The 288,358-nt window shown below is 39.1% G+C and overlaps 1 protein-coding gene across 25 annotated transcripts; it reads right to left on the bottom strand.

Annotated features, from left to right (window-relative positions):
* Positions 1-85,214: 85,214 nt before the first annotated feature.
* On the bottom strand, positions 85,215-212,699 carry MBNL1 (muscleblind like splicing regulator 1). Of its 25 annotated transcripts, none has more exons than XM_075201991.1 (13): positions 212,472-212,695; positions 192,547-193,453; positions 120,773-120,943; positions 113,464-113,664; positions 111,051-111,335; positions 107,451-107,708; positions 102,829-102,882; positions 101,708-101,861; positions 97,311-97,346; positions 96,405-96,499; positions 95,313-95,402; positions 94,108-94,182; positions 85,215-91,381 (listed from the first exon to the last, which is right to left on the bottom strand). In XM_075201991.1, exons 2-12 carry the CDS (start codon positions 192,718-192,720, stop codon positions 94,126-94,128), a joined length of 1,575 nt encoding a protein of 524 aa, XP_075058092.1. In that variant the 5' UTR covers positions 192,721-193,453; positions 212,472-212,695; the 3' UTR covers positions 85,215-91,381; positions 94,108-94,125. The 25 variants fall into 25 exon arrangements, with proteins under 25 accessions (XP_075058092.1, XP_075058094.1, XP_075058095.1 ...); XM_075201993.1 differs by lacking the exon at positions 212,472-212,695 and adding an exon at positions 193,538-194,047; XM_075201994.1 differs by lacking the exon at positions 212,472-212,695 and adding an exon at positions 193,589-194,047.
* Positions 212,700-288,358: the final 75,659 nt, after the last annotated feature.

The following is a 288,358-nucleotide window of genomic DNA, read 5'->3' as shown; positions in this document are numbered from 1 at the left end:
TTCCTCACATCAAATGTATTTCTAATTCATGTTGCATACTGTACATCTAAAAAAACATTTCCAGAATATGCACATATCTCACGCAAGACGCTGAATTTTTTTTAATTCATGCACTCCTCATCACCTGCATTGACTATTGCAATTCCTTCCTTACTGGTCTTCCCAGAATGAGACTCTTACACCTAAACCCTATTTTTCATGCAGCAATTAGATTGATTTTCCTTGCAAAATTGCTCATCTACTGCTGAGCCACTCTGTCAGTCTCTACATTCGTTGCCTGTTTTTCACTGATTCCAATATAAAATACTTCTAATAACATATAAGGTCATCAACAAAACTGTACCAACATACATCTCCTCACTTGTCTCAAAATATCTCCCAACTCGACACCTTTGTTCTGTACAAGATCTGAGTCTCTCATCCACACTCATTACCTGCTCCTAATCCTGGTTACATGGCTGTGACTGGATCACTGATAAATAACTTATGGTATGAATTTATTTAAAGGAAATAGCGCATGGCGCATATTTATATAATTGCATATGCACTTATTTTTTGTATTGTATATATTCTGAGATAGGAAATCTTTATTTCTGAGACCAGGGTAGAAACTGTTTTTTCCTATTTTCACCTTACTAAAGGATATGCCTTATTTCTGATGCATATATCTGATACAATAGGTCTTTGTGGATGGAGGTCTTGTGTGTATTGGGATGTATTTTGTATGGAAGTGTCATTGTTTGGGACTTGTAAGGTTGCTAGTGGAAACCTCCAATTAGGCATATGTGGAAGGGAGTCTGATAGCAGGAAGTGCTAACGAAGTTTTGTGATGAAGTGTCATGCCTGCTCTGGCCAAAGGCCCAGCAGGGGGTCGTTACTGTGTGGCCTTTTGTCCAGAAGGAATTTCATAGATAAGCACAAATTTTGTTAGCTTTACAATGTATGTAAATCCATGTTTGTGTAAATAGGGTACATCCTGATGCTAAAAATAGCTTGTGTCTGAAATGTATAAAATGCACTAGCTTGTATTTGAAATGTGTTCTTCTGATTTCAACATTTGACCTGATCACTGGTACCACTAACCAGTGTGAGCAAATAAACATCCTGCTTCAAGACTGCTTGAAAACTTCTTCAGTATTGCTGTAATTCTGTGACCTGCAGATTAGACCCTAAATCTAATTTGTTCTCCAGCTGTCCGAGGTTTGGACCGAAGCTTTTCCAGTACCACCGCTCTGCCCGCTACCCTGCAGCCCTGGTCAATGTGATAGGCCAGAGAGGGGTCCATCCACAGCAACCCTGATCTATCGTGAGAGGTCAGGGGTACCAGCCCAGGTACACCAGCAACGAGGTAGGTCAGCTACCCAGAAGAAACTCTGTTCTGGATGCCGGTATAGGAGTCCAGTGGTGGCAGCCTTTGTAAGCCCATCCTACTGCGGCAAGAGAGCGCATTTGGGATAACAAAATGGAACAGTGGCAAAGTAAGCCCAGCCGGTTCCCAGCAACAACAGACAGGGTGACATAGGCGGTCCATCCTGTCACAATGGCTTTTTTCAGACTGCACCTAATTTGGGGAATTCTCTCCTTCTCACAATAAGACTTACCTCTTGTCTTCAAACCTTCAACGTTCTCTGAAAGGAAAGCTCCTAATATTCCTTAATCACTGTCTTAACCTTTCCAGGTTACCTGATTACCTCAACCAACCTAAATGTGTGACTGGATCATATAGCCCACTCAGCACTTTTATCTTTGCAATCTGAGCTGGACCAATATGCAATATGTAGCACTTAACCTTATGTATCCAACTCCCATTGTCCCATAGATTGTAAGCTTACGAGCAGGGCCGCCGAGAGGGGGGGGGAGCGGGTACTAATTACCCGGGCCAGGGCATGCCAGGGGGCCCGGCCCAGGCCCTCACTGTTCAGGTTTTTTTTTTTTGCTTTTTTGTTTTTTTTTTTAACTTACTTTTTTTGATTTTTTTTTGCACGGGGGGAAGTGTGGCAGTTCGGGGCTCCGCCCCTTCGTTGGTGGGGGGGGGAGCAGCGTTGTAAAAAAAAAAGTGAAAACAAAAAAAAAGATACTTACAAAATAGCGGCGCCGGCGGCCCCTCCTCCTTCCTCTCTGCTTTGTTTACACTGACTGCCGGGCGTGACGTCATCAAGTCACGCCCGGCAGTCAGTGAGGAACATGGCAGACAGGACCAAGACAGAAGACAGAAGAAAGAAGACAGAAGACAGAAGACAGAAGACAAAAGAGAAGAGAAGAGAAGAGAAGAAAACAGCTAATACTAATGTAAGTTAAAAAAAAAAAAGGCACAGTGTGAGGAACAACGGTGGGGGGAGAGAGAGGCACAGGATTGAGAAAAAGAGGGGTACAGAGAGGCACAGTATTGAGAAAAAGAGGGGTACAGAGAGGCACAGTATTGAGAAAAAGAGGGGTACGGAGAGGCACAGTAATAAGAAAAAGAGGGGTACGGAGAGACACAGTATTAAGAAAAAGAGGGGTACAGAGAGGCACAGTATTATGAAAAAGAGGGGTACAGAGAGGCACAGTATTGAGAAAAAGGGGGTACAGAGAGGCACAGTATTGAGAAAAAGAGGGGTACGGAGAGGCACAGTAATAAGAAAAAGAGGGGTACAGAGAGGCACAGTATTAAGAAAAAGGGGGTAGAGAGAGGCGCAGTATTAAGAAAAAGGGGGTAGAGAGAGGCGCAGTATTAAGAAAAAGAGGGGTACAGAGAGGCACAGCATGAGGAAAAAGGGGGAGAGAGAGGCACAGTATGAGGGAAAAAAGGGGGGGCAGCAGAAAGGCACAGAGTGATGGAGAGGGGGAACAAGATGGCACAGTGATGGAGAGCAGGGGCAGCATGGCACAGTGATGGAGTGGGGGGGTAGGATGGCACAGTGATGGAGTGGGGAGGCAGGATGGAACAGTGATGGAGTGGGGGGTAGGAGGGCACAGTGATGGAGAACAGGGGCAGCATGGCACAGTGATGAAAGAGTTTAAGATGGGGTGGTTTGGGGGCTACTGAATGTGGGGGACAATGAGGTCTCTTTATTAAATGTGCCTATGAATTATTTAATGTCAGTGATGGTTGCGGTAAATAGGTATATTTCTGAAATGTAAATACTATTAATTTATTGCTGGGGCTGTTTGTAGGGAGGGAAATAGTATTCACATTTAATAAATAAACCTATTATTTTAATATTGGGGCTGGAGGAAGGCCTAATTTTTAATCGTGGGTGCTATTGATTTAACACTGGTGCTGGCTATAATTTTCTAAAAGTACCCATTTTTTTTCCAAATAGGACCCCCAACATTCCAGGTTCCTGCCAAGCCGCAGCTAAGGAAACCTGCAGCCACAGTTGGTGAAAGTGAGAAGAACAGGTAGGAGAGAGCAGGAGAGTGTGAGAAATGTTGTGATTCTAGTGGGACAATCCCAATTTTTGGTAACACATCAATGCAAGTTTTTTTTCTGTAAGAGGGTTTCCTGGGCACGCCAAGTGATTCATAGCCATGCCCCCAATTGTATGACCACACCCACATGTGTGTGTGGTCGTACAATTGTGGTTGTGGCCATACAAATTTTTTGTGGCGAAAAAAAATAATTGGTGTTTTTTTTTTTTTTTTTAGCCGCACCAAAACATGTTGGTGCCGCAAATGTTTGCAAAAAATTTTTCATTCTCAGCTCTAAGGGGGGCCCCATGAAGTTGTTGTACCGGGGCCCTGAATTCCTCTTGGCAGCCCTGCTTACGAGCAGGGCCCTCTTTCCTCTCTGTCTGTCTGTAATGCCGAGTATTGTTTTATTACTGCTTGTTCCCAATTGTAAAGCACTACAGAATTTGTTGGCACAATATTAATAAATTATGTGTAATTGTATGTTCTTGACTGTCCTTGACCTGGCTTGCCGTATATAACCATTGCATATGCAGTTCTTTCCTCCTGTGTGTCCCATAACCCAGCAGCCAAATACCCTTCCATTTAGACATTCCATCATCACACAACTGCTATACCTTGTACGTTGTTCTCTGCCACCCATAAAATTCATATGTATTTTGGTCTCCCACATCTCACACTTGTTATATATTTTTTCTGCTCATATCTGATTGATAATATTAACCCAGAGATCTACATAATAATTATTTGCTTACTTGAAATGTGTAAAGATAAAAATATATTCGACTAAGGTGCCCTCCATTTAGCTGGTGCCAGTGGGATGCTCCATTCAATGACTCTTCTGTTCCTTTACCACCCTGGCCAATAGTAGAGAGGTGTGTAAGACCAATCACAAATTGCAATCAAGAGATTCCCACTCACCCCCCTCTCAGTAACAAACAAAATAGTTTTGCAGGTTTTATAGTCCTGGGGGTGTTGGGGCATTATAAAAAGACATATTACCTAGAATGTAGTACAACTTTAAAATACTGAATTTAAGAGAAGAAGACATACAGCATATATCTAAATAAGATATATTTTCGAAAATGTGCTTTTGAAATGTATTTGCATTGTCCTTACAAGACCTGTACTCTTTCATGTACTAGTAACCTTTCCTATCCATGCAGTTACGCTTCACTCTAGCCTGGAACACAATGAATCATTTCTCATGTGGATCTTTATAAATGTCTTTTTTAATAGACTATTAGGATCCATTAAATATATCTGCTGGGCTGCCTTGTAATATCTGCTGAAAACACAGGTGCTGGATAATTATAGACTCATCTTCACTTCATATTTAGACTATTTGTAAGGGGTTAAGTGATTAAATAAGCTATCACCTGTCAGCAGCGGCACCATTTTTTATCTTGCACGATGATGAATGGCAATATTGCCACAACCGATCTTGCATTTACTACCTGTCTTATCATGAGCACTCACTATCTGTTGTTCTTATACAGTCAGGTTGTGACAGCAATAAATTAATCAACTGGAAAACAAAGAGAAATATAATGATTAACTGTTCTCCTTGTGTCGCCCTATGTTTCATTTGTCTTATTTTTCTTGTTTTGGAAAACAAGAGTATCAACAAGAAATGATAAATAAAGTGACACACTTTGAAAGAGTACATTACAAAATGGACATTGTTTCCAAACTATATTATTTCTCAGCTGGCAGTGTTTCAAGTTATAGCAAAAAGCCAGAATAATGAAATGTCCTAAGAAATTGGAGAGAATAAAAATAGAGCTAACCGTGGTTTGTCAACAGGGTTTCATGCAGGTGAACATCTAGAAACCATTTGAAAAATGTAAGTGCTATAAGAGCTATATATATTTATAAACCAAATTGCCTTTTTACACTTTTAAATGTGGGTGCTATTGATTTAATATCAGGGATGTTTGGAGTTTTCTAAATTCCATGTACCCATTTTTATCATTTTCCAAATAGGTACCCCATCGTTCCAGGATCCAGACAAGAAGCAACTAAAAACACCAGCAGCCACAGGTGGTAAAATTGACAAGAACAGGTAGGAGAGAGCTGGAAAGTCTGCCAACTGTCCTGAATCTGGTGGGGCAATTCAGAATTTGGGTGGCTGTCTCACTTAGTTAGGATTTGGTCAACTGCAAAGACAGTTGGGAGGTATGTCCTACTTCACACTATACTGCTCATGAAGGCAGAGCTGTGTGCACCTAACAGTAGTGCACACAGTTTTGCCTGTGTATTTTTCTAAAATGTATCTAAAATGATAACTTTCCTATCTTAAGTGCCCCAGGCCCCCCAGAGCCTTTGTTCTGCTCTGGTGATACTTTAGTGGTTCTTGCATTGATTTCATTGCCTGCCTTCTGCCTTGCACTGGTCCCATTCTCAGATCACCTTGTTGAACATAGTGCCAGCCCCCATTGCATTGACAATATCACCAATCCTGCCTCCTTTGCACTTACTATATCAACAGCAAACCTTAGGAATAGCTCTCCCCTTAACTTATGCCATTGTCTGCCACCCCTGCTTGCACTGCTAAAAATATACCTTTTTTTGTGATTAAAGACCATATTATTAATAGGTGATATTAATTGATTTTTTTAATCTATGTGTTCTGCTGGGACTTTATATTCCACATATGGGTAGCACAGTGGCCAAGTGCTTAGCACTTCTGCCTCACAGCACTGGGGTCATGAGTTCGATTCCCGACCATGGCCTTATCTGTGTGGAGTTTGTATGTTCTCTCTGTGTTTGTGTGGGTTTCCTCCGGGTGCTCCGGTTTCCTCCCAAATTCCAAAAACATACTGGTAGGTTAATTGGCTGCTATCAAAATTGACCCTAGTCTCTCTCTCTTTCTCTGTCTGTGTGTGTGCATGTGTATATTAGGGAATTTAGATTGTAAGCTCCAATGGGGCAGGGACTGATGTAAAGGAGTTCTCTGTACAGCACTGCGGAATTAGTGGCGCTATATAAATAGCTGATGATGATGATATGTATTGTACATATGCTGCAGTGTCTTGTCTGTCAAAGCAGACTGTGCCTAGTCCTATATTCAACAATAGGCATTTTTCAGATCCTCTCCTTGTTGAATCCGGGCGTGCACATGTCCGATTTACATACATTTTCAAAAAATGCAATTTACATTCGTTTTGCGTGCCTTAATGAATCAGGTCCTATGTGCACTAATGTGGAACTAATAAGTAAAATAATGGTATAAATGTTTGTGTCAAGAGGCTGTTATGTTACACAATGCATTTTATAAACCAACTGGAGATGATCGGTTTACATGTGGATGTACTGCATGTATTAACTAAAGCAGTGTACAACATGAACAGAAGAAGAAATAAAACTGACATAAAATTGTGTTCAGAAATTAGATACCTGCCCAAAGAGCTTACCATCTAAACAGGCAAAGTGCCTTTAAAAAGGCAAGTGCAAACAAAGAGGGCATTTATTAAAACTACTTTATGAATAAAAGCTGTTCTGTCCTAAAGGGCAAATAGGAAGGGGTGTGGCACAGAAGCGCCCCTGCCACTTGGGATTGATGACACTATATGTTAACAGCTCAGCTCACACTGAACGCTCCATAGGCACATGACAAGGCTGTATTATGTACCCAGTCTTAGCCTGCTATTTCTCTCTACTGATTTATACAAATTGTTCTAGCTGAGAATGACAGCATGCATATCAGTCTAAGTACCCCTGGTCTAAACAAGGGGACATTTATTCTCCAGGGTTGTAGTCACTTTACCTGTGCAGCATTTTCTCCTACATTTTATGCAGACTATGTCTGAAGGCAAGATTTCAGTAGACCCATTAACTCAGGTCAAGCTGTAAAAATTCCCAACTGTTCTGCAAGATCAGAACAAAGTTAAGGTGAAGAAATTAAGTAATAAACAGTTTCTATATATTGGTCAGCATGATAGAAGAATAGAGAATAGTGAACCATGGTCCACGAGGTAATTATAGGTAAAAGAAAATAGAACAATGCCTTATGTTATAATGTAATAGAAAACAGTATTTTGACAACATAGAAGACTATGGATAAATGCTCAAATCAATGCAGCATTTACTGCACATTATGTCCAACTGTACATTTAGAAAGTAGTATATACATAAACTGTATGATATGCTTAAAAAAACATGTATTTTAACTAGTTCATTTGTGCTGTTACATAGACTTGCCTTGCATTCATCCTGTGCTCTGTAATAATTTTTACACATCTGTTGAATTTGGTGGATGAAAGTTGTAATAAATTAATTTTGCAGAGTGAGAGAAAATGCTAGTACAGTAGCATGCTAGCATTTATAGAAGGGTCAGTGGATGGTGAACTTAATATTACATCAGGTCTGATTCAGTGTGCTACCACTTACATGTCCACTTGAGAGCAGGAAGAAGAGGGAAGGATCAGCCTAGGGTGGCTTGGTCCATGGGGAGGAGCCAGTCACCAGGATGCAGTCTATTTCCAGGGATGACCAGGCCAATGCCCCAGGTCCCTAGTCATGATGTAATGCTGGCTGTAATAAGGCCAGGTACACACTGGAGGTTTTCAGTTAAGTATCAGATCAAACACCCAATAAATTACCGTTTAGCCTGATATTGCATTAGTGTGTATACTTACACGATGATTGAGAGTTGTTCCAAAGTACCTATCGTTGTTTCATTTGATTGCTCATCCTGTTTAAAAACCTTGTTCCGACCGCCTTCCGTTCCTGCAGTGTGTAGGAAATAACGACCAATTGCTCGAGCAAATGCTGATAGTTCCTCAAACAGCGACTCCCTTCTGGGCGTGTGTATGTAAATTTAAGATATCTCTACCTCTCCACCATGGTGCTTTGTCGTAATGTCAGGCAACTGGTAATAATGTGGTTTTAATGGAGAATTAATAGTAAACCTGTTTTACACGCTCCATATGACATTTATGTGTTACTGAATACAAGTGTATTTCTTTCCTGAAGTGACATGTGACATTATATTTGATTGCTTATTATTATAATATTCTTACATTTATGTGTATTGATTTTACATAATATAGACAGTAAAACCTATATGCGCATAGAACTGTATTAAAATATATATATAAAGTATATAGATGTGTGTATTGATGTATATTGCATATGTCTGCTTGCATAATTAGGCTCCTGTGTCCATCCTGTCTACAACAAAAGCACATAGCTGTGTATTGTATAGATGTATATGCATATGTCACCTTGGATAATTTAACACCTGCACCCACCTTGTGTGTCTCCTATAGACCATACATGTGTATTGAACATGTTAATTTGTTTTGCCTTAATTTCAAGTCTACAATTCTTGCTAGTGCACCACATAAACCACTCAGTTTGTATCAATAGCATTTATTTTTCTAATATATCCATAAAAATGGATGTAGAAAAAAAGGAATAACATAAATTCTCAATACAGTAAAATATTGAACGTTTAACCTGACTATTGCATTCTGACATTACTTTCTCATATACTTCTAACAATTCCAGGAATTTTTCTCCAGTTTCTTGATTTGTTTCTTGACATCATTGATGTTTGCACTTAATTCTGTAAAATATTCGTTAGCTTTTCCATCTTCTCGACCAAATCTTTCCCATAACTGGAAGGACTACAAATATTACTGCGTGTTGCATCTCTCCCTCCTTCTGGACTTCCGTCAGATATGACGATGGTATCTATATGAGGAAAGGAAACACATTTTTATTATATTGAATGAAGAAACAGAGCACAAGTTTGTTTCTACCAGAGGACAAATACCATTTGCTTACCTTGGACACTGCTTGAAATCACTTTACGTTGTGGTCCCTCTTGGGTTTTGTCATGTATGCTGCTGTGCTGGTCCATAGTATCTGTTTAGTAGGCACCATTTTTTTTTATAATGAAACAGGGTGCTCCTCATGTTGTATTAAGGTTTTACAAGGATTTATAATTATCTTCTTTACGTTACACTTTAATTTCTCCAATTTCTGTTATTTCTTGATTTATAGACACTACAGCTTCTTCCATTTTAACTTGTTCAGTAGCTACACAGCACACTTCATTGGGTATTCTTCATTTTGTAAATAGATGTAAAAGTTTTATTTATCATACTAATCATTATTTATTTCCGTAAATTACTAAGACCATTCACTAACATCTTTTAAACATTTGTAATAGCCACACCACTTGTAATACTCCTTTTTTTTATTTTTTTTCCGGTTTCCCAAAAGCCTTTTTTGTTCTTTTTTTGCTGAGTTTATTCCTTATTTGATTTAGGAGTTTTTGCATTATTACTTCTTTTTGGTGATTAAATTTTCTGTATTTTCTCTTTTGACAATTGTATTTATACTGGTCCAGCACTTTCACCATCATCTCCATTTCACTTGGGCTCATTGGCTTTGCTCTTTTGATGTCTGTTAATTGTATTTCCTCCTCTCCATCCCCCTCCACTCCTCTATCACTATTAATTTTCTCTCGCACCTGTCCGCCATCTTTCTTGTACAGACTGAATCGTCTCTAATTTTATAGATGCAGACATGGGCATTCGCAGTTGATATGGACCAATCATGGCAGGTAAAGGTACAGAATGATCAGGGCCCTCTTAAGAACCTCTTGGGCCCCCGGGCACAGCAGTGCACCGGGGCCCCTATATATACAAAAAAAAAATAAAAAATGATTATATATCCGCAATGGATGTCAGGCGGGCGTGATGACGTCACGCCCGACATGCACTGCCAGCGCGACGGAGGAGGAGACCAGGAAGGGAGCCGGATCACCAGCTGACAGCACAGTAAGTATTTTCTTCTTTTTTTGCAGGGTTTCTTTTTTTTTCTGCCTCGGGAGGGCCCCCCTGGGCTGCAGGGCCCCCGGGCACCTGCCCAGCGTGCCCAATGGGAAAGACGGCCCTGAGAATGATACATTGTGGGTGAACGCTCATTTTTGCATAATAACCTCCTGTTTTGCAGATATGTCAGAATAATTTACCCATAACTTTCCGTAGAATACGAAGGGATACTATGAACATTTTACCTGCTTTCATCGAGTATTTCTCTAATGTTCCTTGACTTGTGCGTATGTTAAATATCACAGTATATAATTTTTTTTTAACTGGAACATGTGTATGTTTTTTTTCTGGTGTGTATGTTAATCAGCTGGTATAGGTGTGTTTATTATTGATATACGTTCATGTTGCCAACCTTTGTTTTTGATTTTTTAAGTATGACAATATAAATTATTTTATTTTTTTAATAGAAAATATATTGCCATGACATCTGACCAAAATGTGGAGCTCATGGGGAACTTCACTGAGTCCTACATATCCCATAATTTTGCATTATGAACAGCTGTGAACCCCTTAATTGTTTTTATTGTATTGCACAGTGTTTATATAATCTGTATACTTTCTATTTTAATAAAATATATATCTTTTTTTTTTATTATTTTTTTTTTTAAAAAAAACAGAATATTTCTTTTACCAACCTTCATATACTGTCCACACAGAACTTGGACTATAGCACCACAGGTCTCGGGTATGATCAAACCCAGAGCTTGAAGTGAAATTTCTGTGCTGTATTTGAGATTTGCCAATGTCCTTCCTGTGGCCAAAAATCTCAGGGTAGCAACCTGTCTCTGCTCTGCAGATATGGGTCTCCATAAGCGGGTGTCAACCTTCTGGATAAGGTGGATGACAACCTGGAGCAGATCCTGGAAAGTGCCTTCATTCATCCTCAGGTAATTCCTGAAGTCATCAGGGTTGTTGTCTCATATCTCCTGCAGAAGGGGCATATGAGAAAATAAGTATCTCCTCTGGGTCCTTTGGCCCAACAAGACCAATTTTATTTCCTTCTTTCCATCCGGGTCTGTGCTTGCAGTCTTCTTGCCATAGCAAGTAGCAAAAGACAACGAGCCGGCTGTAGTTCAACAGTATCCATTATATTTTAAAAAATTGTTAATGTGCAGTATCGAGCATACGAACGTACACTATACACAAAGATGTGTTATAGAATAAATGGCAATGACACATTTCCTTTTCCTGAATCTGAGCTTGAGGGAGTTTTTGCCAGTGCCGTTCAGACCATTTACTTAAATTTATTTGGCATATCGCCGCAAGTTAGCTATATATCATTTCAGTATGTACGGAATTGCAATGATAGAACCTTCGTTCGTAGGTACAATCGTTGTAGATTGGTTGGAAAACTCTTCAGTGTGTACCTAGCCTTAGTCCTGTGGCCAATCCACCCCTGATCATTATGGATTTGAATTATGCCTGCGGCAGATGAAAAGATATGCCTCCTGACATATATATTATTATTATTATTATTATTAATTTTTATTTATAGGGCGCCACAAAGTATCCGTAGCGCCGTACAAGGACAAACAATGGCACAGTACAAGGTGAAACAACACAGTACAAGTAACAGTAAGCACTATAACTCTGGGGGCTCAGACACAGCATGAAAGAGAGGGAGGGAGGGGAAAAGTGAGTACAGGCAGGTAACTATGGCCCAAGAGGGTGGGCACGGTTGAGAGTCACTGAGGGGAGCGGAGAGAAGCGAGAGGAGTCAGAGGGCAGAGAGACTGAGAGGAGGTGAGCTGAGTAGCTGGAGAGCGCAGTTAAAAGTGATGTAAACAGAAGGTAGGAGAGCCCTGCTCAAAGGAGCGAACAATCTAAAGGGAGGGGAAGACAGACAGACACATGGATGAGACGGAGAGACAGGAGGAAGGGGGAGAAGGGAAGAAGGGATGAGAAAGAGAGGTAGCCGACCGGTGGGAGTTTAGGCATGAGACTGGAAGGCTTTAAGGAAAAGGTGGGTTTTTAATGTTCGTTTGAAAGAGGACAGATTAGGGGAAGTTCTGATGGAGCGGGGGAGCTTGTTCCAATGGAGGGGAGCGGCACGGGAGAAGTCTTGGATACGTGCGTGAGAGGAGGTAATCAGAGGGGAAGAGAGGCGACGATCGTTGGACGATCACAGTGAGCGGGAGGGAGTGTGAATAGAGATAAGGTTAGAGATGTAGGGAGCAGTGGAGTTGGCGAGGGCCTTGTAAGTCAGAGTGAGGAGCTTGAAAAGGATTCTGTAGGGGAAGGGGAGCCAGTGAAGGGCTTGGTAGAGTGGGGATACAGAGGTGGAACGGCGAGAGAGGAAAATAAGCCTAGCAGCGGCGTTAAGTACAGATCTAAGGGGAGTGAGATGAGAGAGGGGGAGGCCGATAAGGAGAAGGTTGCAGTAGTCCAAGCGGGAGATAATCAGAGAGTGGACGAGAGATTTGGTGGCATCCTGGGAGAGGAAGGGCCGAATGCGGGCAATGTTGCGAAGCTGGAAATGGCAGGATTTGGCGAGAGAGTGAATGTGAGGGGCAAAGGAGAGAGAGGAGTCGAGGATGACACCTAGGCAGCGGAGTTGGGGAACAGGGGAGATAGATGAGTTGTCAACAGTGATGGAGAGGTCAGAGGGGAAGGAGGTACGAGAGGGAGGAAAGACAATGAGTTCAGTTTTAGCAAGATTGAGTTTAAGAAATCTAGAGGACATCCAGGAGGAGATGGCAGAGAGGCATGCGGATACCCTGGAAAGAAGGGAGGGAGAGAGATCAGGAGAGGAAAGGTAGAGTTGAGTGTCATCAGCATAAAGGTGGTACTTGAGGCCGAAGGAGCTGATGAGTGCACCCAGAGAAGAGGTGTATAGTGAGAATAGTAAGGGTCCAAGGACAGAGCCCTGAGGGACCCCGACTGGGAGGGAGGAAGAAGGGGAGAGAGAATCAGAGGTGGAAACAGAGAAGGAACGGTCGGCAAGGTAAGAGGTGAACCAGGAGAGGATGGTACCGGAGAGGCCAATGGACTGAAGGGTGTGAAGCAGGAGGGGGTGGTCAACGGTGTCAAAGGCCGCTGAGAGGTCGAGGAGAATCAGGAGGGAGTAGTGGCCCATGGCTTTAGCCGAGAGGAGATCGTTCGTAACTTGAGCCAGGGCAGTTTCAGTGGAATGGAGGGGGCGGAAGCCTGATTGGAGAGGGTCAAGGAGGGAGTGTTCAGAGAGGTAGGTGGAGAGACGGTTGCAGACAAGTCTCTCGAGTATTTTGGAGGCAAATGGGAGAAGGGAAATGGGGCGGTAATTAGAGAGTGAGGTGGGGTCAAGATTGGGTTTCTTGAGAATGGGTGAGACGAGAGCATGTTTAAAGGCGGAGGGAAAGATGCCGGTGGAGAGGGACAGATTAAAGAGGTGAGCGAGGTGGGAGCAGGTGGAGGTGGAAAGGGAGCGAAGAAGGTGAGAAGGGATGGGGTCCTGGGGGCAGGTAGAAGGGGGGGAAGAAGAAATGAGAGAGTGGACGTCCTCACCCGAGGTGGGGCGGAAGGAGAGAAGGAGTTGGTGGCTGAGGGGAGAGGGGGGAGAGTGGAGGGGGGAGGAAGGGCGAGAGGGGGGGTGGCAAAAGAGTGGGTGGAGGAGGAGATTTCAAGTCTGATGGCCGCGATTTTAAAGGAGAAAAAGGAGGTGAAGTCAGTGGCAGATAAGGAGGAAGGGAGGGGGGGAGGTGGGGGAGACAGGAGAGTGTTAAAGGTAGCGAAGAGGCGGCGGGGGTTGGAGGACTGGGAGGAGATGAGGGATTTAAAGAAGGATTGCTTAGCGAGCGAGAGGGCAGAGCTGTAGGAGGAGAGGATAAACTTGAAGTGGAGGAAATCAGCAGGGGAGCGAGATTTTCTCCAGTGGCGTTCGGCAGTACGAGGAAACGGGTAAGTTTGGAGTGCCAGGGTTGGGGATTGGAGCAGCGAAGGTGCTCCAATATATACGCATCCATACTGGTCTGCAGGAGTTGAATTTGCAAGAACACTCTTACTGTACTTGGCCAACGTCAGACCACCCCCTCCCTCCCATCCCACCTTTCTAGTCATAAGGAGTCGTAAATGTCAGATACACCATATCCTGCAAACTAGTGCTTTGCATCAGGCCCAATGTGTATAAGTGTGATGCGGTCAGCTTTACCATAATATAAGGAACATTGGTTTCTTTTATCCCAGATTAAATCAAATACATAAAGATTAAAGTGTTTTTAAAGATGTCTTCATCATCATGTCTAGCTTTTTCTTCCAATGGTAACCGAGAGACATTAACTGCTGCTACAGCAGAAATCTTAAAGCAAAATCCTAGATGCCTGCAGCCTAAATCATGCCATGTATTGCTAAACATAAGTGCTTCTGTTCAAACACAAAGCATGGGTTTACTGCCTCTCAAACACTTTGTGGACTAAACCAAAGAGCCTCACATCATTTTTATTCTATAACCTACTGTATTGTAGCTTCAGTTGGAGAAATGAGAAGCGAGGTATATATATGACACGGAAACAGTAAAATATGCATCCAACAACTCATATGTGACATTTATTAAACAATCAGTGAAAAGCAAAAATATACAGAAATATGATTTCTCTGCTTTTTTTCCCTCTTTGATAGAGGCAATAACAGAAGTAAAAGCTAAAAATGTCAAGAGATAGATCAATATTTCAGCTTCACATTAATGTGTAGCCTCAAGCCTACACATAACAGGAGCATACAAAAAGTGAATTGACATTATTAAGCCTTGTCAAAGCTTTTATAAAAGATAACATTCTACACTGAAGCAGTCCCATTATAAAAGTAATACTAGTTTACGGGGAAAAACAAGAGTGATATTTACAGACAATCCAACGCTTGCAAGTGTAGAGAAATCAATGTATGTTAACATCATATATACAACTGGCTGACTCTGCATAAAGACATTGTTAGAAAGGAAGCTAATTCCAGCCTCTGAACGTTACAATATCACAAAGGCATAGCTGCCAACTGTCTCTAATTTACATGGGTAGTCCCAAGTTTTAAAGATTTGTTGCTGGATAAATTTGTTCTTCATAATCTATCTTTATTCCTCAGTATTGTTTATCTGCAAAGTATGTAACGCATTAAGCATACATATAGTAGGCCCCACCCACAGTGATGGCAGACGAGGTCACTGGTGGGGATCTGTAGGACGACGAGGCATGGGCCTTGCTGCTGTATATGTGATGATACAGGTAGCCATATCAACACGAGAAAATGGGCAGAGCTAGCCATGTAGTACGAAAGCAAGAGGGCTGGCTTTGGGAGTCTCACATGGGAGACCATTGTCTTTATAGACTTTAGTTTCCCAGCGTTTAGAGGTCAGCAGCCATTTCGGAAGCTGGGCTCCCAGGAAGGAGGATGGTGGTCCTGGGTCCCCGGTGAAAGGGGGTGATAGAAGGGGTTTAAGGTCCCAATTATGTACAAGCCACATAGAGAGGGATAGAGCTTACAGAGGTGATCCTTACCTTCAGAAATACCCCAGAAAAATGCACTAGTTTGAATGGGTGCATGGAGGCTGACGCTGTGACCAGTCTGGATAAGAAAGGGGAGAGTCTCCCCAAGCAGAAAGGAACAGTGGAGCCTTTGGAGGAGAAAATACCTGCAGAAAGGGATGGATGAAGAGAGAGAGACCCTTGGATTGGTGAATGGGCAGCAGCTGCACCAGAATATGGTGGCATAAAAGATGCCCCAATAAGAGGTGTTCGTGATGGGAGAGCCACAGGAAGCGGAGTGAATGTCTCCAGGAAAAGAGTCCCCGTATGTTAACACTCAGCATGTGGGGAATGTTTTATGATTAGAGCACTTTGGAAGTATTCCCTTAAGAGTAGTTGTCAGCACCAGAAGGATTATGATGGAAGGCCCCTGTTATTTGTGATTACTGTGGAGCAGCAGTAGGAAAGCCCCCTTAAAAAGTACCCATATACTGTGAGGGGGGGTTGCTGCATGAAGGCAGCATGGTTGATGTTGTAGAGGAGGGTCCCTGATTTAAGGGATGGAGAGTACCTGTATAGTGGGATGGGTGTGCAAGAACTTCTGGTCCATGCCTACTGTCTGCCTGTATTCATGAGTAATGTTAACTGTCTGCTGTGTAACAACCTCACCCACAACAATGGTATGTAAATTGCCAGTTTTGCCCTATTTCTACTAAGTATGAGTAGGAATACTGAAGACTCTAAGTAGCATACATGTAACATCTGCTAAAGAATTGTGCTGGAGGAGCTTGGCATTGAACAGTGAGTGTAACCGTCATGCTTATGTGCTGCTGAGAAGTTTATATTATGATTTGAACTGAGATGGACTGGCACCCTTTATTTCTTTAGATTTGCACTGCACTGCCACTAGTGGCCACTCCATACAACACATGTGGATGCCACACCCACGCCATAACAGAGCAAAAGAAGGGAGCGACAGCGAGTGGGTATAACACAACAATAGGACCCCCCAGGTAAGTGACTTCACAAATACGATCACTATTTTGTACACATGCAATATGCAATTTGCACTGTATATTTTTCACCTCTACGCTTTATACAATGTTTTGGGGAGGAGCAGGGTGGTGGTTCCATTTTTAGGAGGTGGCTGCAGAGCCTTTTTTGCCCCCTAAATTACATGAGTTTTCCAGGTCCAGTGGTGGTAAAGAGTATAAGAGATCAATTTACACTTTCACTGGAGCATTTGGTACATCAGCCACGCACACGTTATGCATATGTGCAAATCTATCAATGTAATAAAACCACTATTAAGGACACATGAAATAAAGACACGTTTTATGTCCTACACTCATGAGCTATTTAAGATTTAAAATGAGGCTAAAATTAGCAGCATTTTAAAAAAATATTAAAACTTTGTTATTACTTAAGTGGGCTTGTCCAACTGTGATAGTAAGCAGAAGGTTAGTAATGTGATTTAATATGAGTTGAAAATCACAATGCTTGTTGAATATAAATAGTTATAACAAATTAACATAAATATAAATGCAAAATAGTTTTTAAAATATAACGGAAATTAAACACAGAGGGCCAGATTCATTAAGGCGTGCAAAATTAACGTATTGTGCATTTTTAACTTCCACGTTCCATATTCAACTACAAGCGGATCTGAAGAAAAGTCTCTTGTTGAATATGGTTCTAGGTACTCTCCACTTTAACAGACTCAATGCACTGCAGGACACGCACAGTACATGTGTGGAATGTAAAGTCCCAGCAGAAAGCAGAGGGGGAAAAAATTATTGTCACCTGCTAATAATATAGTCATTAATAATATTTAATAATTTTCATTTTTCCATTAAATACATTTCTCAGGATGTTATTAATGTCTACTGTACATGAAATTCATTTTTACAGTTGTTCTTGATTGCAAACACATGTTCTAGCATACATACACAGCCTTCAACACTATCTTTTGACACTTCCACCTGACCTGTAGCTGGTGCAAGTGATATGACTGAAAAACACGTACCTTAGAAATGCCCAAAACTTAAATCAGACACTGCTGCCAGAGAGCTCGAACTTGGCACTCCCTTACTGTACATTGACTGCGTGCATACGCCCATTCCCCTGTCCGTTCCACCTATGAAATTTTAGGATCTCGCAATTGTCCTTTGTACGCAAAGATGAATTGCATACACTTGCGTTCTCTGGCATATAGCTTGTTTCTGGGAATGCACAGTGCAGTTTATCGCAAAATTCTGCACGTATCAGCATTTACATTACATATTTGATGAGGCCCAGAAACTGCAGAACTAGACTCACTTAATTTTTGGTGTAATATGTGAACTGGAGACAGGCTATAGAAACAGCCCCTTCTCACTAAAAGAGTTTTGCTAGTATGCTAATACTCTTGATGACCCTTTTTTTAGAATATTTATCATTGCCCCAAAATATACCATAATTCCCATCTGGCACATAAATTGAAATCAAACATACTTATATTGTTTTGATAGCCAACAAAGTTATATTTCTAGTAGAGATGAGCGGGCTCGGATATCTGAAATCCGAGCCCACCCGAACGTTGCCGATACGAGCCGGATCCGAGACAGATCCGGGTATTCCCGCCAATTGCTGAAACTGAGGCTCTGAGTCATAATCCCGCTGTCGGATCTCGCAATACTCGGATCCTATAAATTCCCCGCTAGTCGCCGCCATCTTCACTCGGGCATTGATCAGGGTAGAGGTAGGTTGTGTTAGGTGGTCCTCTGTCCTGCTATATCTCGTGCTGTGCTGTGCTGTGCTGTTCAGTTCTGTGCTGTGCTGTGCTGTGTTCTGCTCAGTCCAGTGGTGCTGTGTCCTGTGCTCTGTCCTTCTGAGTTCAGTGGTGCTGCTGGGTCCTGTGCTGTGTCCTGTTCAGTCCAGTGGTGCTGTGTCCTGTGCTCTGTCCTTCTGAGTTCAGTGGTGCTGCTGGGTCCTGTGCTGTGTCCTGTTCAGTCCAGTTGTGCTGTGTCCTGTGCTCTGTCCTTCTAAGGGCATTGTTATTTCCCCATTATTCCCAAATTATAAAAAAAATCAAAAAAAGTTATAAAAAAAATTACAAAAAAAGTAATTATAAAAAAAAAAAAAAAAAATATCCCAAAACAATCCTGCAGTATAAGTCCATTGGTACTGCTATATTACAAAGTTCACTGATTCAGCAGTATAAGTCCAGTGGTACTGATATATTACAAAGTTCAGTGATTCAGCAGTATAAGTCCCGTGGTACTGATATATTACAAAGTTCACTGATTCAGCAGTATAAGTCCAGTGGTACTGATATATTACAAAGTTCACTGATTCAGCAGTATAAGTCCAGTGGTACTGATATATTACAAAGCATGTAGCTCTTGTGGATGAAGCCCTTCGTACACTTTGCCAGGATCCGAGGGTGGTCAGTCTTTTAAAGTCAGAGGAATACATTCTGCCCACCGTTCTCGATCCTCTGTTTAAAGCGTATGTTGTGTCTCTGTTTCCGGCGGACACAAGTCTACAGCGGTGCAAAGACCTGCTGGTAAGGAGATTGTCCTCTGAAGAGGACCGTGACATGCCACCAGCTCCACCTTCATTTTCATCACTGTTTGTGCAGTTCCAAAAAAGAGGAACTGCCATTTCTATTGCTACCTTCTTTCTTTCTGTATTTCCTGTGTCCTGTGGTCTGTTCTGCTAAGGGCATTGTTATTTCCAAGTTATCCAAAAGTTTTAAAAAAAATATATATTTTTATAAAAAAAATTATAAAAAATTAATTAAAAAAAATAAATAAAAAAATTTCCAAAATTAATTGGAAAAAAATTATACAAAATTTTAAAAAAATCTAGCTTGTACTGCTATTTAAAAGTCTAACTATGATCATTCACTGTTGCTGTACCCAAAAATAATAGGTACTGCTATTAAAGTACAGTCCAGTGGTACTCTCCTGTGCCGCAGATAATTTGTAAAAGCTTTGCCGAGTGTGTGTAGTTATGTATCACAGGTTTTAAGAAGAGGCACAACACTGACAACCTGTTAGAGAAACTGAGGGAAATAATCTCTCTGTGGCTCACCCCACTTAGACTCTCCTGGGGATTCGAATAACTGCCATTTCTATTACTGCCTTCTTTCTTTCTATATTTAAAAGAAACTAAATAACTGCCATTTCTAGTACTACCTTCTTTCTTTCTCTATTTAAAAGATACTAAATAACTGCCATTTCTAGTATTACCTTCTTTCTTTCTCTATTTAAAAGAAACTAAATAACTGCCATTTCTAGTACTACCTTCTTTCTTTCTCTATTAAAAAAAAAAAATAACTGCCATTTCTAGTACTACCTTCTTTCTTTCTATATTTAAAAAAAAAAAATAACTGCCATTTATAATACTACCTTCTTTCTTTCTATATTTAAAAAAAAAAAATAACTGCCATTTATAGTACTACCTTCTTTCTTCTCTATTTAAAAAAATAAAAAATAACTGCCATTTCTAGTACTACCTTCTTTCTTTCTATATTTAAAATAAAAAAAAACTGTCATTTCTATTACTACATTAATTGTTTGTGCAGTCACAAAAAAGAGGAACTGCGCCCTTAACTGCTATGTTGGTTTTAGACGTCCATCCGGTGTCCGCCATCTGTTCCCTGGAATTCAAACCAGTTGAGGGTTTTTTTATTATATTGTGGCCCCGGTATCAAATTGGGTCCCGGGGCCACTCCACTACGCAGTCCAGATACTTGTTTGGTGGAATTCAGACCAGTTGATTTTTTTTTTTATTATATTGTGGGGACCACTCCGTCCACTACGCAGTCCAGATACTTGTTTGGTGGAATTCAGACCAGTTGAGGGTTTTTTTTTATTATATTGTGGGGACCACTCCACTACGCAGTCCAGATACTTGTTTGGTGGAATTGAGACCAGTTGAGGTTTTTTTTTATTATATTGTGTCCCCGGTATCAAATTGGGTACCGGGCCACTCCACTACGCAGTCCAGATACTTGTTTGGTGGAATTCAGATCAGTTGAGGGTTTTTTTATTATATTGTGGGGACCACTCCACTACGCAGTCCAGATACTTTTTTGGTGGAATTGAGAGTGATATATTGTGGCCCCGGTACCAAATTGTGTACCGGGACCACTGCACTATGCAGTCCAGAAAGCTACCTCGGTGAAACGTTTTGGACTAAAAACAATATTGTAAGGTGTGAGGTGTTCAGAATAGACTGGGAATTAGTGGAAATGATTGCTAATGAATGTTATTGAGGTTAATAATAGCGTAGGAGTGAAAATAAACCCAAAAAACTTGATTTTAACACTTTTTATGTTTTTTTCAAAATAAATCCGAATCCAAAACCTTAAATCCGAACCAAAACCTTTCGTCAGGTGTTTTGCGAAACAAATCCGAACCCAAAACCTCAAGCAAATCCGAATCCAAAACACAAAACACGAGACACCAAAAGTGGCCGGTGCACATCCCTAATTTCTAGGCCTTACTGCTACTAAAAATGGCCACATTTGACACAACTGATCAAGCAAGATGATTCGACAATGACTATAGCCAAGAGTCTTTTGAAAACAAGTTTGTATATGATTATTCTTTTGATCAATTATGTTTCTCAAAAGTAATATAAGATAAACTTTGATTGACCCAAAGCCTTGAAGCTAAGCAGTTATTTTCTACCAAGCTTCAGCCTGTCTAAATATATTTGAATATTCCTCCATTTGAAAATAGGAGTTCAAAAGGATCAACAGCAAGAGGCAAGGAAAATATAGTTTGGATTTAAACACAGTAACCCCATGGTAGACTGAACAGCAACTGAACAAGTGTCAAGAAACAGACAATTCACACACTGATTCTTTGTCTGCTTTATGACCACATAGGATTTGTTTTGGAAACATTAACATTTTATTTTTATAATTAGCATGATTAAGCAATAATCAAGACAGTCATATCATATTTTGCATAATTATACTGATTAAGCTATAATTATGACAGCCCCCATAAGTGCATCTTCTTGAATCTCATCTTGTCCAAGAAATCAAAATATGATTTTTGCATATAAATGCAATATGAAGGACAGATCCTCCCATCAGAAGATGCAAACTTGTTACGTCTGTCCATGAACTTTCTGCATGGGCAGGCTTGTTTGCAAAAAAAAAAATGGGTGCATGATATCATGAAACACACATTTCATAATGATCAAATAAGAGAGTATATTTGTTTTAACAAAACAATTCCACCCATGGATATAACAAAAAATTCACTATTTCTTGAAATATGTAACCATAACATACTTAAAATACATAATCTTATGGAAGCAAAATTGCTGGCCTGCTGTACAGAATAGCTTTTGCAATCTGTATTTGAGCTGCATTTGTATGGCTTAATTAAATGTATGTCACGGGCACTAGGAGTCTTTACCCAGGTATCACCAGATGATAGACTTACCAGAGCAGTATAGTTGGTAATATGGTACTCTGGTAGCGGGGTGATCACGGAACAGGAGACAGCAGGTGATAAGAGAATGCTCGAGGAAAGTCTATGACTAGCAGCACTGGTAATAGGTAGATAACTGTACACGAGGAACTGGATGGACAAGGAAACGTGAGGGTAGTCAGTGGTCTGCGTATAGCAAGTTGTACCACTGCTATAGTGAGGAGGAATGTCCAGGAGTAACGAGGAGGTGATGAGAGTCAGCGGTCTGCGTATAGCAAGTTGTACCGCTGTCTGGGTGAAGTAATGGAATCCAGGTGAAGGTATCCGGGGAGTCAGTGGTCTGCGTTAGCAAGTTGTACCACTGCTATGTGAAAGGATACTGGAAACTGGTGACTCAGAAAACAGGGAACAGTGGTCTGCCTCTAGCAAGTTGTACCACTGAAATATATAAGTGAGGAGGAGCACGGGGAGATCAATGCAATGCAGAGTTTACACGGACACACTGAAATATGTCCAGTTGAAAGAACAGCTAAGAGACCTGAGAAAACAAATGGGTGTGTCACTGGCCCCTGCAGACTAAGCTTTGGAATTCACAGCAAAAAGCAAGGTCATCACTGAGCTTGGAATCAGCCTCAATTCCCCAAAAATTCAAATATAGCTAGGTACCTTTGACGTAAAGTGCAGTTTACAAACACTTTGGGCAATACTGATGAAACAGCGGCAAAGTGGAAGGTTTGAGTAATACTTTGTACACATCTATCTAGACATCCATGCATATATTACTTCTGCAAGCAAAGTTGTTCTTTGTTAATAAAACTGTTGTCTTTATACCTTTCAAAAAAATTTATAAAAATCCTCCACCTTTGGATGTTGATAGTTGATAGTAGGATCAGGTGGATTTACAGCAGAGGTGTCAATAATTTTGGTCAGTACTTTTACAGTAGACCAGACCAGACCAGATATCAAAATGGAGTGCTGAGTCATTTGCATCATCCCTGGGTCTCTTGGGAAAGATAATTTGTTTCCTATCAGCAGTTGGTGAGAAAATGAAGGAGGAGACATCATCCTGTCACGTAACACTTGAGCTGTCATCTTGCTCACCAGGAACTCCTTGTATCCCTTGAGATCTGGGTCAGTTGTAAATAAAGAGAAGCCATAGCTCTTAAACCTAGGATCAAGCACAATTGCCATAATGTAGTGATCCGATTTCAAGATTTTGATAACTCTTGGATCCTGGCGAAGCACATAAAGTACTTGATCTACAAGTTCGACATACTTAGTGCAATTGCTTCATTTCATCTCCTCCTTCAGTTTCTCAAGCTAATTTTCCAAAAGCCTAATTAAGGGAATCACTTGGCTCAAGCTAGAAGTGTCTGAACTTACTTCACAGGTGACTACTTCGAATGGTTTCAGCACCTTGCACAACATGGAAAGCATTCTCCACTGCATTTGTGTAAAATGCACCCCCCCCCTTCTTTCCCAATGTTATGGCTTGTAGAGTAAGCGTGGATGGCTTTTCGCTGTTCCCATCCTCAGAAACATATACAGGGTGGAATTCCACCTTGTTAAGAGATCTTGCTTGAGTTGGTGGCATGGCAAATTAAATTGCTCTTGTAGCTGCTGAAATCTCCTACATTCTGTTGCCAAATGCCGTAAATGTCCAGATATTTTATGGGCCACAGACAGCATCTCCTGCACGTCCCTGTAATTTTTTAATGATTTTGTGCGCAAAACAGAGAAAGTAATAGAATTCACCCAGCTGTAATCCTCTCAAAATATTGGAGGCGTTATTAGAAATTACATATCCTGAGGAGAGTCCAAGCCATGTTGCAATGACATCCCTTAGTTTTTGTAACATAATGTCAGCTGTATGCTTCTGAAGTCGGTCATACACAGAGTATCCTGCCTCTGAAAAATGTGACGCACTTGGGTACATGCTGCTGCTGTTCCTGCTGGTTAAGGCGAATCACCAAACCAGTGGGCTATCACAGTCAGTTATCTTTAGTTTGCCCAGTTCTGCTTGTCCACATATTTGTGGTTAAGTGTACAGTGGGTAGAATGGCATTTTGTAGCCCAATAATTACATTTTCACCTTCTGAACCTTCTGGTAGAGGTGTAAAGGAATAGATTATGAACCTTCTGGTAGAGGTGTAGAGGAATAGTAGAGGAATAGTTTTTCTAGTAAAATGGTGTCATGATGGAATTTGGTAACGAGTACACAAGACCTCAATTACCTGTCTAAAACCAAATGCATTAATAGTGGATATTTGACACAGATCCAATACTAGCATGGCATCTGTGATCCGCTTTGCGACTGGGTGACAGCTTTCATACTTGCTTCCTCTTGAAAAGGATTGATTAACAGTCAATTGTTGTAAACTACTAGTAGTCTTCTTCGTGGTCTGCTTCTGGGATGAAGATCCATCCCCAGCAGCAGCAGCAGTGGGACTAATGCTCAAGAATTCTTCTGAAGAATCCTTGATAGTCGTGGAGTCATCTAGCCTTAGCAACTTGGATGCAGGACTAATTCTGATCGCTACTGAGGATATTGATGAGGACGGTGTTGTGGGTGTAGATTGCAGGTGCTGGGATCTAGCTGAGAGAAGGGACCTAGCTGATGTTGGACTGCGTGTTGTTATTTTTTTAGCATAAGTTTCAGATTTTCCCAACAGCTTGCCATGAACTCGCCCCAAATGGCGTAACATGGATGAGGTACCTAGATGGTTAAGGTCCCTACCTCTACTGACTGTGGCTTTATAAACACTACAAATGGCTAGACAGCTGTTGTCAGGAATTGGGTAAAAATAATTCCACACATAAGAGGTGGATTTTTTGGTGTTATGCCCAGGCATGACAATGGCCTTCTTCTTATCACGTACAAGAACTGCTTCCACTGGTGCAGAACTTACACAAACAACATCATCCTCATCAACATCCTCATTAGCGATGTTGTCAGATACACAGATACCCTCCTCATCCTGTTGTAGTTCCAAAGTGGCATCCTCTATTTGTGTATCACCGGCTACACTTGGGCTGCTCGTCCACACATCTGCAGAAATGCTGAAAGGAGGCTTCTTTATGTGTACAGTATAGCACTCGTGGATAGACTCTCCTCTGGGATTTGTGTCATTTATGAATCTGAACATACATTTTCTTCTAAGGCCTTACTGTTTTCTTCCAGCTCGGCTTTTACATGTAAAAGAATTTGGGCACCGCTTTTTGAGTCAAAATGACAAATTCTTGCTTGGTCACAAATGACCTTACAAGAAGATGCCTCAGTGACAGTTGCAGAACTAGCACTCATAGAGAAAGGCGAAGACCTGATTCTTTTCTTGCCACTGCATTTGTAGAATGGCATGTTGACAATTTGATTTTTTTCTGCAGTTAACTTTGCCTGGATTACAGGTCTTTTTTACTTTACCAAGGTTAAAGATATTTTTTTACATTTTTGTTTCACTGACTTAAAAAAAGTAGGCACTTCGACTTAACATTTAGCAGATGACGTAGTGGGATTACTATCATCATGACTGGTGCCAGCAGCTAGTTGGTGCTCTTGGTCTTCTGTGTACCGCTGTGAATCAATTTTGATAAACAGTATTATGTGACTGCAGATTTTAAAGAACAGTGACAGCCCTATTATTTCTATTTCAGCAATGACAATTAGCAATGGATCAATGCCACCCAGACTGTAGACTGGCAACAATACTGGCACCTCTCCTGTTTCTGAGACTGCCAAGAACCTACCCCATCTGTGTCTCTCTGTGAAATTGTGCCGGATCTCCATGGAGGTACTTATAGAATCGATAACTCGCGAGATCCGAAAACACAGCAATGACATGTTGCCTTGTTTTCACTTCCAAGTGCGCGTGAAAGTACAAAGCCGGCTCGGCTCGATACTCGGATCGGAGAAATTCGGATGGGCTCAGTTCTCGGAGAATCAAGCCCAAGCATCTCTAGTAGTAAGTGACCTTTGCACTCAAAATTGAATTGAATGTGGCTGCATTCTGCGGCGTATGGTCCGGTTCTGGGCTTGCACAGTGTGATTTTGCAGATTGCACGCGCAAAATAGCTGTTTATGTTCTTGATGAATCAGGCTCTTAAGGGTAAATTTATCGAGCTGCGAGTTTCCGTCGGGTTTAAAAAGTGGAGATGTTGCCTATAGCAACCAATCAAATTCTAGCTATCATTTTGTAGAATGTACTAAATAAATAACTAGAATCTGATTGGTTGCTATAGGCAACATCTTCACTTTTCAAACCCGCCGGAAACTCGCAGCTCGATAAATTTATCCCTTAGTCTGATTACAACTTATCTGTCACCGTGGAGACATGACTCTGGACTGGCTGCAGCAGTAATCCACTGGGACCACACATCCTCTTGCGTGCTGTCCCCTCTGTTTACCCAGAGCAGGAGACTCCCTCTCTGGCTAGCTTTGTATGCCCACAACAGGGGTGAACGGAGGATTGTCGGGGAGGGGGGCTTCCCCCGACCCCCAAAAAAAAAACACCCCCTGCGAGAACTGCTGTGCATGGGCAGTTCCGTTTCTTCAGTGCTGTCCTATACAGCAGCCGTGGCGCTGTCTAAGAAGCGTCTGCGGCGGTGCTGTATACACTACAGCACCGCCGCGACTGCTGTATAGGACAGTGCAGCTATAGCGGCCACTTAGTTAGCGCAGGGGGGGGTTTCTGGAGACTCAGAAACCCCCCCCTGCATGCGCCACTGCACAATAGTCCTTCTTTACAGGGCTCATGTGAAGGTTCACTGGCACAGGTCCCTTGTAAAACAGTTCCCCACAAGTTGGACACTCTCTGCAATTCTAGAAGTCTATCCAACTATTATCCGTCATGTGCAACTGTACCGCAATTAGAATGAATCATTGTAACTATAAATTAATTTTAGTGTCAAAGCCTAAAACCTAATAGTGACATGCCACGGTTTGTCTCCTGATACAATTTACAGTATCCATTTTCATACCCAAAAGATATTTATTTAGAGCTGTATCTGGTTTCAAACACAAATTTAACAATTGAAACAGGCATAGACAATCTTGTTTCCAGGGCTGTTATTATAATACAATGTTTAAAAATACATGACCAGAATAGACATTACTGACAGGATGCTGACAATCTCCTAATATAATTTATATTATGCTTGTTCATATCATATGATGTTTGGATGTGTCTGATTCTGCATTTCGTGTAGAAAGACATAGAGAAGGATCCCATTATATGCATTGATCTATAATATCGTAATACTTCACATATTTTAAAACACCCATTATTTATATTGAGCTACAATATCGTGAAGCTCCACATATTATTTTCCACTAGCTGTAACGGCATGAGATCTCCGCTAGTGGAGAATACAGCCTACTGGTGTAACGGAGAAGATGAGGCTATGGACTCTTCGTAATCTATATAGAAAAGCTGATTGAAAATTTGACAATTACTTTGCGATGTTCCTTAATCTCTAGATGTTGCTTTGTAACAATATATACACATGGGATAATCATGTAATCATAAATCATCTCTTACTATTTGGTTCTGGATTGTGTCCAAAGTACCAAAAAGTCTTGTTTTCATTAATAATGACATCCAGGCACAAGTAATAAAACATCTTTGCAGATTGAAGATTCAAATTGGATGATCACATTCTACACAAATGCTAGGAAATGCTATAACCAGATTATTAATATCTCATATACTAAATTAAACATTAATGCAAATATATAAATGCCCCATATTGAAACCAATGCAACACAGTTTAAGATGCAGAATCGAAGAAGAGGGATGGCGACTAGGAAAAATGTCAAAAGAGCCCTCAATATATTAAATGCATGGTAAATGTAGGTATAGAATTAATAAAGATATGTGCAACAGGACCATTTTAGCAGAGTTTTGGCGCTTAGGCAGTCCCCTGGCCTATTTGGAATCTTATCCCCCTGTCCTGGATATAGCACGGCTAGAAGGAAACACTAGGCCAACAATAGATTGTGTTTAAGATTTATTTGTCATGTTACAATACAATTCTCATGCACTCACAATTGCTGTAGTTTTGACACACAGTAGCACTTATGGTAGCCTTGAATCAGCAGGTATCCTGAATCCTGGATGTGCCCTGTGATTTTTTTTCAGACTCCTTGAGTGCACTCCAGGTCCGTTTTGCATAGGAATCAATGATTCTTATGCAATGCAATGCTGCGTTAGCCTGTTCAGCATATATTAATAGCTGCATGGGCACTACATTTACATATTACAGTATGTGAGTAATAGATATACTTTGGAATCACTTTCTAGTTCCTGATGTGAAGCTGATTATGATTGCAGTGTGTTCTATTAAGATTCAGATCTAATGTATTTCACTAAATTAGACTATACTTACACTTTGACAAATCACATTCATTTGTTTTGCATTTGTATGAGTACTAAAATATTTAATTATTTTCATTACATTCCTCTGATCAACTATTATTTTTCTGCCTCTTAAAACACAAAATATTTTTTTATTTGTAAAGTAAGTTTTCCATTGTGCAAATCTGAAATCCACACATATATGGCACTGTTATAACAGGCCTCTTCATTTAGCAGGTACACTTTGAAGTGGAATGAATTGATTTATGCAGCAAGCAGTTCTAGAAAAATACTGCTCATAGCTAATTTAGCTCTTGCCCGCCACAGACACTTTTTCTATGCTCTCTTTTTCTACAGTCAATGTTTGTGAGATGGTAGGGGGATCAGTATAGCTTTTAAATTTTATTTTGAATTTTGTTTCAGGAGTGCCCAAAGGCTTAAACATGATCATTTTGTCTCCCTATTAGCTAAAAGATGAAAAGCACATCTCCGATGTTTCCCAGTTAATCCATATTTATGTTTCCTAACCATAATACTGTATGTCTATCTAGGACAGAAATTCATAGTTCTCAAATTATTGCCTGTTTCCAACTTACCAATTCATTCTTTTCACTGTAAAGCTGAGTTCTAGTTTTCTTTTAAACTAATAAACCATTTGGAATACGGAAAAATGTACAACCCATTTGTCTCATCCAATTATATAAGTCCCAGCATGTTATGTAGCTTATAGATTTGCTTTTAAACACACTGACAGCTAATTTTAAAATGGCAAAATTGCAGATAATCGACAACTTGCAAAAAACGTTGTTTAATACATTTACCCCAGGACTTCTCTTGTACTTTGCTGGGGGAGCTGGTACAAATCCTATATGATTAAAGAGATGCATTTTGAGCCTTTCAGCTGCACTTCAGTAAAATAAAAAAAAGCATTTCTCGATGTTGGTAACTGATAGGACAATAGCTGATTATATTATTCTATTTACCATATCTGAGAGAGATCTAGGAAGAGTCTTTGATCAAAAGGTCTGTTAATTTATCAGACTTCCACAAAGCTTGCTGGGAAGAGTCACAGGATACATACCCAGGACTATTTTAGATTAGAGCTCTGGTTTCATTATTGCAGCAAATCCTGTGCTTATCTTTCGCAGTCCAACAAAGCACAAGTATGTTTTGCATTGTCATACTTAGCAGCAGGATAAGTACTGCCACAGATAAAAATGGAACCCACTGCCTCAGAGCTCTGGAATCAGTGGTATTCTGGAAATGTTTGTTGCTGCTTACTGTGCACAACAATTACAAAAAAGACTGTGGTGTTTGTTTAGTGCAAAGCTCTGTTTAATAGTAATAAATGATCTAGCAGTACTAGGATCTGATGCTAGCACTATATATATATACTTCTCAAGTAAAGTGGTGTTTTATATACATTCAAAGTTATGGGTGTTTTTAATGTTCTTGTTTTCAAAGAATAATGATACATATTACATATAGTTATTTAAAAGCCTATAATTAAAGTTGGGCCTTGTAAGGGCGAGAATAATTCTTAGATGTTGATTTTATGTAGGCAATAACACAAGTTCCAATACTGGGAATGCCATAATACAAATGTGAATGCTAATTGTAACTTAGAGGTCTCGTTGTAGCTAAGCAGTATATCATTTACAAAAACACTAGTTAACCACAAGAAAAACAAGAGATAGGGCTGGATTTACTAAACTGAGGGTTTGAAAAAGTGGAGATGTTTCCTATAGCAACCAGTCAGATTCTAGGGGGTAAATGTATGAATCTCCGGATTCTTCATCTCCGGCGTGTTCAGCCTCTTCAGCGCTTAAATTTAAAGCGGCGCTGCATTGTAAAGGGAAGTTTCCCTTTACAATGCAACGCCGCTTTAAATTTAAGCGCTGAGGAGGCTGAATACGCCGGAGATGAAGAATCCGGAGATTCATACATTTACCCCTAGATTTCATTTATTTAGTACATTCTACAAAATGACAGCTAGAATCTGATTGGTTGCCATAGGCAACACCTCCACCTTTTTCAAACCCGCAGTTTAGTAAATATACCCCATAAGGTTAATTAAATGTGCTGGTGTAAATTCAAAGCATTAGGCCTGATCTATTGCATGGTAAGTAGGAAGATTCTTTTTAAACACTAAAATGTGTTTGTCACTGACACTTACGGATTGTATTATCTGTATTTCAGGGGATGGGAGTGGGTGGCAGAAGTAGGACAGTTCTCAATTTGACTGTCCCCCCTTCTGTGATGTCACTAAGAGGAAATTGACTTCTCTTGGCAAACTAATGTTGGTGTATCATCATCATCATTAGCATTTATAATTCCGCAGCGCTGTGCAGAGAACATCATCCCTTGCCCCATTGGAGCTTACAGTCTAAATTCCCTAACATACACACACAGACAGAGAGAGACTAGGGTCAATTTTGATACAAGCCAATTAACCTACTAGTATGTTTTTGGATGGTGGGAGGAACCCGGAGTACGCAGAGGAAACCCACGCAAACACGGGGAGAACATACAAACTCCACACAGATAAGGCCATGGTCGGGAATAGAACTCATGACCCCAGTGCTGTGAGGCTAACGCTCGTCTCCTTGTAAAACCGTGTTTCCATGGTTACCATTTCCCCGGTGGTCTAGAAGGAAGTGGGGCAGCCTGACAATGTCCGTAATGCGCTACTGCACATGCGTGGGTCCCGATAACCGGAAGTTCGGCTTTTTGCTCCGCACTTCCAATACAGACATAGTGTCAGGAACCCCTCCAGCCAGTACAACAACACCCGGAGTCTGCTCTGACAGTCTGGTGTTCACTGGAGCCCCTAGTGGTGGGAACAGACTTGGCCACATACTACAGAGGGTCGTGTGATGTGTACCAGCTGTGGAGAACCCAGGAGCAGAGGGTATTGGCAGACAGCGAATCCAGAGAACAGGCCGAGGTCAGGGGTCACTTGCTAGATAGAATCGTCAGAAAACACGCCAGGGGTCAGGGTCACGAGCAAATCAGCAGAAATGAAGGTACGAGCCAAAAGGTCAAGGGCACAGGCAAAAAGACAAATCCAGAGTACAGGCAGGGGTCATACATGGCAAACAGAGGTCCAAAGGTTTAACACCAACAGTACAGCAGCAGGCAGCCCTCCCTGCCTTAAATACTACCAGCAGCCAATCAGAGCCTGGAGTATACACAGCCCCCTGCATATGTTTAAATTATCTTCATTAATTAGCCCGCAGGCTAGTGGGGCCGATGTGCGCATGCGTCCGGCTTTCTTTCTTTGCTGGGACGCGGCGCTGAAGAGGAAGCGTCCCACCGTTGCCTTGGCAACTGCCGGGACACGGCTGGAAGTGACATCCCGGTCGTCAAGGTGACGGCCGAGACGTCGGGGAGCCCAGGAGACGAGTCGCGGTGGCGGTGAGTCCCGCCGCGGCTCGTACCGCCGCAGCTCGTAACAGTCTTTACCTCATAGTCTCATGGTTAGGGTCCTCTATGCTTGTCTACAGACTTGGCCGCAGACTACAGAGGGTCGTGTGATGTGTACCAGCTGTGGAGAACCCAGAAGCAGAGGGTTATGACAGACAGCGTATCCAAAGAACAGGCCGAGGTCAGGGGTCACTTGCTAGATAGAATCGTCAAAAAACACGCATGGGGACGGGGTCACAAGCAAATCAGCAGTATCAGAGGTTCAAGCCAGAAGGTCAAGGGCACAGGCAAAAAGACAAGTCCAAGGTACAGGCAGGGGTCATACACGGCAAACGGAGATCCAAAGGTTAACACCAACAGCACAGCAGCAGGCAGGAACACAGAAGTCTGGAAGCTATAACTGGCAGGGAGGCTAAGCCATCCCTGCCTTAAATACAGAAATGGACCAATGAGAGCCTAGCTCTCTAATTACACTCAGGCTAGCCCCATAATTAAATAAATTAGCCCGCAGGCTTGCCTAAGTATTGCGCATGCGCCCGGCTGCCCCATAGGGCCGGGACGCGGCGCTGATCTGAAAAGCGTCCGACCGTTGCTACAGTCTGGCCCCCAGAAGTGACGTCATCATAGCGACGGCCGGTACGCAGGTAGGAGAGTCGCAGCGGCTGGGCACCGCATCGGCTCGTAACACATAGAAGAAACAAGTCGCAACATTAGTAGCTGTGTTCCACAAGTAATATAAGTCCCCCAAAAGCATAAATACAGTGACTGTATCCTATATTCTTAGTAGGAGAGTCTGCACCGCAATAGACTACAAGGCTGTGAAGTATTTACAAAGAGTCTTGTCTGCAACTGCTTCTGTATATCTCCATAAGAGTGCATCACCACCAGCATACATACAAGTGTGTACTGCATATTATCTGTATTGCCTGATTGCTGCAACTGCTGTTACTGCTGAATACTGCTGTACTACAAGCAACGTTGAGTAGCTGCATTCATCTGTTGTTATCATCTTTAAATAAACAGCAACCTGTTTAAGTTATAAAAGCGTTGGCTTAACATCCACATTAACACCGCTGACATCTTTAGTAACATCAGAATACCTTTAACTACCAATATTACCTGGATATAATTAATATAGTTATCTAAATTTTTGTCTTGCATTTTGTACAGTGCTGTCATGGGACTATTTTTGTTTAGTTCTAATGAAAGGAAAAAAAAATTATCAGGTACTTACCTTGGACAAGCTTTGCTAGCTTGCAACATTTTAAACACATACAATTAGCCAAACAGCCATACAAATAGTTTTTTTCTAATTTGTGTAAAAACAATATTTTAAACTATATATTTCAGTTATTACACTTACCAAATACCTGTAAGTTAACATCCTGTGATTTGCTTCACAATTTCATACGAGTTCATCGAACCAGCCAAAATCAGTTTCTAATCTATCCCGAATTGTTTTATTGATCTATTAGAGCTAAATGATTTACTCTAAATAAATGGTGTGACAGGATGGACCACCTATGCCACCCTGTCTTTTGTTTCTGGGAAGCGGCTAGGCTTACTTTTCCACCGTTCCCTTTCGTTATCCCAAATGCGCCCTCTTGCGACAGTAGGAGGGGCTTACACAAGCTGCCACCACTGGACTCCTTACCGGCATCCAGTACCGGGTTTCCTCTGGGTAAATGACGCTGCTAGCGTTTCTCGTTGCTGGTGTACCTGGGCTGGTAATTCCGAACCTCTTACTATGGATCCGGGTTGCTGTGAATGGATATCCCCCTGGCCTATCACATTGACCAGGGCTGCTGGGTAGCAGGCAGAGCGGTTGTACTGGAAAGCTTGGGTCCAAACCTCAGACAGCCGGCTAACGGATTAAATTTAGGGTCTAATCTGTAGATCACAGGAATACAGCAATATTGAAGATGTTTTAAAGCAGGTCTTGAAACAAGATGTTTATTTGCTCTCACTGATTAGAGGTATCAGTAATCAAGTCAGATGTTGAAATCAGAAGAACACATTACATGCTCACACAGCTCACCTTTTATACAGTACTGACATTACTCCTAGCAGAGGTAAGCCAGCTCCTTGGACCTAGCCGGCTTCCACCCATCTAGAATATTCCCTCGGATCTCAAGATGTAATCTAATTTTGCATCTAATAATTGAACTTCCATTTCAACTTGATTTCCATCAGATCTCAGGATGTAATCTAGTTTTGCATCTAACACAATTTAACTTCCACATCCCCCTTCAGATGTTCTGTCTCCATTGTTTAGAGTTCCTGTCTGTCTAACAGGACCTTCACACATCAAAAGATCTAACTAACATGGGGCCTTTCATCAGACCGTTCAGAATACATATTCACACAAAACAACAAAAAACAAAAACAAGCTAGTTTCCCACATCACAATACACAAGATGCTTTGTAAACAAAGGCTCATTGTGTCAGATATATACATCAGAAATAGGCATAGCCTATAGCAAGGTTAAACAAGAGACACATTTCTTACCCTGGTCTCAGAAATAGTGATTTCCTATCTCACAATATACACAATATCAAAAATAAGTGTACGTGCAATTATATAAATAAGTGCCCTGTGCTATTTTATTTAAATAAATTTATACCAAAAGTTATTTAATAGTGATCCAGTCACAAATGAATACAAATTCTACAATAGATTTGAATTCCTATATTTAAACTATTTTAATCACTAATCACATGCAGCATGATCTTCCTCTTAGCAAGGATGTAGTCAATTGAGGCAAGTGTCACATGTACTGTATTCAAAATATAAATGTATTTTACTACCTGCAATAACTAGAATCACACATATTCTGGTGGGGCAGCATGGTGGCACAGTGGTTAGTATTGTTGCCTCACAGCAATGAAGTCATGAGTTCAATTCCCAACAAGGACCATATCTGTGTGGATTCTGCATGTTCTCCTGTGTTTGTATGTTCCTCCCATGTTTGTGTGTATGGTCTTCCCATGTTTGTGTGTATTTTCTCCTGTGTTTGTATGTTCTTCCCATGTTTGTGTGTATTTTGTCAGAGTGCTCTGCTTTCCTCCCACACTACAAAGACATACTGGTAGGTTAATTGACTGCTGACTAAAATTGACCTTTGTGGGTGTCTGATGTGAATCACAAATATTCTCTGTGCAGCACTGCATAATATGATGGCGCTATATTAATAAATATTACTAATACTCTCAGCAGAAATACGTATAGACCAATACTGCAGAAAATAATGAAATATACTCCTGTGGTGCAGACAAACATAGTCATGTAAAATAAATGAAAAAAAGAGTGACTATAATGTATGTTGTCCATAAGTATGAAAGTAGAAAAACAAATTAGACATTCATGAAGCATGAACTTTACTGATGACTCAGACAGAGGCTTTGCAGTTGTAATGGTTTCTAAGCTGACACTGAGTCATACATCACAGCTTTGTTTCTGCAAAATTAGAAAGAGAGGATTTTATACAGAAAAGACTTCATACAAACTATGTGAGAAAGAATAGCTTTTTTATAAATATAAAATGTAGAGATAAAAGTCTCTACATAGGGTGATAGATAGACATACAGACAGACAGACAGGGGCGCACGGAGGATTGTCGGGGGGGGTTTCTCCCCGCCAACCGGAAAAAAAAAACACGTTTCGCCAGCACTGTCCTATACAGCAGCCGCGGCGCTGTCTAAGAAGCGTCTGCGGCGGTGCTGTATACAATACAGCACCGCTGCGGACGCTTCTTTGACAGCGCCGCGGCTGCTGTATAGGACAGTTGCCACTTAGTTAGCGCAGGGGGGGGGTTTCTAGAGACTCAGAAACCCCCCCCCTGCATGCGCCACTGACAGACAGACAGACAGACAGATAGACAGACAGACAGATAGACAGACAGACAGACAGACAAATAGATAGATAGATAGATAGATAGATAGATAGATAGATAGATAGATAGATAGATAGATAGATAGATAGAATGATAGATACTCTGATGACGTTCGGAATAACGAAACATGTTGTATTTTATCCTCACAATATTGTTATTTTTCAGAGTCATTTTTACTGCCAATGTGATATTTGTGGAACAGTTACACCAGCTTCAAGTGTTCCTCCTTGATAGCAACAGGGCCGGATTAACCCTAGGGCTTTCTGGGCTAAAGCTCAGGGGCCTCGGCCCGGGGCTTTTTTTTTTTTTCCTTCTGTGCCATGCCGGAGGCTTCTTCAACAAGGTGAGCAGCCCTGGTGCAGGGTTGTGGCAGGTGGCTTTTGAAGGTGACTTAATAGATGGTTGTAGTAAAATAGATGGTAAGCTCCTAATAATTGCTTTCACTGGCCATGGGCTAACACATCTTTGACACAGGGAGGTGAGCAAGGGGTAGTTATTGTGTAGACCCCACAAACTCTTCCTTCTAATCTAGGGGATTCCAAACTCCTAAAGTCTCCTGGCCAAATACAAACAGTGAGAAAAGTTGATAATTGCCTGATCCTGGCTGGTCACCTTCTTTCCTCTCGCTCCTGATTCTCTTTCAGCTTCTGTCTCACATTTCTCAGTCCTGGATCTTAGTTCTAGCTTTTGATTGGTTCTCAGACAATTATCTCATCACCCCTTCACTAAATGTCATCATGACAGTTCTGCAATGAGCTAATTAGCCTCTCATTGAAAGCCAAACCCTCTCTGGATAAGTCCCTGCCTGCTCATTTAAATATTGACCTTGTTACCCCTCCCCCTGTCCTTGAGTGCAATTACATAGCATTCAGAACTATACAGTCTGTTCCTCTTCAGATCCTGCAGAACTACAAGTTCCAGCATGGGGAGCTTGCAGTCCCAGAACAACTGGAGAGACAAAGGTTGCATGACTGTAATATAAACACATGCGTACACGTTAGTAATATGTCAGGCTGCAGATTAATACATATTAATACTTAAATCAACGATAATAGCAATATTACATACCCACTGCCAGGTAATCTGACATCATTTTAGTCAAGATGCTGATTCCGAGGTGACTCCTGGACGTTGTTCTTGGGATGTTGTTTCTAGTAAAGCATATTCCTGATCTTTTGAGTTATATCATGTGTGTGGGTTACAGATTTAAATAAATAATTCCTTATATCTGATATTACTATTATTATTGTAACATTTATTATTTTGTATTTTTATTTTTATTATATGTTATTTACCGTATTTTTGTTTTAAATAACTGAGGACATTCAAACATTTACGGGTTAAGAACTTTCCTTTTTACCATATTTATTTTAAACATGACTGGGGGGAGATCATAACAGAGAAATGACAAAATATAAAGACGTAGTAGGTATATTAAAATGAACATTTGACAAACGACTTATGTCCAATCCGATAATACTGGGCGCCTCACAGTACCCGTAGCCCAGGGGCTTATAATGTCTTAATCCAACCCTGGGTATCAACATCACAGTGGACTCAGATAAGCACTGTTTTTATGCAACCTTTTGTAAGGGTCTTTAAATTTGTTTAAAATAAGAATTGGCTATATTAAAAGATTTCACACATGGGCGCTTGTCTTCTCGATGTGTATTTCCTTTACAGATAATGAAGTGATTATAAGTGAGAGCTGAGGATTCTATCTGTAGTACATGTATCGAGCATTTGACAGATAAGCTTTATCTTTATTTAAAAAATGTAAGCTGTTTTCATTCAATAGGGTCATTGATTGTACATTAATTACTACACCATGACCACCCCTACTCCCGATGTTTTTGATCCTAGATTATTCCATTCCGGGTGTGGATGTTTAGAAGAGAGGAGCTGCTATTTGCTTTTGGACTGTACTTATTTTTTATGACTTATATTTAGGGAGTTGTTTATGAATTTAGTGTATATAATCTTTATGCTGTAAGGAAACTAAGAGATAACTCTCTCTCTCTCTCTCTCTCTCTCTCTATTTTTCTCTTAATCATTCAAAAGTAAAAATTGGTGGTACCCATTGTGCAATTTTATATTTCCCCCAGGGCCGGAACTACCACCTGGTGAACCTAGGCTGAGGTTGCAAGGTAAGTGGCACACTCCCTATAACGGAGTATGATGCCCCGCCCATGCTAGGTAAGTTGTGATAGGTGTCACCGAGGAGGGTTCGTATTGGAACCCAAGAGGGTGCACCTTGTGTACCTACAACCCATCCACTGGCCATGTATTCACCACCATTTAATTGCCAGAGGAAGTATTGAATGGGAATTCTGTGAAATGTACTGTGTGGTGTTTATCTATACTAACAGATCTCTGCAGGTTTGAAGCATCCTCTGAAATTTGGAGAGAGGGCTTTAATCCAACAACAGTGATGTTCTAGTAACTGTAAAATATAAAATAAGTGATAACATTCATAGCAAAACATAACGGGCCCGAGTCATTAAGGAGAGCAAAGCAAAAGAAAAGGAGTGACTTTGCACCTTGACAAAACCATGTTGCATTGAAAGGGCAGGTAAATTTAAAATGTGGGGACAGAGTTATATTTGGAGTAAGGCATGTCCTAGATCAACTTTAAATTTCAGTATAAACATAAACTTATCAAGTATTTGTATGCTACATGCAAAGGCAGCCAGTTATTTCTTTATTTGCAAAATAATCAACTAGTTTGCACTTTGCACCCCTTGCATTGTAACATGGTTTGTCCGGGAGTAAACTTGCAGTAAGAAGTGAAATGTGTCCAGTAAAGGCACTACCTTAGTGACCTACATTTAGCCCTTTTGTACCACACAGAGTAAGTATCTTAGGAGTATTAACATGTACAGAATTTACTGTTATTTGCTTATGTATATTGGAGTCTCTTTATCATGCCCTCTGTTTCAGACAAAATTTATTTCTTCATATCTGGATATAACTAAGCTTAGTATTTTGTAGATCATTGAGCATTGATATTAATAAAAAAAATATTGATCAATTCATTTAATAAGCTCAAAAAATGCTTGCAAATATTTGTCACCATGTCCCCTAGATACAGCACATAGCAACTGAAGATCTTCAAATAATTGTGGGTATTTTTCCGAATAATCAGACACATGAAAGCGGTAAAGCACACAGCTGCAGATTGGTTTAAAAAAAAAATAATGAAGAAAATGGAAACAAAACAGAGTTATATTAAATTATTAACTTCACGTCCTAATAGAAAACGATCCTCATTGATAAATATTCTAAATGCTTGTACACACAGGCATTGTAAAACAAGGCTAGTTAAAAGCATAGAAATACCTTGTACTTTGTCTTCACTCACAGAAAGCCATTCATTATTGTGTCTCAAAGCTTAAAGGCAGCACAGTTATGTACTTAATGAGCGTTCCCTTGTAAGCCCACTGTATTTTACTGAGCGTTTACACTTCTGAATGTTACAGGCAATGACTTTAAGAAAGCATGCTACAATCTTAACATTAATGTCCTTGTGTGTGAGGCCCGATATTGGAACTTGAAGCTTGAACCATTATAGGTCCATCTAAGGTGATTTTAAAATGTATATATTAACTTTTTGAGGGATATGTGAATTTCTGTTTTCTTTCTGATAAGTTATTGGTCTGTTTTAGCAAGTGTATCATTGGCACGGTAGCCCTGGAGGACATACTTTTGTTGGACTGCCCTCCAATAAGGGGTGCATGGGCATGTATAAGACTTTGACAGTAATGCACCAGCCCCTAGAAACAGAGTTGAATCACAACTAATTCCAGATCAAACATGTGTGGGGAAACATGGCATATTACAATGTCTGCTGCTAAAGGTTCCAGTGTAGAGGTTTGTAACCCCACGTTTGTGATATGTTTTTGAAGAATCTGCTAACAGTGGAGTCACTAGGCCTATTTGTCAGAGTTTTCTTCAACTTCACCTGAGGACAATCTTGGGGACACAGATTGGATTAACATAAGTGATTCTAGCTGGGATTTCTCTCAGGTGGAAATAAGTGAAACAGTATTATTCAGAATATGTCCAATTTAGGATCATTTTCAAATTGTGGGCAAAAACATAGACATTTTGTTCATAGTAAAAAGGACAATTCTCTCTTCTGCAAATGTTGATTGGATTGTTGGGGCAGACAGTTTATATGGCCTTGAGTGCCATGTTCTGCCTCAATTTCCCAGACATCCACTATATCAGTATGAAGAGAAGAGATTTTCTGCTGGAGCTGATTGTTAGCATGTCATAGATCAGACTTGGCTAACCTGTGGCACTCCAGGTGTTGTGAAACTACAAGCCCCAGCATGCTTTGCCAATATATAGCATCTTATTGCTGGAAGGGTATGCTGGGACTTGCAGTTTCACAACACCTGGAGTGCCATAGGTTAGCCAAGCTTACCATAGATGGTTTACATTTTCAGACAAGTCTTTTGAAATCTAAAACACACACACATATATATATATGTATATATTAGTTACATTTTTCATTTTCATAGCTCACCTTAACTGTTTCTCTGTTGATCTAATTCCATCCTCCATTTCTTTGTTAATCAATATACCAGTAGGCAGTAGCCAGAACTGTGTCATAATTATTTACAAATGCGGTTTTACCTACATCCGCAATAACAGAAAATGCATATATTGCTTTTTGATCAAATGCCTCAGAGTTTGTGTCAACATCAACCAGGGCACTTCATGAGGAAATCATATCCTTTTGACGTTCAGGTGCTACTACTAAGGGAAGAAGTGCTTGTTCTTTGTTCCATTAGCTTGCTTGTTCCATGGAGGTTGTATGTCTTGTGTCAGCATAATAATTTGCTTCTTCATTAGCCTCATTAAGGCTAAATGTATTTGTGCTAAGAATGCTCAAACTAGTAATACAGAAGCTACATCCTGGCTTTGAGTTGGCAGCACGGTGGCTAAGTTATATTCAACACGGCTGCAAGACTTATCTTCATTTCCTCTGCCTGCCTTGCCTTACACTGGCTTTTTCCCCTACAGAATCCTTTTCAAACTCCTCACCCTCATCTACAAGGCTCTCTCCAACTCAACTGCCCCATGTATCTCCAAACTCATCTCCATTCACACTCCTTCCCGATAGAGCAATGACCGTCAGCTCTCCTCCACTCTGATCACCTCATCCCACTCCAGAATCCAAGATTTCTCCCAGGCTGCCCCCCTCCACTGGAACGATCTCCCATGCTCTATCCAACTGTCCCCTAATTTGTGCTCCTTCAAACGGGCTCTTAAAACGCAACTGTTTCTCAAAGTCTACCAGTCATCCACCTACCCCTCCCTCCTTGCTTGTTCTCCTCACCTCTCTCTTCCTTGCCCTATACTCGCTCTTCTTGAGCTAGTTCCCCTTCACTGACTCCCTATTGTGCCTCCTGTCTGCCCTCCCTTTGGAATGTAAGCTCTTATGAGCAGGGCCCTCTTCCATCATGTCTCTACGCCTATTCTTCTGCTCTCACTTCACTGTAATAGCTATACCTGAGGCTTTTGGAGTCTTGGGGTAAAATTTTTCAAGCTGCAGGTTTGAAAAAGTGGAGATGTTCCCTATAGCAACCACTCAGATTCTAGCTGTCATTTTGTAGAATGTACTAAAAAAAATGATAAATAGAATCTGATGGGTTGTTATAGGCAAAATCTCCACTTTTTCAAGCCCGCAGCTTCATAACTTTACCCCTTGGTATTATTCACTTATTGTTCTGTACTATTTTACCCTGCCTGGTCTACTGTTTATATTCTATACGGCACTTTGGAAATCTTGTGGCGCCTAATAAATAAAAGATAATAATAATAATAATAATAATAATGTTGCAGCACATGGGGCTGCATGGTGGCCTAGTGGTTAGCATGTCTGCCTCACAGCACTGGGGTCATGAGTTCAATTCCCAATCATGGCCTTATCTGTGTGGAGTTTGTATGCTCTCCCCTTGTTTGTGTGGGTTTCCTCCAGGTGCTCCAGTTTCCTCCCACACTCCAAAAAAATACTAGTAGGTTAATTGGCTGCTAACAAAAATTGACCCTAGTCTCTCTTTCTGTCTGTCTGTGTGTGTGTGTATGTTAGGGAATTTAGACTGTAAGCTCCAATGGGGCAGGGACTGATGTGAATGAGTTCTCTATACAGGAATCAGTGGCGCTATATAAATAATGGTGATGATGACTTTGCTTAAATTTTAGTTCATGATTACTCTGTATTTTTACCATGCTATTTATAGTTTCTGCATGTTTAATTCATATTAATAGTTATTACTAGAGACAAAAGAGGATATATCAGAAGAGGGTTGTGAAAAAGTGAACAATTCCCGAACTAGGGGACAAAAATGAATATAGTAATTCATTTTTGTATGTATGTACTATTAATTGTGGTACACTGTGAATGGATAACACAATAAACTGTAAGAATTTCAGCTGCTATATTGCTGTTCTGAACTAAAAGCACTACTAAATTGCAGTACAGAGTGGTGATGACCAGTCCAGCAGATGCGACAAATCACAGCCTTTCCTTTATAAGATTGTGAAAGAATAGCCAAATCCCAGAGGTCAGACCAGTTCTCATATATTGATTAACAATTATGCTAGCCAGTAGCCAGTGTGCCACAAAATTAATAACCAGTGTACTAGTAACATTAATTTTCGATTGCTAAAGATTGGGTCAATTGTATGAATTTAAAATTCTGTATTTATTGCTTGTACAATGTAATGATTTAATGTGCTTATTCTAACCCACCAAAACAACATCACAGGGCAGAATTTGGTGTAAACAATATGAATGCATGGTTCTATCCTGCCTTGTGTCGACAATTCAGGCTGGTGGTGGTGTAATGGTTTGGGGAATGTTTTATTGGCACACATTAGGCCCCTTAACACCAATTCAGCATTGTTTAAATGCCACAGCCTAAATGAGTATTGTTGCTGACCTTGGCATCACTTTATGGCCACAGTCTACCCATCTTCTAATGGCTACTTGCAGCAGGATGTCAAATGTCCTATGTAAAAAGCACATGTCATCTCAACTTCCACCAATATGACAATGATTTCTGTGTACCCAAATGAACTCCACAGTCATCAGATCCCAATACAATAGAGCACCTTTGGGATGTGGTGGAACAGAGTTTTTTTTAGCATGTGTTTGCAGTTAACGAATCTGCAGCAGCTGCATGATGCTATCATATCAACAAGGACCATAATCTATAAGGAATGTTTTCAGCACCTTGTTGAATTTAATAGGCTGTTCTGGGGGCACAGGGGGGGGGGGGGGGGGTGCTAGAAAGGTGTATCTAATAAAGATTATCAACATGGTGTTCTATATATTTCCTCTCTATGTGATCACTCGGGGTACCCTACAGCTAAACTTATAACAGTATGGGACACTCTCATTTCTTGACTGGGCTGTTATACTAACATTCATCAAATAAAACATTGGAGAACACAAGTGACTTTATGTACATTCATTCAGTCATTCTTCCGGAGGCAGCAATGATATACACTATTTTCGAGTTTTAACTTTGGCAAATTGTTAAATATTATGTTACATCTTACATTAAAATGGCAGACAGTAGATTTACAAATAGTCCCGCAGGTCACTAGTGAGTATATGTTTGGCTCACTTGCCACCAGTACATAACTAGTTCATGTTGGCAGAATCAGTAATTGCCTTACATAAGCTTATGCAAACCATAGAGCTATTCTGACGCCATGCTTCCCCTTGCATAGTAGACATTCCGACAGATAGCCTGTGCTCCCAGACGTGTTATATGTGCAGGCAATGAGAGAGAAAAAAACATCATTTTGCTACACAAATATTACAATACAACAGATGTTGCCCTTGAAACAACAATGCCATTAGAACAAATTGTCGTAGCAGCAATCACATGCTAAGATATCTGCTTTTCAGCAAAAATGACACTGAAGGTCCAACCGTGAAGCATAAAGTTTAATGGCTATCAGCAATAGTTATGATTTCTTATGTTCTTTTCGTGATGTTCTTTGTGAAATAACATTGTATCTTGGTTTGCCATAATCAGATATCATGTAAACAGAAACTATGGCTCAGGATTTTTAATAAACATAACTGTATCTAAAATAAATATGTCATTGCTGCCAGTTCTCCATGAGGCTAAATATATTGTAATAATATATTAATCCCTTCTGTATTTTTTCTTAGAATAAACTAATATTACAAGCATTAATGGAAGCAGAGAGCACCTGATTACTTATTATTATAAACAGATGATAAACATGATTGAAATAAGACTGGAATTCATTGCACAGTAAAAGCACATTCTTCTTTTGAATATGTATTACTGTGCATCGTTGCAAAAATTCATAGGATGCCCTCCTTCTTGGCAGAGAATCAAGCTTCATACACTTTAAGCTGCTGTGTGTGGCAGTCTTACTCTGCCAAGTTGTACTATAAAAATTTATATATATATATGCTACAATAGCGACATCTAGTGGTAAGTGTTATTAGTGAAGGTTAAAAAAAAAGTGGGGCGTTATTTACTAGCCAAATATAAAAATGCAGTGCCTTATAGGAGGAAATAGACAGTTAGCTTTAGTTGATCTTGACAGTGGAACTAAATGTATTTTTATTTGCTATGGTTATTTTAAACATCTGCATTTTGTTAGCAAATGTCTTAGAATGTGCAGAAAATGTCAGCCAGTGTTTTATTGCCATGGACTTTTGCAGCTTTAAAGATGTGTCATATTTAATACCTTAGTTTTATAATCCCATATGTGGCATAATTTATAATGACAAACCAGACATTTATTTTCATTGTCGGAGCTGCACTGGAAAACATGACAGCATCTAAGTGGTTGTTGTGGGTTAGAGAACCTTTGTGCACCTTTTTCCTCCTCCATCTCTGTTGTCACTAATAATGTATTCAAATAAGAGAAAGGAGACATATGCGGCAAGTGATAAAGTAAGTGCATCTGTCCACTATACATTGTGACAACAGGTGTATTATACTCTCTTCTGCTACCAGAGGTAGTGCCTCCACCCACATTACTTACCCTGCTCAACCTTGTAGCACAGTGACTGACACAGTCAGTATGGCAGGGGCATAAAAAAAAAGCTACCTCTCCCTCTCCTGTCCCTACACCTAGTTGGTTGCCTAGTAACAATAACTAGCATCTAGAATTCCTTCAACGGCCTCGGACGCTGCCTTGCTCACGGCTTATTGCTTAGACACCGGCAGCCAGCACCCCCACTCTGTTCACTGATTTTTCTGTGTCTAGCTGGTTGTAGGCGGCAGCAGAAGCTGCTTATCCTTTCTATTCAGCACAGATGCAGGCTAATTAATCTATGGGAGGGCATGATTTCTGGAAGTTGTTCAACCTCTTTTTGCCTCTTTCTTCCATCTGTGCTGGTTATAGCCAAACTTTACATTTTTTACCCCCGGAGGAGGTGGCGTGGTGGGAGGGCGGAAGGGGGTGTAGTGAGGGCGGGAGGAGGCAAGATGGGATGATCACTTTGACCCCACCCCCTTGATGAAATTGACATTTTTTTCGCTGGGGACAGGGCCAAAATGACGTGATTCCTCGCAAATTGCATCATTGAGGCTCAAAGTGGGCAGGATGCTAATTGCCTGCACTCATGGGAGTCTGGGAGACCTACCTGTAATTCGTGAGTCTTCTGGATATTCTGGGAGAATAGGCAAGTATGATTATATCTCTCTCTCATCCAATGTGCATTTGTTCCTGCAATCCTGCTGTTAATTCTACTGACTGCCCGTGCTTGATCCAGACTGGTTTCTAACCCTGCCTTTTGACTGCCGCCTGTTTTCTGAATTTTCCTTACTCTGCTGCCAGCCCTGCCCCTAGCCTGTTTCATGACTCTGTCTTGAACATTGCCTCAGTACTCTTCACCAATATCCTCATTGCCCTTGTCTTTATCCTGCTCCCTGCTGGTCTCCTGCTGTGTTCCATTCACACCCACAAATACCCTAAGCTGATAAGCCCCTACTACTACGAGTCAAATCCTGGAGTATTGGTAAACACATAGCATTCTTTAAAAAAAACTGGGCTGCTAAAGGTGAAGACCTCGCAAGGAGGTTCCAGGGGTTTTATCAACTGATGTGTATTCATAGTAGAGATGGGCGGGCTCGATTCCCCGAGATCCGAACCCACCCGAACCTCGCCTATCCGAGTACGGAGCCGAGCAGGCTCGGTACTCTCCCTCCCATTCGGATTCAAAATCGAGGCAAAACGTCATTGTGACGTCGTAGGATCTCAGAGCTCGATTCTCACGATATTTGAAATGCATAAATACCCACCTCCACAGCAATCCATCGCCATTTGACAGAGGAAGAGAGGAGGGTTACGTCACAGGCTGTATTAAAGCAGGGACAGAGCAATTATTGTATACCTAATTCTTTCAATTATTATTGAAATTCTGCTAGAAATTCTATTAGCAATTGTTGGAGCAGGAAGAAAGGAGGATAGAGGAGGCATTTTTTTGAATATTTTGCACTACAAGTGCTTTGGGGTGTCTCATATTCCCCAATGTGAAAGAATAATTTTTCTGGCTGCAAAAAGTTTTATCTAGCAGCACTATCTATTGAATATTTTGCACTACAAGTGCTTTGGGCTCATTAAAATGGATTCAAAGCAGTCCACATATGAGCAGGATCAGCAAGCAGGTGCTGGCACCAGTCCTGATGGTAGTCTTCCCTGTACGTCATCTGGTAAAGCCTATGTAAAAGCACATAGTCTTTTTAAATCAGGGAAAAAAACACACCCAAAAAAAAAAAAAAGTATACTTATAAGTATAAGTTTGATGCAGACAGAAACCAAACTGCCTTTGTCCATTTCTTTTTATATTGTTCAGTCTATGCAAGCTGCTTTTTTTCTATTTAACTACAAGTGGAGGGGGGGCTCATAAACAGCCACCAAACTACCTTTGTCCATTTTGTTTTATATTGTACAGTCTCTATGCAGGCTGCTTCTTTTCTATTTAACTACAAGTGGAGGTGGGGGGCTCATAAACAGCCACCAAACTACCTTTGTCCATTTCGCTTTATATTGTACAGTCTATGCAGGCTGCTTCTTTTTTATTTAACTACAAGTGGGTGGGGGGGACTGATAAATAGCCACCAAACAACCTTTGTCCATTTCGCTTTCTATTGTACAGTCTATGCAGGCTGCTTCTTTTCTATTTAACTACAAGTGGAGGGGGGGTGGGCTATACAGACAGACTCCAAACTGCCTTTGCCCATTTCTTTTTATATTTAACTATAAGTGTAGGGTGTAATATACACCCAAAGACGATGGCTGCATTGCCAATAGGCTAAGATGGAGAGGAAATCAGGTTTGTGTGCAGAATTAAGGACGGCCTACCAGGGATTAAACTGTTTTTTTCATAATTTATTAGCTTTAGAATTACCTTACTTATCCAATAAACAGGTGGAGCACTAAATTAGGTTAATTTAGGCCCAAAAAATTGATTTCTAAACAAAATTGCAAAACAAAACCAAACAATACCAAAACCAAAACACGCAAGGTCGGTTTTGCCAAAACCAAAACCCGAAGGTAATCCAGATCCAAAACCAAAACCAAAACACGGGGGTCAGTGACCATCTCTAATTCATAGCTATAACTTCTCTCCAGTCCCATAAATCATGTGCTGATTATGCAAGCTAGAAACTATATGGTCAAAACAAATAATGTTGGGGACAATTGGCGCCCCTGCTCCTTCACAATCTAAAACTACCAGAAATTAAATCGTTCATACAAACCCTAGCTGTATGGGCAGAGTACAGCAGTCTAACCGAGTCAATGAAGCTGGGGCTGACCCCAAAATGGTACAAAACCTCCCAGTGATACAGCCAGTCTAATCATCGGATGCATCCAGGGACACCTCCACTGCCTCATCATCCATCTCATGCGTAATTTGTAGGTGTGTAGAAAACCATCTACTATTCATCGTACTGGATTTACATGGCATAAAACCTGTCTGGTCTTGGTGGATAATTTGAATTGTGACCTTATTGAGTCATGTTAATGGTGAAGTGCTGATTTAAAACCATTGTGAAAGTGTGAAATTTTGACCTCAGTTGCAATTTATAAGGTTGGGAACTTCGTTATATTAGTTGAGTTTCAGGAACTAGTGAGAGGGAGACAGAGAGCAGGAGCAGGAGAGTAAAGTGTAGTGTTCTGTATCAGGAGGTTTATGATTTATTAAGATAAATAAAGCTCCAGGTCCAGATGGCATACACCCAAGGGTCCTTATGGAGTTAAACTCGGAAATAGCTAGACCGCTATTCTTAATTTTCAGAGATTCAATCTCATCAGGCTCAGTACCAAGGGATTGGCGAATAGCAGATGTGGTGCCGTTGTTTAAAAAGGGGACGAGATCACAACCAGAGAATTATAGACCTGTAAGCCTGACATCAATAGTGGGGAAACTACTGGAAGGTATTTTAAGGGACAGTATTCAGGATTACTTGGTACGCAATAAAATTATTAGTGGGAATCAACATGGATTTGTGAGGGATAGGTCATGTCAAACTAATCTAATTAGTTTCTACGAGGAAGTTAGTGGGAACTTAGACCAAGGCAGGACAGTAGATGTGGTCTACTTAGATTTTGCAAAGGCCTTTGATACAGTGCCACACAAGAGGTTGGTTTACAAAATAAGGGAACTAGGTCTAGAAATCAAAATTTGTACTTGGATCGAAAACTGGTTAGAGAATAGGGAACAGAGAGTTGTGATAAATGGAACATTTTCTAATTGGTCAAAGGTCTTAAGTGGAGCACCTCAAAGTTCCGTGCTGGGACCACTCCTTTTTAATATATTTATTAATGACCTTGGTGATGGTTTAGAGAGTAAAGTTTCTATTTTTGCAGATGACACTAAACTCTGTAAGGTAATAAAATCAGAGCAAGATGTAGCTTCTCTACAGAGGGACTTAAATAAACTGGAGGATTGGGCGGCTAAATGGAATATGAGGTTTAACACAGATAAATGTAAGGTTATGCATTCAGGGATCAAAAACAAGAACGCAATCTATAAATTAAATTGAATTAATTTGGGAGAATCTATAATGGAAAAGGATTTGGGAGTGCTCGTAGACAGTAGACTTAGCAATAGTGCTCAATGTCAAGCAGCAGCAGCTGCAAGGGCAAACAAAGTATTGGCATGCATAAAAAGGGGCATAGATGCAAGGGAAGACAGTGTAATTTTGCCACTGTATAAATCGTTGGTAAGACCTCATCTTGAATATGCAGTACAGTTCTGGGCACCACTCTATAAAAAAGATAATTTGGAACTAGAAAGGGTTCAGAGAAGGGCGACAAAATTGATATAGGGTATGGAGTCATTAAGTTATGAGGTAAGGTTAGCCAGTTTAGGCAAGTTTACTTTAGAAAAGAGGCGTCTAAGGGGAGATATGATTACTATGTACAAATACATTAGGGGTCAATACAGAGAGCTTTCATGGGAACTTTTTACCCCAAGGACCATACACAGGACACGTGGTCATCCCCTAAGGTTAGAGGAGAGGAAATTTCACAACCAGCAAAGGAAGGGGTTCTTTACAGTAAGGGCAGTCAAGATATGGAATTCATTGCCAGGGAAGGTTGTGATGGCAGATTCAATAGATATGTTTAAGAAAGGGTTAGACAAATTTTTAGCGGAAAGGTGTATCCAGGGATACGACCGTTAATTTAAAATAAAGGATAGTAGTGGATATAGGGTAAAAATTGGATTGCAATATTGAGTCTGGGGGGATTTTCAAAATTGAAACAGATGGGCGGTTGCCTACTCTGGATTAATTTCAAATATAAGTGCAGGATCGCAGGAGATCCAAAATAGGTTGAACTTGATGGACTGGTGTCTTTTTTCAACCTCATCAACTATGTTACTATGTTACTATTTGGGATGTAGTTGAAATGTTAATTTTTCATATCCAACCCGGTTATTTAGCTCAATTTCTGAAAGTTGTCTTGTAAATTTGTATTGTCTTGTTAATAATTTGTCTCAAACTGATGTAAACTGTTATCCCAAATCATATCGTGAATTGTGAATCTAAACAAAGGACACACATACACTAAGGCTGCTTCTTTCTAAATCTTTGAGGGGATTAGGGGAATGTGTAGCTGCCTAAAAGGTGCTGCTTTAGTTTTTTCCTCTTGGTATTAATCTGTGTGAGACGAGACAAGTAGAGAGGTTCTCCTGCGTCGTCCTGGTCGGTGAAGTCCTCATACATTATCTGTTGAGAGCCTAGAGAAACTGGATTGGACGCACTGCAACGCCATTGTACCCTGCCTCCACGAAGAATTCCACTTATGGACATACCTTTAAAAGATTGAAGAGGATACCCTCACCTCAAATTCCACAATTCAGAAGATATTAAAAGTAGGGTGAAGGAGAAGATGGCAGAGGAGAGCAGCAAGTAGCAGGTGGTGGACTTATTTTGGTAATAGAGTATCCTCTCATGAGGAAGATTTAAAACAGCTTGTTACTCTGGAGATTATTGAAGGAGTAAAACCCCACAATGCGAGCAGACCTCTCTCCCAACAGCAGTCTAGTATGTAAAAGAGAATATGTACCCTTCAAACCATGTTGAAAATGATATGTACTTGTTAAATATATCAAAGTAAAATACATGTTTTACAAGTTATGTAAATCTGATGACACATGGGATATTTAAACAAGTACGTGTGTCAACACGTTTTTGTTGCTGAACCTGGGCATATTTTACATGCTTAAAAAATATGTTATCCCATGGTTCATTCTACAGCTTCATCATGAGCTTCCATCATTCTGGCATGAAGCTGATGATGATGATGTGCAAATGAGTCTATCTTTAAAAAATATATATCCTTACTGTTGTTGTGCTTGCATCTTTTCTTCCTTACTCCAAAAAAGATTAATACAAAGAAGAGCAAGTAAAATATATATTTGCCCAAACATTCATACTTGCACATATGTTTTCCTTTTCAGGACCATTACATCTGGAAGCTTGCCACAGCCCCCAGCATGAGTCTGTCGAACAGGAGCCAGCGTTTTGCACGCAGGAAGAACCAGAAATCATCCTTTATTTAGTTGAGGATATTTGCTGCCTGTGCATAGGGGACAGGCAGGAAGAATATCAGCCTTCTGAGGAACCCACAATGTCTGTCCAAGCTGCCTCTTACCCTGACATGGCTAATGTATACATGAATTGCAGAAAAAAATCATGGAAAGATATTCACATGTGCAGTAAAAGCTATTATAGGTGCAAGGGTTTGAAAATGTTAACAGTGATTGAAATATCTCTAAATAGAAATTCAAGTGCTCTCTGCTGTAATAATACAAACTTAGTATAGATGACAACAGATATGAATTCTGTAACTGTAGCGGTAGAATTACAAACTTCTCAGAAGGCCTCTTCCTATGCCCAAATTGAATGTCCACCCTAGCTCGCCCACTACTCATCCAAGGCGCGGTATGCAGACCAGGGGGTTCGATGTGCAGGAGCCAGCGCATAAATTGACGGTCAGAAAAGCAGTTAAAGACAAAATAAATGTAGTTCATGCTAATGATTCACATATGCTTATAAATGTTGTCTATATAATATTGTAATTGATAAATCTTTACTTTTATCATTGGCTGTTATCATTGTGCATTTTGGCTGCTATACACGAAGACCTCATGAAGCATTTCTGGTGATTTAAGATCCCTTCCAATGTTATTCATAACATGATCACCAGCCCAAAACATTTTTTGGACCCTAAACCGATGAAGATGAGCCAACTTTCTCCTGCTCAAAACCTGGCCTTCCAGCTGCAAACCCTCTCGCACATTGTCCAGGAACTTTCCTTGTGAGTACCAGCTCAAGAATTTGCAGCTCGGTCAGTATTAGTTGTCATTCCTTCATTGAAGTAGCCCAAGATTAATTTAGTGGACAGATTCTCTGGAGACCACAAATTGTTCAAGTGAAGCAATTATAGTGGTTTATAATCCCTTCCAATATTGTCCATAACACACTCATGATTTTCTTGTTTGCCTCTCAGACCACTTGCACATTCAGAGAGTGGAATTTTTGGTGGTTTATATATAGCTCTGCCTGTTGCAAGGTGGTCTCACTGCAATGTGTGTGTAATCTATAGCCCCCCAAGACATTAGGTGGTTTCAAAGCCAATAGAAAGCTAAATTCAGTTTGTGTCTTTGTGCCTCCTGACAGGGGAAGATATTGATGAAAGTTTGGTAAGGGCACTTAACCACCTGTGAGCACATAGATTGGAATGAGCCAGTAGCCAAAAAGCAGAGAGCACATATTAATCTTTGCAGCCCAGACACTGCATTGGAGCATGATGTTAATGTCAAACTATCTCTCACCTGCACACCTCACATTTGCACAACCTCCTAATTGGAGGGAGTCAAGGGTCAAGCGTGTACAGAGTACACGTGTTCTGCAGAACCTGTCCCATCACTGGTGCTGGTGATGTTGTTCTGAGATAATTTATTGAACACACAGTGGAAGCTAATATGTTCTTTTTAAATATTTTTACACGTTGGAGCCATAGGTTTGCTGAAATATGCATTTTACATTTTGCATTATTGAAACAAGATGAAGCAAAGAAAATGTGTTCATAATTGTTCAACAGGATGCCAAAGAATTTTCTATATTTGTTTAAATATTTAGCCAATGACTTTTTTATACTTTTTAGGTTATATGTAGAATTCTTGTTTTTATATATAAACAGGTACTAGGTTTGAACCTATCACTTGACACCATGTTATTAGGTTTGCCTTGTAACCACAAAATAGCCAATCACATTTTCTGTGTAGAGCTATATGTAACTCAGATTGCTATGACATTGAGCTCTGTACATGCACAATAAGGAATCTCAATGAGCCTTCATCTTTGTTCCTGAACAATTATTATTATTAGCTCCATGGACCAATGTGACCACATGTCATAAAGTAAGCTTCATTGCTTCTTACCCTGCTCAAAGTATCCTTGTTCTGGACAATCTGTCTTTGTGTCACTGCTGATCCATACTCTATGACATCTCATTAAAGATTATAAATATTCTTTCTGTTGAATATTTTATGTATTATTGATTGGGAGATCACAATTAGGCAGGGCTATTTTCTGTGCCATAATGAAAGCTTGAGTGGCCATTGATAAACCTGAATTTGGAGAGGGACTGACAGCTAGTTAACCTCTTTCTGATCAGATAGTGTCAGGGACACTTTTCCCAAACATTAAAAACACATAGAGCACATTGTAAAGCTGGGATTGCAGAGTGTTTAACACATGTATATGGTATGAGCCCTGAAACCAGAATAACATGTGTTGTCTGCTTTTATATTTTAAATATGTATGGACAGGAAGCTGTAATTGTCTACCATATAAATTTATATGAGTGTACTATAATACATTTTGGAAAGGGCCAAGACTTATAATCATTATTAACTTTATTTACAGGGGAGTGCAATATATTTGAACCAGGGACAACTCGAAGTACAGAGTCCCCCTGACATGATGCCAACCTGCCTCAGGCTGGTCAGCATGGTGCTGGATTCCCTAGGGAGTTGGGGGTCTGCAAAAAGTGTGTGGGCCCCCAGCCCTGTGCTGACAGCATTATGGGTCTTCCCACACCCCTGGGCAGTGAGTGTGGGGTAATAAATGGTTAATAAAATTAATGAAATGCTATTTTACATTGGTGAACTATAGGTCCCAGCAAGCTCGGGCTGTCATGAACAGTCTGCTTGTAGTACTACAAGCACCAGCATACCCATGGCTGCCAGGGTATGTTGGCACTTTGGGAACCAATCAAAAGTGCCAGCGGGCCCTGACACCCAACGCCGCTGGACATCTAGTCTTTACTATTGATGTCCCCTTTGTGTCTCTCCCATTGCAGCCCACTCAGTGTCTCTCCCATTGCATCCTCCTCTGTGTTTCTCTCATTGGCCCAATCCGTACCTCCCTCATTGCTACCCCACCCCTATAGCTGGTCTAAATTTTCACCCTTGCAGCCCCCCGCTCCCATAGGTCTTATTGCAGCCCCCACTTCACTCCCATAGGTCACATTGTACCCCTCTCCTTCCTCATAGGTCTCAATACACTTGATTATACTTCTTTTCTGAGCACTACACTGTCAAGCTACTGGAGTAGGTACTCCTAAGAGTCTGTACAGAAGGTTTAGCCTTATGCATTTAAAAATAAATGCATGAGACTAATATCTGTCTATAGCAGCGGGAGTTAGGCACCTGGTGGGGCTGAGAAAGGGGGCCCCAGGGCACATGCCCCCAGTGCCCCTCCTTTACTACAATTCTGCCAGGTACCATCTAGTAAGGACTTTTGTAGGAGTTATTTTTTATGGTAACACTGATGGAACATTTGGAGATCCTTGAGTGTATTTTGTCCCATGTCTTCTTTACTAGGGACGTTCCCAAGTCAGCTTCTCATCCTGAGATATGAGTGTTAGGGGATGGATGCTGTGGTGCAAGAACAGTATAGTAGAGAATGATCTTTCTGCCTGGCTAAGCCTAACCCCTCTGCATACACAAACTACTCGAATATCTGTCTCTGGGCCTGGCTAGTTTCAAAAGACCATTGACACTTGCTTAGGTCAGACTCAGGTCAGTTAAACAAATACACTTTGAATGGTTACATGAAATATTCACACTGTTATACATAGATTCAACATAAAATATCAATCAATCATTAGATATACTACATTTTGTCACCCTGCCTCCAAACCCCCCCCCCCTCCTCTCGGCGGCCTTGGTGATATCAGTGGGACCTGCATATAGTGATCACTGTGTATCATGTGTGTAATATTGGTGTGTGACCACGTATAGTGATTTGCGTGTATAGAGTTGTAATGATTGCAGTATTCAGATGCACATGTTATGGTGATGGCAAGTGAGGTCACCAGAAGGGCAGTGGGCCTGGACACAAGCAAAGTAAGCAGTGAGGTGATCAGCACATCACCAAAAGGGAGGAGCTTAGTAGCACAGCACAAAAATGCATAATGTCTGATATGCAGATAACATGGGGACTAGAGTTTTTTTAAAGCTCTGGTTCCCCACATCTGAGAGACAGAGCAGTGTGGAGGTGCCATCTTTGCCAGGGATCTAGGAGAGGAGGTCCAGGGCTCCTCTGGCATTTCTGAGAGTATTTGCTTGGTGGTTAGCTTTAAGAGACAATAATTATTGAAGAAAAAATGGAGAGAATCCCCAAAAAGTAAAAACTCCCAAATAGAAAGGCTCTCATATTAAACAAGAAGAGGAGACTGCTCCATCAAGACACTTTGGCAGTATCAATGCAGGGGAAGGAATCCCAATATCAGTAGTGGTGAAATATCCTCATGTTAGAGTCCCGACATAAGAGGGTAGAACCTCACAGAGAGGAGGGGTTGCTGCTTTGAGCAGTGAAGCTGCAGAGGAGGAGCTCCAATAAGAAAGCCCACTTGGAAAGTGGACCCCATACTGTGATGAGGGGTTGATGCACATGCATTGCATCTATACTGAATGATGAGAGGGAGAGCCACCTTGTCAAATGTTCTCAAGTGCAGAAGAGCAGTATGGCTATAGTGCGAAATAGAGAGACCCTACAGTGGGGGGGTTGGAGCCCTACAAACATCAGTAGTGTGGCTGCAAGAAGGAGAATCATTGGATACTGGGATGGAGAAAGGAGAAGCAGTCTAATAAACTTTTACAGCGAGGAGAGTGTGGTCACGTAGTAGAGTCCCTGAGCATGGGATGTATGGGAGTGGCAGAATCCCTGGATATTGGGATGTTATATGTAGATGTGCCTGGAGAAAGCCATCTGAAGAGGGGAACACTGACAGAAACAGTGTTGTGTCTGAAAAAGCGGGTCGTTGGTGTAGGTAATGATGTGCACATATGGACGAGAGTCCCTGAGTATTGGAAATTTCTTATAGGAGGAGAGAGTCGGACAGAAAGTCATGCAAGAATCTCTGATATCTAGCCCACTGTGTGTCTGAGAAGCTGTGACATGTCATGCCATGAAAATACTAGGGATGTGCACCGGCGACTTTTGGTGTCTCGTGTTTTGTGTTTTGTATTTTGTATTCGGATTTGCTTGAGGTTTTAGGTTCGGATTTGTTTCGCAAAACACCTGCCGAAAGGTTTTGGTTCGGATTTAAGGTTTTGGATTCGGATTTTTTTTGAAAAAAAGCATAAAAAGTTAAAAAATCAAGTTTTTGGGCTTATTTTCACTCCTACACTATTATTAACCTCAATAACATTCAATAACAATCATTTCCACTAATTTACAGTGTATTCTGAACACCTCACAATATTGTTATTAGTCCAAAACGTTGCAACGAGGTATCTTTCTGGACTGCGTAGTGGAGTGGTCCCCACAATATAATAAGAAAACCATCAACTGGTCTTAATTACACCAAAAATTGTACCTGGACTGCGTAGAGGAGTGGTCACCACAATATAATTTAAAAACCCTCAAATGGTCTGAATCCCACCAAAAATTGTACCTGGACTGCGTAGAGGAGTGGTCCCCACAATATAATAGGAAAACCGGCAATAACTGGTCTTAATTACACCAAAAATTGTATCTGGACTGCGTAGAGGACTGGTCACCACAATATAATTTAAAAACCCTCAAATGGTCTGAATCCCACCAAAAATTGTACCTGGACTGCGTAGAGGAGTGGTCCCCACAATATAATAAGAAAACCGGCATCAAATGGTCTTAATTACACCAAAAATTGTATCTGGACTGCGTAGAGGAGTGGTCCCTACAATATAACTAAAAAACCCTCCACGGGTCTGAATTCCAAAAAAAAAGTTTCTTGACTGCATAGTGGGGTGGCCCCGGTACACAATTTTTTACCGGGGCCACAATATAATTAAAAAACCCTCCACGGGTCTGAATTCTACCAAAAAAGTTTATGGACTGCATAGTGTAGTGTTCCCCACAATATTATTTAAAAATTTTGCAGCAACAGTCAATGTTGTTTAATATCTGATACACCTCTATCTGGACTGCATAGTGGAGTGGCCCCGGTACTAAATTTGGTACCGGGGCCACAATACCTCCTCCAACTTCCAAGTGTAGTATTTATAACATATAAACACTACAGTAGTTCTAGCACGTCAATACCTCTTGTTTTAAATTATGACACCAATCATTTCAGCGACAGGGCCTACCAAACAACTGTGGCTGAAATGATTGGTTTGTTTGGGCCCCCACACCAAAAAAACAATTCATCTCTCCCTGTACACACTAAACAGGCTCTACTGAGGAAAGATGTCGTCCTCATCCTCAACCTCTGATTCCTCTCCCCCTACAGTGTGTACTTCCTCCTCCTCACACATTATCAATTCGTCCCCGCTGGACTCCACAACCACAGGTCCCTCTGCACTATCTGGAGGGCAGTGCTGTACTTCATTGAGGAATTGATTATTCATTTTTATAAACATCATTTTTTCAACGTTGTGAGGAAGCAACCTCCTTCGCCGCTCACTGACCAGGTTCCCCGCTGCACTAACAACTCTTTCCGAGTACACACTGGAGGGATAACAACTCAGGTAAAATAGAGCCAGTTTGTATAGGGGCTTCCAAACTGCCTTTTTTTCCTGCCAGTAACAATAGGGACTGTCTGACATGTCTATTTGGATGGTGTCAGCAAAATATTCCTCCACCATTTTTTCAATTGTGACAGCATCCAATGCAGCGACAGTAGACATGTCTGCAATGGTTGGCAGGTCCTTCAGTCCGGACCCAGATGTTATCAGCATCCCCGCCAGCGGGTCTTTTAGGAAAACTGAGCTTTTTCCTCGCAGCCATAGATGTGGAAGAAAATGAGGGTGGAGCTGTTGGCATGTCACGGTCCTCTTCAGAGGACAATATCCTGACCAGCAGGTCTTTGCACCGCTGTAGACTTGTGTCCGCCGGAAACAGAGACACAACATATGCTTTAAACCGAGGATCGAGCACGGTGGCCAGAATGTATTTCTCTGACTTTAAAAGAGTGACCACCCTCGGATCCTGGCAAAGCGTACGAAGGGCTACATCCACAAGAGCTACATGCTTGGTGGAATCGCAATGGTTTACCAGCTCCTCCCTCACTTTCTCCAGCTGCTTCTGCAACAGCCTGATCAGGGGAATGACCTGACTCAAGCTGGTAGTGTCGGAACTGACTTCTCGTGTGGCAAGTTCAAACGGCTGGAGAACCTTGCACAACACGGAAATCAGTCTCCACTGCGCTTGACTCAGGCGCATCCCCACTCCTTTGCCTATGTTGTAGGTGGCGGTGTAGGCCTGAATGGCCTTTTGCTGCTCCTCCATCTTCTGCAGCATATAGAGGGTGGAGTTCCAGCGTGTCACAACCTCTTGTTCGAGGGTGATGGCAGGGCAGGTTCATGGTTTTTTGATGTGCCTCTAGTCTGCGGTAGGCACTGGCTGAATGCCGAAAGTGTCCAGCAATTTTGCGCGCCACCGCAAGCATCTCCTGCACACCCCTGTCACTCTTGAGGTAATGCTGCACCACCAAATTAATGGTGTGGGCAAAACATGGGACGTGCTGGAAATTGCCCATATTTAATGCCCGCACAATGTTACTGGCATTGTCTGACACCACAAATCCAAATGAGAGTCTAAGTGGGGTAAGCCACTGGGAGATAATTTCCCTCAGTTTCTCTAATATGTTGTCAGCATTGTGCCTCTTATTAAAGCCTGTAATACACAATGTTGCCTGCCTTTGCACGAGCAGCCGTTTTGTAGATGCTGCTACTGATGCAGCTGTTGCTGTTGCTGCGGAAGGGGATGCATCTACCCAGTGGGCTGTCACAGTCATATAGTCCTTCGTTTGCCCAGAACCACTTGTCCACATGTCCGTGGTTAAGTGGACAGTGGGTACGACCGCATTTTTTAGAGCACTGAGGACACTTGATCGTACTTCTCTGTACATTTTTGGTATCGCCTGCCTAGTGAAGTGGAATCTCGACGGGATTTGGTACCGGGGACACAATACCTCCATCAACCCTCTAAATACCACTCCACTGATGGCGGACACCGGGCGCACGTCTAACACCAACATAGCAGTTACAGCCGCAGTTATACGCTTTGCAATAGGGTGACTACTATCGTATTTTGTGGTCATGGCAAACGACTGTTGGACGGTCAATTGTTTTGTGAAAGACTTAGCGGTCTTACGACTTCCCCTCTGGGAAGATGACCGACTAACAGCAGCAACAGCAGCAGTGGCAGTAGTAGGCGTACCGCTGCAGGATTCCTCGGATGAATCCCGTATTGAAGAGGACTCAGTCTGGCTGCTGACTTGGGCTGCAGGACTGAATCTGATGGAGATCGTGGAGGAAGTTGACGAGGAGGGTGTTGCTGGTGTGTATCCAACTGGACCACGGGATTTAGGTGTCCCTGTACCGATGACGGTCCTAGCCCCAGTTCCTGAACTAACCACTGAACTATGAAGGTTAGTCAGGTGATGTATAAGGGAGGATGTCCCTAGGTGGGCAAGATCCTTACCCCTGCTTATTTAAGCTTTACATAAGCTACATATGGCAATACAATTGTTGTCCGGATTGGGATAGAAATAACTCCAGACCGAAGAGGTGCATTTTTTGGTATTCTGACCCGACATGACAATGGGCTTTTTAATTACATGGACATCAGTTGTTTCCCCCACTGCTGCCTCATTTACAATAACCACATCAGCATCATCATCATCAAGTTCCTCCACACCGCCATCTACATCAATAGCCTCCTCCCGAGCCACCTCTTCCCGTACAGTGATGGGAAAGTCAGGCTTGACAACCACCAACACCCTTGGACTCGCCTTGGGGATTTGTGATAATGTCTCTTTAGAAGGCAGAGTTGTTTGCTGTGTTGTTGCTGACAGCATAACTCTCTTCAATTTTTTGTAGGGGGGGAGGAGGAGGGCTTAGTTCCTTGGGTGAAGCTGAACCACTAGTCATGAACACAGCCCAGGGGCTAATCCGTTCCTTGACACTGCGTGTCTTAAATGGCATATTGGCAACTTTACGTTTCTCCACAGATGATTTTAAGTTTATCTTTTTGCTACTTTTACTTAACTTGGGCTTTTTGGATTTTACATGCCCTGTACTAGGAGATTTGGCATCGGGCTTGGAAGACGACGTTGATGGCATTTCATCGTCTATGTCATGACTAGTGGTAGCAGCTTCAGCATTAGGAGGAAGTGGGTCTTGATCTTTCCCTACTTTATCCTCCAAATTTTTGGTCTCCATTATATGTAGCACAAGATACTGCAGAATGTGTGAACTTGGTAATATTGCAGTACCAATGGACTTATACTGCTGGATTGGTTTTGCAAATTTTGTTATAATTACTTTTTTTTTTTTTTTTGTATTTTTTTTATGTTTTTTTTTATTTTTTAAAAACTTGGGAATAATGGGGAAATAACTATGCCCTTAGAAGCATAGAGCACAGGACACAGCACCACTGGACTGAACAGGACACAGCACAGGACCCAGAAGCACCACTGAACTCAGAAGGACAGAGCACAGGACACAGCACCACTGGACTGATACTGCAGAATGTGTGAACTTTGTAATATTGCAGTACCACTGGACTTTTACTGCTGAATGTGTGAACTTGGTAATATTGCAGTACCAATGGACTTATACTGCAGGATTGGTTTTGCAAATTTTGTTGTAATTAATTTTTTTTAAATTATTTTTTTGTATTTTTTTTATAACTTTTTTTAAAAAATTTTGAAAATGGGGAATAATGGGGAAATAACTATGCCCTTAGAAGGACAGAGCACATGACACAGCACCACTGGACTGAAGAGGACACAGCACAGGACCCAGCAGCACCACTGAACTTAAAATTGACAGAGCACAACACACAGCACCACTGGACTGATACTGCAGAACACAGCACAGAACTAAACAGCACAGCACGAGATCTACCAGGACAGAGGACCACCTAACACACCCTCCCTCTACCCTGATCAATGCCCGAGTGAAGATGGCGGCGACTAGCGGGGAATTTATAGGATCCGAGTATTGCGAGATCCGACAGCGGGATTATGACTCCGAGCCTCGGTTTCAGGTTTTCATTTGGTGCCAATACCCGGATCTGTCTCGGATCCGGCTCGGATCGGAAACGTTCGGGTGGGCTCAGATTCACGAAATCCGAGTGCGCTCATCTCTAGAAAATACCATACCCAAAAATACCAAAACTTGCCTTTAAAAACATCTCCATTTCAAATTTGCCCTGCAAAGTTGCCAAACACTGGTGACTTGAAAAAAAACGCAGTTTAATACATTTACACCCATGTATGCAATTTTCATTCGTATGTCTGACATTTTGTGGCTAAGTGTGCGCAAAAAGAGTGAAAAGTTTAAGTAGCAATGATATCCACTTAAGAGTATGCTGGAGCATTTGGTGCAAGCAGCTACGATTGGTGGAGGAGGAGGAGTTTGGTGAGATGTGAATTTATGTCATTGCAACAGTTAAGCTTATTGTGCAGGAAAAAATAAAGTCGTGTAAATAAAGTTTTCCTATGATTGTATCGTGAGGTGCTCCTGCACCCAACTTAATGACTTGCACTGTACCAACACTTTGCACCACCAGTGTCCACTTCACAGTCCACTTCACAGTCCACCCTGTGTTAAACACATATGTATTCGGAGGGCCGACTAGCAAACATGGTAATCAGGCCAGGCCACTACAGGGACTTAACAGATTAAATAAATAGCATAGTATGGACTGATCGGAAGAGGGAGTGAGGGGGTCAAAACAGTACCTGCCTAGGGTTTTGGCTCTGACCCCAAGCCTGGTGCTGGCCATCACATCTCAGTGCGCTTTAAATGTATCTTCATGTGGTCGCATTTACATGTTTATTTTGAATTGCACGTATTGTAAGTAATGTGCAACTCAAAATAAACACGTAAAAGAGTCATTTTTGCGGCATGCATTCTACGTGTGGATTTTCAGTAAAATTGGGTAACCTACAATGTAAAACAATATTTTCCGTTGTTTGTCAAAAGAAGTGAATCAAGATATTTGCTTTGAAGGTAAATACTGAGACAGCTACTGCATGAACCTAATTAATATGCCAATTAATCTGTCCACCTGTCAAGTTTCCTTCGTGCATCTGACTCTTCCTATACCTTGCAGTCTCTCTCATATACAGCTGCTGCTATTAGTTACTATTAGTTCTCTGATACAAATTAGCAAAATAGTCCAGATAAATTAGTTAAAGGTTAAGTTTGTGTCCTTTTTTACCACACAATAAATACAATATAAATATTAAGCCTATCATTAATAGCATGTTAATAATCTGTCAGGACATTTGTATACTCTGTAGCAGAGTGTATACAAATTACCTGCTATAGAAATCTTGTTTCTTCAGGGGTGAGGGATCATGTGTAGTCTACTTCATAACATGAAAGACTTCAGTGGGAAGTTGGCTGCTCCATTCAGTATTAGTCTCTTTTTATAACAAAGCAGAAAATAAGTGGCTGGGGACCGCAGGTGAAGGCTTGGTGGGCCTCATGATGCCGACCATTGGTCTACTGCAAAAAAAGTCTAGTAATATTGACAAGGTATGCAAATGTGAAGGTTGAGTGTTATAAAAGCTATTAAAAATATGTTGGGCCTGATTTATCAACGAACGTAAAACGGCAATTTTTTGCATACAATCCGCAAAATCACTACGCACATGCCCAGAACTGGTTCATTATCACAGAACACAGCTACGTTCAATTCTTCATTCGCAAAGGACAGATTCTACAATCTAATACTTCAGGGAGGGAACTGGGTTCGGAAGAGACGTTTGCCGTAGTCAATGTAGTCAATGTACAGTAAGAAAGTTTCAATCCAAGCTCTGGACATCTCAAAAGCAATTGTTTTTTCAGCTTTATCTTTTGCTCCAGCTACAGGTTTAGTCTAAGTGCCGTTTACTATTGATGACAGCTGAGTATGCATCTCATGTGTTTGCAATCAGAAACAGCTGTAAACATTTATTTTATGTACAGTAGACATTCATAATATACTAATAAATGTATTTCATGGAAAAAACACTTATTTAAAATGTGTTTTTTCATTATTTTTTCTTCTGTGCAATCTTTTGTGATTTTAAATTTCACATAGGTATTGTACATATCTTGCAGTGTCTTGTCTAACAGAGCACAGCATACCTACACCCGTAGTCATCACATATATATCTGTTCCTTGTTGAATTTGGGCGTACGTATACCTGATTTAGGTGTGTTCTAAAACAAGTGCACATTGGGCTCACGTGCCTCATTCAATAGACCCGTTATGTTATTACACACAATTGGATAACTGAAGGCTGGTATTGACCCAAAGGCATGTAAACACAAGGTTTTGCGTGATACTGCGAGATCCTGAATGGTGGGCCATGCAAGAGGTTACAGGGCATGGTCTAAGACTAAAAGAGGTTTTCTAAACTTAATCCTAGTCGGTTTTCTCTCTCTTGCCACTGAAAATTGTATGGGCTGCTGTAGAGGATACTTGGGTGGAAAGTGTTTTATGATAAGAGAGTTTGTGCCCACAAATACAAACACTTACATAGCAAGGGTTAAACATTATTCTGTAGATAAATCCTAGTCAATGGTATTCATTGGGGCGGGTTCTGGGTTTTTCAGATTAAAACCCTCTCTGACTGCTGTTCTACCTCATTCGTCTGCACAAAATTCCTCCCTAACACGTCTTTTGATTGTGCACTGTAGTTGATTGTTTGCTGTTTCTCGTGTTATTTACCTTTTCTCTCCCTCATACAGAGCAGGCACAGCTGGCAGGAAAGCATATCGATCAGCAACTGATGCATACGGCACTGACTGGCTGCAGGTCGCTGCCCCCTTCGAGGAAAAGGTGGCTTGTGGTCCTTTTGTGTGGAGAACCCCTTGACCTGCTTTGTGTGGGCACAATATTGTCAATCTATAGGGGGTGTAGTCACTCTGATGTCAGATTTAGCGCCAGACATTCCCAAAGGGAGTTTCTCCTTGGCTTAGTGGATTCAGGGCCATTTGGCCATCCACTCGTTTGGTTCAGTATTCAGTTGTTTTAGCTGTCTCGCAGTTTGCTTTCTGCACCATCAATTTATTAATTATAACTGAGACAAAATTTGCCAAACTTACAAATGTGTCTGAATCTTTATTTGCAATTTACAGTAGTAAGTTATAACATGTAGGAAGGTGATTGTGCAGTGGAAAGGGGGCATCAACAATATGCAGTCTATTATTTCTGCTTTTTTCTTTTTCTTGTCTAAGCATTTCACGTTACACTGTTTATTCTGCTAAATTTCCCCTACTTTCCTCCTCTCTTTTACTTTGTCCATTCAGTTCATTTTTTTTCTTTTCCCTCTCTGTCTTTTCTATTTTCTCTACCTTCTTCCTCTCCATTTGCTTTTCTGACTTCATCGTTTCGTTCATCCCCTAATCATGGTTTCAACATTATGTTCACAGGTTGTAACATTCTGTATGTCTGACTCCATTCATATCCCCTGCCGACTCAGCCTGCCAGCGGCGCATCCGTCAGCTGACTCTTGCAGTCATGTGTGCCCCTTAGTCTGCCTTTGCATGAGCCTCTACTCCTATGTTACCTTAATATGCTCCTTACCAGTGTTGTGTCATCAGCTATTCCTAATTGCCTCTCCGGCCAGCGCTGCAGCGCAAGAAATGGTGCCCCACCCCTCTCCCTCCCTGTCTCCTTACAACATACACCAGGCTCCTGCAGCCTGTCAGCTCTAATTCCTTCCCTATTTGTCATAGCACCTGTTAGTATTTGTGTCCCTTGCTCCTCAGGCAGCCAGGTCCTTTGCTGCTTACTCCCTCTGTTTTATGATTGTATGTCTGTTATGTTATATTTATCATGTAATTGCACTGTATATGCTCCTTATGTTCTGCAATCACCTGCCCTCCCCCCACCCATTTTTTTTTTGCTACATAGTCCATATGATTGTTCCTTATTGTTACGTTCCTGCGGCCCATGTTTTCTTTCCATGCCACAGTCCAGGATTCTTCCTGACCTGATTGCATGTTTCTCCCTCCCCTCTAACCACAACCTTACCCAGTTATGCCCCACCCCCCTCTCATCCCTGCCTTAGATGCCCCAGTTGCCCCACCTATACTGCCCTTGCCTTGCATGATCTTTTGCACACCCTGCAGCAACTTCACCAGCCCTACCTTCTGCTGCACCTATCATTCATGTTTCCCCATCCCCACCACTCACCCACAACTCTGGCCAGGTTGCCCCGTCTTCCCTCAATTCTGCCTTAGGCACCCCAGATGGATTGGAAGCAGGCTGGCAATGTGGGGAGCATAGTTCATATTTCTTGATTGCAGGGTCAAGTGGGCAGATAGCCCCTATGGAGCCAGGTCAGAGGAGTCGAGGGATCGGCTCGACATCTTCATTAGCCTCACTTTGGTGCATGGTCTGGAACGACGGGGAGCCTGATTCATCAAGGCACATATTCTGAGCACAATCCGCGTTTAGCATTAAACGCACATATTTCGGCTTTCGCACTCCCAAATTCATCAAGGCACTGATCTCAAGATATGTTCGCTGTTGAAATCGGCAGCAGATATGCTGTGCTCTAATATCCAAGACGCTGCAGGATACGTACAATACCCATGTGGATCATAAATTCTCCAAAGTTTTTTTTTTTTTAAAAACTATTTTTTTCCATGAAATACATATATTAGGATGTTTTTACAAAAAAAATGCAATACCAGTGAGCACACTACATTTCACTGTATACTAATTGTGCTCTGGAAAAGGTGTGACTGATTACCCTTCAAGTCTATGGACTGAGAGACTTTGATCTTTGGTATGTGAAGTACAATGCACATGGTTGTTTCATAGTTGGTTTATATGTCTAAATTTATATAAGTATTTTTTCTCTGTGGATAAACTAATATTGGATGCAATATAGATTATGTTATGGTGGAATAGTAACTTTTAAAAGGAATTATTTAACAACAGTGTTCATTTTGGAATTGATGAGTGTACCATCAATTCACCACATATAAATAGCAGTTTTAAGTTATTGAAAGTTATTTATGATCTGTGAATTTATTAATAAAGCATTGTTATAAACTTGGTGGATGATGGGAAAGCTATTTTTAATTTATTCTAATTTTATTTATTTACAATAGTGAATACTACTCCATGCGCTCCTTTGAAATTATATTTTTTTATTGTTCGTTTTCTAAATGGTGGATTTGGCTCACATCTTCTAATAGGAGCTGCAGGAGTGTTTTACATTTGTGTCATCATTGTTACTTTTTTTGAGAAATGTGTGATGGGTTTTGAGCATGGTACATCTAATTCCAGCGCCTGAGTATAACCCATTGGGTGTTTGTGTATTTGTGTAAATTTATTAGGATGTTGTTAATGTCTACTAACCATAAAATACATTTTTACAGTTGCTCCTTAATGCAAACACATGTTCTAGCAAGCATATGAGACTGTCATCACTACTGATCAGGACTTAGACTAGCCCTTTAGTAACTTTGAGACGCTCAAAGCTTGATTCGGATGTGGCTGCATGCACTTGAGTTTAGAATGTCTCTACTGTACATTGACCATGGCAAAACAACTCTTCCCCGTTTACTTTCTGAAATCGTAGGCTGTAGTAAGTGTCCTTTGCATTTGCGAATGCAGCAGAGAGGGCTGCGTTCATGGATGTATCTCCCAGTTCTTGGCATGCACAGAACGATTTTGCGTACTATACACTCAAAATCGGAAAATATGTTCCTTGATGAATGAGGCCCAGGATATGATGGAACCTCATTCCTCTGATGAGGTGGTGTGCTCTGCAAACACAGGGCTACCAAGAAAATGTTTAAAGAGAGGGTCCATACAAGAGGGTTTGCAGAGGTTTTCACCATTAAGAGCAAAACAAATGAGGCTTTGCAGACATCAAATGGGAGAGGTGGCACAGATGAAGAGGTCTACCGAAGTTATATTAATTGGTTTGGCAGACTGTAGGTTTCAGCCGGTGCTTTACAAATCAGGCCTGAGGAGCATTTGACTATTTACTTCAAGATGCAGTTTATGTACTGTTTTGGGCTCCTTTGGTGAATTGGAGGGAGGCTCCTAGTATGTATTGCATGATTTCAGGTGCATCTTTATCTGGGTGACCAGGTGGGTAGCCCCCCAGGTGCCAGGTCGGAAGAGTCTAAAGGTTGGCTAGGAGATCACCAAATGGTAAGGTGGTAGACAAGGTGGAAGACAAACATTATTGTCAACTGGTTGACTGGATGTTTAGTCATTGGGGTTCGTTTGGCTGATTCTTTAGTGAGCATGCCAGTGAGCCACATGAATGGCATGCAGTATATATGCTTCATCCAGTGTCTTTGCTCATGGGATTGGCATGCGCCAAATTGGTCTACATGTCTTGCCCTCTGATCCTGACCAGGAAATTTAAGATGTGGCTTCTGTAATGTTTCAGCACCCTCTGGTGACTTGGAGGGAGGCTTCTGGTATAAATGAGTTTCCTCTATGGCAGCTCCCCAAGCATCAATCAGTAGGAGTCAAAGGTTTAGGTCGGCACCTGCATTAAAGGATGAAGAGGTGTATGCGAGGAGGCCTACAAAAGTTATGTCAACTTGTGAAATGGTAGTTTGGTATTTTTTTGTCCTGTTATATGGAGAGCAAGACTGAGGAGCAGATGAACACCATTTAAGTGTATGACATCCAAGGGGTTGATGTGGAGGAGTCAAAGTGGATGTTCATTAACAGCAAGTTAGGATGGGTGTAGTTTCTTTTCAGAGCAAAGATGCTGGAAATTACACAACCTGGGTATATGATTTTGGATGGTCGGTCCTTGCTGAGCATGGCAGAAGGGGCCTTTGGACAGTGGACATTGTAACAAAGATTTGGAGGGCAGATTCTGGCACGCTTGTGCTGGATGCAGAGAGGGACACCCAAGGTAGGACTGTTACAGAAGAATTCGGAGAGGCAATGGATGAGGGCACATGTGTTCAGTGGTACCCTTCAGTTAAGCTGTTTTACCTGTGGTGCTGGGACTTGTTGCCAAATGGTCAGGTTGGTACCCCAAATGACAAGGAGGCACTATTTTTATACTTTGGGCTTTTTATATCTGAAGTGCCCTATGTAGGTATTTAATGTTATTTTACATTTCTTTTGGTGTCTCATCTCTTGTCATGGTTCATTATTTTCACGGTAGATTCAGGTTTGTTAGCAGCAAGGGGATATTATGTCACTGCTTGGATCCTCAACGTAATAAAAAAAGAAATTGTCACGAACACGCTCCCAGCTGCCGTGACTTTGGGGTATGAGGTCACACATGATTTCAGCCTGTAGTCTCTCTCTACCAATCACACAGGTTATAGACCTATGGAATCACCCCCAAACACAGCGCTCTCACACCCCCAGACACTTCAGGTTTGCCACCACCTATTGAATACGGGCAATAGGACCCCAATGCACTGTCCCACACTGGCACGCAGGCTTCTAGCTATTCACAGACTAGCAAGACCCACACCAGCACACAAAGGCTAATGAATTCGTTTAGAGCAATAAGGACTAAGCAATATTACATTTTCGATTTAATATACAAAAAGTACAGAGAATGAAAAAAAAACAGTTAGATAAGGATTTGACATTCAAATAAAAAATGGCAAACAGTTATAAAAACAAAAGGGATAACAGTACACTTACTTATAATCTGTATTCCTGGGGGCTAGGCAGAAAAGATGGACAGCCCTTCAATTAGATTGATTCCCCAAGAAGCTGACAGTTTGTCCCTTCAAAACATAGGTTTTTAAGCAAAATGAAATGGGATGGTCTTCACAGGGGCAGCGTTTAATGCTAATCGGGGGTTGTGGCCTGTGACACTTTTTCAATCACCAGTTACATGTTGCCTGATTTACTAACCAATTCTACTATGTGATATATTTTTTCTGTAGAGCGTTACATCGATCCAATTTTATCATTAATAAATCCCCTATGACTCTATCCATCTTTTGATATCAAACACACCTAAATACAGTGTGTTCGCAGAGCTTACACTCATTTTCTTAATTTCTCTGTGGGGCAGAATTCTTAATTTAACATATGAGCTGCCCTTCATCATAGTACTGAGCAATATATGGTTAATCACTATTTTTATTGATTTTAAAAAGCATATTTTAAAACTGAATTCTTTTTGTCTATATTACATATAGGCTATGTCAGCACTTGGCCTCTTTGAGCCAGACCACATGCTGAGCGGTACCTAAACGTCTATTCAGGTGTCACAAATAGGCTTTATCTCACCCCGGGAGCTCTTTGAAGCTGCCCCCAGGTTACACTTCTATCTTCTCACACTGGGGTGTGCAAAGCCATCAATTATATTTACATCAGACTCTCTGACTTCAGACACATTTTACACTTCAAACTTATCAATGGATTCATTTGAAATAACCTATTTACACTGTAGTTATGATTTATCCCTTATAAACAACTGCAAGCTCTCTATGTTCAGTATAAAGGCAGGTTTTTTCCGGACTGGCTGCCTCAGCTTCACAGATTATCACTATGCTGTGCTTATCCTTTTTGAAATAACAAAAATCATACATGTTACATTATGTTAAGTGGACAGTACAAAATCTTTGTGATGTCATTTACAGGGATGAGCATTTCTTTAACCATTTTAGGTGGCCTACTTGTTATAAATACAGAGGGCTCTAATGGGCTTTTATTTTTTGCCTCTCGACAAAGTAAAGGCTAGTAAGTGGGTACCTATCTAAAAGTTTTTCTGTTAGACTGATTGATTGTGTGCATTGTGAATTTGTCTTGATGCAGGGTGGCAGTGCCTTTGTCCCAGGCGAGAAATGCACGTTACTTATGTAACATTTTCATATGACTCATAGTTGTTTGGGATAATAGATAGTAGGGCAGCAGTTGACACAATAGATCTTCTTCTGAACTTCTTCTGGATAGATGCACAACAAATGTTAATCCTATAGGGCATCTAGCAGTTTGACGACTTTGGTGCCTTGAAAGAATGAACAGTTTGATGCATACTAGAGGAAAAAAGGAATAATATATATTAAAAAAACAAAGGAAAATTGGACTGATTGACTATACACTATATTGACAAAAGTATTTGACCACACCTGTTAATTATTGAATTGAGGTGTTTCAATCAGACCCGTTGCCAGAGATGTATAAAATCAAGCACCTAGCTATGCCATCTCTATTTGCAAACATTTGTGAAACAAAATGGGTCATTCTAAAGAGCTGAATGACTTCAAGCGTGGTACTGTGATAGGATGCCACCTTTGCAATAAGACGGATCGTGAAATTTCATCCGTGCTGGATATTGACCGGTCAACTGTAAGTGATATTATTAGAAAGTGGAAGCATTTAAGAACAACAGCAACTCAGCCACGAAGTGGAAGACCATGTAAATCACAGAGTGGGGTCAACGACTGCTAAAGAGCATAGTGGGGAAAAGTCGCCAACACTCTGCTGAAGAGTTCCGAACTTCCACTGCCATTAATGTAAGCACAAAATCTGTGCGGCGGAAGCTTAATGGACTTGGTTTCCATAGTTGAGCAGTTGCATGCAAGCCTCACATCACCAAAACCAATGCCAAGCATCTGATGGAGTAGTGTAAAGCATACTGACTTGACTGAAAGCGTATAGGAACAACAGCAACTCAGCCAGAAAGTGGAAGACCACGTAAAATCACAGAGCATGGTCAATGACTGCTAAGGCACATGGGGGTAAATGTATCAAAGTGCGATTTTGCAACGCCAGCGATTTTCTCGGGAGAGTTGAAACTCGCCGATGTATGAAGCTGAGATTTCATGCAAAATCGCCAGAGTTCTGCTTCTGTCAAAATCGCTATTTGCAAAATCACCAGAGATCAAACTCCCGACTGTTTGCCACTGCAGCTATACAAGTCTCCAATGTATGAAGCTGCGAGTAAGCAAACTCAGGAGAGTTTGCTTCAAAACACGCCAGATACAACACGCTGCTTGATAGCAACGTGTTGTATAAACTCATCACTGTTACACTGGCCCTGGCAGTGTTAAAATGTTAAAGAATAGATAAAAGTTGAAAAAAAAAAAAAAAGCGTGAGGTCCCCCCCGCTATTCATGCTTAATCCTAGTGCTGCCTGACTAGTGCTGGTACCGTGAAAATCAGGGAAAAATTGTGCGTGGGGTCCCCCCCAATTTTCACTTTACCAGCACTAGGCAAACCAGCCAGGGTTGGCGGCACTATAGCAGTGGGACACACGGCAGGGATCCCCCTGCCATAATGACTAACCAGCCCTAGACTGTTCAGCGCTGGGCTGGATTCCCTAGGGAGTGGGGTCCGCCGAAAAAAATGAGCGGGCCCCCCCCCTAGAAAGAACCAGCCCAGTGCTGATAGCACTAGGGCTCTTCCTACTACCCCTGGGCTGTGGGTAGTAAGGTAATAACGGCAAAAGTGAGTAAAAATAATAAACGGACGCCATTTTATTTTGTGGAACTACAAGTTTCTTTGCTTCGCCCAGAATGGGCCCCTTGTTGATTGAAGTCTTCGTTGCTTCGGCCAGGAGGGCCCCATGTTTGTAATATCCACGACACTTTAATTTTGATTGTAGAAAAATAAAAAAACTGTGGAGCCGCCGCTTACACCTCCTACCTAGTAGGAGGTCCGGTACGCAATGAACTTATGTTCATTGCGCAAGCTCTAACTACTGTATTATGTGATTTTCCCATGCAAAGAAGAGATTGGACAAGCCATCACTTTTGGAAGGTATAATTTTGCTGGGACTGGGGCAAGCAGGACTATTGGATGGTATAATTATTAAGGGACTGGGGCAAGCACGGACCTTTTGGAGAAGAAAGAAGACATCTATGGTGAGTATTTGGGGTGTTTTTATTTTTATTAAATAGATGTGGTGAAAATGAGGGTGGTTAGTGTGTTTATTGTGGGTTTTTTATTTTTAATAAATGTATGTGGTGTTTACTAGGGTGCTGTTGTTTATTTAACTTTTTTTTTTGTGGAACTACAGGTCCCAGCAAGCCAGGGATGTCAGGGCATGTTGGCACTTGTGGTTCTCCAAGTGCCAACATGCCCTGGCTGTCGTGGGTATGCTGGTGCTTGTAGTTATACAAGCAGCAGCATGGCCACACTGTTTTTGGCAACCTGGCTGGCTGGGACTTGTAGTTCCACAAAACAAAATGGCGTCTGTTTATTATTTTTACTCACTTTCACCGTTATTACTCTACTATCCACAGCCCAGAGGTAGTAGGAAGAGCCCTAGTGCTATCAGCACTGGGCTGGTTCTTTCTAGGGGGGGGGGGGCGCTCATTTTTTTCGGCGGACCCCACTCCCTAGGGAATCCAGCCCAGCGCTGAACAGTCTAGGGCTGGTTAGTCATTATGGCAGGGGTATCCCTGTTGCGTGTCCCACTGCTATAGTGCCGCCAACCCTGGCTGGTTTGCCTAGTGCTGGTAAAGTGAAAATGGGGGGGACCCCATGCAAAATTTTTCCCAGATTTTCACGGGACCAGCACTAGTCAGGCAGCACTAGGGTTAAGCATGAATAGCGGGGGGACCTCACGCTTTTTTTTTTTTTCACTTTGATATATTCTTTACAGATTTTACAGCTGCTGGAGCTCCGGCAGGTGTATGACAGGTCAGTGTAACAGTGATGTGTTTACAACTCACTCTTACAACACAGGAGAGTTTGCCAAACACAGGAGAGTTAGCTAAACTCGGGAGTGTTGACATCGCACAAAATCGCCAGAAATAACCAGCGATTTTGAACATCAGTGTCAAAATCGCAGCTTGATACATTTCAGGGTTTTTTTTCAAAACTCGCGGGTTAACTCGCGATTTGCCGCAATTTAAACACGCTGGCAAACTCGCACTTTGATACACTTACCCCATGGTGTGTAAAAGTCGCCAACGCTGTTTCCATAGCTGAAGAGTTCCGAACTTCCACTGGCATTAAGCAGAAAAACTACGGCGGACATGGCCAAGCAGCTGCATGCAAGCTTCACATCACCAAGACCAATGCCAAGCAATGTAAAGCAGACTGACTGGATGTGGAGCTGTGGAAACATGTTCTGTGGAGTGACAAATCACGCTTCTCTGTTTGGCAGTCAGATCGTCAAGTCTGGGTTTGGCGGATGCCGAGAGAACTTTACCTGCCTGACTGCATTATGCCAACTGTGAAGTTTGGTGGAGGAGGGATAAGGGTATGGGGCTGTTTTTCATGGTTTGGACTAGGCCCCTTATCGCTAGTGAAGGGCAATCTTAATGCTTCAGCATACCAAGTCATTTTGGACAATGCTATGCTTACAACTTTGTGGCAACAGTTTGGGGAAGGCCCTTTTCTATTCCAACATGACTGTGTCCCAGTACACAAAGCAAGGACTACAAAGACATGGTTTGATGAATTTGGTGTGGAAGGGCATGACTGGCCTGCACATAGCCCTGACCTCAACCCAATCGAACACCTTTGAAATGAAACAGAGATTGCGAGTCAGGCCTTCTCATTCAACACCAGGGCCTGACCTCATAAATGCTCTACAGAATGAATGGGAACAAATTTCCACAGAAACACTCCAACATCTTGTAAAAGAAGGGTGAAAGTTGTTATTGCTGCAAAAGGGGGGCCAACTCCATATTACAGTATATTGAATACAATGTCATTACAGTCCCTGTTGGTGCAATGGTCAAGCATCAAAATAGTGTACATTACACTGCATTATCTCCTAGTTCTGCTCATGCATTGGGCCATATAGTATGCCCAAATTAAGAATTTATTGGCCAATTATAAATGGTTTACTTATTTTCCTTTTTATACCAGGTTGTTCAGTTAGACAACTTTCAGCTATTACCTATGACTTGTTTATATGTGTTAGATTTTAAACATAACATCATTAATTCAGAAGCTCAGTGTGAGTCAATTATTTGTTCACCATAAATTTTAGGAAAAACACAGCAGAATTTTCATATATAATGATCTCCACTGCACTTCATGTTATAGTTTTGGTTGTCAATAATAACAGCATTGTGAAATATGCAGAAGGGAAAACCATGGATATAGAACGTAAGTCTATGTTGATTCACCAAGAAGTGATTATTTGCATATTGCTAAAATGTTTTGAAGATGGATGGATTGGAGTTAAGCGAGCTGTGGAGTAACATAGGTGGCTTTTGGATATGAATATTTTGAATGAATCCGATAGTGGGGGCTGCAGAAGGAGTATCAGATTGGTACGCGGCTTATATGTTATTGTATAGTTTTGCTAAGGCTTTATTCTGAGCTTGCAAGGTGAACATACATGGTTTAGCTTGGTAGGTTGATGATTTAATCTGGCTAGGAGAGAGAACAAAGAAGTTTATCTGATATTTTGTGCTCAAAATTATTTGGCATTGATGCTTAACTACGGGTATTCTCTGACTAATGCACGGGTACAGGGATCCTTTAATCCACTAATGGAAGATCCTAACCAATGGGAACTGTGGTACTTATTCTAGCAGGATGGGCTTTGTAACGGCAGCTGCTGGTGTTGGTTTGTTATGCCACAATAATTCTGGAGCTGGATAGGTGGCAGTTCACCTTTTCTAAAAAAAAACATAAGGGGACAGAGCAAGCTTGAATTCTTTGCCCTTGCGGGGCTGACCCATGATGTAAGTTGCTCACCACCATTGTAGGGAAATTGAGGAATTAGGCTGATTTTTCTTCGTAAACAAGGACCTGATTGGCTTGTGGTTCCTTCAAGGTTTTTTAAGTTTTTACCTCCATATGGGTCAACACTCTACATTCCCCCTGCTGTGTTTAGTGGGGCTCTAAATGTTTTTTTTATACATTATGCTGTTATTTTCAATCTGTCATACCTAAATGTTTTGGGTGATTTTCAGAATGCCAAGTAGGTATGGATAATGGGGCATTCATTCGTTTATTGGGAAACAAGATCACTTCACCTAAAAACATGGTCACTCTCGCTTACGCTGAGCGTTAAGAGCTAGAGTTTATGGGTATGCGATGATCTTTCATTCTTATAACTTTGCTCATTGCCAGAGACAAATTTGCCATGCTATCTATACCTCTAGGAGGGACTGATTTGGGGAAGCTGAATGGCATCCAGCTTATTTGAGAGATTAAGGCCCATGTCAGGATAATAATGGCATGCTGCCCTAGTGATAGGTTAATGTGGTTATACATTATTACCAGTAGAGAATGAAAGGGTCCCAATGATGGCACTCATGTTATATAATCTTTTGAAGGTTATCTTGGCCATTAGTAAATTTCTAGTAGATGGAGGAGGTGAGGTGGTCGATCATTTGTGCAGAATGGAAGGAGTGCACCTTTTGTCTCGTCCTATTTATTGCCATTGGTGGAAGAGTCTTGTTGGACTGTGAAGGGTCACGGTGGTTGGTGAGCTGCGGTTTCGGATGTGTGGAACCTGGCTTTGGCGGGAAGCATGCCAATCAGTGCCCATAGATGAAGCATTCATATGGCGGAGGAGTACTCTCCCTCAAAATATTAAAATATTGTTAATAACACATCCCTTCTAGGGGTGTTGTGTGGGACTGGCTGTGCAGACAGGCCCCAGCTCTTGAGCCAAATAAGGCAGAGTAGGGCTTTATGGCTTAGAACTGAAATGGGTGATGGGTCGCCCCATTTTTTGTGTAGCATTACCTGGTAGCTGATTGATTTATGGTTTTCTTCGCCACTAAGGAAATGTATTGAATTTAATAAATGTGTGACCTTTTTCTGACCAAGCAAAGTTCCTGTGTCGTTATTTCTTAGTTTATAAGAATGAGTTTCAGGGTACATAATGCAAGGAAACATTGGATCAACCATTAGGCGACTGAGTACCGATACATACATTCTTTAATAGAGAAATATTTCAGTGATTGGTTTAACCAGTAATAAAGCAATAAAGCCTAAGAGTTAACACTTTTCATTTATAAAAGTAATGGGAAGAATGAGAAAATGCTATGAGTCAGAAAAAAATATCTGACCTACATATCAGAACTTGTGTTTAAAGAACTACCCACTTTCCACAATGCATCTGCAGAGGCTGACAAGGGCACTGAATCGTGGTATTTGATCTCTATATTTCAAAATGTGATCTTTTATAGAAGCCATCCAACCAGCATCATGCTAGCAGAGCAATCAGAGACCATTAACTGATCTTAAACTTTGTCATCATCTTCACAACAGTATATATATATATATATATATATATATATATACATATATATATATATATATATATATATATATATATATATATATAAATACACACATATACATACATATATGCAGAAGTATATATATAGATAGATAGTTAGATAGATAGATAGATAGACAGATAGATAGATAGATAGATAGATACTGTGTTCATATATACACAGACATCATCTTCTTCACAACAGTAAATATATATATATATATATATATATATATATATATATATATGGCTATATATTTATATGTATATATAAATATATATTTGTGTGTGTATGTATATATATATGTGTATATATATATATATATATATTATATATACTGCTTAAAAAGCTACTGCCTATCAGACGCCGTCCCTGCGCCTCCTCATCACGCAGGGACGAGCGTCTACTTCCGGCCGGGCGCCCCGTTGCTAAGCAACGGGGACACTTCTCCCGGCGACGTGGTGCGCATGCGCGCCCGTCGCCGTAGCAATGGGACACGCTCTGGAGCTTCCTGACGGCGGTCAGCGCCAATGACCGCCGAATCACTGCCCACCAATGAGGAGCAGCCACTTCCTATATATATCTGGCTCTGACACCATTAGGGTGCCAGAGCAACTAGTTATCTAGCCTCCAGCGTTCCTGTATTGTATATATATCTCCATTACTCTTTGACTCCTGTTACCGACCCCATTTCATATATACATGCATATCTATATATATGTATGTATAGATATATATATATATATATATATATATATATATATATATATATATATTGTAGAAATCACCAAACAACCGACTCCTCTGTCCAGGCTTCTTAAGCAATTGCTGTTTTATTTCATCATAAAACAGCATAAATAGCATTGTGTAAACATAAAGAATCTATGGCTTCCTAACAGCTAAGTATGTTCTCAGCCCCTCCCTATTGTCCGGCTGCTTGTCAGCATCGGAAGCCTCGCCTACCAGTTCCCACAATCCTTTTATACACACACACAGCAATCACACACATGTTGTGCACCTGTGTATGTGCTCCTTTCTCCAGGTACCAGAAGGAACATTAACACATTTACCCTGGCTGTACCTTTACCTGCTGGATAGAGCCTATTGGGGTTACCTTTTCCACAATATATAAAGATATATATATATATATATATATATATATATATATATATATATATATATAAATATATATATATATATATATATATATATATATATATATATATATATATATATATATATTGTATATGTACAAGGAATTGCCCCCGTCCCATAGCTGTGCAAAGAAAAAGTTATACACTTTTGTCTTTATTATTACCTTGAGTGCCACCTCTTCATTTAGCACAGTGGTCGAAGTTGTCTGATGTAGGACGGTAAATAATACCGCCAACTTATCCCCACTGCTCATCTAACTCATCACTTGGTCATCAATTGTCACAATGAATTTGTATCCAATGTAGTAGGTGACCTATTTACATAGGCCTCAGTGTGCTTAGGTTTTTAAACACCCAGCTGCTGCTTACATAATTCAGTAAGTAATAAAGTAAACTTTGTTTAGGAACTTCCTCTCAGCAGAATGAACAAACCAGGAGTTCTATTATTTATTTCTTCATTACTCTAGACCATTATCAGCATCTATCTCAGGACAGGTTCAGGTTTTAGGGAGAGAGAGATTTCTGTATACTGGATGTTATTCTCAGTCTCTGTTCTGTGTGTTTGTGTGTCTGTGTGCATAGGTGTGTTTGTTTGTGTATCCCATGTGCGTGTATTTGTGTATATTTGTCTGTATATGTGTCCCATGTGTCTTTGTGTGACATGGCAGTGTTGAGGGAGGGACATAGAGGGGATATCACTTAATGTATTGTACTAAATAATGCTAAAAAAAATCTAAACTTAATTTAAATCTATCAAATTCCTGCAGGTCTATGCAGCTGCCAATCATTCTGTTACATTTACCATCATACTGCCACTTCTAAATTTCCACTTCAAACAATGTGTATATGTGTGTGTGTATATCCACTATATGGACAAAAGTATTCAAACGCTTGACCATTACACCAACAGGGACTGTAATGACATTGTATTCAAATACATATACTTTAATATGGAGTTGGTGCCCCTTTTGCAGCAATAACAGCTTCCACTCTTCTTGGAAGACTTCCACAAGATGTTGTAGTGTTTTGTGGAAATTTGTGCCCATTCATTCTGTAGAGCATTTATGAAGTCAGGCACTGATGTTGGACGAGAAATCCTCGCTCACAATCTCCGTTTCAGTTCATCCCAAAGGTGTTCGATGGGGTTGAGGTCAGGGCTCTGTGTGGTCCAGACAAGTTCTTCCAAACTCATCAAACCATGTCTTTGTAGTCCTTGCTTTGTGCACTGGGGCACAGTCATGCTGGAATAGAAAAGCGCCTTAACCAAACTGTTGCCACAAAATATAGCATTACATTGTCCAAAATGACTTGGTATGCTGAAGCATTAAGATTGCCCTTCACTGGAGATAAGGGGGCAAGCCCAAACCTTGAAAAACAGCCCCATACCATTTTCCCTCCTCCACCAAACTTCACAGTTGGCATAATGCAGTCAGGCAGGTAACGTTCTCTCGGCATCCGCCCACCCCAGACTCGCCCATCTGATTGCCAAACAGAGAAGCGTGATTCGTCACTCCACAGAACACGTTTCCACAGTCCAGTGTCGTAGTGCTTTACACCACTTTATCGGATGCTTGGCATTGGTCTTGGTGATGTGAAGCTTGCATGCAGTTGCTTGGCCATGAAAACCCATTTCATTAAGTTTCCACCTGAGTTTTTCTGCTTAATGTCAATGGAAGTTCGGAAATCTTCAGCTATGCAATCAGCAGAGCGTTGGCGACCTTTACGCACCATTTGCCTTAGCAGTCATTGACCCCGCTCTGTGATTTTACCTGGTCTTCCACTTTGTAGCTGAGTTGCTGTTGTTCCTATAGGCTTTAACTTTCTAATAATATCACTTACAGTTGACCGTGGAATATCCAGCAGGGATGAAATTTCATGAACCATCTTATTGCACAGGTGGCATCTTATCACAGTACCACGCTTGAAGTCACTGAGCTCTTCAGAACGACCCATTTTGTATCACAAATGTTTGCAAATGGAAACTGCATGACTAAGTGCTTGATTTTATACACCTCTGGCAATGGGTCTGATTGAAACACCTCAATTCAATAATTAACAGGTGTGGCCAAATACTTTTGTCCATATAGTGTATGTAGAGTCCTCTGCAGAATTGAAGATAGTAATTGATTCTGTTTAACTTCATTATTTACTTTTTATTAGTGGATGACCGATACGAGATCAGATACCTATCCAGCTTATACATGTCATAATACAAGACTATTGTATAAAGTTTCTCATGCATTTTAAGGTATATCCCATCTGTACCTGATGGGATATGGGTCCTGGACTCTAGTAGGCGATCGCAAAACTATGGCTTTGTAGTTATGTGCACTTATAATACTTGGAGATTATTTTACATTGTATGATTGTGGGGTTTTTCAAAGGGTAAAAATGTTTCGAATGAATATGCTTGATTTAAAAAAAAAAGAACATTTCTATCTAGTTTAGGATCAAGAACTGAACTCAAAATTACCTACAAGTATCATGTCCCTAGGTTGGCAGTGCGTGAGCTGGACCCTCAGTTTGATAAAGATGACATGCTGTGGCTCATCAGGTGCATACACATTATCAAGTGTAATAGGTTGGTTAGTTTTCCCACCTGTATGAGCTACATTCAAAATGAAATGTGAGATGATGTGACATAAGTATAGGCACTCCTCTTTTTACTTAGGGTCACTTATACTATGGGGAACCATGTAGATTTTATTTCCGGATGTGTACTTACTAGAAAGTCTGTTTCTTGATCGCTATACTCTAAATCAGATTTTATTTTCTCATGTATAGATATAGTTTGGCTATTTTTTAGGGAATATTAGCCATTTTACTTGTAATGAAATGATTTTGTCATCCATGATCTGATTCAGGACCATAAGGGGCACGTGGGAGGGGGCAAGAGCAGTTCAAATGAGATTTGCACCACGGGTGCTTTATTGACAGACTTTATGCCATCAAGGTGGGTGACAGGACCAGCTGTAGTTGAAATTATTGGGAGGGGGCATGAGTTAGCAACCTCGTCCAGGTACGTGCCCACATCTATCTTTCAACAACTGCCAATAGGAATATGTGTATTTGTGAGAAGGCGAAGGTTCTCCATTGGGGACTAATATAATTATATTGAGATTAATTATTAATATATTGTTAATATATTGAGATTTTTGAAATATTTTAAGTACTTCTAGGATTATAAGAGATACTAATAAAATAATAATAATGGGAGAGGTTAAATTGGGAGTTGCTTCACCCAGAACCAGACCCTTAGTTACCCTAAGTGGGATACCATTGTTTCAGGTTGTGGCCAGCTAGACAGTCCAGAGTCATACTAGCAGGAGAGCTTGTGGATGTGTGGGTTTGGGAAAGGACAACTTGGACAGTTCCATTATGACAGGTGCTAATCCCCATGCGAACTGAAAAGGATATAACAAAGAGTTGTCGAGGAGAGAAGCTGTCTTCTGCTTGGGGGCAGTCTATGCGTTGAAGTTTAGGCTTTTGCTAGACTGAGTATCTGGTTGTTGCTGTTGGATATCACTGAAACCCTGTAGGTCCTGTTACTTAATGAGCCTGTTATAACAGGGAGACCTAGGGCTGGAAAAGGTGAGAATATTGGAATAAGCAGCCAAGACCAAGTGACAAAAGAACTAAGGTGACTGCAGTCCTTGGGCCAGGGAGTGTTGTAAGCCTGTCTAGCATTTATTTGAATATTTTATTTTCTAGTGTGTTTGAACAATAAAAGTAGTTAACTTTCTAACTGTTGTGCTTGAGTGACCTAGAATCGCTAAAAAGTACCAGGGACCATCACATGGTACATAAAGTACCTCCGCGTGGCCTGCAGTAGAAAATCTTTGAAATCTTCAAGAAAGTGAAAAACATGTATTTTTACTAGAATAGTATTTTAATACAACTTTTGATTGCTAAGAAATTATTTCCTGTTCCCAGCATTGAAATGTTAAAGGGAAGCCATCAGAATTTTCATTACAAATGTCTTAACATAAGGTTCATTCAGACTATCTTTTATTTTGACAATGGTCGTTACTGTTATTCATTAAAGTGTCTAAGTGTTATGCAGCAATGTCACTGACAAAGTACATCCTGCTGCTAGAAGAGGAACTCAGGGCAGAATTTGGATCTATAAAACAGAAACAAACTTTTAAGTAAAATATCATTAAAATGTGAACACAGAATCCTGTGTCATGCTATCTATATATTGAACACATAAAACCTAATGCAGAATAATGCACCCATTTCTTCTCAAAACACATGATGCATTTTGATCTGATGAGAAACTGAATTAGTTATTTGCTGTTTACAGCTACTAAATCAACTATTTTCTCATAATTCCAGTGAGTCACTAGCACACTGCACTGGCTTTTATGACAGCGAGAGTTTAGAATCTTTGGCTGACATATGAACTGTGATATTAAATATAAAGACTATACTGTGGATCCTTTTCAATGTTTCCTCAGATGATTATTTAAAACTATATCAAACAAATGTCCTGTCAGAAGATGACCACTAAATTATATGTGGTTTATATTGGGCCTAGGCATACTGTGACTTATTCTAGAGTCCGTATTGTTTATGATGTTAATCCATGTTAAAGCAATATACCTAATGTACTCACTTAGCTATTCAATATATTAATGTATCATAATCTAGAGCACTGGCCTTCTAGTAATGTATATGGGAGGGCAGTTTGTAATGATTGTGTTTCCAAAGTGAGACCAGCTACCAGAGCTTTACTGAAGTATCTTTTCACTATTGGCAATGTCAAGTGGCAATGACTACTGAGCTAGCGCGTTCCCCCTTCATATTAACCTGAACAGCAATTTGCTTCTTATGAACTCTGCACATTTCTATGGAAGGTGCAACATTTAATCACTTCTGATGATACAAACTAAGGGACTCATTTAGAGTCGGACACAAAGTCCATTTCAGGCGCATCCTGCACATTTCCACTGATGGGTCATGCGCAGTAAGCAACAGTTCCCTGCAGTTCTGTCTGCTTTTCAGACGCAAGAGTACACTGCGACAGCTTGCGTCTCAGTACGAAGGAAAGGGTGGAATAGTTATGTAGGCGTGACAGTGAATAATTCAGATACTATGGGCGTCTACTCGCAAAAACTACCCGTCGGATCAAGACGCAGGCGGAACACACGTCAAAACAAGACTGAAAAAGTACAGCAGGAATTAGGTGGCGCAAGTAGTTCGCTAGCTGCAGGAACTGGTCACGGCTTGGTAAGGTATTACGAGTGGGACGCAACTGGGTTTGCATGCCATTAGTAATACCCTACCAAGCTGCGGCACACTCCCACTCCTACTCTTTCATGTCTCAGACGCACATTGCGTCCGACTCTAAATGATGCCCTAAAAGGTGTAAAACTGCCTCCTTAGGAAGAAACCAAAAATGTTCTGTATATTCATAATTCTTCTTGTATGGGCCAGTATCTCGTCTTCGTTAGCAGTCTGCTTCATCACGTCCAGTGTTTTTTTAATTTATCACAAACCAGTAAATTAGGCTCCTTGGAAAATGTTTGATTATTTCAGTAAACCTTGAAAGAAAATCCAAAGAAAGAACCATAAATGACACTCAGAAATGTTTGATTTTAGCCCCTAATTTCTTCAGCTATTGTTTAATTTACAATGCACAGTCATGATTTACATGAGCCTTATTAAATATTTACTTATGCAGTTTTCATCTGCTTTAAAATAATTAGCAGCAGTGCTGGGAAGTACTAGAGTCATTTTCATCTTTCCAGGAATAGATATTCTCTGAGGTCATTATCAATCATGATGATTTTAACATAAATCTTGGATCTTAAAATAAAATCTCGGAATACACTTTGAGCCTCCAGTGTAATAACAATGATATTTTAATCAATGTTCTGCTTGAATATAGTATTCCCCAATGAGATGCAACTGACACTACACTGATTAGATAACCATTCAATCCCCTACACACTTTTTAATGAAGCTTGAAAAAGTAATTGTAATATGGGATGAAGAAGATGCAGCTATACAAAATTTAAATATAAGTAATAAAAGTTCTCATGAACAGTGCCCATCATCGAACCTTCTCCACCTCTCCTATGCATGTGCCCTAGCATACCACACTTTAAGGGGGCTTTTTATTAGCTGCGATGTTCAGAGGAACATCACGGGTGCACTTTTTCTGTTAATATGGTACCAGAACATCGCAACCCTATGGGGGGAATCTGCAATTTTGTGGTAACGTAGAATGCCTTTGCAGCGTTCCGGAGGCACTCCACGCATAATTCAAAACCCCTCTAAATGTTACTTCCCTCCTATATTTACCATTAAGCTTCATCCCTCATGCTTGATTTGTCTATCCTGTTAACCAGTATTATCATGTTCTTCATTGCTATGTCCTTCTCTACCATGTAACATCCTGTTACCCATGTTTTTGATGTCTAATACTTGTCAAGTTATTTTATGTCTTGCTTATAACACCATGGTGTATATTTCCTAAACTGAGGGTTTGAAGTAGAGATGTTGCCTATAGCATTCAATCAGATTCTAGCTGTCATTTATTTAGTATATTCTACAAAATGACAGCTAGAATCTGATTGGTTGCTATAGGCAACATCTCCACCGCAGTATCTAATATATAAAAGCCTAGCGGTGTATGTTAGTGTGTGTGTGTGTGGAAAAAAATACCGGGTGACAGAGTGCTCAAGCTGCAGCGCCACCTGCTGGGCAGAGTTATATACTACACTGACCTACTAAATTCTTAGCATTATATAATCTGATATATAAAAGCCTAGCGGTGTGTGTTAGTGTGTGTGTGGAAAAAACTATTTTCTCAGAAAGGGCTCATCCAATTAACCTGAAATTTGGTATACTGACATTATTTGACAAAAAAATTATAATAGCGAAGTCAGTTAACTTCCATCATCCCCCCGTGGTAGGGGTAGTAAAGGCTAAATTTACGAGTTGAGGGCTCAAAATCATTTTCGTGAGGTAATTTTACCTCATGAACACACATGCTGTGTTAGTGTGTGTGTGTGTGTAGAAAAAACTACTGGGTGACAGAGTGCTCAAGCTGCAGCGCCACCTGCTGGGCGGAGTTATATACTACACTGACCTACTAAATTCTTAGCATTATCTTATATATAAAAGCCTAGCGGCGTGTGTTAGTGTGTGTGGAAAAAAACTATTTTCTCAGAAAGAGCTCATCCAATTGACCTTGATTTGACTAGAATGCATGAGTATCATGCACAGGTTAACTTGTAGTAAATATACCCCCATGATGTCATTGTCATGTTACCCTACTGAAACATCAAATCAATGGAAGCCAATGAGACAGTTACGAAAACTGCCATAAGATTTTCACAAAGAGAAGAACGTTATGCAGCATGGATGTGTTTTATTACCAAAGTAAAAATAAACTGTATATGAATTCACATTCCACACAGTATTACATGTGTATATGCACTCGGGCACATAGACCCACCATCATTATTGTCATCTAGCAATGTCTGTAGGTATGGATTCCACAGCACAAAACGTAATGCATACTGTGGAAATCAAACCCACTGATGTCAAGCTGATGAGACTGCAACAGGGGCGGGCCTGCATGTGGAATTTAGAGAAATCATTATAACTTAACAGGTAAGATTATAGACATACTGATAGAAAGTGCAATAGTACAAACACAGGAGTGTAATTGCCAAATGTAACCCTATGAGTTTTGTAACATAAATTTACATTAAAAAAGTCCAAAAATATTACTAATTCTTTAAACATTTTTTTTTTCTTCATATTAATTTGTGTCAGTTCAGTGTAAAGTGAAGATGGTCTGTGATATGTAAGTATGCAGTACTGTTACCATTTACGTCATTATAAACTATTTGCCTTTAATCTTCCTAAGACATATAAGGCTTTTATCTGTTACAGCCACGTGTGCACTTTCATATAATTCCCTTGTGTTTGCTGCCCCCAGAACGTGCTGACTCCCTCAGGTTGCCTTATTAGATGCTCTCCGCTGACCACAGTCCATAGGTTTTTCCATTAAACTTTCTTCACCTTTTTCGTTCATGTTATGACTATGAAATGGTAGACACAGAAAGCCAACTCGATAAAGATAAGTTTTATTAGGGCAAATTCACTTTATTTTCATACAACATGTTCACCTATTAGCATTAAGAATAAAATAAGCATAAAAACAATCTGCAGCCGAAGACAGAGTACATAGGTTTTAGCAACTACAAGCAAAAAAGTAAATTGGTGGTTATACAATAGCAAAATCAAGCTCATCTGTCCTTCTAGCAGATGAAGAGTTCAACAATTCAATTTAAGTGCAACTTAGGTATTCGCCAGTGTGACTTCTGGGTAACAAAATGGTCCAATAATAATAACAATAATAATAATAGTAGCAATAATCATTTTTAGCTTTGGTTTACAACATTATACTGTTTGGTGAGTGCAATTTATTAAGTACTTATATACAAATCATCTGCTAAAAGAACAAATTAAAGCAATAAAAATTAAAATAAAATCACGTTACTACTACAGCTTATGTGCGCTGTATGCTTTGCCTGCTTATGATTACTAAAGTGTACATGTTGTGGCCACACAGTGGAGGCAGCCAGTTTATGAGCTGAACCAATCTTCATGAGAATGTAACCTATCATTTCACTAACAGCACTGAGGCACATTGTGCCTCCTGCCTCTAATACATTAATATTCCTAGTGAATTGATAGGTTTAACATGGGTTCAACCCACAAAATAAACTGATTCCACTATGTGTAGGCAACAGGAGTACTTTATGTTTTGTGAAATTCAGTATTTTTTTTTGTCTTGTGAAGAATAAACTACAAAACTGTCAGAAATTGAATTGAATAGTATATACCCTAAATATTGTTTATTTCCTGTGATATTCTAAACATGCAGTTGTTTAAAGTTGAGTAATGTCTGGATTACTTGATCCATAAATCCACCTTTTTAATGGCTGAAGTATCTGCACTGTTTGTGTGATGCTGTTCAGGCAGATGTTGACCAGTGAGTCTGTATTTGTTCGATCTTATGATCTCAGAACAATGGTTTATCTGCCCAGCTAAAAAATCCTGGCAAACTACAAGCTGATCACATCAAGCAAAGCAACTTTTTAGGGGGTATGGAGTGCTAACTCTGCCACTTGCAAGCAATTTTGTTCAGCCTGTCGTTTTATGAGTCTTAACAAAACTCCTTGTAATTATAGACATTTTTATTCAAAATAAGATCTTACTATAATACATGTTTCTCTCTTTATTTTGACTATATACAGAAGTGCAAAAAGTCAACTTCTCCCTATCCTTTCCCACATGCAAAATTGCAGCATAATCAACCTTCAAGAGTATGCACACTCTTACTCATTACGTAAACTTTGAATATTTGGATTATCAACAAAAAAAGTCCCTTGATTTATTGATTATGCAGCTTATTTATAACAAGGCCTGATATTCAGGGATTTCCAAAAATATTAAAACAATATTTTAACATCTGAAATGGATACAGTAGAAAATAAACTTTACTCTAATATCTAGGAACTATTTTCTTATAACTAATTACAAACAAAATAACTCATCAAAATATTACTTAATTGTCTGCCAGGACTGTTGCCGCAGCAACAACTTAACACCTCACTTTTTAATGATTATATAATATAAGATATCCATACAAAAGATCTTTGTTCTCTTAGTGAAAACTAACAATGACTGATATTCTTACATTGCAATATTAAGTCAGTAAAATATAATTCATTTAGTTAACAATAATACAAATACTTATATGACAATACATGTAAATTCAGAACTGAGTATGGTATGAAGAAAATAAAACTACTTTTTATTCTTTTTTTTTTGTATTTTGAAAAAGTCATCAGTAAAATCTATTAAAAAAAAACAACTACAAACTAAAAACAGTATTTAACTTGCAATAGAAATAAAAACATTCTAATAAATGTATGAAATTAAAAATTACATTTTAACAAGAGAAAATTACTATTCAACAATGTAAGTAATTATCATAAAATGCAAAGTCACTTATACTTTCTTAACACAACTGAAATTACATTGGTTTGGGTTTCAACCCGTAATGTAATCTAAGGCTTTAGTAGATGCACAGTACAATCATTAAAATCAATTTCAGTCTTATACCAAAATCGTTACTTAAGGACATAACATTTTCTATACATCATGGAATTGATCGTCACATCCTCTAATTCAACCATAAGTGTCTGTGACTTTCATTGTCCTGCAGACGCTTCTGTTTATGATGGATTCCCGACTGCAGATTTTCCGCAGATTAAAAGAAATCCACTTGGTGAAATAGATGCACATCTAATGTATTATAATACTGTATTATAATATTAAAAGATTTTGACTAAGCAAAGCTTTTTCAAGCTTATAACACATGGATTTACTGCATTGAGATAATGCAAGACATAGGCTGAGGGTTATTAACTATAATAAAGTAAAATGTTTTGTATAATGTAAATACCATTTACATTCAGCATCTGCCAGTGTGATCATCTTGCTGGGTGACTTTAAACCATTCATGTAGTGGGTACAGTCCGGCTAAATCAGGGACATATATATAAATGCATCTTCCAAGGATACACTGATTTTCCTGCTTCCCTGCAGCACTGATTTTGCTTTGGTTAGCCTACGGACACATACAGCAGCCCTATATCTGCCTTAGATGCGTTGCCCTACGCCCCCCCCCACCTGAAGGTGAACCATATTTGAATGTCCATCTAGTACTAATCTAGAGAACTGATTTGAAGCGTTATTACAATGATTAGGACAGTTTTGATATATACCAAATTGACCAAAAATACAACAAATTGTGGTCTCTGGTGTTAAATTTACAGAGAGTATTGTAACACTGTTTCTCATAGTTATCACTGCCTTTACCGTCTCCAAAATACAGCCCAAAAACATTTTAATAGAAACTTCAGAATGTAAAACCTCCTGTTTTAAGGTAATAGGTTCCATTATTTGTTGGACCTTGTCAGGAGGAAGATAAACTCCCCATTGATGGGACACATTACTCTAAACTCTTACAATTGCTAGAATCAATTAACTGACATAGACGGCACTATGGAACACTCAGTCACGCCACACACCAACCCCTGTACTGTAAGTGAGAGGGCGGACACAACGCAGGGAGTCACGGGAATTATCAGAGATTTCTCCTTTTCTGAAGGTGTTGTTTAATTGATGAATCTTGACCTGCAGAAGTATTAATTAATAACCCTTTAATCAGCAAATGTATTGCAAGTTTATCTGCCAGCAATAGAACAGGTTCATCCAAATAAAAAGAAACGTTTAATATGTTTCATTCAGATATAATTTTAAAATGCACTTGATTTTAGATTCTGGTTTAGTTTTCTTCAATGGGTAAAGTCTCTGCTATGAGTTTAAAGTACTTTCCTGCAGATTGATTTCTTTCAATAACACGTTTTCACAGAGACTACAAATTGCAGTAATAATTTGTGTTATGGCATCACAGAAATTGCTCATCCTTTTATGAACACAACTGCCCAATTTTTCAACTAATACTTAATTTTCAAACACACATATGTATATATTATATATCTATTTACACAAAAGTATACAAATGTAAATTCTTTGTCTATATACTTTAGGTTAGTGCATATTGTATGTAATGTACATACTAGGTGTAAGATACTAGTATTCTTGAAAGAATACGTAACTATATATATATATTTCATAATATATGGTACATATATACAGCACAGCCCTAACTAAACATGTTTTGAATTATTTGGTGGAAGTAGCAGCTTTTTGTTACATTGTGTGCGTTTTGTGACAAAATACATTCTATACAAACCACTGTATAAATGCATTTTCAATTCTAGATGGGACTGAAAAAAAGTCACTGACAAACGTTCTTAAATCTCTTCCTAATGCACTTACTATTTGCCTCAAATCGCACCATTCTTTTTCAATGATAATTTTTGTCAGGGAAATTGTGTTTTCTAAATTAATGGATATTTAGGCACAGGATAGATGGTTGGCATTGTTAAAATATGTATATTAAGGCAATAAAAAGTGCAAATTTTAAAGGTAAACGTAAGAAGGGTGATAAGGTACAAACATGCATACACAGGACATTTTGGGACACATTTTAAGAGTGTTGAGATGGTAAATATCATTGACTTCTTAAAGTTGCATTTAGAAGTGGCTACCTAAGCAATGTCCATATATTGAACAGCACTAATTACGAAACAAGAAATCTCTTAACACAAAAATGTTAATTTAAAGAGGGAATACTTATTGTTTTGTGCGGATAACATTTAGCACAATATATGAATGTTTACTTAGTTATTGTTGAGCTGCAGGTGTTTCCACTGTAAGTTTTATCATTCGGTCTTGAAGGCCAGTAGCTTTTAACTGTGCTGCAAACAATAGGGAGTTGTAGTATTATGTTTTATTTGCTGCTAGTATCATGTACAACCTAAGCAGCCCCAGTCTGCATAAGGTAATTGTTTTAGGTATGTTACTAAAGAGACATGAGTATCAGTAGTAAAAAAGGAAAAGTACTGTAAATGATTAAAGACTTTTGTTTGGACCGCGCTCGAACAAGACATAGTACACTTTTGAAACTGAACTATCATTTTATTCATTTTCTCCTTAGGGCGTATGCAAAGGTATGTCTGAGTTTCAGACAAGCGTAAGGAATACAGCATGTGCTAAAGCATATTTCTTCCAACTCACAAGTCAGGGACCATCAAGATCTGCCATAGGTTTTGCAGTACTAGGCATAGGCAGACATTTCTACATTCACAGTGACAACGTTGCTGCAATAAACTTTCTTGTAATAAACTCACACAGTTCCTGCATTACTGTGAGCAATCGTTATAAAACCACTATAGGTAAGGAAGTGGTGTCACACCAAATCAGGGAAAATGAAAAGATTTATAGGAAAACAACGCAAAGTGCTATACAAACGTTACGCAAACATGGAAAAAACATGCAAGATTACCCTTAGAAAAACCGCTAGAGCACTGTGCACACTACCTGATCAGCAGGCGGCAATTTTACCTGAGTTTACCACTGCAAACACTATAGTTACGTTACAGATGACATGCTGCGGAGTGCTGCTCATGTCATGCCCACTTTTTGTATTTTTTTACATAATTGGGATCACTCCAGAACACAAACTGGAAAAAAAAAAATCAAATTTGATTTAAAATATTACGCTCTGCTTGATTTTTGCATTATTTCCTCTCTTAGCTGGTTTTACAAATCAATGTCAGGAACCTTTTATCAGCTATCTTAGCTTCAGCACACTGCATTACACCTGCTATGAGTTTTCTATGTAAGTCAATAAAACACAAGTAGTTAAGATCTCCCAGAAATCTACTGCTATGATATACTGTATAGAAGTTGTCTATGTTTTCTCTGGAACATTTGTTTAAAACCACATAAAAGGATGGCATTTCTAGTGATGTCACAACCTAGGTTTAGATAAGCTCATTTCTGTGAGAACTTTGGCTTTGAAAATCCTTGACTGACCCAATGCTAACACAAAAATATGGTTTCTGTAAAACAAAAACAAAAAAATAACACTGTTGAAATAATACTCTATAATGATGTACAGTCAATGGCACTTCATGGGAACACTTAGTAATATCGTACGTAAAGCCTTAATGTGCTTTAAAAACATACACAGCTGTGGTTTGCTTGGCACATTCATCTGTGTCAGATCTCTTGCCACCTCTTACAATCTATAACAAGAAAAATATTATCCTTATAAAATTACTTTGCATGCATACTCTCAGCTACATGGCAATTTTAAATACAAGGTGCACCTTTTGTTATTTGTAAACCTTGAAAAAAAAAATTAAAAAATCATAATCTTGGTCTAAAGACGTACCAACACATTTGAGATAGATGTTTACAACATAGTCTGAATTTTCAATGCGAGAATAAAACCAATACACTAGATGGACAAGTGACTGGTCCTAAGAGATGTATGTATGCAAACCACTTGCTGAAAAGACAGGATATGTTGTATACTTAGATAGTAATTTCACTTTAGCACAAATATTAATAAAATGTACAAATGATATATTGCAATGTGTGTAATGGGAATCCATGTTGATCTTGGCATTGTTCAGCATGCATTGTGGGAAACTTTGTGTTTCTTGGTTGTACTGTATGCATACTATGGCTAATGGCCTTGACCTATATTTTTCTTCAAGTCCACTGTCCTTTTCTCCTTAGTATGATCTAGAGAAAAATAAATAAATATACACAGGGTTGATGTTAACCATTTTATCAATGACATTTTTATTTTCAGTGCGTTATTTGTGGAGACCAGCTCTGTATAACCACAATACTGTACTTTAAGTACAACCTTTTGGGTTAATTTAATCCTTTCATTTCATACATAAAAATATCTGCTTTGGTAAAAAAAAAACGTGTGGAAAGAGGCAACTGGAAAACAACAAATAAACAAAACAGACACACAAGTAATTATTTTATACACAAACAGCAAACATTATTGTTGCTCAGTTTTTAGGTGCTCTACATTATAATTGAATGAAGTGGTATAATCTAAACCAAAAAATGTGGCTATATGGATAATGTGTGAATATAGCCCTGATTGAATGCTGGGGGTGATTTTAAACATACATACATGGAGATATATGATCAGGGGTGGGAACACTAAATCTCTGTTCTCCTCAGGCACCCGAAATGCTCTTCTGAGCATTAGCGTAGATCTGCGCAGTGAAGAACTTAACTGTACTTGTGCTGACATGTGTATGCAGGCAGAAGCGCTCCCACCACCATTGCACTGAGGGGCGACGTCTACTGGCCCCCGCTCATCTCCAGGCCTTGGAGCTGCTGCAACGGTGGTGGTTCCACCACTGGCACTAACACTAATAATAAATGACTTGCTGTAGACCCTACTGTGAGTCCTATTAATGGCTCCTTGAGACATTGAACGTGTCACTTTGTCTCACTGTATTCCAAGCACCAATAGTATTAGATTGTATGCTCAAATAACATAGGTAAACCGAGTTTGTGTACGCTAGTGAAAAATGATGGTACCATGTACATATATATATATATATATATGTGTGTATATATACACACACACACACACACACACACACACACACAATGTACATGAACATAAAAACTGACATGAAACTATATCCTTATATTAGATGAATAGTGATGTCATGACGTGGGAGAATGGTGATGTCACTTGCATCATATTCTCATGTTGAACGTTTTCTGTGATGGAATGTACAACTGTCAGAGAAGGTTAAACACACCTGGACAATATACAATACTCTTTACTTTGTGCCAAATTGAAAGTTGTGCATTGCAGAACATAATGTACCCCCTTACTTTAAAATTAAATAAGTTATTAGAAGGAACCTTGGAGTTCTGTGACCTGTATATCAGCGCACGATAGATGGATAGACAATCCACAATCTGTTTACAGTACAAGAGCATACATAAGTTACAAGTTACTACAATGCACTGTAGATATAACTTGATGTACTGTATTAGTGGAATGTTCCTGGATATAGAAATCAATGCGTTAATCGGTGTTCCAGAAATTGAATCAGGTCATTGACAGTTGTAACTGTAAATCCTGAATTGAATGATGTTTAAAATGAGTAGGAAGGAAGTACAGCAGCAGACTGTACTGTGATGCATGCACACAAACATTAACATGGTCACAGGTACATTAGAGAAACTATTCAGTGCTGTAACCATCAACTTTTATCATGCAACAGTTTGATGTAACCACCTGTCTTGCAATACAAGATGACAAAGTTACTATCGGCTGAGGAATTACTATTGATAAAAATATATGCTGCTATTTGTTTAATATTGAATATCATTCAGTGGACTCCTGAGCAGTCAATCAGAAGTCAGCTATATTTTATTAACTCTGTTTAGTCATTTAAAAGTCCACTTAACAACAAAAGAAGCATAGTTTTAAAATAAGGAGCTGTACATGCTATTATCAATAGACACTATCTAGCAACAGACCAGGCTGTATAACTATTTAGAACTGCACATGTACCCTCCAAACACACAATTTAGATGTGGGAAAAAAGGAGATGGAGATAGTGGTGTTAGTTTAACTTAGGAACTGATGGTGCAAGTAAGTGCTATTCGAAATTTTTCTCCACACTTTATATTATAAATATCCCACTCTTCTCTAAGGCATTAGAATGAATGAATTCATTAATTATAGTTAGAAATGCCCTTGATGTGTGGCAATCTTCTGGTTATGATGTGTGAGACATTGCAGTCAGCTATTCTAGTATTGCATTAACCAGGTATATAGTAAAAAACACAAATCATGTGTGTATGGAGAACTAGTGAGTTGGGATAAGGCAATTATCGTTTCTGCATTATGTCCCTGCACTGTTTAGATAATGAGGGGACACCTTGCCCTTACATAGAACCTACACTGTAGACGTTAACGGCTAATTCATTAAGGAACGTAGATGCCGATATATATGCCGTATTTTGTGTTAAATCGTTATGCACATGCCCAGAACTAGCCCATACGCCAGAGAATGCAGCACTGTCCAATTCATATTCGAGCACAAAGGACCCTTACTACAGCCTACAATTCCATGGGTGTAATGGGAGGGGACTGGGCGTAAGTGCTAAAAACTGTATCACAATTCTCTATGACTGTATCTGGGTTAACCTTTAAAGGAAAGATGACACAACAAAGCGTATATATAATCTTGGATAGGGTTTAAAAGGCAGAACTCATTCCAAGTCGCATTGTTCTAGAGGACAGGAATGTTATAAATAAACCCAAATTATAATATCCTTTAATTAACTGTTGAACATATGTACTTTTTGTACCTGAAAGGTTTCTAAAATGTAGTGCAATATACCTCAGAAAAATGCTGGTTATTTCAAAAACACATCGAAAGCATCTGAAATGTGAAAGCGCAGAGGTAACTTACTGAATTGGGACACGATCTCTAGAGCTGTGTAACATACTTGTGACTACTCAGATGATCTGCAGATATTATGGGTATCTGTAGATAAAACATTTTGACAATAAATTGAAAACATTTGCAGCCAGGAATCAGCCACTTCTAGAAAACACAACAAAAGCACCTAATGTCTGAATGTGAAGCAGTAAGTACATTGTGAAACTAAATGCTATAGTAGCAAACTGGTGTTAAGAATTGCTTAACAACTCTAAATAAGTGTCAGCAGCAGCACAGGATGCCAAGAGAGCGACACATTACAGAATACGTATGTAGCAGTGATTGGAAAGAGACCTTCTTTTGTTGGCATACACAAATGTCATTATTGTTTCTAAGTATGATTGCGGAACTAAGGGTCTGAAGAATAGCTACGATTTATAGAAAAGGTACTTTGAAATGTCATTGGGGTTATTTCAGTTTTCTGACAGGCTAATATTGTAGACTCAATTAAAGATTAAAGAACAACGTTTTCTATGCATACTCTGTGCATTGATTTTGTTATAACAAGGTAATACAGAATATACATCTGCTGAGGAGTTAGACATTTCTCACTTCTGCAAGTTTGTTATAAAGTGGAAATCAAAATTTTGATCAAGTTTGGTGTTAGACATCAGCTTACACTGATTTAGCATTCACAACAAACAATGCAGTAACTTTAGTCCATTTAATTAATAACAGATTTTTTTTATAAATCGTGAATCACATGTATTATCTTTGAGCTTGGCACAACAATGAACCAACCCCAAAAAGACCTGGTTAAAATAGTTGTCCACTTTTAGACAACTTCTTTTAATTTTTATTTGCCCCTCATGTAGAAAACACTAAGGAGGTGTGGGTGGGTCTCTCCAGGAGGGTCCCTACCACAGTAACTCCCCATGTTATCTATTCTACTAACAGGTACTGGACAGATTAATCCACTACAATGAATGAATGAGGTGGACAACCCTTTAAAAATTGTTTTATATAAAAATATACTAATAATAGTCACTGGTTACTGTAGATTTAACTGAATTAAATAATAATCTAAATTCAAGGGAAAATCATAGTTTTATAATATTACCCCCCACAACCGCCCAATAGTTAAGTACAGTTTTGGTCCACTTTAAATCTGGATTCCAAAAGGTGAACTTTTCAATTCAGAAGTGGGTGGGGTTCGCTAAGCTTGAGAAATTCACCTGGTCACCTCTGACTCTCATCTGGAAGGGCCATGGTTCCCGTCCAAAAGAGTAAATCAATTCCGGACTCCAGGTTGGACCCCTGCAGTTCTGTTGATTAAGGATTGATTGATTATAAAATAAAAAATTAAAAGAGGATGGAAGTTTCCTGTTAAGTCTCAAAAGCTAAAACATTTGTGAATGTGTAAGATAAGCAATACTACTCTGACACCTTTTGATTTGATAAGTGCACAAAAAGGGAAAATCAAAATCTTTTTAAAAAAGCAAGGAATTTACCAACAGGATTGACATGTAGATGTCCAAATTGGCCAATAATCACCTGTGCTGCCCCTTATGCTGAGTGGACAAATAACTGCTGGCCTCATTAGGGTGGTAGTGTGGTTGAAAGATGACCTTACACAGACCGATAGGGGCAATCTGCAGCCACATTTGCAATCATTCCCGAAAATGATCATGATAGGATCATTATGAGGGCTCAGTCATTTTTCTGGGCATATACACATTCATGTGAAAACAATTGCCTGATATTGGCTGCAATAAAGCAATGTGTATTGCCAATATAATAATATGCATAAAGTCATGTCCAAGACTGCCTAATATATTCAGCCAGGTGATAAAAGTCAACCCTACACAAAATAAACATTACCTTTATTCAACACAGTAGTTTTTATTTGATAATAGGGGTCTCAGTATTACCTATAAACACTGTCCTGAGAGCGATATTTTTGTAACTATTACCAGAGGTACCAGTTTCAGGATGTATTTATATCTAAATATTTCTGCAAGGACAGCATAGTGAATAAGCGTCTCTTTGACTCAACGTTCCACTTTCTTACAATTCTATCCTTCAAATTGTCACCACATTCTGGGTGAAATGGAGTGATTTTTTTTTTACATTCTGTTTGACTGAAAAATGTCTAACCCTTTATCAAACAACCAATTACACTGGCATTTTAGTAAAAATAGTTCACTAACTAAACGTGCTGTGGTAAACAATAAGTATGCCAACAGGAGGTAAGGTGAACACAGAGTGTTATTACAAAGCACTGATTTAGAGTTGTTCTTAAGAATTTAAGCTGTAAATTAGCAAACCTGGTTGGCTGCGGCTGTTGCAGCGAAGGGAACACTTGTGGCAGATGTTGCTGCTGCAGACACAGTAGCCGGCGCTGTACCGTGCACCATGGGAACTTTCGGAGTGAAATCATATAAGCAAACATACAGAAGAGTGTAGCAGAGTGGAAACCATAGCAAGAGGTGGCAGAACAATTTGGCACGGTATGTATTGCAGCGTGAAGCCACGTGGCGTAACATCACCAGCGAGTGGCATGCAATCAAAGTGCAAAAGCAGGTCAGCATTCCAGGGAAAAGAGGAAAAGGGTGGGATGAAAGAGAAAAAAAAAGGGAAAATGTTTGTTACCATCAAAAAAAGGTATTCATCACACACAAAGCCTATTTTTTTATTCTGAACCACTTTAAAGTGCATCTGCCACATACACATAGTGAAGGCAACATTATGGTTGAAACAATTTTCATTAAAATGCCGCCTATCTATTTACTAGGACCTTGTGACATCACTGAGTCATGTCAATTGATAAACTGAATATTGGTCCTGCCCACAAAATGACCATCGCCACTGTGGTTAGGTAGACAGGTACACTTTAAACGTTTACATTTTCTTCTAAGTCTGAATTTATTCACATGAAGAGAAAATACTTAAAACTATTTTAGAACAATATTAAAAATTACAGTGCTTTTATTTTACTTTTAAAACAAACTAACTACAGTCAAAATCCACATTAAGCAATAAATGATGTAATGTTCTAAGCAGCATCTCTCACAACACAGCCTAGTAAATGGATTAAATGGCACATTATTTGTTTTCATTAAAATTAGTGGGACAGTACTACTTAGATATATGATACTAGTAATGGATTTTGAATGCAAGAATAATAGATAATCAGGCAAGTAAAATAATTAAGAAACAAAGCTGGCACCTACCAACATTTGCAGCGGGTGTCATGCACAATATTGAGCCTGCCCATCATGCATTGCAACAGGAAGGTGGATTGAAAGGGGAAAAGAATTAAAAACAACCCATCACACATGTTATTAGGAAAAATATATTTGAACAAGAAAGAAAATTGTTGTTATGGCAACAGTGGCATAAAACAGTGAGCATACTCAAATCACAGAAGAGCACAGTGGGTGATTAGGATATTTGTGGAGCAGAGGTACAAAGGGTAAACTGGGTTACTGATCACCTCATTTGTTAGTGTTGCAATCATTAAGACAATATGTATTTAATAACAGTGACATTTACATACTGCATACCACTCAACTGTCCCAATTTCAGAGGAACAGTCCCAATTTCAGCGGAACATTTCCGATTTTAGGCCTCTGCCATGTTTGTCTCATGGGTGGAAATGTGGGAGAGAAGAAGGTATGTAATGGGTAGCCTAGCACTTATAGCCACGCCCCTTTGTGGCTTAGCCACACCCCTATTCCACTGTCGGCGGACAGACATGTTGGGAGGTATGCACTGGCTTAGGATGCAATACATGACAGAAAGGTATCCTTGTAAATTCCGCTTATTAACAATACTTTCCTATGATCTGAATTATAACGTATTAACTAGTGAATGAATCACAACCCTTCTGTCCCTTATTCCTATGCCTGCTCCAGCTGTAAGAGTAATTTAAAGTGGGAGTGATGTGATAATACATGTGGGGTAGGTCTGGTGAGCATGTGGAATAGTTCTGATGGGCATGTGGGGGAGGTCTCAGGGGCATGTGGGGGAGGTCAGATTAGTATGTGGGGGAGATGTGATGGGCATGTGGGGAGGTCTAAGGGGCATGTGGTAAGGTTGGCGGGAGCATGTGGGGAGCTCTGGGTGCATGTGTGGAGGTTTTAACGGTATGTTGGAGTCATGTGGGGAGGTCTGAGTGGCATGTGGGGGAGTTTAGGAGTACATGTGGGATCTGAGGGCTTGTGGGAGTCTCCATTTTGTGGCATATGGGGCTATTTGGAAACAAATGGAAGGTGTGAGTGGAATGTGGAGGAATTTGGAGCAAGTGAGGGGCACGTTTTTCTATTCTGATGTCCCTCCCTCAGTGCAAGTGTAGTTCACATGACTGAAAAATACCAGGAAGAGGGGAAGCGGGGCATAGGCAACATCTCTGCATGTTTTGATCAGGCAAGTGGAGACTTCGCAGACCCAGCAGATCAAAAGAACAGAGCAATTAAAAGAGCAGTTATCAGTTAAATAAAAAACTGTTTTTGTTTTGGGTGTAGTTCTTCCTTAACAAGTGACTGCAAATGATACAAAACAAACACTAGGGGCTAGATTTACTAAGCTGCGGGTTTGAAAAAGTGGGGATGTTGCCTATAGCAACCAATCAGATTCTATCTGTCATTTTGTAGAAGGTACTAAATAAATAAAAGCTAGAATCTGATTGGTTGCTATAGGCAACATCCCCACTTTTTCAAACCCGCAGCTTAGTAAATCTAGCCCTAGGTAGAGGTTTGGAAATAAAGATTACTGTGGTGGTAATTTCAATCACACAAAGTTTCAGAAAGAAATGATAGCATCATCTAGGTTGCTAATTTATAGATTTTAGCTCCTCTATTGAGTTTAGGGGTGGGAGAAGCCTGTACTGGTGCCCATATTAGGAAAAATAGAGTTTTCTGCTGAATATAGGTGTAGTGATATATAAAGCCCAGCTCCAATATTTAGTCCAAAAACGTCTACTTACAAATGTCCAAATGTCTGTGTGAATTACATGTATAAAATGATTACCTACATTACATGTAATGATTAAGTTAGATTCTTCCCTTTAAAAGCAAATGTCTCTGATGCCTGCTCTAGAAATATTCATCATGCTATTAATGCAGGGATCAAACCTGTATTTCTCCATCTGTTGACAAAGTACAAATCTAACCATTGTCATGCCACTCACTGGCTAAGTATAATAGGAATGATAGCTCACTGTGGGTGCATAATAATATATTGTATTGAACTATCATTATATTATTATATAAGTAGTAAAGAAAAGAAAATTTTGATGATGACTATTATTATAAGTTTGTAAAACATCAGAGTAACCCGCAGATCTTTATGTGTGAAGTTCATACAGGGCCTCATATCAGTTAAAAACCAATGCACACAACAACATGCAAACTTAAACAAGAAGGGGAGGAAGCTGTGTGTCTGCATTTTTCTCCAGTTATTGTACTTTATGCATATATACATAAAGTATAATATCTTGTGATAAAGGCAGAGAAACAGCTTCCTCCCTTTCTTGTTTAAGTTTGCATGTTGTTGTATACATTGGTTAAAATTGAAATGCAATTTGCTATCTGTTTATTCTCATCTAATTACTGGAAGCCCCTCCCTAATGCCAGTGGCACTCTACTATGCAACGGAGAGTAAGGAGACAGCGTCAGTACACCACAGAAAGATCCATGGTTTAACACATGGTTTGATGTTTTAATTATGCCCTCATGGAATTTATAAGAAGATAGCAGATCCGCCTTAAAACCATACTTAGCAATGACTCTAGAGAGGTTCAGGTTGCACAGTTAGGACCTCATTTAGAGTCGGACGCAAAGTCCGTTTAAGAAGTGTAGGAGTGGGAGTGTGCCGCAGCTTGGTAGGGTGACAAGCAACCCCAGTTACATCCCACTCGTAACACCCTATTGAGCTGCGAGCAGTTCCCGCAGCTAGTTAACGCTTGCGCCACCTAATTCCTGCCACACAGCTTTAGCCCTGTTTTGACGTGTGTTGCGTCTGCACCTCACAGCGACTAGGATGTATTTACATGGTCACGCCTTTACAAATCCGTGTTCCTCCCATTCTCTCATAGTGAGTCGCAAGCTGTCGCAAGTGTTAATTGCGTCCAAGATGCAGGCGGATTTGGTGCTTTCTGCACATGCGTGGTAGTGTTTTTTTGCTGGATGCGCCTAAAACGGACTTTGCGTTCGACTCTAAATGAGGTCCTTTTTGTGTAGTTAGTAATAGTGTCCGACTAGACCAGCGGCTTGTAGGCCCCAGGGTTGATTCTGGTCACCTGATGGTGCACTGAAGGGATAACTGGGCTTCTTAGACAGCCCCGAAGATATCCCTGGTTACAATTGTGTGTTGCCGGCAGCCCATTACAGCACTGTAGTGCAGAGAGTATAAGTACTGTGCAATTACTGGCTGTCTGTCAAGCTTTGCACTACAATTCTGTAGTGGACCGGTATGAATTCATGCAGGAACGTGGAAGTATTAATGGAAAAAGGAGCCAAGGCTGTGATGTTACATCAGGATATCCCAAAGAAGAATAGTAGTAGCGGAACTCAGTTGCATATGTATGTGTGCCGCTGTCTTTGACTAATATGTTTGTATGGCGGAGAGCTATGTATCTGGACAAAGGAGGGCTGGCAGAAAGGTGAATATGGAGGGCAATATAATATGTATAAATACAGCTGGAAATTCTGGATGAGGAGGATTGTATAAAATAAAGGGAAACATGGCTGGATATTGGTTAAACTACATAATTGTGAGGATTTTGAGAATAAATGGATAGACATGGGCTATTTAATATGGGTAGATATGCTGGGGCACTATATAAAATGGGTGGATATGGGGGCTAGATTATTTAGATATGCACAATGTACTTTGAAGGTATATTATATGGAATCACATGTGGGTATAGGCTAAAAGTTAGGGTGGTCAAGTATTATGGTGCGACACTGGGATTACAATATACTGCAGCTATTCAATATGCCTGGCCATAGAGAAATATTGAACACTGTATATAATATGACTAGACATGGGGGGGCACTATTTAATATGACTGGACATGAGGCATATATAATATGTCTGGACACAGTATGTGTGAATTGTAAGAGGTAATCAGTGTAGAAGGGAGGTAGCTCAAAAACAAAGCAGTTACCGTTTTCCCCTCTCTGTTCATGGCTTTCACTAAGTCAAAGAATAGATGACAATTTGCTGCATCCTTCAATATCTCTGTACTAGGTCTGGGTCTACAGTGTGTTGTTACTTGTGCTTACTTTGAGATTTACCGTAGATACTTTTTTAAAAATTAAATTATTGTACAGTATTAGGTCCATATCCATTGTTCATTTAATGCTGGAGGTGGTTGGTCTGCTATACATGTCTAGTTAGTACTGAGGCTACATAAATAATCTGTGACATCTAATGACTCAATCATACAATATCAGCACACACTGCTACAGTATGTTTTTTTTTCATTTAAGTGCTGTTATTATGCACTAGTGTCATATAATTCAGTTCTCTGTCTTACATACAACAATATGTCTATGTCAAGGTTGGGTTACTATGCAGTCATCTTGTCTTGCAGACACTGAGCAGGTCCTCACATTGAGCTTACCTGGTGGGAAAAAGGCTGCCTGCTGCTGGAGCTGCATGTTGGCAAGAGCCTGTTGGTACTGGAAAAAACCCGTATTAAACACTCCGGTGGCACCATTGGTTTTTTCAAGTGCAGGCCTCTTTGGTAATGGGGGAAGTACAGATTGAGGAATTCCCTTCACGCCGAAGGAGTTTGAAGAAACCATAAAAGAAATGAGGAAAATAAATAAATAAAAAGTGAACAGACCACACGTGTCATTATTCATATTCTCAGTGCTGGAGAGGGCTGCAGTCGACTCCAAGTGAATTCACTGCAGACTTCTTCAGGAATGAGGAAAATGAGCCGTAAGCATACAAAGCGGCACTCTAATCTACTGCACTAAAATGATAAACCCTGACCCTGGGGAAATCGTTGACCCCTGGCTTAGGGTTTACTGCACCTCTTAATACAGTTATGCAAAAGACATTATAGCTGAATAATATCTGTACCTTGTGAAAAAATATTTGTATGTGAATCTCTTCATAAAAATACTGCATTTTGGAGCTACGTGGCAGGTATGACAGGAGTAATGTTTTATTTCATTAGCTAAAAAAAATATTTTAATCAAGGCTGAAAATTCTGCACTGCTAGCTCCATGAAGGTCAACGATTAAAGCAAATGTTACTCTACAGAATGATTGAAGAAGGTAGGATCATGTTGAACTATACCCACACTTCCCCAAACCTATCTAGACATGCAAACTGTACCAATGCATGCAGGTATGTTAACATTGACTTACAAATGTTAAAACTACACATACATAAGAGTAGCAATAAAGCCATGCCAACTACACAGATACAGTACAAACATTTACATATAGTTTGGTTGTGGTATCTATTATGTAAATACCATTTCTGCTGTGGCATAACTGAATGTGGTTACTGTAATATATATCTATATATTTTCCTGTGAGTGCTTGTGTGTATATACTTGTATTTATTTATTGTTTACAAAGAAACCACAGTCAGTTTTTCAATGTATTTCCTGACCATACAACAGAAAATGTCTAAAAAAAATAGATAACGTATTCTATGTTTGTATGTTTAACACTGGTTTGTACAATAAAGCTACATGCCAAGCTAAAAGGTGAAAGGTCATAGTACCAGGTCAAAGGTTGCCTCGAGGGGTCGCTTCAGTGATTTGACAGCCGACTGAGTCTTAATTAGCAGGCAGCGAGCACATGATGGCAATGGGCCAATGGGGTTCAAGCGCATTAACATAAACAGCAAGCAGAGGTGCATCATGGGGGCAGCAGTGCATATTTTGGTTGGTGAGAAAAAAAAACAAATAAAAAAACAAATCATCCGAATGCCGTAAATAACAAATAACAAGACTAAGCATGCACAATAAAGGCTCTGATTGGTTGTCAGATACCACTTTTAACTAATAATTAACAAACATTACATAAACAGTCACCTTTATTTGCTGGTTATTCACAGCTGTTAGACAAATAAAAAATACTTAATCTGTTGCACTATGCAGCAATTTCAAAGAAGTGAACCCAGCAAATAATTTAAACTCATTTACATACAGAGTCATAATTTGCATGCTTTTCTATATTTCATTTATGTTTGCAAATTTGCAATTCATGCATCGCTTTGTTGGATGCTCTATACAGTATACATTAGGCAAGCTATTGAAAAGAGTGTACACTGTACACCAGCCCTCAACAAGGCCAAGTCTGTGTAAAATGGAATACAGAAGTACTTCTTTAATGTGTTGAGGGTTTTTCTTAATGTATGCATATAGAGATGAGCGAAATTGCAGCAAAATTACGCACAAATTGAGTTTTGCGCGACAACAGGCAAGAAATGACGTTGCTGAGCTGATATTTTCGCCTTTTGCTTTACAACTCTGCTGATTGCTGTTCAATACTGTTTTACAGATTTTGTGGCATTTGCAGTCTGTGAATAGAGCTGAGGTGATGACAGTCAAATCATTCTCCTGTGTGGTGTGGTTGGGGTACAACTAGGAACATTTAAGGGTGGTGTGGTCGGTCTATGACTAGGAATACTTAGGGTCAAATTCTGCCAGCAAAGCATGCAACATGTCACTGCTAAGTGCTGAAAGATGCAAATATCTGGGTCGAGCAATTTTTATTTACCTCTAAATGCATATTGGAACTTTTTAAAGCAACCTTTTTCCTGGAGTTCCATGTGATTAAGTAAACTAAGCAAACTGTTAGGAATGTATGGTAAGTTAATGCCCTTGACTGTGCCAACTTCTCCTTCTCTTGCTTCTATCCCCTATAATTCCCTATCACTGTCATTCTATGATGACCCCCACCTCAACCATGGCATTCTAAATAGATCCACCATCTACAAGACTGCCCTCAAAGTGTCTCCGGATGAAATTGTGCTCTCTTGCTGACTTCCTACACACAAATTCATTGTCTCCTACTACAGTTCTGTGCTTTCACTTCCTAAACAGTCTAACTTCAAATCTCTCATATCCTCACAATCTTACTTCAACCCACGGTACCTCATCAACTCCTCTGCTCCCCCATTCCCCACCTCCTCCGCTGCACTTAACTTTACTACCCACTTTACCTCCAAATTTGATTCTATCTGCTTCGATATCTCCTCCCATGAGGCACGTTTTCAGCCATCCACACCCTCTCCATCTGGCTTATATAACATGTCTACCCCCCCCCCCCCTGTATCTGGGAAGTCCATGACCTTGTTTACTCCTTCTACCTGCCTCCTCCCTTCTCACCTCCTATCCATCTTTCCTGATGCCTGCTCTCACATTGGCCACCTCATCAGCCTTAGTGTTCTCCCCAGAACATTTTTCCAGCTGGGTGGCATTAGGAAGTAGCTGGGTAGGAGCAGTTTAATACTTTGCAATAATATTGAAAAATGTTGGAGGTGATTTGCCACACCTGCCAGGACTGGTCTAACAAACACTGATGGATGTAGTGCTCACATAGTGACTGTTAAAACAGGAGAAACAATGGATTATTATATTAAAATAGGACTTTAAGAGCGGGGTGGAGCACTCGGGAAATAGGTGCTGGGGAGAACACTGAGCCTGTCCCTCACCCCCAGTACCTTCCCCTCCTCTTTTACACATGCCTTGGTATCCCCCATTCAAAGAAATCCTCCCTTGATCTTGCCACTCTCTCTAACTACAGTGCCACATCCCTTCTCCCTTTCACCTCCAAGCTTCTTGAGCATGTTGTCCATAACCAACTCACCACCTTCCTCTCCGCCCACACATTTCTTGAACAACTTCAATCTGTCTTTGGTCCCTTCATTCCACTGAAACTGCCCTTATCAAAGTCATTAATGATCTATTTGTGCCAAATCAAAGGGTCATTTATCCATACCTATCCTTCAACTCCTTCTCTGTGTCTATTCCTGCCTTCACCTCCCTCCTTCCCACCTTCCTATCAGCATCCCCTAAGAGTCTGTTCTTGGTCCCCTGCCCTTCTCTCTTTAAACGCCTTCCCTCTGTGATATTATCCTCCAATACCACCTCTTTGATGAAGACATTAAAATTGACCTCTCCTTCACCAAACCCACCCCTTCCGTCCTCTCTTGTGTAACCTGTTATCTGTTGGCTAACTCCTCTTAGATGTTTCAGTGCTTTCTTAAACTGAACATGTTGAAAACAGAAATCAGTGACTCATCATTGCAAAGTCCGCTCAGCTCCCCCATCTTCTGTTGACAATACCACACACTCCTATGTCCCTCAAGTCATCTGCATCGGTGTAATCCTTGACTCCTCCTTCTCCTTGACCCCCCCCCCCCACATTTATTCCCACTCCAAATCCTATTACTCCCAGTTGTGTAATATCTCCAGAACCAGGCCGTTTCTCACCTTGGAAGCAACTAAAATTCTCATGTACTCTCTCAATACTTTTCGCTTGGATTACTGTAATCTTCTCATCTCTGGCCTACCTTACACATCTCTCTCCCTCTCATTTTCCTCTCTAGCCACTCTTCCTCTCCCACCCCAGTCTGCCAGGAACTACACTGGCTCCCTGTACCCTACCAAATCCAGTTAAAACTCCTCACTCTCACACACAGAACCCTCAACCTCTCCTTTGCACCCTACATCTCCAACTTCATTTCAACACACTCCCTCCTACCCACTCCACTGTCACTGACTACCGCCACACCTCCCCACTGAATAATTCTTCCCACTCCCGTCTTCAGGACTTCTCCCGCTCTGCTCTCAACCTCTGGAACACACTCCCATGCCCATTTCGATTATCCACCCGTCTCCAAAGGTTCAAACATGCCTTAAAAACTCACCTCTTCATTCAAACCTACCAGATCTCCCAGAAACTCGGCTGCCTCCACAATCCCACTCTGCCCCCACTCAACTTCTCCCCTCTAGAATGCAAGCTCTTACAAGCAGCCCTCTCCCGTAGTGCCTTCTTCACGTAATTATGTAATTTTATAAATCTTGTTAATATGTATCTACGTAATTTTGTTGTTTGTTCAAACCCCCTGTGTATGGCACTGCAGAACCCTTGTGGTGCCTTATAAAAGATAATAATAATAATGATAGTTCCCTAGTCCGGAGCTAATAGTTTTTACAATTACCACTATTCTGACATGGAGAAGCCCTACATAGAAAATCCGAAATTTGGAAAATCCGATTAGAAAATAAACAGACTTACTTTCAACCCGACGCTGGTGATCTCCGATGGGAGCACCATGCTGACAGCAAGTGATTCAGATTGGAGAAGTGTTCGGCACTGCAGGCTGACGTCATTGCGACGTCTGTCAATAGAAATTTAAAGCGGCAATGTGGGACCCCTAAGGTTAAGTGTTTAAACACTTAGCCCAACATTACAGCTTTAAATTTCTATTGACAGACATCGCAATGATGTCAGCTTGCAGTGAGGAAACACTTCAATTGGAATCACTTGCTGTCAGCATCGTACTCCCATCGGAGATCTCCAGTGTCGGGTTGAAGGTGAGTCTGTATCTTTTCCAATCAGTTTTTCAGAATTTCGGATTTTGTTTGTAGGCCTTCTCCATGTCGGAGTAGTGGACATGGGTAAAGCGTACCCAACCCCCCTAGTCAGCCAACCACAAAGAGGAACACAGCATAATATTACCTATTCAAGTACTAAACACCTCAATTAAGAAACATTTCAGTTGCTCTATGGAAAATATTAACTAAGTTGCAAAGAAGTCAGATTTAAAGCAATAAAGCATCACCACAAATCAAAGGAGCATTTTTTTTAGGTTAATATCTCCCTACATCCTATTGACCTGTGTGCATGTTATAGAAGTGAAGAAAGATGGAGACATAATACATTAGTATTATAAAGCATTGGCATACCATCTCCTCCTGCAGTGTTATATTGCTCAATAGGTTATTATAATAAAGCTGTCAAAGCAAGCTCTCCTACCAGACTTTTTACAGTTTTGCTGCTGGAAATGTTACTTATACAGTTGAGTGCTTTGCACACAAGACAATAAAATATATTATCCAGACAAGACAAGGCTGAACACAGGTGTAAACTTAAACTACAAATGCTGCATGCTCACAGGTTAACTCAAGCTTATTTTTTTTTTTTTTTGCAACTGTTGTAGTCAATGACACACTTTAATTTATGTATATTGGACACGCTATAGAGGTAATACTTGATACTACTCATTATCTTTTCTCTTGCAAATCATAGTTCACACAGGACAGCAGTACATTTAGTGCATCATAGCTTTCTAGTCAGCGTCTCAGGTTGGAATGAACTGCTTAGACTCACCATGGCTGCTGCAGTGGCTGCTGCCTGAGCAGCTGCAGCTTGGTTGACCTGGTATTGTGCAGCCTTGATCTTGGCTTGCAAGTGTGCAGGGGGATGGAAGTATTTGCACTTTTCCCGTGAACATCTTCCTTTAATGTAATCCATGCACACTGTAACTGTGTTATCGTTGGTATCAATCATTGCACTCTCAGCTGGATGAGCAAATCGGCATTCATTTTCCCCTCTGTTACAGTTGCCACGTTGATACTCTCGACACACCTAAGGACACATTAGTAAAAACCATAAGCGCATTGGCAATAGGAGAGGGATTACAGGTGTCAGGAATACAGACTCCTTCACTTGAAATGGTTGGCACTTGTATGAAAGTGTGATCTGTAGGATTTCCCAGAGCTGGATGTATATATTAGGTTGGCAATATATACTATATGTACTATTTGAAGATACTATACATATCATATGAATGTTTTGGTAAGAGTTGGAATGTCCTCTTTCAAAATCCTGTGCTATCCTCTGAAACTAGCTGGAGGTTCACTAGGACTGCTCATGTCCAGAGAAGAACTAAAATGTATGAACATCAATGGCCCTGATATTGTGTGTTCTAAAAGACAATATGTATTCCAAATAACTACACTAATAGCAAACACTAACAATATCCAGAGGAGACACGACAAAACAAAATGGTTTGCAATCATTATATTTTATTTTTCCTGTGGGAACGAACTATACTATTTACATTTACTGGTGCAAGTGACCAAGGGACACTCTAGATACAAAGCTGGATCTGAAGGATGTCCATACAGTATTATGTATGTTGCACATCAAGCCACAAGAGGGAGCCCTTAGTCTACTGTAAAATCATCAGTTATGTCTGGAACATTTATTCTCACAAATAGTTTTTTATGTGAAGATTGGATTAAGGGAGAAGAAAATCTATACAAAAAATAAAGCCCTTTTTTTCTTCAACTTTAATCTTATTTTTAAATCCCCAGTAAATCTTATATGTATTTAGGGATCCCTATTTTCCCAGGACACTCCTTTTTTCCACCCAGCCTCACAATAGTTATTTTCCAATTATTAAAACTCCTGGTGAATTTACATTAACAAGTGGAAAATGTTTTACCTTATTTGGGACCAGAAAAAAAGTATGGAGTGCATGAGGGCATACCAGTTATATAGCACATTTTTACATTGATTCAGATTATATACTTTTTTACTGTTGTTTTACGTGCATTTCAAATAATGTACAAATTGTTCATTTAGAAAAGAATAATTTTATTTTCAGGTCTTTAGTAAGACAAGTTCCATATTGTTGGTGACCAAAATGCACTTTTGCTGTCATGAAGGAAAATTTATATATTAGAAAGGGGACAATGAAAATAGGGGAATGAAGTTGCCATCTTGTTACAGTTTTATTCATTTTCCTATAAAATAGATAACAAATAAATACAGAATTTCAGATAAATTTTCCTGGATTATCAAAGGATTAGAACCCCCATCATGTAGTTTCCGAGCAGACTGACTAACATTGTCATACTTTAATTTGTTACTTTACAATACAGTGGTAGTCCACTGATAACAACCTGCAATACTGTATAAAGTCGATTTGCACGCTACATATTGTTATTAAAGCAAGAATCTTCTGTTTAGTGCTTCTTAAATATTTCAAAAACATTCATTTGTTGTTTTTTATCAAAATATTGCCTAGTAATTATTTGTATGTAAACACTTCTATTTTTATAGCAATTTAATTGGATAGGGTGACAACGGTGTGTCGTCAGGTTATCTTACATACAAATGCAGTATGTGCCACTCTTGTATTGAACAAATAAAAAGCAATTGCTCAGAGCCAGGGTTCAAATTAAAGGGGCCCAGAGCCCCAGTAATGCAGTATGAGTGAAAATAAAACCTCAAAACATCTCACATGATAAAATTAGACAAAAAATAAAATATTGTAACTTTCTATACGCATAGTCAGTAAATATATTCAGTTCTGACAAAGTTGAACTGACATTAGGCCCAGGAAACATCCTGTAATCTAGTGCATAATTCCCCTTCTGACATGTCCATAACTGGCTTTGATGCTAGCTGGGGATTTTGTCTTATAAACAGATATGTTCATCAACTGTCTCCTCCTACAGTCTCTGTGTATGCCAAGGGTGTGTGGAAACACATGGGCCATTTTTTAAATAACTTAGTATATTCTAGCCATGTTTCTCCAAATTACTGGAAAAAAAACCCGTATTCAGTTCCAAGCATTCTCAGTAACAAATCCAACTTCTGCATATTGGATTGGATTGCATTTTATATATCCAGAGATAATACAAATGCTAGAAAAATATTAGCAGTATCAGATATTCTGAATTAGATTAAGAAGTTGTGTTGGATTAAAACATTTTTTTCTGATCAGGGAAGGTGCTGGCAAAAGAACCAGACATTTTTATGGTATTAGAAAGTACTGGACATAACATCTGAAGCGACGTAGTATTCCCGCAAATGCCATTTTTATAGCTTCCTAAAATCAAGCCAGATTACCATATTTTCTGGTTACAGAGTGTTCGATTAAATATGTTCAAACACAAAGTAATCCATTCGGGAACGTCACCTAATAACTATTGCAAATAAATTACATTTTATTTTTACTTCTTGCATTGTAATGTGATAAAAACATAAAAAAATAAAAAAAAAGTTATACTAAAAGGGGAACGTGTTTAAAATCTGTTTAAACAAAAATGCATAACATAATTTAAGGGCTGAAGAGAAGTATGTACAAAGCATTTAGAGATATCTGTCAGTCAAATTCCTACAGCTTATGCTGTTTTCCTCTTACTATAATGGAGCGATTGTCTATTGACACTGGTGCCATGATATAGAGTGTGTATTCATAACATACAGAAAAGTAAACATAGATTTTCCTGGGGGCTGGGCCGATTATGAAAGAACATTCTATATAATTATAGTATAATTGCGTTCACAGAAATCACACTACTGGGATTCCATCTCCATTTGTGGTGTGTTTAATGAAAATCTAAATAATGTAAAGAGCATAAACCCTATTTATAGTTTTCAGATTTAAGCCAGCAGTATTGGTGAGCAGGAGATCTCCTGGCAACATAAATATAGTTGTGAACACCTTACATTATGAAACCGATAAACTATTTTATTTCACTACGTATAGCCGAAGTAAAGAGTGGAATACAAGAAAAGACAAAACTCATCTTAGGCAGAGTCATCTGCAGACAAACATGTTGCTAAAGGCATTATTTCAACACTTGTATTTTTGAACACACTGAAATATAACACACTTTGGTTACAACGGTAATGGAATGTAAAATAGAAAAGTGAGATGAAGTAACAGACAGAATTAGCAAGAGAGACATGGTAGAAATTGCCTTGTAAATGAGATTTATGGACCAGAATGATGAAGTAATGCAGCAGACTAGAATGGAAAAAGGTGAAGTAGCAAAATAAAACAGAATTAAAACAATCCAGTGTTAGAGGAACTCATGCACCCAAGATGACGGCTATGCACCAAAAGCTTGGTAAAAAAGGTAGAAAGATAGAAATAGTATGGTGTGCTAGGCATGGTGGAAAAACACTCGCCTTTCTCTTCTGGGACCGGGGGTCAAGTCCAGCTTGATGTCCTAAGTGAAATGAGTTTGCTGGTCTCAGCTCAGTTCCCAGAGGGCAGGAGTCCACATCACAAAACCACCACACATAATTTGGCACAACTGGCAGTCTCTGCTCAGGAGAGGCCCAGGACTGAGCTGGCATGGAGACTGAACTACCTCTCACCCATAAAGAGGGTGCTCCCTCCACATCAGGGTTGAGGTCATTGGTTGGGTAACGTGGGGAAGCTCGTAGTGCAGCTGCCTGATTGTAGCTGGCCTGTGAATAAAAAGAGGACTTCAGTTTCCATTCCAGCCAGTCCTTTCACCATCAACATAGTCAAAATGTGCTCAATACCTAGCCTGTAGCCAAAACTGCAGAGGCATGGCAAAAGAAAATTGCAAAACAAAATACAATATAAATAAAGCATATAAGAATATAAAAGGAAGGAGATTCATTAAAAGAAAAATATCAATTATTTTATTTTATCTGGGATGCGATCATTATAAAACCTTCATAAAATGATGTACTTGAGTTAAAGGGAACTATCACTAAATATTGTAACCATCAAAAACCTTCTTAATGTAGTGCCACCAACAGTGCATCCTCTACATCGCATTGTCTGGAGAATTTGCAGAGTCATCTACTATTTGCAATTTTGGACCACAGTCAGGCTTCACCAAACAGAGTAGTCATTTACTTAGCAAATACAGTACATACTTGGCAAAATTCTCCAAACACTGCAACCCTCATGGTCATAGTTCACCAGCTATGTAGCCAATTTTCCAAATGTTTTGTTTACATATTTTCCAACATATTTTTGAACATGTTTATTATATGCAGATTTATAATGTTGTTGCATTTTAAAGGAGTTTAGAACACCAACATTTCTTCTGTGGAAGCCACCAACTGGGATAGAACTCAATTCCTCATTGTGGTAAATTCAGAGTGATAAAAGTTAAAGACAGAAATGTAAGACAGAAGTGATGAAGTACTGCAGTAGTCCTGAATGGAACCGTTATGCCTTATGAAACCATTATTTAGGAGAGAAAAATGAAAGCAATAGAGTGGTTTTATGGATAGTTAAATAATGCTGCAAATGAAAAAGAGAGAATATGATGAGTAAGCAGAAGGATCGCCCATGTGGAGAGAAAAAGAAGTTTATTAAAAGTATTAACATGATGATAATATGAGAGGTAGAATGTAATACACAGCATTGTAGAATATGTGAGGATAGGCATCATCCTGCTAATAGGAAATGAATGAAAAGAGATAGGTGGTTCAGTTTATGCATTAACAAGCTCTACAAGTGAGGACAATGAGACTACACAATACACATGCAGTCAAATATATACAATGTTTATATACGGTACAAGTATAGCAAACCCACATTATTTTCAAGAAGGTCATATACAAGTACAAAATGATTATTTGCCAGATAGGATGTGTGCCATCTAAAACTCTGCCCACTCTGCCTAAAACTTGCCACTTAATTATTGATTGCTCATAACCTGGCCACACATGCACGATATGTCTGGTGATACTGGCAAATTATTACCACAATTCTGGCACCAAAATGAGCATGGTGCCCAAGAATGATCCAGTTAACACAAGCAGTAGATCTCGTTTAGGTCAAATTGGATCATTTCTGTTTTTCAGGCTGAGCATCAGGATTGGCCCTGGTGTGACCAGCTGAGCAATCTTACCCTGCCTTTTACATTCAGCCAGTAGGTGGCAGTGGCATCCATACAAAGACAAGCTACAATGCCAGTTTCCTTTTGATAAGTGTGGCACTATCTGCTCTGAATTTGCTTAAGTTGTGAACCATATTTATTCTCAGTTCACTCAAAGAACTTCAGTGCTTTAAGTCCTTAATATAATAGAAGCAAATAAGACTTGAAATGATTTCATATAGTATATGAATCTTAATGTGTAACATTTGCAGTTAAGGCTATGTGACAAAGTGTTAGGCATTGTTTAGCCTTATTGAATGTAGAGCAGTGATAACTATCTTTCTAAGGTAATGCAACAATAGAAAACATAACATATGTACAGTGCTTATACAACAATTGCACATCAAGGATTTTCTGCTGATTACACCCTAGCTACAATCACTTAGCAACCAAGTCATTGGTTTTCTTCATAGTAAGGAAGAGACGAATCTAATCAACAATTAAAGTGCATTAAAAGATAGAAACAGATAAATAAGTCAATTGAATGTTAATGAAGGTAAAAATGAATGATTGCAGTTAAGTTTTCTTACAAAATAGTGATACCTAAGATTGATCTGACATTAAACAATGTGCTTATAAGTCTGTTAGTAATGGAAGACAAAATGAAACATTTATCACAAAGATGTTTTTCGGTGCGGTAAGATGTATGTTAAATAATGTATCTCAATTCATACCTCCAGTCTATCTGTTCTCATTAACTTCTGTGCAGCAGCTGCTGCAGCCGATGGCATTGCAACTCCAGGATTCCCAGCAACAAGCATTGGTGCAGTAGGAAGAATTTCAGCAGGTACAAGTCCCGGTGATACTGGCCCCAGGTACGGGTTAAAGGCTGCTGTTGCATTGGTGGCTAAGCTTGGTGCGACTGAAAACATTGGCTGGAAAAGACAATACACTATGAAAACAACATAGCAATTCATTTTTTTTGCTTAGGTTCATCAGTCATCCTCACATAAAACCACATTGGTGTATATGATTCATCAAAATAAACATTTTGGCAGCTTCCATGTTTTTTTAAAAAAAGAAAATATTTTATAATGATCTTGTTATTTTCCTGCTACAGTGGCAGGGAACATTTATACAGCTCAAATGCTTAGATTCCATCAGCTTTAAAATGGGCATTTAGCACAAGAGTGTATAAGGATACCAAGTTAATTTTACTGTATTTCTGGAAGAACTGATAATTATCATGTATTCCCTCCTCCCCCTGGGGGTCTCCCTGTCTTCCGCGCCCTCCTTCTTGGGCCCCGTCGTTTGCGGATCCTCCCTCCCCCTTCCCCGCCCTCTCTAGCTGTGCATTGAGCTTACTGAGTTGCTGTGCTTACTGTTTACTGTACTGTCTCCCATTGTATTGTAATTTGTTTGTTTCTGTACGGCGCTGCGGACGCCTTGTGGCGCCTTATAAATAAAAATGAATAATAATAATAATAATGTATGGGTTTTGATGTAGTTTTGAAACAGAAGGAACAAAAATATCTGGCATTTCTTTAATGGGTTGGCCCACCTGCCGGAATAAGGCAAGCCTTAAAGCCAGTGAAAGTAGCAGTGTGTAGTTGCTAGTGGCTCATATCCAAATACAGGCTGCGCTGATGGAACACCCAACTCCTTCTAAGTGTGCTCCAGCCAATCACTGTAGAAGGCAGTGAATTATCATTGGGGGTTATATTTACTAAACTGCAGGTTTGAAAAAATGGAGATGCTGCCCATAGCAACCAATCAGATTGGTTGCTATAGGCAGCATCTACACTTTTTCAAACAAGCAGTTTAGTAAATATACCGCTGGGTCTTGAATCAACCACTAAAATAAGACCACAGTGTGTTTGTTTACTTCACAGGGCAACAAAACAAATTACACTTAAGACCAGTAGATTGCAGAGCAGAGCATTCCTAGTCAAATCATGTGATTTGTAAAGTAGTTTGTAGACTATACTAGGACAGGAGTAATTCAGCATCTGCCATTTATAAGCTTGTCTAAATTTTGCACATATGCTATTTCTAGCAAAAAAGGTGATTTGACATTAGTCAAAGAGTAACTGTCATGAAAAATCCTTTGCCTGTCCATGTAATCATTTTTAGCTAGTGTACATATTTTAATATACCATATATTTTACATCTGGAAGCCCCCCAACAAAAATCCTGTCCTTGAGGTCTTCTGGACCCTTCGGCAAGGTTGAGCATACTTTCCTGTACACCACGCACTAAAATTATACCATAAGCACATTCCGGCTACACTCCAGATACCCCCCACCTCACCCTCCCCAGCCAACTTATCCCCCTCTTCCCTCATTTTCCCCACCCAGCTTATAATGCAACAAAAATGTTACACAGAACTTAGTGTTCAAAAAGGTTTACAAAAGTCTGCTCCAGAAATCCTTCACAATTTTTGTTTGTTGACCAAATTGTAACATCTTGAACACAAAATATTGATATTCTGTTAGAAAATTTAATTCTCATGCTCCTGCTGTACCTTGTTCATTCTGTTACTTGCTAAAGCTGTAAAAAAATTTGCAATAAAAAATGATTGTACAAAAAATCCTGTACTTTCTCCTGTCAAAACCTTATGCACCACACTCATAAAAATCATACAATGACATCCTTTAACAGAAGATCTAAACTTGTGTTATGCCTTTTCTGCTTGTATAACTGTCATAGTTTCCTATATAGTGAATGATAGTAGTAAGCTCGGAACACCTGTAAACATCTGCAAATTGTGCCTTGAATATCTGCTATAATCTGTAAGAAAACAGTTTATCATTGGATCTCAATAAGTCTATTGTATTATGGGGATAATCTACAACAGGCAGCTTCAGTTCAGCTGTACAGGGCTGATTGGGAGCAACAGAAGACTAAGTTTGTGCATATATTGTGCCCAGATTAGTAGCACAAAATAATAGATGTGTATACCTGGTAAGGAAATAAACTAGCTGTGGAATCAGAGGCTATCTCTTCATGTGCGAGGAGTTACAGCAGTATGTGCACTCAGCAATGACGGGAGGGTATGCGGACATTTCAAGAGGAGCATTATGTTCACCTAAGTGCATGAACTGCTATTTGTTCATCAACAAACATCAGTAAGAACAGAACTAGGTTATTTCCAAGGATTTATATTTATTCAATTCTAGATTTTTCTTTTTATTTAAACAAGAATAAAATATACATACAATGATTGAAGTTTGACATTAATTTATTGTAATTAATTAACTGCCCACCACCAGGGTTAGTTAGTTGCGGACACAATGCAACATCACATTAACCGGACCCGATAACCTACGAGGAGTAACAAGCAACCGTATCCTACAATATGAAGGTGAAATAATCCACTGGTTAATCGTTAAATTTTATGGACCCACTTTTTCCCCTTGCGGCAGCCCCAGGGGTAACTGCAAAACTGGGGCTATGTGACACAGCGGAAGATGATGGTTGCAAGTGGGAGGGAAATTCAGAAACCACAATCATGGTCATTAGTCCTCCCACTCACACCGCCCTCGGCAGCAAGTGGTGAACCTCAAAGGTTTGCTGAATGTATATTACAGAAACAGAGCAGTCCCAGGAAAAACAACTTCATGGAGCAGTCCCAGGTCCCCCGGGGTTTGGAAGGAGCATGTTAGTAAAATGTAGGAATAAGGTAGCAATGCAATGTTAAGGAGGTAAGAAGGAGGTAAGAATCCCCCTGCTGCACTGTCATATTTATTGTTCAGTAGCCAGAGACACAGCAGCAGAGGTGTGTCTAAAGGGGTTGTCCCAGGGCAGGATGTCAGCTTTGGATAACACCAGGATGACCTAGGTTGTGGTTGTCTATCCTCTAGTCACATTGTAAAACAACAATAAGGCCAAATGTTTCCTACCCTCTAAAGGTTTTTCACATTTTAGAATTTTAAGAAGATTGCAATTTCAGAGTTTGAAGTAAATTGGCATCTAGAACTTCAGTTTGGATACTAGCATATACTCATATAGGGTCTGGGTTAAAACTTGGGGAAGGTTGAGGCTGAGATATATAGTTTTTAGGTCCTTCTATGCAGACTCCATTTACTAGGTACAGTGGGTTTCCTGTAATTTTAGGCTAAGGGCAATTGACCATTTTGCCCCTTTATAAAAACAGCCCTGCTCCAAACAATACTCAAAGTGATTTTGCAAGTGGCCAACAGAATTCTGTCAATAACACTCTATAATCCTTAATTTGGATTTATTTCTTTTGAAGAAATAAAACTAAGCAATTTCCAATGATTTATATTTATTCAATGCCAGGCCACATTTACAATTTAGTCCAAAATTATCCAGTAGAGGGCTTTAGTTTACATGACAAAGCAACAAATGTTTTAACTATTTATTGTATGCTCCAAAATGTGCAATATCTTCCTCTCCACAGCTGAGCCATTAATACAATATTTATTTGTGTCCGACAATGATGTCGCTGTCATACTGCAGAGAACATAAAGTGCACTTGCCAAACATACACTGAGGAAGCTACTTTGTGGGCAGGCACGATATTCATGGGATTGCATAGATTTACAAGGAAACAGAGATATTCAAAGCCCTCACAAGCTCCTCCCCTTTATACATCTCTCACCACCTCTCCCTCCTCCCTCCAGGACTTCTCCTGTGCTGCTACCCACTTATGAAGATCCCTAGCCCACCTGCCCAGGCTCTTCATAACCCTCAATCGTTCTCTCTGAAAACTTTACTATAGCCTATCCTACCTCTATCTAGTACTACTCCCTCGGCACGTTCTAACAGTACAGTCCCATCTCCACTCAGAGTACCACTAGCTTCAATTTCCTCAACATTTCCATCTATCTCTAGATTCTAGACTGTATGCTCACAAGAGCAGGGTCCTCTTTACCCTCTGTCTCACGTCTGCACTTCCTTCAGCAATCGAGTGTGTACTAGTTCTATATTTATGTGTGATTTGTATTTAGCATGATTTGCTATTCTGACTGTCCGATTCTGCAGAGTTTTGTGGCATCCTAAATATAAATGATACTCTTGATATCATTAAGGTACCAATAATATCAGTGAGACACTTCATGATCAACTGCTCATGTCTAGTAGACAACAGGTACATTTTAAAACTGTTGCATAATGAAATCTGAAAAAAGTATGAGAGATGTTTGTGTGTCAGCACTTTGTGACAAGGACTTAACATCACATCTCTTTGTGTAGTTAAGTAATTTCCTTCCAATCTTGTCAGGTTACATTCATTTATTCAATCTGTATGGCAGCCTTTTGAGTCACATTTTTTTACACACTTGGGGCCTGATTTTGAATTAGGAGCAAAGCAAAGAAAAGAGCAAGTTTGCACCTGGACAAACCATGTTCAATGCAAGGGGTACAAATTGACTTATTTTTTTGCATGCAAGGAAAATACTAGCTGTTTTTATCATGTAGCACAGAAATACTTGATAACTTTATTTTTACACTGAAATTAAAGTTGATCTATAACATGCTGTCTCTCAACTATAAATCTGTCCCTATATTTTAATTTTCCTCCCCCTCTAATGCAACATGGTTTTGCCAAGGTGCAAAGTTACTAATTTTCTTTGATTTGCTCCAAATTCAAAATCAGGCCCTAGGGGTCTAATGCTGAGTTTGGAGCAAAGCAAACAAAGGAGTAAATTTGCTCCTGGATAAACCATGTTACAATGCAAGGGGTGATAATTAATTTATTTGTTTGCAAGCAAGGAAAATAATGGCTGTTTTTACATATAGCACAGAAATACTTGATAGCTTTATTTTTACAATGAAATTTAACTTGCCCTATCCAAACTATAAATCTGTCCACACATTTTAAATTTACCTCCCCCTCCAATGCAACATGGTTTTGCCAAGGTGCAAATTTGCTAGTTTTTCTGCTTTGCTCCTAACTCAGTATCAGGCCACAGCTTTTTAGAGCCGCACCCTGAATTATCTTCTCCTAAATAGGTGTGGTTTATTTTCATTTTGTCCTATTAACTTAAAGAGCTCTCTAATTCTCTAGCCTTCTCATTCTTCCAACACGTTTATTCAATACTGAAAAATGACACTGTGAAAAATACACTGAAACAATTAATCAAATAAAACTGCAAACCTTATCTGCCATACTGTCCCATATCTTCAGGGACAATCACATTTTTAACAAATTATTAAATAATTCCTGAAAGATTGTGTCCCTGCTCTTAGCAGTGCAAGTTCTCTTGTTCTATGAGCCATGTGCATTTCTAAATATTTGTATTTATGCATTTGAAGTACAGTATATAAAATACTTTAGTAGTAGTATATGCTGTGCACTGATCATGTCATGTTGCGCAGTATTCAGTATAGAAATGAGCAAACGTCCAGCAAATAATAACAGTCATCTCAATGTGCGATAGAAGGCAAACTATTACACTAATGGTCTCCATTCTTTGTTCATGTTAGCTTAAAATCTTTGTCCAGAACTGCATTCCTTGTTAGTGCTGTTGTGATGTTTTGTGCATTCCACAGTGACACGCTGTGAGTAAACAGAGCTGTATCAAGTTAGGATGACCTTTCAGAAGTTCCCTTATAAAATGCTCACTCAGTGACTTCTGAAAGCAGATTGGAAGCGCTATTAAGGCACAGCTAGGGGGATTTATAATTAGGCACGCTAGTGTCATGCCTATAGGCTCCTGCAAGAAAACGGTACCTAACTACGATACTAAAAAAAATAGGTTGTGTGATGGGCGCAATTTAAGGGATAGGGTTTGGGATAACAATAGGGAAATAGGTTTTAACAGTGATATATGTACCACTGAACAGTGTATTTCCCAAATTGTATGGGAAATCAACAAATGACATGAATCACATCGAGCGTCATAACATTCCTTTGCATGGCAATAAAAAACACATGGTAATGGAATCAGTCTCTTAAAAATTATATATATATGCAGCACACTGTGCGCGACTTATCTGATTCCCAGGTCTCTATTAGTCCAGAATGTCTTTGACCTTAGTAGGTTTGCCGGTATACATGCGTGCCGTTCAGACTCCTTACATCCCCATCGGAGCTTGTAGTGTAGATTTGTGCTCGTGTGTTAAAACATATGGAGAGGGAGGAGCAGAAAAACATATGATGGTGTACTACGTAATAAATGATGTTTATTAAAACCAAAACTCACATTCCATGTGAAATAGTGTTCCTCAAAAGGTATCTTTAGAGTCCCTTTTGTATACCTTCACGTGCTCCTTCAGATATCGGTAAACCGTTTCCCGGAGCCAGCCGTGCTGATGGTGTGTACGGGCATACAGGGAATCCTGCGGATCTTTAAACATGCTACACGCATGTGAGTTTTGGTTTTAATAAACATGCTCCTCCCTCTCCATATGTTTTAACACACGAGCACAAATCTACACTTCAAGCTCCGATGGGGATGTAAGGAGTCTGAACGGCACGCATGTATACCGGCAAACCTACTAAGGTCAAAGACATTCTGGACTAATAGAGACCTGGGAATCAGATAAGTCGCGCACAGTGTGCTGCATATATATATAATTTTTAAGAGACTGATTCCATTACCATGTGTTTTTTATTGCCATGCAAAGGAATGTTATGACGCTCGATGTGATTCATGTCATTTGTTGATTTCACATACAATTTGGGAAATACACTGTTCAGTGGTACATATATCACCGTTAAAACCTATTTCCCTATTGTTATCCCAAACCCTATCCCTTAAATTGCGCCCATCACACAACCTATTTTTTCTATTTGCAAACGAGGAGTGTCAGGAAATCCTCACTGTGTGTAATTAGTGGCAGCAGATTCAATCCCCCTTCCCCCATCCGTTACAGGCAGCTAGGGAGCGCTCACCGAATGAAACCTACATATGGTGTAACCCAGTAAAGGTTCCTATTTTTTAAGCTAACTACGATACTACCTACTTTCTCACAAGCCCCTTACCCATTCATAGCTACACATGTTCCTCTGCATTCATCTTCTTTATGATGAGGAATAATGACCATACATTATACGTGGAAGAGCGGTTTACTTACCATAGGCTGGAGCTGAGTACCGGGAATCATTGCATTGGCTAGCTGCATTTGCTGGGCCAGCATGGCCATGTTCTTTTGTTGAATCAGGTTATTCCGTCCATTAATCTCTAACTGTGTTTTTAAGTGTGGTGGCGGATGGAGATATTTACAGTTCTCCCGTGAACAACGACCCTGGATGAAGAAAAAGACAAAGGAATAAGAAAGAGCAATTACTATACATAGTAAACATTAAATGAAGCAGAAATACAACTTAAAATATTCACATCTGAATTTACAACCATATTATTTTCTGGGGAAAAAAAATATTATTTCACTGTTAATTGTAACAAAACATTTAAGAAAGACTCACTTATAAGTAGGGTTACTTTTCTCCAGATTTTTACAGTTCGCTTAGATCTCAATAACAAAACAATTTAGCACAGAGAGATATTTCTTCACTGCTTCTTTTCTTGTTCAAATTTTAGATTTGAACATTATTCCACAATAATACGTTTGTACATCAGTCTGTCATTGTATTGTCAAAGGCATGAAACGCTCTGTAACTGATTACTTAAAAAGCTCTAAACCTCGGTACAAAGAGAGGATTCAATTTCTCCTCTACCTCATGAATATAGAACATTTGTAAGCAGATTTATACACACAAACATAAGTGATTCACCAGAGTCTGAAATATATTACTAGTGGGCACCATTGTAGGAATAAATATTAATCTTTTCCCATGCCAAATATTACCATACAGTCAGAATAATATACATGTGATAATATTTACATCCATATAGAACACAGTCTAAATAATACATACAGTAGATTTGCTGACTTAAACTGCTTAACATGTCTTCTTAAGCAAAGCAATTTATTTAGGGGAGGGGGGAGGGGTTCCACCATCAGATGACTTTTGGCTTGGATAGCCCCCCTCCTAATGTGACTAAACAGATTGTGGTTTATGTACTTAAGCAAATATGGAGGAAAGAGTGACACATTTTCACTCTTTCCTCCTCTCTGTCACTATACATGGGCAGTCTGTGGCAGAGTGCTGTATACAGTGTGCATAGAGTATTTTCTTTCTGTGCTTTTTATCTATATTTTATATCTGCGGAATTATTTGTATTACACTAAATAAAGCTGCTTTCTAGATATCACTGTATCCAATGCAGCGTTATGACATGTCTCAGGGCAACAGAAATAAACTATGCCTAATAATATGAATGGATGGCTACAAAAAGCACAGGAGAAAGCTATTAATTTAGAGAACATTGCAGTAGGGCATGTACAAATCAATAAATTAAATATATCAGAAGATGAGAGCCATTTCAAATTTGCTTGTATTATGGAACTAGGTCTAATGTGACTGTATGGCAAAGGTGGAAGCAGGATTCAAGTATGACATGTTGGGACTTGTAGCTAGGCAAGAGTTCAAACACTACAGATTGCCAAAGCCTGTTGTAAAGGATGAAACATAGATAAGTATACTCATAGTATACACAGGTTAGCACATGCATCTATATATATATATATATATATATGCCTAGTGGCGTGTGTTAGTCTGTCTGTGTGTGTGTGTGTGTGTGTGTGTGTGTGTGTGTGTGTGTGTGTGTGTGTGTGTGTGTGTGTAAAAAATAAAACCAAGCTGCAGCGCCACCTGCTGGGCGGAGTTATACACTGACCTACTAAATTCTTAGTGTGTGTGGAAAAAAAAATTCAGAAAGGGCTGAAATTTGGTATACTAAGATGTTTTTAATTTGTTAATTTAATTTGTTAAATTGTTAAAAGTGTTTATAAAGATTTAAAAAAAAAAATATATATTTCGTGAAGGAGAAGTGACAGTTGGGAGTGGTTGGTGGTTGCCGGGGGTGACAGTGGGGAGTGGTTGGTGGTTGCCGGGGGTGACAGAGCGAGAGGAGTGTGATACTCAGGACCGCTGAGAGAGATCCCTGTGTCTGGATAGACATCTGGATAGATGTGGCGATAAAGATGAAGGATGAGGTGATGGAGAAAAATGATGAGGTGGTGACATGTGGACAAAACCACGTTAAAAAAGGGCGCTTACGTCGGGAAGTAACGCTCTTCCCCTGAGGAGGCCTGGGCTATGGCCCAAATGCATGACAAGAACCTTTTTAACACCTTAAGTAGCTTGATTTGACTAGAATGCATGAGTATCATGCATGGGTTAACTTGTATTTAATATGACTCTTTGGGGCAGATTCAATTAACGCGTTACTCTCGAGAGTAACGTGGCCCACGCACTATTACCCTTACTATGGAAATAGTGCACATTATTACGGTACTTTTAATCTGGATTTCTGCTCGCAGAGCCGCGAGCAAAAAGCTGCGTTGAAATTACCGTACTAACAGTAATAATGCGCACTATTACCATAGTAACTGTAATAGTGCGCGTTACTTTGGAGAGTAACGCGGTCAACTGAATCTGCCCCTTAAACTCATGATAGAGAGTTGTAGTGTGAGTTGGTGATACTGCAAATGTATACATTTTCCATGGTAAGCTGTAGTTAGAGATGCTCACTGATCCCCATGTTTTGGTTTTGCTTTTGGATCTGTATTAACTTTGTGTTTTGGTAAAACCGCCCTCATGTGTTTTGGTTTTGGATCTGTATATTATTTATTTATTTATTTATTTTTAGTTGCTAAAAAATGCTAAATTCACGCAATTTGGCTCTTTTTTTGATCCTATATTATTATTAACCTCAATAAATAAATTTCCAATCATTTCCAGTCAATATTTGTCAAGTGACAAGAACACTGCTATCCCTCCTGTTTCTGTATGAGCAATGGCATTGAGCATTGGCACTGGAGACTGGAGAGTAACAAGAACACTGCTCCCCGTTTCTGTGTGAGAAATGGCGCTGGATCTCCTGGGAAGCGAGGTACTTATGGAATCCAAAACCCGCGAGATCTGACGACACAACGATGACGGTTTGCCATGGTTCAGATTCGAGGAAGCGGGAAAGTACCGAGCCTGCGATGTTCGGGTGGGCTCAGTTTTTGTAAAACCAAGCCCGAGCATCTCTAGTTGTAGTGTGACAGGTTTACACTAAACATACACACTCTTCATGAGGAATCGTAGTTCAAGTGCGTTATACTGAACATGCATGGTTGGCCATCCTCCGCTGTCAAGGTTGTATAACTGCCTACAAAAATAGGTGTAACCTGGGAAGAATGGGCTGTGGGTTGCAGTGGTTTGGTTTGGTTGAAATGGGGGGCATGGCTTAAATACTTAATTTTTATAATAAGCCATGTTGCCAGGCTTGAGATTGCCCATTCCCTCTTCTAAACCATAACAGTCCAAGCCATTTATATACACAGCACATTAGTTTCACCATCACAAAAACATCTAAATAATTAACTCCAGGCATGTGCTCCCTGAGTTCATTGCTGTATTGGTGTGCTCTATATTTTAAGCGTTCAGCAATGTTGAAAAGGCATTAATGCTTTGTCATGCAGTAGTTGAAACTAGCCAAAAAAGCAATACTTCTGACAAAAAAATCAATATCACCCAGAGCAATAATGTCTTAAACCTGAAATGAGATCTAAATTAACAAAGAGCACATCTATTACACAGCACAAGGAGGCTAACATTGATAAATAATTACTTACACAGGTCAGATTCATGAGCTACAAGTAACTGAAAAGCTAAGAAAGCAGCAGTCCTCACACATTTAACCCCTGTGGTGTATTTAATACAATCTAAATATACAGCACAGTGACACTGTGAACTCATTTCCTATAGGGACAATGTCAGCATTATCCAAATCTTGAATTACAATCCATGAATAATTTCTTATCTCTTACATTATATTTTGAAGGCACTTTTATGGATGATTTTAACTCACTGGCATCTGATTTGACCTTCTATGTTTTTATATGGGTACTACACTTCCCTCCCATGGTCCAAAGACAAATTTGAAATTGGCTTCTGACTATATTGACTTTGATGTCCATATTTGTGTGTCTTAGGAATGGAAATAAGATTGTAAGCTGCACTAAAACTTCTAATTGCACAGCAGTGAGGCATATGGTGGCACTATATTAATAAAGGATAGTAATAATGTAGAGATATCCAAATGCTGGGTTAATTGATTATTTTTTTCCTTCGTGTAATTCAGTTCCATTCTTTTCTTAATGTGGTGCGTAATGTAAATGTCACTATTCTACAAATAAGGCTACAGTGACTGGAGCTGACATATAAAGGAAAGAGACATTGACGCCTCTTAAAGGGGATGACAGTCCTACCGAAAAAGGCCACTTAAACTAAACAAGTGGAAATATGATCTGTACACACAAGACATAAAATACACTCTTAAAGTATGATATATGTATTTTCGTGTCAGAGAACTGCGGCCATCTAGATTTGATTACTGTGTAGTTTTTTATTTAATAACAAACCTTCTCTTTGACATATTAGTATATGGTATATGTGAACTTTTTAGCAGCAACAGTGGCACAAGTATGTTATAAAACAGTTTCAGAAATATCAAGACAGTTTAATCATATTAATATTCGGTTAATGTGTTTCATAACCAAGGTCCTGGCTTCCATAGGACAAGATAAGTATTCTGCCAAGTGGCCACTTGATAGCATGCTCTAGCATTATATTCAGGTGAAGACCAGCTGTCACTTGGATGGACAAAGTGTCGGAGCAAGAGGTGACCACAGCGCACCACAGGACAACGTGCACAACCCTGATCTTCAACTCATTTTTCTTTTCATCTCTGTGCTAGGAAAGGGGCTTTATTCAGGCAAGAAATTTTGTATTGATCCAATAAACAGCAAATTGCGACGTTTAGCTGTAAAATTAACAAAATTGATGTGATTATATGCTCGTCGATTACATTTCTGGAACAGATTGCCTTAAAGCAGCTTGGAAAGCATAAGGTCAAATCACAAGAAGAGGAAGAAACTAAAACTCAATATAATTGCTTGATTACACTTATCCCTACTGTGATCACTGGTGCTGGTGAAAATGCTTAGCATGCCAGAGAAAAGAGAGAGGGATCTGGGGAAGGTAAGAGTCAAGCTACTGCCAGATTATGGGAGCTCTGAAACTTAATCAGCAGGAATATGAAAGTAAGAGGGGAAAGCACAGACGGCTGTCATATGATGTTTTTCTTTTGCTATCACATCAACAACATTTAGGCTGAAAGCCCGGGCTCTGCTAAACAACCGGCCTGTGTGTAATTAAATTGCAGCAGCATTATGTGTGCAGCTTTTTAGAGCTTGGCCTTGGCTACTGCAAGAAAAGCCACACTTCATCTAACAAGAGCATTCTTATGTCAGCCGGAACCTTGTTCGCTGGGAGGCTGAAATCTATTCAGCGTCCACATAGGATTTCAAATATATTCTGCAGTGTAAATATTAGATTTTATTTACATCAAATATTTACCTCTAACATACTTGACAACACGATACACAATGGCATGTCCTGGATTATCCAAATGAAATAATCTGGGCTGAATTAATTTTATAGCAGCAATTCATCACTCCAAAACAGGTTATTAAAACAGGGAAATAAGTGAGTGGGAAAATTGTTCGCCAACCCCTGTGTTCCACTTTATGTGGGTCGTGTTTAGGGATACAATCTAGTTTTATGTTAATGGCCGCTGCTAAATTTGTTAGAACCCAATTTTATTTTGTTTGTATATGTGTATTATATGTAAATATAATCTACAATTACATGTTCAATTGTCAGCGAGATTTTTATTTGACCGCGTTAAGTCATTTTATCATTTTTGAGCGGGTTAACTTTACCCGCAATTCAATTCCATTTTTAACGCTACATTTTTTTTCATGAAACGGTCCTCTCGCGCTCCAGTAGAAGGTCTATTGAAAGTATAGGGTGTGCGAGAGGCAGCTGTGTTAAAAGCTATTCAATTGTTTTTTAACGCGACGGGTAAAACAGGAAAATATGCTATTTTATCTCACACCTTTTTGGGGTGTGTGAAAAATAAAAAACCTCTGAAAAGTATTTGAAATCATGTAATAAGGTGGAAAAAAAGTTAAACTTGTGTTTATCACTAAATTGTGTAAGTTGATTTTCTTGTGGAAAAATAATGAAATAAAAAAAACCATAAAAAAATAAAATAAATAAAATCACTAATTAATTATATTTATGTATGTTTTTGGTACAAATATGAATGTAGTAATATGTTTTGACATGGTATAGATGATTGTATGGCAAAAAATAGTTCAATTACAAAATATGCTAAAGAAAGTATTGTAATGTAGATATTATCAATGTGTAATGCAATATAATGTATTGAAATGTATGCAAAACCTTTTTTTTGTGTTATACATGACCGCGTTAAAACTTCCCTTCACTCCCCTAAAATCTCGCAAACACAATTTTTAACGCGTGGGGGCGGCGTTCCCTCTTTTTCAATTGAATTGCAAAACCTGTGGGAGATTTTTTTTCTTTTTTTACAGGGCGGGGGGAAAATCTCGCTAACTATTGAATACCCTCCTTTGGCACAGGAAGTAATGATGGTGTCTGCCTCAGACAGTTATTCAATAGGAGAAGAAACTGCATTACAAATCTAATTGATTCTAATCAAAAAACAAGAACTAGACCATTCCACTTTTTCATAAATATACCAAAATGATCAATAAAGTGAATTCAGTGAAAAGAGAATTTAGCCTTATTTACAAATAGGATAGAAGGAGTCATATATTATGCGCCTGCTTTTGCCCATTCACTCAGCCGACAAAGGGACTCATTTAGAGTCGGACGCACTTTACACTGAAATCGTAGTGTAAACTGCATCAGTGTGACTTAGAATACTGTTCAAATTGCACAAATACGCCTCTTTATCTGCCTTATTGGCCGGCGTGCAAGTGTATCATGCACAGTGCCCTGTAAAGCAGATAATAAAATTGAAACAAAAAGTGTAAAACAAAAATAAAAATTGTTCTCACCCCCAAACAGCCCAAGGGGTTGGTTATGCTGTTTGTGGGGGGGGGAAGGGGGCACACGTTTTTTTAAAATGATTTTTTACTTTGTTTTTTAATATATCAACGTCTCTTGCACCAGCTAAAAGAACCCGCAATAGATACTTCTCCTAGAGACCTATCTGCATTTGCTTTCAACTCAAAATAGCATGTAAAGAGCATGAACACAAATTTAGATTGCTAGGCTCGCCCACTACCCCCCCCCCCCCCAGGGGGCAGGGGGGCAACTGTCCCCCGGGCCGCTCAGTCTGACCCCTGTACCCCCCCCCCCCCCCACCCCTTCCACCTCTCTAGGAGCAGAGAAGTGCAACAGGGAGATCCATCTCAGTCAGAGTGCAAAATGAGACGGATCTTTAGCCAAAAGTGCTTGCTGCGCTGAACAAAAGGACTTGCATCCAACCATAAATCAGGCCCAAAGTGTGCAAATATGAGTAATAAAAACCAATTTGGATTTTTAACGTGCAGCTTTCCAATGGGCTTCAACATATTTAAGGGTTCCTATCTACCAGCATATAGCCTGATCGCTGTATTTGCCACCAAAACACCTAGAAAACCTCAGATATCCTGAAAGTCAAATGGCTTTTCTAATGTGATATGGTAGAGAAAGCATTTAACACACCATGGCCCATACACTTTTATACAAAGAAAACCGTCAATGTATTTATTTATTATAAAATCTACAGAAAATAAAATTATATATATAAACGTATATATATATATATATATATATATATATATATATATATATATATATATATATATATATATACACACACATATATACACACTGGATATCCATCAACTGTTCTGGGAAATAGGAGCATGTCAATTGCAATATCACAGGATCACCTTGTTATCATCATAGATGTCTAGAGAACAGCTGAACATTTGTGCCACTTACAGGTTAAGTAGCTATCTACATCAAGCAGCAGAGGGTAAAAAGGCCACTGTGTATTGAGTATTTAAGGTCGCAGATGGTAGTTGGTTGTTAAGCAAGAACTTCCTTTATCTGTCTGTAAGTCACTAGCACACTGTACCTAACCTTTCTTATGCATACAGAGTGCCAGGCTTTCATGCAAACATGGCAATTGTATCTTCCTTGGCAGCTTGCATGTTCTCCAAACAGCAGCAATGGGTCAAATAAGCGGTAATTTGTAAATGATAAAGGTTACCACCTGAATGATGTGAGAAAGATAACAAGATATGTCAGGGTTGTTGTAAAATATGTTCTGACACAGATGAGAGCAGCTTGAATGCGGTGTGAAATAGTGGCTGGTATTTTGCATGTGATTTTACAGAAGTCTCTATGCTGCATAGTCTAACTGCAGAACACATAAAAGTGTTAGGTTTAATTCAGCTGACTTGCTCCTGGGCATCAGATGTACACATTGTAGAAACAATACTAGTGCTCTGTGACAACTGAGAAACATTTGTATATAAATTTGGAACAACTGCATTGGTACATACACAAGTTTTGTTGATGTTTGCTGACATAACCAGGGTAAAATCAATTATTCTAAGTGCAAAAGTTTATTATCAGACACAACCGCTCCCCATAAACAGAAACACAGTGACTGTGTGACATAGTATTTGTGATATTCGTACACACCAGTTTTGAGAAAATATAACTGAACAACTTTTACTGAATAGCAAATAGCACCAATATTAAACACCTGTACAAGAGAGACACAGCAAGGTTCACTGACAAAAGTGTCACCGAGGGTAGGGGCACATTTATAGATTCAAACAAATGTGTACAAGATGATAAATTCTCTAGTAAAAGCATGATTTTTGACGGCAGTGAGTATCAGGACTAATGAAAAAGCTATGAGTGCAAAAAAGTGACTTCTTATGAGAGTTCAGGTCATTTTAGGTTTCCTGTGTTTAACACATTAATGTGTAGCTTCATGCAAACAACTTTCACACAGTTTTCTACTCTGCTATTTCCTGCTTAACACTGCAGCATTGTGGTTTTTCAAAGATCCCATTTCTAAAATGTTTAGAGGGCACAAAACCTCTATTTCTGAAAACAAAATATGAAATATGTGCAAGTGTAAGTGTATAAGTGTATGTATAATTTCCATGTCAAATTTGCTATCTATCCACTTTTATTTTCTGTGCAATGAAATATCATTTTTACGTATTATTACATTTATAAACATTTTGATTTATTATTTTATTCATAATGTGAAATAAGAGATACAAAATATTCTGTTGCTTTTTCAGTTATGTCTCATACATATTTAAAATTTAACTTTATATGTCTTTAGAGTTATACAGGACTAAGGTGCAACTTTGCACCTTGGAAAACCATGGTGCACTGCAGGCGGGACAAATTTTAAAAGTGAAGACTTAGGATTAGATTGAGGACAGATTTAGGACTACATTTAGCACAGATTTTGGGCTAGATTTACTATACCGCTGCACAGAGCCAGCACTTTAGTGCTCTAAACCATCATATTTACAATAGGCCGCTCACGTGCGCGCTGGAAATTGTAATACCAAATGGTAGTCCAACATGAAATAACTGCTGTTTGAGTAGTTTCGCCACTTGTCAGCATAGTATATCTGAAATTTGTGTTTTTATCATATTAAAAATCAGGGTGGTATTTTTTAAACTGTGATATTCAGGCCACTTTCTAGCGGATTGGCCTTCAGTAAATCCAGAAGTTTTGAAACCATAAAGTAAATTTAGCCCTTGGAATAGTGAGTGGGTGTGTCCTAGCTTACCTCTGTGTGCTACATGCAAAATGACACAGTATTTTCATTGGTAGAACATTGCACCTGGAATACTTTTCAGACTATGCAGACATAAAATAGATTTCACAGTTTGTCATCTTTCTTAAATACATAATTGAATTCTGAACACAATACTCTGGAGGCCTCTGTTGCCATTGTTTCATATGATCTTAGCAAAAGACAGAAGCAAAGCAAGGTAGAATATCAATATAGGCCCATTAGCCCCACTAAATAGACAATAAAAAGCAAACACTTATGACATACTTGAGATTTTTTTTCTCACTAAGCCTTTATTACTCTGAAATGCAAAATGATAATAGATTCTGCTTTCTTACAGTATTTGGCACCAAAATGGAGGCTCAATGTCGCTTTCATGAGCTTCTGGCTTTGTTTTATAAATACGGGATACCATTGTTCAGTATATGTTAAACATTTGGAAGAATCTGTTACTGAATGAAATATACTTTATATAAAGCTCTGATTTGAAATCATGCAGCCAACTGAAAGTCTCTGACCACACTCTTAAGCTGGACACACGTCAAGATATCAGCAGCAACACTGGGCAAAATAAATTATCCCAATACCCCATAATAATGTCATTGAAAGAGATCACATTAGACATGTTGGTAAATGTGGTTGGAAAATGACTACTGTAAACCTGTGTGTGTGGTCATCTTCCTACAACAATAACTGAGATCTGGGGGTAAATGTATTAAGTTCCAATTTCCGCAAGTCACCGGAAATCGGCAACTTTGCAGGGGAAATTTAAAACAGCGTTGGCTTGCACAGGCAACTTTACCCCCTTGTCTAATTTGGTGTGCCCATATGTGGTCACCATTCCTTAAGTAAAGAAAACTGACATTTTCATATTACTGCTTGTCTACACATTGCGGTCAATTATCCCAATACCCCCCAAAAATATACACTCCCTCGCTCTTAATCTTAGTCTGCAGATTGCATAACGTGCTTCCTAGCTTAAAGCTACATTGGTTCACCTTGATATGGACATGATTCTCTGATCCTCGCTTGATGCCTATTGTTTATCTGAGTTAAAAGACCTTTTATCTGTAGAACATTGGCCATGCAGCGCAATACAACAGGGCTTAGATCACAGAAAACAACGAGGTGAAGGGGCACAGTGTGAAGGTGAACTGTCACAGTGTGAAGGTGCACAGTGTCATTATGAAGGGGCACAGTGTGACGGTGAAGAGGCATTGTGATAAAGGGGCAGTGTGATAAAAGGACAGTGTAATAAAATGGAAACTGATGGTAGAGGCAGAGTGTGATAGTATAGAGCCACAGTGTAAAGGTGAAGGGGCACAGTGTCATGATGAAGGGACACAGTGTCACGGTGAAGGGGCAGTGTGACAAAGAGGCAGTGTAATAAAAGGGAAAATGATGAAGGGGCACAGTGTGATGGTGAAGTGTCACAGTGTGTAGGGGCACAGTGTCATGATGAAAGGGCACAGTGTGACGGTGAAGAGGCAGTGTGATAAAGGGGCAGTGTGATAAAAGGGCAGTGTAATAAAATGGAAACTGATGGTAGAGGCAGAGTGTGATAGTGTAAAGCCACAGTGTAAAGGTGAAGGGGCACAGTGTCATGATGAAGGGGCACATTGTCACGGTGAAGGGGCAGTGTGACAAAGGGGCAGTGTAATAAAAAGGAAAATGATGAAGGGGTACAGTGTGATGGTGAAGTGTCACAGTGTGTAGGTGCACAGTGTCATGATGAAGGGGCACAGTGTGACAGTGAAGAGGCAGTGTGATAAAATTGAAACTGATAAAGGGGCACAGTGTGATGATTAAGGGGCAGTGTGTAATGATGAAGGGGCACACAACCGGTGCACACATCCCATTTATAAATAATATAGTTTGGTATTTTTATAACATTCTTTAATAACCAAGCATCTGTTTAGTTTATTTTATATTCTCATACATAAAAATGTTACTAGTAAAAAAGTGATAATATTAAAGTATTGATTTTTTCCCACTTTTTCACACATTGCCTCTTTTACATTTTATAACACAGACATTCAATGCCAGAACAAAAGCTATACTATCAAACACAGTACGCACAAAAGAGCATTTCTCACCAAACTAAACCCACAGCTTAAGATTCCAACTATCATGAATGTCGCCACTTTAAGAAGACTTTTTTCTTTTTAAAAGTACTCTACAACAGGCAGGTCAGTATAAGCAATATGTACCAGAGATTCCAGAACTGGCAGTATGCAATGAGAGGGCTCTGTATTCCATTGTAGTAAGATCAGATTTATTTAGTGAAACATTTTTCAATTCTATTTTTAGAGATGAATGTGGTCTGGGAAGACTTTAATTTTAAACTTTCTGAGCCAGTTCAATCTATATAAATATAGAATCAGGGGTATTACCTTGCCAAACCAAAGCCATACAGAATGTTTACTTAAGTATGTTACTTATAAAAGTTGATTATCCTGACTGCCAGTCAACATTAAGAGATTACAATGCTCTATTTTGGTAATGTTTAATATGTAAGGAGCTGCTTTTAAGGAAAGGTGGTTTTTGACAAGGGCTGTCATGTAGCATTGTAATTGCATATGCAATGGTACATCTTTTTACTTATACTACAGTATAAAAACACATCTATTTCCCCATGGGCTGCTAACATTTCTGTAAGACTCAATGAAAGTGAGAGCTTCTACCACAGAATCTCTTTCCTCCAAACTCAGACTTAGGCTGTTGCCATAGCAGCAAAGTATAATATGTGCTACTAAATCAAATCAGTATTTTACATTATGCATAAAATATTAACACATTCATTATGCACCAGAAGCTACGGTGTACGTGGCATCCATTTCAGTGCCTCTCTCTCTCAGCTTCACCTACAACTCTCTAAATAACAGCAATGTTTATGTTGACACACGGAGCGTCCTAGCATATGACTGACATGTTAATTATGGCTGTACCAAATTATAGCTTGCTTCAGCCAATAAGCGTCCCAAAGCAGCAACTCATGTTAAAAAAAAATTCAACTTCTGACAGAAAAAGCAGAAAGGGCAAAATTCTCCCACAGCTGAATAAAAAAAGAAACAAAACAATTATGTTTTCCAAAATCGACATTTAAAAACAGCTTTACAACATTATTCTGTGGATGCGGATGCGTATAAATTCTGCATATTTACGGCTCTTATCTTTTTGAGCTACCAAACATATACAACCATGCATTAGATCAGTCCATAAGTGTCCAAAGTTTCTGTTTAAATGTTAAATTTAAAATATAATAGGAGCCTGTCCACATTGATTCTATTAATATGCATGCATCAAGACATTGGGCTAGATTTACTAAGCGGCGGGTTTGAAAAAGTGGAGATGTTGCCTATGGCAACCAATCAGATTCTAGCTTTCATTTATTTAGTGCATTCTACAAAATGACAGCTGGAATCTGATTGGTTTCCATAGGCAACATCTCCACTTTTTCAAACCCGCAGTTTAGTAAATATACCCCATTGACTTCTAGGAAATTAACAAAAATCAATGGTACACATGTATAGAAACAAATGTATGGGACAGTGACACATGGGAGCCTATTGTATATTTACAAAGTGATAGCTTGTTTACAAAGGGTTAAAGATGCAGATACAGCATGCGTACATCCATTTACTTTATTATGTACTAGAATGTAAGGTATAAGTGGTGGGACAAATGCCCATGGCCTTGCAGGCTATAAAGGCTGCTTATAAAACTAAGGCCCGTAACTGTAAGCCCACATTGTCCGGCTACACTGATCACAAGCACGATTTAGCGCTACTTAGTATAAACTGCTTGGGCCGGCTAGCAGCTTTTGATGGCCATAGACTGCATACACTAGTACACCCTACCACCATCACCACAACCATAGATGTGAGATGCTACAGTGAAGGTAAATGCTAGACACACTGTAATAAAAAGGGTATGTAGCAACCATTGGTATATAGGATAGGGGTTGTATTTGGACAATAGAACATTTGGGAGTACTTTGCACATTTACCTCCTAAATAAAGGTCAAACAAAGCACTTTTCCATTAAAATGTTTCCAAATAGGTTTGTGGCGGAGAATATTAAAACAAATCCAAATATAAAAGCAAAGAAACAGCTTGAGAACTGCATCTGCCACACAGTGGCGGATCCAGACTTTTGCTAAACCCCGGGCGATTTTAGGGGTGGTGATTTAGGCCCCGCCCCCTTTCTAATTTCTAAGGCTGCCGGCGGCAGCACAGTATGTGCAGGTCCGCTCGGCAGTGACAGTGTGCTGCCCCGCTGCTCTGATTGTGTTTAAAACACAATCAGAGCAGCAGGGCAGCACACTGTCACTGCTGAACGGACCTGCATAGTGTGCAGCCGCCGGCAGCAAGCCCCTGCTAGGGGGGGGCGATCGCCCCGATCGCCCCCCCCCCCCCCCCCCTGGATCCGCCACTGCTGCCACAGTGATCAATGAAACATTTTACAAACTTTGGTAGGAAAAGACTCTTAGTGGTATATTTACTAAACTGGGGGTTTGAAAAAGTGGAGATGTTGCCTATAGCCACCAATCAAATTCTAGATGTCATTTTGTAGAATGTACTAAGTAAATGACAGCTACAATCTGAATGGTTGCTGTAGGCAACATCTCCACTTTTTCAAACCTTCAGTTTAGTAAATATACACCTGAGTGTTCTACAAAAAAGAATAGAGCTTAGGTTCAGAAATACACTGCATATCATCAACATCTGTAAAAATGTGTGTAAATATACATCTCATTAATGATACATGCCCCAGCTAGGGGTATTAGGTGATTTGAATCAGGAAAAAAAGACACAAAAATTAAATAAAGTCTATGCTATGCATTTAAAAACAAAGTTACTAAATTATTAACACAAAAACACATCTATATTGTTACATATATATTAATATCATATTATCTTTGGTAATTATAATTAAAGAAAATGCATTGTTGTCCCTCCCTTTCTAGGGTCAAAACATTACACAATTGTCTCTCTTTTGTAAGCATGATACTATGTACAACTGACAGACCTAACAATTAAGTCTGTGCATTCTTTATAGCTGTAGCACATTACAAATAATCTGTAAAGTAGATATTTAAAAAATAAAAATTGGATGACAACAATGTTAATAGACATGATTATGATTGTATATTTCAGTAAGCAGGACTGATTGAAAACAGCCTATAAACAATGGCATTGATCAAACACACCGAATATCTGTTCTGAAATCATAACTAAATGTAAGTACATGATTGTTCTCATCAAAAAAACTGATTGTTGAATTAATGTACGGACTCTGTAACGTTCATGCTCAGATGTACTGGTTAGCTTGCAGAAAGAGAAATAATGCAGACAAGCTATTGAATCAATTTTAATGACCTTGGCTACAATTTTATGTCTAAATTCCGTTCTTGGTGAGTCAGCTAGTATGCTTGTGACTGTGTAACCAGGCAGAGATCCAAAAGCAACACCCTTTTGGCTAAAGAGTTGTTGTAAGCTTAAGGCATTTTTGTAGAGAATCTTAATATCTTGATTGGTCCTATGGTTTCGGCCTCATTTATATCATCATCATCACCATTTATTTATATAGCGCCACTGATTCTGCAGCGCTGTACAGAGAACTCATTTGCATCAGTCCCTGCCCTATTGGAGCTTACAGTCTAAGTTTCCTAACATACACAATAGCAGCCAATTAACCTACTAGTATGTTTTTGGAGTGTGGGAGGAAACCGGAGCACCCGGAGGAAACCCATGCAAACACGGGGAGGACATACAAACTCCACACAGATAAGGCCATGATCGGGAATTGAACTCATGACCTCAGCGCTGTGAGGCAGAAGTGCTAACCACATAGCCATCGTGCTGCCCCCCATATATATATATATATATATATATATATATATATATTAATATATATATATATCTGCTCTGGAAACGCCTACACATCCAAGTGCGCTGCAAAAAGCAGCTATTCCATTGATATCAATGGAACTACTTTTCCTCAGTAAGTGAACTGCCACGAAGGGTTGGGGCATCAATAACGCTTCTGCTGGCCCTGGGAGCACCTATAATTCCCCCCTCTCTATGTCTATACAAGGATTGTCCAACCCATGGCCCGCGGGCCGCATGCGGCCCAGCACGCCTGTAAATGTGGCCCAGAAGGAGTTTTGGTTGTGGAAAGGGGGCAGCACTGTTAATGGGAAAAAAAATCCTGCAAAAAAAAAAAAGAAAAGAAAATACTTACCTTGCGGTCACACGGTCACGTCAGCTGGTACTCCGGCTCCCTTCCTTGTCTCCTCCTCCGTGCGGTGCTCGCAGTGAATGTCGGGCGTGATGTCATCACGCCCAACATCCATTGTGGAGCGCAGCACAGAGGAGTCACCCGCATGAGAAGAACAATTAGCAGCACAGAATTGGAGAAAAAGGTTGGACACCCCTGGTATATACTATATTAGTAAAAGCATGAAAAATCCCCTTCTCTAGTCATATTTAAAAGTGAAAGTACATGTGTTGCTCATTTCTGTTCCACTAGTAGACACTGTAGCACCAAGGCCTGGATGGAATTAGACAGTTCAATCTTCAAGCTTCTGCCAGTTACCACATATGCTTATAGTCTACGCTGATCATTTCTGCAGAGTGAGCGACTTATGTCTCTCAATTAAGCAGTGGCTCAATGTTCCTTATAAAGCTGGCCACAAACATTAATATCTTGGCATTCAGTCTTGAGTGCCAAGCATCTGGATCTGTGTCAGATTTGGCGGCACCAATGGATGACCGCCCTCTGTGGAGACTCATTAGTGTGGATGGTTGATTACATACAACCACTAATTTCAAGCCAATCTGGTCAAAATTAAAGTGTGTGTGTCCAGCTTTAGTTTTCTCTCACTCTGACTGTAACAGCTTTGCCAGTCTTACTGCAGAACTAATGCTCAGTAGGAGAAAAGTTGCCCATCACGATGACTTGGGATGACATTAGACCAGCGTCATGACAGAGGAAAAACTCAGGCACGAAAATTATCACCACTGTGCTTCAAGGACAAGTATACAATATAAATGTGAATGTCACAATGTCTTTTACAATCAGCAAAGGTACACAGCACAAAAGCTCTTTTGTAATGTCCCAAACTTGCTTATGCACAAATTACACCCGGTTTGATTGGGAAACTCATGGATTTGCTGGCCAAGATGGCAACATCCGTGGGGAGAAAACGTGGGAAAAAATGGGCAAATAAGGGGTATTACTTGGTAAGTGCATCTACTTTTTCAACAAAAATACATTTTGTTTTGCTGGACAAAATTATTTAAATGAGATCAGGAGTCAACAGGGCACATTTATAGGGGTATTCCCTACTTTGTGGGAGGACAAAACAACTTGATTTTTGCAGAGCTCTAAAGACCCAGAAGTGGGTTCTTGTCCTATACTTATAATGGGACATATATTGTACCTTCCAGTTGCACTTCTGCTGGAAAGCTAATTTCTAGGCACCATTGTAGAAGAAAACACAAAACTGGCACATGTAATAAAGACACACCCAATGTCCCTGAATCTCATGTTAAATAAGACAAATGAAGATTAATCGAGCAATATTTTAGAAAAGATAAAAGGTTTTAAGGAATACATTTGGTGGTCCTAAAGGGTTAGTATTTTGAAATTTGCAGTATCAGGTCTTCTTTAAGTAGTCAATTTTCACACAATAAAACTGATAAAAACATCCTGGAGAAACTTATGTTACACTGTTCATACTATAAATGTCATGAGAAAACATGGGGCTAAAAAATGGATAATAATATTATATATTGTGTTTGTTATTATTAATATCAGCTATATAAAAATATAGCAGTTTTGGCACAGTCTTATGGATAAACATTTGGTCCATCTCTAAACAAAAATATCTTTATTGTAATGTTTCAAAAAATGGTAGATCTACTCCATATATCAACTAGACAGACCACATTTTAGTTATCTTGACTACAAATTGTACGAGGGAAAAAAATGAAAAGAAAACACATAAATCAAATATATCATCCACTATGCTCCTGACTAAAATAGGGTTGTTCTTTTCCTTTACCTATAATAGTCATGTCTGGCAAAGATTTATCACACACTGATAGGCTGCATGTGGTCTGCATGTTGTCTACAACCAAATCCCTGTCTTTGTGGCTTCTGATTTTAGACATCAGAGTCAGATACTACCTAAATGCTTGAAATTATATGGGGATTCATGTATAAGCCTAGTTTGCTTTTGTCTGACCCTGTCTGGAGCATTCACAGTCAGCATGTCAGGTCTATAATGACAGATGTGATGTGTTGTGTTTTTAACACTTTACCCACCAATTAGTGCACTGTTTGGTAAGCTATTTCTTTTTCTTGTGATATCCAGTGTGAATGTTTGTTTTTGTTGAAAGCATGAAGTAAAAAATATACAGAGAAGTCTATCACTTCATTACACGAAATCAAACATTTTCAGCATGATCATGTACAGACCAGAAGTTTATAAAAGGGTATTATTAAGGAATCAATAACCATTGCTCAGTAAGGGCCTGATTTTGAGTTAAGAGCAAAGAAAAGAAAAGGAGCAAATTTGCACCTGGACAAACCATGTTACAATGCAAGGGGTACAAATTGATTTATCTCTTTGCACGCAAGAAAAATACTGGCTGTTTTTTCATGTAGTACACAAATACTTGATAGCTTTATTTTTATACTGAAATTAAAGTTGACCTATGACATGTATTATCCCAAATAAAAATCTGTCTCTGCATTTTATATTTACTTCCCCCTCTAAAGCAACATGGTTTTGCCAAGGTGCAAGTTTGCTCCTTTTCTTTGCTTTGCTCCTTACTCAAAATCAGGCCCTAGATCTAAAACGTCTAATATGCCACATACAACATTCCCTGAAATGAGAGTGCACGTTCTAGAAATTTTCCAACTATTAATATTCACGAATACATCTACAAATAAAAGGTGGCAATCATTCTCAGGAGGATTGTGGCGTTGTGTGTAGGTGCTGGAATATTACAGGGACATCTTGCCATTGCATACACAAAAGCAGAATAGGCATGGTCTACCAATTGGGGCATGGACACTACAGGTTGCGGGCATAGTGAAACACATCCATTTTGCCACAATCTGTATACCCTCCAAGGACTGTTGATGGACATACACGTTATAACATTACAAAAGCAGACCTAGCAACTTTTCTTACTTTATTACCCAGAGAAGGTATGACAAGAAGCAGTGGTGGGGCTCGATGATATATTTGCATCAAGTGGGCGGGGCAATGTGCATTCCAACTCATGCTCACTGAAGAGTTCATCTTGAGGGAGAGCTGTCTGCTCCCCCTAAGTTATCCCCTGAGCACTCCCGGGGAGTAGGCACATATGCAAAAGCCTCATACTAACATATCATTTCTATATATTAATTAAACATAAGAAACACCAAGTCAAAACAGGTTTATGAGCATAGCATGTTTTTATTATACTCCTAGCAAAGTAATTACACCATATAGCATAAGTTTTCTTTTTATACATACAAACTCAGTAGTGGTTTAAGGTTACTGGGCCTCTGTCAATAATAATCTTAAATGATATTTGAGTGGGATGAATCCTCAGACCTACAGCTGCTAGTTCTTACAGTTAATGAACAACCAGCATTAAATACTAAAAAAAGACAACAACAATTTGTCGATCAACTGCTTTATTGTGACTACAAATAAAGTTGTCTCATTAACGACTATTGTAATCAGTCCTTGCACCTGCAATAATTGAAATTGCTATCTTTTAAGGTGAATGGATTTGCAGCAGGTAGGCTAATGAATTGCCTGGCAAGCCTGTCAAATTCTACACTGTGGGCCTTTCAGAAATGATCTTTACAAATTAAGAGGTTTGCTGTCATTGACTGCTAAGAAGCTTAATCTTCACCCTAACAGCTGAACACTTTTAATAGATAACCATTACATCCCTGGTTGGACTGTTTTGTTGACTGCATAATTTAAAAAGCATATGTGAAATTAAGACCGGCTCTTTCCTCAACAAAAAGAGAAAGACGAGCAAATAATAATTGGGCCACTGGTGGGGGGATTTATTACACACAGTAAATAGAATCAGATTACTGTAACACAGATTTTTCATACAACCTCTGCATTATCAGGGTAATAATCCAAAACACATTGTGAGAAGACACAAGTATAATGTTCACAATTCAGAACCTGGACGGTTATCTATGATTCACTGAAAGTGAATGTTTCAAATTAAAGATACACTCCTACTCAAGGCGACCCTCTCAACAGCACAATGGACTGCACCGTGCAATCTGTTTTCCGCTATCGTTTTACTTACAGCCCAAGTGGAACATCAGGGGCTGTGTGACACTGTCGAGGGAGGTTTTGCCGTGCAGACCAATAAGAGGCTACAATCACAGCAATTGTGGCTTTCTATTGGATCTAACCCTCACAGCCAACTTAAAGTGCAAGCAAGGGAAGATTTACATGTGTTCTACCACCGAAACAGAGGTGCTATAGAAAAACTGTTTCAGCCAGCAGTTCCTGGGACTCCACTAAGGAGAAGTGCTGCATTCAAATGTCTGCAAATGCAAGTTGTTGTCACATTGTCATGTCAAACGGGTGTCACCTATTTAGATTCCACAACAAGTGTAATTGCATTTCTATCTTTGTCACAGATTTTTCATGCCCTGTGGTCTAATGACAATGATGCTTTCTTTAGTCCTAGTAGTAAGCTATATACATGTATAACATGATATTAATCTAATCGCAATGAGAATATCCATAGTCTTTTATACATTGTCGTTTTGACTTAAGGTTGGAGGTTGGATTGCACCAACCACCTCAGACACTTGCTCATGAACTTGAAAAAGAAAAAAAAAAGCAGATACAATAGGTGCTCATACCAGAATGAAACACTCTTAAAATAGTTTACACATTTTTCTAACTGTTAATGTCAGCAATAATCCAAACCTAGAGGCTATGGGCCTCCTTTACGATGCTCAAAGCGACCTGAGGGCAGGTAAAAATCCTTTGTTGCCTCTTGGCACCTAGATTTGCACAGGAGGGCCTAGATTTCCACCCAAGCATATGTGTTTGTGAAGTAGGATGAGTCTGTTTGCAGAGGAGCAGAAATTTACACCTGCCTAAAGTAGAAGTTGGGCAGAGCAAAGGCTTTCCTGGCTAAGTACAGAGTAGTACACTTGTGTACCGTGTTTTGCAGAACAGTGTAAAAATAACATTTCATTTTGCAGAGTGAGATTATTGAACTCAGATAAAGGGGCAGAGAGGGTGTATTTTCCGAAGTGTCCCGTGCTCTGTGATAGGATGCACAGCCATTTGCTCTTGAATTTGGAGCCAGGTCTGACTTGGCAGAGATCAATTCCTATATTTTAATGGGACAGATTTTGCACCTTCCAATTGCATCTCGGCAGAGAAGCGCATTTCTAGCTGAATTCCTCCCAATGTAAAAAAAAACCTTCAATAACCCACATAAGTGCCACATGTAATAATGGCAACCCTTATGTCCACTCACTGCCATGATTAATTTAAGGCATATATTATGCTATACTTAAGAGAAAAATGAAAACGTTTCATTTAATAAAGGAGGTGGTGCTAAAGTGGTAGGCGTTTAGTCCCTAATAGCAGGAAGTAGGTGAGGACCTTGGAGGGACCATCTACATGCAAGGGTGCAAAACTAAGGTAATTAGTCATGTACATCATAAATTATGTTGTATTTCTGTAAACACTGGAAGACAACACACCTTTAAACAAACATGGTGTTTTCTTGATAATTAAACAAACTTCAGAATCCCAGATTCCACACTTATTTACTTGTGGCTCCGTTGTTATGTAAAAATAACACAATCCTCTGTGACTGCAGAACACTTAAAATAATTAAGGTAAAATAATTAAGAGTTAAAGTGGGTGGACATCTTCAAATAAGACTGACATGGAGTATTTAACAAAAATAAACATTTGTACCAATGACACTTGAGGTTATTTTATATTTACTAACAAAGTGTTAATATACAATAACCTATAGCAACTGATGAGCAATTAGCTTAAATTACTGCAAATTAAAAAAATTAAGCTGTCTAAACAGGTAGGTCCCATATTTATTTTATTGGTGAAACACCTGTATGCCATGAAAAAGGATGCAAATGACAAAAAAAACAAGTCTATGTAAACATGCCTCACGTGACAGATAGGTTGGTCTATGGAACCATAAAAATAGTAAAATCGCATATATTCAACTGCAACAGTATTTGCAAAAAAGTTTTGTACTTCTGTAATTCTGTTATGGTTTGTGCACTGAGCCATGAAAAAACTCTCCTACCTGCGTGGCAGGTGTGGCTGGGTCACGAATATAATTTGAAACACAATGATGCAAACTTCCCCCAAATCTTTAAAACATAATAAAACAGACTGCCAAGTTACAATAGAAGCCAAACCTGAATTACTGCTTGATATGACAGAGTCTAGCAAGTTTAAACTGTGTAAAGAATCTCATTTTCACAATTGAAGGCTCAGCATGTTTTGGCAAAGTCTTGATGGGTGTGGATGGAATAAGCACAATGAGGATTGAAGAATGCTACTAGGAAGGAAGACAATTTCATGTTCACATATCATGTATACCAAGTAAAAGGACTGCTCTCATCACCCTCCAAAATATTTCCTATGAAATGTGGATACTTATAAAGAACTTTAGCAGCAGAAGATAATTATGAGCACATAAAAAATGCCTAAAACCATTCTACAAATAGGAGAGCCAATCAAATGGTATCACTGCCATGATGTATACTGGTCAACAGTCTATTTTTACCATAGATAAATCATCACACTGTGTTTCTGCTGATGTCACCTACAGTCGTTGGAGATATGAAAGCTAAAACCAAGAGAGGTTTGTTTACTAGCACACATCACAGTTAATGTTTACCACAGTAAACAGCTGTATTACGCTGACAATTGCTAAAAGCAAAATATACAATATATAATAGGTATAATGTAGCTATGGCTTATTTTACTTTGAATAAGCCAATGTCCAATTAATAGCAGATCACTGTTAATTATTGCATTACTGAATATATATACACTGTATATTTGACTTGTAAAAACCAGAAAGCTGACACACCCATAGACATCAGCAAAGTATTCCAGTTTCAAAGTGATGAATGGAAAAAGGGAAACTTTGCAATCATAGTACTGGCATGGAGGAGATGAGGGTCACTGCACTGCGTCTTCTCTACTAATAGCATGCAGTTATTGTTCCTGCAGACTGCATATCACTTGCTCACACAAGAAGGCACACATTAAAGTCATACTCATTTACAGTTATCAAATAAAATACACTTAGTAAAGTTGTTTATCCAATCAGATCATGATTGTTTCATGATTCTGCCTTAGGAGAACATGGCTACCAGGAGTTGCTGCCTCTACATTTCTTCTGATAACAGATGGTTATAATTAACCTGGGTTGGTATGACTGTAACATGGGCTATATACTTATGATTGTCCTCTTAGACCAAGGTTCAAATCTCTCCCCTCTATGCAGATATCCACACCCCTCAAAGGCCACTTTGTTCAAGGTCCACTCTGTCTTTTGGACTCACGTTCTCTAACATTCTATCCACCCTATATATTATTATATATTACATATGCTTTGTCATGGCTATAACTGTGCTAAGTTTTACATTTATTTATTTATTTAATTAATTAATTAACATTTTTATCAAGCAACAATAAAAATAAGGATGCTGTCATGGTTAGAATATGTCTCATTTGTACCATACATCTCATGATGTTACCAAATAAGTAACATAACTTAGAATGTAAAACTGGACATTTGTGCCACCGTTTCTCATATCAAAACTCAGGGCCGTAACTAGGGCTGTGCGACAGGGGCGACCGCCCAGGGCGCAGTGCTGAAGGGGGGCGCAATTTAGGAATATTTTAGGTTAATTTGGTCAAAATTGAGGGCTAGGGGGGCGGCATTTGTCTTTCTCGCCCAGGGCACTAGAATTCTAAGTTACAGCTCTGTCAAAACTAGACTATGTAAAATTATGTAAATTCATTTCCATATTAAACTCCAAAATTCAACAGTGGATTGAGGACATCTTGGCATGCCAATATGGCAAGTGATGCTGTCCAAAACAGGTGAGCAATAGATAAATATACCCGGCGTATAATACTATAGAGCACTGTATGTAAAATTCTATGTCATTTTTTTAGAATAAAGGTATTGTTTTTATGGATTACTGAGATTAAGAGCAATGCGAAGCCCATTTGCAGGTTAGAGGGTCACCCTGCGGCCCCTGAAATGTGTAGGTGTAGTTATATATATATATATATAGAAAGTATATTACTGTTATGTAGACCTTGCCTAGAAGATTGAAGCAAAAAACAATACATATTTATTGTCGTCCAGCTTCCCTTAAAACTCCTTTAAGGTATTAGATACTTTAATTTCATGATGCATTATAATGTATTTTAATTATATTTAGATCTACAAGAATCACAAACAAGCTAACGTATTATTACCACATTTTTTAATGATAAACTGCATTCTTTGCACCACCTTTCTCCTTTGCTCCACTTTCCATAAATGTTCCCCATTATATTTTACCAACTTACATGAAGTTTGGCTTCCTGAACAAAAATAAATCCTTACATCCTTATGGTATTTGGGACTAAAGGGGTCTTTGATAAACGTCCACAATGGCTGCACTTGTGAAACATTATGAAAACCTGCTGTGCTTCAATTCAACATGTGAGCTCTATGTGAAAATAAGTGAAACATGATTTTAAGTGGCTCTTATTTAAAATTAACGCAAACTATTTTTCATACGTTCTGGATATCGTACTGCTACCAAATTGTAGCTCAATGTGCAAACGTTCCCCTGTTACTCAGGTTCTATTTAATGAAATTGTGTTATTTGCAACCATACCCCAATATGTGCTGTAGCCAACAGCAAACATTTCAAATGTACATAAAGTTCAGAAAATTAAAGCAAATGCCTCAATGGTTGCTATGGGTGACAGCACCTTTGAACACATTGCACATTGCTACTGAATATACCATAACTGCCAACATTGAAAATTCGGGACAAAGTAAGCCGATCCTTCCATTAGGGGCAAGCAAGCCCCCAATTCATAAAAAACACGCGCTACTCCACCCAGCCACGTCCATGTACCACTACAGCCCGGTCCCTTTCAATGTCTGAGAATCTGGAGTGTCCTGTAGAAATCTGAACAGTTTAGGGGTATGTAATTCCCATAAACATAGAACATAATTTACTAACATTTTATAAAATTCATGGTTGAAAAGTTATTATTTTTGTCTTAATTTTGCAAACAAACTAATATAAAACATTTATTTTTAATGAATGATATGAAATACATTATATTACAGTTTACTCTTCTGTTTGCTTGTGCTGATGATCGATAAATTGTAAACCCACAAACTAAGCAGATATAAATCTATTTTATAATACAGCCCAACAACAACAACAAAAAATTTCGCAACAAAAAAATTAGTTGCGAAAGATATTTGAATGAATTTTGGGTATTTTGTGGTTGCTGAATTCAAAAATGAAAGTATTTTTTTTAGAATTGGGTCTAGTTTTTGAGATAATGGATACCCTCAACTAATAGGGAATACGTGCATATGGGAATCTACCAGAACGTTCTATTCTAGGTGTTCACACTGGAATCATTCTAGAATATTCCCCCTCCGTATATAAGTGATCTAAGGTTGGTAAACTTCTTGCTTGGGCGCCAAAGTGGATATACGAATTACCCTTGGCTCATCTGCTTGTTGGATATTAGGGCAGAGCAAGATCTTTGGAAAAAAGTGACGTGGGCTTCGAGGAAAAAACATGACTGTAGGTACAGCAAACATCATTAACGAGCCATTGGATGACAGGGGAAAAAAATCATTCTCCCACCACTCCATGTCAAGCTTTTAGCTATACCTATTAATAACATTGGCACTGAGTCCCATTTTACTGTTGGCAACCCTACATGCTAGACAGGCACAAAGCTATATACTGATGATATGCCTAAACACAAGGATGTTCATGTCCGGATCACGTTTAGGAAAGAAAGTATAGCTTATAATGTATACACCCAAATTATGCTAAACCGGCCTGGGAAGTTTTCTTCAGAACAACATGGAGTCCCAGTAATAAGCTCTGGCACATTACAGACATTAATAAAATGTGTCCCTGAAAGCTGCTAATGCACCGCTTCACACACAAGTACAGACCTAGCACCGCTGAGTGTTCCCATGTACTGATACAACACCCAATTCAGACAGCATAAATTATTCTGGTGCAGACAGGCCTGGATGAAGCTTTTTTGTTTTTGCTCCAACACATCCACTTTTTCTGTGCTGCTTTATACACCCACCACTGTACATGTCCATTGGTCCTAGCTCCCACAGCAGTCCTTCAGTATAAATAAATATACATATATTCTGTATTAATTAAAAATGTATGAAAATTAAAACCTAAAAGAGCACAAGGTTATATAAAAACAATGATGTGTAAAATTAGTAGGCTGCCTTTCCATAAATCTAAGTTATAATCTCTTCTGCATGATGAAATGAGCTGTAATATTTGTAATATCTGTGCATACATTCAAACATGTTATTTACACTCATGGACCCCAAGTACAGAACAGAAAAGCCAACTGTCTCTTTCTGCATCTATTCTTAGTGCTCACCAAACGTTGTTTCTATTTGGATATAACAAGAGATATAACACTCCCTGCACACATTAATCTCACTTCCAATCTGTTGCCAAGACCTTCATTCACTACTGCTTATGGAGAATTAAAGTATTTTCCACATATAAACTAGAACAATGCTCTTCTTCCTAGCTATGAACTAGATATGCTGTACTAGGTTTATATTTAAAAATTTATATCAGTGACCCACAACTTTGAATTGCCAATCGGAACAATAAATATATATATTTTAAGACCTTTATTGACAGACAAAATTTTTGTACTAAAATGCCTCCAAGACAGTATAAGGGTTTAGAAGAGGTAGAAGTTTGGGATGGTAAGAAATGTGATTACAAGCTTAGGGGCTGACTATGTTCTCCGTGATGTGCCTCCAGAACCGTGGGGGCATTCGGAGGGGATGCAATATTGCAGTTTTTTCTTCGCACTCCATAGAGGTGTGTGGGAAAATCCGCAATGACGTTTAGTGGCACATCACATAGAATTGAACTCCCCCTTTGTCTCACAATCATTACTTCTTTAGTAATGATCCTGAGATGGCAAATTCTTACAGGTTACATTTCTTCTATGTTTTTACTGACTGAGGATATTGCAGAACACATATGTAGTAGAATCTAATTCTCATATTCACATGTCCTGGCTGACAAATCCACATTTTATCTACTGTTGACTATAGGAATCCAACTGGGTAAATCATGTTATTCATTTTTTTTAAATAAAAGTCATCCATAATTGAATGGCTTGTACCATAAGTTACATAAGTTAATGCATACATTGCATTGTATTTCTAGTTCCAGTGTTGTGTTGTAAATTCCTTTCACATTGGTTCCTTGAACCACGTGCTCTGCCGAGTAAAAATAATGTTAAAAAAAATTGTGTAATGGAAAAGCAATCAAAATATTTTTGTGTTTTTCTGCTATATTCAGAAAAAGTGACACTTCAATTTTGGGAGTGATTTTGTTTGATGGTCTGGGAAAAAAAATCAGATAACTCATTTGCAGCACAATAGCTATAATTGTATGATATCATCAATTATGATTGTACTACTAGCACAAATCATGTATGTGTGGACTCCTATTGGGTACCAGTTATGTAACGTTGGCTTTTACGACAACCAGTGGCAGGCTGGGCTGAGGGGCCAGACTCCTACTGATCATCTTGGGCTAATATTCAGCCGTATTTTAGGAGAAGAAAAAGAAAGTTATATTGTAGGTGCACTAATGTTTTCAGATGATTATATTTAATTTTAAGATATAACTTTTATTCAGTGTTAATTAAAATTTAGCGAAATATAGGTTAAAGGTTTTTTAACCTATATTTCGCTAAATTTTAATTAACACTGAATAAAAGTTATATCTTAAAATTAAATATAATCATCTGAAAACATTAGTGCACCTACAATATAACTTTCTTTTTCTTCTCCTAAAATACTAGTAATCGAGTTTAGGTGGCACCCCCAGGTTAAATATACAAATAAGACTATACAATTATTGGGGTTATTTTTTCAGATGATAACTAGTGCGATAGAATCTTTCTCTCTTCAGGCTAATATTCAGCCGGCCAGATTGTATTTATCACAGCCTTTGGGGCCGCGTCATTCATTATTGGTCTTGCAGGAGTCCCATAGGATAAATGTTGCTATAGTGAATGACACAGTCGCACAAGCCACAATCAATACTAACTGGTTGGCCAGATGTCGGAGCAAGGCCATACCACCCAACCATCTCGACTTAGGCGGGACAGTCTTGATTTGAGGGCTCTGTCCCACCAGCCCGAATGGGACAGCTTTGTCCGGATCAGTTGGAAAGTGGGTAGTTAACCTGTACACTGCTGCTCTGCATGGGAGAGCAACAGTGAATAGGTGCCATGAGCACCAGTGCACATGGCAATGAAGGGGTTTAGAGGAGAGGTAAGAACAGGGCAAACTACTGATTCAAAAGACATGTCCCCGGAAGGTGTGGGCACACACCCATTTTGCCATGGCCCCTTCCTGATGCTGCCAAATGTTGGGAGGTATGCACTGCAGGAGGACATTTAGGGGGAAGCAATCAGTCCCAAAGTATTTTCCTAGAAACTGGTGTTGCCACAGAGCAGTGAGTTCAAAGACTTAATCATTCGCACTGGAAAATGAAGGGACCTCTTTATATTCCTTAACCTTGACCAACCACATGATATGGTTTTATAGGTGGTGCTCTCCCAGAACATATTATATGTCATACAAAAAGAGGAAAAAGGTTCTGACATGGAGGTACTTTAAGAGGTCCACAAAAATATAATAAAATATATCAAAGTGAATACTTATTTGTTAAAATATTCCAAACTGTAGGCCTATACATTTTGCAAAATATAATTAATATACAGCTGAGTGCAATTGTTACTCTGTATACTGTAATAAAACAGTTATCCACTAAGATTAGGTCTCTTCTTTTATCATCTTAAGTTTATGTCTAAGTGAGTAACATGTTCCCCACATAAATATTCCACTTATTAGACTAACTGGTAACTGCCTGTCTGTGATACAAATCATTCGGAATATTAAATATTAATAACTTCAACACTATGTTAAGTGTATATCCCTACATGTATATTAGCATATTCCTATATTTATTAGAGTACTTAATTTCATATATATGATTTCTTAAAATGTCTTCAGCCATCCACCCAAACTTATTTCTACTATCCGCTCCCTTACCTGCTCCACTAATACTTCTTACTGCCATTGTCTTCAAAACAATTTATTGAGGTGGGAGACAGATTGATCAGACATTTAGCAGCTTTCAATACCTCCCCAATCCCCAATACTTAAATTTAGGATGAATAAATGTATACAACTGCACTCATGTAAACCCGTTCTCTCCTTCCTTTCTTATCACTTGTAACAACACTGGCTTTCACCATCAACAACATGTATGTAGTTCAAACAATAACCAGAATGCAATTCATGTCTATTGTGGATTTCAATCATATCAAATCCCATGTGTTTGTAGTCATTCATAGCCGATGGCAGCAGTATTCCATAGCTTTAAATCAGAGACATGTAATTTAATGCCTAATCTTTCCTTTGAAAGGACTGTGATTATTTCAAATCAAAAATTTTACTAAATTGATTTTTAATTTTGGATCTAATACAACATGTATATTACTCCCTAAAATGGAAAAAAAAAACAGTTATCACAACAAAATGCTGCATGTTACACTATTTCTTACCACATCTGGAACCACAGATTGATATCAACAACTGAGCGACAAAGCAGCTGCCTGTGTTAACCATCGCTGCTCACAAAGTATGACTGATTCTTCAATTGTTCATTTTTTGGTATAAAAATATGCAACAACAAAAAATGACAGCGCTAATTGTGCATATTATTTTATTTTGATCTACATGTATAGCTGTATCAAAACCACATAAACATGCAACTAATACTAAAAACTCATTGTTAAACAGAGAACAACTATTCTATCTTACTTAATGTAAATATGATCTATCTATATCATGAATGTAGCAGGAAAGCAGCAAACATTTTGTATGAGCGCCGTCCGAAAAATGTAAAAACCTACCCGCACACGTTCCATGATTTGCATGTAATTCCCAGAGACTATGTGTACCGGCCAAAGGCATGAATTCACATATTGTGGTCTCTTTTCAAACAGAACGTGGGGACAAGCACAGGATTTTGACAGAACTTTCACCAAATATATATCGATATATTATACAGTGTATATAGCCCACATTATGTATACACATCTGTTCTGGAAAAGCCTACAAATCACACTTCCAGACAAAGAGTCAATGTGACTGTTGTGCAGTGTGCATGTTTCTTCATATTATAGTCAGTAAGGAGGGGTGGTCACATCTACTCATAGGAGCAGGGCAGACATATAAGCAGGCAGAGCACATGTGCCTTGTATTGAGTGCAAAAGCAAGATTTTGTTTTACAGGATGAAATATTAAGATGAGATTCAAAGGGTGGAGCGGATGAATTTATAGAGGCGTTCCCTGTCAGCTGTGCAGGGGACAGGGCCGATACTCACCCCTGGATACACCTTCTCCCCCTGTTGGCCGCCCCCTCATATCTTACCTTTCTTAGCTGCGGACAAATTACCATGACTTAACACTATTTCATGCATATCTTCTATTATGCAGCGCAGAAATAATCTGCTAGCAATAAATATGTAGCAGACATTTATTTATGACCAGGTATCAATGCAAATGACTTTTGCTTGTCTAGATTTATGACTTTATTGTTAAAGATCACTTATTAACCTGTAACGGTGGCTTGGTCATCATGTGAATGCTTATAGAGATGACATGTGCAGTATTAGAAAAGTCATTAAGAACCTTGTCAATGAAGTATCACATATTAGAAGTAACTTGAAATATTAACGTCAGGTTAGAAATTCAATAAGGATTTATGTTATTCCGGCAATACGTCCATTGACATTTTAGACTGCTGACCATTAGAAAGTGATACACATATAAAATGTATCATTCAATAACATCACCATTAGTCAACTGTTACGATGTGTTGTGATCCTGTTCCATCTTGCACTGGATTTTATCAGTCAAGCAAAGAAGGGGAAATACAAATATTGATGTGTTACACTTCAACAATCCCCTGCAAGTCGAGCAGAGTTTTCACAAGACAGAGCTTGCATTTTGACGGTTAGCCACTTCCTCCTACAACTGAAAGGAGGATGTGGAACTCAATGATGAGACTTCCTCTTAAAATGTTCTTCTTTGCAACAAGTGCTGCAGAGGTATAAATATAGGTCAGTGTAGTAGTGTGATAAAGCTTAAAGAATGCTCATCCTGGCTTTGAAAGAGAGCAGCAATGCTGTCTAAGGACTGCCGTACTATGTGCCATTTGCTTAGCTCTGTCATTATATGATAGTTACAGTCATTGTTTCATCTGTAATATCATATTAAACTATTTGTGGAGATGAAAGAAGAAGGCATCATATATGTATGTGCAGAACTATTACATTAATATACCACTGCGTTATTACACATATTATTACATTATAACATTTGCACACAGCTTGCACTGTAGTCAACACTTTCAAACCGGTTATAAAAAACTACGATATTTGCATTAGTGATAAACTCTGCAACAATACTGCTAGCAAAGCACACCTTTGTGTATATCCAGTCACATTTCTTATAGTGTATTAATATGTAATGGGTACATTCACGATATTGGTCTTTGTCAGTCTGCACGCTGCTAGTGACTCATAGAGATAGCAATGCCTATTTACCTCCTAAATACCCATCACACATCCTAATAAACAATAGATACCATCCTAGTCACACAGCCATATACCAACAATCTTGTACCGTCTTATTTGAACCCAAATTATATAATTCTAGTGACTATTCACTATACAGTACATAGCATTAGGAATGTATGGACAGATCATATTAAACACTTCTTGAATATTTACTTTTACACGTGTTTTTTTTGGTTGATGATAGTGCATAACACAGGCTGCATCTGTTGGATTTTGGCACAATACATAGGACTAAATATGATATAGCTTTCTAGAGTGACAATTGGAGAACAATCTGTGCAAGAACATTGTATGAATCAAATAATCAATTTAGCAGATAACTACTTTCAGCAAAGGATGACACTTAATAATTAAGTATTGAGAAATATGGCTTGAATCCAAAAGGTATACATATCACTGACATACAGTAAATGAGCACAGGCCACACAGGTTTAAATGTTTAAAGTGCTATAAAGTATTGGTAGCAAAAAAGAAAAGACTACAGTTTAATCATGTCACTAACATTATTCACAAATACAATAGCACAAAGTCCCATCTGCGCTAGCAAGATGTAAAAATAAAAATAGACCAAATAGAAAATTTTTACATCTTGCTAGCGCAGTTGGGACTTTGTGCTATTGTGTTTATCTATACAAGGAGGGATTCCTTGACCCTACCGCTGCTGCAGATGACTCACATAGTCTGTTATTGAGCGCATTTGTTCACTTGTTCATTATTCACAAATATGTCTACTCTTCCTATTATTTAATGTGCTAAGAAGCCATTTTTTACTATTATTAGCAAAATTTTTGATCCTCCCTATCATCAGCATGTTTGCAACATAGTAAAATGTTTAGATAAAACGGAGGTTTACTGAACTTGGTGAAATATATTTCTGTCCTTGTTTGTTGCATAGGTCATTTAAATGACTTCTTTTTCTCTGGATGACCTTTTTTCAACAAAAATAAATAATAATTTGAGAGCACTTTTCACATAACCTGGTTAGTGTAATACTTTCCAACGACAGCAGATGCTTCAGCCCCGTGGTACAGGATGGAGCTCAGTTGCAGTTTCTTCTACAGGAAGTTGGCATTTGGCTTATTTTGGAACGAATACAGTGAATTCCATAATCCAATTTTGCATTTCCTTATGCATTAACCTATTGCAGGTATTTAGACATTCAGACTACTATAGTACTTGTTTACTGTAACAATGAATCTAATGGAAGTATTTGGAATCGTAGCGCATATCCCATAGATTGTAAGCTTGCGATCTGGGCTCTCTTTCCTCTCTGTATGTATGTATTACCCAGTATTGTTTTATTACTGTTTGTTCCCAATTGTAAAGCGCTACGGAATCTGCTGGTGCTATATAAATAAATGATGATGATGATGATGTCAGTAAAGAATGCTATATTACGTACAAATGTATGTATCTATGTATACAAAATTAGAATAATGGCATTTTGCAGAGAAGTATATTATATTTTGACACCAATAGTTATAATGAGAGATAAAAGAGAACTAGAGATGTACAGATTCAATCCCTATATAACATGGAAAAAATTGATAAATGTATGCATTGAAACAAGATTCTGTCTAGTACAGGAGAGAGGTGATATGACCCTTTTAAAGTAGACCAACCACTAGAGCAGTGGTTCACAAACTTTTGCAGTTCGCGGCACCCTTAGAGTCTCCAAATTTTTTCAAGGCACCCCTCCAAAATAATTATTGAGCAGTCCTGTTTTAGAAGTAGTTGGGTCAAAAAAATGTAATAAGTATTTAGGTCAGGACAGAAATACTTATTTAGTTGCATGCAAAAATGCCCCCTCTGCATCCAGACACTCTGCCCTCAAGCACTCTGCCCCCTCTGCATCCAGACACACTGCCCCCTTTGCATCGAGACACACTGCCCCTCTACATCCAGACACACTGCCCTCTCTCACACTGCCCCCTCTGCCCTCTGTCACACTGTCCCCCCTCCTCTGCCCTCTCTCACGATGTCCCCCCCTCCTCTGCACTGTCACGCTGTCCCCCTCCTCTGCCCTCTGTCACGCTGTCCCCCCCTCTGCCCCCTGTCACGCTGTCCCCGTCCTCTGCCCTCTGTCACGCTGTGTCCCCCTCCACTGCCCCTCTCATGCTGTGTCCCCCTCCACTGCCCCTCTCACGCTGTGTCCCCCTCCACTGCCCCTTTCACGCTGTGTCCCCCTCCACTGCCCCTCTCACGCTGTGTCCCCCTCCACTGCCCCTCTCACGCTGTGTCCCCCTCCACTGCCCCCTCATGCTGTGTCCCCCTCCACTGCCCCTCTCACACTGTGTCCCCCTCCACTGCCCCTCTCACGTTGTGTCCCCCTCCCCTGCCCCTCTCACGCTGTATCCCCCTCCACTGCCCCTCTCACGCTGTATCCCCCTCCACTGCCCCTCTCACGCTGTATCCCCCTCCACTGCCCCTCTCTCGCTGTGTCCCCCTCCACTGCCCCTCTCACGCTGTGTCCCCCTCCACTGCCCCACTCACGGTGTTCTCCTCCTGTGCCCCTGTCACGCTGTGTCTCCCTCCACTGCCCCTCTCACGATGTTCCCCTCCTCTGCCCCGCTGTCACCCTCCTCTGCCCCGCTGTCACACTCCTGCCCCTCTGTCGGCCCGCTGTCACACTCCTGCCCCTCTGTCTGCCCTGCTGTCACACTCCTGCCCCTCTGTCTGCCCGCTGTCACACTCCTGCCCCTCTGTCGGCCCGCTGTCACACTCCTGCCCCTCTGTCTGCCCTGCTGTCACACTCCTGCCCCTCTGTCTGCCCGCTGTCACACTCCTGTCCCTCTGTCTGCCTGCTGTCGCACTCCTGCCCCTCTGTCTGCCCGCTGTCACACTCCTGCCCCTCTGTCTGCCCGCTGTCACACTCCTGCCCCTCTGTCTGCCCGCTGTCGCACTCCTGCCCCCTGTCGCACTCCTGCCCCTCTGTCTGCCCCCTGTCGCACTCCTGCCCCTCTGTTTGCCCGCTGTCGCACTCCTGCCCCTCTGTCTGCCCGCTGTCGCACTCCTTCCCCTCTGTCTGCCCGCTGTTTGCCCCACTGTCTGCCCGCTGTCACACTCCTGCCCCTCTGTCTGCCCCGCTGTCACACTCCTGCCCCTCTGTCTGCCACTCTGTCTGCCCCTTTGTCTGCCCCGCTGTCTGCCCCTCTGTCTGCTCGCTGTCACACTCCTGCCCCTCTGTCTGCCCGCTGTCACACTCCTGCCCTGCTGTCACACTCCTGCCCCGCTGTCTGCCCCGCTGTCACACTCCTGCCCCGCTGTCTGCCCCGCTGTCACACTCCTGCCCCTCTGTCTGCCCGCTGTCACACTCCTGCCCCGCTGTCACACTCCTGCCCCGCTGTCTGCCCGCTGTCACACTCCTGCCCCGCTGTCTGCCCCGCTGTCACACTCCTGCCCCTCTGTCTGCCCGCTGTCACACTCCTGCCCCTGTCTGCCCGCTGTCACACTCCTGCCCCGCTGTCTGCCCCGCTGTCACACTCCTGCCCCGCTGTCTGCCCCGCTGTCACACTCCTGCCCCGCTGTCTGCCCCGCTGTCACACTCCTGCCCCTCTGTCTGCCCGCTGTCACACTCCTGCACCACTGTCTGCCCGCTGTCACACTCCTGCCCCGCTGTCACACTCCTGCCCCTCTGTCTGCCCGCTGTCACACTCCTGCCCCTCTGTCTGCCCGCTGTCACACTCCTGCCCCTCTGTCTGCCCCGCTGTCATGCTCCTGCCCCTCTGTCTGCCCGCTGTCACACTCCTGCCCCGCTGTCTGCCCGCTGTCACACTCCTGCCCCTCTGTCTGCCCGCTGTCACACTCCTGCCCCTCTGTCTGCCCGCTGTCACACTCCTGCCCCTCTGTCTGCCCGCTGTCACACTCCTGCCCCGCTGTCTGCCCGCTGTCACACTCCTGCCCCTCTATCTGCCTGCTGTCACACTCCTGCCCCTCTGTCACGCTCCTGCCCCGCTGTCACACTCCTGCCCCGCTGTCTGCCCGCTGTCACACTCCTGCCCCTCTGTCTGCCCGCTGTCACACTCCTGCCCCTCTGTCTGCCCCGCTGTCATGCTCCCTCTCACTCCTCTGCCGCGAGCCAGCCATAGAAAAAACCAAAGAGCACATAAACTTACCAATCAGCGCGGCGCCGAGACCCAGCAGACTCCTCTCTCCCGCAGCTGTCACTGACGTCACTGACGTCGATATTCAGTGACAGCTGCAGGAGAGAGGAGTCTGCTGGGTCCGGCGCTGCGCTGATTGGTAAGTTTATGTGCTCTTTGGTTTTTTCTATGGCTGGCTCGCGGCACCCCAGTGACAGCGCCGCGGCACCCCTGGGAGCCGCGGCGCACACTTTGGGAACCGGCGCACTAGAGCGACATATCATTAAAAATGAGTGATGTGCACGAGGGCAGGAGCGTGCTAGTGAGAATCAGCTTTACCTTGGAGACACCAATACACAATTACATTTATGTTGTTCTGGGCAGAGTTGCATCTATCCAGCCTCACCCCTTATTCTCTGTGTTTTTTCTTTTTAAACAAGGAGAAGTAGTGTCTAGAAGGCAGCCTTGTTTTTGACGCCCACACATAGTGTTCTTATTACAAGCTTTACAGTTCATCAGAACATAGCATTATCTTGTGCAAAATATAAATACAGTAAAGTTTGCTCTTTCAAAGACATAATACATATGGTGCACCTTTATCCAATCATAAAATTAGTGTTACATGGACAGGAGAGATAATTAGGCAGATACTTCTTTTAATGGGAAACAGAAAGAAGCAGATGGCACACGGTGTGATATTTAGCCCAAATCATTTTATCTGTATTGCCCCATATAATAATTTAATGTTTGCAAACAAAATGAGCAGACTGTTTGCACCTTTCATCTGGGGGTTCTTCACACCAATGTATCTGTACGGTGGTTTGTTTTAGCTATTTAAAACTTGAAAACAGCATTACAGTAAATTTGAACTATATTGATCTTAATGGAGCATACATTTTCCTATTCATAAAATTATGCAGACTTCTTCACCATGTATCAAAAACACATAAAAAACAAATTTGCTTTTTTAGATGAATTAAGTATAAACATGACATGCATTGGTGTTCAACATATCTGAGCATCATATTGATACATTCTAATAATAAGTGTTTCTTAACCTAAGAAACAATTAGCTACTCAACATCTCTGCGACAAGCCATGAACACAGCTGCAGTTATCAGTAGGATTAAGGAGGAGCACTATATGAATCTCCACACCAGGAATATGTTTGGAAAAGTACAAAGGTTCAACATTTGTTTGTGTTTTGGAAAACAAAGGGTGGGGAACAAGCTCAGAGCTAGGTGGAACAGTGTTTTCTCAAGTAAATTACTCTTCACTTAAGCTGGATGCAGAAACTTTGTTTCATAGAGTGGTGTATAACACAATGTATTATGATTTGCCCTCAGTTGTCCAGGTCTCATGGTCCCATTCTGGTGTCCAGGCTTTAAGTGTCTTTCCCATCGTCCTGAGCTTCCGTACAATGTGCATCACCACAGTTAATAGAGGCTGTGGCTGGGTTGATGCTGGTGCATTGCTAACTATGTTTTTGGATTAATTTGTCAAGCACTGTACTGGGAGGTGCCCGAGGAGAATCAGCAGCATGAGAATTTGGGAGGTTTGAGTGTGTTATTATAATAATGAAATGTCTTCTATGTTCAATTCTTTTTAATTTGCAGTTCTGTGACATATGTAGCTTTGTGGTTAAACTGTCAACTATCAAGGAAGTTGGGGTAATGTAACATTTCAAAGATATGAGTATCATGTATAATTGTTGCAAACATGTAAAAAAAACTAATTTCTGGGAATAGTGCTGCAAGTCATTCAATAAGTATTATATACAATGTATCCAGCTATATGAAAGCCATCTAATTGTCCTCAATAACCAGCCTACCAACCATTCTTACATTTTTTTCTTCCAGCTACCAGCTTTTTCTACCATTATTAAGTCTATCTATAACTCATTAAAATAAGCATTTTGTGAAGAGATCCACAAGTAGATGAGTACAGCATACTTTCAAACTCTGCTATGCATGAACATTCCAATGCCATGCATGTGCAGTACCACAGAGGGGCTATGAGCTGATTATTGAATGTCTGATGAGAGGACAAGTCTATGAACCTTGACACCAAACATCAACTGCATGACTCTTTACCCTCCAGGGCAACAGCAGCTGTCAATTTTCAAAACTAAACCATGGAACACGTTGATTTTTGGTTTCTAGTGGTGCTTGTTTCTGCCGGTGATCTGGTGAATGCAGTACTGGTGCTAGAAGCCTTCAATCTTATTTTGTTTTATCTACTTTTCATGCAGAGAGCTCCTAAGGCTATCTCTGCTGTAATACAAGAAATAAGACCCTTCTAAGATCTTTAACAATACAGAATCACACACAGTGCCGGTGCTAGGGTCCACAGCGCCCTAGGCATATTTAAAAAAGCGGCGCCCCCCCCACCCCCCGCAAAAATCTCCTCCCTCCTCTGCCCTCTCCTTACCTTGTCTCACCACCGCCGCCTCTCTGCTCCGTCTCCTCCCCTCCACTCACTGACACTAGTAAGTGGAGGGGAGGAGACGGAGCAGAGAGGCGGCGGTGGTGACAAAATAGCCTCTTGCCCCCCTCCCCGTCCATCTGAATGCTGTGCGGCGGCCGTGACAGGTATGGTCAGCGGTCGCCGCACAGTTTTAAAGTATTTTAGAATACTGTGGCGCCCTCCAGGCGCCCTCCAGAGCCCGGCGCCCCTAGGCAAGTGCCTAACCTTGCCTAATGGGAGCGCCGGGCCTGATCACACATTGGTGGAAATATCAGGTCCCAGATATGTGGAGTTGACCCAATTTAATTGTAGATCCGCCACTGTTATTCTGACCAGTGGGATTGAATAATACCCTGGAGAATTGGGGGAGGGGGGCTGTAACATATGATGGACATTTGGAAGACTAAATAATATACTTTTCAAAGGGGCCTTATGATGAAGTGGACACTGGCCTACACTTTATATTGGACACATGGTGGGGCATCATTATATGCTTGTCCTATGGAGAAAAATTATTTCCTGGACAATTCTGCAGCTTTCTCTTAATATATTATGAGTTGCTATTGGATGATAACATATGATGAAGTATTATTGGGGGATAAACTGTATAACTATTATCGGGGCTGTATTATATGATGGTCATTATTATAAAGGGAGGGAACAACATAGCCATAGTAATTATTTTACAAAGAACACTACAAGCCCACAATGACTGTATTTGGCACAATTGCTATGCCCACTATTTGCATACCAACACTCCTTTATAAATCTCACTGATATCTCTCTTATAATGGTTTTCAGGATTACTGTACTAATAGGTGTGTCTAAATTAATATTCACAATCATAAGTAATACAAAGGAAACTTCGGAAAACTCCACAGGAAGTTGTTGCAGAATGATGCAGCCTGACAAGAAAAAAATAACTTAAGGGAAAAACTGAGAGCATAGAATAACAGGAAGATTAGTCATTTCTGTATGAAAAAGAAACAAAGAAAGAAGTGTGTGAAGGCAGGCTGCAACAATTAAATGGAACACAATGTTTGACAGATATTCAACACAACAAAACAGCAATATTCATATACTATATGTACCAACCTTACAAATGTAAAAAAAGAGACATCCACTGTCCTGACAAAATCATTTAGTTTCCAATTAATTAACTAAAATGTATCACTTTAAATCTGCACTGACACCTAGTAAAACATTTTACTAAGGTACCTCTAGCCGGGAGAGGGGGAGTGGAAGTTTGAGTGATTGTGGCTTGTTATTTGTCCTCCCACTCTCATACCACCACCATTTAAAGTTGCTTAACTAAACTGAATTGCCAGTTCTATATTACACAACCAGAAGGGCCCACAGGAAACCAGCCGTATGTAGCAACTCTGACTAGGGGAAGGGGAACCATAGCAAAATCTTTTACCAGGGTGGTAGTATAGCTTTCAAAGTGGAAATTAAAAACAGACATTTCATTTCCGATTTTTCCTAAGAAAATCCAAACAAATGGTCAACTTGATCGGCGTTAGTGAAATGACGGCCACACACTCTGCAATGTCAGGTCAATTTGGTAAAAAAAAACATATAAAATTGAATTTCCTGAGAAGATCTGAATGTGTGTCCAGATATATAGTAGCCCATGATACTGCAGCACGTTTATAATGTCAGGAGATTAAAGGAAGGTAATGATGAGCTTATAACGAGAGCAAGTCACACTTATAATGAGAGTAACTCACGCTTACAACAAGAGTAAGTCACGCTTAAAACGAGAGTAATTCACGCTTATATCAAGAGTAACTCACGCCTAAATAAAGAGCATGGAATATCTGCTCATATGCTGAGCCGTACCTGGTTTACGGCAAGTCCTCATCATCAGCACATATTTGCAGGTGCAAACACATACAACCCCTAACAGACGTACATGCGTGTTCTGCAGGTCTGCACGATCGGCATTTGCGTGAGCACACTGTCTGGGCGTGTGCACAGCAATTTCACAGATAATAGACTACACAAACTAGCATACGTTCTACTCTGCATAAGCCCCAGTGTGTGTGAAAATAATCAATGTTGGAGGTAGAAGGACCAAAAATGACCATTGTACTGCTAAGATATGACATACTAACTCCAACATTATAAAACTGATGTCCATCCAACACACATATAAATACATTTGTATCACTTTATATTGTAGGATCTGAAACACAGACTCAATTTTTATTCCTGATATATGCGTAATTTGTAATTTTTGGAGAGATTTGTCCCTAAAACTACAATATGTATGCTCATATTATCAACATATTTCATATTTCTACATTTTGGTGTTCCATAAGGTATTTTAAAGTAGCAAATGTTATTATTAGATATCTGAGCGTCAGCTGACCAGTTATCAACAGTCTACATCCTTAACAGACAGTCAACGCCCCAGCAGTAAACAGCATTATCTATCAACGTAAGTGGGATGACTTTGCAAAACTGTGACACAATCATCTAACTGTGCACTGAAAGCAGGCTACTGATATTTGATCGGTATTCTTCTAAAAAGCCATAGACATAAATGTTATGAATAAAGACACTGCCTGTAAATGAATAATGTAGTGAATTATACCTATGCTGTAAACTAATAAAAAGTGGGATGACTTTGCAAAACTGTGACACAATCATCTAACTGTGCACTGAAAGCAGGCTATTGATATTTGATCGGTATTCTTCTAAAAAGCCATAGACATAAATGCTATGAATAAAGACACTGCTGTAAATGAATAATGTAGTACGTTATACCTATACTGTAAACTTTTAAAAATAAAATAACACTATTAAGAACTCTATACTCTGCAGAGATTTGTCCTTTACCTTATAGGTTATAGGTTTATACCTTATAGTTTGATGTATACACCATATTGCCTTTTTAAACATAACACCCCCTTACACCCCCTTCAATCCACAGTATAACCCAAACTTCTCTATTTCCTTATACTTCCACCTCAATCCTCTTCTTCGTCTCACTCTTCTATCCCATCTTCATGCCCTTAATCTATGCTCACTCCTCAACCCATGCACTCCCCTCCTCTGCATCATCATTCAATCCCCTTCTCCATCCCATTGCCCCCTTATCATCCTCCTTCCCTCATAATCCCCCTCAAATTCCATTCACCATCCTGTTCCCCTAACCTACCTCACCTTGCCCCCATCATCTCCCAGACATCATTATAATCATAATAATAAGCCACATAGTCATCATTAAATCCTCATTCTCATTACCAGCCCATTCTCCATCGTTAACCACTCTTTCCCACATCATCATTAACCCCAATCCTCTTTCATTATCCCACTCAATCATTAATACCATCCTATTAGCTTCATTATCTCACAGCTGTGCTGCTCCTCTGTATTTACTCAGAGGGGACTGATCATACACAAGTACATCCTGATGTGCCACCTCCGAACCCACTTGACCAGAGAGGAACCAATCTGTTGGCGCTATTAAATTCTGGGCCATGTGCACTGTATTTTGGGGCATCTATTAGAGGCTGGTTTTGGAGCAGAGAGCCGCATGCACCACACCTTCTCCTCTGAGAGCAGTATAACACAGCAGCGCAAAGAGAAGGTCAAATGCCCTGATTCATGTAGTGCATACCTCCCCAGGAGTTAGGCGCAACAGATCAATTTCTAGGTGCTACGGCTACCTGGAGTTGGTTGAGTCCTGCCATGTTGGATTCTTTTGTGCATGTAAAAATGTTTAAGTAATTAATCACCTTTCAAGTGATCTAATTAAATCACAAATGCTAACACACTTTAATTTACACTCTTACTGTCTAAGTGTATATTTTACAACAGTGATGGGCAAACTGAAACTCTACAGGGGCCGCATAGTAAAACCCTCTAACCATTAAAAGGGCCACATATTACCCTTAATCTCAGTAATAAGTTAAAACAATACATTTAATCAAAGAAAGAGGCACTAATCTGTAATAAACTATCAGCAGGCATTCTAATCAAGTGTTACAAGCTAGAACAAACAAATCTGACTACAAAGCTGGAAGGAGCTGGGGACCACGGGTAAAGGCTCAGAGGGCCTTTGTGCGGCCATAGGGCACATATGATTCCTGCTTTAGGTTATACTGCATTGTTTTTAATATGTGCATTATATTTTGTATCACTTTGCTCGTAACTGAATGTGAATTGTTTGCTTCACTGCTTCTGCTTTCTGAAGTTAATGCAAATGTCTACACAATACTCTCATGTCATTTTCTTTCCTCTACATTTTTCTCAGCTATTCCATATGCATTACATTAGAATCATTTCAAATATAATAGTGTTGACAAACTGCAAGCAAAATGGCACCAGTCAATGATATTCTCTTCTCTGCTGATTGCTTACTTGGTCTTCGTTACAGTAGTTGTATCTTTAGAAAATCCCATTTTATAACTTGCTTTTATGTGTGCAAATAACTCACATTTTAAAATCCCTGCCATTACCTTAAGAGCATACTATTTCTGAAATCTGTCTACCTTTCTGGTAATACACTCACGTTTTCTGTTCCGCTACATAAATGCAATGTTATGCTTGCTGACGTGCCACAGAACCTTCCTTACAGGGTTATCTTTGTCAGATTGGTCAATCATGATCTGACATGTCACTTATTCACTACAGCTCTGAATTTGAGGGTTATTAGATGATCCTGACATCACAAAATGTTGTCGGTTATAATGAAACAGACAGGTCAACAGAGTACCATCTGTTCCCCCAGCTCAGTATGTAACTGTTAAACTAGTTAAACAGGCTGCTTTTAATTACATGTAAACAGGTAGGGGGATGAAACCTAATTATTCCCATTTACATGTTTTTGCTAGCATGTAAATGGCTATAAAAACCTAGTACTATGAGTGAGGGCAGAGACAGAATATAATAGAATTGCTATGGAGCCCAACAGTAGTTGGCCCTAATTTAGATACAATACTATCCAATACTTCTTGATGCAGCCTGAATCGGTGGTGGCTCCACAGCTTTTGCTGGACGGACGTTGGCTGCCTCTGGTGCAAACGCCGGTTCAAGATCTCATTTGACATATCATATTTTCGTAATACCCACCTTTATGGTGCACTTATCACTTTCTTTCAGGTATTTAAGAAGATAATTATACAAACCATATTTTTGGTAATATATTATTTAAAAATGTACAAAACTGAAAAAAATATACCATTGGTTTCTGTTATACAATGATATCAACTCCAACTTGGTTTCGTTTACACAATGTCAGAGGAAGGTAAATGAAATGCTGCAAAACAAACAATATAGTTCAGTGGAGAATATGTACTACGGTCCAATCACTCCAAAATGAAACAGTCAACCAGTAAGACTATGGAGGCTACAAGACACAGGAAGGTTTACTTTTGTGGTAAAATCTGACCGTGGTTAGGGGGGGGGGGGTTAATATATTTAGGACCAGTTAGTGTTAGAGAAAGTGATCTTTCCTGAATTGCTGCTAATATGGAATGATAATATATTTCTTTTTCCTTTAAAAAAATATTAAAAATGTATTTTGAAAACTGTGATACTATACCCATATTTACTAAGAATTACAGTAAATTCCATTGACAAGCAATTTGGCAAAATAATTAAGCAAAAGTTTTTCTGACCATGGTATAAAAATTGCAACAGCAATTAAACGAATTTACACCAACAGAAGAGCTTATCAAATTTTCCGCTATATTCATCATTACGACTCAATGTTGTTATTTAAGAATATCAGTAGTATTTAAATGTAAACACTAACACAACTAAGTATATTTTGTAGATCGTATATCGTCAAGTGCCAAAATCAAATAAATAATCAATTATGCACCTGTATATAATGTAAATAAATGTCCATATATCATGTTACAGGGGCAACAAATCATTTGCATTTGAGGGTACTTAAGAAAACTTTTTACTACATTGTGTGACTCTTTAGACATGCCTTTACTAATGGACTTGAGAGCCATTGCGAAAACTGTGAAAAACGAATCCTGGGGGCTCACTTATCTCTCACATTTAAATGCTTTTAAAGACAATAAGCCAAGGAGAGAACAGATAACAGCTAGCAGAGAATGCTGTCTATTCTATTATGTGAACAGCACACAGACATAGGAAATAGAATTCATTTTGTATACACGTGGCTCTTTTCTAAGTCAATATTACCATTTTTTTGCAGAAAAATCTAGAAAAATAATGACAACACACACAGCAGCAACATGGATAAAATCCTATCAGTGCCACAATCGATCAAATATAATTATATAAACAGGGAAAATAACATTTACCAAACAAATGTGGAGATTAGATTTAGCAAAAACATACTAACAAAACAAGGCACCATGCATGCATTTGTTATACGAGTGATGATTTGCCAACATCTCAAGTGCATCCAGATGTCTTATGATTTGGTTTTGGCTTAACCATAAGGGTTTAAATGTAATCAATAACATACTAAGGAAGCCAGGAAATATTCACTCGGGAATTTTCCAGTGTAGCTGGAGACGTAATACACTAAAAACACATGAGCATATAATCTATAAACAGAGCATACTAAATACATTATTTGTTTCACCCTGTGAGATATATAGTTGTATATCAAATAAAATGATAACACCACAGGACATTTGGAAGTTTGTCTAGTCATGATGACAATATACTTCATTGAATATGGATAGAAAAGAGCTACACTATGAAAGGGGTAGACCAGTGGGTCTTAGTTCATAAAAGAGAAACAGGAGTGAGTGGAATCTTTTTAACTAAAACCATATACTTTAAAAAGCAAAATATTTAGAAAAAAAGTTTAGTGTGGAAAATAAAATGTATGTTAAAATAAATAGGATGTCAAGTATCGATCCATAAGAAATGTGTCAGTAAGCAATTATGAATTACAAATAAATTTTCAAATATTGTGAGATAACTTGCTGGATAACTGAATGTCCTATTTTTCTAATATGTTACTAGCCTAGTACCAAAAAGCAGGATCAATTAGATAATCAATCAGTGGGATATATTGGATTAGGCTGGGTACACACTACAATGACCCGATAAACGACCGTTCAGCCTGATATCGTGTTAGTGTGTACACTGAAACGATGAACGCTAGTCGTTCCAAACCACCAACCATCTCTTGATTTGAGTGTATGGCAGAACTATAAATCTCGTTCAGCTGTGGAACGACATCCTTCCAATCCTGCAGTGTGTATGTACTCACAATCCGTTTACAGAGTCATGATCTTTTCAGCTGACGATTACGACAGTCGAAGAGCACAGACCTGAGGGTAAATCTTTAAAACATGCATAGTGTTGTACGCATGAATCGGCATGCTGATTGAGACTTTTTTTTTTTTTTTCAGTCATTAGTAAAATCATTATAGATAGCACAATGGTCAAAAAATTCAGTACTGTATTCCCAGTCTTAGTGAGGACATAAAGTCCTTTAAAAGCATAGTGCTCTTACAGCTATACTCAATTCGCACTTGACATTTTCCTTCAACAGCATATATTAGGTTAACTGAAACACTGAATTTTTATTCTGAATGCATAGTCATATGTTCTCTAATAAATGTGGTTCACAACTCTAATATATCGTGAGAACAGTATAATCATGTGTTTAGAAACAATCATGTGTTTAGACAACATACTTCATGTCTGTAGTTAATAGGACTGATGAAGTAAACAAGCCCCAGTCTAGGCATGGAACCTCTGACTGCACCACACTCATGCTAATACTATGGGCAGGTCAGAGTGCTCCAATCTGACACATCCTCCTCACTTCAGAAGGAGCTAGGTTGTGTAGTTAGTCCCAGTAAGCTTTGTTCCATGTGGACCTATCTGGCTGATTGAACAGTGTGCAGAAACTGTACACCACTCTGCTGTTAGAATGAAAATAATTTCACAGGTTTGCAGACCCATGTTTCCATGCAGCTCTCCAGCCTCTCCAATATCTTGCAACATGCTATATTTAATTATAAAGTTGTATCACACAGTATTAAGAGAGAAAAGACATGTCTTCCCATTATGTCTACCTCTTCTACCACTTCTAAGTGCAACAATTGTGAGCAACATATACCCAGGGGTGAAAGTGAGGAAATAAAACAATTTGGTATAATACAAAATCTATGTGATGTTGAATACTTTCGTGTCCAAAAAGAAAAAAGTATTATAGGAGTGATACCATTATTGGCTAACCAAAAGACTCTGGACACCACAGTGGGTAAAGATTTCTCTGGACCTGTACACAGTATGACAGATATAAAAGTATTAATACTGAAAGTTGTTTTTTTAAATGACAGGGAGAGAAAAATCTGGGAATTCAAGCTGATAAGAACATTCCAGTCATTGACTCAACCTAACACCTGGATTTATATACACCCCACAGCTGAGTGACTCCAGATCTCTGAACTCCTAGGACTTTCACTCTTCCATCCATTATGAAAACCTCTGTTTGATTACTTTGGCTTATTTTAATGATTCCCCCCCCCCCCCTCTGTACAAATTGCTTGATGTAACACCTCTTAAATGTTGTGCCCATTTCTCAGTCATTCATTTGTAAACTTACCTGATGAAGGGGCCTCTGTGCTTTGAAAGCTAGCAAATATAAAAATTTCTTTTGGTTAGCCAATAAAGGTGGTGCTGCAATATTTTTTTTTTTTGCCTACACATTCGTATAATACAAAAGAAAGAAGTTACAAAATAAAAATTGTGGTGGCTCTTTTCCTGTACAGTGTGCATTATAGTTATAAAGATAATAATTCATCTCTAATTCATTCAAAGCAAAAACAGTACAAAAGAACCCCGTATTGATGAAAGGGGAGAACACAACATGATCAGTGAGGGTACGAGGCTCTCATGAATCACACTTTACCCAGGACAGTCCCCGTTTTCATCCAAGAAAACTACAGAATACTACTTTGCCGATACACCCAAATTACCAGGACAAGTAGAAATAGGATCCTATAATTAATTTGCCGTATTTGGACCTTAATATTTTGTAATGTATCTTAGGGGCAGAGAGAATTTCAGGGCACAGGTTTTTCCTGGATATTTGTTTAAAAATTCTAGAAGCCCTAAAACAGGCGTGAACTTGAAATGTAGTGTTCTACTGTATGAGTGCACTGTTTTTTTCACTCGGTAAGACGATCTTGTGGAAGGTTCTTTTTTTTGTAACAGAACTGGGACACTTGGGACATGTTTTGTTTTTCCATGACACATTATGCTTCCGTTTAGGAGCTGAAAGCCGTAAAGCCATTACAGGAATATATTTCCATTAATTCTGATAATCCCATTGTGATCAATAGTCTCATTTCTAGTTACAAAATCTGGCACTCGTCGACATCATAGTGTGTGTTTTATAATGTACTTGTTGAGAAGAGCATTCTGTATATTGCAATAGACTTGTGCGTAGAGATTGTTATCTGATTACATTTACTATGAATGAGGGGGGTATGTAGAATATAAATATAAGCATAAAATTAAACCAAGGGGGGTCATATATAACTGTTATCCAGATAAGTGAATTCAAAAACAGTCACATTTAGAAGAATGGAGGATTTTGCTCTATTATTCTTACAGTAAACAATCCTTAAATACATTTAAACATCTGTAATGCTTAATTTTCCCCATTTTCTTACAATTATTCTACAAGTATTTTTGACATTTTATAAATTGAACAATTTTACATGTTTCTATATATGTAGAGGTTCTATTTCTTTTATTGTAAGTTTCAAAAGCCTTTAAATATGATTTTCATCTAGTTATAGCAGGTATATTTTTAGGCTTAAGAGGTTAAGCCAGGGTTTCCCAAACCCAGTCCTCAAGGCTCCCCAACAATGCAGGTTTTCCATATCTCCTTGCTGGAGCACAGGTGTATTCATTACTGACTGACACATTGTAACAGATCCACAGGTGGTCCTAATTATGTCACATGTGATGCGGAAAACCTGCAATGTTAGGGAGCCCTGAGGACTGGGTTTGGGAAACCCTGGGTTAAGCCTTAAACCATGTCCAAGGTTTGGAAAGGTCAAAATGACTCAGCTATGTGAAAGGATGATAATCATTCACAATATGTACAAATATTATATGAGAGTATAGTTTGAATACATACTGGTAGTCAATGGGCCTCAGACTAAAAAAAATGGCTTATGTGTATATGAGCGTCTATATGTGTGTGGTAGGATATTCAGGGGTCTATTTATTAAGATCTGGCAATAGGGATGATTTTCTATTGCTGCTTTCTTGTTGCCATAACTTATTATTACAATCTTGCTGAGGAAGCTGAGCAATACTCAGCTACCTTAGCGACATTGGTCCAGAGCAGTAAGAGTAAACATACGCCTTCGCTGGGATATCCGCATGCATTACCATGCTAGTTGGAGATAACGGAAGGATTGCAGAGGTACTTCTACTTTCACTATTCTCGTTAAATACTGTAGGCTTCCCACGTTTCCCCCAAATGAGACCCGGTCAAAATACCCACTTTCGCTGGAGAAAGGGCATTTTGCCCTGCAATAAAAAAGACCTGTTAGATTGTAAACTTCACTGAACTAGGGGTTGATGTGAATATATTACCTTTCTCTGATTGTACAGCACTGTATTGGTGCTAGAACAATATAGGATAATAATAACAGATAAAACAGAATGCCTTTGGTAATCCAACTTTGTACTAAGCAGTAAAAAAGAGAATGCGAGAAAGATGCAAATCTATTCATAAAATAAGTAAAATGGCAATTAGATTGTGTAACATATTAAAATAAAAAAATGTTGACATTAGTACCTATTTAAGTATGTTCAGAAATTCAGAATATAGCTAGCTCTTCTTTTTAAAGCATACATCACATTACCAAACATACCTCTGCTTATAGCCTTTTCTTTTACTATTTGTTTTATGTTGTTTTTATACTTGTCTTTAGGCAGCTTCTAGCTGTGCCTCAATTTTCTACAATATTGGCTAACACGTCTGCTAATCCAAACAGCTAGGTATTATTCTCCCCATGAAGAAAATTCACAATCTGTTAAGCAGAATTTGTGCACATATTATTCTCATCTTTATTGGCACACATTGTATATATAAATGTATAAACTAATGGTAATCTGAAAATCCTACAGATACCTGAACGCAATCTCTTCAGTAAGTACAATTATGAAACTGTTTATAGTTAATTTGTAGAAAACACTTAAATCTCTCTATGTCCTTAGTCAGCTAGCATCACATCATGACAAAAAACAGTGATTGCTCCATAGACCAAGTAAATGTTTTGTAGAGCTGCAGTAAGACAACATACACATTGCATTGTATTTTGCTTCAACAAAGGCTATGTCACTCTGGAATAATACACTTTTATCTAAGATCAATACAGTCATTAGAACTCTGCACACTATCCAATACTGCACCAATTACACTGTGGCCACATACACAATGAATTGATACATCACCTCTAACAGCGTCTGCGATGTCACAATGAAGCCTCTATCTCCACCTTACATGCCGAGGAAGAGAGCAATGCTTTGAGAGTAAATGGCTAATATAATATACAAAATAAGCTATAACCATATTTTAAATGACTGTTGCCAAACAACATTACAATTAACATGAAAGGCAATAAGTGATTTTATTTTGAGTGAGTGACAATAATTGTCTAGAAACTATAATGGTTATTTACTAAAGGAACTCGGGTTGCTGAAATGACCTATGGTTCAGATATTATGTAAAGTTTTGTCGCTCCGGGTGTTAGTCAAACAAATGACTTCTATATTTTTGTATTGAAATTTTAGAATATTTTTGTGCGTTACATGAGAGCCCATTGTCGTTTGTGCTGGGCCTATTATATCAGCCTGAGGATATATATTAGTCACAAAATAAGCTGTGGCACACAGGCATAGCGACGTGCACATTGTCAGCAATTACGGTAGAAATCTCTGCTCATTTTTCCTGGCACTCCAAAACTGAGCAGAGATTTCTGTGAATTGTCTCATGGACGTTCTGGAGCCACTTTGCGGCTAATTGAATTCCCCACTATATATCAGGAATGACAGTCAGGATTCTAGTCCACTACAACTCCTGCCACAGACAGTACTTCTGGTGGTAGTTGTAGAAAGAGATCTTCTCAAGATTTAATATTTAAGTTTTATCGTATCCATCTGACACCTCTGTAAAAACTTAGAATTTATTTATCTACCTTCTTATACAATACATTAATATGACACATGAGTGACAATGACGTACACAGTGTCATGGTGTAACAGGCAAAGTTCTGTTGGTACAACCTTCGAGTTCCACTTTTGCTTCACCATTCCGTTGACACTACATTTTCCACACTACATCTGTAAATTCACATTTTGTGGATTTCGCAGTCTATAGATAGTCTGGGACGATTACCTGATTCTGCTGTGTGGCTGGGGTGGGACTGGGAACACTTAAGGCACAATTTCACTGAAAATAAATATTGCTCATCTCTAATGATTACAAGTTCTGTACATTTTACATGTATGTAAAAAAAATTAGATAGAGTCAAAGTTTTATACAGAACTTTTAACTGCAAAAGATTCTGAAGATTATGATTAACAAATCTTCATTTGATGTAATATATGATTCATAAAGATATAAAAGTCCCATATGCAAATGTGAATCTCCAAGTCTAGTGGGGACTGATGTGAGAGAACTCTCTGTACAGCGCTACGGAATTAGTGGCGCTATATAAATAGCTGATGATGATGATAAATACCATATAAAATGTTTACAGGGAAGCTAAATATATAACTTATTGATAAAGATAACCAGTGTATTTTATAAATAATAAATAAACAATAATAAATAAGCTCTGCATGTAAAACATTTATTTATTCCATGAGTTTTTCTGCTCTGTACATGGTATGTTTTTTTTTTTACAATATATCCCAAATGTATGCTACAATGTTATAATTGTGAAAGTCAGTCATTAAAACACACACATACATACTGTAAGTGTTGTTCTTTCTCTAAGCCCCATAGACTGCAGTAAGATAGACCTTCTCTTAAGATACGGTGATTTAACGAGTCAATCTATAGGACACATCTGTTTTATTATGCTGGTAGCTACATGAACAGTGGCTCTATTCATGGCCGTAGGCTTATGGTGCACGGTACAGCGCCTGCTACTCCATGAATGATGGCTATTGTAAGCCATGTATAAGTCTCTACTTAACCAAACTCACGGTGACATTTGTTCAAATAAGTGACGTCTTTCTACATTTTCCACAGACATGCAAATACAGTATACACTCAAATTGTGCATCTATTTTATAGTATCTCACGTCTATAAAACATTTCAGTTGAAAGTGAATTAATAAACTGATAACTGCTTTATCTCATTAATTATGCTATTTAGCTCCTTGGGCATGTCTAAACGCCCACAGTATGTTTTATTCATCTCAGCAGAAGGGAAACTGGACCACTCACAAGTAAATTATACCATACAGAAGCAAGACTCATAACACTCATTTCTGTCATATATTAAAAAAAGAACCATGAAATGGTTACTTATAAGGGAAAAAAACAATCATTTCTAGTTCTGGTTTACATTAGTTTATAATTAAAATCCTTCTCCAGAGATTTGGGTGTCTGCATAACGACCAGAATTTGGTCACCACCAGAGATTTAGGGATATGCACTGCACAAATGAATTTCAATAAATCTATTAATATCTGAGTTGGAGACTTTATTAAAGTCAAACTACTGGTACTCTAAAAACCACGCCCAGATGACATCTCTTTCATTCTTATACGACAGGACAAAATTGGAATTATTGGCCCATAGATTGTAAGCTTGCCAGCAGAGCCTTCTCACCTCTTTGTCTGTTTTACCCAGTTTGTTTATTAGTTTATTATGTTTGTCCCCAATTGTAAAGCGCTACGGAATATGTTGGCGCTATATAAATAAATGATGATGATGATGATGATGATTGGGTTATAAGTGAACCATAACTCTACAACCAATTAACGCTGGCCTCTAGATGGCATAGTTCATTTGGGGTAAACTGATTACTTTATTTTTCAATTGCACAGCTGTCAATATAAAAATAACTACTCACATTAACAGATACAAGTGTGCAGAAAAACAAGCTTCTTTAAATCTAAATTAAATTTATTAATATTAAATATTATAAGCCTACTGTTTATGTTTTATGGAACATTTAGAGAAAATACTGTGACAGAAGTCTTACTTAGAAGCACTGCTCGGTATAGTTGATCCTTTGAGAATTATTAACAGATGAATATGAATTAAATTACATATTTTAAATACTAATTTAGGAGAAAGTCCAATTTACATTTTTGATATTCAGGGCTAAGTACTGTATGTTCAAATCAGATAAGCAGCACATCAATGTTACAGTATGCACTGTTATTATATTCAATGAATACATTGGATTTTTCAGGTAGGATGTGGTACAAATCAACAGATTATTTTTTACTAGCAAAGCAAAAAACATTGTGTATAAATCATACCTTTTAATGTATATCTAAGTCCATAGATATTGCAATTATGATAACACAAAGGCCCCTTCATAATGTTCCTCAATCTCCCTTAGTCATAACTCCAGGTACCAGTTACACAAGTATATGGAATTATATACTGCTCCCTCTCTACTATGAAATTTTAAATTTATAGTGTTGAATTTGTAGGAGACAATCCAATATGTAGTGTTGCATTGAAAAGCAGATTCTCACTGCAGCCTTTTAGGGCTAAGCTCACATTAGCTCAAGCTTTTAAGGCATAACTCCACCCAAAACTAAATAGTGGCTGGGGTGTATGGAGTGTGGTAATTACCATTGTTTCTATTTTATCTCATCAACTTTTTTTGTTTTGGGTGTAGTTATAATTCAACGCTTTCATTTTCCAGATCCCTTATCTTAATGGCAAGATGGGTATTTGATAAACAGTGAAGAAAGGTACTTTGGGCTCAAGCAATATTCAAGAACATTCAACCTATCAGATCACTAAGAACCAGTGACATCACAGCAGAATTTCTAAGGTCTGTCTAATATTCCTGAAATACTGGTTCCTAGTGAATTGATAAGAGTGCATTCTCATGAACATAGTTTAAGCCTACAAAATGGCTGCCTCCACTGTGTGGACATTTAAAATTATTTATAGTCTACGTTATATCTAACATGCACCAAGCAAGTGAGAAGTATTTTGACAGCAAACCAAAGTACCAGCAACAAAACTTGTTTTGGAACATTACATTTCAGAATAAGTCTGCAATAAAACATCTAATAGTATTTAGTGCATTTTAGCTTACAATTCCCAATGTCATTAGCAGCATTCTAAAGTAGCAGACATTTCTGACAGGAAACCACAAGATAATAATCATTAACAGTTGCTACACCAACACTGTTATATTTGCCAAATGCTATCTCATACTCATATCCGTGAAATACATTTCAGACAGGGATTATTTTGCTTCAATTGTTTTAGCTGAGCAGAGGATTATTTGTCTACCCAGGAGACAAACCCTTTCTAGTACCAGAGAGACCTCCAGTCATTCACAAACATACACCCTTGTGTACTGAGCTGGTAATTCCAGCACAGTTATATATATTTTTGACAGTTTAAATGTATTGGGGTCATAGGTTCTGCTGGAAAGTGAGCTTCCAGTACTATGAAAGTGGATTGTCAACTTGTAAAACTACAGCTGTTGGTGATACAATTTGCATTTCAGTGTGAGGATGCAGGTTTACTAATGGACCTGAGCTTGTGAATAACACATTCCACTGTAACTCTAACTAACAGACCCCTACTGGTGATGAAGACGACAATAAGCTCAACCTATATCTAGCAGCTTGTCTATGATTTATCATAAACATGTTCATCTGTTTTGTTTTTATTAATAAAGTTTGAAATTCAAACACGGCTGTGGACTTGATAAATGAATGAATTGCGGCAACTCCAAAAAACATCAAATTAATGCAAATTTGCCAACTGTCCATATATTCAAGGGAGAGTCTCAGAAAATTTCTCTATTGCTCAATACAGACAAATTACACTAAGAAATGTCACTTTTTCTGATGCTAAATGTAAGTTTAGCAAATATTACATCATGGGGATTATAGCGCTCTGACAATATTATGCATGTGTGTGTCACGTGCTTCAGCAGCAGTGACCCTGGAAATAAAAATACTGACAGCTGTGTAAATTGAAACATGCTACCATATTTATAAGACTATTATTATTATTATTATTATTATCTTAGTTATAAGGCACCACAAAATTAAATAAATACAAAAAAAACAAATTTAGATAGTTGCATAATTAAAACCCACAAAATTACAACACTAGGAGAGGAGCCCTGCCTGTGAGAGCTTACATTCTAGTATAGATGATTACTTTGCTTATTATTATAGCACTACTTTATACTATTATAATAATCATTTTAGAAATGTGGGAGAAGAGGGTTAGAAATTCTCTCTGCTGACATGTGTGCACCAATGCCAGCTACAACTATAACACAGTTACCTGATTCTTTCCATCCTACACCATTACAGAGTCTCTCAAGCTGGGTATTTGGAGTGGTAATTAAATTAAGGGGGACATGCACAATGGTTAAGACACTCTTGTTTTTTTAAGTCTTCCAATTCTAAAGTGTAAATTGTACAGTATGCCAACAGTTTTTCCTGCAGTGACAGACACCTGCTGGTGTTGGCAAAATGCATATATATATATATATATATATATATATATACACACACATATACACACACATATATACATATATATAAACCTGATAATACATATATTTCTCATACCATGTAAAGCACGCCAGCTTTTCACAGGGCAGGAGAGTCAAGCAGTTACTACTACTAAATTTTCAGGGCTGATCTTTTGACTTCTACTGTCACTGTGATCATCAGCCATGTTATACACATAATTCAGTTGTAGCACATTGCAGAATCTCTCACAAGCAAATGACAACTGCCTGGCACTTTGAAGAGGTTATTATACCTAATCTCCTCGGGTCCTGTAGTATAGTTATAACGTTATCATTACATTGCACCGCGTTGTCACCTTCACACAGAGGAGTTAGCCATTTTGTAGACTACTCAGGAGAGTGCAGGCTATTAGTTCATTAAGAACTTGTGACATCTCTATTTGCGCTTGTCGTTTGATATCACTTCAAGTGAAAATTGTGACAAACAAGTATCAGCTCAAACTGCCAGCACCAATAGGGTTTAATTCCCCGGATGTTAGGGATTCTGCAGCAAGGGATTTAGCATAAGGGTATAGGGCTCCTAGCTGATTGTGTATGGAAGCCAGCAAGAAACTTAAATATATCTTATGAAGTTGCATGTATACTTCTCAAACTTGTAACTTGAAATGTAAATGAGATAAGTAGGGTTGTATTAGAATACATATTAGCCAGGCTATGGGCAATTACATAGTAAATATTTATAAAAGTGGACTTAATAGTATTAATAATTACCCTTACACATGTTTAACAAGTCAACAGGTGTAAATCCCATCATCATAAATATGATAGAAAAGTAAATATGAGATGGTATGGGGGTATTATATACTTTACACTTTTTATAAGGGAGAACATGTATTAGTCACCCATAACAAATCAAATAACACAAGTCTTAATGTTTAATAGCTTGGAATTATTTTGAAACTAAAGATAATGACCATGTACAGAGCAGAAAGCAATTAATTGTATCATTATACTATGTTCTTCTAATCTTGTAAGATATATTATATGTTGAAAATGTTAACATTTGATTTTTATCCAATACTCATGCTGGATATTATATACTTGAACAAAGTAATAACTGTTCTGCCATCCAAAGGGGAAAGGAAGATGCCGGGGATATTACAAATGGACTTGTTCTATTGTCTGATAAAAAGGTTATCAGTGCCTGTTAAATAAAAATCCGATTTGTCCTTAGGGGAAATATAGATATAACAAATCCCTGGTGAACTTTTGTTAGGTAATAAAATAAGGAATTTACTAAAGTTAAAAATTACAATATTTATACTATGATGCCATACATGGCAGGTCTAACACATATAAAACAATGCGAGCTATTTATTAACATTCTTCAAAGATGCAAATCTGTACAAAAACATAGCTACCAATCAAATATTTGCCTTTATTAAGATTTTTTTTTTGTAACATTGCATTCAGGTGCAATATTTGCAATTAGTTTTTATCTGTCTACTGCAAAACAAGTGTCTAATTAGTTGCTATGATTTAGTGCACTTTTTGCTAGTGAGAGGTTTTTGTTTAAGATAATTATTGTAGCGTTCTGTATTTAGAGCATAAAAAAAACTTTAAAAGCTTCAAATTTAATAAGAAAACAACATTTCAATACAACACAAAAAAGCGATAATATGTTAAATGTGGTAAAACAAAAAAACATTAATATTAAGGCTATAGTAAATCCCGTTAGGAGGCAAATGGGAGCAAAATGTTAGTATATAGTGAAAAATCATCTAGCAATATATCAAAACAGAGTATGTAGGACACATAACATGTCACAATGATTTTCATAATGTCTTGATGTAATGTTAGTCTGTAGAGGAATCCTACATTCCTTGGATGAAACTCTTGCATGCAGGTTCACACCAGTCTGCTAGTCCAAGAGTTACATACCCTCATCAAATGCCTTAGGTACAGGCCCTGGTCAACAAACGCCCAAACAGAAACCATGAGATACCAATGAAAAGTCAGTCTGAGCTGTATGAAAATATCTGTATAACTGCTGTTCACCTCATGTGACAGTCATGGGAGTATGCATAATCTTCAAAAATCAGAGTTGCATGATCACCCTTTCTTTTTAAATTAAGCAAAAATGTCACGTGTACATTTTTACATTTAGCAGGTTATACATGATGAGTCATAATCACATTTTGCCCATTATATTTACAGAGCAAGTTTGAAGATAATTACTTTAGATACTTAATGATTCAGTTTATATAATGTAAAAAAAAAAGTTATTTACAAAAGTTGAACAGTCTATTGGAGCCCATCACACCGTTACAGACGAAGATGTATTCTGATTAGACTAACCCTTGTATCCAGTCATAGGATTTTCAGAAGAACAGACAATCACACAAGGATTTTAATAAAATATTGTGTAAATAGCAATTCTTTTATTCATATAATGAAAACATAATTTGCGGACTTTACATAAGAAAAACCTGGTTACTCTGCACTCACCAAATACATATAATTTGTATATATGCACTACATGACCAAAAGTATATGGACACCCCTTCTTATTAGTGTCTTTGGCCATTTCAGCCACACCCATTGCTCACAGGGTCATACAACCAGGTACTGGCCGTAGACTGGGCCGTATTGAAGAGTTCAGTGACATTTAATTCAATTCAAGTCAGTTTGTTAAATGTCTGCTACAGCTGCCACGGCCAACTGTAAGTGCTATTATTGTGAAGTGTAAACATCTAGGAGAAACAACAACTCAGCCGCAAAGCGGTAGGCCCGCTAGCCACAGAACGGGACCGCCAAGTGCAGAATCGTTTTGCACATCAAAATCGTTTGCCCTCGGTTGCAATACTCATTACCAAATTCCACACTGCCACTGGAAGCAACGTCTGCGTAAGAACTGTTCATTGGGAGCATTTTAGATTGGGTTTTCATGTGCAATGCTAAGCATTTTAGAGTTTGGTGTACAAGAACTTGACTGGCCTGCACAGAGCCCTGACCTCAACCCCATCGAACACTTCTGGGACACTGGAGAGCGGTACAGTAATGAGTGTCTGCAGGCAACAGTGAAGCATGGTGGAGGTTCCTTGCAAGTTTGGGGCTGCATTTCAGCAAATGGAGTTGGGGATTTGGTCAAGATTAATGGTGTCCTCAATGTTGGGAAATACAGGAAGGTACTTATCCATCATGCAATACAATCAGGGAGGTGTGTGAATGGCACCAAATTTATTCTGTAGCAGGACGAGGACCCCAAACATACAGCCAATGTCATTAAGAACTATCTTCAGCATAAAGAAGAACAAGGAGTCCTGGAAGTGATACTATGACCCCAACTGAGCCTTGATCACAACATCGAGTCTGTCTGGGATTACATGAAGAGAAAGAAGGATTGGAGCAAGCCTACATCCACAGAAGATCTGTGGTTAGTTCTTCAAGATGTTTAGAACAACCTCCCTGCCGAGTTCCTTCAAAAACTGCAAAACTGCATACAAGTGTACCTAGAATAATTGATGCTGTTTTGAAGGCAAAGGGTGGTCACAACAAATATTGATTTAATTTAGATCTCTCCTCTGTTCATTCCCTTTGCATTTTGTTAATTGATAAAAATAAACTATTAACGCTTTAATTTTTAAAAGCATTCTTACTCTGTAGCAATTTTTCCACGCCTGCCTTAAACTTTTGCACAGTACTATATACATATATATATCAATTAAAGAAGTTGGAAGGTGCTCACACATTTAATGTACTACTGGGGGCTGGTACAGCAGGGAAAGCATTACAAACTGAAAGTGAAAATAATTTATTCTGGTTCGGATAAATGGGAGTCTTGGAGTGAGTGACTGTATGTTGGGTGCAACAATCACTCGTTGGCCCATTTTATAAACATATATGTTTTTAGGAGCTGGGCACAAGGCCTACTCACTAAAGGCTGTAGAGTTGGATGCAATTTATGCTTCAATCATAAATGTAAAATGCATCCTGTAACTTAGATCGTGTAACTTAAAACACAATGCAAATTGCACAAATACACCTCTTTTTTTTTTGGGGGGGGGGGGGGGGGAAGGTGTTATAAACAGCACTAGGGTTGATTAAGCTGTTTGGGAGGGGGGCACACCTTTTTTAAAATGTGATTATTGTTTATAATTTTTTTAATACAGCAAGGTCTGTAGCACCAGAAGACAGCACTAAAGAGTGTGAACACGCCTTTACATTACTAGGCTCGCTCAGTACCTCCTCTGTTCCACCTCTCTAAGCGTAGAGAGGTGCGAGGGGGAGAAAAGTCTCAGGCTGAGTGCTAACTGTGATGGATCCTTGGCTAAAAGTGTTATTTGCACTCATGAGTTAGACTTGCGTCCAACGCTACATGAGGCCCTAATTTGTTCATTAAGAGCTCAGCAGGCAAAAGTTTTTATTTCATGTATTGCTTTGCTTATTCTATGTGGGAGAATATGCTTGTATTTCCTAATAGTTCTATTTAATAAATATTAATAAAACTAATTCTGAGCTGGTTACATGCACTATGTTTCCAGTGTGCCTCCTGCAATGTTTTCCAGACTTTGATCCTGTTGTGCTTTTTCTATAATATATTTAAACAAAAAATTATTTTCAGAAGGCTTTGTGGCTAAGTGACATGCTGACTGGATACAACCTGAAGGAAATTGAAGGAAGGATACACATGGCAGAGTGATTAATACCCATCGCTGCTGACATGGCTATGACTTTTAATTATAGTATATGGTTAAATAACAAATTTGAATATATATATATATCCAAAAATGTCACATTAAGTTATCCTATCAAAGCCAACAAAATACAAATAAGTATCATCCGATGTTTAATCCCTGAATCTTAAACAATTCATCTACACCGAAAGGTATGAAACAGAGACTAAGGCACACAAGTAATGTATAAAAGCATTGTATATATTACAATGCTAAAACAATATTGCTACCATCTAGCAATGGCTTTATACAGTTTGAACATTGACGAGACAGAAAACAATAATGTCTCAACAACCAAGGTATTACTTATCAATTTAACAATTTGTAAGGGATAAAAAAAAACAATGTTTGTGCTGTTTTCTCGTTATTTTAAAGATGGCATCAATGGAGTGAAAAGTCTGTGTAAAAAAGTTTTCTTTAAACAAATATCATTATCAAACATAATAAACTGGGGAGCATATTCCACTGAAGATGAAAATACATTGGTGTATACTTTAGATACAATAACAACCATTGTCATGTAAATCTTGCATTCATGCCTAAGGCATAAATTTTACAAACCTTCTATAAAGGAAAAGTAGAGATGTTGCCCATAGCAACCAATCAGATTATATATATATAATTTATCTTCTACATTCTAGAAAATGATAGCTAGAATCTTATTGGCTGCTATGGACAACACCTCCACTTTTAGTTTATAGAAATGTTGATACATCTACCCCTAAGTGTCTATTCACATTCGCAATGTGAACATAGTTTAAGCAAAACTAAAAGTGTGCTACAACATCAAATCCCTTATTTCAATAGGCTTTGGAATCCTTTCTTATTACATTTAGACTTTCATGTCAAACTAGAGATGAGTAAATTTTTCAATCTGTTTGGAATATTCGACTCCTTCCATATTTTGATGGGGAGTTTCTTACTTTACGATTTCCCTGTAAAATTAAGCCTCAAGTGTTTCACGCAGGCTACTCCCTCATTATACTCCAATCACGGCTCACAATAGAATTCTGTTCTATTTATGAATTCCACCGCATGCAAAATTTACAAATACCAGGCGGAATAGATATTCCACAGAAGCAAAACTCATAGAATGTATCTCTGGAACGTAACACTTTTGTGAAACAGTCGGTTCTGCCATGAAATCGGATTTGCACAACATTCCGCCAAAACTTTATTCATCTCTACATTTTAACTCAGTGCTACAATGTTATTGTGTAATAAGGACTTTCTACAGCTAAATTTGTTTTACCAAAACATAAGGGTTTGTTTACAAATGCATTTTGGGTGTTTTTGAAATAGAAATTGCTTTTTGGAATTGCTTTCTCCTAAATCATCTGTCTGTCCATATGTACTGAACAGGCTCCTACCACATGCATTATATAACACAAACATTCCATAATGAGACAACTTGTGATCATTTGTGTGAACAATGGCAGCCTTTCTGTGCATTGCTTTGCTAGAAATGGTTTCTCCACTGACTCATTAATTTGTTCTCATTTACGTGTATTTTACTGCATCATGGAATACACATTTTATTCTACAGTAGAATAAACATTTCCAAAGAAGTCCCCTAGTTATAAATCTCTTTTAGATTTTAGAGTATCTGTCCAATGCAGTGATAAGCGTTAAGCTAAATATAGTCAAATGCATTGATTTATTTATGACCTAATTTGTGTGCCCTCTATTTAGTCAGCAAAGAGCAGACATATCTAGTAAAGTACCTATCAGCCAACAGAAATTTGAGCTGTAAGAGGAGCAAACAGAGATTCATGACTAGGGCAAAATCTACAATGTCACCATTAAAGTGGAAGCTCTAGCTATCTGTATTTAGTTACAATTTGCAGCAATGAAAGTCAGAGCTGAGCGATGATGCCTAAATTCTGTAGAAAGGAGCCTCTCCCACTGATAACTCACATAAATTCATTACCCTGGTTTAATGCAGACACTGGAATACCAGCCTTCCAATATGATCCATTTCACCTGGGAAAGTGTCTCCTGTTTTCACAGTCATTTCCCAAATGGATTAAATCATTGAAATGAGAACAACTTAACTCAGCCAAGGTTTGCACAATTGTGAAATAAGGGGTCAATTTATTAAAATACGATGAAAAGAAAAAGAAATAAAGAATAAAAACTATTTTTAAAAAAATATACATATTTCACAGTTGAAAAAGTGCAAGAACATGGATTGCGACAAATCTTTTAGCCAGCGGGGGCTAGTGGTGACCATTTGATAAATAGGACAAAGCCCTCCAAAACAGGAGTTTTGACCAGAGATAGGGCTTGTTGTGGTTTAATAAATAAGTGTGAAGAAGGGAGGTGAGCAATGTATACTGGATAAAATAATAATAGAAGGTATGCAATGGATTGAGCGTCATATAGTGGCTACGATTGAACCATTATTATAAGTTTCAAAAACAGCTGAGAGCAAGTAGTTTCACTGGTAAGACTACCAAGAAACACCTTTCTCCAAACATGGAAAGCCCACCAATTGTTTCATGTATATTATTCGGCTCAGAAATACACTTAATTTGATATATTTTAATGTAATGTAATGGCTTTACTTCCCTTTAAAATTATTACATTGAATGAATTTGATCCAAGATAAAATCTGTCATACGTGTAGCATGTATAGAGGCAACAGGCTATATATATTAACTGTGCAAGGAACCATTTAAAAGGACATATTCAATTAGGTCCCAGGATCACGGTAGCACGCAGGAACGGGACGCAAAATTAATCCGTGGCCCCACAATAACACTGATTTACCTTCATACTCCATAGGGTTGCGAAGGAAAATCTGCATTATTGCAGTACACTGCGCGCATTACCACCATCACGGAACCTAATTGAATATGCTCGAAAATGTCTAAATCAGCCGCATATTCATGTATTTAACAAGAAATAGTAGGGACACAAACATAAGAAGAAAATATTGCATACACGCCTTGTATGTTCCTTGTGAATACGCAAAACTAGTTATTTCTGATGTGCTGGAATAACTGCTGTCTTGCAAAAAGAGAAATCACTATTTTTGTTGATATTTTTATAACAACCTGAATAGTAATGTCCTTTGCACTTTATTCAAAAAATGGAAAAATATTCCACAAGAAACAATCTGGACATTAAAAAAACACACATGTTTAACCTACTTAAACATAACTGTAATAAAGTATGTTTACCTGATGACTAACGTGATCTTCCATCTATTTGCTAATAAAATATAATTTGGATAGACAAGCAGAAATATTTTGAAGGTTGACAAGTATGTATAAATTGCATGACAATGGTATATACTGTAGGTAGGTACGTGTCCAGATTTGAAGTTATATACTGTTCCATCTATTTCCTATAGTACAATAACAATCAGTGTACTGTACCATATACGCTTGTGTGAGTCTTTGTCCGCTTGTATGTGTTAAAAAGCTCTAGGTTGGGCAAGTGAACTACCACTTATGTATACCTATAATGTGCACTGTTGTGGGTCTGCTGAGCAAGCTAAACCCCCCCCATAAATCTGAAAATCAGATGTGAATGAAGACTTTATTCAGCCTAGCTTTCTGGAGTTACTTCATTTTTTTCCATCATGCATTTATAGGGTATGGTTTGCAACCTGACTCCAGCCTCACAGTCCAAAACCATGAATCGACCTTCAGTACACTGAAAAAGCCTTAAAGGGAGAAACAAGTGTCTGTTGATGATTCACAAGCATTTCATTTCTAATCCAAGTTTGAACAGTTTAAAAACATCATTAGAACATGCTGAATACCGAAGTAAACACTCGTGACAAGCAGAGCCACGTCAAGAGCCAGAAAAGAGGTCAATATAAAAAAGAGAGTGAGGCGATCTTCCATGGGTTAATTACAGACACTTTAAGCATTGAAGTAATTGAAAGAGCAGTATACAATAGCATTATAACCACAATCTAAATAAATTAAGAAATATACAAATAAAAGTATGCCTTTATAACCCTTAGGAGTTGTACCATCTTAAATAAAACAGCCATGTAATCTCTATGATTTTTAAAGACCAGTAAATACTTTTTGGATAAATATAATACACTTAAAAGGAGTACACATCATATACACTCAACGATGCTACCAGAAAACTTTCATTCTGTTGGGTCGTGTCCCCTTTTGGGGTCCATAAATTGTGTCTGTCCCATCAAAAATGTTGTTTCATATTACAGTAAGGATGAAACAAATAAAACTGCTATCATACTGGCAAAGTGATTTCATAGGGGGAGCTATGGACAATGGAAAGGAGATAAGTAGGAAGTAGCACAAATGTTCAACTAAAAAAAAAACGCACAATGCCACCCGCATCAACAGTAAACATATTAATAATTGCAGTTCCAGGGCAATGTGACCTGAAGTTTGCTCTCGCAAATAAAATAATGCCAGACTTTATTAGTAATAAAGTAAATCACCTATAGGTGCCTATTAACAATTCCCTATGTTCCAGTGAATTGGAAGTTTATTTTCAGTTGACCACTTTGGTGCTGCCCTGGGTAAGCCAGGCTACACAAGATAGAGTGTGCAAAATAGAGTAAAAATAGATGAACATCTTTTTGTCAGTGTTTCACAAATTACTATGTATGGAATATGTAAAAAGGACAGCATGACTGAGCTCAGTGGCATTATAATGATGTAATGTTAATTCAGGATAATACTGACCTTAATATAACATGACATTACAAAATGTTTCTAACTTCTGTGTACGTGTACAAGGCTAAAACTGACATGGGATTTGTATTTAATTTTTATTAACATCTGTGTTTGGAATCCAATGCTTGCCATGTAACGTATACAAATTTCACGCAAACCTAGATATGACATTTTGCTTAATGAACAATGTGACATTAACAAAGGAAAGTTTAAAGTCAGCCTGAAAAGGCAAACTAATTAAGAACATACAAATTATATACAGACTATTGCTAGTGGTTGGCAATATGTCACTCTCCAGCTGCTGTCTATGACTAGCAGGGCATGCTGTGACTTATAGTTCATCAACTTCTGGATATCAACACTTATGCTATATGTAACTGACAAATATATCCAAGCAATTAAGCTACAAACAAGTTTTCTTAATTAGACTTATGTATATTTAAATCACTTTATTCACTTCATAATACCTGTGATCACCAGATTCCTGGAGCCAAGAACTAGGGACAGTACCTCTTACCACTAAGTGTCCGCAGCCAGGAACTAGCGCTGTACCTGTAATCACCAACTTCCTGGAAACAGGAAGGAGAGCTGTACCTGTAATCACCAACTTCCTGGAGCCAAGAACTAGGGACAGTACCTCTTACCACTAAGTGTCCGCAGCCAGGAACTAGCGCTGTACCTGTAATCACCAACTTCCTGGAGCCAAGAACTAGGGACAGTACCTCTTACCACTAAGTGTCCGCAGCCAGGAACTAGCGCTGTACCTGTAATCACAAACTTCCTGGAAACAGGAAGGAGAGCTGTACCTGTAATCACCAACTTCCTGGAGCCAAGAACTAGGGACAGTACCTCTTACCACTAAGTGCCCGCAGCCAGGAACTAGCGCTGTACCTGTAATCACCAACTTCCTGAAAACAGGAAGTAGAGCTGTACCTGTAATCACCAACTTCCTGGAGTCAAGAACTAGGGACAGTACCTCTTACCACTAAGTTCCTGCAGCCGTGAACTAGCGCTGTACCTGTAATAACCAACTTCCTGGAAACAGGAAGGAGAGCTGTACCTGTAATCACCAACTTCCTGGAGCCAAGAACTAGGGACAGTACCTCTTACCACTAAGTGTCCGCAGCCAGGAACTAGCGCTGTACCTGTAATCACCAACTTCCTGGAAACAGGAAGGAGAGCTGTACCTGTAATCACCAACTTCCTGGAGCCAAGAACTAGGGACAGTACCTCTTACCACTAAGTGCCCGCAGCCAGGAACTAGCGCTGTACCTGTAATCACCAACTTCCTGAAAACAGGAAGTAGAGCTGTACCTGTAATCACCAACTTCCTGGAGCCAAGAACTAGGGACAGTACCTCTTACCACTAAGTTCCTGCAGCCGTGAACTAGCGCTGTACCTGTAATCACCAACTTCCTGGAGCCAGAAACTAGCATAGTGTCTATATCCATCAACTGCACGGAGCCAGAAACTAGCAAAGTGCCTGTAAACACCAACTGCCTAGAGGAAGAGCTAGCACTGTGCCTGTATTCCCATGAACAGTTATAATTGCTATTCCACTGCCTTATGTATCAAGTGTTCCCCACACCTTTTAGATTGTAAACTAATTTGGACAGGGCCATCTTTAACTTTTGTTTCATGTCACTGTATGTCATTCTTTTGTTATCACAATCCCCTCGATGTACAGCTCTGCATACTATGTTGGCACCTTAGCAATAAATAATAATAATAACAATAATAATCATAATAATAACTTGTGTAGTACAGTTGTGGTTTTGAAAGTTCAGTCTCTGGATAAAAAATCTAGAAAAAGTACCAAATTAGAAATAAGACCAATTTTCACCTTAACAATCTAGCAGGAAAAATTTGAAAGTAAATGTACATTTGACTATATATAAATGACTCATGCAGAAATCACTCTTTTAATACAGCTGGTAAATGCATTATAGATCACTGTGCTCAGGACGGAGCTGGTATTTAGTCTGGAAAGTTCATACCGACTGTGGAAGACTAAAAAAGTCTCATGTCCCAAACAATTATATTTTATGTCACTGTCTGCTCCTCGAACATTTTTCTAAACTATTTTATACAAGAAAAAAAGGCATACATTTGGATCACGATTATTTTTTAGAGGCATTTAAATACACGGTTTATCTTCCATAGTGGGCAGGAGCTCTGTCAACTGTTTTGGTAAAGCTCCGTGATTTGATAGATGTACATAGATTGTACTCATAAATACTGAACCGACTATTTGAAATGGTTGCCCTTTACCGTCATCCAGCAGTAGAAACCCTGCACTACTTAGTATAAGGCTCCTGGGACATTAGCCAACATCTGAAAAGCACAGCTGAAGGGTAGTGCCATTTCATGGGGTATCCTTTGAAAATAATGCAGCGTCTTTCTCCTATTCTAAAAATAGTGCAGAATGAAACTAATGCTTTATCCTTTCTTGAGTGCAGATACATATATATATATATATATATATATATATATATATATGTGTGTGTTTAGTTAGTATGTAACTGAATTGGTATTTAATATGCTTACAATGTATTTTTGTGCATCAAGGAACAGTATGTGCTCAAGAACCGTTTTTATAGCAGTATGAACTTGAAGCTACTTGTGCCCTAATGGAAAAGACATTAAAAAAAAAAACATAATGAAGCAATATGTCTAATGTTCAGACATCTGCTTTTGACATTAAAGGCAATGTCCATCCTGCTATCTATCTCTGACTTTTATCTATGCCAACCTTTGACGACAGTATAAATGATACCGTTGTCTGTACCCCACCTGCATGACTGTCTCAGCTTGCCGACATTCCACAAAACAGAATAAAAATGTAAATCATACACAAGTTTGAATCCAACGTTAAGCCTATATGTTCTCAAGCAGACTAAACTCCAATACATAACAATCTATATAAGCTATACTCAGGGCCCTCTTAACAACATTTGGGGCCCCCGGGCAAAGCAGTGTACCGGGGCCCCTATATATATGAAAAAAAAATAAAAAATGATTATATATATGGGCCCTGCAACCCAGGGGGTCCCGTCATTGGCAGCGAGAGAAAAAAGTTCCTGAAAAAAAGAAGAAGAAAATACTTACCTTGCTCTCAGCTGGCGATCCGGCTCCCCCCCTGGTCTGCTCCTCCGTGCTGCGCTCCGCAATGGATGTCGGGCGGGCGTGATGACGTCACGCCCGACATGCACTGCGAGCGCAGCACGGAGGAGACAAGGGAGGGTGCCGGATCGCCAGCTGAGAGCAAGGTAAGTATTTTCTTCCTCTTTTTTTCAGGAACTTTTTTTTTTTAGCTGCCTCTGACGGGCCCCCTGGGCTGCAGGGTCACCGGGCCCTGCCCATCGTGCCCTATGGAAGAGACGGCCCTGGCTATACTATTTATACATTCTGTATAAAATAACCATCCACAGAGATGCCTGATACCACAATAAAACAATTAGCCTGCTAACAGGGCCGGATTAAGGGAATAGAGGCCCCTTGGCTAAGGGGCGGCCTCCATTCCCCGTGAGCCCCCCCCCTGTGAGCCGCCCGCTGCCCCCACGCCAAGCACTTACCTCTTTCTGTTCTCCTGTCACTGTAGTCCTTCCGCAGCGCGCTGTAAGCTCCTTACTGAGGAGATCTTGTGAAAGTGAGACTCATGAGAGCTCCTCAGTAAGATTACTGAACGCCGCGGAAGGACTACAGTGACAGGCTCAGCAGCATTGATCGGGCCGGGGGCGCCTCCGTCCCTGCACCGATCAATATCAATAATGCCACTGAGCACTGTCAAAGTTTTTTGGGTTTTTTTTTTTAAACTTCAGGCAAACAGTGGCACATATGGTAGCTAGGGCTTTCTTATGTGTTCATTACTTTGAGGAGGGAAAGGAAGCATGTCGGACATATAAGTACTTAGGGTGGTGGGATATAAAACTGTTTCTATAGAAGAGGCATATGATAGATGGAGAGCTGAGGCGAAGAGTACAGAAGAAATATAACTTTCTAAACCCTTAACTCAGCCCTGGTTAATTCAACTGGGAGCTGAGCAATGCATTTTGGATTAAATCATGATTGAAGGTATGCATCTACATTTTAAACTAAACTACAGATCCCATGATGCTCTACTGTCTACTGCTGGACCTTTCAGTGCAAGGGGTAAGCACAGGAATTTCATTGGGGTAGTTACCCATTAACTTTCACCAAAGTATTTATTTTCCTCACATATACTTTCTGCACACAATATACTTAAGTCATGTTCTGCTAAAAGGACAGCCACTGTCTATTCCGAGAGGGAAAGTACAAACAGATTGCGGGTACTTGATCATTGGTTCTGTGGACTTGGGAGCTGTGGTTCTCCCTAAAGAGCCACAGCTCCAGCTGTTTACCTGAGCCCTCAGTCTGTGATTTACACAAGGGGCTCTTAACCTGGGGTTTGTGGATATATTTCACTAATCTTTAACAGATATTTAGCACTTCCTTCAATTATTAGGGGCAGATTCAATTAAGCGTGATGATGTTAGGGTAATAACACTTATCTTTGCTCGCACCTTATAGAGGTACAAGTAAAAATATGCCATGATTTATGTGCCATAATATTCAGGCAGAAGTATATCACACAAAGCTCCTTGTGCTTAACTGAATCTTCCCCTGAATGTAGGCAACAAACCATAATAGTATTAGCAATTTTGTCACCAATAGATATTACAGATAACTTTCACATTATATTTGACGTGGATAAGCACGTGAGCTAAGAATGGAATCCATAGGCTTCACCAGACTGCTAATGGTGTTAATGGCACAAAAAAAAAGGTTAAGAACCCCTGATTATACATTATGCATTTACTTACCATATGCTTAGATCAGCATACGGTCCACTTCCTGGAAGCAGCCAATTCCCTGCATCCTGGCAGTTAGTTGTTTCCTGCCTTGATACTTTGACCTCTGATTACCTGTATATGACACTGACTATTCCTCACAAGCTTCCTGGCTCTCTGACCCTCGCTTTGACTATGGACTCCTCTGTTTGCCCAAAGTGGCTACTTGTAACCATACTTGCCGGCTCTCCCGGAATGTTCGGGAGACTACTGAATTAGAGGTAGGTCTCCCGGACGAGCAGGCAATTCTTCCGCATCCTGCCGACTTCCTAGAAAAATGGGCAGTATGGGGGCCTTGTAACCCCCTTACCTCCTCTATCAACTTGCTTAAAGAAGAGGCTGCCAGGGAACTAAGCAAATAACTGATTTTTAATTCTTTATTATTGGATATATTCGCTCTGAGGACAAGTCTGTCATATGTGAAGCATATATAAAAGCCATGAGCTATCTATTTATCTGTGAATGCAATCAAATGCTACAAGTGCTTACATAGCCATATGTTCAAGAATTTAAAAAAATATATATTTTATACGTAAACACAAGTAGAAAATAATTATGTGTGTACAGTGCTGTGTGTAGAACACTGTGACTACTCAAACTAGTCCCTTGGCTGATTGGCTGGAACAGCTGGTAAGCTTTTTTGTATAAAAAAGTTAAATAACTTTTGCTGTTGAACAGTTTTCTAAAAAAAACAGTTTAATATCTAATCTCTTCAATACCTATAAAACTATACAGAAAACAAAATGGCTAATACTATATCAAATAATAGAATGTTTAATATACTTTTGATAAAAATATGATTACTTAACATAAAACTTGACTAACATGAGATTTTCCACCTTTGAGGACAGATATCAGGATAGAAAAGTTTGAAGATTGGCCTTGTGATCAGAGGCAGCCATTTTGTGGGTTGAACCACTATTCAGCCTATTCATTCACTAAGGACTAGTACATGAATGCAACTACATTGCTGATAAGACACAAGACATAATAAAATCTAGGACGTGTTAATTGAAGTCAATGGAAACACTTTCTTTTAAGGGCCAAGTTTTACTCTGTTGTATTACAGGTAGAAGTGTGCCTATAACATGGCTGACTATAGACAGCTGTCTCAGGCAGCAAGTTTGAAATAAAAAGAATCAATTCAAATAATGTTTAAAGATTACAATAATTGTCTTTTAAAGTGCAGACAACCCATCTACAGATGTTTATGGTAGTTTGTGTAATGGATGACATTTCAGTTGCTGCCTGAGGAAGTAGAATGGCTGGGCACACCCCAGGTGGCATGATTACCGTAATTACCCGATGTGTCAATTAAATACATATAAGGCACCATGGATATCGCTAAACTGTTCACACACAGGGGGAGTGAATCTAGTCATTTTTCTACCAACACCTGCATCTGAAATTGTGCCCTTTCCACATATAATTTCATGAGTTATTTATACTCTAGATAAATATGGTAACTTTTTTATTCTACATGCCAAGAATATAGCAACAAGAACCAAAACCTTCTACATTTTATTGCCTCCAAAATGCTGTTGCCTTATACAGCTGCCTCATTATAGGACAACGTTTCCAACCCCAGATATAACACATTGCACCGTTTCTCAAATGCAATTTATTTTGGTGCATTTGAGTCCTTTGGGTGAACCTCAGTTTCATAACTTAAATGATTGATGGACTGTCTTACATGTCTGCTATAATTTTATTTGCAAAAACTCACACAAGACTCTAGCTTTAAAATACACACTCCACAGATATTCCTGTCATCTTGTTTTGCACATCACCACTAAACCATGACTAATAGACCACAAATAGACATGTTGTTCAGCATAATTCCTTCAAAAGTTTTTAGTACTTTTTTGCATTATTAAAAGTATTAGCTCAATGTAGCATATTCCAAACATTAAAAAGCATTTCCCTCAGTTTTTCGTCTAACCCGTTATAAATCAAGATAAATCACAAAGTGAAAAGCATTTTATCAGAACTGTTATATGTATGCATTTGTCAAAACGAACGCTTCTTTAAAACATGGCTGTTTTTACAACTCTTAAAACTCAGAAAGTAGAACGCTAAACCTACTGTATGACAAATGTTATTTGCCACTCATATTAGGGGAAAGAGAAAAGCATTAATGATCTGAATACCTTAGTGGTCGAGCACATGTAGCATCAGTAAAGTGTAACAAAAAGCTACACTGTTAGGCACTACAAATGTAGCCACATAAAACCATGGAGAATTTACATTAACAATTAATTGCAATATGTAAAAAAAAATAAACGTCTATTGAAAATACTAAAATGCTACAAGTATTACATTAGTTGTATTCCTAGTTCTCTACAGTATGTCTCGCTACTTTGTAAACAACATAACAATATAAAATCATATTTTATTGCATTTCTTGCTACATTAGATGGCTGCAGATAATACAATCAGCCGTGTGAGAAAGCAGCATACATATATCACAAAAGCTTGTATCTGTTTAATATCGGTCCTAAATAATGGAATAGAATATTTACTCACTTTCAGAGAATCAAAGCAGGCGATCACGCGTCCATTTTCAACTTGACAGCTTTTCGACGGGTGTGCAAATTTACATTCTGTGTCTGGCCGTGAACAAGTCCCTCTTTGGAACTCCCGACACACCTCCAATGTTAGCCATTTTGTGTCTCGAATCTGTGCCATACTAACAGCCATACTTAAAACTTACAGGTAGTTAAAAACTTCTCAGAAGTAGAGAAATAAAATCAAACTCCAACTGTCCTTTGTTGTCGTGTGGTTTTTAAACTGTAAAATTGTGCGGTCTGTATCTGCATACAGATGTCCCACTCTCGCTCTTCACCGACAACCTTAGAAACAACAGATTATGTGTTCTGTAATGTTAAAATCATTTGGCGAATTTAAATAGTGGCCGGGAACTTCTCTGTACTCTTAGTAACCCATTTGGAGTTCTGATATTCAGCCCAAAAAGCAAGCATGAAAACGTGGCAGCCCCTTGTGCTGGCACAAAAACTTTCAAGCTGCTCTCAGTAAAGTTTTCTGAAAGGTAATCTCCACACTGCTGAACTGGCAATTCAATTGGGTTCTGCGGTGTGATTGGTATTGATTAGTTTGGCATATATAGATGCAGCACTATAGAACAATAATGGGGGATTTATCTCACTCTCCCTCTCTGTCACTCCTTGATTCTTTAGCAGCAGAACCCTTAGTTTTTCACCAAGTGTTTTCTTTTGCTACTATATAACAATATTACACTGCCTTATGCACAAGGATTTCTCTTAAGAACAGGATTAGGGGGGCTGTTTAGATGAGAAGGGTGGATGGGCTCTCGTTGCAGTGTAGCTGGCAGCAAGCAAGGCAAAAGCAGAGACTGTTCTACAAGCGGGTCCAAGCAGCAGAGACGTCAGGAAAGGCACTTCTCAGTACCAACCTGTAGAAAAAACAAACATGTTATAATGTTAACCAAGCAGCATTTTACTTTCTACTGCACAGTTTCCTCCCCTTTCCCAAGTACCTGCAGCGCAGAATCTAAGCTTGCCTGTTTCTCCCCATGCAAAATACTTACAGAGTAGCATATTGCAGCCAGCCATCGTAGATTTATTAAAAAAAGGGGCTGTTTCCCTTGTGAAGCAATGCATGATAGGAAGATAACCAATCACAGATAATGTTGCAGCAATATTCTGGGCAGGAAGCCAATAATGTGGGTTGTCTTATGAAAGGTCGCGCCTGTCAGAAGCTCATTACTATGCAATAAGCAAAGAAAATATCCATCAGATGTAAATAATTCTTCTGCACCAGGATTTGCATGTGAGTTTTGAGTTTACCCAACATGCAGCATGCAGTTAGTGGGCTGAACCAAGTTATTTTTCAATAAAACAGCCCCCCTCCCACAAAGGGGGAAAGAAAAGAGAGAAGCAGGAGCGTTTGGAAAATCACTAGACGAAAAAGGCAAGCCCTAAATCTGCAGATCACTTCCAGGCTGATTCTTCTCCTACGCAGCCTGCTCTGCCTTGTATACAGCCTGCATTCAGTCTGCTACATCTCACACATGAGTATAAAAGGAAAGGAGGGGTGTTTATAAATGGTACATTCTTCTGACCTATCACATTTACTTCCTTCAAACTATAAGCAGTCCCTGCCTATACACACAGACCTGCATTAGCCAGTACTGTACAACTATGCTGTTCACCAAGCAGACACTTTGTAAATATACCACAGAGCGGTGAGAATATGAACAAAAGCTATCTATCCTGGCACTTTTTTTTCCAAAAGAAAAAAAAAAACTTCATACCACAAGAAGTAATATAGCAAACATGCTAAAAAGAAGGCTGTCTGTGTGTGCTTCACTTCTGTTTAAAGCACCACTGCTGTTAAATCGTAAATAGGTTTTTTGACTCCTGAAATATAATAAACTGTAGTACGCTGTTCCTCTGCCAGAAAGTAGCTTTATATATTAATAACATGCCGACACTGGTCTTGTCATATGCAAACCATTATCTTTACACCTCTGGGCTTCTTCTTTTAAAATGGCATGTTGTTTTTGCATTTTCCATTGCTTCACCACAAAATGGTGACACCTTGCCAGAAACAAAAACACGTGCTAGCATCCGCCCTAATTTGATGACACATCTTTTCATTTAATTTTTCGGTTCAATTCAATGAGACGGACTGCACAAAAAGACGAGTAGTAAAAGGTAGATGTACAAATGAAAAACAGCTCTTCAGAAATGTATCAATTACTTACAATATTAAAACACACACACAATAAAAATAAATGTTAACCCACAATAAACCAAAGTATATACTAAGGTAAAAGATAAGTAAAAGATCTAGAAACTAGAGGAACAATAACCATATATGGTTATCTATCTACACAATACTTACTGATGACATTTATCCTCCAATGCTAAAGCTGCATCTTAAATAATCCGCAAATAGTAAGAATTACTTGTGATAAGACTGGGAGTAGATACTGGAGTGCCTTCACTTACACACATTCAATTTCCTATCTATCAGCTCCAGGAATCACTGAGCAAAGATAACTACAGCACAATTACACGTGCTTAAGAAATGGCTGTCCATACCACCTGTATCATTCCCTAAGTGTTTTTCTTTATTATTATCAATCACATGACTGAACATATCCCAGAAGAATGGTAGCTGTGGTGTCTCAGAATTTACTCTTGGTGTATTTAATCTAGGGATTTTGAAGAACCCTATCCCTGGCTTTTAAATTCTGCACTATTTTCCACCTAAAATAATTTTAAAAGACGACTGATTGTGGAAAAAAATCACTTATGGACGACAATGTAGTTGTGTAAATAAAAATGAGTAATATTAAAAGGAGCAACAAACCTGAATGTATTTATCAATTTAACTAACACCTTCCTTGCACCTTAGTCCACTGGCTTCAGTAAAAAGCCCTGCCAAGCTCATCCCATATAAGATATCTAGGGACCACCTTGAATAAAAAATACCACTGATTTTTACAAGTCAGATTTCACTCCACTTGTATCTAATAATAGATCCAAATTCAAAGAATGGTTAACCCACACATATCAAACACTTTCTCTTACTTAGGCGCAGCACATAGGGAGGTATGCAACTTCCATGGTACTTGGGCTACTATTACGCAAATATTAGTATTACACAAACATATTGAATAGAGTTTGGAAATGGACTAGGAACACTAAAACAAAACAATGTATAGTAATCAAAAATCAAGTAACACTTTCACTACATTTCCTTGGGTGCAGGACATTACTCCCATATTCCATCGACCTTGAAGACATGGAGAAAACTCAGGACATGAACATATATCCTCCATTGTTTCCTGTCTAACTTCAATATTACACAACAAGAGGTACTCAGTGGATCTACATTCACAAGTGCTGGTGCCCTGGCGGCCCACTCCCAGCCTTTCAGGATACTTCTCTCTCCCCATTACATAACAATGGACATACATGCAATTAAAGCATCTCTTACAAGAACTGGATCAGGATCATGCTCTTTGTAGGGAAAATACCCTTTCGAAGACTTATGTTCTGCTCCTCAAAACCCTAAATATTATATTCACAAATGGATAAATTATCCTTGATCCCACTTATAGTTCAGTGCCTAAATATACTCTTACTTGCAACGGGACTTAAAAATCTTCCTTAACAGAGCACGTCGGTTAAGGGCTTCAAAATGGCTAGCATCTGTTCTTCCAGCCTCTCCATTCTAGAAATAGTTTAAAATCCTAACCAGATTCCCTATCCGTCTTATTAAGATTTTCCCAAACACATCTCCAACCTGCTGGAGATATAACTCCGCGTTTGGAAACCCATTCACAATTTGATGGAATGGTGCACAGATTGCCTCCTTTTGGCGTAAGGTCTTCCAGATTTCCACACTGCTAACTGAATCAGCAGTGCCAGAAGACCTAGGTATTGGTTATTATATTGTTGGTATTCTATACAATTATACCACAAATGAAAATGTAACAGTTATGTGACACAATATCTGTTTATTTGTTAATTCTGTGCAATAAATAAAGAATCTATAAGTTAAATAAATAAAAGTGAAACAGTTTCTCAATTCACAGCCATCCTTATCAGCAGCTGATCATCCACTGTGAGCTTGCTCTTGTACAGCTGACAATCTATTGCTTACCCTTATTTCAGTCTATAGACTTAAGGTAGGTGTGGCAGAGAGCAAAGCGCTACATGACTCCTCTCAAGATTGCAAAGGACAGAGCCCAATACTGATCCCTGTATTACACCATTAAAAATATCAGTCCAGTCACTTGTAAGGCTGGGCACACACTATAGAATTTTCCAACCAATGTGATACAACTGTACCAACGACTGAAAAAAATAAAAATAAATGCTGGATCAGCATGCCAATTCATGTCTATACTATACATGTGTTAAAAGATCTACCCTCATATCAGTGCTCTTCTGCTGTCATAACCGTCAGCTGAAAAGATCATGACTCTGTAAACTCTATGGAGATCCTGATCGTGAGTGCATACACACTGCAGGATTGGAAGGACATCATTCCATAGCTGAACAAAATTTATAGTTCTGATGAACAATCAAATGAAATGATGATCTGTGCTTTTGAACGATCCTCGTTCATCACTGGAGTGTACACACTAATGCAATATTGCGCCAAACGGACGTTTATTGTTTGATTGACTCAATACTCGTCTGAAAACACTGTAGTGTGTACCCAGCCTTACTATGTCTTCTATACTTCAGCTAGCTCTCTTCTCTTTCCTCTAGACCTAGAACTCTCATTTTACGCGCCACCATGTTATGCAAAACAGTACTGAATACACTGACAAAATGTAAATAAATTACATCACTTGCACTAACAGTTTGATACTTACCTCTTCATAAATATGAATGATATCTGTTAAGGTCCTTTATTAAACTATGCTGTCACTTTATTAGAATATATTTCCTGGCTCTGATTTTGCTACCTGTTTACAGATAGCTACTGCATATGCTTACGCCAACCCTGTGCCACACACATGGTTATAAGGGAGTCGATGAACTTAATAAAAAGTGGTCCATCAGTTGCAGAACTTAATCATTTTAGAACAAGTGCCAGGATGAAAGGTTGTGTTATAATTCAAAATCATACAAAGCTGGGGTGCGATATCCTCCCAATCCTGATGTGTCTAGTCCTCTGAGGGTTCCAGAGATGTTCTCCTCTCTTATATCACTTGCTTGTTTCAAACAAACATCAGTGTTGTTGATGACTTTCGTTAGTGAACTTCTCATTCATTATTTGCATTCAAGTTCACTGGGGGGAGCACTGACAACAATGGTGTCTGTTTGAATGAAGCCTGTCCTAGCAGAAGAGATTAACGTGTTGCTAAATCATTGGAGCCATTGGAGGACCTGCCAGACCAAGGGCAACACCGGACCCTAGGTACATAGAATTCTGTATTATAGTATAACTTATTAAACTTCCCCCAAAACTACATTTTCACCTTTGATTGGAATTATCCTTCAATATGCCACAATGGTATACTGTACATTACAAGCTGTATTTTAATCTGCAGTCCGTTCTTCAAAGTCATATATACTTCCCAAAGTAAAAAAAGTGTTGATTAAGTTTTACTTCTCACTCATAGTAAAATGCTTGCTTGTTAATAATGGTTTGTTTCTTGAACTGGTTCGGCAAATCTGTTCTAAAATTGGAAAATTACAATATCATTTAATGTGTTAAATGGCTAGTCAGCAACACTGTATCTCAATGTCATGCATGCCACTCTACAAGTCTGCAACAGTCTAGTCTAGTATTCAAAACACTATGTACTAAGCGTTTAACAGTATTACCCTGTAGTTTTCTGTATGATGTAAGTTAAAAATCATTAAGTGCTTAATGTTCACATATTAACAAATAACGCAAGTTCATTTTAGGGGATGCTAATGGTAGTCCAAGAAACTGATATGTGTCATTAGCTATCTAAGTACTTTTTTGTGCAAAGTTCCCAATTGTTCTAAAAGTGCTCTTCAAATTGCTTATTGAAACAAGTCAGACAAAATGACTATGCAGTGTTCCTGTGACACTACTGTGTATCTCCAGTGAGACCATGCATTTAGCTATTCTCTAAGCTGTGGCAGTCAAGTCCGGCACACCATCTGCTATCGCAAGGGATTTTAGTTATTTAATACCCATAACTGAAAAAAACATTTTTTTACAACTTTCAAAACACAGCCTTTTAATTTTAACTCTATATCTTTAGAACTTTCACAACAACAAAACTGTTGATGAGATAACAGTCAGTGTCCTAATTGTTTTCATTTGATTTTTCAATCTACATTCTGTAAGAGCTATATAATATATAGTATTATGGCCTCCATACCATTTAGAACCAATAAGTAGCTGCCAAAACGCAGCAATCCTGGGCATGAGACCTCAATGCTTTCAGTTTTCTGATTGGACCTCTATCAATATAACACTTTGTGCATACAGAACATACATAAACCTCCAGCCATAAATAGTTGTTTCCAAGACCCACCTTCTGACGGAACACCCAATTGTGACATAAGACCATATTTGTAATCAAATATTTAGGGGTATTTTTACTAAAAAGCCCCTCAATGAACTCTACAAATCGGGGGACCTTTTCCTATGACCACCTCTGGTAGGATGGACTTTGGTCATGGGAGTTGGAAATCCTTTAAAAAGAGGATGCAAGGGAGCTCCAGGTGAGTGTCACTTATTTCTGAACATGTCATATCTGAACAATGCCATATTTAAAGACACAAACACAGAATATCATCACAGGAACCTCATAACAACCATCAAGCATGGTGTTGGATAGATGATTAATTGGGGGTGTTTGGCAGCCACAGGAGTTTAATGCCTCACATAATGAACTCCTCTTATACCAGATCATGCTAGTGTCTGACCAATAGAGCTTGCATGAAATCGAATAATGGATCTAAAGGACCCGCATATCTACAGCGGGCTGAAAAAGAAAATAATTAGCTTGTGGAAAATCAAAGTCCAGGCCTCAATCCCACTGAAGTAGGACCTTAACATATGTGTACATAAACTAATTATCTCAAACATCAATGAATTAAAGCAGTGCTGTAAGGAGGAGTGGGCCAAAATTCCTTAAATATGAAGTTAGATAAACTCATTCAGTAAACAATTACTTTCATGTATTGCTGCTTAAGGTGGTTCTACAAAATACTGGATTATGTGATGTACTTAAGTTTTCACACATAGCTTCTTCATATTGGCTCATTTTAGGTGGAATAAATAAAGAGAAGGTAAAATCTGCTATGTGTTATTTGAAAGAATGTGAACTCTCTTTTTCACATGACTATACCTATATTTAGAACAAAGGATGGACTTGTGTTTACTTACTATGTACTAATAACTGATGCTGATAATTGTAAGAAATAATTCTCATAGTTAGCTTTCGCTAAGTTTGAAAAGTAACCAGAGGAGTTACCAGGAAAATGAATCATGCACACAGATACAGAGTCCTCCTTACATTTGGCCAACAAAATATTTCTCTACAAAACTAAAAACAAAGTAAGTTAGTTATAGAGGTGAGCTAATTTTAGCAGGAAATAAGTTTTACGCAGAACAAGCCATTTCGCGAAGGCACAAAGTACTGGCGACACAATATTCTAGTCCTTTGGCATTACGCAGAATGCTATTCCGCACAAGGGGCCTGATTCATTAAAGAAAGTAAGGCAAAAAAAAAGAGTAAGTCTTCTCCTGGGCAAAACCATGTTACAATGCAAGGGGTGCAAATGAGTTTATTATTTTGCACATAAGTTAATGTCTGCTTTTTTCATGTAGCGCACAAATAGCTGATAGCTTTATTTGTACACTGAAATTTAAAGTTCATCTAGGACATGTCCTATCCCAACTATAAATCTGCTATCACATTTTACATTTACATCCCCCTCTAATGTAACATGGTTCTGCCAAGATGCAAAGTTACAAAAAAAAATTTATTTACTTTCCTTAATGAATCAGGCTCAGTATGTGTAAATTTGCATTTCACAAAATGAATAGAGCCTACATGGAAATTCATTCTGCTGTAATGTGTGGATGGGCTGGGACTGGCATTTTATATTGGGCCAAATGCAGAACAAGTCACATTTTTCAGAGAACAGTTTTGAAAATGTATAGGCTACTCCAGGGTCACTACATACTCTAATGGAAGCAGGACCATTGTGCTCACAGTCAAATATTGGAATGTGGTAATAAGTGATACCTCCTTTGAAAATGGCAAAAGTAACAAACCAGTAACTGCGATATATATATTGTCAAAGACCCCCACTATCAAGGGGAAGGGTGGGGGGGGGCAACAATTTGTTCAGATGAGTATTTTGATGAACCAATAAACTGGCTAGGTGGAAAACCCTGGGGACTTAACGGCAATATGATGAATTATGCATTTCTTTTAAACTGCTTAGCTACTACTATTTCCATGGATTTCCTATTAACCAATATGATATAAATAAATTAGAAATGTAGCAAAAATTCTTGCTTTTGCCACAAGTGAATTTTTTTAAAGATGCCCTTTGCTCACTTGTTGAAAATGATTTTTAACTTGCACTTGGGTTACTGGCCATGTATTTATCACAGTGTACATGGACTGTTGTATGTAATATTGACAAAGGATGTCATTTGCCAAAGAATATATGTTCTGGATTATTAAATCCCCATATATAGGACTGTGATGTATTTGATAACCTTACAGGAATCCAGCTAGTGTACCTTAAGATGCCTATTGTGAAGACTCTTCCATGCACTGTGTGGATATGGCTTTCCTTCCCAGATATTCAAAGTTATGTTAATTATTATTATATTTGTGATCCTGCTTAGGAATGAAACTCTGTTCTTCATTTATGGATATTTTAATAAATTTAGAATTGATTTGAACCCCATTTGTATGTGTTACTGTATTTGTAGACACTGCCTTCTTAATCGCCCTACTTACCATCTTTTACTTATCTTTATTTTTAATCTTTTTTGTGAAGGCTTCTCACAACTAAGTTCAGCTACATGGTTTAATTACAATGCCTTTAATGCATTTGTTACACATTTTACCACAGTATCATAACATTATGCTATGTTAACATATCTTCCATAACTTTGATGTTATTTCACTTTTATGTTCACATATCTGGACTTACATCACAACAGGGTGTGATGTCAGGAGGTTCTTGGTACCAATTTCCAATATTTATGTTGGAGGTTATAGAAGTAAGTTGTGTGAACACCATGGGGTTTCTTAATAAAGGTCCTAATCTGAGGACCGACATGCTGATCCTATTAATACACTTTACCAACATATTTTAGAGGACCTGTGCAGTGTTGACCATAAACTTTTATTCATTTTTTGGATTTGTACACCCAGCCTTTGACTGTGTATATGTGAGTACCCTTCTCCACTGCATTAAAGTAGAAAGATAAAAAAAAAAGTCTTCATTATGTAGTTTGAAACCCAATACTGAGAGCGGAATTATCATATACAAGGGTAAAGTGTAAAATACAAAAGAGGATTTGTTCTATGAACAATTGAGAACTTGTCATTAATATTTAAATCAAACACATTTTGGTTAATCTCTGTAATTACACAGTTAGAACAATTAATATAAATAAAGACATTTGTAATATTACATGAAGAACAATAGGACATTTTAAACAATATTTAAGTGATGGGTAATTTGGATCAATTATTAGATTTTAGTATTTCACAAAGAATTATTACACTATAAGAATTTTGATTGTTTTTCACGGTCCCTCATTCTTATTACCAATCAAATCTAATCTATCATATATATTATAGGAGATATACTGAGTATTGCAAAAACTGATCCTTTCCTACCAGGAGTATATGCGATGTTAAATACTTTTGTGTCAAAAAAGACAAAAGTATTATAGGAGTGATACTTTTATTGGCTAACTAAAAAAAATTATTATTTTATTTTATACCAGGAGTATGAAATAAAAGTAAATATCTCAAATGTACAGTATATTCATATGCAACTGAAATGTATTTCATTAGCAATGCGAATTAGCAGATATTGCAAGAGATTAGCGATCCTTCCTGTAGAGTGGTACATTGTCATTTGTGTTACCAAATCGCAGGTCACTGAGAGACTAGCAATCATGCATGTAGTTCTTAATGTGACTTTGCCTTAATGTACAATCTTGTTTTATTGTACCAAAACACATCGCATCTGTTGATTTAGTTTTAAAAACTTCCTATAAATCACGATCAAAGATATCGTGCCAACAGATGATTATGAGATAAGGATCACAGATGTGAAGGTAAATTGTATAGATGTGAATGCTTGAATTGGCATGCTCATCGGGACCTTGAATCGTTGGTGAAATCATTAGAGCCATTGCATGTGAAGTATGATTGCATAAATATGAACCCAGCTTTAGAATAAATTTTCTGAACTATATATCACAGCTGATTTGTATTATGGAAAGGATGTAAAAGAAAAGAACGAAATTTGGAAAGCAGCAAATTTAAAATACAGGCTGTCTACAAGGAACTTTGAAAGCTTGAAGTAGGCAATATAGTTTATGCAGATGGAATGTATAAAAGAAGGATGAGAGTTGCTACTATATCAGCACATGTTGTGCAAAGTCAACTACAGATAGAATGGAGAGTTTGGACAAAGACCCAGCTAATTCAGCCAAACATTAACACTGACCGCCAGATAATAAGGAAATGTAATGGGGAAACTAAAGACAGACACATACAGACATTTCGGGTCCTTTAGTAAATTTGCTGTCAGCTTGATAAGCAATGTATTAAATAGATTTGGCCACTCACACACTAATTACACATTAATTAAGAGGTTTCTGATTTTGCATCCATCTGATATGAGTAAAAGAAAAATATAAAATTCTGCATTAAATACAATGGCCAACTGTAACATAAAATATATCCCCACACAACATAAATTTACAATGAAACTAACTGCTAGGGATAAATATAAAACCTAAATGCAAATCAATCTTGGTCTTGTACAGATCTATCCTGCGTTATATAATTTTCATTATCATTACAGATAGACAACGTGAAGAAAAAATGAACGATGCACGAAAGCTACATGCATATGCTATAATAGTAATGGTGACATGTGCCTCTTGATATTTGTGTGCAACTTCTATAGAGGAAGTTCTATTGTGTCTCATATAGAGTGTGTTTATATTGTGGGGCTCTCTTGCCACCGTTATTGCCACTGTACTATCTTCTCTACTGTAATATAAGGCAAATCAGCACAAGAGCATGATACAATGAGATCCTCTCCATAATGGAACATATGGCAACTCCTGGAGTTTAGGGATCTCCTGATAACTGGCAATTTTCATTTATTTTAAGTCCTATGTAAACTGAAGCTTCAGTTTAAAAATGAGCACAGGTTCTTTAACCAGGAGCTCTAAAGTCAAGCATATGACCTACTTATATTTATCTGTTTAACTAATGATGGCATCATGATCCCACATCAAACAAGACTGGAGCCAATATTTACACATGGCTTTGAGGATGGACTTAAGTCTTTACATGACAATTAAATAAACCTTTTGAGCTTTTTAAAGAGAAGTTTTAGACCATATTAAAAACATTGTGAGACAAAGGAAAGACCAGCCCATACCTACTGTAAATGTGGAAAAACATCCATGTAATAAATACATTTGGTTGCCTGTTTTCAGCAATTAGTTACAGTAATTTTCCTTTGCTCTTCGGTGCTCCTTGTTGGGACGCTCATAATTGAGACACCTGTTTAAAGGATTATTAAACTCAAAATACAAGTTGCCTTATATTAAAGAAAAACACTGTAACATTCACAGGTAAACATTTATAAGATTTAGCAATTTACAAGAGTTTAAGCTAAATAAGATAAAGATGTGATTGTGGGAAGTGTAATCCCTGTCTTCAAGACTGGGTCCTTCTCAGTCTAAAATGTCTTGTGAGCACTACTAGCTTGGATTATACAGACGCTATTTGTGTTTAGGTGTAGTTGTACTTTAAAATGTTCCAGCATAGTTTTCTGTGCTCCTGAGAAAGAAGCATGGCATGGGATCACATGTTTGAAATTCTTTCAAGGTATGAATATTTCACACTTTTTTGGGAATGTTACAAAATGCACTTTGGAACTAACTAAACAGTTTGGAGAAAAGAGTGGGGTCAGCTGTTTTCTACATAGATATACTTTTGTATTTACTCACTGCTGTGATATATAGAAAGCATTGACAATAAACAGGACATTTAGAAGAATAGAGCCCTGTTAGAAAATGGGTGTTTGATATAATAAACTATTTCACTTATAATACAAATAGAATGCTAGATCTGTCTAGATGAAGAAAAGTAAATGTTATTCAACCTAAAGTTCGAGATTGAATTCTCTTGTTGAGTAGGTGGGTTCATAATCCTCTATAAACCTCAAATTAAAGCCTGAAGAAGGTGTCACTATAACACTCCACGGGGGTTGCTAACTTGATTGCACCATTCCTTCCATTATGGTGGCCATTTTGGATCATGTAAAGGCCAGCAATAACTCTCTTACAAATATTAATCAATCAACACATTTATTTAGCAAAAAAATTAAATGTTATTGCTCAGTGACCATTTTCCAAAGTGTGTTTTCTCAACTTACATGTCTCTACTTATTCCATTATCTAGTGGGTTGTATGTTAGGGGAAGAACAATGCACAAAGCATTTGCAATATATGTTTTGTTTTTCTTATTTTCCCCAACAAGAATAGTCTAGAAGGATCCACGCTACCTACACATACCCTTCTAGATACAAATAGCTATTACTATATACTTCAACAGAAACCTATTCTGATGTATGAAACTCATGGGGGTATATTTACTAAACTGTGAGTTTGAAAAAGTGGAGATGTTGTCTATAGCAACCAATCAGTTTCTAGCTGTCATTTTGTAGAATGTACTAAATAAATGATAACTAGAATCTGATTGGTTGCTAAAGGCAACATCTCCACTTTTTCAAACCTATAGTTTAGTAAATATACCCCATGGTCTCTAATATAGATTATATCTGGATTTTTAGCTGTTTCTCGAATTTTCCGCAAAATATTTGCACATTATGGGGGTGGGGAAGGAGCAATACTTAGAACCAACCGTCAAAAAAACACAATTTCTTCAAAGATGTATCTGAGATTGAAATTACATTTACAGTCCTGTAGATACCCAGTTTTAACTCCAACTATGTATCTTTTGAATTTTACAATGCAGAACAAAAACATGTTCCATTAAAAAGCCCTGTCCTTTACAGACATTAATTTATGAACGCCCTTCTGGAGACGGCGTGATCTTGAAATGAACAGTCAAAGCAACGTGAATCCTCAGCAGTCATCTATAAAGTGATGTCCCCACCTCTTTTTCAGTTGAAAGTGTACCACCAGGAGGTATTGCAGCAAACTGACATTACAACACATATCAGTTATGAAAATAAACAGCATAAGATTTCTGTCCTTGCCCTGCCTGCAAGCCTTTTAGGATTAAAAAAAAAAAGGAGATGATAAAACATGTCTAGAACAGCTGGAAGCTCAAAGTACATTGTGGAGTGAATCAGATTTAATGGGCACTACCTTTTAATTTTTATTTTAAGTGTATGTATGTACATGCAAGCAGGACTGTTCACATTTTAAGCTCTAAAAGATAAAGGGGAAGTAACCTATTTAAACAAACTTTCCCCAAAGTAACTAAATAATGTTGGTCTTATTACTGGGACTGCACATGCGCCACACATAATATTTTCTAGACAAAGTATCCAACCATAGATCTACTGGGTTGGTCAGGTGCTATGTTCTCTCCCTGGAGTTAAACTATAACACAGTGATTTAGCATTAGGGGCCTGAGAAGTTTCTTCCATGACCAGGTTCAGGCTGTGTAAGAAAGGGAACTAAAACGAAGAAGGAGGAAGTGGATGCCAAATTGTGTTTATAGTTTATTTATATAAAATGTCAATTTGTAAAGGTCGTAAGGAAGGTGACACTTATAAATCCCTACTGTACATTAATTAGTAATTACATTGATGGTTGGCTAGGTGCAACACACATTTCACTAACACTGCTTTCTCTCTTTATGTGTCTTAGACAAGTGATCTGTTGCCCTAGCTCAAAACTAGTATGAACTCCTGAGGCTGAGAATATGTGTGTGACGAGCCTGTACTCACAGCATGTGGAGTACAAAATATAAAAAACAAAGGTAAAGTTTGGTAGCATTGCTGCAAATGTAAAATGTAATCAACTGTCTTTTTTTCATCATCTGTTTAATATCTGCACGTAAGGGCCATTCTGGAGTCTGCACATTTCTGTGACACTTCTAATTGAAGGTTACATTTTAGTGTACATCTTGTTCTTACACATTGCACACAAGGGAACATCAGCACATTAAGCTTACAAATAGGTCTTATTACTTTATAAAAGGGAAAATCCAAATAGCTAATTTTTCAGAAATGTGTTATAGAGACTAATACAACTATACTGTAATTGAAGCTCTTACCTCTTTCAGGGCAAATGCAGATTGAAATTATAAAACAAAATCTATGCAGCCACTGTTTAGTATAACAAGAGGCACTCTAGTGACTGTCCCTGAAATCCCACTCAGTGCTGACCTTTACCTAAAACATGTCCGCTCCTATCCCAACAAATTACCTAATCATGCTCAAAGAAGATCACATAGAAAATATTAGTACAAATGCTTTGGAGTGCAGTAAATCCTTATTTATATTCACTTGTGTTACAAAACATATATACCCAGCAAAGGACACTTTGTAAGTTGAGTATTGTTACTGCCAATGCAATGCATCAGTCCATAGATATATTTATAGTGATATAATAATATTGTCACAAAAAGGAATGAAGATGGGTCGATGCAGCATTTAAGCCACGGTACTATGAGTTAAAGAATAGGTCTTATCTCTTAAGAGGCTTGAGTTTGGTAAGCGAAAGATAATATTTTATCTATATAAATGTGAAGTTATGCATCATAGCTGTTAATGTGGAATGTTTCGCTATTTCCGCTGTAAATTTAGATTATTCGTGGAATACTGGTACCAATGGAGCCTTAAATTATCATGGTCCATCACCTCTAGGACTGTGACTTTAGCATAAGCATCTATTGTAATGGCAACAAAGGATAATTATATAGAATGTTAAAGGATTGAATAACAAGTGATTCAATCAAGACAGTAACAATAAAATAATAAAAGCAAATTGTATGACAGTCTTACAGCCAAAACAAAAAAAACTCATTAACAGAAGACATATACTAAAGTGAATTAAAATAGGAATAACAGAAGTTTTACATCTTCCAAGCAGAATGTTCACATATAGGTCATACAACCAAGCAATTATGTAGTGCTTACATATTGCACTTTGTATGCATACGTATTCAAATTTTAATAAACACTTTAATAAACACTTTTCGACATCAAAAGACCAACTTGTTAAAAGTAAATGAAAATTAAATGAACAAATAACTCTCAGTAGAATGGGGAACAAGAATAAATGGGCAGCTACAAAAGTATAAACTGAATTCTCATGCAATTCACTGGCAGTCCAATAAAACATGTTACAATGTTTGACCAACTGCATGATATCACAGTGTATGTGGCCAACTTAAGTGACAAGAAAACAAGGTCATCAAAGGTGATTTCATTTACTTTTCTTTTTTCTTCACTTTGACATTACTATTTTATCTTCAGTACTTAATTACTCTGCACTGTGTTCGTTGCATGCTATCCTTGCAACCACTCCCTAGGAACGTTCATATGTCAATTTATTATAACTCATTTATAATTGTATATATTTTGTCTACCATTTATTCAGCCCAGAGTCTCCTTTGGCTTCAATATTTTACAGGGGAAATTTAATTAATTTATAATTCTGTGCATCCAATATCTTATGCATGCTATAAAAGCAGAAGTATAGGCAACGCCCTCCCACATGTTTGCACACTTTCACCAAACAGGGGTTTTCCAGCAGACTCATTATGGTTTCCTGTTTAAACGTCCTGCAATTCAAATAAAAATATCTACATGACTCTACAAATGACTGGTAGGAAAGCAGATTCTTTACTCTGCTAATAACATAAAAAAAAATCTAACTATGATTATAGGCTTTGGCTTTAATGCCCACTATCAGATTCACAGACACATGGCTTCATCATCCAACAATTTAATATAAAGTGACATCATCATTTCATGTTTTTTCATGCCCTGAAGATGACAGACGTCACTTTTTTAACAGCTCATTACTAGCAAAAGCAATAGGAGAACTAAGGCATCCAATGAGACGACCACAATATTAATTTAAACCCTACATGAAACAGCGGTCATGTAAGCCTGGATCGTTCCTATTCATGAAAAACATTAATAAGGCTGGACCGAGCACCAAAAACATGTTTCACATATACACTGAAGTGAAAAGCCATTGTATCAATAGGAAGAAATATAAGGGAAGTGTATGCTAGTAGTCAATAATACTAGGAAAGGGAGTGTTCATATAAACAATATGGGTGCAAAGGTCAACCCCTTCTGCTGGCACAATTACACATGATCCAAAGTATTAGACATACAGTAAGAAAATGTAATGCACACTGCTACCAAACATAAATCCTGATTTCTGGGAATAAGCTGGGGTCCTGGGACCTACGCTCTATTTGATGACATCGCAACTTCAAAACTAACCTTAATTAGCATTTATTCCAGTGCAAATAAGTCTTGTTAACATCTAGCTATATTTCTGCTAAACAATGGATGGTTGGACCTGTTTCTACTAGCTCTGCTGACAAGAATGCACAATGGATTTCTTATACAAGGGTACCGAACTGATAGATGAGACCTAAAAGGAATGTAGAAATGGACAGGGTTATAGGCAATCTGGAATGGCCAGAGGTTCCTCAGGTTGTCACAGGCCTGTGTTTCTATGTAAAGAATCCTGTGCATGACATCATTACAGCACTGACAGCACCACTTTCTCAAGTAGTAATCATGGGCTATTTTGGAGAAATGTTAAAACAATAATACTAAATTGTAGGTCTGGATAAGTTATTTCAAACTTTGTATTGCAACTTCTTAAATAAGCAATAAAAATAGTTTGTAGGAGTTATTTTATTTTAGTGCAATGTAAGGTCACCAAAATTATTTCTAAAAGTCATCATGGGTAGCACTCATTATATTGTTACTTTACTGCCGTGTTTCATTATGTATTTGATTACCCAATAGGCTGACAAGGCTGCAGCCTAGTGTGCAAGGTTTGTTTTTTGTTTGTTTGGTTTTTTTTTTGTTTTTTGTTTTTTGGGGGGGGGGTATAAACTAAAAATTATTTTAAAATAGAATAGTTGTTCTCCAAAGTAAAAAGAAGCCATGAAATAAAAAATGTAGTAAGGTTTTCATCTTAATGTATTCCCATGGTAAAGGCTGACTATAATGAGTCATCATTGAGAACAAGCGAGTAGCAGAGACAAGAATGGCGACAAGCGCAGGTGTGACACCATCCTTGAAAAAGCAAGTTATAGATTGTTTATTTCAGTGGACTTGTATCAAAACAAGAATAATTACTATAAAAAAATTAACTACAACAAAAACACACATTCATCATTTAAAGGGCTTTTGTTCTTGCTAATATAGCAATTAATGTATGAATCTGCATCTACTTCTCTGTGAGTACAATACTTTACAATCCATTGCAAAAAAAAGTGTCAAACAGAGGGTTAATCTGTCATTTCCACTTGTAACAATAGCACACAGTCAGTGAAGAGGCAGCTTCAATAATACATAGCCTCAACCACACACCTATAGTAAATAATTATACAAGGTAGTGATTGTACAATGGGAGACTTTTATTCTTTGTTGGCTTTTGACATCCTATCTTATTACTTGTCAGTTGTAAGCAACCAAACTGAGTTGTTGTTTTTTTTAACTCTCTCATGGGTGAGATTTATACATGTATACAGAAATATATTTTAAATACATTTAAAATAGTAAACTCTATTAACTACTTGTATAATGGTACTTCAGTAATTATTTTTCTATATTTCTCTAAACACCCATATGTACAACAGCACAATTTAAGTGGCAGTGAGCAGACTTCAACCCAATACATCCTTCTGACTCACTAAATAACATCTGAAAATATTGTTGACTGTAAAAATGCCATTCCATTAAAGGAAAACCATAGCAAAATGATTATTTTGTCTCCCGATGAGACCAGCTTTTACAGACTATTTAAAAGGCTATAAATAAAAACATTTAACCCCTACACGACTGCCAGTACGTCAAGTTTCACTGGACCTTAGCGCAAATGGGTATAGATCTTCATCTCGCACACTGGACATATAGATGCTTTGCTCCCCTATACCAGACTGAAACCCGGTCTATCACTGATAGCATCCGGTTCCAGCAGAGTGCCCTGGAGCCATTTTCTCTGCCCCCCCCCCCCCCAGTCACATGATCAGTAAAATACAGTCCCAAATGTGGAGGTACAACTTCTGCATTGGTGTTGCTATGGAAACCCAGCAATGTCACTTTTGTCAGTTTTGACACTTTATAAAGGGGTGACAGCAATAAGAGATCACGTGTAACTGATTGGATGCTACCTGGCATTTCATCACAATTACATTTTGCAATGATGAGGTACATAGAGTCCTGGATCAGGTTTCTCTGCACTTCTACAAACAGTAAAGATCAAATACATAAAAGTGAATATTACAAATAAATTACTCAAAAAGGATTTTGCCCCAAACCATAAATATCAGCTAAATTGTGTTCACCCACCACCGATCTTCCCTATCCCACCATAACAACTTTTCCATATGGATGCTTTATATCCATGTGCAGTCACAGCATATTTCAATATAAAAAAAATAAGCAAAAGTAAACTATCTACCTGGTCCTATATTTTTATCAGAGCTTGCATAAAGTACATATGTTTGGTACACCTACACTCGAGAATAAGCTGATTAAATGCTGGGGTTTATTTCTTATACAAATTGAGTGAAAGTAACTTTGGAACAAATCATGTAAATTGTACGTTTCTTTTTCCCGATTTGTCTCATTTTCCCTACACAAAGCCAATAAAACAAGATATTTATATAAATATGCTACAAAAAAAGAAGGTCTTCTCTGCCCCCAAAAAAAATCACCACTATAAAATGAAAAAATTATTGAAAGTGAGTCTAGCACAACTCTTAAACGTGAAATTTAGTCATATATATATACGCTCACGCACTAAGGGGTCAAATCACCAGACTTTTATAATAGTTCTGTTTGTAGTTGTTGTTTATTGAGTTATTGAGAAACTGTTGACTACATTAAAGTACACAGGGCGTCTTCTACCTTTAAAACTTGGCAACAATCATACTCTACTGAAATATAATGCTAGCCATATAAGGAAACACAGTTAAACATGTCATACATAATTTATAAGCAGTAGCAGTTGCTTTAACCTTTCACAGAAGAGATTTGAACCCTAGATATAACAAATAAATTCTACACTAAGCACTTATATTTTTCATTCAACCCCCTCTCCCCCCCCAAAAAAAAATAACTATTAAAAATGGCAGATTGACATTTGTGTGCAGTTCCTCTTTTTTATATCTCTTTACAAAACACATTTTTATGCACCTGTTTATTTCTTCTTCAAGCTCTGCACAGTCCGACTTTGCTACTGAATTGCTACAGTCCACAGATCTGGTGGGTCTGCAGCCCCCAGCTCAGACAGCTGAGGGTGACATGCAGCTGCAGAAGAGCTTCTTCTACTATTTCTTCCAGTAGCAGATGTACTGTGTGTAAAGCTACACACACCAAGGATCAGTGCTCAGAGGCTGTATAACCTCGCTCTATGGTACATGCTGAACATGACACTTTGTATGTTCTATCACAGAAGTGTACATTAAAAAAAAAAAAATAGAGAAAACTTACCTCTCACATTTTTCAGACATGCAGACTGTGCACAGACCAACCAAGGCATTGTGTCAATTATTTATTAGAGGTTAAAAAAAAAAAAAAGGCTTTCAAAAAGGGCCTATAGATCCTGTTGTCACTGAAGCATTATAATAAACAATGACCATGCAGCTGCAGGAACAGTCTGTTGCACATACTGTAGCTGTGCAGACTCTTATCTGTAATGTCTAGCTTGCGTTGCTTAATGCACTGCCCCTCCCCCTCAGTCAGAAAACCCTACCAGGAAGCATTAGGCGTTCATGTCTGGGGCCTCCGGAATGCAGGAGAAGAAAATATATCACTGATCTCACAGTGTATGATGTGTCACCACCAGCTTCGTGACAGATGCATTTCACAGCACGATTAACGTTTGTGTTATACGTTTGTCCAGTAGTCTCAGGCAAGAAATAAAATCTAACTTGCGAGAAAACCCCCTGTAATAGCTGCTAGTGGTATGTTCCGTTTTATATGCATAACATCATAACCTCAGAACAGTATTGCTCTGCAAAATGTCTCACACACAAAGTCACTAGTATTCTATTAGCAATTCAGCATAGCTGCTGGTCAGCAGAAAGTGCTTACGTGCTCATCATAGGTTTGTTTGGTTTTTTTGGCAAAAGGTGTAGATGTCAAGTAAACGTCTCCAATGCAGGAGTTCAAATGACATTAACAAACTTACCATCTGCCTCAAAATTATTCTGCACAATCTAAATATATTTATTTTCAAAGTGATTTTCAAATTCAAGTAGGGCAAACTTAAAATAAAAACACAGCTTCATGTTCAAGTAGCTTCCAGGGACACTAAACTACTGAATCGGCAAAGTTAAGCCCTGTACTGTGCATGGAGACCTTGGAGCACTACAAAGTCCAGCATGACATTTACCAAACTTGATTATAATTCTTTTTTTTTAAAGTGTATACACTTGTTTTCAGTAAACGTTTACACATAATACTAAGAAAGCAATAGTAAAGTGCAAGAATTGTATTTCATACGGTCAATAAATAAAATTATCGGATGCATGTGTTTTGACAGGGGACATTAATTATATATACCTCAGTCCATTATTGAATTATAGCCAAATTACTATATGATTATATATATATATATATATATATATATGTTCAGTAAACATACCACAATGGGGATTGTAGTCCTCAGATTTGTACCTAGACTCTATTACACATAGGTCCTGATTCATGATTCGTCCGTTTGCGCAGTGTATCTTGTATGAAGTAGCTCTGCACATGCCCAGAAACAGACACTACGCCAATAAACACAACTGCATGCAATTCATATCTGAAAGAAAATGACACTTACGACTGTCTCGATTCAAGGCCAAAAAAATGAAAAAAAATCATATTTATGTAATTAATGTTAATAAAAATTCTAAAAAAATATATATGTGAAAATAAATATTTATATCAATTGTTATGTTATTTTATTTTCTGATAAAATAAAAGCTGTATATGTTCTGATCTGTTTTGTACTTACGCATGTGCGTACACTGCAGTCTGTTCTGCATACATACAGCAAGTACTGTTTAGGCAGAGTATACTTCCAAATTGAAAAGTAGCTTGGATTTTAAGACAACCAGAATCAGGGTCTGGCTGAGCCGGGGGGCAGGGGGCATCTGCCACCCAGTCCGGTCCCATAGTGGGCTACCTTGGGCTGAGTCACTAGGCCACCTGCATTTTTTTCCCTTTGAAATAGGCTGCTGAGTTGAATCTTGCCCCCAGGGCAGAACTTTGCCAGCCCTCCCCTGACCAGAATTGCACTCAAGTTGCATGCTGTCTTTTAAAATGTATCTGTAAATTGCATTTGGACATGAATCAGTCACACGATGTGCTTAGATTAGCTTGTTCAGCCTTAAAATGTCCCTGAAAAAAATATTTTGAAATGTTGGTAACTATGGGATAAGAAAGTTAAATAAAGTATTGATATTGATTTACTAATAACTAAAATCTCACTCGAGCAAGGTCTCTCAACCTGTAGTATGTGTACCAGCAAACCAGTGTGAGAGGTATTTAATCATTTTAAATGTAACTGAACCTAACAATTTTCTGTATTAGTAAAGATTAACATGTATGCCCTACTCATTAATACACACACACATAGAGGGTATTTGGTAAACATTTACAGATGCTACTGGGTAGCTAACAAAAAAAAGGGAGCGCTAAAAGATCCAGTTAGAATGTGTCAATGTCTAGATGTAGGTTAAATATAGCGTGTTACATATTGGCTACAGTGACTTAGGAGACATAAATATAGACCGTATTCTTAGATATTTACAGATCTGTTATTTAACCACCATTGTCCGTCATGAACCAATGTAGTAAACCAGTAAACTTTCGAAATGCTGTCTCTTGTGAAATATAGTACTTGGATATGTACAAGTCATTTTTTCTTCTATACACATAATTTACTCTTCTATGGCATAGAAAGTGACTGCATAATTTCAATCTATCCAAAACTAGTGCAAAATTATTTTTCATCATGTGACATTATTGTGGATGTGGACGTGCATAACAGTGTGGGAGATTGCTCAACTCACACTTTTCCTCCCTAATGTTGCAATCAGGGTCAGCTGAACACAGTAAGCCCGTTAAGCAAGGCAGTAGGGCGCTGCATTTACAGGGGAGCACAGCCAGCCAGCCTGCCTGCGCCAAACAATATTTTTCAGCACAGGTGTCATGCCCCCATAAAATCTAATTCCCAGAGGAAAAGGGATTGGAATAAATTCAGGGGGAAAGCTGCGCATTCTCAAACTCGGCCATCTCAGCATCTGCCCTGGTTGCAAAGATTGATGTATATTTAAGCAGAGGAGCAATGGTATTTATTTATTTGTTTTGGTTTACAAAATAAGGGAACTTGGTCTAGGAAACAACATTTGTATTTGGATCACAAAATGGTTAGAGAATAGGGAACAGAGACTTGTGATAAATGGAACATTTTCTAATTGGTCAAAAGTTTTAAGTGTATAACCTCAAGGTTCCGTGCCACTCCTTTTTAATATATTTATTAATGACCTTGCTGATGGTTTAGAGAGTTAAGTTTCTATTTTTGCACTAAACTCTGTAAGGTAATAAAATCAGAGCAAGATGTAGCTTCACTACAGAGGGACTTAAATAAACTGGAGGATTGGGCGGCCAAATGGAATATGAGGTTTAACATAGATAAATGTAAGGTTATGGGGATCAAAAACAAGAACGCAATCTATAAATTAAATGAAATTAATTTATGAGAGGCTATAATGGAAAAGGATTTGGGAGTGCTCGTAGACAGTAGACTTAGCAATAGTGCTCAATGTCAAGCAGCAGCTGCAAGGGCAAATAAAGTATTGGCATGCATAAAAAGGGGCATAGACGCAAGGGAACACAGTGTCATTTTTCCACTGTATAAATCGTTGGTAAGACCTCATCTTGAATATGCAGTACAGTTCTGGGTACCACTCTAAAAAAAAAAGATAATTTGGAACTAGAAAGGGTTCAGAGAAGGACAACAAAATTGATAAAGGGTATGGAGTCATTAAGTTATGAGGAAAGGTTAGCCAGTTTAGGCATGTTTACTTTAGAATAGAGGCATCTAAGAGGAGATATGATTACTATGTACAAATACATTAAGGGTCAATACAGAGAACTTTCATGGGAACTTTTTACCCCAAGGACTATACACAGGACACGCGGTCACCCCCTAAGGTTAGAGAAGAGGAAATTTCACAACCAGCAAAGGAAGGGTTCTTTACAGTAAGGGCAGTCAAGATATGGAATTCACTGCCAGTAAAGGATGTGATGGCAGATTCAATAGATATGTTTAAGAAAGAGTTAGATACATTTTTTGCGGAAAAGTGTATCCAGGGATACGACCGTTAATTAAAATGAAGGATAGTAGTGGATATAGGATAAAAAAATTATTTTCACAATTGAAACAGATTGGCGATTGCTTACTCTGGATCAATTTCAAATATAAGTGAGGGATCGCAGGAGATTCAAATTAAGTTGAACTTGATGGACTGGTGTCTTTTTTCAACCTCATCAACTATGTAGCTAACAATTACCTAATAACTATTAAAAAAACACTACTACTCAAAGGAGATACAAAGGCTTAATTTAGAAATAGGGTCATTTTAGTAAAACAAATGATATATTTTTCATTAAAAACTCATGTAAAACTAGGCATTCTACTTGCTCTGAGAGTAGAGAATGACGTACGCTAGTAAAAGATTGTTGATTCGTTATCGCAGCAATCACATGACCAGGAACCATGTCAGTTTGGTTGTTGCACCCTAACTTGAGGGGGTCAAGAGACAGATGGTCACAGAACTGAGACTAGTCACCCTGTTGTGAGGGGCCCCAGATCCCTGCTACCATATATGTTAAAGCCTATTGACATATGTACAGAGGGTGGGAGCAAAGCCATTAATATTACAAGATGAATATTAACAAAGACATTTTATAGGCTGCGAAGTAGAATTAAAGTTTAATATCTCTATGCTTATGTTGAACCTATGTTACATTCTACACTGATTAACATCTCAGTATAACACCCAGACTCCAAATACTTGTCATTAAAGGTCAAAGGCAATTCAGTGTCAACAGCATATGCTGAGAGACCAGAGATGAGTAACTTGTCAACTCTGGAACCCAGTGGTAAGAGAAATGACTGCTGTTTCACTAATCTCATTATCAGAGGAACTTGTCACCATTACTTCACTCTGTAACACCAGCCATTCAGATACTGAATGGTTAATTGTTATCAGGGCAGTGTAAGAAGTTCCCTGCCTGAAGGCTTGCAAATGTAGCTTTCAATAACAATCATTTCTGCTTTCACTTCCCCTTCAGAAAATGTATTGCTTGAAGGGTGCTTATTATTTGTTTTCAAGTCAGATAAAAGCATCATATGTACATATGCTGTAGATGCGTATTATCTACTTTTTCACGTAGTCTCAAATATGCAAATATCAGCACATAGTCATTTTCTGCTATTATTTCCAAGTTGAATATAACTTTATTTTTTCATCCACTTATGTTCAAGCATTAAAAAAGTTTAACCAGTCATTTATCAGCTCTGTGGGTTATTAAAAATTGAATTGTGGATTAGAAAATAGTTAAATAAATTTAATAAAGAGCTTGTGCAATTCTGTCTGAGCCCATGTAAAATCCCTCCAATATCCTCACAAACTTTATATTTGCTCTATGTAATCTCACAAACTTGTAAAACTACGGAATAGTTGAGGATACAGAATGTATAATACTCATACTTGCCAACTCTCCCGGAATGTCTGGGAGACTCCCGAAATTCGGTTCAGTCTCCCGGGCTCCCGGGCTCGTTGGCATTTCTCCCGCATCCTGGATTTCACCGAGAATCGCGTCAAATGACGAGATTCTCGGTGATTGACGCCATTTTGGAGGGCGGGAGGGGGCGGGACGAGGCCAATCGCGTCATTTTGGCCCCGCCCCCCGCAACGTAAATTACGTTTTCACGGGGGGCGGGGCCAAAATGACACGTTTGGCCTCGTCCCGCCCCCTCCCACCCTCCAGTCACGCCCCCTCTCCCGGAAACTTGTTTCCGAGAGTTGGCAAGTATGATAATACTACAGATGATATAGAGGTGATTGTAATGAACACTGCAGTGTGGATAAAACTGGTCTCACAAGGACAATCTTGCTTCTCCAAACAACTAGAATCAATATTCCATTCCAACTGCATTTTCCAAAAACTGGTTTTGATCAGACTGTCAGGCATCACAGAGCTTTTCGCCGCAAACACTGCAACATCAGGCACACAGTCAAACTATCACCTGTAATATTGCAGTGTGAGTGGCTGGTGTTAGGTTTAACAGATGTATTTACGATTAACACTGGCAATATGAAAGACTTACTGTGGCCTATGGTTATAAAATCTTCTCTTTCCGCAATTTAACAATAAAATTGTGACTAGGTCAGTAAGTGATACTAAGCTCACCGAGGGTACTGGCTGGCAGCTGCTTTGCAGAGGGGAAGCCTTCACTAGAGAATCCCAATAAAAGCTGTCACTGGCAATACCCGCTGAGAGCTAACACTGGCCAAGAAATTTGGTATATAGGCATAAGCCTTTTCTTAAATAAGGCCCTAAGTGAAGCAAATTCCATTCTACAGCACTGTATGCCCCAGTCTATCAGATTGTCTCCAGCCTCCAAACTTTCATAAGTCTGTTATAAATATGTTATAAGTCTCTTTTGTATGTCCCCCCAGTGTTTCCATGGGTTTCATACTGGTCGGTCTGTTGGTTAGTTGGGTCTGATAAAATGTGTGTGTGTGTGTGTGTGTGTGTGTGTGTGTATGTGTGAGTGTGTGTGTGTGTGTGAGTGTGAGAGTGTGTGTGTGTGTGTGTGTGTGAGTGTGTGTGTGTGTGTGTGTGTGTATGAGTGTGGTAGGGAATTTAGACTATAAGCTTCAATGGGGTAGGGACTGTTGTGAATAATTACATATTCTCTGGAAAGAGTATTCATCTTACAGTCACTTGATGTAACCATACCTTGTCTAAATTATTTTGTATACACTCTCAGGAGCATAATCCTTATTACCATAGCATTCCAGTATTAGTGTACCGTAGTATTCAGGTATTTTGTGACTGTCTTTCCAGTAATGACATAAATGACATGTATCCATAGTGCAGTAATATATCCCACTTTTAATATATTTGAATACAGGGACCATTCCTACAAATATATTTCCCTGTGACAGTTATATATAAATATATGTAAGATGTATATTTTCAGAATGTCTCTATAATGTATATTTTCAGACTGTGTGTGTGTACAGCCTCCCTTTATACATTTAATACATTTATTATGCAGGCAGAGTAAAATAGATAAAATTGTGATTAATGCATAAATATATAATAATGAGATGACCCAGTATTTACTATAACATGCTCTCTCATACCTTTTTGAGCCTACTATTGCCACTGACCATTTATAACATATTATTTTTTCTACTGTGTAATCTATTTGTAGGATCCAATGTATTTATATGCCCCAATTTATAAAATGTATTACAACAGACTCTAATATTTGTGTACAACATTCTGTGGATGTGCGTATTCAGGAGTCATTTTCATTGCTCAAAACCTGACAAAATATTCAAGATCCTTAAAAGTCAGATTTTGTATGGCATTTTTTGGAAGAGTTCGGTTGCATTTAATTTCAGATATTCAGTTCTGTCCATACCTACCGTGTTAGTTATACAGGGTAACAGCAGAAACAGCGGTGTCGCCTTCACTAAAGACATTATTCTCCATTGATGCCCATGGTACAGAGTTTCCTTCATGGGTGTAGAATGGTGATGAAAGGAACTGCCTAACATCTACATGGTAAAGTAGAATATTTTGTGTTACAGGTCTCACTAGTGGAAAGTAACATTCCACAGATTACTCCTGAGAGTTGATATGAAGTGGCTTTTATGTTTGTAGAACACATTCAATGCTTTTATTTTACTAAACTGACAAGATGTCACCTACAGCGTTAGTAGATCAAATACACTATAAAATCCCTTGGGTGTCTAAACCACTGTAATGCAATCATCTAAGAACTGTAATATCCAACACCGTCACTTCTGTGAATCCTATTATTTTACATCTGGCTGATGGTATATTTTAACAAAATCCAAATATATAATGATCCTTTTACTAATCCACTCACTGAAGGGAAACAAACTCTCAAATTCTGTATACAACATTTTGGTTAAAGTCCGTTAAATTAAAACGTTGCAGTATATAGCCCCCGTTCTGAAGTGGGAGAGAAATTATCCATCGCATGCAATACAGAGTCATATTAGTAACATCATGCAGGACATGTACTGTGTGGTAGTTCAATGCAGACAAGTGCTTCTCTGGCTTCTAAGAAACGTTTTCATATTATGCCTTAATAAGTAATGTTTGTTAATGTTGTATATACCAGACCATATCATTCAGTTCGGCTTCTCTAATAATCGTGCACCCTGAACTTTCACTGATCCATTTTGCCATAGTATGAGCCTAGTTTACTTGTGGCACCCCTTTAGAGTTATTGCAATTTGCAGTCCCTCTAGTGCATGTGTTGATACTGCATTGTTTTACTGCCAACCAAGCAAAAGGAGTTAAAAGTACTGCAAGATATGTATCAGGGACTGTTTCTGTGCCCAATAAGGGTGTTAATTTAAAAAAATATACACAAAGCAACATTAAAATGTATCCAGCATCTGCTTGTTGTTTCTGAAAACAGCAGTGAATTTACACAATTATAAAACAAAAAAAGTTTAGTAGAAAAGAGCAAATTAAAGCAAACTTGAATAATATGTGTCTCATTAGTGTCTCTATGGGCAGCTTCTAGACGTCTTCCGGTTATGTATCTTTTTTACATGTTTATTTAGAGTCCTCACAGCCTGGTCCTCGGGCTCAAGAAGGGGAAGCTGTGACTTGGAGGTCAGAGGCAGGGCATTGCAATCAGGCTAGCAGAGGTCCCTGCAACTTGTGGGTTGTGGAGCAGAATCTGATGACAGGCAGGGTGGAGGCAAGCTGCACATGGTGACAGAGTGCAGCATGACCACACAGTAAAACTTGCCACCTCTGCCTCTGCAGCTGGGTCATGCCACCACTGCCCTATTGCACCTGCTTCTTTAAGGACGCATGACTTAATTAATATGGGTGCTGGTGGCGTGACAAATCAGAACTGAGATGGCAAGGGTACGTCCCCCTAGTGGCGTGGACAGTTAAAACTGTCCTTGTTGTTGCCCCTTGGTGGTAACCTGAGTGTGATCATTGTGTCTTTGATGGTAACAGAACATTCACAGACATGAGGAGATTGTGATCAAGGGAAACATTTTTGTTTTATATTAGTTCAGTTTAAGACATACATGCAATTTTTCAAGAGTGCGTTACATTAGCAGCGCCATTATGTTGGCTCAGAGTCACGTCTCAACCATGAAGATGAAGATATAAGATGATCGGTTGGGGACTGCTTGTGATAGAAATGCTTATTTAGTATATCCATGTAGACCTTTGTAGTCAGTTGTATACTATTGTAAGGCACAATGAATATACACTTTAAGCTATTTTGTTTATTGTGACAGGATGGACCGCCTATGCCACCATGTCTGTTGTGTTGGGGATCGGCTGGACTTGCCTTACCACTCTCCCCTTTTCTTTATCGCAAATGTGTCCCTCCTGTTGCAGTAGGAGGAGCCTATTGTCATCACTGGCACCTAGAACCGGTTCATTCTAGGTAACTTTTTTTACTAGTGTACCCCCTTGCTGGGCACCTGGACTGGTACACCTGACCTTTTCCTTTAGATCAGGGTTGCTGTGGATGGTTCCCCTTGGCCTATTACACTGGCCAGAGCTTTGGTACTGGATGCAGGGTCCCAACCTCAAACCAGCTGGAAAACAGATTAGATTAGCCTAATATGTAGGTCACATGAATTACAGTAGGGTAAGTAGTCGTCAAGCAGGATCTTGAAGTACAGATGGTATAATACATTACATGGTCAAAACAGTGCATTTTTTATACAGACTTACACAGATACCCTGGCAGGAGGTAATCCAGCATTCTGCCACTCTAACCAACCCAGGTGCTTCATGCAGCCTGTGCATAACTCAGCCTGGAGGGGTTTAACACCTTTTTACATTGCCGCTACTGGCACCGCTAATTGAAATAAATTTATAAAAATAAATTATATCTGCATGATCCAGCCACATTTATACTTCATTTATGCTGTACATCTATAAGAATTATTATTATATATATATATATATATATATATATATATATATACACACACACACATATTTATGTGGAAGGTGGAAGCTATAACCAATGCTCGAAGCAACTTCAACTATTCTGCAGGTTAATACTAAGAACAGCTAAAGCTCTTACTATACTGGCATTCCAGTTCCCTGGAACCATGTTTACCATGACCGCATCTCAGAATGCACCATAGATATCATAGATATTTTTATTAGATTTGCATACTTTATACCATTTACTCTAATGTTTTTAGTTCATGTTTCATTACATTGTTTTGATTTAAAATAAAAACATAATAAGCTTATGTGCCAAAATGTTCATCTATTATTAGAATAAACCAAAGGCCTTAAGATGAATTGAAAACACTCTGGACTATCTTGATATACAAGTTTGATTTGATGCTGCAGATGTACATGTGTTTTTGTAGTGCTGAATCCATTACATTGTACACATGCGCGTATCATTTAGATTAGTCTTCATTCTTCTCTTTTTTCTATTCTTCAGCTGCTTCTATTTGAAATAGAGAGATGTGAAATTAGGTTGAAATTTCATACAAATCGAGTTTAAAGGATCAGGCTGTTTCACACAAGTGGACATTCAAAACTATTCTGCAAAATGTTCTCCTGATTTGGTATATGGCTATGAATTCATCCCAGTCCTACCCCAACCACACCATACAGAATGAACTGACCGTCATTGCCCCAGCTCTACTACTAGGCTGTAAACAAAATGTGAATTTACGAATACAATGAAGAATGGGAATCTGCAGAACGACGAAGCAAAAATGTAAAAAGAAGCTTGTATAGTCAGAACGTTACACCACTGTGAAATGGCCTGTGAAATACGGCTTGCGTGAAATTCCACTGCAAATCCGCTCATCACTAAGCGTCCATCAACTTTTGTGAGAAATGTGTTAGTGTCTATGCTCCAGTATAGTTCCTTATAGCAGGTACTACATGCACTAAATGACAAAAGTGCATCACTTTTATTTCTATAGTCACATGTAAATGAAATAGCTCAATATAGTCAAGCAAAAGGTATCTAAAATATGTTCATGTTTTTTAAATTCTCACTTAAATTCATTAGATAATTCTAAAAGATACTTTAGCCTGAAATACATAAATCTGTCTGAACAGCTTCAAAAGATATTTACTCAGAAGCATGTGTACGTTCTGCACATTAGGATTGCTGTCCAAAATTGTTTGCATAAAACTGTAAAAAATATTTACAGTAATTAAAAGCATGTGGAGGCTTTAGCTTCCCAGAGTTAAGTTAAGAATACTGCACCACCATGTCAGCCCAAAGCCACGGCAACAGATCTTCACAGCACTTTGCTATCGGCTAATTGCTAAAAAGAAAATTCAGCTGAAGGATGAAGCCACAGCTAAAGAGGAAGCAATAAAAAACCAAAGTAATTATGTTCTAGAAAACCTTATGCTTTAAAACATTTACTATTCATAGAGGCTTGCATCAGGTTCCATAGCAACAGGCTGCGGCTCTGCATATACATGATACGAGTAGAGTTTAAATATGTATTGTAGGCAAGATACTGTATGTACAAACACATTCTCAATCTCAAGACCAGAAGCACCTAGTTTTATGGCTTCTTTTAAAAATGTCCGTGTGCTCTGATGCATGCCACTATCTTTGGATGTGGGCTGCCACTGACAGCCTAAGGGTCCCATGAAAGGTCACTAACTGACCGTTTGATGCTCTGATTATCAACACACTATGTTCAAAATGAACGCAGTCAACTAAATGCAAAAGTGCAAAGAACTTCCACATTCAGTGGCAGGGGAATTCTGGGAAACCTACTGACATTACAGAAATGGAAGTTGCTCAATCAGTTTACAAGTTCACAGCAGGTAGAAGAAGATAATCTAGAAAAGAGACATACACAGAAAAAATTCCGCCAGCACACTGCTGTGAAGGAGTAAAACAGTGGCTGTTCTATTTGTACATAAATGCAGGAGTCTTAGTTACACACATTTGCAAATATATGATAAGCCACCTGCCAGGTCAAGATGCCCCTGCTAATACAGTGATCCTAACTCAAACAATGAGAGTCCCTGAATTTCATCATAGATTTGTGTGTTTTTAAATAGAGAGCTAGCATTATTACCCTAACTTCCAGACCTTTTTGTTTGGAGGGTTTAATAAGAAAATACTGTAATATCTTTGAGTTAGCTGCTGTCCCCTGAAGTTTCCACTGTTGGGATGTTCTATAAACCGTGGCAGTTGATAGCTTCATGTGGGTTGAGTTTACTGTGATTGTTAATATATGCCTGTTGGAGTGATGGTGATCTGGGCTGTGCAATTTGGGACCTATAGGGTTTTTTGTAAAATATTGTTATATGGAGATGATGTTAAATTCAGTTAATCTAATCCAGAATTGGGTTAAATTAATTTGTTTTAAAATAAAATGTCAAGAACAAACAGTTATAGGATACAGAATTTAGGAAATTCTGACATGTAACTAAAAAAGTAGGCAAGTCTTTAATGTATAAAACTGAATAACTGTATGTCCTGCACTGAGCTTATTTGTGGGAATAATACTATTAAATCAGCAGTTGTATTACACAAGGGGTTGATGCCAAACCCTCTTTAGATGAAAAATACTCAAAAAAACATGACAAGAGTTTTGTCTTTGATAAAGTTCGGCTGAGCTAAATGAAACACGTTGACAGTGAGGAGTAAAAAGAAGCTATTGACACTGGTTGCTTTGCAATTTGGGCTGACATTGGCCATTTGGATCCTTATTTAGTTTAGACTCTTAATGTGGTGGCCACTGGGCGGTGAAATAAACTCCTTCTATGCCTACACATATGAGACCTGTCAACACCAGACGACTGTGGATACATGCAGGGCTAATACTATCTATGTCTCTGCCAGGCACTGCTTCTATACATCCGTGCAGAGCTGTGTTTATCAAGCCTTACCACGGTAGGATCTTGTCAGGAGCCATTGCCATATATTGAAATGTCTGTTTACGCTGACGGTTATCCTTATGCACTTCTGCTGAGCTGTATAAAATAAGCTTAATTATTACATAATCGTGTCAAGAGCAAGTGGCAAATTACTGAAGGTAGCACTATACAGCTATTTTGGAAATCTTAAACCAGTGGGCCAGATGTGTGCGGGTGCATGATCAGTGGACATTAATTTTGGTTTTAATTAAGACTGGTCTTGATTTATGTATCATTTATAAGTTTTTTTTTTTGTTATATATATATATATATATATATATGTTTATTTTTCTACATTTCTGACTGTATATATACAATAAATATCTGTTTTGGTCAAACTATTCCCAGTATATTCCAATAATTTCCACCATAGGGAGGTTGATTTTTATGGCATGTGTCCAAGGTTTTGGATTTCTAAATATATAGCGCTGTTATGTTTTTTTAGTTTTTTTTTAAATCTTTACTGTATGCAGAGCTCCTTATACTGTCATTAGATATTGATATAATATTTAACTGTCTTCTGCTAAGGCAGGGGTGGGCAAACCAGTCCTCAAGGGCCATCAACAGTTCATGTTTTTAGGATTTCTTTAATCATGCACAGCTGAGTTAATCTATTTGGCTGGGTCAGTAATTATCCCAGCTGTTTCTACAGACAGAAATCCTAAAAACATGAACTGTTGTTGGCCCTTGAGGACTGGTTTGCCCACCCCTGTGCTAAGGCCTGGGCATGCAGGCATTTGTCTGCTTTTGTTTATTTTTTATTCAACTTTTTCTTGGTGTTTTTCTGCTATGTCTATTTTTTATCAGATTCATCAGCACCAGATTAAGATTAAAATGAACAGCAAAGAAAATTTAAATAACTCAAGAAAATACAAAGCAAACAAAACAACATGTATAGCTCTGAACTGGCTAAGAGAAGGCTACATCCAAAGACACTGAACGGGGAAAGAGGGGTCTCTGTGTGCTGCATTCAGGGGGATCTCTAAACTGCAGTTAGGGGATTCTCTTTGTTGTTGGTCTCTATACTATGATTGAGTGGGGTCTCTATGATGAGTTTGAGGCCGGTTTTGTACTGCTAGGGAAAGTATGTGCTGCAGTTAGGGGGATCTCTATACTGTTGTGGGGTCTCTGTGCTACAAAGTAGAGGGGGCTTTTTGCTGCAAAGGGAAGGGTTTTCTGGAAACTGTAGGGGACTGTTCCACAGAGTATCTGTGTAAGGTTGATCTTTGCAAAGGGAGCCCTTTTGACACAGTTGCCTACTCTCCCGGAATGTCTGGAAGACTCCTGAATTTCTGGCAGTTCTCTCAGGCTCACGGGAAAGCAAGGCATCCTCCCGCATCCATCCACTTCACTTCCTTAGTGAAGTAGGTGGGGGTGGGGCTTAGTGACGAGATTCACACCGAATCACGTCATCCTGGCCGTGCTCCTGCTGCAATAGGCTGAAAATGGTGTAGTTTAGCAGAGGGGGCGTGGTCTAATGATGCTGTTCCCATGGTCACACCCCCAAGACATGGCAGTGAGATCTCCCCTCTTGGAGGGAGATCTCAAATGTCGGGGAAGTATGTCTTTAGAATGTAAGATGCCACGAGCAAGGCCCGCTCTTCCTTCTGTCTTGTTTCTCCTTTGTCTACCTTGTCTACCTGTATTATGTCATATTCTATTTTTGTATAAGTCAAAGCTCTGCCTTATGTTTATTTTGGTATAAGCTATAATACTCGCGCTGAGGAATCTATTGCGCCTTACAAATAAGTGATGATGATGATGATGGTTAAGTTCATTGAAGGGGACTTTGTGCTATGACAGGTCGCTGTGCAAAGCTTCCTGTGAAAAGAGCTGCTCGTTGTGTAATGATAATATGGGGATCAACATGCCATTGCCAAATTCAAAGTAATGATTTTATAAAACTTAAAATAATGCTATATTTAGTAACTGAAATATATGCTAAACAATAGTTAACTGGCAATCAGATTAGACACATCTGGTCCAAATAAAAACAGCACAAAATGACATGTAAGTTAACAACTGTTCCTGGAATCTGGGTAGTGGTTTCTGTCCACAGGTCTTCTGTTTCCTTCCTCACCCAGAGCTTGCCTGTTAGTTTGTGATAACAACTTGCAAAACTGAAAATACTGCTCTATAGCTGGCAAGCTTTACTCTACTTCTGCTATTAGTGTCTCACTGCAGGTGCAATTGTATGTGATAGACTCCTTATTACCACAGGCAGGTAGCATGCTGGGAATTGACTGATGGGGAAAGTTTTCATGCTCACACTCTTGTGAAATACCATTACAAAGAAAGGCATTACCTACAATTTTGTGTGTGTGTGTCTCTCACTCTCTGTTTTTTTTTCCCACCCCTGTCTTTGACTTACATAAAAAGGATACATTGCATTTGATGGCATTTCTGCTCATATAAATAATAATTTTATTTAGTATCTTTATCGCTGTCTATATTTATTATTCTAATATTATGTTTTTTGCTTTTGCCTACATTAATTGGAAAACAATGTTAATAAAATATAAGTAAAATATCCTTGCAGCTTCCATTTTTTATTATAAGATATATACAGTGGTCAAAGTGGACATTTAGAAGTGGCCGTATGGAAATCTAGACATAGCGGTATATACAATGCAGGTGAAGGAATTTGATAGTTTTACAATGAAGGTAATAGGAGAAGTGGTGGTATGGCATATTACCGTATACCAGCCTGCTTTGACCACTGGATGCATATATAATGGAACACACTAAAGTAGTGTCATGAGATAAATTCTGAGCATAGCGTGTGGAAGAAATAAACAGAAGAACTATAGGGCTTCTTCTTGCTACTGAGAAGTTCCTAAATATACCTTTTATACCTTTCCGACCACATCAGTTTTAGATAATTAACTTTTATCTACCAGTGTGTTACTAACTGAATTATATCAGATGACAGTCATTTTTCTGGATACCAAAATGCACTGAGCCTGTGCGTACAGCTCACCCACTATGGCTTCTGCACTGGAGACAAATTTGTTTGTGACAATGGATTACCAATTAGTGTGCATGGGAGAGAAGTGCTGGAAAGACATACCGCTTACTTCAGAACCACTTCGACCACTGGTATTAACCTATTTACTCTAACCTGCCATGTTTTACCTTATTTTGTATATTGGATGGAAATCTTAATATTTGTTGTGATTCCCTCTGCTTTATACATTAATATTTTTCGCAGAGTATTAAAAAAATATCTCCCCAAAATTCAGAACTTAATCCCCCCTATCCTTCCCCCTCCAATCTGCCAGATCCCACCAAGAATCACAGAAACCATGACAACTCAACAATCATGCCCACATTAAGACAATAAAATGTCCACTTTTTCTTCCGCAGGTCAAAAATCAGGAATGTCCTAGAAAAAACTGGGAGCTGTTGGAGGTACAGGTCGTAAACAAAAAAGTGTAAGGCCACTAAATGTGTCTAGTATGGTGTGTATGCACTGAGTCTACCAATGTCTGGAATTGTGCAGGAGTGATGTAATAGAGAAAGTCAGAAAGTCACTCAACTGATGCCTGGTTAATGGTGGTGGAAAATTCTGACACAGAGATCATTCGAGGATCTCATAATTGCTGAATTGTGTTCCAATCTGGTAGCTGAAAAGTCTCCCATTAGGTAAACATACTTGGCTTGTCATGTTTTTTTGATCCTGAAAATCAGTCCTCCCCTTAGGAAAAAAATACTGCAACATTGGGTGAAGATGATCACTTCATTATGTAGCAATTAGCATTGACTTTACTTTCTAAGGCAGGGATGAGGAATGTCTGGCCGGCGGGCCGTAGAAGGCCCACAAAATGAATTGGTGTTTTCCTCTGCCACCCCCTGCTTCTCTATCCCCCAATTTTTTAAAAAAATGTAAAAAAAGATCTGACAGGCCATACGGTCGCATTCCTTCCCACCCTGTGCACAGAATGTAGTGAGAAGCCGCGGCCTGTGAAGAACACTAAGGAGAAGAAGGGAGCTTGATGAAAAGTAAACAGAAGAGAATACAGAAGTCAATTGAAAGGTAAGTGAAGGGGAGAAAAAGAGCATGAAAGAGGGGAGATAAAGGGAAGAAAAAAAGCATACATGGCACAGCATGAAAGAGAGGAGACAAGGGGGAGAAAAAAGAGCATAAAGGGCACAGTGTGAAATAGGGGAGACAAAGGGGACAAAAACAGCATGATGGGTGCAGCATGAAAGAGGGGAGACAAAAGGGAGAAAAAACAACATGAATGAGGGGAGGCAAAGGGGGGGGGGGAAACAGCATGAATGACGGGAGGCAAAGGGGAGAAAAAGCAGCGTCAAGGGCACAGCCTGAAAGTGGGGTGCCTGACTGTTACATAGCTTGCCATATTGCAGAGCCCACATTTATTCACTGTCTTTGTCAACACACACGATAACTCCAATCCAACCTTCATCCACACGTCCACGATCAACAATCCTCGCTGGATAGTTATTAAAACTTAAGTGGTGTGACATCCTACAAATGGTGACTACAAACAAAAGAAAAGTTGATGCAGAGTGTCAATCTTTCCAAGAGAAATGGACAAATGGTTATTTTTTTGTTGAAGTCAAAGGCAAACCTGTGTACCTAGTTTATGGTGATGCAGTAGCAGTAATAAAAAAAAGCCAATCTGGAGCGTCATTACAGCTCAAAACATGCTAAATTCAACAAATTTGGAGGCCAAATTGCAGAGTCGACTGTGCTCCAGACTGACCAACGCAAACCTGGAAAAGCAACATCATAAATACCAGTTAACATGACACGCCTCACCAAAGAGAAGCAGTTCCAGCCATCACATTAGGGGTGAGTTAATTAAACGTTTGACCAAATATAGCAGGCTAATTTTAAAGGTGAAAATTTTATATGGCTCCTGAATGATGTTATAAATATCCAAATGGCCCTTGGCAGAAAAAGGTTCCCCACCTCTGTTCTAAGGGAATGACTGCACCTAAACCCTGCCAGGAAAACGCACCCCTCACCATTACAGAACCACCAGAACCATTGTCAGAAACAAGAACTTACAGCTCTCTAGTTCTTTAGGTTGTGCCACAAGTTTTGAGATTATCAACATTTATGTCAATTAAAACAAAATCAAGATAGCGAATATGGGGTCTGATTCATTAAGGAAAGTAAAGCAAAACAATGAGTAACTTTTAACCTTGCAAAACCATGTTGCATTGGAGGGGGCAGTAATTTTAAAATGTGAGGACAGTTTTATAATTGGGGTAGAGCATGTCCTAGATCAACTTTTAGGGCTAGATTTACTAAGCTGCGGGTTTGAAAAAGTGGGAATGTTGCCTATAGCAACCAATCAGATTCTAGCTATCATTTTGTAGAAGGTACTAAATAAACGAAAGCTAGAATCTGATTGGTTGCTATAGGCAACATCCCCACTTTTTCAAACCCGCAGCTTAGTAAATCTAGCCCTTAATGTCAGTGTAAAAATAAAGCTATCAAGTATTTGCATCCTACATGAAAAAACAGCAAGTATTTAACTTATGTGCAAAATAATAAACTCATTTGCTCCCCTTGCCTTGAAACATGGTTTTGCACATTGTAAAAGTTACTAATATTTTACTTTCATTTCCTTAATGAATCAGACCCATGATATTTTTTTTTTTGAATCTTTACTTCTAAATTGATTTAGTATGACAGAAATAGTAGCACAGTTTTTATGCGTGTGTAAGTTCTCCACAAGTGTGGCTGTCCGGAATACTTTATTGCCTGTTGTCGCGGGCACTCACTGACTCTTACCCCACACTTGTGGAGGACTTACACACGCATAAAAACTGGGACATTATTCATAGGTATTTATTGATTTTCCTATTTTGCTGGACTTTTTCGGAATACCCATTAAGTCCACCAGGCTATAACCATCCTTGCCTCACTGCAGCTGGGACCGGAAGGATACTGCCTGCAATACTTGAGGTCTATCCTCAGATTACATACCTGTGAAATGTATTTATGACCCATATGCTTTGTGATTTACCCTATTGGGTTTGTTGCTCATTTGTTCTGGCCAGAACTATGTATGTCCACTGCATATCAATAAACTAAAAACTTATACACTACACCCTCATAGCGCTGAGGAATCTTTTATATCTACCCAAAACAATTGGGATAGGGGTTCCCTTTTCTCCACCTACAATAGAAGTGTTGCACTATACCCTAACTGTATCTGCACCACTGTGTATATATTGATATCTGAGACGGTATGCTATGTTGGAGGAAATTCGTTTTGTAACTTTTCTAGAAGTCCAATGTTAATTAAGCCTTTACATTTTAGAGTGACCCACACATGTTTTTAGTCTGAATTCACAGGAGGGGGTTGATACCTTTTTATCCTGTGTATCCTGTGTCTTAAAAACATAGGAAAACTATCTGAATAATGCAATAGCAAATAATTTAGGAAATCACAGATTCATGTGAATTTTGTAATGTTTAAATTATGTTAAATCCAAGTTTAGAGAATATATTGCATCTTGATGCTAAACATTGAATGTAATATCTCAGATCTTGTGGTCCCAGATATGGGTAGGGGGCAGGATAACCCCTTGCCAACATGTGCAACAGTATATAAGGAGCTATATTTTGTATTTCAACTGTTATATACCATATGTACTTCTGGGTGATCACTAGTACCTTCAAATAATGTGTAAAGGTCCTTATAAGGACTGACCCATGAGCAATAAACATCCCTTCTTAAAGATTTTGCCTGACCCTATTGCCTGCTGTATCCTGTGACTACCAGAAAAGAGCTTACACTCTAATCTGTTCCCTGGCTTGCCTCCCCCTCCAAGTTAACATGGAATGGTAAAATTGTGTTAATTCCATTTGCTAGGATCTTGACATTGGGCCTGATTCATTAATGAAAGTACTCATTTTTTTATTTACGTTTTCTCCTGGACAAAACCATGCTACACTGCAAGGGGTGCATATTAGTTTATTATTTTGCACATAAAGAAAATACTGGCTGTTTTTTTCCTAGATCAACTTTAAATGTCAGTGTCCAAATAAGCTATCAAGTATTTGTGTGCTACATGAAAAAAACAGACAGTATTTTTCTTATGTGCAAAATAATAAACTAATGTTGGATTGCAACATGGTTTTGTCCGGAAGACTTAAGTAAGAAAGCTTACTCAATTTCTTGCTTAACTTTCCTTAATGAATCAGGCCCATGGAATTTAAAGTGTCAGACCAGTTTTGAAGAAACCTGCTGCTCGCACAATAGGTCAAAATCTGCTGTCAATTAATCTGCAGTTGGTTGCAGACCATTTACCCAGGTGTTTCCATTTATTTTTTTGTCCACTTTCTGTGTGTTAAAAATGAAAAAAATACTTTATAATCAAGCTGAATAAACATCCCATTATAGGTAGAACAGGACATCAATGTCAATCTGTGACTTGCTGAACAGCAAAGTGTTTGTTTACTAAAATTCACTCAAGTGCAATGAGAAGTATAAAGTTATTCTCCTTCAACCAGCACATAGCAAAATGTTTAAAATAAGTGGCTTTGAAGCTGCAAATTATCCCTGGTCATTAAGGTGTGAATTATTTCATAAATGGAAGGAATCAGCAGGTAAAATAATCATTAGCATTTCTTATGTGTTTCGATTCTTTTCTACAGGTACCTAATCTCTCTTGTGAGAAGTCATCCACTTTGCATGTATAGCAACCTTATTAAAAACTTTCCTTGTTTTTCAGAGACCCAGGTTTTAAAATTTTGTCCCTGGTGATTCAAATCATCTATAGATGAGTGGTTTATAGTGAAGGAATCACCTAATTTGACAGGTACTGTGGTCATTTAGTTAGGGGCCACTTCTGCTATCCCATCCTTAGAAAATGTAAACCACTGGCCATGTGGCCAAGACAAAGCAGTGACCACCTAATACCAATCATATGTGCAGCTACTAACATCCATATTTCCTGCAATTGGAGAACTTGACACCGCTCGATCTTCTGGGTGGTCCACAGAGTCAATCGAACCTCCAAATTGGAATATCGTATAGCATTATCAGCCAGTCAAGTCCTCAATACTGACAGATCTGGGCCTCTTGGCTCATCTACAGACATTCTCAAGGTCTTTCCAGACTCAAGAAAAGTAAATACTTTTTCACATTTCACAAATCTGCACTTTTTGGGAAGGTAGCAAAAAGAAAGCAATTGTGGAAGAAAGCCAACATAAAATCTCACCTACAATTTGCCAGAAAGCATGTTGGAGACCTTCTTATGTGGTGGAAGAATACGCTATGGTCTGATGAGATAAAGGGGTCAATTCAGTGAGCCGCAGTCCCATAGTAACCTCACAGCTATGTTTCTGCATGCAAATGCACAAATTAAGGCTATGAAAACATTGTTCCGATAGAGGCACGAACAAAAATGAACGAAGGTTATTACCTAGACCATCATGCTGTAAAATAGCCACGAAACTACTATGAAAATTGAATTAGCCCAAACATTAATGTCCTCAACATTAGGTGCTATATTAAGCATCATTCCAAGTACACTAGCAAAATGCTGAATGTATCCAAATAGTATACAAAATGGATGGAGCAAAATATAGACAAATCTTGGAGGAAAACCTGTCACAGTCTGTAAGAGACCTATAATTTGGAAAATATTTATATTCCAGTAGGAAAATTACAGAATATTCACAGCAAAAGGCAAACTGGAGTAGATGAAATACAAAAAACTCAACGTCCTGTGTTGTCCAGTCAAAGCCCGGACCTCAACCCTATCAAGAATCGGTGAAATTATTTGAAAAATGTTGTTCACCAGTGGTTCATATCCAACTCCATGAAACTTTTGAAATACTATAAAGAAGAATGGGCAAAACCTGCAATATTCAAACATGCAAAGCTGGTAGAAACTTACCCAAATTGACTCTCAGCTAAAGCTGCTACTACCTACCTACTACCTGTATTACATGTATTTACATATATTTTGTTTAGTTGATCAGTGGTAATAATTTGTAAATAAATCCATGTTCATTCCATGAAGTAAGAATATAAATTGTGAAAAATCCCAAAGGAGGTAAATACGTTTTATAGCCAATGTGCATAATGCATACATGGTACTAAAAACTGAGTGTAGCTGCTTGTGCAAGAAAAAATCTACTCATCTGATAAAATACATAGTCCAGTGTTAGAACATGCAGGTTTGTAAACTTCTCCAACTTCTGTTACCCAAATTAAATAGTTCAGTTTTCACTTGCACCTTACACTAATTAGCGTTATGACAATTAATTATCTTATCTCATTAATAGGGTGACATGAAGAGCATTCCCTGTAAACTTTCTGCAACCATTATGCTTGAAGGCACTGAATAGAAGTCAACTAAACATACAATAATATTTGCCCCAGGGGGATTAATGGGCTATTTCAGAATCATCACAGTGAAGAGTGACCCAGGACAGGGGAATGTAACATGTGTTGAAAGCTGTCTATCCAGAGGAATTATATAAACATCAACACAGGAGGAAATGAACAATTGGTGTACATCAATAGAATATAAAGCCTCCCCACAATAATGAATGATAGTAATATGAGAAACCCTTGACATACTTGCAGTTCCAAACAGTCATTCCTATCGCCTGACCATTAGCTGAAAATCCTGCATGCACACTTGGAACATTCTACTTTAACAGGATCTGGCTTGGGTCAAACAGCTCATTTACTCCACTAGAGTTTATAAGAAGCATTGAAACCAGTGATCTCTCTCTCTCATTAACTGAGAAAACATAACAGGTGCACATGTGTGAGATCATAAGGGTCTTATAACACCAGCGCCTCTTCCTCAGCCAAAGGCCTCTAAGTTGTAATCAATACACAGCAGCTCTGCTTGTCAGTCTTAGCTTCTGGTAGGAATGAGACCACTAAAACTTTTTCCTCCAATGACCGAGTTACTTGAGAAATGCAGCTCTTTTGCAACATTATTATTGCACATTTTTCATTTTTCCACTCGGAGACATTCAAAATATATTTGTATAACTGGCAGATGATGTATAAGTGCCATAAAAGTCACTGTAGGGAACAGAGTCTGACTAATTCAAGGTAAATAGTCCATTGTTAAATTTGGAAGAGTTATTTGTGATGTTGAAATATTTTGCTGAGTTTCACTCAACCCACTAAGCAATCTCCTGCACCTAACAAACTAGGCGTTAAAAAATGTTAAAGTAGAAAAAGTTCCATATTCACTAGCAACAAACTGAAAGACAGATATATATATATATATATATATATATATATTTATATATATATATATATATATATATATATAACATTGTCATCGAACTAAGGCAAATACTGTGGAATGCTCGGTGCAATACATTTATTGCTGAGAGTTATCCTATTCCTTCCAATACACACACACACACACACACACACACACACACACACACACACACACACACACACACACACACACAAACACACGACTAATAACCCTTCTTTTTTAATTGCTGTGGCAAAATGTTTTTATTGATCAGAATAATAACACCATATTTGAAAAAGGTTGGATGAATACAACATTTCTTTAAGTATGAAACAGATGCTGGAGCACATTTAGGGGGGTCTTCCAGTTGTCCGGACAGTCTGCCGACTGTCTTGATTTTGGTGGGACAGTCCCAATTTTAGGTGACTGTCCTGCTAAGTCAGAACTTTGTCCAGACTGCAGGGGCAGTTGGAAGTAATTGTTCGCTTCACACTGCTCTGTTCGTGAACCACGGACCTTTGTGCACCCGATAGTAGTGCATGTAGTACTGCCCTGTACTTGAAGGGGATGAAAAGAGATGGAGAGTAACCAAGCACTGTCTTAAACTATAGCAATGCCGCTTGCACTTTGGTCATGCCCACTCTGACGGGATAGTGTGAAAAACCCCATTTAGAAATCCTGCGTTTGCCCCTGAGGTGTACTAATAATGATAGTTAGAACTGGGTACCTCTATAACAGTGGGGCCACAGCAAATTATATAAAAGAAAGAAATCAATGGCCAGATGAGATGATGGCCATTATCATGAATAGCAGGGACTAGAGATATGGTTGCCCCCTCATCAGTATATTACATGTCTGGCTGATAAAATGGGACTTATCAGAGGCAAGGAAGTCTGTTATTTTTCCTGAAAATGTGAATTCCTTAGGTAGGGAATAATTACTAACCTCTGACCTACCACTAGAGGCAATTACTGGCCAATTACTGGCCACGAGGTGTAGAACTGACCAATAGATATATAACGCTACTAGTCTCTGACCTAACAAGTAATTTCAGCTAATTTTGGTTTACAGGGACATGTAGACTAATGATCCAACCCCCATTCCTTTATACCTTGTGTATGCCAGCCAGTGCTGAAATTATCATGATGAAAAACTAAATAAAAGTAAATGCCATTAAACCAACAATTTAAAAAATAAAATGTTTCCTATGTATTAAATATCCATTCAATACATATATAGTTGTAGCCAAAATATTGTCAGCTTTGCCCTTTTTTAAAATAACTCACTCATTTCTTGTAAACATAAGTTAAAATGAATAATAAAATTTGTTCTCCACAATTCTTCTCTGTTAATATACAGAGCATTTGTATATTAAATCAGAAAATAAAAAAATGGCATTGACAAAACTATTGACACCCTAGACTCACTATTTGGTAGCACAGTCTTAGCTCAAGATAACTGCAATCAACCACTTCCTATAGCCATGGATGAGCTTCTTGTACCTCTCTACTGACAGTTTAGTCCAGTTTTGTTGTGCAAACTACTCCAGTTCTCTGCTGTTTTCAGATCTCTCCGCAGGTTCTCTATGGGGTTTAGATCTGGATTCATTGCTGGCCACTTCAGAACAGTCCAGTTTCTTGTCTTGAATCATTCTTGTGTGTTTTTTGATATCTGTTTAGGGTCATTGTCCTGCTGGACATGACCTTTGACAGAAACCCAGCTTTCTTACACTGGGTTCAACATTGCATTCCAAAATGGTCTGGTCCAGATTCTGTGACGCCATGCATATGTTCAAGGCACCCAGTGCCATACGCAGCACGTCAACTCAAAAACATCACTGACCCTCTTCCATGTTTGACTGTGGGGAAGGATTTCTTTTTTTTTGAAGTTTCATTTTATTTTCTATAAGCATAAAGATGATGTGCTTTACCAAAAAGCTCTAATTTTGTCTCATCTGTTCACAAGAAATTCTCCCAGAATAAATTTGCTAGTTCAGGTGTGGTTTGGACAACTCTAGTTGGGATGTCTCTCAGTAATGGAGTCTTCCTGGACCTTCTACCGTATAACCTCATTGAGTTGGTGACGAATGGTGCGAGTTGAAACTGTACCTTGTGTCTGAAGGCAGCTTGAAATGTTTAGCAGTTAATCAAGGTCCCTTCTCCACCATTAAAACAATTATGTGTGGCAATATTTGACCCAGTTTTCTTTTGCGGCCATGGTCAGGGAGGTTGGCTACAGTGCCATGGCACGTAAACTTTCTAATGACATTACATATGGTGGAAACAGATACCTCAACATGCTTGCTACAGTATCCTATCTGACCTCCAAGGGGGGTCTTTTTTCCATGCTCATTGCACTGTACACAGGGACACAAAACAGAAGAATGAATCACTTTCTCTATTCAAGCTAATTTTTTGAGTGAGTTTTATATTGCAGGCACCTGATACTCACTGCAGATGAATTCAACTCCAAAGTGAAGGAGAATTACCTGCTTGAAATCTAATTATTTGTAACTTCTGAAAGGTGGCAATAATTTTGTCAGACACATTTAAGGCTTTCTGTATGGAATAAGCTGGGACATTTTTTTACATTTTGTGATTTATTGAACTGCAAACCAACATAATTGTTAAATTCACCAATTTTCTGGAATAAATGGTGCATTATAAGAAAAAAACTGCAAGGGTGACTATATTAAAATGCAGACCAGTTTTACACTATAATCTCTAGTATAAAGTTTTCAATGGGCCGTAAAACTAAAAAGTTTTATTTAATGCGAAGGGAGGTTTAAAATGAAAGAAGTTTGGAAACTGACATTTACTCTTTTGTATAGTGAACTTATTCCATCTGTCTGCACTCCTTTACACACCTCTAGTTCACAGAGATCTAACCTGGGAGTGGACAGTAGTCATGCACCTTGGAATCTGCTGGGCAGACCATCCAAGTGCACTGGTGCAAAACCAAGGAATCTTGTACTAAGCACTGAGAGTGTAAATGACAGAAATAATAATTTAGGTAATTTTGTATAGTGGTTTGACTTATCTCCATTCAGTATAAAAATGTGATTGTATACAGAAATCATGAAGTTAGAGCATTCTCTATTTTCACTATCTGGAAACCTTGTCTATATAAAAGTATTATATATTTTTACTAACCTTGTTGTTTCCAGTTATTGAACACAAACAGACTTCTATTTACTGAATAATGCCATCACTGTAGGGCCAGCTGCACAGGCGTTCTTGAGTGGTCTCTTTATTCACATGAATTACTACTAAGGTTGCGGTATTGCAACAGCATTTAAAACCTTGTCATCCTCTAATTAACAAAAATAGTAATAATAATATAGTAATAAAAATATGGTTTACAGAAAATGGCATCAGAATGTGATGTCATATAAACATTACACATTGGACCTGTCCCTTTTAAAATAGCCCAAGGAGGACTGAAATAAATTGAATTTTAAAACTAAAATGTTTTGTCTGCCAAAGAATGCAATGCATTGCTCAAGCAGGCTCATATGTCTACACTCATATTGAAAGTTATGTTCATGGTATTTTCCTGCTATGTTCTAGGATATGTCCTTATGTTTTTACTGACAGTCAATAAAAATCCATAACAGTCTGTCTAGCAGTAAGAAAAAAAAGTAGAGCTCAGTTAAAATATGGCACCATACTGACTGGCACTAGTAAACTTCATGCAGGCTTGGGCTGTCCATTAACGTTGCCAGAGTGTGCTCCAGTGGGTACCAAGTCCAATTGCAATATATTTGATTAAAAAAAAATAATAGAAAGTGCATTTATTGTTCAGATGTCATAAAATCATAATCAGTAAATACATCCATAATGTAGATTATTGCTTATGCATGGTACAAAATATGTGTAATACATAAAAAATATTATTTTGTAATGTGCCCTTGTCATTGGATTTATTGCAGTGCTTTGCATGACCCCAACCTTCACTGGTATAAAGCAGGGAAAAGAGATGTAAGTTTCCATCTATACTTGTTATTAGCCCTGTATTCCCCATACCTTGTTCCCTTAGTTCCTTTGAATGTTTTATTTTCAATCTTTAGTAAAGAAATGTCTGTGAAAAATATTGGTCAACAATGCATTTTAATTAAATTCCAGTAAAGTATTTATTTCATATGTCAGCAACCCTGTATGCTCTGTAATGATATTGTAAAGATAAATTACTTTATTTATTGATTTTATTTTCATCAGCACCAGTTAAATACAAGAAAGAAAATATTGATTGCTCACCTGTTAAATGGTATTATTTGTATAAGATATGGAGCTTGCAAATTTACCATTCAACTAAATTAAGCATTATAAATGCAACATCGTCAATGCTAAAAAGTACCCTTCCACATCTACAACACTATTGGTTAATAAAATAATCTAGAGTTTTGGCAAAAACATAGTTTTCTATCAGTGAACAAACACAGGCCATGCAAATATTGGGACAGCAATTTGTATATGGTAAAAGATCAAAGTTCATTGATGCAAAAGGTTAAAAATAATAAGCAGTGGGGTCGTCTACTGAAATTATTTGGTGCATCAGACAGAATGAATATTTAAGGTACAACCTAAAATATGTCCAATGTTGATATATTATGGACCCTTACTATACTAGGTAAGTATGTATAGATGCAGCAAAACAGATGAAAAAAAGTAAATGTGAATATTAAAATAAATAATTACTAAATGTAGCCACAACTGTGTCTAATAAACAGTGTCTATGTGTGGTAAGCAAACCAGATCTGCTGGTAATTAATTGACTTTCACACTTTGCAAAAAAAGAATATAACTGTATCCACTTGTGTTATTGTTCCACCCTGGAGATAGCGACTGTGGCTCCTATTTATCAAAGAGCTCATTATCACATCTCCCTATGTAAGAAAAAGGGATACCATTGGTGATAACATCAGTTTTTGTTTCCAGCAAAGGCTTGCGCAGCCTATTTAAGAAGTGTCATGGAGGTAATTGCAGTGCTGCAATGACTGCTCTGGCAATGCAATCTCAGAATAATTTTAATAGACCAAAAATATTAAAAAAAAAGTGCTTGTTATTATTAAATTAATGCAGAATTTAAATAATATGAGTTTAGTTTCACTATTAAAATAAATAAAATAATGTTTTGTTATTTATGCAAAATAAATTCAACTATATATGTTATAAATTCTAAATAATGTTGTCTATGAGCGTTTGTATTTATTTTTTGAATACTTTATTATTATGTTTAATAACAAACTGAACTGAAAGGCCAAATTTGCATGTGCAGAAATAATGAAGACTGACCCAGCCAAACGATAGGTTAACAATGACCACTTCAAGGCAGCATCTGCCTGGGTCAGGTAAAAATATGCAATATTTTTTTCTATAAATGTAGGCAATGAGATTTTGTTATCAGTGCGATAAGCATTGTCCACAATTTGGGGACTATTAATAAATAGGCCTGTGTAGGGTTTAATAGCATTTTAATTTAAGTCACTTATCGGAATGTAGCAATGAATTGTGATAGCATCAGACATTCTATTCTGCAGAAGTGTTTGGGTTGTGCAACTTGGATAAATTCAAACAAAGCTGATTGAAATGTTTTTTTTTTTTCACTTATGTTTACCACAAAGCTGTACGTTATTATCGTATGCATGGAAAAGATACTCATTTAACAGCGTGACTCAGAAGGGAAAAAAAGGGAAGTGGATCATTTGTTTTCTATTGTGTCTTTATTATTCATTGTGCTTTATATTCAAGCCATATGATGAGGCCACAGTGCCCTGAACTGAAGGCAGCAAAGTTTTAAGAGCAGTGTAATTGTGGGCCTACAAAAGTTCCACTTGTGCTCTTATACCTGCATATATTCTACATTAAATGCCACCTGCAACAAAAGTTATTACCCCATCACCTAACCCCTTTTGGCTGGACAGTGTGGAAAAACCTATAAAAATTGAGCACTTGCCCTGGAAGTATCAACAAATTAAAATCAAAATTGTTTTCTTTAGGGTGGGAAAAGAAGGTAAATCCACCCTTGCTTAAAATATGTGTACTCATATCTGTATAATTACATTAGCTGTCCAATGATGTTCTGTGCCACAAAATACTCCGCTCTGTTTCTAAAGTGTTCCTAAAGGAAAAATAAATTAAAAGACTGAAATTGTCATCATCATCATCACCATCATCATTAATTAGCAATGATTATTTGTACTGTTCCAAAAACTCCACTTTGCCAAAGAGAATGACAAATTATATAAAATACAAATGTACATCAAAGCAGAACAAGTACATATAAGGTTGATAATGGTGGTACAGATATGAGATAGAGGATAAAATGGCCCCTGTTTTGAGAGCTTATAGTCTACAGTCTATAGATTGTAAGTTTGCGAGCAGGCCCTTCTCACCTATTTGTCTGTTTTATCCAGTATTTGTATCCAATTGAAAAGCTCTATGGAAATACATGTTGATAATGATGATTATACAGTAGAATTTATGTCTGCAGAAACAAGTGGGATAATTTCTTGCCCAGAAAAACAGGTTAACTCACCTTTGCGTTATTAAAGAAATCCTGAAAACATGAACTGTTGTTATCTCTTGAGGACTGAGTTTGTGGTCCTCAGAGTGGAGATGGGAGATGGAACTGTAGCTGGTAGAACCAGTTGGGGGCGTAGTATCAGTTGGGGGTTTTGAGAGAGCAGCTAAAAGATTGTGGATTGAAGGAGATTCTGCTCAGGTGGGGATGGAGTTCGATAATTGGGAAATGACTGTTTATCAGTTAATGGAGTGTGATCGCCCACTTTATCTTTTTGAGTAATGCTGGCTACACACATAAATCGCAGCCAATAGGCTCAATAATATTGTACAAGTCCTAAAAGCAAATGTAATGCTCAATAATAACCCAAATAAAATACATTTCAGGCATGTTTGTAAATGCTGGTGGAAGATGACTGCAGGTGTGTCTGATCATCTCCTGACTGCACTAACAGGCCCCAGTCATGGTGGAAGGGATAGAGCTAGTAAGCACAAGGGGCTGAATTGAGCTATCTATCTATATATTTGCCCAAATTAGACATTGACCGTGCCACCTGGAGATGGCACAGAGCAGCAGGACCAGCCTGTGTGCCAACTTAATATAAAGCTGTAAACCGTGAAAATATATTTATTAGAACTATAGCTTGGTAGTGCCAATCAAACAGCTGTACTTTATTTTATTTTTATTATAATTTTCCTATTGTAGTTATTTTATTGGCATATCTATTTTACCATCCCTGACGAATCTATGTAGCCTCATTTTAATAAATACAAATATTCAAAGAAAGTAGTTTCTCTTTAGATTATGTCTATGTATTCATGGAAATAAATACTAAATTGGCGAGGCCCTATAGATGAACGCACTTAAGCATAATATGATTGTATGGTTGTACAAGGCACTTACATCTTAAAGGTTAATGTCTCGTCAGGCCATTTCATTCTATGCCCTCAGGGGTGTATCCTTGCCCCCTTTTTGGCAGCGCACGTATATTTTAACCCAGTAAGAATAAACTAAATCTTGTAGGTGTTTTAGGTATGGTTATGCCTAAATGCAAAATATTCATTAAATGTGTTGTGGTAATCCATCTAATCTGGCCTGAAAAAAGGAGCGTATCCCCAGACTGTGCAGAGGCAGTCATTTTTATACAGCTTATTGTCCATATTGTCTATTAAAACAAAATAGAAAAGAAATAAGCCTGGACTCAGGTAATCCTATATGTCCAGGTTTCCTGCAGAATGGCAATATAAATGCCCTACATAGCTGTTATCAGCGCTTATCCTTACTAATGCAAATCTATATGTATCTATCAAAATCAGTTAAATCAAATGCACTCTCCTCTCTGGTATTGACGTTGACATGTGATAAAAGGCTGGTTCATAAACCACATCAAAATAGCCTTAAATAGGCTGGATGGACAGCAGCTAGGACAACATTAGTCAATATTTGGAAACAAATTAGAAAATATATAAGTTCACATCTTTTAAACCTATACTGTCCAGAGTACTAGCTGCAAGGCAGTATAAATGCCCTATATGGATACAAACAAGTGTCTGCGCTTATCCTTACTAAGCCAAATCTAGTTTTTCCCATTGTCTATGGGCAACATGCTGCCGGCAGCCTCCTATCATGCTGTAACACCAGGGCTGCCAAGAGGAATTTAGGGCCCGGTACAACAACTTCATGGGGCCCTCTTTATAGTTGAGCACGGTAAAAAAAATTTGGTCGCAAAGTTGGCTGTGGGTGTGTTCATACAATTGGGGGTGTGGCTATGCATTATTGGGGCGTGGCTAACAGGTTAAAAATGCTAGGCCACCTTCCTACAGAAAAAAACCTGCATTTTTGTGCACTCCTGACTTTCAGGACATCTATCATCATAGTGTAGTTTATAGTTTATAGTTGGCCAGAACAGTCGCCAAAAATTGGGATAGAATCGCAACATTTCACAGACTGTCCTGCTCTCTTCTACCTGTTCTTGTCACTTTCACCACCTGTGGCTGCAGTTTTCTTTAGTTGCGGCTTGTCTGGATCCTGGAATGTCAGGGCTCTATTTGGAAAAAAAACTGAGTACATTTAGAAAATTCCAGCCAGCCCCGGCATTAAATCAATAGCACCCACAAGTAATAATTAGGCCTTTCTCCAGCCCCAACATTAAAATAGTATTATTTCCATTTAATAAATTAACCTATTTCCCTCCCTGCAAACAGCCCCAGCAATAAATTAATAGTATTTACATTTCATAAATATACCTATTTCTCACAACCATCACTGCCATTAAATAATTCATAGTCACATTTAATAAAGAGACCTCATTCTCCCCAAACTCAACCCCACATTCAAAAGCCCCCAAACTACCCCATCTTAAATTAATAGTCCTCACTATTACATTGCCCCATCATCACACCACAAGCAAGATAGCACACATTAATTAGCCATCACCTATCTCACACACACTACATTGCCACAAGGCCCCTGTGCCATCACACACACATTACTGTGCCGCTTCATCATCACCACGCAGTGTCTCCTTATGATCACACTGCGCCCTCCATGCTGCTTTTCCCCCCTTCACCTGGCCCCCTTTCATCACACTGTGCCATGCTGCTTCCCCCTTTGTCAATCACACTGAGTCATGCTGCTTCCCCCTTTTTCAATCACACTGTGCCATGCTGGTCCCCTCCTTTTTCAATCACACGTTGCCATGTTGCTTTCCCCTTATCTTCTGTCTTCTCTTTTCTTGCTTCTGTCTGGGTCCTCTCTGCGCCGCTCCTCACTGAATGTCGGGCGTGACTTGATGACGACCCGCCTGACATTCAGTGTGAACAGAACAGAGAGCAAGGAAGAGGGACACCGGCGCCGCGATCATGTGAGTATATGTTATTTTTTTGTTTTTTTTAACTACCCTGCTCCCCCCACCAACACATGGGTCGGAGCCACCCCCGCCCTCCCCCTGCAAAAAATAAAAATTAATAATACAAAAGTAAAAAAATAGTTTTAAAAAATGAAAAAAAAACCCAATGGCAGTGAGGGCCCGGGCCAGGCCCCTGGTATGCCTGGGCCCAGGTAATTTGTACCAACCCTTCCCCTCGTCGGCCCTGGGTGGACAAACTCCACCCAGAACTGATTTTTCAATGCTGTAAAAAGTTTAATTGTTATCATTTTTTAAAAAACACTGAAAAAGTAAATAGAGAGTGCAATTTTAAAGTAAATTAGTCAGTAAAAGTTATTTTAATCATAGCTTAAAGACAACTTTTCAAGTAAAATAAGAGATTTTGATGTTCAGAAAATCCTTTCAGTACCCATTTAGGAATAGGTGCAGCAGGCACTGTAATCTTGCCCATTTATAAAGAATTGTCACCAGGAATTTTCAATAAGACTTAACCTACATGGGGATTTGAACCCCCCTAAAATATATATCTAATAAAATGTGATCCACAACTATGGGAATTTCTAACTATTGGATTATAATTTTGCTTTTCCCTTTTATGGACTGTACAAAAGGGGAATTTAACATAGGCGTATTTTAGGTATTTTCTCCTTTCATAAACAGATCATGAAAATTCCATCCAAGATTCCACAGGACATCAGAAAAAAAAGAAAGATGCATCTATTTCTGTTTAATACAAGTGAAAACACTGAACTGCTCAGCCCATGTACATAAGCGCCAGTAAAAACAAACAGAGAAAAGCATTTGGTTATGCACCTGGTAGCAAGTATAAAAATCCTGACAGTATTAGACTGTTTCATGGTGTTGTAAATGGAGAACACTGACATAACTTGCTCAATGTTTTATTGATACATTAGCATTTTATTGCACTAGAAAGTAGCATGTTGATAACCAAAATGAATCATTTAACAGCAGCAATGATTGCTAGGGATAATGTTCACACAGTTGTATTACAACCTATGTAATCCCTCTAAAGTAACATAGTTCTAAACTGACTCATACCAATTGTGTGAGAGCTATACAATGTGGGAAACAAAGTAATGCTCACGCAACACAATTTAAACTGTTATTACATCAAGGTAATGCATCTCCAATTGACAATGCATAGATCTGCTCTCCATATATTACACAATGGCAGCAAAGGGGGTTTGTGATCTTATAATTCCCCTTACATTTCTGTATTCCCACTCTTCTCCAATTTTCTCAGCATGGAAACAAAATTGAATGGTGTTTTATACATCTGTTTCAAATCACCTATTGTATAATAGATGTGAAAAATATTATTCTGTATCCATTTTTGTGTGTCTTATAAAAGGGTCCTCCTAGGAACTACTAAACAAACCTGTTAAAAAGACTACTTAGAAAACACAGTAATGCAAGAGGCAGCAAGATCATCATCAATTTGAAACAACACACACGCACGGTAAATAGAGATTGCTTTATTAGATCTAAAATCAATGGGTTTCCCAGGAATCAAAGATTTGAAAGGTCAAACTGTAAAATGTGTCTCGAGATGCCAAATAATGAGCAATCCATTATATACATTATTCTACTGGATATGTCACTTAGTGCACAGATTATCTGGTTTAAGTATGAATATTTACTTTGGAAGATGCCTCGTAATAGTCTAACATTATAATTGTTATAAAGATGCACAAGTAGCAGCTGTCTATAGTTCTATAATCATCCACTCACTGCATTCAGACTGCATTGTCAGGAACCATATACTAATAATACACATATTTTATTTAAAGGGATATACAAAATAAAATATATATACTATGCTATTATGTTTATATAGCAATACATGTATATGTTACTGTTCTTTTAAGTGCATAAACCAGAATGTTCACTTTTTACCCTGATATCATGTGCCCCTTAATTAGGGCTCAGCGCCTATATAATTCCAAGGCTGGCATCGCTTAGGCAACCATTATAGATTTTGTATTCTCGGCCAGGGTGCCTTGCTGCTCTGTCATAATTGTTGCTGACTTTTGCTTTCTATTGTTTTTCTAAACATTACTGCCTGCTTGTGACCTTTCTCTGTTTCTGACCCAGCCTTTGCCATACGATTTTGTACTACATTGTACTATAATGAACAATTGGATATTTCTTGCTTAACTTAGTACATTTGCCAGTCTGGTCTGATAAACACTTATATAGGCCAGCAGCTATAGTTTAGTGCACAAGACCTGGGGACAACTGAGTACTGGTGAATATGCTGAGTTCTATAGGAAAGATGTCCATGATAAGCCTAACTACTGATGCTGATCAACTGGGAACACTATCAGACATTACATTATAATGGGCAGCATAACCATATACTATGGAATTTAGTCTGGCCTAGATTCTTTCTGACCAGACCTAAGCACTGTCTCAAATAGTACAGAACCTCACGAACGTAAGCTCGGCTCAAGAGAATGCCACTTGGCAGTCTGGCATCTCATCAATTCCTGTTAACGGCCCAGAGCGCATTCTGAATTTGCCTGATAGGTTTTCTGGCGGCTGGAAGACTTAAAATTTTCAGATACCATTGTAAACAGTACTGCAGAAGATCCCTCTCCGACTGTGCTTAAACTATAGTAAAGGGCTGCAAACAGCATCCTCAGATGGTGTTAGCAATTGGAGATAAACTCTGAAAGCTGAGATTTTTAGAGATGATGAAATTGCGCTGTTTCGCTATCTCTATAGAGAACTAGAGGACGGCGGTAATGGTCCTAATTGTAGTAAACGCCAGACATAACTGTGATGTCTCCTGTGTTAGACTGTAGATAAGTAAGTACTATACTTAAATGTGCCATTATCCCGCAAAAAAACAGATTATGGCATAGATAGGTTTCATAAAAATAGGCCCTAAAGTCTTCTTTTCATTCCTACGTTATGGTGCTCCAGATAGACCTGTCACTGCTGAGAGATTTTACAATAGTGAGTAAAATGTATCTGGCTTTAAACATGCACATGACTAAAGAACACACAAAATAATTAGATTTTTTTCTATGACTTGTATACTCGGTAACAAAAAATACTGCACACGGGGGAATGGTTCCATTGACTTTTATTTGCTTTTTTAAAAATAAATTTAGAAATGTTACACTAAGGTGTGAGCACTGTAATTTTATTAACAATTAGTGATGTTTATGTATAACAAAGTTTGAACTGAAAATAAACTTGCACAATGAACAATGCATGGAAAGTCACAAAAAATGCATTTGCTCTTTTCAGTCATTTGTGATGCGTTTGTCCTACATTCAGCAGGAGTTAATAAACTGATGTGTGTAACAGGTATCTATATAAATGGATGTGCACAACAGGTTCTGAGTGTCTGGCGCTCCACTCGGGCTTGCAGCCTCTTATATGTATGGAAATGCTACCACAATATTCCCCAAATCATAAAACTTTAAAACAATATGTTTACATACATGAAGCGCTTCCCTTCTTTGCAGCAAATAACATTCCACACTCTGTTGAGTGTAAAACAAACAAACAAGTAGGAACCGTACCGGATTGAAGTAAAAAACAAGCGGTAGATGTTAACAACATGAGTTGATTACATCGATCACGGCAAACCCGCTTGTTACACTCCCGCCGACTGGCTCCTAACTTCAAATCACCAACGCGTTTCAACTTTTAAATGAAGTCTTTATCAAGGTGTGATTAATGTCATCAATTCATGTTGTTAACATCTACCGCTTGTTTTTTACTTCAATCTGGTACGGTTCCTACTTGTTTGTTATTGTTTTTAATTAAAAGGTAAAGCACAAGATTGCTTTCTTTTTACTTTTTAATATCGGTACTGTTTGTGATGTGGAAGGTGAAGGATTTGTGTGGATTACCAGTAGCCCTCCAAGTTGGTGGTATGCAGAGAAGCCATCTATGAGATTATTACAAGGCTCATGTTACAGATCCATTATCACACGCCGGGTGTGCGGCAGCGCACCCGACACCCGGCAGACTTACCTGGCTCCGGCGCTCCGCTTCCCGCTGGGCGCCGCCATCTTGGATCCGGGTCTGCGCATGAACAGACCCGGCGGTGACAGGAATCTCCCTGCCTGCAGCTGATTGGTCCTTCTCATTGGCGGCAACTTTAAAAGGCACCTCCTCCCTATCTTCAGTGCCTGTTCTTTGAGTCACCTCCTGGTGATAGAAGTGGCTTCCTGGCATCTCCTGCTACTTTCTTCCTGCCTAGTCTGCAGAGCTGACGCTCACCTCCGGACATCGTCCCTACCTTGTCTGCAGAGCTGACGCTCATTTCTACTGAACTCTACACCACATAGTGGTCTACAGAGCTTAAGCTCACTTCTACTGAACTATACACCACATAGTGGTCTGCAGAGCTGACGCTCACCTCCGGACATCGTCCCTACATTGTCTGCAGAGCTGACGCTCATTTCTACTGAACTCTACACCACATAGTGGTCTACAGAGCTTACGCTCACTTCTACTGAACTTTACACCACATAGTGGTCTGCAGAGCTGACGCTCACCTCCGGACATCGTCCCTACATTGTCTGCAGAGCTGACGCTCATTTCTACTGAACTTTACACCACATAGTGGTCTACAGAGCTGACGCTCACTTCTACTGAACTTTACACCACATAGTGGTCTGCAGAGCTGACGCTCACCTCCGGACATCGTCCCTACATTGTCTGCAGAGCTGACGCTCATTTCTACTGAACTCTACACCACATAGTGGCCTACAGAACTTACGCTCATTCTACTGGACTCTCCGCCACATAGTGGCCTGCAGAGCTGACGCTCACCTCCGGACATCGTCCCTACATTGTCTGCAGAGCTGACGCTCACTACTACTGAACTTTACACCACATAGTGGTCTACAGAGCTGACGCTCACTTCTACTGAACTTTACACCACATAGTGGTCTGCAGAGCTGAAGCTCACCTCCGGACATCGTCCCTGCCTTGTCTGCAGAGCTGACGCTCATTTCTACTGAACATAACACTACATACTGGTCTACAGGGTTACACCGAACTGCATCTCCTTCAGTGGCTCTACTTATTCTGTTACCACTCTTTCTACGGTACAGCTGCCGAGTCTCTCGCAAGAACCGTGACAGTAAGAACAGGCCAAAACGTTGTCATTAATATGACAGAACCTAACGTACAACCCTCTGCTGAGGATATGCTTCAGCACTTGCTCAGCCGGGTAGAGCAACAAGATGTGATTCAACAACAGCTATTACAGGGCTTCCAGAGTCTTGCTGTTCGTTTTGACTCGCTACAAGCATCACCACCTGTTCATGCGGCCAGTTTACCGGCACCTGTTCCCACAGCTGCTTCCAACTCATCTCTTCGGATTCCGACTCCTTCCAAATTTGATAAAGATCCTGCCACCTGCCGTGGTTTCTTGAACCAGTGTTCAATACAGTTTGAACTCCAACCACAGAATTTCCCTACCCAGCGCTCAAAGGTAGCATACCTAATATCCTTGCTCTCTGGTCAAGCTTTAGCCTGGGCCTCACCTCTCTGGGAACTTGATGATCCGATCCTGGCGGACAGTGCTGCCTTCATTGCCGCTTTTCGCAGGATTTTTGACGAACCAGGAAGGGTTACTTCTGCAGCATCTAGTATTCTTCGCCTGCGTCAAGGATCTCGCTCAGTGGCCCAGTATGTTATTCAGTTTCAAACATTGTCATCAGAGCTACGTTGGAACAACGAAGCATTGGTAGCCACCTTCTGGCAGGGGCTATCTGACAAAATCAAGGACGCCTTGGCTTCCCAAGAACTCCCCACTACTTTAAATGCCATGATCTCACTATGTAACCGGGTGGATCTACATTTCTGCGAAAGATCTTCAGAGAAGGATTCCTTTAGGCGTAGTTCCACCAGACTCGCACCTCGTTTTACTCATCCGGTAACAATGGAGAAACCCATACAAATTGGGCGCTCTCAATTAACTCCAGAGGAACGTGATAGAAGATTCAGAAATAAGTTGTGCCTTTATTGTGCGGATCCGGATCACCTACTGAATGCCTGCCCCAAGAGGTCGGGAAATGCCAGACCCTAACCTGCTCCGGAGAGGTCAGATTAGGGCTTTCCAAAACCTCTCCCTCCTTTGGTGTTCCTAATGTCTGCTCCTTCCCTATTACCCTTCACGGTTCCTGTGGTCCCATTCACACTTCTGCTATGCTGGACTCTGGAGCAGCCGGAAATTTTATCTCTTTCTCTTTAATTTCGCAGGTTTCTATACCAACTGTACCATTAGAAATTCCTGTCTCCATCACGGCCATCGATGGCTCCCATATAGCCAATGGTACCGTGAAAACCCGGACCAAACCCATCATCCTTCAAATAGGAGCATTACATCGTGAAGTAATTACATTTCACGTGCTGCCATCTACTACTGCTCCCGTCATCCTGGGTCTACCATGGCTTCAGCAGCATTCCCCTCAAATTGACTGGTCCACCTCGCAGATTCTGTCTTGGGGTTCTACTTGTCACCGGAAGTGTTTGACTCAGGTCCAACCTATTGGTTCCATTTCTACTTCCTCTAATACCAAAGTCTCCACTCTACCCAAGCAATATCATTCCTTTTTAGACGTTTTTGACAAGCTTCGCTCTGAACATTTGCCGCCTCATCCCCCGTGGGACTGTCCTATTGAACTGCAGTCGGGAAAAATACCTCCTCGAGTTCGAGTGTATCCTCTCTCCATACCCGAGACCTCTTCTATGACAGAATATGTTAAAGAAAACCTCTCCCGAGGCTTATTCAGACCCTCCTCATCACCGGCGGGAGCAGGGTTTTTCTTTGTTAAGAAAAAGGATGGATCGTTAAGACCTTGCATCGATTATCGTGGGTTAAATGCTATTACAGTCAAAAACTGATACCCCATTCCACTTATCATAGAACTGTTTGATCGCCTCAAATGAGCTAAAATCTTCACCAAGCTAGACCTACGGGGCGCTTATAATCTCATCAGGATCAGAGCAGGAGACGAATGGAAGACGGCTTTTAATACCTGCGATGGGCATTACGAATATCTTGTAATGCCCTTTGGGCTGTGCAACGCTCCCGCCGTGTTTCAGAGTTTTATCAATGAGATATTTCGAGATCTTCTTTACATCTGTGTCGTGGTATATCTAGACGATATTCTGGTATTCTCTCCTGACATCACCTCTCACCGTAAGCATGTGAAGGAGGTTCTTTCCAGATTTCGACGCCATCAACTCTTTTGCAAACTGGAGAAGTGCTCCTTCGAACTCCCTCAGATGCCGTTTCTGGGTAGATCTGCTACCATGGGCGGAATTTGCCCATAACAACGCCTTCCATGAGTCTTCGGCTAAATCCCCTTTTCTGGTGGTCTATGGACATCATCCGTCTCTTCCTAAATTTGAGTTCCTCCCACCCACCCAGGTGCCTGCAGCCAATTCTCTATATAGCAAATTCCTCACAATTTGGAGACAAGTAAGGTCCTGTCTTAAGAAAACTTCTACACGCTACAAACTGGCCGCGGATAAAAAACGTAGATTTCTTCCCATCTTCAAGGTTGGTGATAGAGTGTGGCTCTCCACCAAGAATATACGCCTCAGAGTCCCTTGCATGAAATTGGCTCCGCGATTTATTGGCCCATACAGCATCTCTGAAGTTATTAACCCAGTCTGCTTTAAATTACGGTTACCAGCATCTCTGCGCATTGTTAACTCTTTCCATATGTTTTTATTAAAACCTCTGAAGATTAATCAATTCACTTCGGTAGCTCCTTCCACTACTCCTGGAGTCCATCAAGAAGAGGAGTTCGAACTCAAACAAATCTTGGACTCAAAAAGTTGTAAAGGCGGCCTGAAATACCTGGTTGATTGGAAGGGCTTCGGTCCTGAAGAACGCTCTTGGGTTCGTGCATCCGACATCCACGCCCCCTACCTGCTGGATAAATTCCACAAAAAATTTCCCTTGAAACCTGGCAGTAGACGTGCGGTGCCCGTCTTTAAAGGGGGGGTACTTTCACACGCCGGGTGTGCGGGCATTGCACCCGACACCCGGCAGACTTACCTGGCTCCGGCGCTCCGCTTCCCGCTGGGCGCCGCCATCTTGGATCCGGGTCTGCGCATGCGCAGACCCAGGGGTAACATGAATCTCCCTGCCTGCAGCTGATTGGTCTTTCTCATTGGCGGCAACTTTAAAAGGCACCTCCTCCCTATCTTCAGTGCCTGTTCTTTGAGTCACCTCCTGGTGATAGAAGTGGCTTCCTGGCATCTCCTGCTACTTTCTTCCTGCCTAGTCTGCAGAGCTGACGCTCACCTCCGGACATCGTCCCTACCTTGTCTGCAGAGCTGACGCTCATTTCTACTGAACTCTACACCACATAGTGGTCTACAGAGCTTACGCTCACTTCTACTGAACTTTACACCACATAGTGGTCTGCAGAGCTGACGCTCACCTCCGGACATCGTCCCTACATTGTCTGCAGAGCTGACGCTCATTTCTACTGAACTCTACACCACATAGTGGTCTACAGAGCTGACGCTCACTTCTACTGAACTTTACACCACATAGTGGTCTGCAGAGCTGACGCTCACCTCCGGACATCGTCCCTATATTGTCTGCAGAGCTGACGCTCATTTCTACTGAACTCTACACCACATAGTGGCCTACAGAGCTTACGCTCATTCTACTGGACTCTCCGCCACATAGTGGCCTGCAGAGCTGACGCTCACCTCCGGACATCGTCCCTACATTGTCTGCAGAGCTGACGCTCACTTCTACTGAACTTTACACCACATAGTGGTCTACAGAGCTGACGCTCACTTCTACTGAACTTTACACCACATAGTGGTCTGCAGAGCTGACGCTCACCTCCGGACATCATCCCTGCCTTGTCTGCAGAGCTGACGCTCATTTCTACTGAACATAACACTACATACTGGTCTACAGGGTTACACCGAACTGCATCTCCTTCAGTGGCTCTACTTATTCTGTTACCACTCTTTCTGCGGTACAGCTGCCGAGTCTCTCGCAAGAACCGTGACATCCATCTTGTGAGTAGACATCCTTATGGGGGATATGCCGGTGGTGACACGGTGCTGGATGGTGGAACACTAGATGAAAATTCACATCTTCCCATAGAAGCGTTATTGTTTTGGTTTTGTACTGTATTACACCATGTGCAATTGTATGTGTTTTATATAGAGATTACTCCACACTAGAACTTCTTCAACGGAGTGTGGAATGTTATTTGCTGCAAAGAAGGGAAGCGCTTCATGTATGTAAACATATTGTTTTAATGTATTTATATAAAATAATCTTCACGTGGACAAACACAAGGAAATTTGTATGCAACACTAGTATGTGTGCTGAGCCCACAGTCGATAGCAATATTTTCATTTTTGTCGACTATTGTAAAAACATTGGGAAAAGTATTCTCTCTTCCCACAAATAAACTCAATTATGGGAATAGAGAACACAAAAGGCATGCAAATGTCACTAGTATATATACACATCAAATTTCCAGTTGCTTTAGATAATTCTCCGTTCAGCCACAATATTAATATTGTGTAGGCCTCCCTTGTGTCACCAAAACAGCTCTGACCCACCAAGGCATGAACTCCACATGACCTCTGAAGGTGTCCTGTGGTATATAGCATCAAGACGTTAGCAGCAGTCCTGTAGGTTGTGAGGTAGGTCCTACATGGCCCTGATTTGTTTTTCCAGTACATCCCTCAGATGATGCAGGGAATACCGTTGCCATGAAGGGGTGTACTTGGTCTGCAGCAAGGCTTAGGTAGGTGATATGTGTTAAAGTAACATCCAGATGAATGCTAGGGCCCAAGGTTTCCCAGCAGAATATTGTCCAGAGCATCACACTGCCTCCACTGGCATCCCTTGTTACCATAGTACATCCTGGTGCCATCTCTTCCCCAGATAAACAACACACACGTCCAAATGATGTAAAAAAAATGTGATTAATCAGACCAGGCCACCTTCTTCTATTGTTCCATGGTCCAGTTCTGGTGCTCATGTGCCCACTGTAGGCACTTTTTTGCTGTGATAAAGGGTCAGAAAGGTCTGCAGCAGCGCAGTCCCATATGAAAGCTAACAGTTTGTGCTACAGTAGCACTTCTGTGGGATTGGACCAGACAGGCTAGCCTTCACTCCCCACCCACATCAATGAATCTTGGGGCCCATGACCCTGTCGCCGGTTCACTCGTTGTCCTTCCTAGGACCACTTTTGGTTGGTACTAACCACTGCATACTGAACACACTCCACAAGAGCTGTCGTTTTGGAGATGCTCTGACCCAATTGTCTAACCATCACAATTTGGTCCTGCCAAAGTCACTCAGATTTTAACTTTTTCCCATTTTTCCTGCTTCCAACACATTATCTTCAGAACTAACTGTTCACTTGCTGTCTAATATATCCCACTTCTTGACAAGAACCATTGTAACGAGATAATTACTGTTTTACACTCCATTTGTCTTAATCTTCGCTATAACTACCCATGTAAGTATTTGTTGACTAAATCCTTTCATTTATGTTTCTGGGACTGAGACTTTGATGTGCCCAAATCATTTCTACCCATATGGGCAAAGTGTCCAAAGTGCTGCTATATTTCTATTAATGAAAACAGTTACTACAGTTACTACATTGACTATTAGAGAAATCATTTAGCCTAGAACCACTTCAATGTCTTCTTTGTTAGTTTTCGACAAAGATTAAGGCGATAAGAACTAGGTTGGTAATAATTATCATCCTTCGCAGTGGAAGAAACAGCCATTGTGTAGCACATATCAAATAAGACCTAGCTTGACGAGATACTTCTTGCTAAAGTTATATTCATAGAGAAATATATCCTTTGTTAGAAGGGTGATATGGTTCAGAATTAAAAAGTAAATACTAATCTAGTTTTAATGGCAAATGTTATAGGAAACTAAAATACATACAGGATCATATGACTTACAATTTTAATGTATGTAAGGTAACTATAATAAGTACATGCATTTTATATTATTTCAGATATCTAGCTATATATACTGAACATGTAAATGAAAATAATGTAAATATTAAAATATGTGTATCACCCCTTTCCCCAGCGTGTCTGTGGGGAGAAGTTTGTGTACTTTACTTTTTTAAAATACATAAATAAATAAAGTTGTATTGAAACTTTTTCATAAAGAGAAAGAGGGTGGGAGGGAAGTTACAGAAGAAAAAAAAAAAAAAAAAAAAATGGACAAGAACCCAGGCATGAGAATAAATGCATCATGTACAATACAAATAAGCACATGTCAGTAATGCAATCGTATTGGAATCAAAATGAAGAGATGGAGAATGTCCACATAGAACTAGACAGGATGAGTGGCATCTGTGATGCTGAATGGTATAAGGGGAAGGATCATGGGGAGAGAAGGGTGATAGGGAGAAAGGAAAGGAGGACATGTTAGTACAAGGAAGATAACAGAGGACTAGGTAGAACAGAGGAAGAATGATTCAATAGAGAATGTTGAGTTATATAAGCATTTGTGTCATATTGTGTACTTTAATTTTATTGAATACCAATCTTCGCTTTAATATCTTCTGTGCAGTGCCTCCACCTTAATCAAGATTCAATGATATCTTCAATGGGGAATGTTGAGTGAATCTGCAACACCAGAGGGAGACTAAGGATCCCTCTTCCCACCTACTTGCAAACTCAGTCACACAAATGCAATCTCAATACTCCAAACTAGTCTTTAGAAGCCACTCCAGTACATTAATTTGTGGAGGCCACTAAAGTTTTTTGTTTTGTTATCAAAAATATATTTTACTATAGAAAAGAGGTTATTTTAGAGATAGGAATATTTCAATGAAAACAGTTTAAACATTGGGCAAGAATTATCAGAGCAATAGCCTAAGATACAATAAAATGTATACAAATAAAAACAATTTGTATGTTTCCCACTTTCTATCTTCTATCAGATCAAGAAGTACCTCTGGCTCACTTATCTACAAGTTAGCTGAGAGCATACACAAAACTCTAATCACACAAACACTTCTTATGGTGATGCACTATTATCACACTCAACCTTGCTTCAAATAGAATAACAAATATAATGCAATACAATTGAAAAAGCAAACATGGAAGTTCATGTCCTTGATGTCAGAGAGTGGCAAAGATGTAGATCCTATCTATTTGTTCTTAGTTCTGCAATACACAAATACAACAGAGATAAACAAAGCAAAAACAGAGTCTTTCAGAGTTACTTAAGTTGACAAAGCACACAGAATTTCTGCTAATAGCACTTTTGGTTATTTTTTTCTGATAGAACAATAGATCTCTTCTGAAGATTATATAAACAACACTCTTTCTCTGTAACATAAGAACAATCCAATATGGATACAGAAGGACATGTAATAAATTAAGACTGTTTCCTCCTTTTTACTGTGATACTGCAATTTACTGTTTCCTCCAGTTTAACCTGTGTCACAATTTACACTTTTAATGTTTACACTAGAATGGATTTGCTTTTAGCGATTTTACCATGCTTTCTCTTTAGTGTTTCAGTCCCAAAGTTCCTATCTTTCCCTGCACTACACCTTTGATAGTAAAGCATAGTTCTGCAAAAGGGTTTTTACACATAAAGCTTCAAGTCTCCCCACCAGTTCCCTGTCTAACTAACAACAACAAAAGACTTAAGTATATAACATAGAAATTGGCTATTACTTATCTCAGTCATCTCCAGCTTCATCATCATCATCATCATCATCATCATCATCACATATTTATAGCATCTATGCTACCAGCTTCCACTGGCAGAATGGGCCCTCTCAGGTATGGAGTCTGGTAACTGCATCCACTCCTCCCCAAACAATTTCTTTTTCTCTCTCTTCACCTCTTCTTCTACTCTTCTGCTTGGTGCTTCAGTCACCAGCTCTGTTTCTTTGCTCTGTCAGACTTTTTCTCCTCCTCTCTCTGTCTTCTGCCTCTTTGCCTGGTTCACACTTGTTCCTCTTTCTGGCTGCAAGCTTTGCCTTTCTTGTTCCCAGCATCCCTTGCTCACTTACCTACTCTGCACCACCTCTGCATGACACTGAATGTCAAATCTCATCCCCAGACATGCGGGGAAATGTAGTTCTGTGACAGCCATGTTGAAGGTTGATAATTGGATGAAGGTGGGAATCAATAATTTCTGTGCACTACAATCAGTTGTAATGCGATTAATACGCAAGATAATTATTATCGTAACAACATATAAATATGTTCAACTTATTTTCTATATTTTAATATAAAATATAAAGTGGGGAAGAGGCTAGTTAATGTTTCCAACATTTAAATTACATAGAGTTTGGTATTATTATTATTATTATTATCATCATAGATTTGCAAGGTGCCACAGTGCTCTGCAGCGCTATACAGTAGGGAAAACAGGACATACATAAAACAAGGACATACAAGGCAGACACAATAAATGCAGACAGGAAAACAAAGGGTATGGAGGACCCTGTTAATTAGAGAGCTTACATTCTAAGTGAAGGAGGCACAGCTGAAACAAAAGGAGCGAGTGTGGCTTAGAGGGACAGCTGTGAGGGTATATTAGTGTGAATAGTATCCTCAGGAATAAGGTAAGCTTTTAAAAGATTACCTTACCTTATGAGATGGGTTGTTAGAGACTGTCTAAAGATTTGAAGACAGTGGGAAAGCCTAATTGGGCATGGTAGGGAATTCCATAATTGGGTAGCAGCATGGGAAAAGTCTTGTAGGCACGAGTGAGAGGTGGTTACCAGAGACAAGACAAGGCGACAGTCAGAGGTAGATCTAAGAGGGCGGGAGGGAGAGTATTTTGATATGAGATTTGAGATGTATAAAGAGGTGGTGTTGTTGAGGGTTTTATAGGGAAGATTCTGGAGGACACAGGGAGCCAGTGTAGAAATTTGCAAAGTGGTGCAGCAGATCTGGAGTGGTGAGAGAGGAAGATTAGTCTTGCAGCAGCATTTAAGATGGATTACAATGTGGATATATTGGTGTCGGGAAACCTGTATAGTAGGAGATTGCAGTAGTCAAGATGAGAGAATGGACAAGAGCTAGTTTGGTAGCATGAGTAAGAAAAGGGAGTATTCTGGCATTATATTTACGGTAGAATCGACAGCACTGGGAAAAAATCTGGATGTGAGGAATAAAGCACAGAGCAGAGTCAAGTGTGACACCAAGGCAGCAGGCATGAGACTGAGGAAATTCTGGTGCTGTTGACAGTGAGGGAGATTTGAGGGGAGGTGGTGATTTTGGCAGAAGGGAAGATAATAAGCTCTGTTTTGAATATGTTGAGCTTCAGGTAGCATTAGGACATTCATGTGGAGATAGCTGAAAGACAGTTGATTACACAAGATATTACAGAAAGGGAGAGGTCAAGGAAAGAAAAATAGACTTGGGTGTCATCAGTGTAGAGATGGTACTGGAAACCAAATGAGCAAATTAGTGCTCCAAGAAAAGAGGTGTACAATGAAAAAAGTAAAGGGCCAAGAACAGAGCCTTGTGGAACCCCAACAGATAGTGGGAGTGGAGGGAAAGATGTGCCAGAGGTAGATACACTAAAAGAGCAGTTCGATTGGTAGGAAGAGAACCAAGAAATAAATGTGTAATGAAGGCCAATGGAGTGAAGGGTGTGTAGGAGAAAAGAGTGATCAACTGTGTCAAAAGCAGCAGAGAGGTCCAGGAAAATGAGTATGAAGAAATGACCCTTAGACTTTGCAGTAAGTGGATCATCAATCAATTTTGTGAGAGTAGTTTAAGTGGAATGTTGGGGATGGAAGCCTTATTGTAGAGAGTAGAGAATGGAGTGAGAGGAGAGAAAGTGAGGCCGGTGTTGGTACAATAACCACTCAAGTAGTTTGGAGGCAAAGGGGAGGAGAGAAATATGGCGGTAGTTAGAGAGGCTGAATCGAGAGATGGTTTCTTTAGAATTGGTGTGATGAGTGCATGTTTCAAGGAGGATGAAAATGTGCCGATGGAGAAAGACAGGTTGAAGAGGTGAACTAGAGGTGGGCATGCAGTAGAGGAGAAGTAGCAGAAAAGTTGGGAGGGAATAGGGTCTAGGGGACAGGTTGTAGAGTGAGATGATGAGATGAGTGTAGAGACATCGTCTTCAGTTACTGGAGAGCATGAATTAAGAGTGGATTGGGGAGTGTAGATGAAGGTGGATGGGGTGGGTGGATTGTGTGGAATTTGACATGTGGAAATATCTTGTTGAATGGTGTTGATTATTTATTTGAACTAGGTGGCAAAACCATGGGCTATGAGGGAGAAAGGTAGAGGAGGTGCAGGTGGGCAGAAAAGTAAGTTGAGGGTGGCAAAGAGGCGATGTGGGTTAGAAGACTTGGTGGAAATTAGAGATTTGAAGAATGTTTGGCAATTGAAAGGGCAGTGCTGTAAGATGAAAGGATGAATTTATAGTAGAGGAAATCAAGACAGGAACGAGATTTCCTCCAGTGGCACTCTGCAGTGTGGGACCACTTTTACAAGTAGCAGGTCTGCTTGGTGTGCCGTAGTTGGGGTTTGGATCATTGAAGACTCTGTGATAGCTGGAGCTGCATTGTCTAGGGCCGGTGTGAGTGTTTTGTTGTAGAAAAATGCAGCCTGATTAGGGCATATCAATGCAGACATAGGAGAAAAGTGTTGTTTTAGTGAAGATGAGAAGTGGATTGGATTAAGAGTACTTAGGTGTCATTGTGTACGTGTGGATTTGAGCACTGGGGGAGGGTATTAGATATAGTGTGGCTGAAGGAAAGGAGGATGTGGTCAGAGAGTGGCAATGCTATGTTGATGAAACTAGAGATGGAGCAATAGCAGGAAACAACAAGGTCAAGGGAGTGTCTATCACAGTGGGTGGGATATGAGGTCCTCTGGGAGAGACCAAAGGAGGAAGCAAGTGAAAGAAGTTTAGTGGTAGAAGTGATAGTGTGCTTATCAATGGGATTGTTGAAATTGCCTACTATGAGAGTAGGCAGGTTAAAGGATAGAAAATAAGTGAGCCAGGTTGAAAAGTTGTCAAGAAATTGGTATCGGTAAAAAGAGTTTGGTATAATTTTGTTTGCAAGTGCATGAGAACGTTTCCATTATTATTTTTGTATTGTCCACAAATTGCGAATGCTAGTCTTAAATAATATCACTTTTCATACACCAAACAGCCAGTCCAGAGATGTCATAAAAGAACCAGAGTATACAGGTCTAGAAGTGGGAGCTTGAGGTTGAACACCTGTCCACCTCAAAGCAGAATGACCAGATGAATCAACCAATGGGACGTTGAGTTCTTGGGAGGTCATACCCAATCAACTTATGAATGTTGACCTTAATACTGTAACTGTGTATGTTTGTGATGTCACTGCTTTTTACAACTCTACAGTGTATACATTGTTCACCTTTGGCTTTGGAAACCAAACTGTTCTAATTGAAGCTTTTGTCAGTGCTAACAGTGCAAGAGTATGAATGCCAAACTTTGCCTTGTAATATTTTGCGAATAAAACCTATGTGCCTTGGAACACAGTGATCACATTGGAGAATATTTACGGCCAACGATACATGAGTAGCCCATCTCAGATACTGGCACTATATATGGTAATGAGTTCCATAGAATTTATGACTTTACACACAGTGGGCCTGATTCATCATACGGTATTTGCCATATGCAGATAGACACAAGAGACTGCAGAATACACACATGCATATGTTCAATATAGTCCCATCAGAAAGCACGTAATAAAAACGCTAATAAATAATTTAAACTCTTAATACTATAATCATTAATAAAAATACAAGTTAAAATAATCATCCAGCAATTCCAGTTCTCAGAAACTACCTCTGACAACTAATTGCGAACCTGCCATTAAGACATCCAACAACTAATTTAACCTTTCTCGTCCTGACCAGAATCAATGGAATCAAATATTTAGGTATTTCACACTGACATGCATGGCACCAGTGACATATCTATAATGGGAGCAGGGTGTGAGTCACCTTATACCCAGAACAGTGACAGCAGTCACCGTATTTATGAAGAGAGTTCCAGAAATATGGTGCTAGCTGTGCTACAGCCTTTCATAGTTTATACGCAGGTGCCATATTTCTGGGTGAGGGGGGGGGTGGGATGCACCATAAAAACTTCAACACAGATTTACTCATTTTTTTAAAATGCCTTGGCCTTGACCTGTTGAAGGTAAATAATTGGAGGAAGGTGGTAATCAATCATTTCTGCACACTAATATCGATATCAATGCAATTAATACGCAATCGAACAATAATCTTAGCAAACAACAACATGCAAATAAGTTTGATCTATTTATTTCAATTAATATAAAATATAATGTGCTGAAAAGGCTAATTAATGTTTCCAACATGTTAATTGCATGGTGTTTGTAATTGCATTAAAACGTTTCCAGTATTTTTTATGTAGTGTCCACACATTGTGAACGCCAGTTATAATCCATATTACATCTCATATAACAACTAGCAACTCCAGAGATGTCATAAAAGAACCATTTTATACAGGTCCAGGAGTGGGAGACTGAGTAAAGGACACCTGGCCATACATGGAAAGATCTCCCTAACTCAAGGAACAATGACCAGAGAAATCAACCAATTGGGAGGTCATTACCATTGACCTACAAATGTGGACCTTAATACTGTACCTGTATCTTTGTGATGTCACTGTTTTTTATGACTGTACGGTGTATAAATTGTTCACTTTTTTCTTTTGATACCAGAGTGTTTTAATTGAAGCTTGTGTCGGTGCCAACTGCGCAAGCGTATGCATGCACTATTTTGCCCTGTAATCTATTTTGCAAATAAAACCCTTGTATTTTCTAATCTCAGCAATCACATCAGAGAATCTTTATTTTAAATGATACATACAATCGTATCAGCTGGGAGCTCTGAGTGCACTCCACACTACTCTAGGACTTGCAGACCTACAGATTTCGGTTTCTCAACAAAAAGTGAAAAAACGTGTCAAAGAAGGATTATTGTTCTATAGGCTTATTGTTCTATACTTTTAATTTACGTCTTGTGCTGATAAAGCAAATTTCTGCTTTGAGAGTCTATCGGAGGTGCTGGAGTGAACCTTGAGGGACAAAGGTGAAATTTTTTACATAATCCTAATTTGCGAGTGCTATGCACAGCGTTTGTCTGTTTAAATAGCGCATATTACGTTTCCATACAGCCGTATATTTAAATATAGATTGTATACTATTGTATATATATACTGTATATGATAGATTCTGTTATAATATAGTACATTGTCAAACGTATCTAGAGGGGAAATAAGTTGTCCACAATAGAAAATTGTACTAACCAAGTATGTTTGTGATAGTGTGCGCCTGTCTGGTGTGAAGCAAAAAGAATAGTTTGTATTGGTACGCAACACGGATGGTTAATAATACTGTCTAGCTTTGTGAGTTTGTATTGATACGCAACGCAGACAGCTAAAAGTACCATCTAGCCAAACGACTAAACCATTAGAATATAGTATACTATATTATGTATTGTATATGTCATGACCACTGCTAGTAGATAAGCCTTTAGAACTAAGCCATTAGAGGTCTTCACCTTTAGCAGCCGCTTTTCCCGTAGAACTGAGGTACTCAGATGCCCCAGGACTTAGGCTTTAGGGTAGTAAACGCTTATCAACATAACCACAGCACAGGATGGAGGTAACCGGAATACTGAGGGTTGGTATCCATGACTGGCAAGGCTCGTGGGTCAGAAGCAAGCAAGGAAGGTCATGAAACAGGCCAGAAGTCGGTACCGGCAGCAAACAGAGGAATCCAGGAAACAGCAAAGGTCAAAGGGGCACAGGCGTAGAATCAGAGTCCAATAGATAAGCCAAGGGTCACAACGCAACCTAGGGGAATGGAGAGCATTGTGGCGGGCTCGTGACAGTACCTCACCCCTTGAGGAGGGGTCAAGGAACCCCGACAAACTGGCTTCCCGGGAAAGAAGAAATAAAACACCCCTATCAGTCTATTAGCATGTAGACGTGTCCGCGGAACCCAGGATTGTTCCTCCGGCCCATAGCCCTTCCAATGCACAAAAATGTGGGTTTGCCCTTGGACCTTTTTGGAATCCAGAATCCCCTCCACAAGGAACTCCTTTCGGCCATCGATGTCGACAGGGCATGGGCTCCGTGGTTGGAGGACTCTAAAGTTACTAGAAAAAACAGCTGGCTTCAGGAGGGAACAATAAATAGTATTGGGAATCCTTAAAGAATGAGGGAGCCTTAGCCTAAAGGCAACAAGATTAACCTTTTAATAATGGTAAAAGGTCCAATGAACCTAAGCTCGAATTCCCTACAGGGCTGCCTGAGCTCGATGTTCCAGGTGTAGATCCAAACTTCATCCACGACTTTAAAGTAGCAAGGTCTACGATGACAAACAGACAAATACTTGGATCTAAAGGAATCTTGGAGCAAGACAGAAGGGACCTTTTTCCAGATGGCTCTAAGTTGTGAGGCAGTAGAATGGGTTCCAGGAAGACCAGAAGGATTGATGGAGAAGAGAGAGTTAGCTCTGGGATGGAAACCGAAGTTGCAGAAGAGCGGTAACAATCGAGTTGAGGAATGACAAGAATTGTTATAGGCAAATTCCGTCCACGGGAGTAAAGCTAACCAGTTATCATGGAATTTTGATATATGCATATGAAGGAATTGTGCCAGTGACTGGTTTACCCTTTCAGTCTGTCTGTTGGATTGTTTATGGTAAGCAGATGACAAGCTAACCTTGATCTCCAACAAGTTGCAGAAAGATCTCCAAAACTGGGCAATGATTTGAGAACCACAGTCAGAGACGATATCTTCCAGAAGGCCGTGGAGATGAAAAACATGTTGGATGAACAATGAAGCCAGCGTTTGGGCATTAGTTAGTTTATGCAAAGGTATAAAGTGGGTCATCTTACTGAAACGATCCACTACCACCCATATGGTTTTGTGACCAGATGACTATGGTAGATCCACTATGAAATCCATCGAGAGATGTGTCCATGGTTTAATTGGAGTGGGCAAGGGTAACAATTGACCCGACGGACGGCTTCTAGAGGATTTGCTTCTGGCACACTGTACACAAGAAAGGACATAACGCTTGACATCGGAAGACAAGGTTGGCCACCAGACCTAATGTGAGAGGATTTCAATGGTCTTTGGTTTCCCCGGATGTCCAACAAGTTTGTTCTCATGACATTCCGCGAGTACCGTTTTCCTAAGATGAACTGGAACAAGCAACCTATCTGTAGGAGTTTCCAATGGGGCAATTCTTTGGAATTGACGAAGTGTAACCCCAAGGTCTTGGGTAAAACCAGCATGAATTGAGGACGACAGAATGATGGGCCAAGTATCAGGAGGCAGAGCATGACAGGACATGAAGCTCCGAGAGAGTGCATCGGCCTTGAAGTTTTTAGAGCCTGGTCAAAATGTGATTAAGAACTGAAACGGGTAAAAAAGAGAGTCCATCGGTCTTGTTTAGGTTTCAGGGTCTTGGCTGCCTGAATGTACTGAAGATTTTTATGGTCCGTGAAGATAGTAATTTGATGGGTAGCTTCTTCCAACCAGTGTCGCCACTCTTCCAAAGCTCATTTGATGGGTAATATTTTACGGTTGTCTACATCATAATTGATCTCGGTGGGCAAAAATTTTTCAGGAGAGAAATGCGCAGAGATGCAGTCTTTTGTTCCGAGTGTCCTTCTGAGAAAGAATAGCACCGGCTCCCACGTATGAAGCATCCACTTCAACAATACCATTTCAACAATAAATGGGAATTCGGGTTTGGATGTCTAAAGACTGGAGCAGATGTAAAGGCATCTTTGAGGGTTGAAAAGGACATCAAGGCTGTTGGTGACCAATTAGCTGTATTAGCACCTTTACGAGTAAGAGCTGTAATAGGCGCCACTAATACTGAAAATGAGCGGATGAACCTCCGATAATAATTGGAAAAGCCAAGGAATCTCTGAATGGCTTTCAAATTAGTGGGAAGCACCCAGTCCTGGACTGGCTGGATCTTGTCAGGATCCATTAAGAACCCGCTGGAGGAGATGACATAACCCAAGAAAGTTACATGGGTGACCTCGAATTCACATTTTTGAAGCTTAGCATATATATGGTGCTAGTGAAGTTTAAGAAGTACCTCATGGACGTGCTGATGGTGCTAAACCAAGAACTGTGAATAGATTAGAATATCGTCCGGGTAGATCACAACAAATTTAACTAAGAATTCCCGCAGGACATCATTAATTAAATCCTGGAGCACTGCCGGAGCGTTGCAGAGGCCGAATGGCATAAACAAATATTCGTAATGCCCTGGGTGGGTATTAAATGCTGTTTTCCACTCATCTCCTTCTCTTCTCCAGATTAGATTGTAGGCGCCCCGAAGGTCAATCTTAGAGATGATAGTAGCTGATTTCTGTTGATAAAAGAGTGCAGAAATGAGAAGAAGCGGGCAAGTGTTTTTGATCGTGATTTTGTTCAGACCGCAAAAGTCAATGCAAGGCCTTAAGCTGCCATCTTTTTTAGCTACAAAGAAACACTCGACTCCTACTGGAGACTTAGAATTTCAAATAAACCCTTTCCGAAGATTTTACTCTACTTACTGCTCCATTGCTTGTGTCCCTGGAAAAGATAGGGCATATAAACGTCCTTTAGGCAACTTAGATTAGTGGATAAGATCGATTGCGCAGTCATATTCTTGATGAGGAGGAAGAGTGTCTGTCTTTCTTTTAGAAAATACATAATAAAATTCTTGGTATTGAGCAGGAACAGGTTACAGACTAGACCAAAGGACTCGAAGGAGCAAAGTCAAGCAGGTGGATTAACACTCCGGACTCCAACGAACAATCTCCCCTAATCGATGTGAGGATTCGGGCCTTGAATCAAAGGAGGATGCCCCAGAATCAAAGGAGTGGAAGGGCACGAGATCAAGTAATAAGAGAGATCCTCAGAGTGAAGGATACCCACAGACAACCGTAGAGGTAAAGTCTTAGCAAGAATCCTGCCCCCAATTAAAAGTTTACCATCCAATTCGCACATGGTGATGCTTGAGTCTAAGTTAATTGAGGGAATATCGAGAGTCTGGGCCAACTTGAGGTCAAGGAAATTATTGGCTGCACCACTATCGAGAAAAGCAGAAAGATCAGTGGACTGGGCACAATAGACAAGGCGTGGAGGAATCAGAACAGAGTTTTCTGAAGAGATAATTTGAAGACCCAGGTGCACATCTTCTCCAGCACCTGGCCTGATCTTTTCCTGGCTTGTTAGGACAAGCACAGAGTAAGTGGCCTAGAACATTCTTCCAAAGATAGGCGATAGGGACCTAACTGCATAGTCTCAGGAATGTCCAATGATGCAGCGTAATAGGTCGGTGCGGAGCCGGAAGAGGTAGATGTATTCCTTTGAGCTCTTATTTCCTTGATCTTACGACCAAGCTTGATTACCAAATGCATCATATTCTCCAAGGTAGTTCGTATCGTATATTGCACCAAGGAGTCTTTGATTTGTTCAGAGAACCCAAGATAGAATTGACTCCGGAGCGTGGGTCATTCCACTTGCTATCAGTGGACCATCGCCTAAACTCCGCACAATACTCTTCAGTGGTGCGTCTGCCTTGCTTCAGGGCCCTGAGATGAGACTCGGCCGAGGCCACACAGTCAGGGTCTTCATAGAGTAAACCCAGGGAATTAAAAAAGGCATCAACAGACTGCAAGGAAGGACTCATGGGAGTAAGACTGAATACCTAGGACTGAAGGTCACCCTGGACAAGCAAGATTATGATGCTGACCCTTTGTTGCTCTGAGCCTGAAGAATGGGGTCTTAAATGAAAATAAAATTTACAACTCTCTTTAAATTTGCGGAATAAAGCTCTATCCCCAGAGAATGGATCCGGCAGATTCATTTGTGTTCCGCAGCAGGTGACGGAGAGGCCTGCTGAGCTTGCAAGTTTCTGGAGGCTTTTTCCTGAGCAGACAACTGGTGTGATAGCCCTTGGACCATCTTAGACGAGTCTGAATCTGACCCAGCAGAACCTGAACTGGAGAAGGGTTTGCCGTGCTGTCATCCATGATGTGACTTCCTCCAAAATTCTTCATTGGCTGGTTATAATGTTATGACCACGGCTAGTAGATGAGCCTTTAGAACCAAGCTATTAGAGGTATTCACCTTCAGCAGCCGCTTTTCCCGTAGAACTAAGGTTGTTTGGAGGTACTCAGATGCTCCCAGGACTTAGGCTCTAGGGTAGTAAATATAAATCAGTATATCCGCGGTACAGGATGGAGGTAATCGGAATACTGGAGGCTGGTATCCAGGACTGGCCAAGGTCGTGGGTCAGAAGCAAGCAAGGAAGGTTGTGAAACAGGCAAGAGGTTGGTACCGGCAGAAAACAGAGGAATCCAGGAAACAGGCAACGGTCAAAGGGGCACAGGCGTAGAAGCAGAATTAAATAAACAAACCAAGGGTCATAACGGGTTAACAATCTAAGTGCAAGGAACGTATCCAACAGCAGGTCAGCAATCTGTGCAGCACACTAATGCTATAACCAGCAGGGAGACTAAGCCCTCCCTGCCTTAAATACTTTGATGGGCCAATCTGGACAGAAGAGGCACAGGGTATAAATCAGTCTGAGGAGGCTGCTGATTGAATACTTGTCCAGGGCTGGGATTGCTCAAACACATAACCCTGGAATATGTATATGCATAATGTATAGTCAAGCTTAATAAATGAGAAGGCTCCAGCTAGAGTTATGAATGTCCCTGCTCTGTCTAAATGTGCCACAACCTATTAATAATAAATTTACTACTTTGCACACGTGCCTGGCTGCTAAATCACACCAGGACGCGCTACTTGAAGAGAGTGTCCTGACCGTTGTCCTGGCAATGTTCGGGACGGAAGAGGAAATGACCTCCCGGTCGTCATCGTGACGGCCGGGACACAACTGAGGGGAAGGCAGAGCTAGAAGATAGGAGCTAGAATTTTTGTTTAGGGGGGCGATTTAGACCCTACCCCCTTTATTACTTTTATCAATGGACTGCTTGCGGCCACACACTATGTGCTGCAGCCCCCTATCGGCACACAGATAATGTTGCCCGGCTTCTGTGATTTCATTTAAAATACAATCAGAACTGTCAGGCAGGATTCTTTGTCTGCTGACATGGACCTCCAGAACATAGTGTGCAGCCGCAAGCAGAGCGTTCCCGTTCGCCACTGAGCAGACTACAGTGCATAGTTGGACACTGTGGCAAGATCTCTCCCTATGTGTTTAAGAATTGCTCTTCTGGTGAGTAAGAGCGAATAATATATGTAGTACTGGAATATGGTTCAACTGTCTATTCACCAAATGAGGTATTTGCCCACCTAAATTCTGCCCAAACTAGGCATGTCTCCTCAGCAAGATTTATGAAATGGCAGTTAATAGGTTAAGAGGTATAATACGCTAAATCCAGCTACATACCTACCATATGTGCCTCGAGATGCATAAAGGGTGGAAGAAGAAAAGACTCTATCTGAAGGTGAATTTGTCAGGTATACAGATACACATGATTGTATGGAATATTTGAATCAGACCTTTACAGCAAGACCTGATATACATGACACCCCTTTAAACAATGTAGATTTAAATTTTTGCATGGTTAGGAGTTGTCATAGACAGATGGAAACAGGAGAATTATGTACTGGTTATGCAGTTGTAGATGACAAAGGTGTTATAGAAGCTGAACAAATTGTCCCTCCTCACTCAGCCCCAGTGGCTGAACTCATGGTATTGAGAAGTGCATGTGAGTTGGTGGAGGGTAAATCAGTTTATATATACATTGACTGACTTGAGGTAGTGCATGACAATGGGCTCTCTGGGGCTCTATGACAGTGACAGTCACATAAGTAGCACACTCGCAACATGTAAAATGACTTCTGACAGTCATATAACTACCTAAGGAAGTAGCTGTTATCAAGTGTAAAGCACACACATACGACAGTGACCCCATATCACTTGGTAATGATAGAGCAGATGAGGCTGCTAAAAGAGCAGCAGGCTCACTTGTTAAAACAAATTAAATCAAATTAATGATTTTTGAAGCTCTCAGTGGTCAGAAATTAATAAAAATGCAGGATTTGTGCCCCCTACAAGAGAAGGCTGTCTGGAAGTCTAAGAGGTGTGCTCAAGAGTCCTGGAGTTTGGAAAGATGGACAAGATAGCCCGGTAGTTCCCAAGGCATATCTTCCTAGCTTAGCATTGGCAGTACTTGGTCTGATTCACCTGGGCAAGGAAGGTATGTACAAATTGGTAAGGGCATACTGGTGTGCACCTGGCTTCTCTTCACAGTTTTATAAGAAAGCAATGTCTTGTTTTACTTGTCTGAGAAAGAATACAGGACAAGCAATACAGATACAGCGTTCCCTCATTCCACCTACAGATGAACCTTTCCAGGTCACACAACCCAACTTAATCCCATTACCACCTTCTAGGAATCTCAAGTATGTATCAATATGTATCCATGTTTTCTCTAACTGAGTAGAGGCTTATTCAGCTGCTTCTTATACTGCTGTTTTCACTGCTAAAAAAGTTGTTCAGGAATTTGTTTGTAGGTTTGGTATTTGAAAGTGATTGGGATACACATTTTACTGGTGATGTCCTTACAACTTATATGCAAGCTCATAAGTATTGATAGTAAGTTACACACATCGTATAGGCCACAAGCCATTGCTAAAGTAGAGAGGGTAAATGGTACTATCAAGAATAAATTGAATAGAGTGATGGCTAAAACTGCATTAGTGTGGCCGAAAGCATTGTCACTAGTACTCCCAGCATTAGGACCACTCCTAGACCACCTCTTAACCTGTCAATTTTTTAGATACTATTTGACTGACACCCTCACTTGATGGTAGATCCCAAAAATGTAGCTATGAATCTTAGGAAGAGAAGCAAACAGTTGAGACAGCAACAAAAGCACCTCAAAATACTGTCTCCTGATATGCCAGACACTAAGGGGTAACTGTATCAAGCTGAGAGTTTTCCAGCGGGTTTGAAAAACCAATCAGATTGTAGCTATCATTTATTTAGTACATTCTACAAAATGATAGCTAGTATCTGGTTGCTATAGGCAACATCTCCACTTTTCAAACCCGCCGGAAAACTCTCAGCTTGACACATATAACTGTTATGATGTTGATCTGCAATTTCCTACGCTCAGTTTGTTTTACAGACAGGTGGGAAGGCCCGTACATAAGTGTTGATGACTAGCACCACATCTCTGAAGTAGAAGAAAGAGACACTTGGATCCATTCCACCCACTGCAGAAAAGTCAAGAATCCGGAGAAGGTTTAAGACAAGGCTGATGCTGACATTACAACCCTATCACTTGTGAATATGTTTCGTGAGACTTAAAATTGCAGTCAATAACATCTAAGTCAATGATTCCACAGAGTCTATGCACTCATCGTCGAACAGGAGTTCTTCTGTTTTTCTTTTTCTATTGTTTTTCTCATCCTTATTTTTTCCAGAACAATCTATTCTTGCAACAGTGATCAGTTGATGGAGATTGGTTCGAGTCATGGTACAGATGTTGTGGAGATGAAGTAGACTATGTTAATGCTTTCAGTTTAACCTAACACTTTATTCAATTTAAGTGTAAAGAAAAGATCTGCTAAACTTGCACCTCGGAGACAGTGTGAGGTGCTATTGTGTTTTGTAAGTACCCCATAATTGTAGAGAAGTACATCCAGCGATATCAGTCTAATACTAATTTGAACCTGGGCGGACATCTATTAGATGATTATCATTCATTGCTGGGTAAGGCCTTATACCAAACTGAATGCTGGGTGTGTTCTCATGTGCCTCAGAGACAAAATAATGTAGGACTAGTACCCTTTCCACTAAATATCTTTGAGGTTCTCGAATTACAGTGGGTGAGTTCAATAGAAGGGAGATATAATATTACAAGATGCCCTAGTTTGACACTTCGCCAATGCTCAGTTGACAGTCTATCCTGTGCCTGAATTTTACACATGCAAAAAAACTTGAGTATTGGGAAGCTGAAAGGAACACTCAGACAATAGACTGCTCCACAAGTCTTGTACAAATGGTTAACTCCAAAGTAGTATGTTTTCTGTTCCTGGAATAATGATGCTACTCATGATAAAATGACTGGCATTCAGAGAACAATCCCACCTCCTTACATACACATAGTTAATTACAGAATATACAGGGTTTCAATTCTTGGTTGCATTGGTCCTCACCAAGACTGCTCAGGGAGCCCTAAATTATAAATATCTATACAAGCCCTGGCTAAACTAATTGCTAACATTACCGAGATGTATGATGGCACATTTAGGTATATGGGTAAGGAGCTACAAGCTTACTGGAAGAATTAGTACAGCATAGAATGATACTAAATTATCTCACTGCAATTACTGGTGAAAATTGAGTCACATTAGCCATCCAGTTCGGTGTTAAGCATTGTCCCTACATTATGGGCACAATAACTGGTTACTAGTATAGGTAAGCTCCTTATCCTTATAGTTTGTATTTTGACAGTAATTAGCTTATGTATCAGATGTGTTCCTGCTGTGAGAAATGTGGTAAACAACTGAACAATGTGACTCCAGAAACTGAAGTTTTATACTGCATTACATTCCTGCAATAGCTTCTTGAAAGGGTGAGAGTGTTGGATACACTCTCAAAGGGTAGATTGTTGAAGTTAAATAAATTGGATGAAGGTGGTAATCAATAATTTTTGTACACTAATATTGGTTGCGATGCGATTAATACGCAACTGAGCAATAATCTTAGAAAATAACACGCAAATATGGTTAATCTATTTTTTTCAATTAATATAAAATATAATGTGATGAAGAAGCTAATTAATGTTTTCAACATATTAATTACATGGAGTTTGGTCTCATTCTGTTCGCAATTGAACATTACGAATGCTAGTTATAACTAATATTACTTTTCATATAACAACTAGCAACTCCAGAGATGTCATAAAAGAACCAGTTTATTCAGGTATAGCCTGAGGAAAGAACACGTGGCCACACATGGAAAGATGACCCCTACCTCAAGGAACAAAGACCAGGTGAATCAAGCAATGGGGCGTTGAGTACTTGGGAGGTCATTATCCATTGACCTACGAATGTGGACCTTATTACTGTAACAGTGTATCTTTGTGATGACTGTACAGTATATAAATTATTCACCTCTGTCTTTGGAAACCAGAGTGTTCTAATTGAAGCTTGCGTTGGTGCCAATTGTGCAAGTGTATAAATGCCCTGTAATATATTTTGAGAATAAAACGTTTGTTTGCAAGGGAAAAATTTTATTTTATATGATACATACAAACGTATCAGACCTGTGCTTGTGACTAGAGATGAATAAAACGTCTAACATTTGAGTTTGATAAAATGTTTCTATTTTTTGGGTTTTGTGGAACAATATAATAAACCAAAATACATAATACATAAATATAAAATTAATCATTTTTATATCAATACCCTAATCCACTTTTGCAGTTTCCTCCTCTGTTCCACTCATGGTCTGCTCTGTAAATGATTTGGGATGTGTGTACAGGCAATATTCATTCTGAATGACAAATTAACAGGAATGGTAAACTGAACATTATACTTTATGTAAACTGGTCTCTAAACTAAGTGCTATTTACTCCATCATATAAATGTAGCGTTGATGTTCAACTCCACACCTAAACCTATGCCCTTATCTTTGACTAGATGACAAACAAATGTATCTACTTAATTGCATTTATTAGGATGAGGGGAAGAGGACATTAAAATAATTTGGATGATTATAATAATATATTACCTCTAGACTCCAATACTGCAATGGCTACTGCTGCAATATTATTAATAAAAATGTCATATTGCTTGTGTGAAATTAAAGAGATTGCAGGAATAACCTATGAAAAAGTGCTTTAAATATATCACAGTATTTTATTTTTCACCAAAGCAGAGAAATACAAATCTGTTTAAGTTTTACTGATGGGAGCAGCTGCGTGGATCCAGTTGTGCGTAGGGACTTGAGTGTGCTTAGACATCTTGTATTGTGCTCCAATACAAAAACAACATTGTGTTTTATGGGACAAAGATTTCAATGAAATTCAGTATTTACAACTATGTATACGCTAGAGGACTCATTTAGAGTTGAATGTAAATGAGTGATATGCATTGTTTTTCGTGTATGAGCGAAAAAGAGAGATTTACCTGTGTACTTGTGGCTTCACAGTTGTATTTTGAGTTGCAGATATGTTAAGCTAAGTACAACCGAATATAGTGTGTATAGATACACCCAGAGCAGTGATCAACTTGTAAGCTTGTACCTGCCTATGGAGACACAAATATACTCCTGCTAAAAGGCATATCTAAAGATATGTATAATCCCCCCATTGTTCGTCTCCCCCCTCCCCCTGAAAAATAAAAACAAACAACATTTTTCTTTTCCATGAATAACATACCGGATTTTAGATAATTTATCTAAGTCTTTCTTACTATTGTGTGTAATAATTTGCGTTTCATATGTATACAGTATGTTTATACATTCTCTTGGTATGTTTCAAACTCATTGTTTTGTTTTGAAAAAAACCCTAATAAAAATTACTTTAAAAAAAAAAAAAAAAAAGGATATGTATAATCCAAAAAAAGACGCATTTGAAAGGATCATGACTTAAATATACACGGCTTTACTGTATGGCACTTGCATGCAACTCAAAATACGGGCACATGTAATGCACATATCAAAAGCAGTGTGATAACATTTTATGCAAAAATTAAATTTTAAATGCCCAAATGCACTTAAATACAACTCTAAATGAAGCCCTAGGTGTAAAAGTAGGGAATTCGAACATAGACAAAAAGCCATTATACATCTTTATTTTTAAACTCTTGGAAATTGTACATTTATACAGAGTGCTTAATCTGATTATTAGATGCTGATTAAAGGTATGCCACCATCCTATAAAACCTTTCCTTTTTTATTTATTACAATCACATAGTAGCAGTAATATTGGCAGGGGTGGCTTTAGGTTTTGGTGGGGTCCTAAGCAAAAAAATGTCCCCAACTTCCCCTAACATGAACATTTAAAGTAGAGTGATGGAATTTTACAGTATGTGGCTTAAATTAAAGTAACATCACATATAGAAATACATTAGGCAATTTAAGCTTTCTTTGATAGGGACTTGAATTTTAGTTTTAAAAACTGATAAATGTCTGGATACCCATCTACATATTCTCAACATAGGAGCAATAGAACTCTTCATTAAGAGATAAACAGATTGGTGAACTCATTTACCATTTATTCCACAGTGGATTCTCAGTAGAAACGTAGACAGTGCTGTTTCTAAAAATGAGTATTCTAATGGCTTACTTGATACATTTCCTACTCTAGTGAAGCTCCTCCTAAGAGTGCTGGTGTATGGGCAACTTAATTACATGTGGAGGAATGTCCTACCCCATGGCAACTTGTGATAAACCCTGTATTTGCATTTACACAAGTGTGGTATACACACTTGTGTAAATGCTTGATGGCCACTTTATTAGGTACACCTGAACACCTGCTCATTTATGCAAGCATCTAATCAGCCAATCATGTGTTAGCAATTCAATACATAAAAGCATGCAGACGTCGTCAAGAGGTTCAGTTGTTGTTAAGGCAAAACACTAGAATGGGGGAAAAATGTGATCTAAGTGACTTTGACCGTGGAATGCTTGTTGGTGCCATAAGAGGATGTTTGAGTATCTCAGAAACTACTGATATACTGGAATTTTACCCACAACAGTCTCTGAAGATTAAAGAAAATGGTGTGTAAAACAAAAAAACATTTAGGGTCTGATTCATTAAGGAAAGTAAAGCAAAAAAAAAGAGTAACTTTGCCCCTTGGCAAAACCATATTGCATTGGCAAATTTATAGTAAGGGTAGGGCATATCCTAGATCAACTTTAAATTTCAGTGCACAAATAAAGCTATCAAGTATTTGTGTACTACATGAAAAACCGTACAGTATTTAATTTATGTACAGAATTATAAACTAATATGCACCCTTTGCAATTTAACATGGTTTTGACCAGGAGAAAACTTTATTGTTTTGCTTTCCTTTCCTTAATGAATCAGGCCCTTAGTGTGCAGCAGTTCGGTGAAAATGTCTTGTTAATGAGAGAGTTCAGAGGAAAATGACCACACTGGTCAAAGCTGACAGGAAGGCGACAGTAACTCAAACAACCATGTGTTACAACAGTGGTATGCAGAAGAGCATCCCTGAATGTACAGCACATGAACCTTGAGGTGGATAGGCTACATCAGCAGAAGCCTACATTGGATTTTAATACTATCAACTTTGAACAATAAACTGAGGCTACAGTAGGCACAGGCTCACTAAAACTGGGCATTTGGAGATTGGATAAACATTGTTTGCTCTGACAAATCTCGATTTCTGCTGTGACATGTAAATGGTACATTCAAAACTTGGAGTAAACAACATGAATCCGTGAATCCATTCTGGCCTTTTGTCAGCAGTGCAAGCTAATACTGGTGGTGTAATAATGTGGGGAATGTTTTTTTTGCATACATTTGGGCCCCTTAATACCAACTCATCATCATTTAAATACCACAGCCTACCTGAGTATTGTTTCTGATCACGTGTATTTCTTTATAGGCACAGTCTACCCCTCTTCTAATGACTACTTCCAGCTAGATAAAAAAAGTAGACCATATAATCTCTAAGGAATGTTTCCAGCACCTTCTTGAATCTGTGCCATGAATAATTCAGGCTGTCCTGGGGCAAAGGGGTGTCCCACCCAGCACTAGAAATGTGTATCTAATAAAGTAGCCACTGAGTGTATATGTGGAGTATAATATGCTAAAGATAGTACTTTATCTATAATGGTTGCTGATTATAACACTAAACAATAGCCCATGCACGATCAAAATTCATAATCCACTTCTGAGGAATTATATTTATATAAAACTTTTGTTAGTTTATGTATCTTACAAAGTGATGATTTAGGAGTGTTTAGAATACTAAAGTTCCCCTGCTTTAGACGTTTTGTACGTTGAGAGAGAACTCTTTGGGACCAGTGAACCTACTGACCTGATCTACAATTTGTTTTTGCACATGTTGAACACGTGGTATCTGATTCCTGTTTCATTTATAGAACATGCAATTTTCTACTGTGCTATAGTAAGACTATAGTAAGACTTGTTCAGGCACGGCTTCTTTCACTAAATAAGTTGCCAAATCATCTAAAGAATAATTTTATTTGGTTCTGAAACCGAGTGATTATGACATCCCACATTGTCCATTTTTCTATGCACAGAGCAGCACTCTCATTATTTGTTTATGCTTTTATTTAAAGATTAGCAGTATTACAGGGAGATAAGAGAGATTAACTATAGAGTGTACAGGATGGGACATCAGGTACCTAAACAAATATAAACATAGTAGTCACATTGCTTTACAACTTCTCTTGTTACTATTTATTCAAAATGAAGATAAAATAAAATAACTGCCATATAAAAACACATAAGCCAAATGCAATAGTCATGAATATGTACTGGAGTGAATATTGGTTATATATGGGGGCATCAACCCAACCTAACCCAACCTAATCCAACCTATTTGTATGAAAGAAATGCATGTGTCTATGAGACGGTGGTATCCAAATAGAGCAGATATTCTTTATTCAGAGTGTGTCAGCTGCTGATCTTCTGTCCCTGTAATTGCTGCTGAATAAATAATATATTTTCTGTTTGGATGGTGAATGGCACTGGATGTATTTTTCTATATTATTTGTGCTTTGAATGCATTGCTTACTACTGGCTGTGTGCACCAGACTTGAGACACAATATGCAAACTGCCCGGGAGTACTTAATAATGAGCCTATCCATCGTGCAGCTATAGGACGTTGACCTCATCACTTTATTTCAGCTCCCCAGTAGAGGTACAGACCCCTATAAGGTAAGCAATAACATGTAAAAGCTACAATGTTTCAGCAGAAAGTAAAAAGGACAGTGCCGTAACTAGCCATTTTAGTGCCCTGGGCAAGACAGGGAACCGGCGCCCCCCATCTAAGTGGGAGTGTCAATCGTCGAGTGGGCGTGGTCAACCTACTATGGGGGCGTAGCTAGTGCTTTACAAGTTCTAGACCGCACTGAAACCCCCTCCCTCCCCATTCTTCTCGGTCTGGCTTTGTAAGGATCTTTATGTAATAAGCCTCCATAGAATCAAAGTACTTTAAATGCAGCTATCACATGCTAGCTGTATAAAAAATGAATTGGTTATTGAAATAAAACTCACTGAAACAAATTAAAACATAAATGTAACGGTACCATCTGTACCACACTGCCCCTTCATCCCACTGTGCCCTCCATCACAGTTTCTCCTTTATCACACCATGCCATGGAGCCATCTTTATCACAGTGTGCTATGGAGCCATCTTTATCACATTGTGCCCCCTTATCACCGTCACATGAAATTAATTAATATATTTTATATATATATATATATATATATATATATATATATATATATATATATATATTTATATATATATATATATATATATATATATATATGTACATATATATATATATATATATATATATATATACACACACACACACACACACACACACATACAATATAAAGAGCCTCCTAGTGTCCGCCATACAATACAGAGAGCATTCCTGTGACCGCCATACTATACAGAGAGCATTCCTATGATCACCATACAATACAAAGAGCATTCCTGTGACCGCCATACAATACAGAGAGCATTCCTGTGACCACCATACAATACAGAGAGCATTCCTGTGACCGCCATACAATACAGAGAGCATTCCTGTGACCGCCATACAATACAGAGAGCATTCCTGTGACCGCCATACTATACAGAGAGCATTCCTATGATCACAATACAATACAGAGAGCATTCCTATGATCACCATACAATACAGAGAGCATTCCTATGATCACCATACAATACAGAGAGCATTCCTATGATCACCATACAATACAGAGAGCATTCCTATGACCGCCATACTATAGAGAGAGCATTCCTATGACCGCCACACAATACAGAGAGCATTCTTGTGACTGCAATACAGATAAAGACCTCACCTGAAATTAATAGACCCCAACATTAAATTAAAAAGCAGCATCAATAAATTAAATTGACCCACCAGCACTCCACAAATAAAATAGTACCCATTAAATAATTAGCCCCCACCTAAACATCACCATTAAATTAATAGCCTACCTCCCACCCATGTACTAAGACACCCAACCTCCCTATCCTCATATCACACACATTATATTAATACATCCCCCCTTCCCTCAAACATTATGGCAGCATACCCCCCCTTCCCTCATAAAGCATAGCAGCATCCCCCCTCCATAATAGCAGCTTACACCCCCCTCCCTCCCTCCATAATTGCAGCTTACATCCCCCTCCTTCCTTCCATAATTGCAGCTTACATCCCCCCTCCCTCCATAATTGCAGCTTACATCCCCTCTCCCTCCTTCCATAATTGCAGTTTACATACCCCCTCCCTCCTTCCATAATTGCAGCTTATATCCCCCCCTCCCTCCATAATTGCAGCTTACATCCCCCCCTCCATAATTGCAGTTTACATCCCCCCTCCCTCCTTCCATAATTGCAGCTTACATTCCCCCCCTCCCTCCTTCCATAATTGCAGCTTACATCCCCCTCCCTCCCTCAATAATTGCAGCTTACATCCCCCTCCCTCCATAATAGCAGCTTATATCCCCTCCCTCCCCTCTCCTCCCCTCCCTCCATAATAGCAACACACATCCCCCTTCCCCTGCTTTGAAGCTTTCCTTCTTTATTCCTGACCAGCCGTCGCTGCCTGGCTCCTCTCTGCTTCTCTGCTCCTCTGCTGCCTAGCAACGTCATGACATCAGACGCTAAGGCAGAGGGCAGAGTTCAGAAGGGGGTGGAGCCGGGTGTCGGCCGCCATTTTGGATGCGCCGGGCGGCCGGCAGTCTGAATCTGAGGTCTGTTTAATTTTTTATTTTTTTTTCACTCCTCACACAGAGGCCGGTGCGGGCGGCCACTGCGCCCCCTTGGGACTGCGCCCTGTGTGGTGGCACCGCCCGCACCAGCCTCGTTACGGCTCTGGAAAAGGAACTTATGAAGCAGACTGCCTCTGCAATTCTGAAACCATGGGCCAATGCCAACATAGCTTTTCCACTCTGAGAACAATATTCCACATATAGAACAATAATAATAATAATACATAGATAGTAAACGATGAAAGATGAAAAATCACAGGATATTCTAAAGGTGCATCTACTGCACCTTGGATCATGCATAACAAAACATTTAACAGCACCAGGGACCTGGTGCGCAAAATCAATGTATTTATACCAGTAGAATGTGCGCCAAGTTTATGCCAGGCACAGACACATCCCACATGCACCCATTTTTTATCCATTTCTTTTATGTGAAACAATCGCATTCACTATTAGTCGTCAATAAAATGTAAAAAAACCTCTCAAATACAGCAGAAACAACTCCAAATAATATATGTCAGAGCGACAAAGAAAGCGGTGCATTCACAAACAGCCAATCACAAGCAGTACGCTAGTGTCGGAGACCATTATAATTTGCTATTTTCCCCTGACCACCCACAAATATGACTCTCTCAGACTTGTATGTAACTGTGTCCAGGAGGTAAATGTATTCAGCTAGGAGTTTCCCGTGGGTTTGAAATGTAGAGATGTTGCCTATAGCAACCAGTCAGATTCTAGCTGTCATTTTGTAGAATGCACTAAATAAATGATAACTAGAATCTGATTGGTTTCTCCACTTTTCAAACCCACGGGAAACTCCAAGCTTGATAACTTTACCCCCAGGTCTTTATACATTCGCAATTGCATGAACTTACCCTTATTGTACTCGGTCTATGTTAGAAAGTACCTGTCCCGCCTCTCCAGGCACAGGCTGTTTTAAGTGGCAGAATCACACAAAACTACATGGGAGCATATGCATGCACTCATCCTTTAGGCACTCACACAATTCACTCACAAGATGCAAATTGGCATAGCACTCACTCTGTGTCAGCCATGTCCAGGGCCTGATTAAGGGTTCAGGCTGCATTAGGCTAATACACTGGTAGCGGTCCCTCGTCAGGCTAATAAGCAGTAGGCAAAAACAAATCCGCCCTTAATTTAAAATACGGCTTCCTTCACCTTTCCTTTCCTTTTCGAAACTCAGCTCTATTTGGCTTTTTAAGCGTGTCACATTGATCTGTGTCACTCATTTAATGTAATTAAAAGTAAAACTGTATAGTGGAATTGGGGTCTGAACGAGTGCTACTGAGGGAGAAGGTGTAAGGGGGCTGTCACACATGCACCTGTCCACATCTCCTACTCACTTATCCTTAGGTGGGTGTTTGAGGATGACTCATTGTCTTCAGCCTTTACCATGGGAATACATCAAGATTGAAACCTTACAATTTTCTTTCATGTCTTCTTTTTACTTTGAAGAACAACTATTATCTTATATTTTCAAATGAACATCAGTTTATACCTCCCCCTGTCACAATTTTTTTTCCACTCAAAATCTTGCGCCCTAGGCTATGGCCTAGTAAGTCTACTGGATAATCAGACCCTGCCCATGTCTCTAATCTAATATTTTTTTAAAAAAAATTAATTCTAATGAAATTCAAATTTTAAATAAACACTCCTGGTTATAAGAAGTTTGTATAAGAGGCTCACCTATAGCCATTTTTATTTATTCATCTTTTTATGTGTATTTTTTGCAAAGGCAAGAATGTTTGTTTGTTATCACCTTTACACATTATGACATTTAGGGACGTCATATCAGACACTGCCACACGGAAGACTGACATTTTTAAATGTCATAATGAAAATGATGGGTTCATTCTCTTGTATCCCCCATATGTTCAACACAGCAGACAGTGACAGTGGGGTAAAAGTTTAAAGTACACACGTTTATAATAACGCCTTCAGCCCTTGGTATTTATAAATCAGGAGGTGAAGATTGATTAATGTCAGGATACATATGTAAAAGTAATTGTAGGGAGAATTATGAAAATGTTTATTTTTTGGCTGGCTTTTCTATATAATGCCTGTAAAATACAACAGCTTTCTATTTCAATATGCTCAGCTGCATATATATTGAATTTGTAATTATGAAAACTGGTCTTGTAGCTGTAACCCATCATTCTGCAAGGGTTTAAGAAAAAGCATCACCCTTCATATCACATGATTCTTCTTCAAAGCATTCTGTGATGGAACACATACAATAGCTGTCAATGAAGCCACAAACATACCATAATCACCTCATACAAGAAACTTGCTTTATCTACAGTGACAGTAAATGCATTTAGAAAGCCAGTGACATATTTTATAATTAGTATTTTAAGTCCAGATTTAGAAACACGCAATCATATGATCTGATCTATCATCTGCCATTTGTTCTAGATTGCCCATTAGTTCTACATTATTTTTTCAACATGTCCTTGTGTTCATATTCACACAAGATAGCAAGCTCCATAAGTGTATTATTAAATAATTTATTTTTTTTGTGTGCTGAACCCCACATATCTTTCAGGCAGAGTTATAACTAGATGTGAGTGAAAGCGCGGGAAAATGGAATTGCACGTGAATCAAGTTTTGTGGCAGAACGGGCATTTTTGCAGAGATGCAACATTCTTTTGAAACAATTTTCCAGTTTCATTTTGTGCAGCCATTCTGTAGAATGCCAATCAACACCATATTTGTAAATTTGCATTTTGCAGAATGAATAGAGCTGATGACAGTCAATTCATTCTGCTGAATGGTGGTTGAGGGAGTAGTGGCATTTAAGGTCAAATTCCACGCTACGTAACGTGAAATTTTACCATCAAATGTGGGAAGAGGAGCAAATTTTACAGTTTAAAAAATTGTGCTCCTTTCTAGTAACATTGAACTACTTTGAAACAATACAAAGCAGAAACTTAATAAACATTTGGCTGCATAACATCTTTGCTAAATACATTGTATAAAATATATTTTCTTCTAATTAGAGAATGATATGTTGGGGCAAAGTGAGTTTCCCATTCTCATTCTCAACCCACTTCCTCAGTAACCACTCTATAATAGTTCTTTGGCATATGTTCCTATGTACTCAATTATATACCATTGTTGGGTGGCAGACTTTATTAAATCAACGTTAGTTTTCCACGAATTAAGACATAGGGCTGGATTTAGGTAAATCATATTAGACATGTGCTTAATGATTAGCACTGGTAAAAATACACATTCTTTTTTCCCTGTGAAAATAAATTATTTTTCAACAGGACAGTTATCCAGAATGTTGATAAATTATGAGTGAGTTCTCTGTACAGCGCTGCGGAATTAGTGGCGCTATATAAATAATTGATGATGATGATGATGATTATTATCTTATTATTAGTTGCCTATCAGAATGGTCTAGAAATTGAACATTTGTGACACAATTCCAAATGTAGCATATTCATGAAAAGGTATACCATTAGATATATATTTTACCACATTGGGAAACTATAGACATTAGTGAGAGAGAAATGTTTTAAATATGAACAATTTGGATAAATTATTATAATAGGAAACCACTTAGATATCAATGAAAGGAAAGGTGATAATTAGTCACTATCGAAATTAACTCTAGTCTGTAGATGGTAGTGAATATAGATTGTAAGCTCCATTGGGACAAGTTCTAATGTGAATGATTAATATTCTCTGTAAAGTGCTGCATAAAATGTAGGTGATATATTAAAAACTGTTAAAAAATAATAACTAAATAATAAATACTATACCTTATGTGCACTGGAATGTTCCGAATACTCAATCAGCAGGAGCAGTTACATTGCCTGTGAACGAAATCGCTTAAGCAATTAGTTAGGGAACGAACACACAAGGAAGCAATCCTGGATTTAATTCTCATAAATATCAAATGTGTCTGTATAAAAGAACTCAGAGTTTAGTAACCATTGCTCAGTGTGGTTTGATATAGCTCTACAGGCAGCAGTAAAGCAGAGCTGTACTAAAACACTGACTTTAATCAAATGAGAAATCATTTATGTAAATTTTGGTGAGAGGTGATAGGTGGAATGCAGGTACAGTGGAATAAACTAAAATATGCATTATTAATTGTAACATAGCTTAGTGCCCGTGATGCTAGTTAAACAATAAAAAAAGAAGTCCAATGTGATTATCTAAGTAAATGTCAGTTGTTAGAAGTGCTAGAAGTAAATAACAATAGGGAAAAGAGACCTTGGAGTTATAGTTTCAGATGACTAGAAGGTAAGCAGGCGGTGTAGTCAGAAAGTGGAGAAGCCTGTATAATATATGGTGGTATAGTAATAGATGTTAGGAGCAGCAGATTCGCATTAGTGTGAGTGATCAAATGACCATGTTTTACTGTTCCAGAGCACATTGTACCGTTTGATTTGATTCTACAAACAAGCTAAAAATCTTTATAAACGACGGCACAATGTTGGGCCAGTTCTGCAGTGTATATGGACTCACAACCAGCAGTGTAGGCAGATCACCACGGAGTTTACAGAGCCACAATCTTTTTAGCAGATAGTTATGACATGAAGAGCACAGGTCTAAAGGTACATTTTATAAAATGTGTATAGTGTGCACACATGAATCGACATGCTGAGCGGGACTTTTGTTAAAAATATTGCATCGGGAGACATTTTCTGTAGTGTGCACCAGCCTAACAAGCATCAACTGGGCACCTGGGGTGTCATGAGTTTACACATCATTCCATTCCCAAGTTACAATTTTGTATTGTGATACTATTACATAACTGTCAATACCAGCATTACTTTTTTGAATGTAGTACCAGTACTTTGGGCTTGGGGGACTCTTACTGTACATCACGTAAGTTATACACTCTAAAATCCAATTACCCATGAACAAAGAAAAAAAAAACGTGTGGGCCACGCCCCCATTAATTACTAGCACTGGTGCTACAGATTAGGGTAGTTACCGTAGTAGACAGGGGCAATGAGCATGGGGTAACCCAGCTAAACTGCAACCAGCACTAGGCTATACTGTGCTGATCGCAATATAATGGGAAGACCTGCTGCTAGCAGCTGCCAGAGTATTCTGGAGCTTGTGGAACTAGAACAGAGCATTTTACGTAAATTGAAAACTCCCACAAGCCCTTCATTTACCATTTTATTAAATAGCTATATTCAAAGGCAATCTTCTTCCCAAAGTTGTTCATAGAGAATCTTTATTCATGATGTAAGTCAAAGGGAAATAAAATATAAAACCATAAGAAATGAATGCAATTGCTCCTTATAGAGCCCAGTCAGTAAATGATATAGAACTGGATGGGGCTGCTGAAGCATTATGTCATCTATATAAATTTAGTGGTACGATGCATCTTTGCTCCTGATGCTTTCACACGTTGTAGGATACTTTGTAGAGGGCTTTGTAGGTGAGGATAAGCAGTTTCAATTGTATTCTGGAGGGCATAGAGCCATTGAGGCGCTTGGCAGAGAGGCACAGCAGAAGAGGAATTGTGGGAGAGGAAGATTGATAATGACAATACATTCAGAACAAACTGCAGGAGGGGGGACAGACTGGTGACAGACAAGGAGGAGTTTGTAGGAATCAAGTTTGGATTTGATAAGAACATGAATAAGAGACCTGATGACATCAAGTCAGCGGAAAGAGCAAATCTTGGCAATTTTGGAAGGCAAGGGGGGGGGGGGGGGGGTTCTTAGTCTGGTCTGCACCAGGTCAGGACTAACCTCAAATATTACATACAGTAATTCATAGTTATAATATATTTAATGTGACTGTTTACTTTAATAATTAATAAAATAAGAATTTTAAATGTATGGGAATTTAATAGACTAGGAGGGCCTTTGTATTTCAACTCTGGTCTTAATGGAAAATCAGTGTTGGAAGGAATCAGGATTGCACAAGGGACTGGATGTTGGGAGAGAAGCTGAGAGTGGAGTCCATGATGACCCCTAGATATTGTGCATGGGGAACAAGGGAGAGGGTGACATTATCAACTGAGAGATAAGTGGGAAGGGGGGATGTGACATTGGGCAATGGAAAGATAATAAACTCAGTTTTGGTTATATTGAGCTTGAGCAGCATTAAGCCATCTAATTAGATATGGCAGAGAGGTTGTCAAAGACAGGAAAGAAGGTGAGAGGTCAGGGGAGAAAATGTTGATTAGTGTGTCACCAGCATAGAGGTCAAACTGAAGGCTGAAAGAGAGCATGAGTTAAGCAAGAGACCATTTCCAGGAGATGCCGTTTGTGGAACTATAGAATGAAGAAATACCTTGGGCATAACATCAATCCTTCTTGTTTTTTCTCTATGTGACACCAACAACGGACTTTCCGGTATGGGTACCTAATTCATAAGATTATGTTGGACGTTTGATATATATTTATCACTTCATTTAATAAAAAGATATTACACTAGGTATTTTTTTTCGTCTTCTTACTTCCTTATATGCTTTGGAAGCCTGACATGCGGAGCAAGGTTTACTATGTTTATGATGTGAGTGATAGAACCAAAACAAAGCACCAATCTGCAAGCATTATTCTTATGGGTAACTATCCCCTACATCACTACGGGAAGGAGAGTTTACATGGGTGATGGCTACATTATTTGGAAGAGGGCCCTTTCTTCTCATTTTTGAGACTCACCATTTTATTTGTTCACCACATTTGTTGATTGAACATCATTTGTGAATGATCCATACACTATATATTCTCTGTTTTTGAGTTTATTATTTCAGTACTTCTAAGCTACAAGAGTTTGTAGAAGTTGATTTATAACATTTTTCTATGAAGGAAGAATCTTTATTCTATGGATTCATGTGAGTGCTTGATGTATATATGATTTGGTTGTATTTTGATATATTTAATTTGGAACTAAGTGGAGTTCTATTTATATACAATACGTTGTACACAATAGGAGTGCCACTATTATCCTCATTGTTTAATACAAGAGAGGAGGTGTAAAGAGAGAAAAGCAATGGGCCAAGAAAGGAGCCTTGAGGGACCCCAACAGATAGAGGAAGAGGAGGAGAGTGGGCACCCAAGAAAGAGATGTAGAAGGAGTGATCAAATAGGTGGGATGTGCATAGGGAAGAGATGTCATGATAGATTGAGTCCATTTTGTGCTTGAAGTAGGAGGCAATTCATGGGTGGTGAGGGAATGCGGAAGGGTAGGAGGCGTGTGGAGAGAAGGGAGTTGATGGTGGCAAAGTGGCGATGGGGGCTGTTGAACTGGGACAAGATGAGGGCCATAAAGTAGGTCTATTTGGAAAAAGAGAGGACCATGCAGTAGAAAGACAGGATGTATTTGAAGTGGATAAAGTTGGTGTCAGAATGGGATTTCATCCAGAGTGGCTCAGCAGAATAGAAGGTGAGCTAGGATGGTTGAAGCAGATGAAGTGTGGTGGCAGTGGCAACCTCATCCAGCGCTGTGGAGACAACCTAGTTGTAGAAGGAGACTGCTTCAATAGGGCAGGACAAGGTAGAGAAGGGAAAATAAATGGTTTAAGGGAGGCTGAGAAATGGGTGACTCTAGATCATTTAGGTGATGTTGTATTTGCACGGTTTTGGGTTTGGGTGTGGGAGAGATAGATCTGACATTACAGATTGTGCAGACAGAGAAGTGGAACTTAAGAGGAGTTATGGAGATAAAGATGTAGGGGTTAGAAGAGCATGGTGGAAGAGGAGAATTGTGGTGGAAAGAGGACATTGAGCAGATGGTATGGCTAAAGTGGGGCCCAGGGATGGGGGAGGTGTCTCCTATAGTCTTGAGGAAGGAGAAGGGTAAGAGAGTCGGGAAGAACAGTGAATAGGCAGGGATTTGGAAGAATGAATTGTGATGGCTAAGGGAGTTAAGAGGGTGAACTGAACATAGCAATAGGTACAGAGGGTTAGGTAAGCGGGGAAGGTAGGTGTAGAGTTTGGACACAGGGAAGAGAATATGTGGCTAATGGATGAGTGAAGGGGAAGAGGAGGTGAGAATGTTGAGGTTTAGGAATTTGGGGTTGGATGTATGGGGTCGAGGAAAGTGAAAAACGGAAAGTGAAAGTCACATGGAAAGATTGGGATCAGAGAGGACATGGGACAAGGAATGAGTTAGGATGGTGTGGGAGAGACAGGGGAGAGAGCACCAGAAGGTAGTACTATGAGGTACCAGGGGTAAAGGATTGGGGTGATGAAAAGAGGAATAAAAAGTGGGATGGAAGGGAAATAAGGTAGATGGATGGCAAATGTTAATCGCATCTAATGGACGTGGAGTAGGGTGGAGGGAGAGCAGAGGACAAACCACTTATGGAAGTAACAAGGAGGATAAAATGCTAGAAGGTAGTTAGGCAGGATGCTGTAGGATAATGAATGGAAAATATAATTGACAGTTAGGATTGAGGTTCCCAGGACAGAATTGCTGTAGTGTTAGAAGTTGTAGGAGCAGGTGGATGTTGGAATCTGG

Source organism: Mixophyes fleayi, chromosome 3 (assembly GCF_038048845.1).
Source record: "Mixophyes fleayi isolate aMixFle1 chromosome 3, aMixFle1.hap1, whole genome shotgun sequence".
Lineage (NCBI taxonomy): Eukaryota > Metazoa > Chordata > Amphibia > Anura > Limnodynastidae > Mixophyes > Mixophyes fleayi.
The sequence above is the reverse complement of the archived record's forward strand: the minus strand, read 5'-3'. Positions and strand labels throughout refer to the sequence as shown.

Bases quoted from the DNA above. Each gene is read 5' to 3' on its own strand.
- MBNL1 (XM_075201991.1), bottom strand. From the start codon at position 192,720: ATGGCTGTTAGTATGGCACAGATTCGAGACACAAAATGGCTAACATTG. The intron at 101,862-102,828 runs GTACTATGACCT...TTCGGCGTGAAG, and splicing joins TCGAGGCAACCTTTGACCTG to GGAATTCCTCAATCTGTACT. The intron at 94,183-95,312 runs GTGAATTTCTCA...TTTTATCTACAG, and splicing joins TGAGAGTCAGAGGTGACCAG to ATACCCATAATATCTGCAGA.